At 42.6% G+C, this 288,358-nt stretch overlaps 7 protein-coding genes across 17 annotated transcripts in view; all 7 read left to right on the top strand.

The window, feature by feature from the left end:
• Nucleotides 1-20,906, top strand: part of TMEM87A (transmembrane protein 87A) — a 26,243-nt gene extending 5,337 nt beyond the window's left edge. Inside the window, exons 3-20 of one of the 3 annotated variants that reach the window (XM_080997018.1) lie at nt 407-504; nt 2,130-2,246; nt 3,048-3,137; nt 3,396-3,561; nt 5,212-5,273; nt 6,920-7,103; nt 7,524-7,623; nt 8,413-8,506; nt 10,005-10,080; nt 12,081-12,185; nt 13,831-13,889; nt 14,095-14,198; nt 15,070-15,143; nt 15,434-15,495; nt 16,094-16,149; nt 16,608-16,638; nt 18,172-19,684; nt 20,042-20,906. In XM_080997018.1, the coding sequence (XP_080853144.1) occupies nt 407-504; nt 2,130-2,246; nt 3,048-3,137; nt 3,396-3,561; nt 5,212-5,273; nt 6,920-7,103; nt 7,524-7,623; nt 8,413-8,506; nt 10,005-10,080; nt 12,081-12,185; nt 13,831-13,889; nt 14,095-14,198; nt 15,070-15,143; nt 15,434-15,495; nt 16,094-16,149; nt 16,608-16,638; nt 18,172-18,213 (1,520 nt within the window). In that variant the 3' untranslated portion in view covers nt 18,214-19,684; nt 20,042-20,906. Of the gene's footprint in view, nt 1-406; nt 505-2,129; nt 2,247-3,047; nt 3,138-3,395; nt 3,562-5,211; nt 5,274-6,919; nt 7,104-7,523; nt 7,624-8,412; nt 8,507-10,004; nt 10,081-11,045; nt 11,119-12,080; nt 12,186-13,830; nt 13,890-14,094; nt 14,199-15,069; nt 15,144-15,433; nt 15,496-16,093; nt 16,150-16,607; nt 16,639-18,171 lie in introns of all 3 variants that reach the window. The other 2 variants (XM_080997020.1, XM_080997019.1) reach the window with 2 other exon arrangements.
• Nucleotides 20,907-23,561: 2,655 nt separating this feature from the next.
• VPS39 (VPS39 subunit of HOPS complex) lies at nt 23,562-57,565 on the top strand. Of its 2 annotated transcripts, XM_080996566.1 has the most exons (26): nt 23,562-23,765; nt 27,229-27,294; nt 29,234-29,260; nt 29,661-29,725; nt 31,278-31,320; nt 31,883-31,977; nt 32,193-32,291; nt 32,981-33,073; nt 33,759-33,942; nt 35,595-35,715; nt 35,896-36,016; nt 37,575-37,704; nt 38,413-38,555; nt 39,145-39,288; nt 40,051-40,192; nt 47,692-47,778; nt 48,286-48,359; nt 49,947-50,045; nt 50,316-50,433; nt 50,847-50,975; nt 51,596-51,698; nt 52,420-52,465; nt 53,868-54,017; nt 54,374-54,508; nt 54,725-54,816; nt 55,474-57,565. In XM_080996566.1, exons 1-26 carry the CDS (start codon nt 23,693-23,695, stop codon nt 55,547-55,549), a joined length of 2,655 nt encoding a protein of 884 aa, XP_080852692.1. In that variant the 5' UTR covers nt 23,562-23,692; the 3' UTR covers nt 55,550-57,565. The 2 variants fall into 2 exon arrangements, with proteins under 2 accessions (XP_080852692.1, XP_080852693.1); XM_080996567.1 differs by lacking the exon at nt 29,234-29,260.
• Nucleotides 57,566-65,884: 8,319 nt separating this feature from the next.
• PLA2G4F (phospholipase A2 group IVF) lies at nt 65,885-93,925 on the top strand. 3 transcript variants are annotated; one of them, XM_080996600.1, is made up of 20 exons: nt 65,885-66,004; nt 67,401-67,473; nt 70,594-70,730; nt 70,997-71,122; nt 71,560-71,600; nt 73,695-73,737; nt 74,146-74,212; nt 75,502-75,671; nt 75,750-75,863; nt 76,475-76,512; nt 78,757-78,892; nt 79,703-79,839; nt 80,609-80,831; nt 81,268-81,382; nt 81,805-81,942; nt 83,023-83,130; nt 84,836-85,030; nt 85,293-85,459; nt 91,776-91,962; nt 93,037-93,925. In XM_080996600.1, exons 3-20 carry the CDS (start codon nt 70,626-70,628, stop codon nt 93,258-93,260), a joined length of 2,334 nt encoding a protein of 777 aa, XP_080852726.1. In that variant the 5' UTR covers nt 65,885-66,004; nt 67,401-67,473; nt 70,594-70,625; the 3' UTR covers nt 93,261-93,925. The 3 variants fall into 3 exon arrangements, with proteins under 3 accessions (XP_080852726.1, XP_080852725.1, XP_080852724.1); XM_080996599.1 differs by lacking the exon at nt 65,885-66,004 and adding an exon at nt 66,084-66,294 and having other exon boundaries at nt 75,613-75,671; XM_080996598.1 differs by lacking the exon at nt 65,885-66,004 and adding an exon at nt 66,084-66,294.
• A 10,571-nt stretch (nt 93,926-104,496) lies between these two features.
• Nucleotides 104,497-126,360, top strand: LOC308472182 (cytosolic phospholipase A2 delta-like). Of its 6 annotated transcripts, none has more exons than XM_080996829.1 (17): nt 104,497-104,581; nt 106,875-106,915; nt 108,978-109,020; nt 109,245-109,308; nt 110,553-110,689; nt 112,048-112,161; nt 113,721-113,758; nt 115,409-115,544; nt 117,148-117,284; nt 118,049-118,271; nt 119,912-120,029; nt 121,333-121,470; nt 121,927-122,034; nt 122,696-122,887; nt 123,909-124,075; nt 125,633-125,819; nt 125,985-126,360. In XM_080996829.1, exons 2-17 carry the CDS (start codon nt 106,905-106,907, stop codon nt 126,215-126,217), a joined length of 2,046 nt encoding a protein of 681 aa, XP_080852955.1. In that variant the 5' UTR covers nt 104,497-104,581; nt 106,875-106,904; the 3' UTR covers nt 126,218-126,360. The 6 variants fall into 6 exon arrangements, with proteins under 6 accessions (XP_080852955.1, XP_080852956.1, XP_080852957.1 ...); XM_080996830.1 differs by lacking the exon at nt 104,497-104,581 and adding an exon at nt 107,215-107,251 and having other exon boundaries at nt 106,496-106,915; nt 109,245-109,318; XM_080996831.1 differs by lacking the exon at nt 104,497-104,581 and having other exon boundaries at nt 106,496-106,915; nt 109,245-109,318.
• A 16,208-nt stretch (nt 126,361-142,568) lies between these two features.
• On the top strand, nt 142,569-183,901 carry LOC308472164 (cytosolic phospholipase A2 epsilon-like). Its single transcript, XM_080996796.1, has 21 exons — nt 142,569-142,699; nt 143,654-143,755; nt 146,829-146,899; nt 148,691-148,827; nt 152,142-152,273; nt 154,454-154,494; nt 154,768-154,810; nt 155,740-155,803; nt 156,705-156,868; nt 159,253-159,333; nt 160,177-160,214; nt 161,483-161,618; nt 163,270-163,406; nt 165,154-165,376; nt 166,045-166,159; nt 167,399-167,536; nt 168,387-168,494; nt 172,495-172,692; nt 180,009-180,175; nt 180,817-181,003; nt 182,572-183,901. Exons 3-21 carry the CDS (start codon nt 146,896-146,898, stop codon nt 182,790-182,792), a joined length of 2,334 nt encoding a protein of 777 aa, XP_080852922.1. The 5' UTR covers nt 142,569-142,699; nt 143,654-143,755; nt 146,829-146,895; the 3' UTR covers nt 182,793-183,901.
• Nucleotides 183,902-193,890: 9,989 nt separating this feature from the next.
• Nucleotides 193,891-240,285, top strand: LOC308472136 (cytosolic phospholipase A2 epsilon-like). Its single transcript, XM_080996643.1, has 21 exons — nt 193,891-193,997; nt 194,329-194,361; nt 206,730-206,805; nt 210,845-210,981; nt 212,066-212,197; nt 213,788-213,828; nt 222,009-222,051; nt 223,019-223,082; nt 224,485-224,651; nt 225,679-225,771; nt 227,407-227,444; nt 228,970-229,105; nt 229,860-229,996; nt 232,592-232,814; nt 233,659-233,773; nt 234,140-234,277; nt 235,374-235,481; nt 236,430-236,618; nt 237,401-237,570; nt 237,971-238,157; nt 239,563-240,285. Exons 1-21 carry the CDS (start codon nt 193,971-193,973, stop codon nt 239,769-239,771), a joined length of 2,463 nt encoding a protein of 820 aa, XP_080852769.1. The 5' UTR covers nt 193,891-193,970; the 3' UTR covers nt 239,772-240,285.
• A 5,341-nt stretch (nt 240,286-245,626) lies between these two features.
• Nucleotides 245,627-284,834, top strand: LOC308472141 (cytosolic phospholipase A2 epsilon-like). Its single transcript, XM_080996691.1, has 20 exons — nt 245,627-245,772; nt 250,291-250,363; nt 258,728-258,864; nt 260,139-260,270; nt 261,731-261,771; nt 263,706-263,748; nt 265,738-265,792; nt 266,720-266,877; nt 267,599-267,676; nt 268,765-268,802; nt 270,294-270,453; nt 270,914-271,050; nt 272,024-272,246; nt 273,924-274,038; nt 275,660-275,797; nt 277,003-277,110; nt 277,941-278,132; nt 280,707-280,873; nt 281,641-281,827; nt 283,228-284,834. The coding sequence occupies exons 1-20, from the start codon at nt 245,746-245,748 to the stop codon at nt 283,449-283,451; spliced, it is 2,433 nt and encodes an 810-aa protein (XP_080852817.1). The 5' UTR covers nt 245,627-245,745; the 3' UTR covers nt 283,452-284,834.
• Nucleotides 284,835-288,358: the final 3,524 nt, after the last annotated feature.

The following is a 288,358-nucleotide window of genomic DNA, read 5'->3' as shown; positions in this document are numbered from 1 at the left end:
GTTTGGGATACAGCTCTCTCAATCTTCCTGCCTCACTGCAATGTAATAAGCTGAGGTTCCAAATTATGACAGGCTGCTGTGTCAGCAAAGCACTCCTTTGTATGGAAAGGATCTTGCCATGCTGGATTACTTGCGGTTAGTGCAAGTGCTGTGCTAGTCTATCATAGATGGGGATGATATGGTATGTTGAGTCCAATATTTGGATTAAAAAGCATTATTGTTATAATTGTTTCCAGATTGCCTAAACAGATAAGATGTTATTCATAAAGCAAAAAGAAGACATGGGTTGTTAAGGGAAGCCCTCATAGTGGGGTTAATGAGATGCTATCAAGAACCTTTTAGTAATACAAAGAGAATATGATGCTTCCTGTGTTTCTTAAGTACCGTACTTCTCTTATTTCTTTAGTTGAAGGCGAGGAAAGTGCATGCGATCCGTCTCAAGGCTACAATGTCAGCTGGTACTTGAGGTATTGTGACTGCTACAACGAGGTCTTCAATTTTGGGGTAAGGAATTGGCATTAGGAACGACTGAAGTCATGCAATCTGTTGCTTAAGTTATGCAATCTGCAAATTATGCAGCAGCAAATAACCCCAGCTGCTGTGATAGTTGATCGTAGTTCGTTAGCCACTGTTGCCCGAGTTAGAGCTGTGCTAACTTAATTGATTTATGTTCTACCACATCCTTACAGGTTCAGGATACGCTATTTGGCCTCTGTCTCCAACAGGTTCACAAACTAAATGTGAGGTTGGCTGTCTTGAGGGAACAAAAAGGGGCAAACTAAAAGTAATATCCAGGCCCACGAGCAGAGTTCTAGGGTACATGGCTAGGTCATTGCAAAGTCATTGGCCCAACACTTTGCATGTCCCTCCCACTTGGCTTTTAAAAAACAGGGGAGGCAGCACATCATTCATGTGGTTCTTGTTCCATGTGAGAAGGCTGATCTTGCAAGTGTGCACTCCTACTGGGGGCTGGGAGAGTCTGGCACAGACGACAGTGTGACCTTAGTACAGTGGCACCTCGGGTTAAGAACTTAATTTGTTCTGGAGGTCCGTTCTTAACCTGAAACTGTTCTTAACCTGAGGCACCACTTTAGCTAATGGGGCCTCCCACTGCCACCGTGCTGCTGGAGCACAATTTCTGTTCTCATCCTGAAGCAAAGTTCTTAAACCAAGGTACTATTTCTGGGTTAGCGGAGTCTGTAACCTGGAGCGTCTGTAACCCGAGGTACCACTGTAATGGAACCCAAATTCAACCCTCCGCTTCTCCCTCCACCTCGAATTTGGCCAGCCCTGCTGATTGGCCAGCCTTCACTTCACCTGCCCTAGGAACTTCTCTTAGGAAGCGGGACTGACTCAACCAACTCCTCCTCCCTTGCTGGGACATCTGACACCAACCACAAAGCGGAACCCTCTCTTGTGTTGCTGCTTGAATTCTCCCCAATAATGCCAAGGTTGCAAGTTCGAGCCCCGTATAGGACAGCTGCATATTCCTGCATTGCAGAGGGTTTGACGAGACGATCCTCAGGGTCCCTTCCAACATTATGATTCTGTTATTCTATTTTCCCTGCCCTGTATTTCATGGGAGGAGTTTGCTACTTAAAGGGGGAACCTTCCTGGAAATTGTAGATATAAAATCAGTGCCCTTTAATGGTGTCATGAAAGGAGCAAACGAAGCTGCCTTGATAGAAGACATTTTGACCGTCCAACCCAGTATTATCTCCACTGTCTGTAACTCCTTAGGGTCGCAGGCCACAATGTCATTCCTTCAAAGCGTTGTAACAGCCCACAGGCATAATTTCAGTATTTCTGTTTTAATATTTTGCCTAGCACTCAACTGGATTTTTAAATTGCATTTTTATATGTATTGACCTTTCCCTTATGATTTTAAGATTGTAATATGTGTGGCCCACTTTGAGATTTTGTTTTTTAAAAGTTATTTTAAAAATGAAAAATCAACCTGTCTTTCGCATCACCTGTTACCGGATCCATTTCATGGGGTGCCTGGCATTGATGTTTTAGGTGAGATGCAGGGTTGGATATCTTTTCAGTTTCTTAGCTGCTTGTTGAGTTAACTCCTTGTTTTCACGGACCCTTCAGTTAGATAGAATCATGCCATGTTGTCTTGACAGGATGAGCAGGCAGAAGTTTATGTTGGAAGTACTGTAGAAAACCGGCCTGGCTGGCCAGGATACTACGCCATGTCTTCGCGCTACTTCCCCAACTGTTCTGAACTCTTCAGACCGCAGGTAGGGTGGAAGGAGGCAGGGTGGGGGGAAATGGTTAGAGCTAAGGTTTTCTGGTGGCTTGAAGGTACACATATATCCATATTACGGGCCCTGAAAGAGCTTGTGGCATTGTGCTGCCTTTGCAAAAGGCCATGTGAATTACTAATGGACAGAAACTCCCCGAAAGATGGTGTTACAAGGAGACTGGGTTCTGAGTGAAGTGTGATGTTTCCATTTATAGGTCCTATTTGGCCTGTATGATGGTTTGGGTGCATTTTATTTGCATTTTAATTATTTTTCTATTCTCTTTTTTATGTAAACTGCACTTGGAGCTTTTATTGAAGGGTGATATAAAAAAATGGCTATAACTAAGTAGGTAGAATGTTGCTGCATTGTTGTAATATGACACAATATGGAGTTTTTTGGGTTAAGTAATTATATAGATATCAATATACAGAATATTTCCCCTTTTTCTTTTTTGAATTATATTATCAAATGTTAATATGTATTACATATTTAATTAAAAATGCTTCTTTTATTACTATATTATTAAAGGGTGTACGTTGGGACAATATACATTTTTTAAATCTAAAACTTCTGCGTCCTTGAATTCAGTCCCCCCATAGTTCTGTGTCATTGTAACACTATGTAAAGAGTAATTTTGTTTATCTGAAATTCTATCCATTTTTTAATATCTTCTGGAACACACACAAAAGTATGTAACGCTTTGCCTGCATGGGGGTTGGTTTTTTTTGGGGGGGGTGTCTTTCTGTATATGTGTGTATATACATGCACATAAAGAGTTTTTAATTTTTTTACTAGATTTTCTACAAAGAATTTGTTCACCCAGAACCCCTCTCAGGTGGAAAACAAGAGGATGGAGCAAACTATACCATTGTATCAGAGAATTCTGTAAGTATGAGAGAGGTGATATATAATACAGGAGAGGATCACTTTTGTGTTGGATCGTTCTTGGTCCCTCTGCCTGGCTACTGTTGGCTTTGTGTGCTGCTGATAATGTCTGTGCTTGGCTTTCCCCCATTAAAACCACTAGGATTTGAAAATGCCTAATGCTGATTTCATAGTGAACATGATAGATTTGTACAAACTGTATGCTGATTTGTGGCTTAGATTAGATTGCACTCCTTTTCTTTTTCTTTTTTCTCCCAGGCAATGAATGCTGTGATGAGAACCTGGCAAGATGGGCCTTATATCTTTATTGTGCAGATTGGAATTGTATCCTCAAAGGATGCCAATGTGAAAACTAAAAGAGCGACAAGTGATGAATTGCCAAAAGTTACAGCTTCCTCTGAGCCACAGGGAACACATTTTCACAGTGAGCCATGCACAGTAGTTCATTTATGTTTGAAGTTTGTTCTAAATGCTTAGACACCACTCGCTGTTTGATCTCCAGGATTGTATCTGCGGCAAATTTTCAAAGTGAGCCTTGAGCTTGCTGCAGGTGTAGCTGTGGATGCCAAGTGTTGTCGGACTGGATTCCAGAAGGGGAAGGAGGCAAGAGTTCATTGCTATTGTATACCAGGCCTTGGGCATTCAAGTGTAGTAATGGCTGCAGACACTTCAATTCTTGGAGTCTATTTGATACTCTCTCCCCCCCCCCCCCCAGTTGGCACTCCCTTTTCCTTAAGAGCAAGAGAGAGAAAATGGTAGCCCCATATTTAGCTAGCTAGATAGATACAATGCTTTTCCCCCCTTAAAAATGTTTAGAGGTACTCTCATTTCCCTACTCATATTGAAATACTGCCCCTCAATGAGGCCAAACTTTGATACACAACATGTTTAGGGGTATGCGTCCCTCTGTCCCCCCCCCCCCGAAAAAAAGCACTGGATAGATGTTTAAAATCCCATGTATTTCTGGAATGTTGCCAGTACATGGGGACTTCTTCATAAATTTTAGTAGAGAAAAAGGAGAGGCTCAGACCACTCCTTGTTTTGCCATTAAAGGATGTGTATGCAGGCAGTAATCTGATTGTACTTCTTCCTGTATTTGAATGAACAATCTGTTAAAGAAGCAGTTTGCCAGCTCTGACCATTACAAGAGTAGAGGCTGTTACTTTCTTTCTCAGTGTACCATGATCCAAAACAAAACAAAACAAAACAAAACAAACTTCCATAATTGCACTGTGGAGAACAAAAGCAAGAAGAATTCTGGAATATCCTTACATGAATTCACTGAATAGAATCTTTGTGGTCACTGGTTATTACTGCTACTATTAGTAAATTGTTGTGAGTTGCTGCTTTATGTTTTTAGTGGTTGTGTTGTTTTATGGATTTCATATATTGCTTTTATTTTGTTTGATTTTGCTGTAAACCACCCTGTGGTCTCCTAAATAAATAAATCTAAAATATATATATATTGTAGAGCTGGAAAAGATGCAGAAAAAGTCAAGCAAAATAACCTGGCGGCTAAAATAACCGCCCGAAAGGTTACAATGCTTAGGGCTTTTTAGTTTATGGGGGGGGGGGGAGGTGAATAGGAAGGGACATTGTGCATTATAGGGAAAGCATGGATATATTTTTTTTCTTCCTCATAATATTAGAACCCAGGGCATCCACTGAACAGTGAGAGATGAAGGGCAGGCAAAAAGAAGTACTCCCCCCCAAAAAAATAAATAGTTGAACTTTGAAATTCACTGCCACAGCATGTGATGATAGTTATTAACTTATATAGCTTTAAAATGGCAATTAGACGAATTCATGGAGGATAAAGCTATCAATGACTGCTAATAAGTTACGATGGCTATATTCTGCCTCCCAGGATTAGATGCAGAAAGCCTCTGGGTATCTTCTGGTGGGGAACCAAAGTGGGAGCCTTCCCCTCCTCCTTGTGGGATTTCCAGAGGGATTTGGTTTGCTGCTGTGCAAAACAGGATGTGGGACTATATTGGCTCTTGGTCTGATCCAGCAGGCTCTTCTCATGGTCTTATGTATTCCTGATTCCCTACTTGTGCTTGTTTTTTGGCAGTGATTGTGGAAGTGAAGGGTCCGTATGAATACCTCTCCCTAGCAGATTATCCTCTCATGATCGTAAGTTAACGCCCGTGGTTTGTTTCAAGCACAAATCAGTTTTCACAAGTCTGGATGACAAGTGACCATTCTCAAGAAACTGGGGTGGGGGGGTGTAGCTCTGGGGCTTAAGCCTGGCATCACATGTCACTGTTACTGAACATTTTTTGCGTGTTGTCGGCACTGGACACTGTGCAGAACACAGAAGCGAAAGGGTCCCTACTTTAATAGCTTAGAGGCTGTTTCAGATACACAGGAAAGTGGTAAGAGGTCAGAGACTGACAGTGAGTGATGGGGATAGCATAGTAGAGGAACAGGTAAGTGTGGGTTAGGATGGGTCAGTAGTAAAATGACTATACAGCTATGGTTGAGAAAACAGACACAGCTTGAGAAATGGAAAGTGAGTGGTATTCAACTAAATTTTACTCAGAGTAGACCCATTGAAATTAAGGGACTTCACTCAGGTTCATTGATTTTTATGGTTCTGCTCTGTAGTTGAATACCACCCAGTGTTGTTCATCCAGGCGCCCATGATGGATAGTTCTTTGAAATAGTTCTTGCATGTAGTCTTTAATCGTCAATGTCCAATTCACCTTTCAAGTCAGTCCTTCCCAGGACACACTTGGACCTTTAAAATGACATGGCAGTATGCAATATCTTTTTAAGACCCTTTCTCTGAAAGCAATCATGTAAGCATTTTCTTGCAATGTAGAAGCAGGTATTGTCAGTATAGCAATTAATGCAGAAATTGAATTTCTCAGGTACAATTTTTTTGCCTCTCACATGGTAAAATCGCTGTTGCTTGTTTTGTATTTATTTCTCTTCAGTGTGTTGATGCCTTTTCTATTAATGCCAGGGTGCTTTAATGTTGCCCTCTTTAGACAACTCTGCTACCATGCAGGAGAACCATTGATCCTTCTTTTTGTGTAAATAAAGTGGTATTGATCTTCTTTTTTCTGGGGGAAGGTGAAAGCCTTTTGCTTCTGTCGGAGATGAGATGTTTCCTTGTAAAACCAGGAAAGTGCCTCAAAAGGATCTCATTAGGTCAGGGAAAAAAAAGTTTATAGATACAGTCAAACCTCGGTTTTCAAATATCTCAGCTGCTGAACATTTCGAAAGCTGAACGCCAAAAAACCCTGGAAGGGAATGCTTCCGTTTTTGCGCATTTCTCAGTTTTCCCCGTTGAACTTGCTGACAGCCCTTTGATTCTCAGTTTTCGACTTTTCGGAAGTCAAACGGACTTCTGGAATGGATTATGTTCCAAAACCGAGGTTCCACTGTACAAACCTAGGAGACAGAGTCAAGCTTAGCTAAATTCAGTGAAATCTTTATTAGGGCCCGGTGTTAGCATGTGGCATACAGGGAGAAGGGAGAGAGAAGATTAGCATTTGTAGCAACACTACCAGTCGAGGGAGGCGCACAACCAGCAGTAGTTTGTGGAGGACACATTCAAACCTTGTGCCAGCCTTGCCTTTATTCGTTTTGAATCTTAGTCCTAAAATATATTTGAGGGGGCAGTTCCCTCATGCTCATTTTCACCTCCCACATACTTACTACTTAAACTGTGAAGAATTGTTAGATGAATAAATGCAGATAAGTAAACAGCTACAGAAATGCTGGTTGTAACTGGTTGAAATTGATACCCTTCTTTTGTCTCTGTTTCATAGTTTTTCATGGTGATGTGCATTGTATATGTGCTGTTTGGAGTTCTGTGGCTTGCGTGGTCAGCCTGCTACTGGCGAGACCTCCTGAGGATCCAGTTCTGGATTGGTGCAGTTATCTTACTGGGAATGTTAGAGAAAGCTGTTTTCTACGCGGAATTCCAGAATATCCGCTACAAAGGAGAATCTGGTATGTGGGAATAACATTGTTAAATATTTCTGAGGACACAAAAGCATGGATTATTTGAAACCGTTGATCCATTAGCAACTTTATTTTTAGTGACAGAGTAGAAACATACAAATCTTCATCTCTTGTCACTATCTGTAACTGATATCTGTCAGTTTAGCTTTTGTGGAGGGAGCAGTGTTTATTTGAGGAAGACAGCTAGTCATGGAAACATAAATCTTATTTCTGAAGTGGTTTTGCATCCCAAGCCATCCCTTATGTGTGTATTAGTTAATGGATATTATGCTAAACACATTTACTTCAGAGTTTTGTGGGGCATGCTTCCAAATAAGTGTGCTCAGGATTTCAGCCATTTTGCAGATATCTCTCTTACCTGCATATTGTTGTACTGTGTATTTTATCCTTTGCATTCTTTGTTCACAGTCCAAGGGGCATTGATACTGGCAGAGCTGCTCTCAGCACTGAAGCGCTCACTCGCTCGAACTCTTGTGATTATAGTGAGCCTGGGATACGGCATCGTCAAGTGAGTACTAGTGTTGGGCAAGCAGCAAAGTGCTCACCCCGAAAATCATTTATTCTCCTCGATCATTAGGATCAAACTCCCGAGTGTCCCTCAAGGGTGCGGGTCCTCCATTTGACTTCCACTGCCGGAAATTCCCAATGCCAGGCCTCCTCAGCCTGCTACCACTCTCCCTCTTCTAAAGCCCAGACCCCAGATCTTGGGGAAGGGGGGCTGGTCTGTAGGAGGTGAAGGAGGGCTCCAGTGATGTTGGGAGAAGGCTCAGAAGGAAAAGATGTACTCTTTCTCCATTGAGGATGATGGGACTGAACCACAAGTGGAATTGAGGGGAATGGTCCGTTCAAGGTGGGCTGTGCCCACCTCATTCTGCTTGCTGTAAGTTGTGCGCTCCTCCTTTGAATGCTCACCCCATTTGTAGTGAATTCTAGCTTGTCTAAAATTTCATACATTTTGAATCTGTGTTGTCAAAGGAGTTAGATGCAGTTCACGTCTACTTGACCAATTATGATGGAAAACAGTTAATGCGGCAATATGAGCAATATGAATAAAACTGGCTAGGACTTGCTCTTGGGTGTGTTTCACATCCAAATCCGATATCAGCAGTCCTAGGATAATGGAGGTGATTTGCAGCTGATATTATTGCTCTTTTATAATCCAGAGTTCCCGGTTAGACCAGTTACCTAGATGTGAAAATGACATTGGAGATGACCTAGATGATATGACTGATGTAATCTGTACAGCAGATATATGTCTTCCCATTGTTATTCATTTCTCCCTTTATTCTCATTTCAGACCTCGCCTTGGAGTTACTCTTCACAAAGTAGTTGTGGCTGGAGCTCTCTATTTATTATTTTCTGGCATGGAAGGTGTCCTTAGAGTCACAGGGGTTAGTAATCACTTGCTGCAATTTCATACCTCTCATATACAGACCTTCGCTTCCTACTAGGCAAGGCTGTATATACACAGGTTCCACTTACTGAACACAATGCATTCCATGGAACCCGTTGGTTAGGCACACGTTCACGTAATGAGTCCACAATTTCCACTATTTACTATGGAAATATTTCTAATGTGGGATTTGTAAGATCTCCCCCCCGCCCCGTGGTTTTTTCTTGAAATGGCTGCAGTTAATCAGCAAAAGAGAGACAAAGGAAAAAACAGATTTGTCCAATTTCTCCTGCTCCCTGATTTGTTTGATCTCGCTTCCACACCCATCCGTCTGTGGTTTCTGCCCCAAAGTGGCTACTGCTGAACAGCAAAGCACAAACAAACTAGGAAGTAAGGAAGTTGACTGTTCGGATGTCTGAATCTGCGGAGTATATTTATTTACATGCTGATAAGTGAATTTTTGGGTGGCGGGTATGCAGTTAGCGGGACCTGCGTATAATAGGTAATAAGGGATATTTTTTACTGTGTATCTGGTCTACACTCTTTCCACTAAAACATGTTTAAAAAGAGGCTGTTTGCCCCTTATCTAACTGTACTGTAATGTACTGTAAAGGCTTGTGCAGATTAATATTGACTTCATTTTTGTCTTTTGTGACTCAACCCTGCTTTGTTCCTATTATATCTGTTGCTTCCTGTGTGTGCGTGTGTGCACGCGCGCGCGCGCGCGCGCGCACACACACACACACACACACATTCAAAAGATAAATTTCACTGACAGTTCTTCCTCACTTTCATTTGGTTTGCATTTCTTCATTGCTATATGTTGTGCAGCTGTGTAATGTTACAGCCCCGTGTGCAGAAAGGTGATTATGCCTCTAATACAGGAACCTTGAAAAGACCAGCTAACCAGCTGTGAATACATTGTGTAGATAATTCAGATCTGTGTCATGTGGAATAAAGTAGAGATAGTGTGCATTCTTAGCTGCAGTAAAATTAGAAAAGGAAGTTCCTTCTTTTTTCAGTGGATTTTAGCGGGTGATTGTGGTATTCAACTAAGTCATAGAGTGGGCCTATTGAAATCATACTCTGGGTGTGATTTAATCAGATATCCTCCATAGGTTATATTACCTGTTTCTAAAAATGTAGCAATATGTTATTGGAAATATTTTTGGCAATTAGGAAGTATAACATTTTTGAAATGTTTTCCCTGAGTTGGGTTTTGAATAATAATAACATGAAGAGGAACATGAGTTTTACATAAATCATGCACAAGTCAGTGATAGCAAATAGACCTGTCAAGTCACATGGCTTTGACTATCCTTTGAAGAACATTTGCCCCTGGGTGACCTGTTGTCCCGTGCTTGATAGAGGTCAACTGTAGCAGCCATTGTTCCTCAGTTCTGTGCTGGGCCCTGTTTTGCAGGAGTGGTTCATCTTTTAATCATGCATTTATCATGTATTTCAGTAAACTGATTCTCTTTTTGGTACTTTTCCAGTCTTTCCATGGTGTTACAGCTGTGGTAGCTAACTTCGGGCTGTCTATCATTGACTCCTGTATTATTTATTGGATATCCTTTCAGAAGTGCCATAGTACGGTTTGCATTTATGAACAATGTCAGTATAAATCCTGGATGTTTGGTGATTGAGAAAATATGTTGTACGAAGAGGTATGGGAAGAAGTGAACAGCTAGTTAAATTACCCTTGTATCATTCCTTCCTAAAGCTTTCCTAGTTTGTTTTTAGAGCTCAGCAGTGAGTAAGCCACCTTATGAATGAACGGCAACATTTGCCAGAGCTATGAGCAACAAGCAGATGGTCCAACCACAGAAATTTCAGCATCGGTGGGGTGTAAATCTCAACGGTGTACTGAAATTCCATTGATTTTGATGAGATTAATGCTCCTTTTCTTCCCTTTGATTGTGTGTGCTGTAAATGTTACGGTTTATGGCTGGGTGGGTATTTTGCGCTATACCAGGGCAATCTCCCCTCACTGCTGCTTGATGGAATGATTCTTGCTGGGTGTCAGAAATATGCAGCTTTCAATAGATCAATAGCTTTCCTGTCAGGCAGAATGGCTGGACAGTACTCTGGTCCATCAATGGAGCCTTAAACTGCTGGTGCGGTTTTGGATCTAGAAAATATCTTAATGCTGTGAATCTGAGGGATCAGGACTCGTATCTTTCAGCTTTTCTGCAGCATTTTTTTTAATTGGCTTAATACTAATCTCTTTTTTTCTTTGAACAAAGAAAATACGTATTTGGTGTTCTACATTAATGTAATAACTGGCAATAATAATAATAATAATAATAATAATAATAATAATAATAATATACACCCCACCCATCTGGCTGGGTTTCCCCTGCCACTTTGGGGAACTGCATGCTTGGGGTTGCAGTCCTTTACACGCTTCCCTGGGAGTAAATCCCACTGAACTCAGTTGGACTTCTGAATGGACATGCTTAGGACTGCGCTGAAAGTCTTGAATCTTGCTTCCAGTCGGCCTTGGTCTCAATGCCTTTTTCTCTTTGTCTCTCTAGGCACAGAATGATCTTGCCTCCTTGGCTTTTATTCCACTGGCTTTCCTAGATACTGCCCTCTGTTGGTGGATATCCTTCTTCACTGGCTTATTTCAAGGACTGCTATTTCTTTGGAGTTGGGTTTTCATGGTGGGTGGTATCTATTGCAAGTGTTCTGCCCGATTCTGTTGTTGCTTTATTTTCCTTCACAAACAAAATTTCTTTAAGGTGGTCATCCTAACTACACTTCCAAGGGGAAAATCCCCATTGAATTCAATGGAATTTTCTACAGAGTCAGAATGCTTAACGCCACACTCACAGTCTGCTGACTCAAGAACATGGCGAAAGATGTACTTTTACAGCTAACATGGCAGATCTGATAGAGTAAGAAATGGCTGCCAGTTTTGGAGATGACCTTGGTGCAGTGATGTCACTGGCTTCTGATTGCTGAGGTGCTTCCTTCGCATTTCTGTAGCAGGAAGAGCTATCTCTACTGAAAACATTGCGTGGACAGGCGGAGTCCCCCAAACCCTGGGCGGCCTCATGTGAAATAATGACTCAAGACAACGTGCTATGGGATTAAAATTGGCCACAACTTTATTATGTTTCAGATGTGGGTAGACCTTGGCTCTGGCATTGGGTGTTTATCCCTCCCAGTCCCCCACCGGGGATCTGGGGAACATTAGGGTTATCCAGTGTGTGTGGGGGGGAATGGGCTGGCTCTGGAGAACATACGTTCAAGCAGAGCAAGCCTTCTTGCCTTCTTAAAGTGAGAAGCCTTTGAGGATCACCATACCAAAGCATTTTTTGTAGCCTTATGTGAGGACCACAATATTTGAGTCACTGCTGAGTGTAAGTGGTAATTGAAGCACAGTGTAGGAATAATGGGTGTATAAGTTCATTCTTTATTTTAATAGGCTATCATTGCTTCGGGGTTCGTAAGCTTCAGGTTCAGTTTGATATGTTAGTATTTCTGTGTATATTGCATTTGAATACCTTTAGTAATTGGGCTGTGCCTGTTGTCCAGCTTGCTTTTTCTTGACTTACCATACATATTCATCAGTTTGACTCAGACAATGAAGTTGTTAAAACTTAGGAGGAATGTTGTGAAGCTCTCTCTCTACCGACACTTCACCAACACTCTAATTTTGGCAATAGCAGGTGAGCTTTAGAAATATTTCCTTCCAAAATGTTTTACAGGACCTTTCTGAGCCAGATGTTATTTGAGATATCTACCACTCCATTGTTCATTCTGTCATGTCTGTGTTATAGTTTTCCCTCAGTTCAGTGCCTGTACCCTAAATAGAAAGTGCAGAGAGCTGTTTGACAGTGGTGCGGACTCCTTCGGAAAGTGGTGGACTCTCAGAGGTTTTAAATCAGGGGTTTAAATTCATGACCATTTGTCATGAATGCTTTAGTTGAGTGTTCTCCTTGCAGGGGGTTGGACTAGGTGATCCTTGGAGTCTCTCTGAATTCTACAATTCTATGATTCTTTGAAATAAAAGGGGATGCCTGAAAACAAATAAAAAAGTTCCAATTTCATGACTTGTTGGCCATGTTTGGACACAACGCTGAGTCATTAGCTAAGGTTAAATAAATCACATTGTGCATGAGCATTCCTGCTTTGTTCTTCCTCTAGTGGGGAAAAAAACAACATGAAGTGGCTGGCTTAGTGTTATGTCTGAACTTGGACTTGCAGCTTGTTTCTCTCCAGGCAAACCGTGAACTGAAATTAAAGTTTGTTTTTGGCTTCCTGGTCATGGCTTGTTTCTTAGTGTTGCCTGCAAACCAGTGTTTGTTTGTATTTTGTTTCTTCCAAGCAAACCCATGCTTTGGATACAATGCCAAGCCAGCCATTCCTCGCTCCAACAGGTCTACTGAACTTACTATCAAGCTGCCACAGCAGAATTTTCATTCCCCTGTCTTTTATTTTCATTTTCAAGGTTTTTCTCTTACTATACAAAGTCCTTAAGAGCTTGGGATCAGTTAAGTAAGCCCCATATATGCTTACTTATCATTCCACGTTGGTTAGAAGTTGATCTTTCAGCAAGGCAGCCCCTGTGTTTTGGAACTCCCTTCCTATTAACATCAGGCAGCTGCTCTCACTGTATTGCTCTAGACACCTTCTGGAAAGGCTATCTAGATATGTAATTCTAAGTCTGCTTACAGATGTAGACTTTGCCTGGATAAATATGGCAATATTTGGAACGAGTTTATACAAAATGTAGTAGGCTGATAATATTTACATACTGTAAGTGATAGGATAATAAGATCCAATTTATAAAATAATTTATGGGTTAGAGTATTTTTTGTATATATTCATATAATATTTTCCTCCCCTTTACACATTTTTGTGCCTTTTCTTTTTCTTTGTATCTCTTTATTTCTTTATAATTGAAAACCTTTCAATAAAATATTAGTATAAAAACAGATGTATAATTCTGCATTGCATTTAAATTTTGCTAGCTTTATATGTGCATTATTGATGATAATTTTATATTGTTTTACATAAAATGCTTAGAGATTAGTCTAGATTCAGCAGTTTAGAATTCTTTCTAAATAAATATTTTTAGACCGATTTTAGATACAGAACAAATGCTCAAAGGGGCTTTTACTGCACAAAGAAATGTGCCAACTGATGACCACAAGCCCAATAACACACATTGCTGCTTGACACAATCCCCATGGTTATAGATGATTTAAAAGCAAATAACCTAAAAGGTCTTAATCTTAAAAGAGGAGTTCTGCAGTTCATTTGCAGTTTCTAATATTTCAGCAAATGTGTGTGTTTATCTTCACTCTTTAGCATCTGTTGTTTTTATCATCTGGACCACTATGAAATTCAGGCTCGTAGACTGTCAGTCGGTAAGTGTGATGTGACTTTTCCCCTACCCCAAACTGCTATGGAGAGTATGCTTTTGTTTGATAAGCTGGGGGCTAAGGATTATGACTGAATTTAATACAAACTCTGTGCCTTTCTTCTCCTTGAAAATATTGGCATTTCTCTCTCTTTTTTTTTTGAAGTGTCTTTCCTTCCTGGGTGTGTATCTTACCTATCTTTTAATAACAGGATTGGCGGGAGCTGTGGGTGGATGACGCCATCTGGCGACTTTTGTTTTCAATGATCCTTTTTGCCATCATGGTTCTTTGGAGGCCGTCTGCCAACAATCAGAGGTATAACATTATCTTTTATTTTTTATTATTGAAAACAATAACACCATAACAGTCATGTTATGATCCACAGCAGTCCTTGCTAACCTGGTTCCAGACACTGATGGGAGTTGTAGCCCAACAACATCTGGAGGGCACCAGGTTGGTGAAGACTGATTCAAAGCAGCCATCTTGTCTTGTCTGACTACAGTGGAACCTTCCGGAAGCATTCCGAACTGCCGCGCCTGTGCATGTCCGCACTGTGATTTAGCGCTTCTGAGCATGCGCAAGCGGCGAAACCTGGAAGTAACCATTCCAGTACTTCCAGGTTTCTGCAGGACGCAACTTGAAAAGATGTAACCTGAAGCAGATGCAACATGTATTTCTGGTATCCAGTAACTTTCAGATGTAAAACATGTAACCATTACACATGATAATAACACGAGTGGTGCTGTAGTCTCTTGGGCTTGCTGATCGGAAGCTTGGTGGTTCGAATCCCCACAACGGGGTGAGCTCCTGTTGCTCTGTCCCAGCTCCTGCCAACGTAGCAGTTTGAAAGCACACCAGTGCAAGTAGATAAAGAGGTACCACTGTGGCAGGAAGGTAAACAGCGTTTCCGTGCACTCTGGCTTCCGCCATGGTGTTCCATTGCACTAGAAGCAGTTTAGTCATGCTGGCCACATGACCCGGAAAGCTGTCTGTGGACAAATGCCGGTTCCCTCGGCCTGAAAGTGAGATGAGCACCTCAACCCCATAGTCGCCTTTGACTGGACTTAGCCGTCCAGGGGTCCTTTACATTTACCTTAATAAAGAAAGAAGTCTGTGAAAAATGTTTGTGTGTGTGTTTGTATTTCTCTCTGTGTGTGTGCTTTATTAATTTTTTTCTTTCTGAAAGGTTTGCTTTTTCACCACTGTCTGAGGAAGAGGAGGAGGATGAACAGAAGGAGCCAATGCTGAAAGAGAGCTTTGGTAAGAAGAAAATCTTCTGCTATATAAATGCAGTTTTAGTGCCAGTGGCCACCCTGATAACATTGCCTTGCTTCCTTCTCCCGCGAATTGCTTCCCAACAAGCCTATCTCCAGTGCACTTACCTGAAGCCATTTAACTGGGTTCTATATTCCTTCCCCCTCTGAGTGTGGCAAAGAAATAAGATGTTGGGGACTTCTATTATAGATTCACATTAAAACAATAATAAACTGGAATCATAATCCAGGCGGCACTGTTGAATGAGCTTTATTTCTTTCTGGTATCCTACACAGAGGGAATGAAAATGAGGAGTTCAAAACAAGAGTCAAACGGAAACCCTAAAGCCAGCAAAGCAGTAAGTTTGATTCTCTCATAGCTAGTGTTGGAGGTGGTGGTGGTGGAACTTTCAAGAAAATTATTTTAAGATGCTTGACTAGATGATAAGATGCTCCTAGGAATCTGCCCATACTTCATATGGCACAATTGGTGCCCAGTGTTGGCTTTAGGTGTGATCCCCAGAATATAACTGTATACAGGCCTGCTGTATATGAATTATCTATTGTAGCCATATTAACTAACTATTTTAGAATTAAAGAAGGAAGGGAATGTGTGTGTTTTTAAATTGAAAATGGCTCTTGAGTATTTTGGATATTACATGTTTCTTTAATTGCCCTTTAAAAGGAAATTTTTTGATAGTTTTCAGCTTAGTTTTTTCAAATCTTTTTGTAAATGATAGATTTTCTTTTTAAGATGTCGTAATTATTTATATCCTCCACAAAAAATAAGCGGAAGAGACAAAGGAATGTCAAATATAGTTAATCACCTTTTCCATAGGGAAAATTTACACAACATATTTTTGGTGGTTTCATAGCAAAATGTTATGTAATGTTCTTTTTAAGTAGAATAACCATTTCTGAATCACATGACCTCTTTTTTAAAAATAAAAAATCTAGCAGGAAGATGATTTGAAATGGGTGGAAGAGAATGTTCCTTCTTCAGTGACGGACGTGTAAGTACATGTAATTTGACTTATATTTATAGTAAATATACTGGAAGCAAAATGAATGAAAACAGTAATAATTTTCTCGAATATTGGTAATGTTGCCGGTTGCATCCTAGAACTGGTGTGGACTTTTTCTGGTTTCTGCTTGTGGGGTGCCAGCTAGCAGTCCCTAATACAGACTCCTAATCCAACTTGTGACCTGCTGCTACTTGCTGCTGCAGCCGATGAAAGTCCCTGTTGGTCTGCATAGGGACAGGGACTATTGCCAATTGCATTTATTGTGCTTTCTTTTATACTGTGCTGTAAATCTTCATTTGGTAAAATGTACTTTCTGCTCCAAATCTTGGGAAACTACCTGCATTTCACGCTAGCACTATTGCGATAAATTCCCAGTGATAATGTTTCTTGCCAGTACTGTGCCTGTTGTTAAAGTTCTTTCTTTCTTTTCATTCCTCTCAATCCAGTGCTCTCCCGGCGCTTCTGGATTCTGATGAGGTCAGTAAACAAACCTTCAGCAGCAATTTAAGTCTTGTGACACAACAGGGGAGTCATGAGCCCAAGAATTAAGGAAATGATTTTGGCCTCTCAAAACTGAAATACTCTATCCGTTCCAGTCAGTGCATCAAGGAACTAATAAAAGCAAAACGGAAGCACTGTTAAATACAGATCAGAGCTTTTATATGACTTTGGAACTTTTAACCATCTGATTTTTTTATTTTATATGATTTGCTATATGGAGCCACTGCTTTTTTTACAGTATTTGAGGGCAGGGCTGTGGCGCAGTGCCGGAGCACATGCTTTGCATGCAAAATCAGATTCAAATTAGGTAGGGCTAGCTACCTTCAGTTGCTACCAGTCAGTGTGGACATTACTGAGTTACATGAACCCAGTGGTCTGACTTTAAGGCAGGTTCCTGTGTTCTGTTTCACACTTTTAATTAGGGGCTTGCTGTTTAATAGACACAACACAAAAGAAAAAAGGGACTTTGACGGATGAGGACAATAAACAAAATTCAGGATACCAAACCTGATTGATTCCATCTCCGCTCATGAGAGCTGTATCAGTTTTGAATTGTTAATTTGTGGCCTCAATTTTGCTGTTAGCCGCTTTGAGTTTTTCAGGGGGCAGGATAGCTATGTTTTAAATGAATGAATGAAGTTACTCATAGTTAAAGTTTGATTGAGAAGGAGGACTAAAATGGAGTGAAGCTTTGTGGGCTTTTGAAGAGACTTGAAAGACTAGAGAAATGATTTCACTGAGGAATTCTGGTTGTGCTCTAGGCATATGGAGTGGAAAGGTGAAATGGAGAATATCCTTTAAGAGCAAACAACTTTAGGCAGCTAAGTGTAGTAGAGTTTGTTGACTGAAGGTCATGGGAAGGAGTACATTGGGATATTAGGACAGATTGGGTGGAACAAGTTTAGAGAGCTGTAAGGGGCAAGGACAAGGGGTTTGTGTAGGCAGTAAAAGGAACAGGAAGCCATTGCTGGGATTTGAGGAGTGATGGGAGATGAATGCTGCAAATTCAGCAGACAAATTCTGAGCATTGAAATATGCATTCCAAGCCCATAAATAAGCATTCAGAGTGTGTTTCAGGAAAACACATTTTCTGACAGTTTCTGTTCAGTCTCTGACCCGAGACATGTGTGACTACCGTTTGCATACACTGTGATTTCATTTTCATTTTCAGTATGGTAAAGTTCCTTGCAGTGTAACTTCTATCCATTATTTTTTGTGCCAAATAGTTCTTCTGGGCGTGCTCCTTTCGGATATTTTCCAAGCTTTCAGTCAATCTTTAGGGCATGTAACAGTTTTCACTTACAGCTCAAAAGAATGTTCATCACATGAATGACAAAAGTCACATGATGTTCATTTAACCGTGCCTAAAAGGAATTAGTTCTAAGTATAACTCCTATTATAGAAGAAGCATTTGCTTTGTGTTTTGAACTTTGGATAGTACACTAATGTTAACATTTTTTTAAAAAAGAAATGTGAAACCTCATTGTGACCCATTTATTAATATTGCAGGAAAGAATGATCACGCATTTTGAAAGATCTAAAATGGAATGAATAAGGACAGTTTGCTTGACAAGGCTTCCTGCTGTTGAAGAAAGGAAGAAACGTTTTTCTCCCATGGAATGCTGCATTCTTCTGATATGTTCTGTGACGTTCACCTTTGGACATTGTTCTCAGAGGAAAGAACATTTTGCTTGGATCACTGTGGAAGGAATCACACACATGTTGATACACCTAGGAAAATGTTTGAATTTGCATTGCTGCTGCAAGTGTGGGTTTTAAGCCATTTAAACGTCTTTATTGCAGCACGTCTTTACTTTTTAAACATTATAGTCAAGCTAAATCTAAAACTGTTTTAACAACTGCCTGAGGAATGGTTAATTCAATATTACAGCTAAATCCCTCATGTTTTAACCACAGTGGGAAGAGGGAAAGAGTGATTGATGGTTTCCCCAAACCAGCACGGGTGTTCTAGAGACAAAAGGCAAGCTCAAGCTTATAGACAGGTACCAGCGATAGCTCAGTAAGATGCTACGTATATTTAAAAAACTCTGTATCCAGCATCTGGGAGAGTGTGTGTAGGATTGAATCCCCCCAGCCCAGTAAAGGACTGGTACCTATGAGAGATGCCTGAATCAACCATCTGTAAATGAGCCTTGCCCATAGTAGTATGCATGCAGCAAACTGCTGTGTGCAGTAATCTATGGATCAGGGTCAGTGCCTTGTATTTTTATTGGATGTAGCAGCTTCTGACTGAAGATTCTGGTACCTGGCTTGTGAAAAGGAGAAAGTTTTAGAATGAGAACTCCTAGTTATGGGAAACAGTTAACGCATCACGAGGGAGGGAGGTATTTGGGGAAATTTATGATTCCTAACATTTTTGGCAAGATCAAGTGCAATTTTATTCACTCTACTGTGTAGGAAAGATGGTCTATTTTAAGTTTTGCATACATAGATGCAGTGATCACTTACGTGTTTGGTACATATCTCGTTGCTGGCAATGGGGTGTGAGCATGAGCAGTTAACTATTCAAATCAGAGCAGAGTGCAATTTAAATAATTTAAAAAAACCAAACCCTCAGCACTTATTCACTGACCTTGACCAGCCCCATGGCTTTAGCCTGTGCTTCTAATATTGTTGCATTGGAGCATATTCCATAGACTCACAAATGCACTTGTGTTGGAGTCAACCTCCCCATACATATTGACTCTTTGAATCAGGCCTGTTCAGGCTGTGACCCACTGAGTCCATTGCAGCCCATAGCCGTGTTTGTGGCTTGTCAAATGCTTGACAACCTTCCTTCCTGTTTTTGCAGCTCTAGATAGACAGCAAAACCAGTTGGGGTGTGTTAGGCCACAAGTTGTGCAGTCCTATCCTAAAAGTTTATGTCAGACTAACCTGTCCTAGATGTTCACATATTCTACACAGAACTGTGACTTCAGATAGCAGCTTGTTCCTGTTGCTCTTCTCAAATAACTCCTGAATAGACCCAGTGTCTGCACTACGTATCCTTGCCAGCTTCCAGGTCCCCCAGTACAGTGGTGCCTCGCAAGACGAAATTAATTCGTTCCGCGAGTTTTGTCGTCTTGCGATTTTTTTCGTCTTGCGAAGCACGGTGTCGGGAAAGTTTTGGAAAAGCTTCAAAAATCACCAAAGTCTTTAAAAACCTCAAAAAAGGCTACCACACCGCGTTCTATGAGTTGCTCCTCGAAGTCAAGTCGCAACTGTATTAACGGTGTTAAGAAAAAGGAAACAAACTTGCAAGACGTTTCCGTCTTGCGAAGCAAGCCCATAGGGAAAATCGTCTTGCGAAGCAGCTCAAAAAACAAAAAACCCTTTTGTCTAGCGAGTTTTTTGTCTTGCGAGGCATTCGTCTTGCGAGGTACCACTGTACTTGTCCTGGGATTATTGAGCCACAATGTGGCATCATTCTGATGCAGTGTAGGAAAGTTAAAGTGGTGGCTCATAGTCACCTGCCATTGCTTCCAAGTAAATCCATGTCCAGGGGCCCAGGGGCCACCTGGAGCACCTCCGAACCTGAATCTGGCCCTAAATACACATTCATATACCATGTCCAACACTTTGTCGATTTATAAAGTTCCTAATAGCCCAGTCCCTAGGGCCAGAAGCATCCTATTATACTTCCAGTGACTCCAAACATTCTGCTACAATTATTCCCATCTAGTCGCCTTTCAGTTAGTTGTTCCATGTCCCACCTTCCTTCCTACTATGATCTTTAATAAAAAGCCACCTCTGACAACATGCTTTTATAATGAAATGTATTTGAAAATTCAAGTACCTCACAGGATTTTGTAAAAGAGATTCTCAGAAAATTAAGCCTGTCACTGAGATGTTAAAGGTCCCATAAAGGGGGCAAATTGTTTATAACAACAACAAACATTCTCCTGCAATAATTTATGCAAATATGCTGTTTTGGGATGTTTCTGTTCTGGGTGTCTTGTGGGAGGGAAGGATTTTTTGGGGGTATTTTTCAAATGTTAGTGCCAAAATTTGGGCTTCATTGCTGGTTTTTGACACTTTCAGCCCTCTAGCAGCAGAACCTGGAATTAGGATTTCACATTAAATGTGGCATTGTTTGGATTTTGCTTTCCAGAGGCGTTTTAGCTGTACTTATGTATAAGTGGTTTGGTAATGGGTTTTCCTGTAACTTACAGGCACTCTTTCATTTGATTCAATCTGAGTTGCAGATTTCTGTTCTGTATAATAAAATCCTTTTTTTTCTTAAATTCAGTTTTTAAGTGCAGCTTTCTGACCTTTAAGCTTGACTTCTTATACTTTTTTGCTAAATGAGGGCCATAAAGTATGATGACTGGGCACTGTATTTTTGCAGAAACACAGTCTCCTTTATGAACATATCAGTTCATAAAGCACATATGGGCCTGCTTTCAGCTTCCCATCTTTGGAAAGTTCAGCTTGTGGAACTTGTTATATCTTACACATCAAAACAGGTTTTTCCCCCAGGGCAGCCTCTCAGTTTTGGCATCAGAACTGCAATATGCTCCTTGTATATGCAAATGGCTGACTTATCATAATTGTTCCATAAGCCACCCACTGACACAGGGGGTTGCAGGTTCATGCTCTGACATCTCCAGTTGATGAATCCAGGTATTAGGATGGGGAATACGCTTCCATGAAATGCCTTGGAGATATGCTACCAGTCTTCATACGATGTTCTAACTTAATGACCAACAGTCTTGACTCCTATGCGACAGCTCCACTAGTAAGCTGCCTTATTGAAAGTCACCAGGCATTTAAATGTATAATTAATCATTTCCCTGCAATGTAATAACTTATTGATGCCTGTATAGGATTTTTAATGTACTTTTCTTCTTGTATGTTGCCCTGAACAATGCATTTTATAGAAGGCAATTGTTACATCAATAAATAAGACCTTGATTAAATATCATGGTTTGGCCCCAGAATTACGTATGAGGGGTTATATTTCTCTGATCTTTGGATGAAAGGCAGCATAGAAATTTAATAAATAATAATGATGAGTGAGTGGTAGAGCAGATGCTTTGTATGCAAAAGTTCACCGTTTCTAGCACTAGCTGGAAAAGGGGCTGGAAAAGGATCCCTATTGGAAACCCTGGAGGACTGCCACCACCTAGCATAGCAGACAATATTGAGCTGCATGGCCCATCAGCCTGACTCAGCTTCTTGGGAAATCAGATCCAGAGTGCCTCTAGCTCAGTCTTTGCCAACCTGATGCCCTCCAGATGTTTTGGACTATGACTCCCATGATCCCTAACCAAGCTCTGCATGGCTGTGGTACAAACCACCAGGAAGGCACATGATTGGTAAAGACAGGGCCAGCTGCAGCTGGTCAATAACCACAGGCTACCCATATCAACGACCAGGATGCAAAAAATGTGACCCAAGTAGTCTGGCTTACGCCCTTATCAGGTAAGATGCCCACAATTGAAATGACCACTATCTTCTTGTATGATTGGTGTGCTGGACTTGAGGGATACCCCTTTCCAAAGAATGGCCCGATTTGTCCTTTGCTACCCTAGTCCCATAAGTAACAGCTCCATGGTCGTAGGTGGGGTGTGTGTGTGTGTGTGTGTGAGACGGGGTGAATAGCCTAAATCAATAAAAATCAATACAAATCTGAGGTTCTGCCCCCCCCTAACAAATGCCTGCTCCCCCTAACAAACATCCTGGCTACGCCCATGAACAGCCCTACACAATCATTCCCAATAGTGGTTAATGAGCCCCCCCCCCCCGTTTTATACAAGGGGCTCTGAAAGCCCCCCTTAGTGTTGAAAAGATGCCCCTTTTCCACACCATAAACAGCAACTGCTGAAGCCGCAAGAGAGCCAGATTTTAGGTCTGATGAAGCCCTAAGCTACTGAAGGTAATGGAGCCCTTTATATGTCCAGCTGTCCTTTGTCAACAACAAATTGTCACTGTTTTTTTGTCTTGAATATATGGTATATGGTAATTTATGGACCTAATAGGTACCTGAAGCCATTTGCACATAACAAAAAATGTATTTTATCAAAGTAATTGTTGAACTGAAATACAATTAAGAAGTATATTAATGTTGTTGATGTTGTCGTTTAGTCGTGTCCGACTCTTCGTGACCCCATGGACCAGAGCAGGCCAGGCACTCCTGTCTTCCACTGCCGCCCGCAGTTTGGTCAAACTCATGTTTGTAGCTTCGAGAACACTGTCCAACCATCTCATCCTCTGTTGTCCCCTTCTCCTTGTGCCCTCCATCTTTCCCAACATCAGGGTCTTTTCCAGGGAGTCTTCTCTTCTCATGAGGTGGCCAAAGTATTGGAGCCTCAGCTTCAGGATCTGTCCTTCCAGTGAGCACTCAGGGCTGATTTCCTTCAGAATGGATAGGTTTGATCTTCTTGCAGTCCATGGGACTCTCAAGAATCTCCTCCAGCACCATAATTCAAAAGCATCAATTCTTCGGGGATCAGCCTTTTTTATGGTGCACTATATTAATAGTGAAATACAATTAAGAAGAAGTATATGCTGCTGTGTGTACGTTTTATTTTATTTGTTTTTTTATCTTATATTTTGGAAATGTACATCCAGGGTTTTTTTTCTTCCCATTTACATTTTTTGGAGGACTCCCAAGAGTCTATAGCTATAGCTTGTTTCGCTTTTACGTACCGTAAACCCGAGTCCCCCCCCACCCCCGTTTTATACAAGAGGCTCCAAAAGCCCCTCTTCGTGTCGAAAAGACGCCCCTTTTCCGCACCACGAACAGCAACTGCTGAGGCCGCAATGCCTGCGAGAGGCTCGGCCAGCGAGACAGAGACGAGGGGAAGCGGCTGACCGGCGCTGCTGGCGAGGAGGCCGGCCTCCCGGGGGGTTTCCCGGAGGTGGAGCCTGGCCGCGGAAGTGTAGCGGGAGCCGGAAGCGCCTGGGCCGGGCCTGGGAGGAGGTGTCTGGGGCGGCTGCTCCGGAGCCGGAGTCTCCAAGGGAGTCCTCTCGGCGGGCGTTTGCCGGGCCCCGCGTAGCCGCCGCCGCCGCCGCCGCTGCCGCCATCATGCACGACGCCTTCGAGCCGGTGCCGATTCTGGAGAAGCTGCCTCTGCAGATCGACTGCTTGGCCGCGTGGGGTGAGTGGGGCGCCGAGCTGCGGCGGGGCATCTCGGCAAAGGCGTCCCTCGCCATCCCCGCCTCCCTCTCCCTGCCGCCCGCTTGGCTTGTTTTTTTCACGCCCTCCTGCCAGCTCCTGGTCCGGTTCTCCTTCCTGGCCACGGAAGGGGGTTTGGCGCCCGTTTTGGCTGTGCGCTTGAAGCGGGAGGGAGCGGCAAAGCCCTGCCCTCTTCCCGATGAGGCAACCGCTTTAATTTTATTTTTTTGGGGTGGGGGTGGTATCTCCGCTGGGTACCTGAAGGGTCACTCGACGTTGCGGTTTTTGAAGCCTGTCAGCTGCCGGACACGTGACGGACACTGAAGTGTGGCGTGTTTTGTCAACGTATGAATCAGTGCTTGCCTGCGACTTTGCCCTCAGCCCCTTAACACGCGTCATGGTGCGGTGGACGCGTTTTAAAAAATTGAATCTGGGGCAAGAAGCGGCTCTTGCATACCCTTCCGATAAAATCGAGGTGGAAAGATGGCTAGCTGTGTTTTGTATTCTCTTGGTTTCTGAAAAGAGTGCATTATAAGTGGGATTGAATTTCCCCAGTGCTTTTTTTCTTTTTTAAAAAAGTGTTTAGGGCTACTCTCATTTTGACTCAAGAAAATCACCATTTTATAGTTCAAATCGGGGGAAATAAATACAGTAGATGGACAAAAAGTAGATTCACAAAATGTTTAGGGGTGTGCGTACCCCCCAGAAAAAAAGCACTGAACTTACCTCATATCTGTTCTGTGGGTTGCATCTTTCCCATTATTGGGTTTTGAGAGTAGTTGCCATGTTAATGCCATTTCACACGTTGCAGAAAATGATTGCAAGCCTGTTATTATTATTTTTTTAAATGCACCCTTTTTAAAGCAAGTGTTTATAAACAAATATTTATAAACAAATGTTTATCATTTGTGAATAATTTTCAAGTATGGCTGACTTGCAGTGGAAATACACACAACTGCCTCCAGCAGTTGTGGCTTTTGCAACATGTGAAGCAGTCTGATGTATATGAGATGAAGTATGATTTGTGAATTGTGACCGCTTTCAGCTATTCAACCCTAGATGTTTTTAGACTGCAACTCCCACAATCCTTTACCACTGGCAAGCTGGCCGAGGATGATGGACGTTTTAGTCCAACTACAGTGGTGCTGCAAGGTTGGAGAAGGCTAGTTTACTAACTGAGTACAGTAGTTTACTGAATGAGTGGAATATATGAACTTAATTCAGTTCTTCAGTCAGGAATATTCTCCAATTCCTAACTTAGAGTTCAATTGCAGCCTTCAAAGGCCTGTTACTTCCCCAGAGGGATACCATTAAATAGTACCATCTAAACCAGTTTGTGTCCTGTTATTTTTCTTTCAACCTGCAATCCTCCGTATTCCCTTGCAAGGTATATCTGGAGGCAGTTGTGTGTACTTTAAAATTGGATGTGTCTTCAGCAACCTGTAACTTTGTGCATCCAAATGATATCCGTCTGAATTATTGATCTCCTTACTGAGTCAGGCCTTCTCATCTGAATTGACTGCATTTTGCAGTCAGAAATCTTGCCTGGCCATCAGGAGGCTGAGATAACTGTACTTGTTTAAATGGTATATTCTTGCAGTTCATCGATGATTTACATTGCTCGGTATTTCACGGAATTTTAATACAGGGTGGGTAGGGAGAAAAAAAAATCACAGGTATTTTCGGTGAGATGCAATTGATTATATTGAGTCTGTATGCTCTGGCCCAAAGTAATGCAAGCCTTTATGTACGTAGAAATATATAACTTATGGGGAGATGGAGCAGAGGAAGGTTTGTGGCATTGGGTTCACAACAAAATACGAGAAATTGGGACACTATCAAAAGTTAAGAATTTTCTACATGGGGAGCACTCTGGTGTAAGATAAAAGGTGTGAAAACTCTGTTTGTTGTCATGTGTGGTGACTGCATGTCTTTTTTGGCTGTGTTTAAGTGCATGTGAAGCTGTGGGAGACAGTGAAGTTGCCTTGTGTGTACATGTGATGTCACAAGTGATAATATATGTGCTGTTTGCACTTTTTCCTACTTGAGAGGCATTTTGTGTACAAAATTAATAATGCTGAAAATGCTCTTAGAGCAAGCACCATTTTCTGGAATTATTATTATTATTATTTGTGTGTGTGTTTGCCAAGAGGAAAATAATTTGTGGCAATATTTTATGATACAGATGGCTATAAATGATTTGCATGTCTTTAAATATAAGTGTGTGCTTTTCAGTTGGCAGTACTATTTGCATAGCACCTAATAAGATAATTTTGGGCCTCAACTTATACATTACTAACATTAAGCATTAGCAAGACTTGCTTAGTACACATACCGTTAAAGGAAGAAGCTTTTTGGGCCAGATTTGGGTACGACATTTTAGTAAAAAAAATGCATGATAAAGATGAGTCTTGCTTTGTTCATCAACATTTATTATTAGCAGTTCAATTAAAAACAAGTGGATAGTAATAATGATTTATCTTATTAAGTAATTTGTTTTACAAAGATAATCTAAATATCAGTGGATATCTGGGGATGGTGATATCCAGCCAATTTTTTTAATCTCTATCTTTTTATAAAATACTGCTCAGGACAAAGACTGTTGCATCTTCAGAAAATAATTCCTGCAGCATAGCCCCCCTTCAATTATGAATTTGGGTTTTTTAATGGTAAACAGGAGTTTATTTTCTTCACCATATTCTAAGCAAGGAACTTTTAAAATGAAAGCCAGAATTTTAACAAAGGCTGTAGTTCTTACCAGGCACACTTGGTAATGATGTGTGTTTTCTGGAAAATTTTGAATTGTAAAATCTCCTAATTCCCCTCCCACCACAACACACTAAATTGATTGGTATCGGTTTTAAACAGAATTCAAAGTTGACACAGTTACTTTTTTGTACTGTATAAATAAACAGAATTTTAAAATAACACAAATGTTACTTTTTTGTACCGTATAAAGTATATATAAAATATATATATTAAAAAATGGAATGCTTGACCGGGGGGGGGGGGGGAGGAATCAATGAAGGGCACCTAGGCTGCCATCATGTACACGCTTTTCCTGGAAGAAAACCGGGCTGAAGTCAGAGGGACTTGTATCTGAGCAAAAATGCATGGGATTGCACTGTAAATTTTGTTTAAATGTTACATTTAAACAAATTTAAAGCTTTACTTGCAAATACTTTTATTGGAATGCTTATATTAATACATCTAGAAATAGTATGGATTTCTCTTGCATTGTTCATACTTTAAGGGGAAAATCGAAGGTTTTAAAAACCGTTGACATGTTAATTTTAGCGTTTCCAAAGAACTGTGGGGAGAAGTTTCCACTCATATGTTTATTCATTAGAACTTGCCAGTATGAGATGTAAGGGTTACATAAATTATGCATAGATGGAAGAAATGTGATCTTACTGCAATTTATAAAATGTTTGTTTTTATTGCAGAGGAATGGCTCCTCGTTGGGACAAAACAAGGCCACCTCCTTCTTTACAGAATTCGAAAGGAAACTGGTGGGTGTGGAAAAAAATTAGCCAAGTTTCTGTAAGCTCTTGGAGCATGTGCAATGAAGCATGTTTGTTTAACTGTATTTTAGGGTGGGTTTACACGGTTTTATGTGCTGTGTTTGGTGGCGATGAGAGTGTGTGCAGGAGCCTGATACTCACATGAGAACCACACTGTATAAAGCTTAAATACTAGAGACTACACTGATTGCCCCTAAATGTCATAGGGTCCCTGCAGCATTTCTAGTTTCCCTTTCTGTGAGAACTTCAATAGACCCAGTCCTTAAAAACATGTGTAACTAATGGCATAACTTTGAAAGCTGAAGTAGGTCAGCAGTTGGCTAGAAGATAACATTCACTGTGTATAGGCTTGATTGTAGGCTCGATTTGCACAATCTGATAGCAGTGAGGGCCAAACTTGCTGTGAAGATAATCACACAACTGACAGTTCCATCACTGCTTTTTATTTAGTTAAAAACAGGCGAGGGAGATGAATGATTTTCACTTCTTCTGCCCATACCTTCTGCCACTGAATAGATCAGGTTGCAAGTTACAGGACAATTTAATAAAGAACTACATTTAGTACATCCTAGGTCATCTGTTTGCATCTTGTCTTTTGGGTGGTTTATGGGACTTTTGCTGGAGGTGGACTCTTCTTCCTGGTCATCTGCCATGTACTGAGTTGAGATTCCTACATTACCAAGGGTTGAACTACATGACCCTCAGGGCCCGTTCTAACTCTACAATTCTGTGATTCTGTTTTTCACTGTATTTCAGGACAAGGTGTAGGATTTATGGGAGCATAAAGCTCAGATAGAGCTGTTGTGTATAAAACCCAACCTATATAACCTATAGTATGATTTAGAATGGAAAAGCCAAAACAAAACCCTACAGCACCTACATTTTGGCTCACTGGTGCATTAGCAGCAGTCCTTTTCTCAATTGTTGTCCTAAGTCCGGATAGACTGAATGCCAATTCTTAAAACCTCTTTTGAAGTGGAAGAATTGCTTCAGAGTAACCTTCCTTCCACAGTTTTCAGTGATAATGTGGTTTTGTGAGAGCATCCCCACAACACATTTCCCAGTATTGTACTGGAAAATCACACAGTTGCACGAGCAGTCTAAATTTACAGGGTTGTATCAAAGGCTGCCCCTGTTCTGGCAGAAGTGCTTCTATTAGCACAAGGCAAGGCACCCCATTTCCGCCAACATGCCCTGCTATTTGCAGCCTTCTGTGCCATATCCCATATAATTCCAGAGGATCCCCGGCCTTTAGGAGCGGCATTTAAGGGACATGGAATGCTGCATTGGGTTGAAGGGACTGGTGAACATCAAGCCAGCCTCCAAGCTCAAAGCAAACATTGGATTCAAGCTCCATTCTCTGCATGTTGACAGTGGATAGGAACATAGGAATCTGCCTTGTAGAGTTAGACCATTGCTCCATCTAGCTCAGAGTATTATATACTCTGGCTGGCATCAGCTCTCTAGACCTTCAGACGGGATGAGGAGATACAAAGAAGGGAAAGGCAAGGGCAGACAACTGAGGAGATGAATACAAGAAATGAGGATAACAGGGAATGATGGCAAGCAAATGCAATTATGTGCACTTACGCTTCATTTTGGTTAAAGGTGTTACTAATGAATGCAAGTAATGGCGGGGTGGCCCAATGGACATGAATTGGGAGTTGATATTTTAACCTGTTCCTCAGTAAAGTTATGAAAACAGGGGAAGTGAGCCTGGGGTGCTGCTTTTTCCTGCTCTGGGCAACACCAGTACCATCTTAGAGAAGCCATTTTTCTAGCTTTGCAGAAAAATACATGATTCTTTGAAGAAAACGGAATTTATTCTCAAACCACCTTAGCCAGTCTGTTCCAGTCAAATCATGATAGTTTTCAGTTGCTCTTGTCTCACTTGGTAAATTTCTCCCCCTTTTTGCATCAACGTCAGGAGAGGTTACGACATCAGAAAGTGGCTGTAAGTTTGTATCCATAAACCTTTAAACCCTTGTGGTGAAGTGTTTTTATTCTTTGTCCCTCTTGCTATACTCCCTAGGGATTTTATTTGCTAGTGGCTGATGCAGTGATAAAGGGTGCTGGGGGCTTGCCTTTTCCTAAACCAGATTTCTGAAGTCTTTTGTTAAATCCCTTTCGTCCATGAGATGACAATGCCCAGTTTACTGGTGGGGTAACTGGGTATGCTGTAATGTATAATTGCTCATTTTTATTTTTATTTTGCAAACTTCAGGTGGACATGTGAGGCTTGCATCTCCTCTAAACTGATAGCAGAACTTTGTGGGATATTTTGCCTTAGCTGTTGAAATACGTGTTGATGAAAAGTGTCCATAGTCTAAAAGAATCCCTTTGCTGTCTGGTAGGTTGCAACAGATTTGAAGTGACATTAGAGAAGTCAAACAAGAACTTCTCCAAGAAGATTCAGCAGGTACATGGGATATCTCTGGACCAACCTAAAATCATAAGAGGCATTTGACTGAAGTCAAGACTTTGTTTTACTGGGGTGGGGTGAGATGGAAGTTGTTGTGCCACTGATCTTGTCTTCTCTTACAATATTGGCATTTGCTGCAGCAATCCTAATGTGTGTAGCTGCCATAAGTCTTGTAGAGTTCCACTAGCTATGATCCCATGTAAATGTGTTTGGGGTTACTATAATAAAATCGGAGACACTACTTCAAAGACATTTGGGAAATTGCAGTACATGCCTCTTGGCATAACAGCACCAATGCAGAATGGAAGTTGCTGCAGCCTTGTGCTTTCAAGTGACTAGCTTTTTCTGAGTAGCTTATTATATTTATATTCTGCTGTGCAGCCAAGATAGGGTCCCAGAGCAGCTTACAAAATGCACACAAAGCTACAACTAGAATAAGGGATATGGGGAGGTATGCCCATATCTTCTAGTCTCCTGCACTTGATGACATATGCCTGGTTTGCACATATAAGACTAAGCCGTAGTGTTTTTAGCCAAATGTGGCTTGATTGAAGGTTTGAACCCAGCCCAGCAAACTATTTGTTGTTGGTTTATTGACCATGGCTTATACTAACTATATCCAAAACTAATGGCCTTGCTTAACTATGGTTTGTTTGGCTACACATTTCAAGTACCCAAAACAGAGGCATGAGGCTAGGGGAGTAGGGGAGGGGAATCGAACATTTGAGAAGCAAGCCATGGCTGCTTTCCTCATATGGAAAAACACACAAACAAACACAGCTTAGTTTTATGTGCAGACATAGCCATTATCAATATTCCTTTCAGGAAAAGGGAGCAGAAGGACTCGGGCTGGTTAATGGTAAAGATGTCAACCCAAATAAGCAGCTCCTTTGTTAAGCTACAAAGTCTGTTAATTAACATTTAATTTAAAACCTTACATAATAAACTAGAATATTTTGAGGGAGCGAAACAGCCTATTTTGAGTAACTGTTCTTATAAAAGCTTACTGTGTTGGTGCTCATTCCTTTTTCCGGCCTGCTGAATAATAAACAGCACTGGTGTGATTTTCTTTTGGGGTTTTCATTCCTATTTGCATATGCTTTGTTCCTTGTGGAACTCAATCCTTTGTTGCTGGCTGGAATCTTAAGAATGATGACTGGCTTATAATGCCTTAATAGCGGCATTTGGATATAGCACTGAACCATAGTTCTCCTCTCCAAGTAAAGGCACTATTATTTAATATCTATACAATGGTATATGTGCTCAGCAAAATTGTTGTGCCTACTAAACTATAAATATACAGCATTTTTATATAGTTCAAGAAACTTCTTGGGAGTTCATGTTGAAATAGTATTTATTGCCTGTAACAGAAGCTGTTAATGTCACCAGAAATGTCATGACTATTGCTGCAAGGTTACTCTGCTAGAGGTTGATAGCTTGCATATAAATTGATTTTAATTTGAGTCCCTTTCTGTTAAGTAAGATTCATTTCTAGCAAAGGTTTGACTGCAACTTATTTACAACATTTTTATTATTTTTATTTTTGTAGATCCATGTTGTGTCCCAGTTCAAAATTTTGGTCAGTTTATTAGGTAAGTGAATTCACAGCATTATGTTTTGAGACAGAGTAATTGAAGCTGCAATCTTACGCATCTCTTACTTCAGAGTAAGCCCCATTAAACTCAATAGGACTTACTTATGGGTATGCATAGGATACACATGCATAGGATTGTGTTATTATTCATCTGAGCATGGTTATCCTTTATCTCCTTCCTTTATGTTGCAAGTCTTTCTCTTAAGACCCTTGTGTCTTTTCTCCCACATACATGGGATGTTTTTCTTCATTCTGACATAGAGGATATTGCATTAGCTTACTTTATATCTATTTGCCACTCACCTATTTTTAAAACAAGTTAAGTCTTGTCTCCTGCTGATAAGATTTGTTGAATTTATAGTGCATAATTCTGTGAATACTGCAGACATGCATCAATGAAGTCTTTGGCAATGCAATGTACCTTAGAATCGGCAAGACATCTGAGAGATGTTTGCAGAATTGTGTCCAAACACTTATTAACCCATTTCTCCGTTTTCAAATTTGAAATAGTTATGAGGGTATGTGGAATTACAATAATGTTCCTGTCTTGTTCCAAACAGAAAACAACATTTACGTTCATGACCTGTTGACATTTCAGCAGATCACAACAGTTTCCAAGGCGAAGGGTGCAACTCTCTTCACCTGTGACCTGAAGGCAAGTATAAGAAGATGGCATGCCTTATCCAATCTTGAAAAGGGGATTGACTGTGAGACCTTGGTGTGTGAGTCAAAAATGAACAGAATATTGTCCTCAATAAAGGCTGGTTTCATGAGAGGAAAGTTCTATAGTTTTTAAATACCAAGAACACATATATGTACTTGATAAAGTGCCTTCCACACTAATACATAGAGAACTATTTTTTTTCACAGCACTCTGACACAGGTGAAGAGGTCTTGAGGATGTGTGTGGCAGTGAAAAAGAAGCTCCAGTTGTATTACTGGAAGGACAGAGAGTTCTACGAGCTTCAGGTTTGTTTAGTCTTAGTTGTAATAATAATAATAATAATAATAATAATAATAATAATAATAAAAAATTATTTGTACCCCGCCCATCTGGCTGGGTTTCCCAAGCCACTCTGGGTGGCTTCCAACAAAGATTAATAATAATAATACTTGTTTAGTACTTGTTTTTAAGATGTTTTTATTGTTTTATTACTTGTTTGCCAGCCTTGGCTCCTTTAAGAGGAATGTAATACATTTTAGTGCTTGTGCACCTGAATGCAAGCCTTCAGTCTTTCTGATATTAAAGGCCTCCTCACTTAATTCAGTTAATTCAGATGTACTGCTTTTTTCTTCATGGAAAAGATGGCAGCTATCTAGCGTTTTGTTCATGGATCTTCGCTGTGAAATTCATATGGATTTTGCTTTCCCTCAAAACATATTTAATGTGTAAGGGAAGAGTATGTTGGCCTTGGCCTTGGATGAGAAGGTATAGGAAGGGATTTGAAGTTGTTTGTGTTTTTCTTTAGTGGATAGATTTCAAATGCTACCATATTTAGTTTCTGTTAAAGCAGCTTGCTTTGCTGGTAGATAATTGAGATGGCAATACAGACAAGCAAGGGATATTGCTATGCAGATATGTATAAAACAGTTTTCAAACTGTATAAAAACAGTTACCAGAGTAACTAGACCTTTTCTTTTCTTTTCTTGATCTCCAGGGAGACTTCAGCGTGCCAGATGTACCCAAGTCAATGGCGTGGTGTGAAGGTTCAATCTGTGTGGGTTTCAAGAGGGACTATTATCTAATAAGGGTAAGAGAGAGTTTAGACTAAGTCAGAATAATAAAGGTTGATTTTCTTCAGATTCAGTGAAGATGGGAATAGACTGTGACTACAGTATGAACTACTTGTGTATAATTAAGGCTGCAATTCTATGCGGACTTTGGGAGCAAGTCCCATTGAACCTAGTGAGAGTTAATTCCAAGTGAACATGTGTAGGATTGCTCTGTGATTCTATGATACCACTAAATCAAGCCACGGCTTTGCCAAAAGAATTCTGGAAGCTGTAGTTTGTTAAGGGTACCGAAAGTTGTTAAGAGACCCTTTTTCTCACAGAGCTACAATTCCCAGAGTTCTCAGGGAAGAGGGATTGATGGTTAAACCTCTCTGGGAATTGTAGCTTGAGGAAGGAAACAGGGGTTGACTAAGACCTCTCAGCACCCTTAACACAGACTACAGCTCCCATGATTCTTTGGGGGAAGCCATGACTGTTTAAAGTGGTATGAGGGTGTGAATGTGGTAGCCTCAATGGAAGTTAGTTATGTTTGGGAGTTCTCAAAGGCATATGTTGGTACTGGATCTGCAGGGTTTTTAAGTGAAGTAATCTTGGTGGATGGGCTCCTGAAAGTAGAGACTATTTTCCTTCCTCTAATGATAAAAATCAGTCTAGTGTAGCTATTCTGTATGGATTGACTGGCTATGATTTTTCCTTTTGCAGGTGGATGGTAAAGGTTCCATCAAAGAACTCTTTCCCACAGGAAAGCAGCTTGAGCCACTGGTAGCCCCTTTGGCAGATGGGAAAGTTGCTGTAGGCCAGGACGATCTTACTGTTGTATTAAATGAAGAAGGAACTTGTACACAGAAATGTGCCTTGAACTGGACAGATATCCCAATAGCCATGGGTGAGAACTAGATCTTCGTCTAATGATAATAATAATAATAATAATAATAATAATAATAATAATAATATATTTCTACCCCATCCATCTGGCTGGGTTTTCCCAGCCACTCTGGGAGGCTTTCAACAGAACATTAAAAACAGAATAAAACTTCAAACATTAAAAACTTCCCTAAACAGGGCTGCCTTCAGATGTCTCCTAAAAGTCTGATGGGAGGGCGTTCCACAGGGCGGGTGCCACTGCCGAGAAGGCCCTCTGCCTGGTTCCCTGTAACCTCACTTCTCACAGTGAGGGAACTGCCAGAAGGCCTTCGGCACTGAATCTCAGTGTCTGGGATGAATGTTGGGGGTGGAGACGCTCCTTCAGGTATACTGGGCTGAGGCCGTTTAAGTCAGTGACTACTGCCTTTTTCCTTAGCAGCCTCCTTTGAAACAAACAAATTACCTTGTCCTGCTTCAACCCATGTTAGACTGCTGCCCATGTTAGCTAAATTTGTGCCTAATCCACATTTTCACGTAAATCAATATTGAAGGTTGTTAACTTGAGCAGCAAATGGCTTGTAAATGCAAATGATTCGATACTTAGAAGGAAGAGAAATGGAAGGTTGAATCTAAGGTGAAAAGGCAGAGAACAAGGTCACTGGGAGGCTTTTCTCCTGAGGTGGAGAATTGAACCAAAAAGGATTGTTACTATTATTTATTGTTATTAATTTATGAATCTTCTTTTACATATGTCTCAAGGTGATTTACAGACTTAACAATAAAAACAGCTAAAATGGTTTTAACAGTACAACCCCCCCCCACCAGAAGATAGGTTTTAAAACAATACAAAAGGAATACCTAAGGTTATTATTATTATTTATTAATTTATGGTTGGATTTTACTATGCAGGATATATAATCAGTGCAGGGTAGTTGATGCTAAGACTAATCAATTGCTTACAGATAAAGGGAACATTGTGGGACATGGGTGGTGCTGTGGGTTAAACCACAGAGCCTAGGACTTGCTGATCGGAAGGTCGGCAGTTTGAATCCCCGTGATGGGGTGAGCTCCTGTTGTTCAGTCCCTGCTCCTGCCAACCTAGCAGTTCGAAAGCACGTCAAAGTGCAAGTAGATAAATAGGTACTGCTCCAGCGGGAAGGTAAACGGCGTTTCTGTGCACTGCTCTGGTTAGCCAGAAGTGGCTTAGTCATGCTGGCTTAGTCATGACCCAGAAGCTGTACGTCGGCTCCCTCGGCCAATAAAGCGAGATGAGTGCGCAACCCCAGAGTCTGCCACGACTGGACCTAATGGTCAGGGGTCCCTTTACCTTTACTTAAAGGGAACATTAAGAACAGTTCCGAATGCAAGCACTAGGGGGCAACATAACAAGGGACACAGTGCCCAGTTGGAGCAGAACAAGGATGCACGGGCAGAATGAAAGAGTGACTTATACTTGAAATGAAGTTTGGTCTCTTGGTTATGCCTTCTTTTCAGTTTCTTTGCCACTCTTTCCCTGCTGTTAAATGGGAAAGGGCTTTTGAAAGCCTGAAAAGCATGAAAGTATAAAGCATGCTAATGCATAAAATGCAATAGATTCACTGTTTCTGAATGTAAATTTGGGGGATGCTGTTGTAGAACCAAATGCTGTTGCTGAATGTTCCATTTCCAAAACAGAACATCAACCACCGTACATTGTGGCAGTACTGCCAAGATATGTAGAGATTCGTACTTTTGAGCCCCGACTCCTCGTGCAGAGTATTGAGCTCCAGAGACCACGCTTCATTACTTCTGGAGGGTATGGAAGTTTCAAGTTTTTTTCTCCCATCTTAACTTTATAGATTCTAATCTTGTGCATATGCTTCTACTGAATTATTAATTTTTACATATTTATGAATTGAAGGGGACGGGGGAAAGACCTTTCATTTTATTATGATCATGTTGATAACCGAACTTCTTTCCTTTTTTTTCTTTTTAGTACAAATATTGTGTATGTGGCCAGCAATCATTTTGTTTGGCGCCTCATTCCGGTTTCCATTGCAACCCAGATCCAGCAGCTTCTTCAAGATAAGCAATTTGAACTGGCTCTGCAATTGGCAGTAAGTGGCAGGATGGGAGCATTTTAAATCTGTATTGATTGATAACTTCTGTAAGCTACTACCTAGTAAAAGCTGCATCTAATACACAGCCTAAACCCCCTGTTATTTGAGTGTCTTGGCATTAAACAAGTCCAGAATTTCGCATTCATCTGGGTCTGATCAGTGTCTGGGGATGGGTGAGTGTTTGGGAACCATGTATACATGACTTGCTACATGATGTAAGAAAAGTAATAATAAATGTGCAAGATATGTGCTTCTAGTATGTGTATTTATTTACAGTCTATGGCTCAAATTCCCTTGCAGTCCTGTTTAGTATAAGCCACTTTTGTGAAAAAGAAACCTGCACTGGGAACATGTGACTTGCCTAAGGCAACTCTGTGACCTTTAGGTTTTTCAGAAATTAGCATAAATATTTGGTAGAACAATCAGTTGATTATCTTTCTTTCAAGATGATGCGATGCATTCCCTTTTTTCCAGATTTAGTGCTATGAAGTTTTAACATGCGGTTTGTTTAGTTTAATATTGCATAAATATTTGTAACAGTTATACTGAGAATGAAAGCCTGTCTTGCGGTGCAACAACTGCAAGATAAAAGAGTGGGGGAAGACTTCAATTATAACTTTTACTGGGTCAGCTGCTTATGAAGATGGGAAGGTTTTGTGTTTCTGCTGAACTCTCTGAAGAATTTTGTACAGTTCAATACTTTATTTCTAGAAGCATACTTGACCTGATAACAGGCATTGTCTGAATTACGATGTTATCTGTCTGTCAGAAACTGACAGATATTTCTGTCAACACACAATGCTGTTGATTGCATCTACTTGGATTAAATAGCAGTTACTAACTGGAGGTTTTATCAACAAGCCCATGTTTCCTCCATGTAGTTTACGAATAACGGTGACTCTTTGTTGCAAGTGCCAAGAGTTCTCTTTTCAATTGAAATGATATTGTGGGGTTACATGATGTGAGCAGTTTACATTGATGCCTGGGTGCAAGAACAAATTAAAATTCTCAAGCATTGGTCGGTACAGTGGTACCTCGGGTTAAGTACTTATTTCGTTCTGGAGGTCCGTTCTTAACCTGAAACTGTTCTTAACCTGAAGCACCACTTTAGCTAATGGGGCCTGCTGCTGCTGCCGCGCCGCCGGAGCATGATTTCTGTTCTCATCCTGAAGCAAAGTTCTTAACCTGAAGCACTATTTCTGGGTTAGCGGAGTGTGTAACCTGAAGCGTATGTAACCTGAAGCGTATGTAACCCAAGGTACCACTGTATTTCTCACTCGTGTGCATGAGTGAAACAGGATACATGCGATTCAGACTTGAGCTGCTCTTGTTACTGTATAAACATAGATAGAAACCTTGTTTCTCCTACTGAAGCACATTCCTCTTTTTTTACTAGTACTTTTTTACTATTTCTGAGCAATTTGCTTAAAACTGTGCTCTTTCAAGAGGCTCACAGCCTTTACACTTACGTATTTTCTCTTAAATACTGGAACTATCTTACACTGTTTAAAGAGTAACACTTCTTAAATCTTTTGCCTATTTTTGCACTTGTTAGGATATGAAGGATGACTCTGATACTGAAAAGCGACAACAAATCCATCATATTAAGAATCTGTATGCCTTCAACCTTTTCTGCCAAAAACGCTTTGATGAATCCATGCAAGTCTTTGCCAAGCTTGGGACAGGTAAGTTAGTTGTGTAGCCTGGACTTAATAGACAGATAGGTATGGGAGATTGCTGTGACCTCTAAAGTCTTCAAAGCAGAATGGAAGCAGAATGATATCGCACTAGGTGGAATCCTAATGTCCACTGGAGAATGACCTCTCCTAAAACAGTTCATGTTGACCTCAAGATCATAACAACTTAAATGACATCTACTTAATGGCAAATTCACATGGCATTGAGCTGTGGTCACTGGTCACACTGGAGGAAAGCAGCCTATGGCTAGATATCCGGAAATGTGTCCTAAAGTACCCATGTGAAAGGCCACTTGAAATTCTTATGCATGGCAAGTGTGAGGCTTCTGTTGTGTGAGACATCCCTATAGCTCTGGTCCGACCAGGTTGTATACTTTCAATCCATGTAGTAATAAACTCTCAAATCTTATATCTCTACCACTCTCAATGGAGCTACCATGGAAACATTTACATGGAAACATTTACTGTCGTCTGTGAAAGCTGGCCATAAGAACAGTTGGCCAAGGGACCAGTTTGTTGATGGAAGCTGTGGAAATGTGAAATTTCCTGCCTTCCAACTTCCAGTCTGAGATCCTTGATATTGTTTATGGTAACTTATAACTGGAAACTTGGTAGTATTGAGTTTGAAAACGGAATACACTTTGAAGTATAGTTTGGATTTTTTGTGACTTAACTACAGTCATATATTTTGTTTAGATCCTACCCATGTCATGGGTCTCTATCCCGAACTGTTGCCCAGTGATTACAAGAAACAGCTCCAGTATCCCAACCCTGTTCCAGTTCTGTCTCCAGCAGAGCTGGAGAAAGCACACTTGGCACTGATAGACTACCTAACACAGGTAAGTGTTTAGCAGCTCCTTGAGCATCCTGTTTTTGCTAGTAGATGGTTATGTGACTGTTTTGACATTGCAGGACCTCCTGAAATTATTTTTCATGTGTTTTGGGCTTAGCAGCTATGGCCTCACCTAACATGTTAAAAGGAGGGTGTGAAGCACGATCTCTTGTACATATCAGAGCAGTCTCATGAAAAGCTTTCATACTTAAAAAAGTCGCATCGCCATGGGGTGGGGTGGGTGGGATTCATTATCATACGCTGCGTCGGCTCTTTCTTTGCTGTTCATATAGCACTGTCAGCATACACAGTACTGGACAGAGTACCAACACATGAAAGACATCTCCCTCTGCCCAGTGAGCTTACACTCCAAATGCTGACCATGTGCAGAGAGAAGGGGGAGGGGCTTCAAGGTTAACAGAATATTAGAAAAAGGAGAAGAATGGGAGAAGCCAGTACAACAAAAACTAACAAGCAAATGCAGTTTGTCTGAACCCATGTGGATAAAAAGGTTGCAGTCACATGCAGTTTTTCTCTGAGGTAATGTGGGTGAGGTGTGGCATGAGTTCACTTCTTTTGACTCTTAATTTCTGCAGAAAAGAAGTCAGTTAGTGAAAAAGCTGAATGACTCAGACCATCAGTCCAGCACTTCTCCCCTCATGGAGGGGACTCCCACCATCAAATCGAAGAAGAAGTTGCTGCAGATCATTGATACCACTCTGTTGAAATGCTACCTCCATGTGAGTTCTCTGCATTTTCTGAAATACACGTCTCTTCCTCAAACCAGGCATTTAGGGTTTTGGTGTTGAAAACTCAGGACTAATAGTGGCAAGGGTTTAGATTGAGTTTAAGTCCCTCTTTAAGCTTAAAATACTAAAGGTGAAAACAGACATAACATTTTGGGGCACCTGCACTTATCTCAGATCTTTCCTGGGTGCAGTCTAAGCTGTGGTCAGTATCTTCATTGAAACTCTTCACAGCTGAAATATATCCTGCTTGCCTTTAAATTGCACCAAGATTTTTAGAGGACAATATTCAGAGGAAAAATTAATAATATGATGGGTTTGTTTTGGTCATGCTGAATCTTAGTAACTGTCATTTGGTCTCTGTTGTTTGCGAAAATGGTAGATTGTTCTTAATATGGCAATCTCTTACTAAACAAGAAAAGGGGCCGGTTGTCTGGTTGTTTGAGATACAAATCTGAATATGAAGGAAAGTGCCTGTGTGGGTTTTTTTAGGAGGAGAGTAAATACCCTGGAATATTATTGTTTCCCCTTGCTTAATTTTTTTAAAATAAAAAAATGGAATAAAAGATTAACAAACTAGCTCTTTGCTAGTTTAAGCACATAAGTACATAGCCCTACTACATGCGAAGACTTGTTTTTAATTAAATACTTGGATTTGTAATAAGTATCTTCCTTTTTCTGGTTCTAAATGCATGCCTCTTTTGGTTCATAGTAAACTGTTTCTGATTCCCTCAAATTGCTCCTCCTTACTGACAGACCAATGTGGCCCTAGTGGCACCACTGTTGCGACTGGAGAACAATCACTGCCACATAGAGGAAAGTGAGCATGTGCTCAAGAAAGCTCACAAATACAGCGAGCTGATCATACTGTATGAGAAGAAAGGTCTGCATGAGAAAGGTAAATTCTGTGGGGTGGGAATCAATTGGTATGTACTGTATTTTTCGCTCCATAAGACGTACTTTTTTCCTCTTAAAATCTAAGGGGAAATGTCTGTGCGTCTTATGGAGCGAATGTGTGGTCCGTGGGGCCTGGGGGGGAACCTGGGTTTCCCCCGCCAGCCCCGACAAGCTCCTGAGCAGCTCTGGGGTAGCCTGTGAAGCCTCCGCAGGGCAGCGGCGAGCCTTCATCCCGCTGCCCTGGGGAGGCTTCGCACGGCTATCCCTGGCTTTTGCGGGAGGTGGGGGAAGGGACAGAGTGAGGCTCTCTCACTTCCCCCACCTCCCACAAAAGCCCCCAAGAGCCGCATATTTTTTTTCTTGAATCCCCCCCCCCAAAAAAAGTAGGTGCGCCTTATGGTCAGGTGCGCCTTATGGAGCGAAAAATACGGTAAGATAGACCTTGTAAATCTATCTGGCTTAGATCTATCCTGGCTAAAAGGTGCCCAAAAGTATTATTTAATGACCTCTGCCATTTGGGTCACTTCAAAAAATGTAGCTGCTATATTGTTTGGGGCACGTTTTCCTAATGCCCCTTAGATGTGCTTTTATTTAGGTCAGTGATACCTGTGGAGCAGGTTGGCCCTATGCATTTATGGTCTCTCAGTTGTGGGGAGACACACGGAGGGGCACCAGCATTTGAAGGGACGGAAGTGACACGTAGGTTGCTGTGATGGGACGATGAGCTGCTTGTGTGTAAAATCCTAGTCCCTCAGAGTTTGGTCAAGTTTGCAAACCTCTGTCTGTAACGGAGCCCCTTAAACATGGCTCCGTCAGTCGCTGGCAGATTCCGACAGTGGTTGCTTTCGGAATCGCTTCCAACATAAAAGCTCCTTAACGGAAACACGTCTTCTGGACTCTCTGTGTGACAGTTTCCGGCGAGGAGTGGGTGTCCCTACAGGAGGTCCTGAAACCTCCCCACTGTTTTCGCTGGAAGTGTCTCTGAGCCATCCCTCCCGCTCACTTTCCCTCAGCTCAGCTCCTCTCCCCCTACTGGTTCCCTCTTCAGCTGCTGAGTCTCTCCCAACCTGTGTGAGCCCTTTCACTTCCCTTCCTTCCGATGGCAGTTCCCTGACATCCACCTCCCCTCCAGGGCCCCCTTCATCCCCTCTCGCCCCCTCCTCTACGGGCGGTGAGGAGGCAAAACCCCGGAATGAACTTCCTTCATCTTCCGATGTCCCGAACACTTCTCTCCACCTGTTGCGGTTCCTGGTCTCGAAGTACTCCTCCTCCTCAGAGTCCATCTCCCCTTCCCCTTCCGAGTCCGAGAATCCTTCCAACTCCTCCTCCTCATCGGTGGTCCCAAAGTATTCCCTCCGGAACCTCTCCACAGGCTGAGGTTTCCTTGGGAACCTTTGATGGAACGTTTCTATCAATACCTCGTCATTGATATCTTCTGCCATTACCCAAGTGTTTTCTGACTCCGGTTCTCCTTCCCACGCTACCAAATACTCCACCTGATCCCCCTTCCACCTGGCGTCGAGGATTTCTGCCACATGGCTGCTGCATTCCCTTTCTTCTATGACCGGTCCCCGAGTGGCCATCCCTTCTCGTCCCCCCTCATACGGTGACAGTAACGACCTGTGAAATACTGGGTGCAGTTTCATGTGGTTGGGTAACCGGAGCCTGAAAGCCACTGGGTTGACCTGTTGAATGACCTCAAAGGGACCCAATCTCCTGGGTCTTAATTTCTTACAACCTCCTTTGAACGGCAACCCTTGGGTTGACAGCCACACCCTATCTCCCACCCTTATGGTTTCACCTTCCCTTCGGTTCTTGTCTGCCTGCCTCTTGTATTCTTCCTTCGCCCTTTCTAAGTTGAGTTGGAGCTGACGATGGATTGCTTCCATTTCTTCTACAAAATGCTCGGCTGCCGGGACGCTCCATCTCTCCCCTTCTCCCCCTGGGAAAGCCCTGGGATGACACCCATAATTAGCCAAGAAGGGGCTCATCCCTGTGGACACATTCTCGGCATTGTTGTAGGCAAATTCCGCCAGCGCCAACTTTTCTACCCAGTCATTCTCTCTGTCATTGACATAACACCTCAGGTATTGCTGGAGGACCCCGTTTGCTCTTTCCGCCTGCCCGTTGGTTTCAGGGTGCCGGGCAGTCGAAAAGTTGACCTCCACCTGCAGTAAGCTCATGAGCTTCCTCCAGAACCTGGAAGTAAATTGTTTTCCTCGGTCTGAGACCACCCTCAATGGCACCCCGTGCAACCTAAAAATGTGTTCTACAAATAACTTCGCTGTCTCTTCCGCCGTGACTGCATGCGAGCAGGCTACAAAGTGGCACATCTTTGTTAGTAGGTCTACCACCACCATGATGGCTGTTTTCCCCTTGGACTTCGGCAGATCAGTCATAAAATCTATCGACACTGCCTCCCAAGGTCGTTCTGGGGTTGGTAAGGGTTCTAATAGCCCCGCCGGTGCCCGCCTCTCCCCTTTGGCTCGCTGGCATTGCTCACACCCTCTTACATACTCCCGTACATCTTCCCTCACCTTAGGCCACCAAAATTCCCTGGTGACCAACCACATGGTTTTGTGTTGTCCAAAATGCCCCGCCGTGGGGCTGTCGTGCAACTGCTTGAGTACCCTCCCCCTTAAGTCTCCTTCAGGGATATACAGTGCCCCTTTGTAATACAAAGCTCCATTTCTTTCCTCGAAACCCCCTGGTTCCTCTCCCTCACCCCTAAGACCTCTGAGCTTATTCTGGGCGTATTCATCATTCTCTGTTTCCTCTACCAGTTCTCTTTGTCCCACCAATGCCGCCCCACACACCCAGCGGTCCTCTGGAATGACATGTCTCTCTTCGGGTGCTCCCTCCCCCTCCAAATATTCAGGTTTGCGTGAGAGAGCGTCCGCCCTAATGTTCTCTGGGCCTGGCACGTAACAAATCTCAAAGTTAAATTTGGAGAACTCCTGGGCCCATCTCACTTGCCGTTGGTTGAGCACTCGTGCCGTCCTCCAATACTCTAGGTTCTTGTGGTCAGTGCACACTTGCACCTTATGTTGTGCGCCAATTAGCAGGTGCCTCCATCTCCGGAACGCCTCATGAATGGCTAGTAGTTCTCGGTCATACACCGTGTAGTTCCTCTCGGATTTGTTCAGCTTTCGCGAAAAAAAGGCACACGGTCTCCACTCTGACTCCTCCTTCCCTGGCTGCAGAAGCACCGCCCCAATCGCTCTGTCTGATGCGTCAGTTTCCACTCTCATCGGTTTTTGTAAATCCACGTGCAGGAGTTGTTGTTCCGAGGCGAAGGCCCTTTTTAGTTCCTCAAATGCTCGCTCCGCCTCCTCAGTCCAAACGAACTTCTTCTTACTGCTGAGACAGTCCGTAATGGGCGCCGTCAGGTGGGCAAAGTTTCGGATGAACTTACGATAGAAGTTCCCAAATCCTAGGAACCTCTGCACATCCTTCCTTGTTTTGGGTGTTTTCCATTCCAGCACCGCCTGGACCTTGCCGGGATCCATGGCCAATCCCTTGTCTGACAGGCGATACCCCAGGAATTCCACCTCCTTGGTATGAAACTGACACTTCTCCAGTTTCACCCACAGCTGGTTGGCTTGCAGCCTGCTCAACACTTCTCTGACGTCTCTCACATGCTGCTCCTCATTCTCAGAATACACCAACACGTCGTCTAAGAAGGCCACACAATTCTTGTAAAGCAAAGGCCCCAGGACGTGGTTCATAAACGATTGAAAGCACGCGGAGCCTCCTTGTAGGCCGAAGGGCATAACTAAATATTCAAATGCCCCCAAAGGGGTGAACATGGTGGTTTTCCATTCATCCCCCTTCCTTATTCGTATCAGGTTGTACGCCCCCCTTAGGTCCAGTTCGTATCAGGTTGTACGCCCCCCTTAGGTCCAGTTTCCCTTCCTGACCCTTGTCAAAATATCGTCAATCCTGGGCATAGAGAAAGCCACTGGTTCTGACACTGCATTTAAGGCCCTGAAGTCACACACAAGCCTCGGCTTGTTCGTGTTTTTTTTATCCACAAAAAACACTGGGCTGCCCCCCACCGCCCTGGACTCTCTGATGAACCCTCTCTTCAGGTTCTTGTCAATGAACTCTCTTAGCTCCTGCATCTCTCTGTCTGACATGGCGTACAGCTTGCCTACAGGGAGCTGTGCCCCAGGGAGTAAATTGATTTGACAGTCAAAGGGTCTATGCGGGGGTAGTTGGTCAGCTTCCCTTTCGCTGAAGACGTCGCGGAGATCTGCGTATTGTCGTGGTACCTTCACGTTCTCCGTTACTTCAGTCCCTGCTAGGGTGGCTTGGGCCCCTGCCAAACCCTTTCCCTCTTTGCAGTGTTCTAAGCAATGTGCTGAACCAAAAGAAACCACTCTCTGATGCCAGCCCACCAGCGGATCATGTAACGCTAGCCAGCTCATCCCCAATATAATGGGAGCTCCTCCCAAGGTGGCCACATTAAACGCTATCAGTTCGGTGTGCCTTGCCACCTTCATTATCATTGGGACGGTCTGCAAGCTGACTTCTCCTCCCAACAGCTCCCTGCCATCGATCGTGGTCACCTGCAGGGGGTTGCTTAAAGGGATCGTCTGTATCTGGTGTTCAGCTGCAAACTCTTTGCTCATGAAATTGCAGGAGCTGCCTGAGTCCAACAGCGCCTTTATCTTTAGAGGGTGTCCGTTTGGCAGCTCTAGCGCCACTTCTATCACTAGGGCGGGTTTAGGAGGTTCTGGCGTGGGCACTTTCACTGCTCTTTGGCCTGGCTGCTGTGCCCCGACGGTGGCAGCCAGGCGTTGGCTTTTACTTGCTTCGGTATTTCTTCCTCTCTTCCCTCCACAGCTCCTACCATCCCTTGCCATTCCTTCCTCTGGGGGCAGACTCTGGCAAAGTGACCTGGCTGTTGGCAGAGATAGCATTTCCGGGCGCCTTTTCCCTCCTTCTTTCCCCCCTCACTGGGCTTTGAAACTGCGCGCGCGCGCGCTGTTCCGATTTCCATCGGCTCTGCCGGCGGGAAAGTTGGCTCTGGAATGTCTGGAATGCGGAACTCCTTCCAACGTTCCCCCTTCCCTTCCCGCCTCTCCAATGCTCTCGCCTCCTGGCGCGCTCCTATGGTCAGCGCTGATTTGGTCAGCTGGTCCATAGACTCCGCCCTGGGCGCCCGGGAAAGTTCGTCTTTCACAGCCGAAGAAAGCCCTTCTTCAAAGAGCATTTGAATGGGTTCCGCCGATAGATCCCACCCCAATTTATGGATCAACATGGTGAACTCAGTCCAGTACTCACGGACAGATCGGCTCCCCTGTTTGCAAGCCATTAACTGTCTGCGGACCACTCCCTGTTCAATATCGCTGGAAAACATCAGATCCATGGCGCGAAAGAACTTCATCGTGTCCTTTAGGACGTCACTATTCGCTGCCATCAGGGGTCTAACCCAGTCTCTCGCCCCCTTTTCAAGATGCCCAATCACGAAAGCCACTCGTGATTCCTCGTCAGGGAATTCATCAAACTGCAGATTGAGGGCATATTGCATCTCTGTCCGAAAGCCATGATAGTCTTTGGGCTCCCCCCCAAACTTCTGCACCAATCCTGGTACCTTTCTGACGAGCTGGGTGTCTTTCCCCTTTTTGTCTGCATCCTGAGCCCTCCTCTCCTCAAGCCTCGCCGTCTGCAGCGCTAGCTGGACCTCCAACACCCGGTACCTTTCTTCCAGGCTTGGACCCGCTCCAGCTCCTGCTTCTCCGGTTCCGGCTGGGTTGCTCATGATGCCTTCTCCTGCACAAGCTGCTCACGGAGTCTGTCGGAATGCTGTTATGGGACGATGAGCTGCTTGTGTGTAAAATCCTAGTCCCTCAGAGTTTGGTCAAGTTTGCAAACCTCTGTCTGTAACGGAGCCCCTTAAACATGGCTCCGTCAGTCGCTGGCAGATTCCGACAGTGGTTGCTTTCGGAATCGCTTCCAACATAAAAGCTCCTTAACGGAAACACGTCTTCTGGACTCTCTGCGTGACAGTTTCCGGCGAGGAGTGGGTGTCCCTACAGGAGGTCCTGAAACCTCCCCACTGTTTTCGCTGGAAGTGTCTCTGAGCCATCCCTCCCGCTCACTTTCCCTCAGCTCAGCTCCTCTCCCCCTACTGGTTCCCTCTTCAGCTGCTGAGTCTCTCCCAACCTGTGTGAGCCCTTTCACTTCCCTTCCTTCCGATGGCAGTTCCCTGACAGTTGCTAACACCAAGTTTCAGGATTTGAATATATTATTATTATTATTATTATTATTATTATTATTATTTACATTTGTTTGCTGCCTTTTACCAAAAAAAGTGAGTCTCAGAGTGACTTAAGATAAAATACAACTGGTAAAAACAGTGGAAACCAGAAAGTTAAAACAACAGATAATACAAAATATTTAAAATGCCCACCCAATAACATAATGTAACTCCTACCCACCCCACTAAAAGATGAACTCCAACATAGAAGCCATAGTTATCAAAAGCCTGAGTGAATAAAAATAGATAACGATGGCATGAGGAGTGCTTTCTAGTACTTGAAGCCAGGGGTGGGGGTGGGGCAGCTGCGTTGAGGGGACCCTTTAGTTTGCAATCTCAACAGACCTTTTGTATTACACTATTTTAACTTTTTAGTTAATTGCAACTTTACAATATCAAATGACTTCATAGGGCAAAGACAAAGCTACATCAAAAGGATACTCTTGATGCTGTAAATTTTATCATTTTGTGCTGTTCATGTTTCTCTGTCAATTAACTCTTACTGGATAGCCATTCTACTACTGCTGCTGCTGCTACGCTCTTCTGTGAGGGAACTGGTTTTAGGGCATTTTGTTTCCCAATACTTCCATATCCAGGGCAGAACAGCATAGGGAATGGCAGACAAATAAATTCCCAGAGGCGGGGGGGGGGGGGGAGAAAGAGGAAGCATGCAAGAAGCTGTCATAGTAGCATATATTACGTTACAGACATGTGGATGTTAATAATAGAATTCAAAGTACTGTCTTGACCTTTTGCTCAAGAGTGAACAGACTCCTGGCCTGTTGGATCTACAGTTTGTCCAGCAACCAGATTCTGATGCAAACCACATACAGATAGAATTAAAGAACAGATTCCATTCCGAGCCTGAAAACTTGTGTTCAGAGCTGGAATTGAGGTGAACTTGCTGTCTTTTCACACAAAAGTCCAATACTACTTAGTTTTCTTCATTTCAGCAGTCTAATTTAGGTGGGGAAAGTCATTTTGTTGCTGCTGTAAACAATCGGGACTCAGAAATTCTTGCCACATGACTGCAAAGCACCCAGAGATTTACCAGTAGATCCCAATCTACCTTCATGCTCATCTCCACCAAACAATATTGTATGTGTTTATGTAAGGGAAGACTGCTTCTGGTTTGTCATGGCACGAAACACACAGTTCTTCGTATTAACTGAGGGGCCTTGGTCATGGGTAACTAAAGGAAAATCCCAATAGGTCTTTCTTCTGTTTTTCTGCAGCTTTGCAGGTGCTAGTGGATCAGTCAAAGAAAGCTAACTCCCCCTTGAAGGGCCATGAGAGGACCGTGCAGTATTTGCAACACTTGGGTGAGTGCAGCTGAATATACTTTCTGTTTTCACATCTTGTCCTACCTTTCCATGGAACAAATACAGTAGATTGTGGTGGCTCACAAAAGTCAAATGAGAAAAACCCACCCCACACTCCAAAATAATTCACAGAATTATTTATGAGTCAGTTTCATAAATTTGGTTGACCATACAGTAAAAATATGAAAACCTGTGGACATCAGTCAACTCAGCCCAAAATTTTAAGTGAAGTGGGTTCTCTTGATCTCCCAGAGATGGAGCTTAAGCCTGATAGGCTTCTTTGGGAGCAGCATTAGAAATTATGGTGGCATTAACAGTCATGTCCTAATATTCAGAGAAAGGCATCCCAGCAGGGTAATTTTTCCCTAAAAGGGACTCAAGGCAGCTTGTAAAAAGTGCCTTAAAAAAAAAAAACTTTTTTAAAGTGATGGATCTAGTTGTCATTTACACCTTACTCTATAGCTTGCAGTCTAGTTCAATTCCATTTTGCTTTGTTTCTTATTCTAGGCACAGACAACTTGAACTTAATATTCTCCTATTCTGTTTGGGTACTTAGAGACTTTCCTGAAGATGGATTGAAAGTAAGCACACTTGGTCACATTTGAAAATAAAGGTGGAGAGAATTAGGGTGTGCCTACTGACTGCGCGGGTGGCGCTGTGGGTAAAACCTCAGTGCCTAGGACTTGCCGATCATAAGGTCGGCGGTTCGAATCCCTGTGATGGGGTGAGCTCCCGTCGTTCGGTCCCTGCTCCTGCCAACCTAGCAGTTCGAAAGCACCCCTAAGTGCAAGTAGATAAATAGGGACCACTTTATAGTGGGAAGGTAACGGCGTTCCATGTGCGGCGCTGGTGCTGGCTCGCCAGACGCAGCTTCGTCACGCTGACCACGTGACCCGGAAGTGTCTTCGAACAGCGCCGGCTCCCGGCCTCTTGAGCGAGATGAGCACGCAACCCTAGAGTCGGTCACGACTGGCCTTTGGGCAGGGGTACCTTTACCTTTACCTTTACTGACTGCACTGATGGTAAAGCAAATAATATTAGGCAGATCCTTCTAATATTTCACTCGCTTAGTTCACACTCATAAGGCTATCATAATTGTAAATAAAGGGCTGCTTTACTCAAGTCTAATGCACCATCAAATCTAATGCGCACCTTAATTTTCAGAACCTTGAAACTAAAAAAAGTATTTGCTGGCAAATGTAAATCTGCCATTGAATCTAATGCACACCTTAATTTTCATAATTTGGCCAAAAAAGGTGAGTGTTAGATTAAATATGGTAATATCTACCATAACATGTTGACAGAAGCCACAGTTACAAGTTAGCAATAACTCAGATTATCTGTTTGTATGCAGCAGCTTTGCAGTACTTGAAAAATGCATCTTCCTTACTTTATTGAAAGCTTATCTTGCTTATCCTTACTTACCAGTAATGTCTAGAGTCGACTAATGAAAGCAAAAAGAAGCTGTGAAGTACATCTAGGGTACATCAAGCCCACAATAGCTTTTTGAACCCAGTCACTGAAAGACAGGATGAAGTTGGTAGCTCTAAGTGAGGTTTCATCAAAGCTTGAGTTGCATCAGTTCTCGTTGTTTGGTTTTAGAAGACAATAATTGCCTGTTGCTGTGCTGAATGTGGCCTGGTTTGCACAACCTGGTAAACCAAATTATGACTTACCAAGGCTGCAAGCAGTTCTAGAAAAAAACTTCCAGTCAAGAACAAACCTTGACTACAGCTTGTGGTTAGGGCGGGGAGAGTTTAACCAAAAGTCCCAGTTCACATGACGTGCTAAGCCAAACCCTGGGTTAGTTCAGTGTGGCACAATAGTAAGACCAGGAAGAAGCAAAGTAGCTGCAAGTTCCTTTCCAGAACCCGGTCAATAAGTAGAGGTCATGAATGCATGCAATATCTCAGTTTAATAGGGACACTGGCTATAGAATGCTACTTGCTGATACAGAGAAATAGGGCAAGAGGTTTACCTGCAGTGTTCTGTGTTTGTATATTGTGCTTTCAGCTGGAGAAGGTTGAAGCTTAATTGCTGCTGCTCCTTCAGAAAGATATTGTGTGTCATTTTGGGGCTTGTGAATTGAAGTGTTTGACTTCCCTTGGAAAAATGAGTGTAAATGTACACAAATTAACTTTGTGAAATTCAACCTTTTTGACTGGCAGATATTCACAGAAGATCTTCCTGAAGTGGAATCCCTTCCTCGAAACAAAGTCCTCAGTTTCTTGATAGAGAACTTTAAAAACCTGGCTGTTCCGTACTTGGTAAGAACTCATGCTGTTACCTGCATGCCCTGTTCTGATAACAGCAGGTAGACTTCTAGGTCTATCTGACACAATTTTTGAAGGTGAGCAAATTATAAACATGTAGCAGTAGCTAATCCAGGACGTATGTAGCCGGTTTTGTAAGATTCCTGGTTTATATGAAGGAAGAAAAAAGTGGCTTCTCTTGAACACACATTGAAATATTTATGGGAAGAGGCAGGGTCTTCTACGGTCAGCTGTCATACATGGGTTGTGGACATGTATTTACAGGAACATATAATCCAAACCTGGGAAGAGGCTGGTTCAGAGTTCCACAACTGCCTGATTCAGCTCTACTGTGAAAAAGTGCAAGGATTAATGAAGGAATATCTCAGCTCTTTTCCTCCAGGTATTTTCACCCTTCGTCTACTTCACTGTGCCAAAATAAGAAACTATGGGACAAACTATGGAGAAGAGGTAGTTGAATAAAAGAATCGGAGGCAGCATGCTTCTGAATACCAGTTGCTGGCAATTGCAGATGGGGAGAGAACTGTTGGATTGGCCAGTGTGAGGACAGGAAGCTGGATTAGATGGACCTTTGTTTTTAAACACAAGGGTGATTCTGTAGATTGCAGACTGTAAGTAGCTACTGTTAGGCAATGTATCTCAGTTGTGCGCTGTTAGGAACATTATTAAATTTTACTTCCCATGAGATGTTCAGAAGCATCTTTGTTTCAGTGGGTCTCCTGTCTAATGGGAGTGGGACTTCAGATAACTTCATTTTATGGCTTCACATTTGCTGATGCTAACCATCTGTTTCAGATAAACCACCGGTGGCAGCTGGAGAAGAGGAGGGGGAACTCGGAGAGTATCGGCAAAAACTTCTTTTCTTCCTTGAGACTTCCAGTTGCTACAATGCTGAGCAGCTCATCAGTGACTTCCCCTTTGATGGTAAGAGATGGTGCAGCCTTATTGGTCTCCTTCATTCCTGGGGGCAATTAGCTATAGCTATTGCAGTGGAATCGTATTTTTTAGTCCTTTTTAAAAAAAATTAAGACATTTTAAGTGCTGGAAAAGAGAATGTAGCCAGTTATCCATGTCTCGGTAATGTAAAGGGATTTCCCCTTATTATTATTAAATTTTATATTGGCACCCGCTCCTTCCTGCCAAAGGAGCCTAGGGTAGCATGTCTGTGTTGGCCTATTGTGGAAGAGATGCTGCATAATGGCCCTTTATAAATATATCTGTTACTGTTGATGGAGGACAATTGACTGTTTTATGTGAAGAGCAATGTTTACAATGCTCACTGTTTGAAAAGCTATGGGTAACTGAAAAGTGGTGTACAGAGGAATAAAAACAACAACAACCGACAGTGTGATGCTAATGATTTCTAGGATAAGCTGAGCTCTTCCTCTTCCTTCTGCCCAGGTATTATAACAAAAGATGATCTTCCTCTGCTGCTTAGTTTCCTCTTGTCCTCTTACTCATTTTCATGACAAATTCCCATAGCCAACTTTGCAGAATTGTGTTGCTGTTGAAGGCAATAATAGCTACTTTTGTTCTGCCTGCAGGCCTCCTAGAAGAACGTGCTCTGCTGCTGGGACGGATGGGAAATCATGAACAAGCTCTCTTCATATATGTTCACATCCTGAAGGATACAAAAATGGCTGAAAAGTACGTCTCTGCTTAACAGTAACACTTTGTTAGTTTTTAAAGAAGCAAACCAACTTAGCAAACTTCTTACCTGTTTAAGTGGGAGGTGTAGTAATTTCCCACCTTAATGTAGTCATTTCCCACCTTAATTTGTCCCCCTCTGCATCGGGGGTCGCCAGCCTTTGTGGCACATCTGCTAACTAGAGAAACTGTTGCAGGCACCCCACACACATCACAGCCTATCGGAAAGGAAATGAGCCTAATCTGAACAAATGAAAGGTGGGGGAAAAGAGCCTTGTGTGTCTTATTGTAAGACGCCTATTAGCAAAGGGGTCCTAGTAGCCAGTTCATTAACAGTCTTAAGAACATAAGAAATTAGCAGTGCACTTACCAAGCGACCCTTGTTTGTTTTGTTGCATAGAGATATGATTCATTGTGCAAATATGTATGCATAAATATAACATAGAAAAATGTTTTAATCCTGGAAAGTATTTTTCTTTCTTACATGTGATCAGTCCTTTTTAACCTTTTAATTTGCAAACTGAGAAACCAGTTGATAGGCATCCATCTGCCTCGGGAGACAATGGAAGAGTTTGCCTTTGGGGGTAAAGTCAAACTGTTGGAAGGTTGCAGCACAGTACTCACTGATAATTGTAGGGTAATAAGTCAAAATATGTAAATTTTAAAATAAACTGGACTTCGAGGCCACTCTGAGTTTCCTGTATACGCTGTTGTGTTTCAGTTACTGTCACAAACACTACGACAAAAGCAAAGATGGCAGCAAAGATGTGAGTAGCTTATTTTCTGTTATCTTGGAGTTTACAAAACACGCTTCCTTTAATTATCCTGTTTCTGTTACATAGTTCGTAGCATCAACAAATTTCATGGCAGGTAATTGGAGTGAGTAAAAGATTTTATGCCCGAAACAAATGAGCTTGCAAGACTTGAAATTTTATAAGTATTCAAGTCATTTAAATACTCAGGTGTTGCTCGGTGTGTGTGTGTGCAAATCAAGCAATCTCTTATTTCCAAGCAAATTGCTTTGGAAAATATACTGTTGTATTTGAAGCAACTTCGCACCCTGCAGCGGTGAGTGAGGCTCATTGCTAAGGCCATCATTTCTCCCCTGGTGGAGGAGCTTCATCTGCCTCCTAGTATTATATTGCTACAAAACTTGTTTCAGGCAGTTACTGCACAGGCATGACTGAGCTTGTGTGGTTTCAGTTGGCCAGCCTCACACAATAGGTCCCTAGAGCAGCAGCAACCTCATCATTAGGCCCCCTTTCTTCCCATTAATCACAGTTGTGTGTGAAGTGGGAAAAGGAGTGGTGGCTTGGGCAGCAGGAGGCTATGTAGCTAACAGAGGATTAAATGGAGGGTAGAACAGGGCTACTAGCCACAATGGCTGTGCTCTGGCTCCACGGTCGGAGGTACTACAGTGGAACCTCGGGTTGCGGACATAATCTGTGATGGAGGCACGTAAGCAACCCGCAGCGTTCGCATCCTGAAGCGCTGCGTCTGCGCAGGCGCTGTCGTGATTTGGCGCTTCTGCGCATGCGCGAGAGGCGAAACCTGGAAGTAACCCATTCCGGTATTTCCGGATTTCCCGCAGTCCACAACCTGAAAACACGTAACCTGAAGCATCCGTAACATGAGGTATGAATGTAATGCTTCTGAGTACCAGCTGAACAGGAGGGAGAGCACTCTTGTGCTCAATTTCTGCTTGTGGGTTTCCCACGGATCTGGTTGGACACTGTAAGAACAGGATGCTGGACCTGATGGGCAGGCTCTTACATTTTTACAAGGAAATAGGTGTGTTTGCACGCTCACACATTTATGTCTGCTACGTAATTTTACCTTTGTACAGTAGGATTGTTTCTACACGTATGCATTGCACTATACCTTCCATTAGCAGGCATAAATACCTAAGGTTGTTGCAATATACTAATTAGTGCATTTCTTTCGCAGATAAAGATCAGCTTTAACTTCTGCAATAAATGTTTTCCCAGGAGCGCTGTGGACTCTTGTTCATACCATTTGAACAAGAGCTTATATAAAGTTGTAAATGCTTCTGGTCAAGATAAGAGTTTTGTTATAAGATGGGCACTGTCTCTGTCGTGGGGTGGCATACTTAGTCCCAGACATTTTGGAGTGGATTTTAAATACAGTGGTTTGCTTTGTGTCAAACAGGTATACTTGTCTCTTCTCCGGATGTACCTCTCACCACCTAGCGTTCACTGCTTGGGACCAATCAAGATGAAACTATTGGAGCCTCAAGCCAATCTCCAGGCTGCATTGCAGGTTTTGGAACTTCATCACAGCAAGTTGGACACTACCAAAGTAAGGATTATTATTTTTTAATGAAGCACACTGCATTGTGGAATGGAGTAGATATGATGCAAGAAACCTCTATTGCATATTGCATTAAAATAAACTAGCTTTTGTGTTTGAATACCCCTTTTTCTTCCACAAGCTGCTTGAAGGGCCACTTTCTTTGCAAATAAAATTAAGCTGTATCCAGAGAATTTGTTTTTTTAAAGAGTTAACATACACGTAACTTGTGAATTTATTTATACCAAATTTTGCAAGATATATTCCTCCCCCCGCCCATACTCACAACCATGAAAAGTTGGAATACTGGAACTGTATTTTGGAAGAATCCTAACATATTAATTTCCCTTTGGTTGTATCTGTAGGCAATAAACCTCCTCCCAGCAAATACTCAAATTAGCGAAATTCGAATCTTCCTGGAAAAAGTCCTTGAAGAAAATGCCCAGAAGAAAAGATTCAGTCAAGTACTTAAAAATCTTCTCCATGCTGAATTCCTGAGAGTATGTTGTTCATGTTACTTCTCCATATTTATCAAAGGGAATGTTTAAAGCAATTGTTGGGCTATTGTATGTGAGGGGGTTGTTTGGTAGAGAAATTGGTAAATTGTAATACCAAAAACAGCAACAATAATTAGTTTAACTGTTTTGAAGGTAATTTTCATATTTCTTCAGGGTGTGTGGGAATGTTCTATTCTATTTGTTCTTATTTTGCCATAGGTACAGGAGGAACGGATTTTACACCAGCAAGTGAAATGTATAATCACAGAGGAAAAACTTTGCAGTGTGTGTAAAAAGAAGATTGGAAATAGGTATGTGGAAATTGCTACTCAGTCTGATTTTTGCACAATTTTTGTGGAAGAGCAGCAGTAGGCTAGGATGCCTGCCGAAGCATTCTTAGAGTGTGCAGTTAATTCTCTGACAATGCACTCCTAAGCATGTTTATTCAGAAAAAAGAACTGCTAGATTCAATGAGAATTCCTCCTTGATAAGTAGGTATCAGGAGGGGGTATGGTGGTGGAATTCACTTGGCTTGCCTCTTAGCGTGAACTTTTCTGAATCAAATAAGTGAACTGACATAGCTATCCTTTGAAATTCATGCTTATTCAATGTTTGTGATGCAGTTCTCCAAAAAGGATGCACAAAAATGCAACATGAAAACTTCTACATGTCTGTGGTTTTGGAATTTTCGAAAATATCTTTTAAGTCTTGCCAAACACTAGATAAGCCACCTACTAGCAAGAAGGGAAGGAAACATGCACACGCTGCTACAGGAACACAAAGGAAACAAAACACTAAGAACTGCAGAGAGAAAGGCTGGTTGAGACGTGACCTTTCAAAAAGTATAGATTTTTGTAAAGAGGAGCCTGTTCTGTGTCCTTTTAAAGATAACTAAACCAAGTGGTGTTTTTAATATTATTTTTAAATTATTAAGATAACTAGATAACTTGATGCACCTCTTCCTATAGTGCCTTCGCCCGCTATCCTAATGCAATAGTCGTGCATTATTTCTGTTCCAAAGAAGTGAGTGCAGCAGACACCTGAAATGATTGTCATGTGGACTGCAGAAGCCATGGTGCTTACCTGGAAGGAGCGCGAAGAGAATTGGAGGCATTGGAGAAATTGGAGGAATCTTCTGAGGCATGTTGCTTACAAACAACTTGAGCCCCACGTCGCTTTACCAGATGACTCGCCATGTAATCTGCCAATGCTGGCATAGTAGGGGAAACTGACATCTAACTATTATTCTATATACTTGGCATCAGGTTAGCCTCAGAGCACTTCAGCATGAGGAAGAATGAAAGCTAAATAGCAACAAGATGCCATCACGCTCCAGTTTTTGTAGCAATTCTCGTTCCAAGGAAAACACAAGTCAAATTATCAAGTCAAGCAAGGCAGAAATGCATTTTGTGTTGGATTCTGCATTCTGATCATAGTTGGGGAAAATTATATGATTGTTTCATCAGCATTACATTGAGATCCACTTTTATCAGTCATTTGGAGGCAGGCACTTCCAGAGAGGCTGTACCCAGATTTCCTTACTGCTAATGTTGGATATAAATAGGCATTGGCCATCGAACATTATTCTTTGTATTTGGGAGTGGTTATCACCACTGATAGAAAAGTTCCAAGGGAACTAGTCTAATAATAATATGATCAGAACTGGAAAATGTGTATTTTTTTTTTGAGAAGCATGTAAATATGAGCATAATATTTGCACTGTGTATAGTCACTTTGATTATGAGTAGAATGAAAAGTGACAACGATTTTTCTGAAGGGAGGGGGAAGTAGCATCTGCACTTGTACCAAAAAGTTAAAGGAGCAACTTCTTTAAAAATCAGATTTCAAAGTGGGTGTGTGTTTTATATTGAGCACCTGGTCTACACTTTGGAGTCACTATTATGTTGAAGTGGTTAAGTCTTCATGAATACTCCAGCTTTTGAGTAATGCAGACACTTCCATTGCAGTATTTTTAGTTCCCTATTATGTTCCCACTGGTGCTCCTCTGTAGCTTTGTTGTACCCTCATTGCTGTGATACTGAAAAACCCTGGGCCCTTGCAGGTTGTAATGTTATTGTCTTAACATTATTTTTAAAAGCCTAATCTTTTATGAAGGTGATAAAGATGAATTTGAGAGTTCAGCAGCAGGTGAACAAAGGCTTGTAGTAGGAGCAATTGGTTCAGAGGATCTGAATGGGGAAGTTATCTCAACATCCCATAACAGCTATTTATTATTTTTTAGTTTTTTGTGACTGTAATCATTCAGTGATTTATAGTTTTTGGCAGAAAGTCACCATAGTTGAGGAAATAAAAGTTAAGGAAAAGCCTTTCTATGCTGTTTTGATTTCACTACGTGCTTGGTAAGATCCTAAGATGAGTGAAACACTAGGATAAATTTAGTGCGCAATTTGATCTGCTGCAAAACAGCTTGGCCTTTTCTAAGAGCTGCTTCCCTGGCTACCTTAAGCACACTGTCCAGTGAAGTCTATCCTCAATGTCACATCTATTTCTGTGTTATGTGCAGTGAATACCAACTGTGTCTTACTGCTGGGTTTGGGATTTGTTCTTCTGCTAAGATTAAACTGATTTTTGGTACTTTGTTCCCTTAAATCCATAGTCAATGCAGTATGTTTATTGCTTTTGTTCAGCTTCCTAGACTAGTGAGGTACTACAGGTGAAGACTACACGAGATATTAATATGTAAAGGACAGCAAAATGAAGTGTTTACATAGAAACTATTATTTGTGCAGTCCATTCTGACACAGATTAATGATATGTCTGCTGCCAGTAAAGCCACATGCTCCACTGAGGCATCTCAAGTGTACTTTTCTCCTTCACAGAAAAGCTTTTATGTGCCTCGATTCAGCTTCATTGCATACCTTCTGCAGAGAAGTGGCTTACGCTATAATTGCCTGCTGGTAGCCTTGCACAGTGTCTGGGATTCACTAACTGTACAACAGGTTAATTTGAAGCAATAAATTATTATAAATATTTGGGAAACCTGCATATTCTTTCCCCCCTTAAAATAAAATTTTATATTGTACTTCCTTTTCAGACTTAGCTGTGTGCAGTCTCAAACATTAATTCTTGTCATTAAAGGTTTTTTATACAGGTTGTGTGATTCAGACAAAGGATGTTGCCAATCTAGTTCCCAAAGGTGAGGCACAGTTGCTGCACTACAGAATTGTTGCTGTTCAAACCTGAACCACAGGATCTACCTGTATTATGACATTCAGGTTTTTTAATCATGCTGTGCTATTATTTCAGAAGCTGTTCACATTTAGCCTACATTTTCAAGTATGACCTTTAAACAATATTTTGCTGATATCTGGAAATACAAGTTGGAAAACTTCTTAAAATGATAACAGATTTTCATGTAGACAATGCAGGGTTAGAAGTAGTAAATAAAGCTTTCTAGATGACAGTTATTTCAATTGATTCTTTCTCAAGCAGTTCCATTGATCTTTTAATAGGTCTACCCAGGAGTAATCAGGCAGTGGTGTGCAAAGTATTTAGGTTTCCATTGTCCTGAGCATTCACGATGTGTTACTGTAGTGTAAGAGTCATGACCTTTCTCATTATATTGCCAATGCATTAGTGACATGGACATGGTATCTGAAGAAGTGTGCATGCACACAAAAGCTTATACCCAGAACAAACTTAGTTGGTCTCAATTTGGACCAACTGGACAATTTATATATATATATATTATATGGACATGGGGTGTTAGGGGATAAGTAGTACGTTGTGCTCCTTCTGGGGTAGTTTGTCCACCTTTGCTCCCCACTTTGCACTCCGCTCTCACCTGTGGCTCCTAGGAGCTGTCAGCATGTGACAGCAACCACACCCCAGGAACAGCTTTGACTGGTTGGCTAAACCAGGTGAGAGTAACTGATGGGTCTCAGACCCTTGGTGAGTTGCATGCGATTTCCATCGCATCCAAAGACAGGTTCTGGCAAATTGAGTGGATGAGACCTATAGTGGGTCCCAGCAGTCCAAAAGGCAGTTTCTGCATGTGCTATAGAGGGGCAGACGGGGCTTGTCCACCTAGGAAGGTAGGCCATCTAGAAGGAAAACTCTGATCCTAAGCCTCTGCTACCTAGCACAACATTTCCAAGAGAAGAAAACGCTAAGGAGTAAACCCTACACAAATATGGAGTGGAGTTCCCTAAGATGGTTGGATGGCACCTTGTACGCCTCCTTCCAGTAACCCCTGCAGCCAACTTGTGCCGCATCAGCAAGGCCGAGAATGAGGTATTGTCATTTGAGCCGCCCAGGACCTCCATCCACACTGCCCAGATTTGCACCCCAGGGAGGTAAATTCATCCCCAGAGGCACATCCCATTATCTGTCAAGACAGACAGATGCCAACAGTGACATGGAAAGAAATTAGTCAGCTCTAATTCTTTTTAGAGATTGAGCATATGCTGAAAGAATGTAGATGGGTAAACAATCCTTACAACCCCATTGGCAAAATAACATGTGGATTGTAGTAAGGCAACTAGCTCAGGCTCAGCCTCTCGGTATCCTATAAAGAGGTCAACAAACTGGAACTTGGAGATGTGTTCTCATAACCACTATTCTGTAAAAATATGATCCAGTTTTTGCAATTATTTCAAAAATCCCTGCATTTCAAATTTCTTTTTAGTTTCCCATTCCACAGGACATCGGAAGAATAACTAAAGATGCTAACTAAATAAATTTCATAATCTCTGCCATAAATGGTTTTCCCAGAAAGCTGATACATGATTATTGAGATGTACCATTTTTAAATCAAATAAGCAAAACAGATCAATCTAAACATTTATGTTCACTATCTAAAAATACTGATTTAAGAAATATGGATTGTATTCAATGTGTAATATTAAGCAGATTGTTGTCTTAGCACAAGGTTTTCCTTGCACAACTGAACAATCTTTCCCTATTTGCCCTCTAAATTTGGGAGTTCCCCTCAATCCTCCAGAATAGATTTGGGGATGGTAGGGACGGAATCCTGTTGCGCTAGCATTAATCCTTGCACTAGTGTAACTGTTTAGTCTGCCCCATGCAACAACGTGTCAATATGACTCAGTATTTGGAAACGTTATTTCCAATGAAGACACATTTGAATTGTCTCCTCTACAGTGGTTTAAAATGGATCATTAGACAAAAGAAATAGCTCAGGGTCAGGATTGCCATACGTCCGGAATTTCCCAGACATATTCGGAATGCTGCAGCCGCAAGCAGTGTCTGGGCAAAAATCGGTGAAATGTCTGGGAATATCTGGACGTATGGCAGTGTTGTTTTTGCTGATTTTCCTCAGAAATAGCTCAAAAACATCCAATTTCTTTGCGAATTAACTGTAGAAGGGAAATACATACCATAAAAATGGAAAAAGTCTTAAAAGAGCAGGAGCATATGTTACAGATCTATATGCTGCCTGTAGTCTACAAAGTACAGGAAAGGGTGCTACTGAAGATCTTGCTGCATCAAGTCCACATCCAATAAGGCCAGCTGCTTTGTCTTGTTGGCTGCAGAAGCTACAGCCAGTGGTGACTACCAGGAAACTTGATGGTTTACTACCTAAACTTATAAATGCTTGCCTCACTTTGTGGATGGCAGCTTCTGTTTATTAGACAAGAATAAGCAGTTGAGTTCCTAAACCTCAGAAAACATTTTTTTCTATGGATTCCAAAGTAGACTTTTAAGTATTGTATGTGTGCACACGCACACACATACGAACACAGAGCATATGTATTTGCACCATTTCTAGATTGAGCAGATTCCTGTCGACCAAAAACTTATGTATTCCACACATTCTTTTGTAGGTATTGAGTACGTTTTGTGTTATCAGTTTAATATTTTAAAAACTGCAGGAATTAAGGGAATACATTTTCACCCAGGCAATAGCAGAGGAAGTACAACAGAACTACCACAGTACTGGCAGAAGTGGGCAGTACTGGCAGACTCTAGTTATTCTATGCATCTTGTTTGGGATATATTTAAATCCATTACTTTTAGCCTGTTATCATTAGTTTCTCTCTTCAACTAAATTTCCTTTCTGTCCTTAGTATGTCTTCCAGCTTACCAACCTAGACCCTGCAACAATCATCCTAGACCCTTCCTTGTGTGCTTCTCCTATGAGAGGTCAGGAGGGTGGCAATAGGAGAACAGGCCTTTTCTGTGGCAGTACTGTATAGAAATTTAATAATAATATCTCAACCACCACAGACTCACAAACTTTTGTAATGCATTTGTATTTGTCCTGACCGTTTTAGGCTGAAGACGTACAGTGGAAGTTTCAAAATATATCTAATGAATAATGCTGCCACTGAATAGCTGCACTGAAATCATTATTGTCTACAGGAGTTGAACTTATTAAACTGTAGGAAGCTTGCATAAGTATTGAAACACGTTTGTAATCTCCCTTTCTCACTTGGGCAATTATTGGATGTGGTTGCAGCATTGCTTTTTGCACTACTTTGTATATCTCAGTAGAACAGTGGCACAGGGCCAATGGTGCACCAAGGTGAGAGAAAAAAATAACAGGCAGAGTTAAGCTGCAGTATGCACAATCTTTGAAAGCACTGAAATGTTGGCATGATTAATGAATTTGGGGTGAAGCGTATAGATGCATTCTGTCCTTTTTGTATGCAAAAAATAAAACCAACCTTAGCTGTAATTTTTAAGCTTTCCCATTTGCGTTTATAAATGACAGGTGTGTTCTATATAACACCAAGGTTGTGAAAATAAATATGAAGACACATTCAAGAAAATTGAGGTCTACATCTTGCAGTCAATGGACTTCTTTTGTGCAGAATATTGATCTCTGTGGCTCTAATTTCAGAAGTAAAATAAAACAAATTCTAATATTCAAAATTAGGCAATAAATGCACATATGTTTATACTTGACCAAAGAATCCACAAGTCCATTTAAAACCACAAAATAAGAAGTTACAACCTAATAGCCAAACTACAAATACTAGGTCTGTGAGCAAGCACAAGATTTACCTTGTAGCTGGATCTGCTCTGTGGTGGTCTAATTTGTTCTGTTATTTGGATCTGAATCTGATCTGTTAAAACTGAAGCTCTGTTTCATTCCCATTGACTATAATGAGGGATCTGTAAATGGCTATTGCTTTTTTTCCTTTTCACATAAGTGGATGAAATTTGATGAGAAAGGAACACAGATTAAGCCTTCAAATTTCAGAGAGACTTATGCAGGGAAACTTTAAAGTTTCTAACTTTTTATTTTCTGCCAGCATTCAATGCATATTGTAAAAACTGACACCCTTTCTTTTTTAAAGGTTTTCATGGATAACAAAAGTACAAATAGTGTCTGTTTTCAGTTCATAGTCTTCTACAGGTCAGTTACATTTGATGTGAGACACTACTATCTGCATTGTGAGCTTGGGGGAGACATATGGGGAGAGAGAGGTGTGGGGGAGAAGGTGGGTAGTGTTTTCTCCTTCTTTTGCATAGTGCATGTGGGAGGTTTTGTGTCAGCATCACGTGGATAGGTCCTTTATCCATTCATTCATTTATTTCTGTTGGCGATGCTGAAGATTGGGAGCCTAGAGTATGGTTGGTTGCATTGGGTTGATTGCAGTGAGTTCTGTTTTTGTGAGTGGGTGGGTGATAGCTGTTGGGTCAAATTAGCCGTATTGATCCTACAACGGCAGACTTCAAACTGGGTGAAAAATAGCAATCACATTCCCTCCCTTAGTTTGAAAAACATGCATGAGTGCCCCTACATAAGAAACCTGTTAGCGTTTGGACAAATAGGTCCAGAGGGCATCATGCTGGCTGATTTTACTTTTGTCATGGAAAGGGTTTTGCGGGTGAAGAGGATGCCATTCCTCTTTCTGGAAGTACTCCTCATGACAGCCTTTCAATGAAGAAAAAAAGTGAGTGCTATTATTTTAGTTGTTGGCAAGGAAAAAGAACAATTGGGAAAGAAGTAGGCCACCCCAACAATGAACTCTACTTCTGCCCTGTAGTCATAGCCAAAATTTGAAGGAGCCTGATGACCCACATGGATAACCTGGAAGTAAAAAGGTAAAAGGGTGAATGACCCCCGGACAGTTAAGTCCAGTCAAAGGCGACTATGGGGTGCAGCGCTCATCTCACTTCAGGCTGAGGGAGCCAGAGTTTGTCCACAGACAGCTTTCTGGGTCATGTGGCCAGTAATGACTAAACTGCTTCTGGCGCAACGGAACACCGTGATGGAAGCCAGAGCACACGGAAATGCCATTTACCTTCCCGCCACAGCAGTATCTATTTATCTACTTGCACTGGGATACTTTTGAACTGCTAGGGAATTGCCTCTGAGTGCACAGAAGTAGATAAGTATAGGGTTGTGCTGCAGTCTTTATTTAAAGTGATGGGTTGGTAGTTCCTAGAGAACAGCACTTCCTTCCACTTCTGGCTTTCCTGCTGTGGGGAATGGCTGCCTCCCACATGAACAGACTCCAGCCGTGCCAGTAATTCAGGGCTGATATGGGGGTAATTAGCCCTGGGAGACTCCCCAGGGTGGGGGAGGACTGTCTCACAGACCCGCGGATCGTCCGTGATCTGTCGGCTGGCATCAAGGTTTGCAGGGGTCTAAGAGCATGGCACAGCTGGCACCCTCCAGAGCCGCTCCTACATGCAGGGGCACCTGTTCCTTAAAAATTAATAAGATTTGACCAAAGAACAGGAATGTTCTGGACTGATAGAGGTAAAAGAAATAATCTGCTGAATTATACAGTCACTGGATGACAAACTCTTGACTTCAAAGAGACTCAAATCTTGACGTTTGGATTAAAAGAGGTGAGCGGCTGCTGTTCCTTTGTTTCTTTGCAATTTGCCATCTCATGATTTGGCGAACCTCACCAAGGAAAAATTAATTACTTAAAGGATACGCAGGAGGGGTAAAAATTATTTGGAAGTACAGTTGTACAGTTCTTGACGGGAGAGTCTCAATTAGAATTGATAAAATAAGATCAGACCTGGAGGCATCTGGGACGGAGGAGGGTGCAAGATGGTAGCAGTTGCTGTTGCGTACAAAAAGAACAAATCTTGTTTTGAGGTGGCCGGAAATATCTTTGGATTACAAAAGGGTGTGTTCTACATAAAAATGCGCTTGCTTGCAGGGATTATATTTATATATGGTTTAATCTAAAAAGAATGCAGGTGGATTTCCAACTTTTAATTGTGACTTAGTGGCGTAGCCACTGGCAGAAGTTTTAATCAGACTTGGCAAAAGATGAAGGAGGCTTGGACTGAGAGAATGGAGATTGTGACACAGATGAAATAGAAATGAACTTTCCCCCTCAGGCGGGGGGGGGGGGGGCGGAAGATATCTGGTGGATTATAACATGGGAAATTTCACATCATACAGTACATTTCTTTGCATGGATTATAGTTATAAGAAGTGAAAAAGAAGTTGAATTTCGGGTCCTGGCTGTCCCTCTAAGGTCCTGGGGCGGCGGCGGGGGGGGGGGGGGAGTTTTGGATTCTGAGGAAACTGAAAGATCACCAAAAGATTGCTTTGTGAAACTTTCCCTACAGCATTTTTTATTTTCTTCGGAAGAACTCGGTAATAGCTTCTCTAATACTCTGAGAGCTTGCTACGTCATTAATCGTTGTACTGAAGGAAAGTTGGAAGACAGCTCAAAGCCAAGAAACAAGATGAAGGAATGAGGGGAATGAAAGGAGGACTAGCGCTGGAAAATCATTGCTGGGTAACAACACAGAAACAACTCTTCTGCATGCTAACAGCTAAAATGGTTATGCTTTAAATAATTTTAATAACTTATTGTTCATGGAGCACATCCCACCGAATTGCAATTATTGGACACATTTGAAATATTAGCTAATTAAGACAGATGAAAGAGGAAACGGCACTGTTAATCTTAATTTTGGACTTTCAGCCCAGGACTTTCAGCGGGAGGAGAGGTCACCGAGAGAGAATGTTTTTCAAATAAGCTAATAAAGGAAATATGGAATAAAAGCCCCCTGTGTGCTAATTAGATATAAAGACCTGTTAAAACAAGATTTTGAGTCACATCCCAGAGACTGACAGATTGATAAGATGAAGATGAACAATTAGAATTTTGAAATTGGAACCGATAAGCAAGAAAGCAGAACATAAATAAAATACATTACCTCTAGAAACCAGAACATGGGGAGTCCCTGGAAATTAATTGAATTTAATTTGGAATACATAATTGGCGATAGTGTATATGATTTGATATGACTGATCTGATTTGTGAATAACGAAGATTTTTATTGGAAAATGAATAAAAATTATTTATATATATATAAAAAAGAACAGCACTGCCCCTCTCTTTTTGTCTCAAATGCAGTACATTGTCCTCAGGGTGTTCCTATATTCCAGGTGTGGCAACATTCCTTGACTCATAGCCCAGTGGATGGTGAACATATTGTGCAGATGTTCCTCCTTCTAATTATCCTATTGCACCCCCAAAAAAGTACCCCCCCAGTCTTATGCCATTCAGCTGCCTAATTGCACCTTCCTGGTGTCATTTACCAAGCTGAGCTACCATTGGTGTCATTTACTTCCTTGGTGTCATTTACCAAGCTGAGCTACTACTGCTCAGATTTAATTACTTTAATATACTATTCATCCCCACCACTGTCCTTCAAGTTCCCCATTGGTACTGTGAGATTAGAATAAGGACTTCTATCATCATGCTATTTCCCAATAGTTCTTACTGGCTTGAGTGAGCACACTGGGAAAAAAGAATTTGTAGTGGTAACAGGGGTACCAACTTGAATAAAATATTGGGAGGGAGCAGGTAAGACCCGCCCCACATAATTGAGCACAAGATGCAGTACACACACACCATTTGAATGGCAATACCCATTAATTTTGGGCAGGCCTGGCCCCCTCAAATATTTTACGGGGGGGGGGGGCCTAAAGGGATCTCACCCCCTAAGAGTTGGCTCCTCTGAGTGGTACTTACTTTGAGTAAGAACTGGGCACCAAACCTGTCTTGGTTATTAAAGCTCAGGTGTATACTGTGTAACTGAATTCATTTGTTCAGTAACTTAATCCCGCCCCCCCCCCCCCGGAAAAATATCCCCACAAAGCAGAAGAAATAAATGTATAAGCTCACAGAGCTACAATTCAGAGTTCCCCAGGGATGAGGGATTGATTGTTAAACCACTCTGAGAACTGCTGCTGTGTAATAATAATAATAATTTTATCATTTATACCCCACCCATCTGGCTGGGTTTCCCCAGCTACTCTGGGCGGCTTACAGCATATATAAAATTGTAAAACATTACAATTGTGTGAGGGGAACCAAATATTTTCTGGGAACTGAATGTTTCTCAGCTGTGAAAGGTTGGAGTTCTGACCTGGCAGAGAGAAAGAGAGAGAAAGCACGCCTACCTAACTCTTTGAAAGCCTGGCCTTTTCCGTCCAGGGTGCCCTGCCTTTTCCAGAAGTGCTTCCAGACCAGTCACCCTCTTTGCCCTGCCTGCTCTTCCGTCTGAAGCGAACCCTGCCAGGTAGGCAAGCTGCACACCTGTGGCACTTTAAGCCCCGCCCCCTCCCCGCGCGCCAGGGCCGAGCTCCGTGACCGCGGCGAGCGCGAGGCCAGGAACAACTCGGCCCAACCTGCGCGGAGGATTCCCCGCTCTTCTCCCGCTCTTGGCTGGCTGTGGCCGCGCTCAGAAAAAGGCTCCTCATGTTCCGGCAGGTGCTGCGGGGCCGCTTGTCGCCCCACATGCTGCCCCTCATGGCTGCCGTGCTGCTGGAGCGGAAGGGGAGGAAAGAGACGGGCTTCTATCACTGGAGGGTAATGTGAGGCTTGGGGGAAAAGTGCCGCCCGCTTCTTCGAGGAAACCTCCGCGTGCATAAGCCGTAGCAATTTTAGTTTCTCGTGTTAGGGGGCGATTTTCGCCTCAAGGCGGAACCAAACAAATAGTTTGTTGGGACATCTGCGGGAGGAAGGGGCTTTATTTATCTGCCTCTGTTTTAATTTTAACGTTTTCCAGCTAAATAGGGTGAGCAGGGGCGAAGAAGGAACGGCGTCCGGTAACCTTAGTGGTTGGTAGCGCCTCTGAAATTTCAGCTCTGCAAGCTTTTCTTAACTTTGCAAAGGAAGCTTCAGCGACCTCAGCGGTTCTGTCGTTTCTCGTCTTCCTCTATTTATCTCCAGTGGAGACTTGATCCAAAGTGAGAATTTTAAGCTGCACGCTTGCTTTGGGAGAAAGCCCCCTGCAATTTAATGGGACTTCTAAGCAGACAATGGTTAGGGATGTGTTGTTAGGGACGCTGCTGTTAGTAGATTCTGCAGGAAACAGCGCAAAGCCAGGTTTACTTCTGGGATAAAAGAGCCTAGTCAGAAGAGTGTTTGCAATATCATCTGTGTAGAATGAACCAAATTGTTCGGTCTATAATCACTGACAAAAAAGAGTGCTGTATTTGTTTTTAGGAATTTAAGAACATAGATTGTCAGTCCATTTAGCTTAGTATTGTGATTCAGACTGGCAGGGACTGTCCAGAGTTTCAGGCAGGGATCAAACATGGGACCTCTTGCATATGAAGCATGTGCTTTTCTGTGCCTTCTGTCCCCCGACTTTGATGGTGGTGTGGGGGGTTGAAAGAGTGTTGCTCAGCCATCAAGTGAAACCGTTTTTTAACAAATTAAAAAATGACTTATTAGTGACAGTGTCAAATCCCAGTCAGAAATACAGGCTAATATGGGCTGTGTGCGCATGTACCTTGAAAGCACATTTGAAGCATGTTTCCCCACTCAGAGAATTCTGGGTACTGCAGTCTCACTTTTCGTTTACAATGGATCTGTTAGTACAAGTCTAGCTGCTGTGTGGAATGTTATCTTTTTGCATGTTTGCTAGGCATAGTTAATGTTCAATGTAATTCAACTTACTATCATTGCAGCGGGAGAAGCACCCTTACTATAACCTCACAGTGAAAATCCTCCGAGCCAGAAACATTAAAGGAACAGATCTTTGTGAGTGTCTGGAGACTTTATTTTGCTTATTCTCTGAACTGATCCTCCACATGTCTTATTATTATTAACCAGGGTCAGCAAACTTTTTCAGCAGGGGGCTGGTCCACTGTCCCTCAGACCTTGTGGGGGGCCGGACTATATTTTTTGGGGAAAATGAACAAATTCCTATGCCCCACAAATAACCCAGAGATGCATTTTAAATAAAAGGACACATTCTACTCATGTAAAAACATACTGATTCCCGGACCGTCCGCGGGCCGGATTTAGAAGGCGATTGGGCCATATCCGGCCCCCGGGCCTAAGTTTGTTTACCCATGGTTAAGACAGTCTCTTCAGCAGATTGATTTGCTGTGCTGTTGTGAAAATTACTGAAACATATACAAGCAAAAAGCAATGTGTTTCTAATAATAGACATAAGAAGAGCTAAGAGTCCATTTAATTCACAATCCTGACTCCCACAGTGATGATTCGGACACCTAGAGAGCCCATCCAGCTTCTTCTTGTATACACCAGTAGTAGCCACATGTCGGACTACAACTCCTATTAGCCATAGAAAGTGTAGCCACTATATGGAAGTTGAGAACATTTGAATGGCACCATATTGGTTACCTCTGGTCTACGCTGTCTGGGAGTGTCTCTCTAGTGTTTCATACAGGTTTTCCTTGCTGTGGGTTTGGCCATGTTTAATTTAGTTTCCCTGACTGATCTGGATCTTAACCATTCATGCTGAGTCCAACTTGTCAAAAGTGGCTCATGATTTCACGACCTCTGTGGCAGCCATGGGTTTGCCTCAAATTCTATCTGAGCCAAAATATGAGGCAGCACACATTTTGGAATTGGGGTTTGTGTGGAATAGATAGGGGGAAATGATCTGTGGGTGTGGGAAGCCCTTTTTGGTTTTGTTGCTTTATTTTGTTTATAAAAAAAAAATATGCTCTGCTTCCTGCACAAAGCAGTTTATAGTCTGCAATAAAAACCATCTCCACCTGGCAATAAAATATAAAATACAACTGAACAAACAAACAAAAAGCATAAAAAGTGGAGTCCATTAATAAACTATAAAACCTAAAGCAGGTCACAGAAACCTTTGAAAAACAACAAGAATTAATGTCCAGTAGGGGTGGGGATGGGGCTGGTTATTGTTTTGTTTGTTATTATGTTATGTATTTTTGTGGTTTTATGCTATAAACTGCCCTGGGATCCTCAGATGATGGGCAATATATATATATTCAACCAATAATAAATGAATAAATGAAACGTGTAAATTAAACTAGGCTAATTTGAGAACGCTTGAGAGAAAAGAAACGTTTTCAACAAAATGTTGAAAACTTAACAATGTTGGGACATGCTTGCTTCTTTTCTCAATAAAGAGAATTGCTTCACTTCTAGAGGAAGAGAATTCCAGAGAGCTGGTGCCACAACAGTGTTAATGTGCTCAAGTAGCAGCATGTGTTACCATCATCAACAGAACTAAGTGACTAGGTTAGGGTGTGGATGTAGGGGAAGAGGTGGTTTCTTGGATAACCTGATCCTGAACTGTTAGGGATTTATATACTAGTAGTAAAAAATTGAATGTAGATCAGTAGCAAATTCGCAGCCAGTGTAGCGTTTTCAATGGCAGTGTGACATCTTATCAATAGGTTGTCCCAGACCCCAGCTGTGCAGCAGTTCTCAGTGACACAGCATTAACCTTTAGGCCACCTATAAATAACATCTGCAAAAGAACCAAATTTGTTGTTATGACCCTGGAGGCTGATGAATACAGATGGTTTTCTGAATCTTGGGGGCAGGGGATGGGACTTCCCCATATAGCTTCACGTTGATATGCAGAAGACATCCAGACACTTGCACTTAACTGTCCATTAATGACCATCGGCTCTAACTCTCATTTCCCTCTATTCATCCTAATTGAGGCTGTCAAACCATTAAACCAAAGTCTCAAGACAATTTTGGGCTGAATGAGGATGAACAAATTGAAACTTTTTCCAGATAGGACAGAAGTACTGTGGAAATTGGCTACTCTAGATGGAGATATGCAAGCCATCTTAGATGTGGTTCCACTCCCTCTGAAGTACCAAGTATATGTTTGGAAGTAGTACTGGACTTCAGGCTAAGTAGGCAAGCTCAGGTGGCAGCAGTAACTAATAGTGTTTTTTATCTACATAGGCTGTTATACTAACTGAGATCCTATCTAGAGACCTTGCCTCTGTTACCCATCTTGCTTGAAACATGCAGGCAGGACTATTGCAAAAATAGTTGACATAATGAATGTTAAATAGGGGGGAAACCCCAATAAATGTCTCTTGCATAACTTACTTTGAGTGGAATCTGGACTGTTTGCAGTGCATGCTGAATTAATATAGAACAACAGTGAAAGAAAAAAAGAAAGAAAGAAAGAGGTCTTTTTGTGTGACAATGCCTTCAGTAATCACAGATACTTGATTTTGGTCACAATTCCAAAGAAGATTTTATTCACATCTGGTTGGGGTGCCTGAAAGTTATGGTACCATTTAACCCAACATGAGTTTAAGAGCATAACATACTATGCTAATAGAGAACTAGGAAGCTGCATTATATTTATCAACCATGGCTAAACTGGCATACAGGGAAGACAATTCTTAACCTTCAGAATGGTGGTTTAAGATTTGGAAAACCATGAAATTATTTTGCCAAATTATCTGTCTTTTAAGAAATTTGTGTACAGCAGGGGTGAGGAACCTGTGTCCCACATAGACGTTTTTACATTCCAGCTCCCACGGTCAGCATGGCTGAATGGGGTGGGATGAGAGCAGTAACATCTGAACATGCTCCCCATCTCTGCCTTACTCACTTAATCAAGCTTGAAAACAGATAATCCTGTATATTAGAAAAGAACATATTAGCACATTATTCTCTTTAGTTACATTTGTTCTACATCTAAAACCCACTGGTAGATTTCATGAGTTAATACCACTCCTGTTCTTTGTTTTAGTATTTATTAAGCTGCTACTTTGGACTATGTTGAAAAGCTCCTATTCATTCTCTTAGTCTGCTGTTAGTTAGTTTTTTGTTCATTTGTTTGTTTGTCTTTTGGAGAGAGAGACACTTTCCTGGTCCCATTTCTGCCCTTTTCCCCTCTAGTGTCTGAGGCAGATTGCTATGTAGAACTGCGTATGCCGACTGCATCACCACTCACTTACCGAACACGAGTTATTGACAACTCCAGTGATCCAGAATGGAATGAAACTTTCCACTATAGAATTCACAACGCTGTCAAGGTAAAAAAGATCAATACTTCTTGATTCAGAACAATCCTGGGAGCAGGATTTGATCATGTTATTTTTCTCTCAGGGGGAATTATATGGAAAAAACATGGCTTCCCCCAATGTCATCATCAGATCTTGCTGCTCACAGTGGTGGTGCAGTGGATCAGCCCTGAACTTTTTCTTTTTATCTCAGAACAGCTCAGCTTTTACCTGAAATACGATATTTAATGCACACTTTCTTTCCCTACTGTTTCAGTTCTGGACTTCTTTTGTTTCAGAACACGCTTGAGTTGACACTCTTTGATAAAGATGTTCTCTTAAGTGATGAACTTACTTCTCTCGTGTATGATGTGACATCGATGAAGACAGGTTGCCCTCTGAAACAAACATTTAAACTAAAAGAGGTTAGTTCTTTTGTTTATTGAATTGGGGGGGAGGGAAATCAGGTTCTCAGGAATATTCTTGAACCTAACTTTGCTCCTTGATATCTAGGTAGGTTTGGTCACCAGTTACTTGTGTCCTGAGCTATTTTTTTTAGCTTGTTCCTGCTGCTAACATATCTTAGAGTCACAAAAGTTGGAAGAGACCTCAAACGCAATACAGTCCAGCCCTGTGCTGATGTAAGAAGTCTGTCTGTTAAAGAGAAAAATAACTACCAAACTTTTAGAAGACATCTGAAGGCAGCCCTGTTTAGGGAAGCTTTTAATGTTTAATAGGTCATTGTATTTTAGTGTTTTGTTGGAAGCCACCCAGAGTGGCTGGGGAAACCCAGCCAGATGGGCGGAGTATAAATAATATATTTTATTATTATTATTATTATTATTATTATTATTATTTGTAGGACAAAGAAGAGCTGGATGTAGAGTTTCTTCTGGAGGAAAGGTGAGAGCTGCTAAATTTTCCATTGTCATGGTGGCTCAGAGGCGTGGTGGGGGGACCAGGGCCTCAGGCACAATTTTGTGAGTGGACGCAAACAGGCATCCCAACAACAGGCTCCTTCATTGGAGCATGGTTCCAAGTGAGAAGGAGCTGCGCCTTGGCTGCGGCACTCATGCCTGGCCACATCTCTGGCCCTGGGTCAGACCTGACCTGGGTGAGGAGGACAGGAGAATGGGCAGATTGCTGTTGCCCACCATCCTCGGCCATGGCGCACCTTGCGCCCGTCTGCAGCAGCTCTGCCAACAGGTCACATCTGACCCAGCGGCAAAGAGCAAGAGAGTGGGTGACAATGAAGCTGCCCACCTTCCTTGGCCGCGGCACACCTCACACCCAGCTGCAGCAGCTCTGCCACCGGGTCAGGTGTGACCCAGTGGTGGAGAGTGGGGGGAGAGATAGCTTCCCCTCTCCTCCTCTGGACTGCGGCGCCTGGGAAGGCACCCTCTGTGGCCCACCCTGTTAGAATTCCTGCTCCATGATTGCAGTCATGGGATTTTTGTCTTTCACATGACGGTATATGGTTTGACTCCACAGAGTGGGAAGTGACGGAGACAGGACGTTTGTCTTACTGTGTTCCGTGAAGTGGGACTATTGTCTTCTGTTCTTTTTCTCTTTCCTGCCTGATGCTAGAGAGAGAGGGAGCCATATTGCAGTGCTCCGTGTGTGTTTATATGTAAATAAAGTAGATTAGCCAAAATGCTGAGTTGCTGAGCTCTGTTACGCCTGATGTGCAAACTCTGCAGATTCCTCTGCAGTCGTTGGCATCGGTCGCTGTGATGTTCGGGCAGAAGAAAGCTTTTGAAGCTCCCAAACGAACGACCATTAGGGAGAGAACATGCCAGTTGGGCATGTGTCTCTGCCAGGGTCCTACTCAAGTGTAGGCTGAACTCCTCACACCCCTTGAGGGCACAGCCCGCACATCTGCCCCTGGCAGCATGGCCATACTCTCTGCCGCTGTAGTGGCTGCAGTTCTAAACATTCAAGCAATGAAGGAAGTCATTGTATTCCGTGTGGCTTACTTTTAATCTGATCCTAGGAGGTTTCTGAGCTCTTAGGGGTGGCTTTTTTGGCATGTACAGGGCACTTCAGTGAGGAAGGGGGAAAGCCCCATTGCCCAAGTGGAATCCTGCTTGCTTCTCTTTGGTTCTAAGCCTTTGTCTTGTATCACTGGCATTGCAGCCATATGCAGTTTTATTGGTATCTTAGGCCTTGCCTTTATTGAGTTATTCTAGGGGTGACTGAAATGATTTAGGTGTATATAGGCATGATTCCCCCCCCCTTCATTTCCTTTCTGGATCATTGCACATTCATACGCACAATGGCCTTTCCCCTTGCCTTTGACATCTGAGATGTATAGTTTCAGGGCCCACCCTATTTTTGTGATTACATTTTTTGTAATGGTAAGTTTTAAAAACTGTTTTTAATGTTGTATTTTAAATAGTTGTCACCCACCCTAGGAAGTAAGGGTAAAGGCTGTGTAAAATACTACTACTACTACTGATGATGATGATGGTGATAATAATATACAAAGTTAATGCATTCTTTCTTTTTGTCTTCTGTGTTAATTCTCATTATTGTAGCTGACTAAGCAGATTTCTATGAAATATAAACAATGCATAATTCCTGTCCCAACAGGCTTCTTTTTTAAAAGTAGGAAGTAGAAAGCGAAGGGTAGATGTAGTGATAAGTACTGTATGTCACAGGCTCCTTTCACAGATAGTAAATTCAATATTTAATATTTGAGTCATGGGAATTGTGCCTCGTGAGAAACTATTCCTAAAACACTGCTGCGTTTTAAATACGTTTTAGGACCCACCCTATTCTCTTGACTGCAATTTGTTTTAAGCCGATTTGGCTATTCTCTTTTTAAATGGCTGCAACCTAGAATGGAACCTTATGGTGAAGTTGGGAAGAAATCAATATAAAATAATGTTGATCCCTGCCTTAAAGCACCTGGGGGTCTTTTTATTTTCCCTCTTTTTTAATGGCACGTGTAAACATATTTTTATGTTTGTTTATGGCAGTATTTTGCTTTTACAGCACGGATGCTCCTGGTGAAGTTATCACAAATGGTGTCCTTGTGGTGAGTGTTCGAAGAGCCAGATGTTTGGGAATTGTGTTTTGTGGTGTGCACACTTAGCAGGAGAGCCCTTTCAAAATCAAAGCATTTTCCCTCTCTTTGAAATACTTAGAGCAATTAGTTTTGCCGTTGTGTGTGCGGGTAGAGGATATTCAAGATGAAAGGTGAGGAAGAGACAGGAGCACAGCAGTGACAGACAACACTTCCTTTTCACTGGTGTGATCATCTCTATCTGTTCCCCTTTGGTTGTCTGCTGGGAAAGCTTTGGAAACTGCAATGCGGGGGTGGGGGTGGGGAGTGGAACCAAAACATTTTCCTGGAATTCAGTCTAAACCCTTCACTGTATGAGAAGTCATGCAAGGCACCATATTTCAAAACCAGTATTTTAAAATTTTGTTTTGTTCTATGTAGGCGTACCCTTGCCTTTGCGTGCAAGGGGTTATTAACAAAGATGAAAAGCCACCTCTGAGAGAGCAGGGTAAGTCCAATTTTGGTTTTGTTCCTCTCCCACTCTGCCCAAATTTCAGAGTAGATAAACTAGGTATGCTTTAATTTGGATGTTTCATGAGTTAGTTGAAGAAGAAGAGGAGTTTGGATTTGATATCCCGCTTTATCACTACCCTAAGGAGTCTCAAAGCGGCTAACATTCTCCTTTCCCTTCCTCCCCCACAACAAACACTCTGTGAGGTGAGTGAGGCTGAGAGACTTCAAAGAAGTGTGACTAGCCCAAAGTCACCCAGCAGCTGCATGTGGAGGAGCGGAGACGCAAACCCAGTTCACCAGATTACGGGTCTACCGCTCTTAACCACTACACCACACTGGCTCTCAAGCAAGAAAGTCTATACAAGTTCTCGGCTACAGCTCATGGTTAGCAAGGGGAGAGAGCTTAACCACAATTCTTGGACTGGATGATATGCTAAGTTAAAAGTTGGCTTAGTGTGGTGTAGCACAAAAAGGACTGGGGAGCTGCAAAGCAGCTGCAGGTTCTTCTCGGGGGGCCAGTATGTTTGCATGGTCTTGTCTCAACATGTTGAGTAAGCTGTCTCTTTGTGTCACCACTTCCTTCTTGGCTTTCTGACTCCCAGGCCAATATGCATCCTTGGAAAGACTGTGTTATGAAATAAGGAGAGTAGAGAAACTCTAAAGTGGCTTGCTTAAAGTGTACATTTGTTAGGAAAGAACGTGGGTGATAGCGTAGATCTAGACACAGGTTAAAAACTCTATAGATAAGTCAGAAGTTAAATCATTACAACAAAAGAAGAAAAAAAAGCCTATGTAAAAATCCATATAAATTCCTTTTTGCTCTCTGTCCCCAGCTGGTGTTGGATGTTTATAACGCATCCAAAGCGTATTATTGTGACGAATGTAGCTGAGTCCTTAGTCTTTCCACCCTGTTTTTTTGCCTTTTCGGACGAAAGTGTTAATTTTCATTTTCAAAATGATACAAAAAATCGGGTACAACAATTTGAAGTCTACTTAGTCAGCTTCTTCTTCTTCTTTATTTCATTACCATTAATACCTAAGTGTGGTATATACATGGAGGAGGCAGTAGGCTTCATTGCTTCAGAATCCAGATTTTCCATTAATTTAATCCATTAATATTAGTAACAAAGAGAATTTTTAATACCTTATCCATGATGTAGGAGCTTGGCATTTTGTTATTGATACTTTGGTTGCGCTGCCATCTCTAAGAGTAGTCTCTACTTACATATTGTATAGGATTTCTCTTAGGAATGCATGTCCTAAATGTCTCACTGTCGTTTTTAGGAAGCAGACTGTTCAAGCTCTCGCTTCCAGGTGCCTATGAGAAGCAGTTGTCCATTCCTTGCAAATCGGACTCCGATCAGAATTGTGGAAACTCATTTGTCTTTCATGTAGGCCAAGGGATGTGTTCAGAACTGGATGTGGAGTTAGAGCGAACCATTACCATCCTTCAGGTGAGAAATCACCACACATCCCATTAGAGAATGCTTACAAACTTGTTTTCCTTATGAAATGTATTTATTTATTCTCAGGATGGAGTGAGCCCAGACTTTGAAGAGCATAGTACAATTCTTGGATCAGGGATTGTTCCACTGCAGTCACTTCCTCTGGAAAAGGAAGTTGATATGGCTGTTTCACTAGGAAAGGTAACAGTATGATTTATTTATTTTTTAACTTCATTTTAGCAATTTTGGGTTGGGTTGTTGCGGAAACTCCTCTTGCAAGGTCTTTCAGGTGTAGATTGGGGTGGCTAATCTGTAGGCAGCTAAGCACATCTGGCCCCCATGACCCACCCTCCCCCCTGGAAATTTGTCATTTAAGGGAAGGTTTATTATTATCATTAGCCTTTTGGTATTTGGTTTAGTATCTCACAAGTTATGCAGGCCTGATTTAAAGTATAAATGTATTGTGTTTTCTTTCAAGTCCCCTGCCACCAAAAAGTACCACATGTTTGTCCCTAAACACACACAGATATTCACTAGGTCAATCTGTTGGCTTGGTTTTAAGGTTTTATTCAGTTAGGCACATGAGATGGTGCTGGGATTGCCTGAAAAGGTATGTTCTGTGTTTATTTGCTCTGTGGGTAAGGTCCTGCAAAACTGACTCAAAGTAAGGTCTTTGGGGTAGAGGTAGCGTGGGGTTAAGGGACCAAAAGGAAGATAACATTTCACTAACTGGTTAACAAGAAGAGCATGGGTTAATTAATTGGGAAATTCCCCCCGCAACCTCTTTCAGTGTGTGCTGTCTTTCATCTTAGGATTTAAGTGTGGATCTACACGTGAAGGCTGAAAAAATGTGAGTCTTGCACCCAGGAGCTGTTTTAGGGGCATAATTTTAATTTGCTTTTCTGGATTCGTGATTGCCAGCCAAAGAAAACACAGGTGCATATGGGTGAGGATGCTGTCCAACGAGTTAGTGTGCTCTTTGAGCCTTTTCCTGCAAAGGCCTCCCAGTGCAGAAGAGGCGTTACTTAGTTTCAAAAGCTGTTTGCCTTTTTGGGTGCTAGAGCTGCAGGGAAAAATACACATGCATTTCCAATGCACTGTATGTTGGATTCTCAACCACTTTTGACTTCCTTCTTTTTCAGCCATGACTTACCGTATTTTTCGTTCTATAGGACGCACCGGCCCATAGGACGCACCTCGTTTTTTTGGGGGGGGAAATGAATAAAAAAAATTATTCCCCCCCCGCCGCGGCTGCCGCCCCAAGCCTCGCGTGCTTCGGGCTGCAGGCTACCGCCCCAAGCCTTGCGCGCTCGGCGGGACCTCCTGCCGGGCGCGCAAGGCTTGCAGACACTCGCCCGAAGCACGGGGAGCCCTCCGGAGGGCTCCCCGTGCTTCGGGCGACAAGCTGCCGCCCGAAGCCTCGCGCGCTCGGCGGGACCTCCTGCCGGGCGCGCAAGGCTTGCAGACACTCGCCCGAAGCACGGGGAGCCCTCCGGAGGGCTCCCCGTGCTTCGGGCGACAAGCTGCAGCCCCAAGCCTCGCGCGCTCGGCGGGACCTCCTGCCGGGCGCGCAAGGCTTGCAGACACTCGCCCGAAGCACGGGGAGCCCTCCGGAGGGCTCCCCGTGCTTTGGGCGACAAGCTGCCGCCCGAAGCCTCACGCGCTCGGCGGGACCTCCTGCCGGGCGCGCAAGGCTTGCAGACACTCGCCCGAAGCACGGGGAGCCCTCCGGAGGGCTCCCCGTGCTTCGGGCGACAAGCTGCCGCCCGAAGCCTCGCACGCTCGGCGGGACCTCCTGCCGGGCGCGCAAGGCTTGCAGACACTTGCCCGAAGCACGGGGAGCCCTCCGGAGGGCTCCCCGTGCTTCGGGCGACAGGCTGCAGCCCCAAGCCTCGCGCGCTCGGCGGGACCTCCTGCCGGGCGCGCAAGGCTTGCAGACACTCGCCCGAAGCACGGGGAGCCCTCCGGAGGGCTCCCCGTGCTTCGGGCGACAGTCTGCAGCCCCAAGCCTCGCGCGCTCGGCGGGACCTCCTGCCGGGCGCGCAAGGCTTGCAGACACTTGCCCGAAGCACGGGGAGCCCTCCGGAGGGCTCCCCGTGCTTCGGGCGACAGGCTGCAGCCCCAAGCCTCGCGCGCTCGGCGGGACCTCCTGCCGGGCGCGCAAGGCTTGCAGACACTCGCCCGAAGCACGGGGAGCCCTCCGGAGGGCTCCCCGTGCTTCGGGCGACAAGCTGCCGCCCGAAGCCTCGCGCGCTCGGCGGGACCTCCTGCCGGGCGCACAAGGCTTGCAGACACTCGCCCGAAGCACGGGGAGCCCTCCAGAGGGCTCCCCGTGCTTCGGGCGACAAGCTGCAGCCCCAAGCCTCGCGCGCTCGGCGGGACCTCCTGCCGGGTGCGCAAGGCTTGCAGACACTCGCCCGAAGCACGGGGAGCCCTCCGGAGGGCTCCCCGTGCTTCGGGCGACAGGCTGCTGCCCCAAGCCTCGCGCGCTCGGCGGGACCTCCTGCCGGGCGCGCAAGGCTTGCAGACACTCGCCGGGGCTGCAGGCTGCTGCCTGCAAGCCTTGTGAGCCCGCGGGAACTCCCACCGGGCTTGCAAGGCTTGCGGATAGCTTCCTGAAGCCTGGAGAGCGAGAGGGGTCGGTGCGCACCGATGCCTCTCGCTCTCCAGGCTTCAGCGAAAGCCTGCATTCGCTCCATAGGACGCACACACATTTCCCCTTCATTTTTGGAGGGGAAAAAGTGCGTCCTATGGAGCGAAAAATACGGTAGCTTAGTTGTTTTTTTTTTAAGTCTCCCGTCTCTTGTCTTGAAATTACCCAAGCCTGATTTGATTTTTGAGATTAACTTTTTCAGAATACTGAAACACTTCATACATCTTTCCATTATTTTTTAAGGGAGGGGAAAACTGTATGTGTGTGGGGGGGGGGAGAAAGTATATGTATTTAAGAGGAGGTGAGAAGAATATTGGATCTTGTCCCACACCTGACACGCATCTCTCACCCCACATCACATGTTGGCCAAAAAGGTTGCCAGGCCCTTTATACTGTATATAACCACCATATTTTCTCCTTTAACACTATTTTCTATACTAGGACAAAGGATCTTGATGTACGTCTGGGTTTTGATCTTTGTAAAGAAGAGAAACAGTTTCTGGACCAGAGGAAGGAAATAGTATCTCAGGCACTAAAGAAGACGCTGCAGTTGAGAGAGGACCTTGATAAAGAAGAGGTATGTGACTTGTCAATATGATATGCAGAGCCATTCGTAATTGGCTACAGCTCATAATAAAATAGGGCATCTTGTTGTTCAAGAGTTTATTCATTTAATTTCTTTTATTGCATTTATGTCCCACCTTTCCCCCTCCAAGGACCTCAAGTTGGTATACATGGATCTCTCTCTCTCTCCTCATTTTAATCCTCACAACAGCCCTGTGAGGTAGGTTAGGCTGAGAGGCAGTGAGTGGTCCGGGGTCACCCAGTGAGCTTCATGGCTGGGCAGGGATTCAAACCCTAGTCTCTCAGGTCCTAGTCCATTACTCAAACCACTACACCACACTGGTTATTATATATCCCATATTACATATCTCATTTAATTAGGTGCCTTGGTTTTTCTAAATATATATATATTATATATATCTTTATTAATCAATCTTTATTACGGTCCAGAGACCCAACAGGTCTTCAAGATGGCATCGTTAGTGGTAGCATTAACTTGAGCTCTGCATCAGTTGTGCGGTTTTTATTCGTTTTATCAGTCTTTTATTAGCTTTTATCAGCCTCAGTATTTTAACTCTATCATTTGGCAGCTTTTCCTCAACAAAATTCACAAAGTTTGAGGTAAAAGCTTGAGTTAAAAGTCTTAGAGAAAGTCTTGGAAAGTCTCGGAGAAAGCCTTAATTAGCTCCAGCTCAACTCAACCTACCAACTAAAAATATTTTAAAATGATTCTGTCAGACAAATAGTGGAATAATAGGAATACTCTGTAACATATACAATGCACAATTTTGTTCACCTGCTTTCTCCCCCACCCCCTTTTAAGGTACCTGTTATAGCAGTCCTAGGATCTGGTGGAGGCATCAGAGCACTGACATCATTTTATGGCAGCCTGTTTGGGCTTCAGCAACTAAATCTTCTTGACTCTGTCACATATCTCTCTGGGATCTCAGGCTCTACATGGTATGTGAGCATGAAAATTCTTATTTCTTATCTTGAACCAGAGGAGGGAATAACATTTCTTCTTGCGCTTTTTGGAGTATTGATTAAAATAGTGTTTCATTCTAGCATCTGATGAAGTAAATAATTGCCTACAAAACCTTTCAATAAGCTTAAAAGTGAAACTGCACACTTTTCAATAAGTTTTTTTAAAAAATAGGACAGTCAGTTGATTTCCCAGCAGCCACCCCTCTCCCCCCGCACACACTCTGTCACACTCACATTCATACAAATACACATACAAATAGAATGGATGCATCTGTAGCCCTTAAATAAAACCATGTATTTCTGTACAAAATATGCTTCTTCAGCTTTGGGTTTGTTTCTTAGAGTGCTTAAAAATCATATCATGAACTTTGTCTTGTCCTGTTCATATGTCTCCTACAGCTTATCATTCCCTTTCTAAGCTAGAAAGTCTCCCTTACAGCTTCTTTGTGCTGTAGCCACAACGGAAGAGAACACTTTCTTCTCAAGTTTATTTAGAGCTCATCTACATTTGGCCCACTGCTTCCCCCCAGGAAAACCAGCGTGGGAAAGGCAAAACTAGTTGGACCTGTGCTTAGAAAGCATGGACAAACAGAAAACTGCTCAGACCCTTGCTTTCTAGGCACGGGAGAGCCCTTAGTCTTTTTAAGCAGACAGTGACTTCTAAAATACTCTTACTTTAGAAAAAGTAGCGGATAGTATATAAAAATTAGATCTGATGCAGAAATTTAATATTTTATCTTTGCAGGTGCATGTCAATGCTGTATAAAGATTCTGAGTGGTCCAGTAAAGATCCTGGAGACTTTATCAGCACTGCCCGGGATAAAATGTCAAGCAGTAAAGTAGGAGCTTTTTCTTCAGAGCAGCTGAAGTATTACTTTCAAGAACTGGTTGCAATGGAGAATGCTGGACGGAAAGTGTCTTTCACAGACCTGTGGGGACTTATTGTAGAGTTTTTCCTACAGCAGAAGGTGTGTTTTTGTTTTATTATGCACTTTGTGTTTTTATTTTGTATTTTTATGTTGTGAGCTGCCCTGTGATCTTCGGATATAGGGTTGTATACAAATTTAATAAATCATCACCACCTACAGTCGTACTTTGGAAGTTGAATGGAATCCGTTCCGGAAGTCCGTTCGACTTCCAAAATGTTCGGAAACCAAAGTGCGGCTTCTGATTGGCTGCAGGAAGCTCCTGCAGCCAATCGGAAGCCGTGGAAGCCCTGTTGGACCTTCGGCTTCCAAAAATAGTTTACAAACCGGAACAGTCAATTCCAGGTTTGCGGCGTTTGGGAGCCAAAATGTTTGACTTGCAAGGCGTTCAGGATCCAAGGTACGACTGTATATGTAATATATATGCATTGCAAGTAAATTCTAAATCTGAAACCCTTATTGCCTCTCCTCTATTCAGGAAGACCAGTCAAAGCTGTCTGACCAGCAAGAAGCTGTGAAACGGGGGCAGAATCCCTACCCAATCTATGCATCCGTTAATGTGAGGCCCAACGTTAGTGGTGGTGACTTTGCAGGTATAGTAAGGCAGGTGTATTTCTTTCTCATAAAATCTGTAAGTAGTTTTTTCCCCCTCTAGCATGGGCCATTTACTTGCCATTGCACAGTTGATTATTTCCCTGCCCATTAAGGAGGGTGAAGTGAAAGGATGGGGGTGGTGGCTGGTGATGGAAGAGAAATAGTAAGGATAGAAAAGTGGATGATTAATTGCGATGGGTCAGGAAATACTTTGCGTAAGCCTTAACTCCTCTCATAGTATTTTGCTCTCCCTTTTTTCATATGTCATGATTTGACAGCACAGTTTCATTATTATAGTGAACATGTGAACGCTAAACACGTGAGCAGCATATAAACTAGCCTTATTACTTTGACTGGGGGGAATACAGCAGCCTTGTTTGCTTACCTGTTTCTGATGTGGTGCTGGTATTTTCCCTGTTAGAATGGTGTGAGTTCACGCCCTATGAGGTTGGATTTCGCAAGTATGGTGCTTTTGTCCGAACAGAAGATTTTGACAGCGAGTTCTTCATGGGGCGACTGATTAAGAAACATTCTGAGCCCAGGATCTGCTACCTGCAGGGTATGAACTTTGTGCTGGTTGTAAGGCAGAGACAATAACTTCATGAAGCATAGTGTCATTACCTTCTGATTCCTCAGTTATGGCCTACAGGGGTTTTGTTGGGTGGGTTTTGTCATGGTCTGTTATTTCAAGTTGAGAAGGAATGTCTTTGCGGGTCACATTAGTAGAGATGTGGGTGAGCAGGGCTGCCATCTCCTGAGGGTTGATCCCATTTCAGGCCTCTCAATATTTTTGGAGTAGGAGCCGCTCCCCCCCCCCGTGATGTCCCAAAAGCGTGGAGGCAAAACGCAGAGCCAAGTGTGGCATGGCTAGTTCCTCCTCCTTCTCCTTCTGGAAGGAGAGTCGAGCTAGCCTCCCACCAGTGGCAGTTCCAGGAGGAGTCGCCAGCCAATGGGGTCACCGTGTTCAGCTCCACCCCCGGCTCCCCCTGACATCCTGATGTTGCACCCCCCTACGCTTACAATCTGGCACATCTGTGGATGAGGATTTGCCTTCTACTGTGGTTTGACTTTCCTGACAACACTCTGCTTTACATTTACAGTACAAGCTACACTAAATGTTGTAGCTAGATCTGTTGGTGGGTTGGTAGGCCTGCTATGTTGTATCTTAGGATGGATGGTCCTCTGGCCCCTTCCCACTATCTAATCTCAAACTTTTCATGAGTCGCAGCCTTTAAAAGTACTTGCCACCATATCCTTTGGCTTATATGCCAAAATGCCTTCTGAGCAATGTACAACCAAGAAATCATAATTAAAATATGCAATAACAGTTGCACCTGTGGCAACTTTGCAAAAGTTAGCAATAATGTCCCAGCATATAGCTTTAAGCTGAAAACAGTTGCAGCCTTTGTGTTGCTAATGTCCTGTGCACTCTTTTGAAATAATCTTATTTGAAACACCACTAGAGGAAGCACACACAAAGAACTCAGACCTACCTCTTCATGTGGAGAATCTGAGGTTTAATATTAGCTAACACAAGATAAGGTTGCAGCCTGTACCTTGATCATGTGTATATTTTTGTTTGCCAAAGTGGGGAGAGCCTTTAAATTTGATTTGAAATAATTTCCTAATTACTCTACAGGAATGTGGGGCAGTGCCTTTGCTGCGAGTCTGGATGATGTATTTTTGAAGGTGGTTGGTTCAGGACTGAGCTTTCTAGAATCTCTTGGTGATGTTGTCAAAGTTATTGGTAAGGAACGAAGTTGCTCTGCATTATTTTGCACAATAATATCTTTGCGTGAGAATTTGGTTTGGCAGGCTATGGTACCTTCTTGTTAACATAATGTTGAAACTTTCAAACAATAGCCAGTCAATAGAACAGGCATAAATTTAAAGGGTAGTTGAACTTTTTGTTCTATGAATACCGTCAAAATTGTTCTCATCTGCTAATGGGATGATTTATTCCAACTTTGTTCTTGAGAAAAGTGGAGGAGCTACTTAATTGATTGCAAAATTACTTACAAGGCAGGGAAACATTTGAAAAAACTGCAATTGAAACAAAGCTGTTGAGAAGAATGTGTGACCCTGCCAGGGCCAACCAGGAGTTCCTTGGCAGCATTAGGAATCAGGCCCATATCTTAAGATTGTTTTCCTGATATGCTATTTTTAGTCATCTCTCTTCATTCTAACACATGTTACATTTCTGTAATAGAGTTTTCGACTTGAATTCAGAGCATCTTAAGTTCAGCAATGAGTGTTGTTTGACTTTGGGCCAATCATCATAACTCAACTTAACATACAGTTGTTTGTTTGAGGATAAAATGTTTGGGGCCGGGGAGAGAGGGGAAGGTAAATCTATGTATATCGTTCTTGGGAAAAATATGGGATTGTTGCTGGTTAATGACCAGCTTGATCCCGTCCAACTCAGCTGTAGCTCCCATGTACTGCTGAAGGGATCCCAAGACAGTATTACAGAAGCTTATTTCTGTCTACTCCTTGTGCACATCTGAGACACTCAATGCACCAAGCCGTTACAGTGATAGGAGGTCTGTGGATGCCTCCCATATTCACAGCCAACCTTACCCTCTCCAATTGATCCCGGAATGTAAGTTTGAGCCGATAAGAGGGGCAAATTTGGATAGGAGTGTGGGCGGTGTGCATTGTCTTCCTGTGGCTCCTAACAGCTTGGCACATTGTTTGCCTACGCAATGTGCTGCACTCCAGATGTCATTGAACTGCAACTTCCATCAGCCCCAGCCAGCGTGGCCATTGGTCAGGAATGATGGGAACTGCAGTCCAACATCATCTGGGAGACACCACATTGGCTGCCTCTGCCTAGAAAGATACCTCTACAGATGAATGCTGTACTTAAAGTCAACAGGTTTGAACTCATAACAGTAAGATCCACATGGTCACAGTGTCTGTGATTTTTCTTATCAGTTACTATTGGCAATACTGTAGGAATGTTTACTGGTCAATGGTGAGAATGGTATATAAAGAGCTATCAGTTGCAGATCACATGGTATCATAGTATTTACATATATGAAAGTCAGAAATGGCTGTCTTATATGGGTGGTGAAACCATGAGAGGTACACATAAACTCCAAATCTGAACTTTACTCTTAAATTATTTTACATGTGGTGGAGCAAACTTAACTCTTTTAGTCTTGATACCAGTTTTACCTGGTCTTCTTAATAACTGTTAACGCTGCTTATCATTTAAAATAATTTTATTTATTGTGTTTTTATTTATTGAGGCAGCACAAAGGTGGCATATAAATGAATATTTCAACAGCAGATATACGGCAAAGTGAAATACACAAATCTTGTGCGCATTGTTTCAAGGGCTCACAAAGTGTAAAGAGTGTTCATGCTAATTGAAGTATCTGTTTTCTCAAAACCTAAAGATTGGAGATATATATATATTAAAAACACTGCGTGATTCATGATTGTAGATGACTGTCGACGATCCCATCTCCGGGATCCTATGAGGCTGAAGACTCGTCTGGTTATACCTGGCGGACCTTTGATACAAATTTTCCAGGACTTCTTCAAGTCTCGTGTTACAGCTGGGGAAACTTTCAATTTCATGCAAGGATTGTACCTGCACAAAGATTACATCAGAGTCAATAAATTTGTGCTCGGGAAAGGTAAAATTTCTTTTTGGAATAAAAACCGACCTTCCCTAAAGTTTATAGATTAGCAAATGAAACCTGCATAGTGGGAAAATCCTCTGTTAACAGTGTCAGATCTCCACTAAAATCCAGTCAGGTGCCAAATACAGACATGGCTTTTCCTCTCTTAGTATAAAACATTCAATTATAAATTGAATTTCCATTGAAGGTATTGGCGGTTCTGTTTCACCATTGGTAAAAAAAATTTTTTTTAGCATACTGTGTTGCTTTTTTTTAGGTACTCATTTAGACGCTTTCCCTAATAAGTTGACTCCAATGGAAGAAAGTCTGTACCTTGTGGATGGTGGCTTTTCTATCAATTCTCCCTTCCCCTTGGTACTGCAACCAGAGAGAGATGTTGATGTCATCCTATCATTCAATTATTCTTGGGAAGCGCCGTTTGAGGTAAGACAAATCATTGTATTTTTTTTTTTATTTTTTTTTTGTAAACAATTTATTGGGTTTTACAATAGAAATGAACATAATAAACAATGTAACATTTATCTTAACATAATTTCACATTTTCTTTGGACTTCCTCGCATCTCCCGCTCCCACTTTCATCGTTATAACATTTTGTCAGCAATTTATTATCTTATTTACATTCTTATATCCCTTCTATGTTTCATAATCTTCTAGTTCTCAAAAGGAGTTATATTTTCACAATCTTACTTATTTTCTTAAAATCCTCTAAATTTAGTGGTGCTCAGTTATTTTGATCTAGCATCCTGTTTAGCATTCACTCAAATTACAATATTTTTGTAAATAATTCTTAAATTTCTTACAATCCTCCTCAATCCTCTCTTCTCCCAGGTCACGAATTCTGCCGGTCATCTCAGCCAGTTCCATGTAGTCTATCAGTTGCATCTGCCATTCTTCCAGTGTGGGTAGATCTTGAGTTTTCCAATGTTTTGCGAGAAGTATCCTTGCTGCTGTTGTTGCATACATAAAAAATGTCTGGTCCTTCTTTACCACCCCTTGGCCGACAATACCCAAAAGAAAGGCCTCTGGTTTCTTAGTGAAGGTATATTTAAATACCTTTTTCAATTCATTATAAATCATTTCCCAGAACGCCTTCACTTTAGGGCAAGTCCACCAGAGGTGGAAGAACGTTCCCTCACACTCTTTACATTTCCAACACTTATTGTCAGTCAGGTGGTAAATTTTTGCAAGTTTGACTGGGGTCATATACCATCTATAAATCATTTTCATTACGTTTTCTTTCAAAGCATTACATGCAGTAAATTTCAATCCAATACTCCACAACCTTTCCCAGTCCTCAAACATGATATTATACCCAATGTCCTGTGCCCACCTTATCATAGCCGATTTAACCGTTTCATCTTGTGTATTCCATTTTAACAGCAAGTTATACATCCTTGAAAGTACCTTAGTCTTTGGTTCTAACAATTCTGTTTCTAGTTTCGATTTCTCCACCTGGAACCCTAGTTTCTTGTCATTTTTAAAAACTTCTTTAATCTGAGCGTAATGTAACCAGTCTCGCACTTTGTCTTTCATTTTTTCCAAACTCTGCAATTTCCAGTTATCTCCATCCTTTTCTAGTATTTCCCAATATTTTGGCCATTTAGCCTCCATATTGGGTCTTTTTCGGGCCTTAGCTTCCAAAGGTGAAAGCCACCTTGGTGTTTTATTTTCCAGCAAGTCTTTATATTTTGTCCAGACATTAAACAGTGATTTTCTGACAATATGGTTCTTAAAGGCCTTATTTGCTTTAACCTTGTCATACCATAAATATGCATGCCATCCAAAAGCATTGTTAAACCCTTCCAAATCTAACACATCAGTGTCTTCAAGAAGTAGCCAGTCTTTTAGCCAGCAGAACGCTGCGGCTTCATAATACAACTTTAAGTCTGGCAGGGCAAAGCTCCCTCTTTGTTTTGCATCAGTTAATATCTTAAACTTAATTCTGGGCTTTTTGCCCTGCCAGACAAACTTAGAAATATCTCTCTGCCACTTCTGAAAGCACTTCGTTTTGTCCAAAACCTGAAGTGTTTGAAATAAAAACAACATCCTTGGCAATACATTCATCTTGATAGCAGCAATTCGGCCTAACAAAGAAAGTTTCAATTTTGACCAACTATCTAAGTCCCTCTTAATTTCTGTCCAGCATTTTTCATAGTTGTCCTTAAATAGACTTAGATTTTTTGCTGTTATGTTTACCCCTAGGTATTTTACTTTTTTAACCACATTAAGTTCCGTCTCATTCTGAAACCGTTCTGACTCTGTATCAGTCAAATTTTTTCCCAAAACCTTAGTTTTCTGTTTATTTAATTTAAATCCAGCCACCCGACCAAAGTCATTAATCAGTTGTAATACTCTTTTCGTACCAGGCTCTGGCTTCTGCAAGGTCAAAACCAGGTCATCTGCAAAAGCTTTTAATTTGTATTGTTTCTGTCCGACCTGAATTCCTTCCACCAACCGATCCCCTCTAATCATATTCAATAGCACTTCCAGAACCGAAATAAATAACAAAGGGGAGATAGGGCAACCTTGTCGAGTTCCTTTTTCAATTTTAAACTATTCTGTAACCACATTATTAACTATCAGTTTAGCTTTCTGCTCTGAATATATCGCCTCAATCCCATTCTCAAAACCCCGTCCCACTCCCATCTCTTTTAAATTTCCCATCATAAATTTCCAGGAGATGTTGTCAAAGGCCTTCTCCGCATCTATAAAGATTAAAACTGCTTTTGTGTTTATATCTGTTTGCAACAGTTCCAAGATATCAATAATGTTCCTTGTATTAGCAAACAAATGTCTACCTGGGAGAAAGCCTGCCTGGTCCTTATGGATTACTTCATTTAAAACTTTTTTAAATCTACTTGCCAAAATGTCTGCAAATATTTTGTAATCCACATTTAAAAGGGAGATGGGACGGTAGTTCTTAAGTTGTGTCTTTTCAGCTTCCGTCTTTGGTATTAATGTGATAAACGCTTCCTTCCACGACTCCGGTGCCCTCTTCCCCTCCATAATTTCATTGCTGACCTCCATCAAAGGTTGTATCAAATAGTCTTTTAATGTCTTATAGTACTTGGAGGTCAGCCCATCTGGCCCTGGAGATTTGCCAAGTTGCATGTTCTGAATGGCTTGTTCAATCTCCTGTCGTGTTATTTTAGAATTCAGGATTGTCCTATTTTCTTGTGACAATTTGGATAGTCCATTTTTTGCCAAAAATTGTTTAATCTCAGCTTCGTCTTGCGGCCCTTGGGTGTATAGTTTTTTGAAGTATCTCTGGAAACACTTTCTGATGTCCACTGGATTCTGAATGTTTTTTCCTTCAATCTCTAAGTTTGTAACCGTATTTAATCTTTGTCTTCTCTTCAACTGCCAAGCTAGCAGTTTTCCACATTTATTCGCCGACTCAAACGTTTTTTGTTTCATTAGTTTAACCTTCCATTCGATTTCCTGATTTATCAGTTTAGAATATTGTGTTTGATAAAGTTTAATTTCTCTCAGAGTTGGCTGTGACTTCGGGTTCACTCTTAATTTCTTCTCTAATTCTTTTATTTTATCCAAGATCTTATCTTTTTTCTCATTTTGTGTTCTTTTCTTTACTGCATTCTGTTGTATCAAGAATCCCCTCATTACAGCTTTACTTGCGTCCCAGACGATTCTTTTTTCCACCGTAGTATTCATATTTATCTCAAAATAATCCTTCAAAACTTTTTGGGCCTTCTTAGTAATTTCCTGATCTCTGAACAAATTGTCATTCATCTTCCATCTAAAGGATCCAGTTGGTAGTAGTGTCATATCCATCTTTACTGCATTATGGTCGGAACAGGTCTTTGGGCAGATTTCCACTTTTCTGACCTTAGGTGCCAGGCCTCTAGAAATCCATATTTGGTCGATTCTTGTCCATGTCAGTTGGGCTTCAGAAAAGAATGTTCCCTCTCTTCCTAGTGGGTTCTTTGTCCTCCAAACATCAATCAAATCCATATTGTCTGTCATTTCAAAAAAAGTTTTAGGTAGTCTGCCGTCTTTTGTAACATTTTGACTTTGTGACTTGTCCATGTTAGTTGATACGACCCCATTCATATCTCCCATCATTATGATGTTGTTGTAGTCCAGATAATCCAGCATTGTCTCCTGCAGCTTCTTGTAAAATTCCGATTTCCCTTCATTAGGTGCATAGATTCCTAATATCAACAGTTTCTCTCCTTGATATTGTATCTCAATAGCCAAAATTCTTCCATGTTCATCTTTAAATAAGAATTTGGGTGACAGGCTCTCTTTTGCATATATCACCACGCCTCTCTTCTTAACTTTATCCGACGATACAAATTCCTGGCCCAATCTTTTATTTATTAACACTTTTCTGTGGAGCCTCGTCACATGTGTTTCTTGTAAACAAATAATGTCCAATTGTTCTTTTTTTAGTATATAAAATATTTTCTTCCTTTTTTCCGGAATGTTACAACCATTAATATTCCAACTCAACAATTGCAGAGACATCCTGAATTGATCTGGTTATTTCTCCAGGGGTGGTATCTTCTCTGGATCTTCAGGTTCCCCAGGTGCTGGTGTTGGTGCTGGCGTTGCCCCAGGCCCAGAAGGTAGTTCAATTCCTTTTTGAAGGTCCTCTCCGTGTGTAGACAAAAATTTGTCTCTCTCTTCCAATGTTCTAATTTTGACCTTTCTCCCTCTAAAGGTAAAAGATATTCCTTGGGGAAATTCCCACCTAAATGGAATTGCGTTGCTCCTTAGTAGTTTGGCAAGTTCAGAGTAGGCGGCTCTAAGATCCAACAATTGTCTGGGAATATCTTTGTAAATTTCAATTCTTCTGTCCAAAACCTCCAGTGACTTTCTGTAGTGTAGGCCCAAAATCTTGTCCCTTTCCTCCTTTGATCTCAATGTTATCAAACAGTCTCTGGGCCTCTCCTTCTTTGTAAATCTTCCAAGTCTGAAAGCTGACACAATTTTAAAGTCCTTTTCTTCCAAATTCCAGAACTTGGAGAATTCTTTGGTCAAAAACTCAGCTAGATTTCCTTCTTCTGCCTCTTGTAGTGATCTAATCCTCAAATTATTCTCACGATTTCGCAGTTCTATCATAGAAAGATAGATCTGATGTTCCCCAACTTGTTTAGTGAGTGGTCTTACCTCTTGTTCTAAATTTTCCAATTTTTGTCTGGTATCCTCAGCCAATTTCCGATTTTCTGCTGTGGCCTCCGTTAACTGTCCAATTGCTTCTGTATTCTGTACCACTTGTATAGTTAATTTATTTAGGCATTCTGTATTTTTGTCAATCTTTGCTGATTGCACATCTACTTTCTTGTCCAAAGCTTCCAATTTTTCAAAGATTTTGTCTAAAACAGAAACAGATACTCCTGAGGCCATATCTTCCAATTGTAACTGCTCTACTTCACCCTCTCCCTCTTTTGCCTGTAACGAGGCAACTTCTTCTACTTCTACTTCTGAGGGCAAAGTAGGTACAGATGATCTGCGTGTCTGCGAGGCTGAGGTTAGAGTTGTTAAAGTTGTTTGTCTAACTCTTCCTCTTCTTCTTGTGCCACTCATTCCAACGTTATCTATCAGTCAAGGTCACACTGAGTTATTCCCATGGGAATAGAAAGGCCCAGAGCAAGCAAACAACAAGGGAATCGAAAGTAAATGTAAATGTAAAGTCACTGTTTTAATCCAATCCTCTAGAGGGAGCTTAAAATGTCTTTCAGAGTCTAGTTTAGTATCCAGGAACCTTCAGATACAAATATTTAGCAGAGTTAATAAATAATCACTTTGTTACAGACAGTGCTTATTTGTCTCCAAAAAGAATGTTTCAAATTAAAAGGTCTCAATACCCTCAGATTGTTGCAAGTTCCAATATACAATATCCAAATCTGCAGTACTGACAGCTCAGTCTCTCAAAGCTCAGGCAGCTCCGGACCCTGGGTTTCACCTTTTGATTGTAATCCAATAAAAGGAGGAAAGTCAAGTGCAAATAATAATTCCAAATCTTTAACTTAGGATCTTTACTTTAGGTTGCAGGTTCAGTGGGTGCTTAGATCTGTAAAATTTAAAATCTCTTTCTTTCAGCCTCCACTCCTCCAACTAGTTGCTTTTTTCAAGTTCAATGGCAGCGGAAGACGGACTTTCTGTTTCCACGTCTCTCCGCTTTCAGCCAAGTTCAAGCAAATTCAAATTTTTTAATTTAAAGTCTCTAATTTCAAGTGATTCAGTCTTTACTCACGAGTAAGTTGCTTTTCGTCCGAATCCGAATTTTGACAGGAAAAGGGATCAGCGCTCACCGGCAGCAGCAGCGCGGCTTCGCTCCGCAGACTGTGAAACAGCTCTCAGCGCCGCAACCCCCCTCCACGCTCCGGAGCCCCTTACGGGGTTCCTTTAGCGTTTGGAGGGTCACTTAAGGCGCCCACCGAGCCTCAAGACCACAAGCTCTTGCTGCCTGTGGTTTTCCGGAGTGGGTCTCCGCTTCGCCGTAGCGGACGACCCGTTGTCTGTGGAGCCTCCTCTCCCGTTCAGAAGAGGACCGCCATTGCCGTTCGCGCCGCCCCCGGAAGTCAAGACAAATCATTGTAGCCTGCCAAGTCAACTTGAGATTGTTGGGTTTTTTTGGCTTCTTAAGTTTTCTTGGCACTAGTTCAAGTTCAGCTGAAGTTTTTCCAGTATGGTTCCAGTTCAAGCAAATGAGCATAGGGAAAAGGTGCTAATAATTGCCTGACTGTTTTTTATGTCCCTCTAATACTTCAGGTCTTAGAATTGACTCAGAGGTACTGCAAAGAACGGGACATTCCTTTCCCAGAAATCATCTTCACCAAGGAAGATAAAGAAAATCCCAAGGAATGTTACATGTTTATGGATGCTGAGAATCCCAAGGTTCCCATAGTCCTTCACTTCCCTCTCGTTAATGACACCTTCCACAAATACAAAGCACCAGGTAAACACGTGAGCTTACACAGCCTGCATTTTAAAGTATCTAGTTGTTATTCCCAAGTAGAATGTTGAACTGACTGAACATTTTGAACTTGATTTTGGTGTGGTCATTAAGCTGTTCTGGAGAACAGCAAAAGGTGAGGAAATGAACTGAGTGTCCTCAGAACAGTCTATTTTAAGAACTTGAAAATCTAAATAGAAAATTACTAATTCCTTTATGAATAAGGCTCTACCCTACCAACCAGTTCTGTCACGTATGCTGGTGATCTGGTTTAATATTTCAGTGGCTTATAATTAGCTAGTGGGACAGCATCAATACTGACATATTATGAAGAACTTGGATCATCATTTTTGCTTGGGACTTCCAATAAAAACACACACATCTTAAACATGAATGTTGTTGTTGTTGGTTTTTTAAAATATTTTTTATTGCTCAGTTTCCACATAACAAATTATCAAGCCATATAATCACCTACATAATCCCCCCCATTTTTTATTCCCCCCCAAGGACTTCCCTCAGCTCCTCTCCCTGATTTCGCTGCACATATTTTCTCTGCATATTATAAAACTGTATATATCCTTACATACCTGTCCATCATGTTATCAACAATAAATTTGTATGTGTTTATTCAAAACCTGCCAAGGAGTCCAGTTCATTTTGTTGTATTTTTAAATAATTTGTATAAAGTTCCCATTCCTCCTTGAAATCACAGTTGTCCTTGTCTCGCAGTTTGTATGAAACATGAATGTTGTTTTTTATAACGCAAGACACACTTTCTGGGAAATTTGGGAGAACGGGGAGCAGTTAATTTAATTGTCATGGTTAGCCAACTATCCCACCCCAGTTGATTAATTATTTATGCTTGTTTGTAATGTGGTATAGTAAAATACAGTATATAGTAAAATGCAGTCATGTTCATACTCCAATTAGCCCCAGTCAACATGATCAGTTGTCAGGAAGAATGGGAGTTGTGGCCCTCCAGATGTTGTTTGACTACAGACCCCTCATTCCTGCCTCAGAACAAGTTTGAAGGAAGGTATTCACGCAATGTATCTTTTCCCTCTCCTCTGGCTGCAGGAATAGAACGTGAATCAGAAGAGGAGAAATCCTTTGGTGATTTTGTGATTGGAGGAATGGACTCGCCATACTGGACACTAAACTTCACCTATGAACCGGAAGACTTTGACAAACTGCTAGAATTGAGTCGCTATAATGTACTGAATAACAAGGAAGCTGTTTTTAAAGCATTAAGTATGGCTTTAAGCAGACGAAAGAAGAAAAGAGGATTAGGGTTTCTTTGAAAACTGGGAAGTGAATGGATTGCAGTGCTTTTGTGAAAGATCCCAGTAGAAATAAATTAATCTTTGCAGGGTCCTTTTTATGTGAATGGATGTTGCACTGTGAAATTCTCTTCTGATTGCACTGGAAACTTAAGTTTACATACAAAGAAAGCTGTTCTTTCCTTTTTCTGTTCAGTGGATAAAACTTGGCAGTAGGTTTCCAGTGCTACAGGTCCAATATTTAAGAAGTCCATTTCTGAATGTCCACTGGGGTATATATTTCATTTGATATCTGGGTGGGGAAATCTGAGAACTGTTTTATATTTATTTTTATTGTAATCATATTGTAAATAGTCTTAATCAAAGAATATGAAATTAATGTTACATGTTCTGCTGGGTAAAGGGATGCAATTACTACACTTTGAAAGAATACCTTTGAAGAAGAAACACTGATACCGTCAAATTTAACCCTCATCTTGAGTGACTGGCATTCTACATCAGTGCACAAAGAATGTTATTTATTTTAAGAAATCACTGTGTGTTTGAATAATGAGGACAGGAGTCTTCATATCATGGAAATTCACAAGAAAGTGAATTTTTTTTTTTTTTTTACAAAACTTTTGTTAATCTTAATTTTGGTAATGAAGCACAACAGTACTTTTATAAATAAAAATATTTTTCTAGTCTCCCTGTCATTCTGAGCATTTGATACATGTGCATTGATTGATTGATTGATTGATTGATTGATTGAATTTATATACCTGGGCGTATAGGGTCCACTGGGCTAACGTACTGCTGGACTTCAGTTGCTTAATAATACAGTGGTACCTTGGGTTAAGTACGTAATTTGTTCTGGAGGTCTGTTCTTAACCTGAAACTGTTCTTAACCTGAAGCACCACTTTAGCTAATAGGGCCTCCTGCCACTGCTGTGCCGCCGGAGCACAATTTCTGTTCTCATCCTGAAGCAAAGTTCTTAACCCGAGGTACTATTTCTGGGTTAGCGGAGTCTGTAACCTGAAGCGTATGTAACCTGAAGAGTATGTAACCCAAGGTACCACTGTAGTAGAAGTAGAAGTAGTAGTAGTAGTAGTAGTAATAATAATAATAATAATAATAGTAATTTATTATTTATACCCAGCCACTATATGACCTTGTGTCATATATTCATTAACGAAGTCCTTCTCCATGAAAATAAGCAATGTTTCACCTTTGACATTTGAACTATGACAGAATACAACCTTTGGTAAAAGTTCTTGTAGAATTTACTGCCCAGTGTCTCTAGGATTTAGTTAACAAGATCTGGATCATCCCAATACCAGTAGCCGCTAAGAAATGTTGTACTTTGAGGTCTAAGCCAAGGTGACTACGAAATATTTTGTTGTTGTTATTGATTTATATTATGATTGAAATATGAAATGTTAAAGTGAAATGCTTCACGACAGTGGCATGTACCCAAAGACTTTTGTGTGACTGGAAAGCACTTCTGCTCACACAAGGCAGAGAGCTGGTTGAATACTGCAGTTTATTGACATTTTGGCGCCTGGGTGAGAATGCTAAGTTCTTAACATGGTAAACCAAAAGAATTTCTTTTTTAATGAAATATAGTTAGTAGTCATGACAACCCGTGAACTGATCTTGAACTGCGCAACAGAGACGTTGCTTAAGTGTCCCGTATCAAAAGCTGCTTTTGCACTTCTTAGTGGTCTAATAAGGCAAACAACTTCAAGCCTTTAAAATTGCTTATATTAAGCTTGTGCAGCGGCTTGTTTATGCAGGTTTGGCTCTTTAAGGTCCTCGTCATAAGAAGTGTATATTTTTCAGTATGTGAACCTTTCAACCAGTTCCATTTTTAAAAAATGCATGAACATTGAAAAGGAACATCCAATGCACAAATAATTTAAATGTCACACCAAACAGGAAATTCATAACTGAGGATAGTTCTCCACCCATTTTTACACCTATAGTTAATCATTTCTGCAGCAAAATGATGGGTGGGATAATTTGAGAAAGGTGATACTGAATAAAAATAATTTGGAAAAGGAGAGATACTTGCTGTAGCAGAAGAGTAGATTGAAAACAAAGGCGGAGAGTTCTTAGCAGAAAGACCATGCACTGTAAATTCACTTTTATACACAGCATGAGGACCACTGAGGATATGTGGTGGGAAGTCAGCAATCCTGTTAAGGTTCTTACCGCAGTTTGGAACACAGAGAAGAGGAGGGCTATTGACAACAGTTGTGCCTGACTGGGCACTGCAGAACTTGGCCAGAGCAAAAGCGACAAAAGGTCCAGTGCATCCTTCGCTTACTCAAGAAGCTGCCCAGAGGAGCTCTTTTGCATGGCCAAAGTTTTAATGAATCTAGAAAATTTAAATATTGCATATGTTTTAATTAAAAGATGAATTGTTGTTGTATAAGTGGGGCATTGTTGCTTTTGGTTGTTCTTAGGGTATTTATTTTTGTGTTTCTATGCTGTAAACTGCCCTGTGATCTTCAGATGAAGGGCGCCATAGAAATTACGGTAATAATAATAATAGTCAGATAAAACAGTCTAGATCATATGACCTGGACCAGGTTACTAAAAGTGATATATGGATTATGTTCTAGTGACTTCTAGTTAAAATTATTTGTAAAACTATCCAGGAAAACGTGTTTTTTGTACAGCTGAATGTGAGTATGATGCTGTGATGGACAATGACGGGGTAGTGCAGTGATCTAATATTACAATTTTGTATTGCTAAATGAAGTGGTTACATGTATTTATATTGGCGATGCCAATGCAATGAATCAAGAGGATGAATGGTTATCCTAAGGCTTTTCTCATGGCTGTTTAAAAATAAGCAAATAAGCAAAAGATTTTTAAAATCATCATCATCATTGCTATGTTTATTTCCTGTATCAACAAGTAGACATTAAGCAAACCTTTAGCGCACACTGGGTTTTGAAATGGACCTTGCTTCACATGCCAATTATAACTGTGAGAGAAACAACCTGAAATGTTAAGGTCAAACTATGACACCTCCTTTGTGAGGAATTTTGCTTAGCCTACACCCAGGCACCCATGGGCTGGGAGCTTGTGACACCTCTCAGTCGCTGACAGCACCAATTCGTAGAATCAGCCACCAGTGTCAGGGACAGTAATTGGGGCACCATTTGTCCTTGCCATTCTGCAGATCGGATGTGTAATGATACCAATGTGGTTTGGTATAGTGAGGAAACAGCCTCATAGTGGGGTATTCTGTTAGGTCACCTGCAAGTAGGCAATGCCCTAATGCAGGGGTAGGCAACCCAAGCCCCGTGGCCCGGATGCGGCCCAATTGCTTTCTCAATCCGGCCCATGGACGGTCTGGGAATCAGCATGTTTTTACATGAGTGGAATGTGTCCTTTTATTTAAAATGCATTTCTGGGTTATTTGTGGGGCATAGGAATTTGTTCATATTTTTTTTTCAAAATATAGTCCAGCCCACCACATGGTCTGAGGGGCAGTGGACTGGCCCACGGCTGAAAAAGTTTGCTGACCCCTCCCTCATGTATGCAACAGCAACCAGATTCGATGTTTGTATACAAAAATATGCAATATTTCTAAGGCTTTTTGAGCAGAGGTGGCTTGTTCTTCAAATGAAAAGCTATTTAGTGTGATAAAACTATATTTGCGTCTACTTAACAGCTGTAGAACTTGGTTACTATCTTGTATTATAAGCCCTTATGCATCTAAACCTGCACTTTCCTGCCTTCCAGAAAGGGAAGAAAACTTTGCAAGCTATTGTTGCAATTGTACACGCAGCAGGTAAGAGTTTCCTTTGTGAGACACATGAACATAATGCATGACCTTTTTTAAATAATAAGAAAATAGCATGCATACATTTTATAGAACTAGGGAAGCTAAAATGCCTCAAATCATAGTACCATAGAGATGGAAGGTACCCCGAGACTCACCTAGCACAGTCAAACCTCGTTTTTTGAACATCTTGGCTGCCGAATGTTTTGGAAGCCGAATGCTGAAAACCTGGAAGTGAATGCTTCCATTTTCAAATGCGCCTTGGAAGTCAAACGGCTTCTGAGGCGCATTTCTCAATTTCCCCCATTGAACTTGCTGACAACTCTTTGATCCTCGGTTTTTGAACATTTCGGAAGTCGAACAGGCTTCCAGAATGGATTACGTTCGAAAACTAAGGTTCCGCTGTACACAGTATTCCAAGTGTGGTTGCACCAAATATAAGGACATTCTTATATTGGCAGTTTTATTTTTTGATTCCTTTCCTAATGATCCCTAACTTAGAATCCACCTTTTTCACAGCTGTTGCAAACTACATCTTCACTTTCATTGAACTATTCCCCACAATCCAAATAACTCTTTCCTGGTTGGTCACCACTAGTTCAGCCCTTATCGGTTTATATGTGAAGATAGGATTTATTTGTTTATCTAATTAGCCTCTATGTGCATCACATCATATCTGCTTACACTGAATCACATTTGCCTTTTTACAGCGCATTTGCCCAGTTTGGAGAGATCCTCTTGGAGCCCCTTGCAATCTATATTGCCTTTTAGTACTCTGAATAATTTTACCACCCTGAACAACAATAAAGTCCTGGCAGTACTGCAATCTTCAGTCCCCTGCAGTACAGCTAATCTGGGTACTGGATATTGTACTAGGTAAAAACTGATGGCTACATTGCATGATTTAACAATCTAGGCATGACTTGGTTTAGCATCTGGAGAAGCTCTGAGGTCACATTTGGTAATGGATACCAGGAAAGGAACTCTGGAATTTTGTCAGCTAGTGATGTGCATAACTCAGTTGGCCACACCATAAAAATACAGTGCAAACTTGTTAAAAATAATAATTTTCTATTTATATGTGCACGGAGCACTCTTAAAGTATTTGTTTTTAATCACCAAGGGTGTGGTTGTGTTTCTGCTTATATTACAACGATTTCCAAGTTCTGTCACTTTAAAGGCAGACACAACCAGGACTAGTCCCCTTCAGTCAAGGAACCAGTTCCCTCAAGCACAACCTGACATTTTTCTCATCTGACTGCATGAGGCTTGAGAATACAGGATGTCTGAGGATCCGACTACCAGTTTGCCGGAGGTAAATTTAATAGTACAGCTATTCAATATATATATATATATTTGATGCAAAGTATCACCTGGAAGGGGAGGGGGCAAATGGAGGAACACATTTTGGGCTGGTGTGTGTGTGTGTGTGTGTACATATGCAGTACATGCACTACAGGGTCAGGACACTTGAGGGCATTCCAGTAAGATTAACATGTGAGGGGTGGAATCTGTACACATATGAAAAACGCTGTGAAAATGCTTTTTTAAAAAAAAATATGATGAAAATACATTGAATTTTACATAGCTCACTGTTGCCATCTAGTGTCACATATGCAGTGCTTTTTTCTGGGGGTATGCAGGGGTACGTATACCCCTAAACATTTTGTGCATCTTTGTACTTTTATCCATTTACTGTATTTATTTTTCCTGATTTGTACTATAAAATGGTGATTTTCTTGAGTCAAAATGAGAGTACCCCTAAACATTTTTTAAAGAAGAAAAGCACTGCACATTTGTATACTGCATTTTACAATTTGCAACTGTGTAGCTGAGTACAAGGTCTTGAGCTTAAGTAGGTAAAGCATTGTATGAGATTCTATGAGATTGTAACTCATAGAAGGGCTCTTTCAAATATCACCTCCTCATCTGTTTTGAACCTTACCTTCAAATTACTGTTCATGTTCTGGGTTAAAGTACCTCTCAGATATGCTCCTGTCTTATCATGCTACAATTCTGAGATTATCTATTCTGTTTCCTTTTGCTGGTACGTGTGCGTAGTTAAATTCAGTTTTGTGACTTCATCAAATCATACATTTGCTTTGCAGATCCAAACCTTCCCCACTTCTCAGCTCACTGTGAAAATCTTGAAAGCTAGAAATATCACTGCAGCCGACCCACGTAAGTACCATATTTCCTTCCCATTTTTGGTTGCCTCTCTTCCATGAAATTAAAAGGACTGGTAACCAGAAAAACAAAACATGAAACATTTTCAACAGATGGTGAGAGTGGAAATCTAAATTCAGGTTTTAACTAGGGATCAAAAACGTTTGGCAAACCTGAAATGCTTTGGCAGGTTTTTGAAGGAACCACAGTCCTACCCTTTTATATGTATAAAGACTCTTTGGACTGAGAACAAACTTGGTGGGATACATAGGTTTGCTTCTGACTCAGTCCTACTCCTCCTGAGGACTCAGTTGTTGTTGTTTAGTCGTTTAGTCGTGTCCGACTCTTCGTGTCCCCATGGACCAGAGCACGCCAGGCACTCCAGTCTTCCACTGCCTCCCGCAGTTTGGTCAAACTCATGCTGGTAGCTTCAAGAACACTATCCAACCATCTCGTCCTCTGTCGTCCCCTTCTCCTTGTGCCCTCCATCTTTCCCAACATCAGGGTCTTTTCCAGGGAGTCTTCTCTTCTCATGAGGTGGCCAAAGTATTGGAGCCTCAGCTTCACGATCTGTCCTTCCAGTGAGCACTCAGGGCTGATTTCCTTCAGAATGGAGAGGTTTGATCTTCTTGCAGTCCATGGGACTCTCAAGAGTCTCCTCCAGCACCATAATTCAAAAGCATCAATTCTTCGGCGATCAGCCTTCTTTATGGTCCAGCTCTCACTTCCATACATCACTACTGGGAAAACCATAGCTTTTACTATACGGACCTTTGTTGGCAAGGAGATGTCTCTACTTTTTAAGATGCTGTCTAGGTTGGTCATTGCTTTCCTCCCAAGAAGCAGGCGTCTCTTAATTTCGTGGCTGCTGTCACCATCTGCAGTGATCATGGAGCCCAAGAAAGTAAAATCTCTCACTGCCTCCATTTCTTCTCTTTCTATTTGCCAGGAGGTGATGGGACCAGTGGCCATGATCTTCGTTTTTTTGATGTTGAGCTTCAGACCATATTTTGCGCTCTCCTCTTTCACCCTCAATAAAAGGTTCTTTAATTCCTCCTCACTTTCTGCCATCAAGGTTGTGTCATCTGCATATCTGAGGTTGTTGATATTTCTTCCAGCAATCTTAATTCCGGCTAGGGATTCATCCAGTCCAGCCTTTCGCATGATGAATTCTGCATATAAGTTAAATAAGCAGGGAGACAATATACAGCCTTGTCGTACTCCTTTCCCAATTTTGAACCAATCAGTTGTTCCATATCCAGTTCTAACTGTAGCTTCTTGTCCCACATAGAGATTTCTCAGGAGACAGATGAGGTGATCAGGCACTCCCATTTCTTTAAGAACTTGCCATAGTTTGCTGTGGTCGACACAGTCAAAGGCTTTTGCATAGTCAATGAAGCAGAAGTAGATGTCTTTCTGGAACTCTCTAGCTTTCTCCATAATCCAGCGCATGTTTGCAATTTGGTCTCTGGTTCCTCTGCCTCTTCTAAATCCAGCTTGCACTTCTGGGAGTTCTTGGTCCACATACTGCTTGAGCCTTCCTTGTAGAATTTTAAGCATAACCTTGCTAGCGTGTGAAATGAGTGCAATTGTGCGGTAGTTGGAGCATTCTTTAGTACTGCCCTTCTTTGGGATTGGGATGTAGACTGATCTTCTCCAATCCTCTGGCCACTGCTGAGTTTTCCAAACTTGCTGGCATATTGAGTGTAGCACCTTAACAGCATCATCTTTTAAAATTTTAAATAGTTCAGCTGGAATACCATCACTTCCACTGGCCTTGTTATTTGCAGCAGTGCTTTCTAAGGCCCATTTGACTTCACTCTCCAGGATGTCTGGCTCAAGGTCAGCAACCCCACTACCTGGGGTGTACGAGACATCCATATCTTTCTGGTATAATTCCTCTGTGTATTCTTGCCACCTCTTCTTGATGTCTTCTGCTTCTGTTAGGTCCTTACCACTTTTGTCCTTTATTATGGCAATCTTTGAACGAAATGTTCCTTTCATATCTCCAATTTTCTTGAACAGATCTCTGGTTCTTCCCATTCTGTTGTTTTCCTCTATTTCTTTGCATTGTTCGTTTAAGAAGGCCTTCTTATCTCTCCTTGCTATTTTTTGGAAATCTGCATTCAATTTCCTGTATCTTTCTCTATCTCCCTCGCATTTTGCTTGCCTTCTCTCCCCCGCTATTTGTAAGGCCTCATTGGACAGCCACTTTGCTTTCTTGCATTTCCTTTTCATTGGGATGGTTTTCGTTGCTGCCTCCTGTATAATGTTGCGAGCCTCCATCCATAGTTCTTCAGGCACTCTGTCCATCAAATCTAAATCCTTAAACCTGTTCCTCACTTCCACTGTCTATTCATAAGGGATTTGATTTAGATTGTATCTTATCGACCCAGTGGTTTTTCCTACTTTCTTCAGTTTAAGCTTGAATTTTGCTATAAGAAGCTGATGATCTGAGCCAGAGTCTGCTCCAGGTCTTGTTTTTGCTGACTGTATTGAGCTTCTCCTTCTTTGGCTGCAGAGAATATAATCAATCTGATTTCGATGCTGCCCATCTGGTGATGTCCACGTGTAGAGTCGTCTCTTGTGTTGTTGGAAAAGCGTGTTTGTGATGACCAGCTTGTTCTCTTGACAGAACTCTATTAGCCTTTGCCCTGCTTCATTTTGCTCTCCAAGGCCAAACTTGCCAGTTGTTCCTTTTATCTCTTGATTCCCTGCTTTAGCATTCCAATCCCCTATAATGAGAAGAACATCCTTCTTTGGTGTCACTTCTATAAGGTGTTGTAAGTCTTCATAGAATTGGTCAATTTCAGTTTCTTCAGCACCAGTAGTTGGTGCATAAACTTGGATTACTGTTATGTTAAAAGGTCTGCCTTGGATTCGTATCGAGATCATTCTATCATTTTTGAGATTGCATCCCAGTACTGCTTTTGCCACTCTTTTGTTGACTATGAGGGCCACTCCATTTCTTTTGCGGGTTTCTTGCCCACAGTAGTAGATATGATGGTCATCTGAACTGAATTCGCCCATTCCCGTCCATTTTAGTTCACTGATGCCCAGGATGTCAATATTTATTCTTGCCATCTCATTTTTGACCACATCCAACTTACCCAGGTTCATGGTTCTTACATTCCAGGTTTCTATGCAATATTTTTCTTTACAGCATCGGACTTTCCTTTTGCTTCCAGGCATATCCGCAACTGAACGTCCTTTCGGCTTTAGCCCCGCTGCTTCATCAGCTCTGGATCTACTTGTACTTGTCCTCTGCTCTTCCCCAGTAGCATGTTGGACGCCTTCCGACCTGAGGGGCTCATCTTCCAGCGTCATAACTTTTATACGCCTGTTGTCTTTGTCCATGGAGTTTTCTTGGCAGGGATACTGGAGTGGCTTGCCGGTTCCTCCTCCAGGTGGATCACGTTTGGTCCAAACTCTCCACTATGACCTGTTCATCTTGGGTGCCCTGCTCGGCATAGTTCATAGCTTCTCTGAATTCTTCAAGCCCCTTCGCCACGGCAAGGCAGTGATCTATGAAGGGGCAGTGATCCATGAAGGGGACTCAGTTACACAGCTGCAATTCTAACATTATAAGTGTGTTATAAGACTGTGACACCAGACAGCTCTGTAGAGCTCAATGACAAATTGCATATATATTTTATTGCATTTTTAATAGCATTTGAATAGCGTTTTTAATATCTGTTTAGATCCAGCCTCAGAGAAGTCTCACTGAATTCAATAAGCATGAGTCAGTCACGAGAATGATATCAGTAGGTCTACTCTAAGTAGAACTTATCTGGATACAGCTCACAGTCATGCCATCTGAAGCTTAAAAAATAATCCCTTTCCAGATATTACACAACACAGAGTACCACCTTATTAGTTTAGGACTCAGAGGTAGCTACGTTTTAGGTATAAATATCATAGGTAAGTGAAGACTGGTCTACATGTAAAACTCTACACAGAAGCTGTCCTGGTCATTGATGTGAAAAGCAGGATCACTACACATTTCAGTGGGGAGGACCCATAATTCAGTGGGTAGAGCACATGTTTTCTGTGCAAAAGGTTCCAGGTTCAATCCCTGGAAATTTCCAGTTAAAATAAGAATCAGGTAGCACAGGTTTCCTCAGCCTTGGCACTCCAGATGTTTTTGGCCTACAACTCCCATGATCCCTAGCCAGCAGGACCAGTGGTCAGGGATGATGGGAATTGTAGTCTCAAAACATCTGGAGGGCCGAGGTTGAGGAAGCCTGAGGTAGCAGGTAATGGGAAAGACTCCTGCTTGTTTGAAAAGCTGCTGCCAGTCAGAGTAGATAATATTAGGCTAGGCGGAGAGATAGGTTGACCCTTGGTATACGACAGTCTTCTATGTACTGCCATGTAGATTAAATATGTAAAGCAGCCCTTTATATGTGATTAGTAAAATACCGAGGGTGGTAGTCAACTAAGTGTTACTCAGAGTAGACCCACTGAAATTAACCAACATGACTCAATTATGACAACTGGTTTCAGTGGGTCTACTCTGAGTAACACTTAGTTGACTAACACCCCTACTGTTTTGATAAGATCGGTATGTGTAGTTGGTATGGAGAGGTTTGCAGACAGCTCAGAGATGTGTTGTTTACCTCCATCCTTCTGTGCTAGATGTCTGTCATGTCGTGTCAGGCCAGTCAGTGGGTGTGGATGATGGACAATTTCTCCCTCCCTTTGTTAAAAGGTGTCGTCTAGTGCAGGGCTTTACTTTCCCTCACAGAAGTGAATTATTAAGCGCGTTCATTTATATGGTAGAAAAATAAAGGAGTGTACCTGGCGCTAAACTGGCTCCTTATCCCTGCAGATTCTAGCTCCAAAGCTACCTAATTTCTTTATCTGAAAGGTGCCAAACTTAATACAATAGAGTCACAAAGGTTATCAGCGTTGTGATTTTAGTGCTTGGCTTTAGATTCTTACTAAGCAAGTTTTTCTCCCTGTTTTAGTGAGTGGAGCTGACTGCTATGTAACTCTATGGCTGCCAACAGCTTCGCAGGAGGAAGCAAGGACTCAAACAGTCCTGAATTCAAGTGCACCTGTGTGGAACGAAACCTTCTATTTTACAGTACAGAATCAAGTGAAGGTAAGGAAATTGAGTTTATGGCATTAGCCTCAGAGAATCTGCATTCTAGAATTTCTCTAGTAGCTTAAGATGGGCAAGTTTTTGTTCAGATAGATTTGAGGTCCTAACGTTTATCACAAGCACATACAATTTTTTTAAGGCGCTTCCTTAATTTTCAGAACATCCTGGAACTGAAGATTTACGATGAAGACCTGCTCACCACAGATGACCTTCTCTTTACTGTCCTTTTTGATGTAGCTGAAGTCAGCCCTGGAGAGAGATTCCACACAACCTTCATACTGAATTCAGAGGTACAGAACGAAATACCTTGCTCATATCTTTGCTTTACACTTCAGTGGAGGAGAAATATTTATGTGTGTGTCTTGTGAACATTTTGATTATGTAAATATATTATCTGACATCATATGCCATGTTTGAAGAAGCCCTGAATGATGCTTACCTGACTTCCTGAGCTAAGTCACTGCTGCTTATCAGGAGGGGCAAGGTGGCAAGGAGAGTAGCGTGGTGCAAATGCTCTGGCAAGAGCACCGGTTTGGTTCTGTCAGTGTGTTCGCACTGCGCTGCACTCCGTCTCCTGGTAAGAGCAGGCACTCAGTTGCTGAGAGGTCAGGTAAGCATCTCTAGCCCACCTGTAACTGGCAAACGTACTTGCTTTGTGTGGATCCTTTATTTAACTGAAGTGACACTGTTCACACATAAGAGGGAGAGGTGTCAGTAAGCAGGAGGTTTGTAGAAGTACCCCCCAAAATCCCCCTTTAAGTGGGGTTTGGCTAATGAGGATTGAGGATGCCTGGTGGGCATGGGATGCTTGCTGAACGTTGGAGGGGGCGGGCTGTGGGAACGATGGACAACAGGGATATAAAATGCATACAATTATGCACAGTGTAGAAAAGGTGAATAGGGACATTCTCCCTCACCCCACTAGAACCGGGAATCATCCAATGAAACCGAATGGAGGACAAACAGAAGGAACTGGATCTTCACACAGTTGAGCTGTGGAATCACTAGCCTAAGGCGTAGTGATGGCTGCCAATTTAGAAAACTTTTAAAGGAGGTGTGAGTCTGGCACTGAGAGGAATTGTAATTCAGCAAAACCTGTAGGGCCAAAAAGAAGAAGACAAATTCATGTAGCACAGGCATGTACAGCATGTCGATCGTGAGCCCCCAGTCGATTGCAGGCCCTTTTTCTGCAACCTCAGATGATTCTGCAGCAGCAGCAGCAGCAGCAGCCCTTGCCGCTGCCGGTCTCCACAGCGATGCAAGCCTGAGCAGAGGCGCGAGGGAGCTGGGGAGAGTGTTGCTGGAAGAGTGGGGGCGGGCTTAGCATGGCTTTCCCCATTGGGAAAAGGGAAGGTTGCCGGAGATGGAGGGAGGCGCGAGGAGGAACCGCGTGGGAAGGCTCCCTTTGGCAGGAAGGGAAGGAGGGAGGGATCAGGATCAGTTGCACGCCCCACTTTGACTGGGGGGAGGAGGAGGGAGGGAGGGCAGGCACTATCGGGATCCACATCAGCTGCGTGGCTCCCTTTGACAGTGGGGAGAGAGAGAGAGATCCCGCTCTGGTTTGTGGGTGGGCGGGAGGAGAAGCGTTGTCCAGGACAGCTCCGCAGTGCCATAGCTGCCAACTTTTCCCTTCTTTAAAAGGGAAATTCCCTTATTCCGAATAGGATTCCTCGCAAGAAGTCCGCAGCCCAGCTGGTTTGAGGGGAGAGAGAGAGAGAGAGAGATGCTTGGGGGGCGGGGGAGAAAGAGCTGGCTTGGGGGAGAAAGAGCTGGCTGGGGGGGGGAAGAGCTGCTTGGGGGGGAGAGAAAGGGCTGGCTTGGGGGGAGAGCTGGGCAGCCGGGGGGCCGGCCGCACCGGGTGCAACATGGGGGGGGGGCGCGCTCGCACTCGCAGCTCTCTGCCCCTACCTGGCTCACTCACCCACTGTGGAGGGGGTGGGTGCCAGGCATGCGGTGCGGAGAGAGAGCGAGGGACTATCTGGGGGAGGGACAGTGCAGCGGCCGCCCAGCGCAGCGCTGAGCGCGGGAGAGAACCACACCAGACCAGACCAGGCAGCAGCAAGAAGAAGCTGGCAGCGGCGGCAGGTTAGGGGTTAGGGGGCGCAAATTACTTGCCTTGCCCCGGGTTAGGGGGCGCAAATTACTTGCCTTGCCCCGGGTGCTGACAACCCACGCTACGCCGCTGCAGCCGCCCACCCTGCACCCACCCCTGCACCGTGGGGGAAGCAGCCAGCACCTGCCCGCCCACCCTACACCTATCCCTGGGTGGTAGATCACTGCCAGTTTTTGATATTGGATTGTAGATCACAAGCTACTTGAAGTTGGACATGCATGTTGTAGGTTAAGGCAATCCGCAGCTGTTATCTGCTGATTATCAGAATAAGGACTGAATGGAGGAACAGGTGGGACTTTGGGCTGTTCCAGCAGGACTCTTCTTATAGTTTTATGGCTGAAATCCTGCAATGTTTTGCTTCACTTGCCATTCATATTCAGTTAATATGAAAAGCATCTCTTTACTTTTTTTTGTTTTTAAGCAGATTTTTTTTATTATGCTGCTGATCCCAGCCATTTTTTTCTTTCCAGAGTAAGGAAGAACTGGACGTAGAGTTCATAATGAAGGAAAAGTATGTAGTAATAATAGGGAAGTATTCTGGATTCATTATAAAATGTGGTTTCAGGGTTTTTTTTTATAAAAAAAAATACGGGTTTAAGTTAGTGCATTTATAGATGTCTTTGTTTATAACAAGCTGTGAATTTAATGAGCAGGAGTCATCAAGATAGCACAACTAATTACATATGCTGTCACTTTGAGCATTCAGGGTGCTGAAAGCTTCCAGATGATAGACTTTAGCTTGTCTAGGCATGAATTTAATTGTGCATAATAAATCGAACAATTGATGTGGTTGCTTCTTCTGTTTTTCAGTTAATTACCTTTCACCAAAAGTTCTAGTCTTCCTGAAGTAAGCATGCTCTTCTTAATTTAATTAAATAAAGCCTGCTTTATGCCTTTCCTCCATTCTGGGAGCATGCCGTATGAAATGTGATGCAGGGTGTTTGCTGATCCATAATGTGGAATTCAAACCATTACAGGTAGATTTCAGGGGCTGTTTCACACTTGCCATTTTTTCTACTGGAGAGATAAGGTTGTTCTCTATAATTCAAGTAGTATACATAGTAAAAGCAAAGTATTTTCTTTCATATCATATAAAAAACAAACTGCATTGCTATTGCTTTAAATGTTGTACATTCAAACTGTTGGGGAAGTATCATCTAACAAAGAAAAAGATCTCTATGTTATGGGGAAAGAAAGACTAGCAGGCATGTTGAAGTAGAGACTGAAGTGCCTTTCCCTCAGGAGATAGCTGATCCTTTATTGAACTCCACCTCTCTTTCCTGTTCATTTAACCCAGGCATGTCCAAAGTCCATTTCGGGGGCCTAATCCAGCCCACCAGTTGGTTTAATCCAGCCCCTGTGGCAGTTTGTTTCCGGGGGGGGGGGGGAATTCTAAAAAAAGCCTCAACAACTTCAATCTGAAAAAAAGTTCAACAACTTCAACCCGAAAAAAAGGTTAACAATTTTGGCCGGCCCTTTGGTCAGCCCTCACGGCCTTTCACTTCATCAAATCTGGCCCTCTTTGAAAAAAGTTTGGACACCACTGTAACCCCTGAAGAACCCATAATGTATCACACCACAATTTACCTTTGGAAAGGAATGTGGGAGTGTTCCTAAATACTATCAATTTTTATAAAGTAATAGTTCCAATGGAAGGATTTTTGGAACTTTTTCGTAAAAGCATATAGTGAGTGATTATTAAAACATGTAGGCTTGGATCCAGGGATCATAGAATCAGGGTTGTCTTGCACAAGTAGAAAAGCAAAGTAAAATTTGATTATATCCAGCAAAGGACAGCGATACACACAGAACAAACTAATGTGTACATCTGTAGCAGGCCCAATTTGATTACCATTAAGCACTTTTAAGTGAGCGCTAAAACGAATCACATAGATATTCTCTCCCAACTGAAGTTGAAGAACTTCAGGTTGCAGTCTCCTAAACATGTTTACTGAAAGTTAAGGTGTATTGGCTTGCTCTGAGCAAGTGTTTCAGTTGGTGTTTAGAGTTTGTTGTTGTCTAGCCTGGATGTGAGTGAGGGTGGGATTCCTTTTGCATGCCCTCCAACATTTTTCAATTGAAAAAAGGGATGCCCAGTGCCATTTTCCAAGAAAAAGAGGTGCCAGAACTCACCATGAACGCCTCCCCGTTCTCTTATAATGGCAATGGTACCCACCTGAAAGGTGCTGGAAATGAGTTCCGGTGAGTTCCTGTTGAAAGAAAAAGCCCTGGGGATGTCCTATTCCATACCCTCCAAAACTTTTTCAATGGAATGGGGATGTCCTACTATACTCTCCAACATTTCTCCGATGAAAATTGGGACATCCTAAGGAAAAGTGGGACGTTCTGGGATCAAATCAGAAACCAGGATGGCTTCTGTAAACCCAGGACTGTCGCTGGAAAATAGGGACACTTGGAGGGTCTGCTTTTCTTTATTGCCTGTGGCTCACACTCCTGCCTGTAATCCTTCTTTGCCAGGCCTCAGTTCACTAAATTTGTAAGGCAAGATTGGTTGCTAAGATGGATGTATTCAGTGCAATTATTTTTAAAACTTGCATTTCCCCCCCTTCTAGTTTGGATCGTCTTGAGAATCTCCTCACAAACAACATCACAGTGGTAATCTTAATCCTTTAGATTTTGTGCATCCTTTCATTGTTTCTGGAATGTAGTTTTAGGTGAATTATAATTTAATATACACAAAAGGAACTAAAGGCTGTGGGGTGGAGGACTATGGGAGACGAATGTTAAAGAACTGCCTTTAGAGGCAGCTCTTCATCAGTGCTTGACCATTTCAATAAATTTGAAACTTCATTACTTGGATTATTGTTCATTTTTCACAGGCCCGTCCAGTTTCTTGTTTGAATGTTTGTGTTTCCAAGGAGAAAAGTGCAAAGTATTTCAAAGGTAATTCCAGGTAGAGATCCTACCCCACCTCAGCAACAATTAACTTTCTCTTTTCTGGGAATCAAGAAAATTGATGCAGATATAAATATTTTTCTTTATTTTGCTGCTGCTGCTGCTGTTTTGTTAAGCAACTGCTTTTGATTCTGCTCCACATTGGATAATAAGATCAGGATGAAAGCATACAAACTGCTTAAATGTTCTTCATGTTGCAATGTCAAGTTGCAGGAGAAAATAAGGTGGCATATTATGGATGATTACTTGCAAAGTCCAGAATGGACTGAAGGATACTGAGATTGTTAACACTCCTTTATAGCATATCTAGCCTGTTGATTAACTAGCCCTTGGCAAAATTTGAAGTTACCACTAGTATTTAAATTAGAAACAAATGCCAACAAGTTATTAAATATATAACTGCTGTTTGGAAAAGCAATCATTTTACTGGTGCAAATATTTTGGGTGGTGTTTCCTTCTAGCTGTTAAGCAACTATTAGGTGTTGGATTTTTTTTTGGGGGGGGGCATTCCTATTAAATCCAGATAGTATAGTGGTACCTTGGTTCTCAAACTTAATCCGTTCTAGAAGTCTGTTCCAAAACCAAAGCGTTCCAAAATCAAGGCATGCTTTCTCATGGAAAGTAATGCAAAACGGATTAATCCGTTCCAGACTTTTAAAAACATCCCCTAAAACAGCAATTTAACATGAATTTTACTATCTAACGAGACCATTGATCCATAAAATGAATGCAAGAATCAATATACGGTACTGTACTATAAAATAAATAAGACAGCATTGTAGATGATAAAAATAAAAATTAATTTTTTTTCTTATCTGCACTGATGATAGTCATTGTTTGGATCGGAGGCTATTATCCATTTCCACAGTCACACAATCAATCAATCAATAGCTGAACTAGGTTCCACACAGTCCCCAAAACAAATTAACCAAAAAAGCCTCAAAAACAAAAATGCAAAAACAAAAGTGTCAAACTTAATCCGTTCCGGAAGTCCGTTTGACTTCCGAAATGTTCGAAAACCAAGGCTCAGCTTCTGAATGGTTCAGGTGCCCTGGAAACAATAGCCGACAGCCAGATCGGATGAAAAATGTTTGCAAACCGGAACACTGACTTCCGGGTTTTTGGTGTTTGGGAACCAAGGTACCACTGTAGCTATAAAGGGCAGTTTGTAGGTAAAATATGTTTTTTACACTCATGTTGATATTGTAATCTGTTTGGGCTTCTCTTTGTAGAAGAAGGTGATCTTGAACTGAGAATGAAGGGATCATATGAAGATACATGGAAAACTGTTTTGGAATCTGGATCGGTAGAATGCTTTTATTTCCACTACCCAATGTATTGGGAACCACAATTAAACGCCCACCTGCAGGTGACCATACTTTCATTGGAAATAATGCATCACACCTAAAAATACAATAGGGATAGAATAATGTACCCCCTCTCAGAGTATTATAAAATACTGACCCAGGAAATCATGGTTTTCTGTTTCCATTATAATAAAGTGCCACAGTGAGCCTCAGATTCCCATGCACCAATCCACTTCCTTCCTCCTTAGAGCTAGAGGGGAGGAAGTTAAAATTTTCCATTTGCAGTGTTGAACAAACTATAGTTTCCTATTGTGTCCTCATATGGGAAACAGTGGTTGTCTAAATTATGGGCAGTTGTACAAAACCAGAATCTGAAAACACAGTTTAATTCTGTTTTGTTATCTCTAACTGTGATTAGATCAAACCACCGTTTCCTGTATTTGAACATAACGGGAAACTATAGTAGAGTGAGATCTTTTCTTTTTCTTTTGTGCTGCGGACCAGTGCAGCTGCTGTTCTGGAAAGCGAGTGAAAGTAACCCCTTTTTTATTTTAGTGTTCTACATGCACATGATCTGAATGGGCAAGAAAGGGGAATATATTGGCAGAAAGGAAGGAACTCTGAAAGGAAGAATGGGGCATCTTCAGAAGGTGGTATAATCTGGAGGGCATCATGTTGACTATCTCTGGTGTAGTCCAAGTTAGCAAAGGATCAGATTGAGAGGCAGAGTATGGGGAACAGTGTTGAGCAGAAGCTTGGTCTGATAAGATCTTCTCACTTCTCAGTTATATAGACTGAAAAGCAGGCCCTGGATCTGAAACTTCAGCTGACTAGATGCTGAATCAGCTGGTGTGTTTCAGAATGCTGTTTGGTTGGCACCTCTGTGTAGACATAATCCAGACCACGACGTCTTTGGTAGACATGCTATTCTGGTGGTACTGGAGGTCAGGTACCAAGAGCCTGGTTTCCAGGAACCCTGGCCTGAAACACCTTGTTCACCAATGACCACCGACTTCAGAGCACATTTAAATGGGACTTGCTTCCAAGTAGATATTTTTAGGAGTGTGCATTTGCACCCAGACTCTCCCTCGACTACTCCCCCAAACCAAAAACAGCAAAGTGTTAGCTCCATACTACAGTTGGTAACACTCATTGTATTCATGCTTTCAGTCCAATGGTTTGTTCATCTAATGTAATAACCTTGATAAACGTTAATTAAACTGATAATATACATATTGTTTTAGCGTTTCAGTTAACTGATAAGTTATATGCAAAAACTGCAGGGTTCAACCCTAGGATTCTTTAGACTGTCATCCTACTCTGATTGAAATATAACATTATTTTTTGAATAATCAAAATAATCTTTAAACATAGTATTTTCTGATTATTTAACAACATAACTCTCCCCACCCCCATCTAGCATTGCTCAAGTAGTGGGGAGCAAGACAAACAGAATTCATCTGCATCCCTGACTATGCCTCTGAAATCACTTTCTGTGGGGCAGGAGGTGAAAGTAATTCTTACTGCATCAGAGGTAAGCACTTTACTCTTTGATAGGTTCCTAAACTTTAGGCAATTAACTGTCCCAGCTTTTTATACAATGGCTGATTTTGGAAAAGTAGACTTTAATGATGCAAACAATATCAAGCTATCTGGAAAGGCTTTCTGAGTGCTTCCACATAATTGGATGTGATAGCTGAAACATACCGTACTTTTCCGTGCATAAGATGCCCCCATGTATAAGACACCCCCTATTTTGGGGGGCTCAAATTTAAGAAAATGGGGGGAGATGGCACAAAGTTGTTGAGATTTTTTGGGGGGAGGGGATGCAGAAAATTGCTCACCCATACAGGTTGCAAAATACACCTCCTGCCTGTCCCATTGCTGGCATAAGCTGCCAATCGCCCACCAATTGCCGCTGCACCGGCCATTAAAAACCACCTATTGACACAGCAACCAAGAACACGCACAATAGCCACTGACAGCCGAGGCAGCAACCAATCAAACGTCCACCCATGTATAAGATGATGCCCACTTTTTAGCATTATTTTTAAGGATAAAAACCTAGTCTTACACACGGAAAAGTACGGTAATAAGTTCGTTCCTAAGAGTTGCACATGAAAGAAGCTGTCCCAGATTGTGGTGGTGGATCCTGCCACATAAAGACTTGAACAACGTGGGACCAGGTTACCTGAAGGACTGCCTGCCAATGTATAGATCTGAATAATCACTTAGAATCCAAGTCTTACTTACATTATGGGCGTGGGGATTTTATTTGTGTCATCACCATATCCAACAGAATATTGTAGGGTGGTGAACCCAAAAAAGCGTATCTCCCCCACTACCCCTACCTTCTGGAATGCCTTTCCCTCTACTGCAGGGTAAGTTTCTTCAGTTTTTAGCATCTTGTAACAATATATCTTTTTGCACAGTTTCCCTTGTTCCATAAGATTGGAGCCCATACCATGGGCATTTTTGTATGGAATTTTAAGCTTTGTTTCAGTGTTTTAGTATTGCTCAGCTTTCAATCCGATTCACAGAAAGGTCTGAGATCCGGTAGGGTGAGGGTAGGTAATTTTTCTCCCTTCGCCATGTAGCTGCTGCTCTACCTCTTATGCAAGGGATAAGGGCTGTAGGAAGGAGGAGGAATGGATGAGAAATTGTCTTCCCTTCTTCCTGTGGCACAAGTGGAACTCTGCTGATCACAGGCCTGGGAGTAACTCACAACTCACACAACCTCTATTGTTATGCATACTTAGGATAAGCATGAGTGTATATTTATTTAAACCAAGGAATATCACAAGAAACAAAAATGTTCTGCGGTTCTCAGGCATTTCATTTTTATAAATGTGCCTATACTTTATGATGCAGAGACGCAGTCACAGAAAATGCACTGTTTTTCAGAGTTAGAGTGTCATAGGATTTGCTTCACTTGGTGACAGAAACACATAGAAAAACTACCAGGATTTTATTTTCTCCATTTTGTGGCATATTCCAGCAAGTAATTATTATGTGAATAGAATCTAAGAATGCTGAGTTCTGTGGATTATGCATGCGACGTAAAATATTGTTCCTCATTATTCTTCATTTCAGGATACTAATTTGGAAGTTAAATTGCGTACACAGACTTGGTAATGTATTACTTTTCTGACACCCGCCTCCAAAAATCTCGAGTAGACTTTTAGGGTAACCCAGTCTATTTCTTGTTTTTCTGTATTTTCCTCTTTGCAACTGTTTGGGTTAGCTAGAGGAGTCCAATGTCAATCTCCAGAAGGATAGGCATGTTGATAGTCTGTTGTAAGAAAAACAACAAGTCTTCCGGCACCTTAAAGGCTAACAGTTTTATTATGACATAAACTTTGGTGATGTACAATCCACTTCATCTGATGTGTCATGTATTCTTTAACTGGCAAGCATATATACACATGGGATGGGATGTACATGGGATAGAACATAAGGGTCTGAGATCAGAGAAGAAAAGAAGAGAGAATGATGACTATTTGAAAGCAAGATAGCTATAGTGTCCAATTAACATGGCAATATTGCGGACAACCCACATTCTGGCTTTGGTCAGCTAATTAATACATGTGTGATTTTTTTTTTTTAAAGAAAGGATTTTTGATGAATTGTGTGCCCAAGTGCAAAGTCCTTTATTCTTTTCTCTCATCTAGTGTTTTCAATGGGGTATGGTTATGTGTGTGTGTGTAGACGGGAAATTCAAACAGTTGCTGTCAGGAGTTTAGGGCTGGATTTAGACACATCAAAAAAGCGTTTCAGGAAAACATGTTGTAAACCATATTGTGGGAAATCACATTGGCAAAAGATGGAACTCCACAGCGCCATCTGGTGTCACAGTGTTATAATGCATATAAAACGCTTTTTCTTAACTAATGTAGCTGGGTCCAAAGTAATGACAGTAATTCTCTCTGTTGCAGTCATTTTATATTCACCTTAAGTATTTGCGATGGGGGAGAAATTCAGTTTGGTTTGGATTTGAATGCCTAATAATAGTTTAATAATAATAATAATAAAAATTTTTATTTATATCCCGCCCTCCCCAGCCGAAGCCGGGCTCAGGGCGGCTAACAACACTAAAATAGTGCAACATTATAAAAACATCAAAGAATTAATTAAAATCAAAATTGATGGCAACCATAAACTAAAGTATTGTAAAGATTGCCAAAGGAGGGAGTCAGGCTGCGCCCTGACCAAAGGCCTGGTGGAACAGCTCTGTCTTGCAGGCCCTGCGGAAAGATGTCAAGTCCTGGAGGGCCCTTGTTTAGGTTGGACTTTGCCAGTCTGGTGCCCTCGCAGTTGACTTGCAACCTGCATGGGGGTTACTGAAGATGCACAGAACCGAAATCACGTATTCTTGGAACACCCCAATGCGATCATCCTTACCTTTTGGAGCCAGCATGCCAAACAGGTCTTGTGCCCCAAGCAAGGCAGAGAGCTTTGAAGGCTCTATGAGGCTCTTGCGAGAGCCTCCCCAATCCCAAAGCAGAGACCTTAAAAGCTATTTTTGTCCTGTGGAACCCTGTGCCAAAAGAACCTTTAAGCTCTCTGCTTTCTGTGCATTTAATTTGTGCGATTTCAGCTGGCTGCATAAAGCTGAAATTAGACAAGTTTAAATGAGAGCCCCACAACATATGGAGCACCTCAGATTCCCCACCCCGCTTTAGAGGAACAGGCTATCTCTAAATGTGGAATGTTGATCCTGTAGTTAGTGGATGATATACTACTGTTTGCTTCCCCTGCCTATGTCCTTAATTTTGTTTCAGCTCAGAGCACCTTGATGTGCGTTTGAGGTTTGACCTATGCGGAGAGGAAAAGACTTTTCTACATAAACGGAAGAAAGTGGTTGCAGCTGGTCTGAAAAGTGTCCTCCAGCTAGAAGAGGATCTGTTGGATCATGAGGTATGCTGGATCTGGAACTGGAGGAAAAGAATGCATATTTTAAAAGGAAGACAACAATTTATATTTGATACATCCCTTTAAAAAAAAAGATGCCTTTTGTTTTCTACTGGTGTAATGTGCAAGTTGTGGGAAGTTGAACTTCATACTTGGAATTGTTCTTAGCTCACCTTGTTTTCAATGTTCTATTTTACTGATATTTTTAATGTATTTTATTTAGTTTACATAAACCGTTTAGAAGTTTCACAATTAAGTGGCACATTTATTAAATGAATAAAATAAATGTTTGGGGAGGCAACAGTGTTAGCAAAGCAACTGATATTTGGCATGGTTGGCACATGCCAGGCAGAGGGCCTTCTTGGTGGTGGCCCCTACCCTGTGGAATGCCCTCCTATCAGACGTGAAGGAAATAAACAACTATCTTACTTTTTAGAAGACATTTGAAGGCAGTCCTGTTTAGGGGAGTTTTTTATGTTTGATGTTTTATTGTGTTTTTATTTTCTGTTGGGAGCTGCCCAAAGTGGCTGGGGAAACCCAGCCAGGCGGGCGGGGTAGAATTTATTATTATTATTATTATTAACTGCACAACTGCTTAATGGTGTGCTGCTCTGTGGTAGAACAGCTATTTGTATCATTGGCATTAGCCTTACAGAGAATAGTTATCTCCTTCTTGGACTACTGCAATGCACTCTACGTGGGGCTACCTTTGAAGGTGACTTGGAAACTGCAATTAATCCAGAATGTGGCAGCTAGACTGGTGACTGGGAGTGGCCATCGAGACCATATAACACCGGTCCTGAAAGATCTTCATTGGCTCCCAGTACGTTTCTGAGCACAAATCAAAGTGTTGATGCTGACCTTTAAAGCCCTAAACGGCCTCGGTCCTGTATACCTGAAGGAGCGTCTCCACCCCCATCGTTCAGCCCGGACGCTGAGGTCCAGCGCCGAGGGCCTTCTGGCGGTTCCCTTGCTGTGAGAAGTGAGGTTACAGGGAACCAGGCAGATGGCCTTCTCGGTAGTGGCACCTGTCCTGTGGAACGCTCTCCCAGCAGATGTCAAGGCAGTAAACAACTATTTTACTTTCAAAAGGCAACTGAAGGCGGCCCTGTGTAATGAAGTTTTTAATGTCTGACGCTGTATTGTTTTTAATATTCGGTTGGAAGCTGCCCAGAGTGGCTGGGGAAACCCAGCCAGATAGGCGGGGTATAAATAAACAACAACAACAACAACAACAATTGTTGTTGTTGTTATTGTTATTATTATTAATTTGTTATTATTATTATTAATTTATTATTATTATTAATTTATTATTATTAATTTGTTATTAATTTATTATTATTATTAATTTGTTATTAATTTATTATTATTATTATTAATTTGTTATTAATTTATTATTATTATTATTAATTTGTTATTAATTTATTATTATTATTATTATTATTATTATTATTATTATTATTGTTATCCTAGCTGATATTATGCCCTTCAAAAATGCTAATACTCATATTTTAAATCTGTGAACTACCCAGAGGACATTGTTAATTGTGTGCTAATGTACAGGCCAGATATTAATATAAATATACATATGTCTGTGTATTTTAAACAGGTGCCAGTAGTTGCAGTCATGGCCACAGGAGGTGGATGCAGAGCAATGACGTCTCTTTATGGGCAGCTCTCAGGACTTAAGAAGCTTGGCATGCTGGACTGCATAACATATATCAGCGGTACCTCAGGCTCAACTTGGTGAGACTGTCAGCATGAAACTGGGGGAGGGGATTGTGGAATTTTGGAGCTGAAACCAAGGAAAGGTATTAAGAAGTGCATAGTATCTGAACATTATTTGTATACAATCCGCTTTCCCTGAGCCAAGCCATACCAGCAATGAAGTCACAGAGTCAATTAAGGTTTGGCAGCCAGCCAGAAGGCAGTCTGAAGGAGTAAGTCTGCCTGGTGATAACAGAGACATGGAGACCGCTCCCTGATTGGTCAAGCTCTCTCAAAGGAGTGATAATTAATGGCCTACTAACTGTTAGTTCTGTGTTCGTGTTCAGAGTTCTGTGTCAGTGTGGGAGTTGTGAGTTGTGTCAGAGAGAGCTAGCAAAAGATCCGTGTTATGTTCCTGTAAATAGTCCACTGTATATAATAAACACCTAACTACAAGTTCCTGGTTCCTGCTTCGTCTATCCTGTCTGCAGCCAATTGCTTCCGTGGATTCTGCGTGTACTCTGCTAGGTCTGGCTAAGGTCCTGCAACAAGTTGTGAAACACCAAATAGGTTTTTCCAATAGGGACAGTCCTGAGACTTATGGTTGCGCTTCTGACACCAGTGTGCAAGAGTGGAAAACTGAAGCAGGACTCATCTTGCCTGTCCTTCCATTTCGTCTGCTTCTGTATAACATTTATACCAGTCTTCAGGAAAGTGTGTAACATTTATACCAGTCTTCTTTACGTGTGTGTTCTATTGTCCATGCATTTATCCTAATTATTTTATTACAACTGTTTCTTTAGGACCATGTCAAATTTGTATGAAGATTCCAATTGGTCCCAAAAGGATCTGGAGAGGCCAATCCTTGAAGCCAAGAAGCATATGGGAAAGAATAAGATAAGCACCTTTTCTCTGGAGCATTTGATTTATTATCAAGAGGAGCTGAGGCAGAGGGCCAAAGAGGGCATCTCTACTTCTTTTAATGACCTGTGGGCCGTAGCTCTGGAGAATATCTTGCATGATGGGGTATGTAAACAGCTTTAGGTCTCTCCTAATGATCAGTGTCCACATACAGAAATGATTAATGGAGAGCCAATTATCTCCCAAAGCCTCTGTTGGTTGTTTCATCTCTCTGGCATGCAGTGGTGTTGCAACGGGGGTGGTGGTGGTGGTGGTGGGGGATAGTGCGCCCCAGATTCCACATCCGGGTGGGTGACAAGGTGGCACCCCATGGGGTGCTTGCCCTGCTGCCCTGGCCCAGATGTGGCGGCATGAGCAGCCATCCCGCAGCCGCATGTGGAGGATCCTCCGTTCGCAGCTGCAGCCACAAGCAAAGGATCCCAGCACCGGCGGCAAACCACTATGTATAGCACATGTGCGGCATCGCACACATTTGCTGTACATAGCGGTTTGCCAGCGCCGCAGCTCCAGCACCATACAGATGGCGGTGGGATCCCTCCATTGCTGCTACAGCCGTGAACGGAGGATCCCGGCATCGTCTGTACAGCGCCAGAGCGGCAGCGCTGGCAAACCGCTATGTACAGCACATGTGCGGCGTCGCTATGTACAGCGCATGTGTCATACGTAGCGACACCGCACATGTGCCCTACTTAGCAACGCCCCACCCTGGGTGTCACAACGCCTTCATTCGCCCCTGCTGGCATGTATATATCCAATTAATCATTCAATTAAGGCTTTCAGTGAAGAAAAATATGAGTGACCTTACATGTATACTTTTGGGTTGTTTGTTGTTGTTGTTGTGTCTGGATAACAGCAAAAAAATACATACCAGTACAATGAGCAGCCTAAAAGCAATTGATTTCAAAGCGCAATATAATAATCCAAAGAAACAAACCATTTTGATAAAACTAGCATTATAACATTTTAAAATTCGTTGCAAAATAGGCCACATCAGTAACTAAAAAACCACATATCAACCAATATTATTTATCCAGAACTGAAAGAGGAAAGCACAGAAAGCATTGATCTCCTTTAATCTGATGAAGTCCTGGTTTTTTGAAAGAGCCATCAGCAGCCTAGTTTCATTCTTTGGAAATTTTGCAGGACCCCCTTTATTCCATATATTCACTCATCCATCTCATTCATACAGTTTATAACTGATTACATTAAACTAGTGATATTGTAAGGGTAGCAAAAGGGACACGGGTGGCTCTGTGGTGTAAACCACTGAGCCTTGGGCTTGCCGATCAGAAGGTCGGCTGTTTGAATCCCCACAACGGGGTGAGCTCCCGTTGCTCTGTCCCAGCTCCTGCCAACCTAGCAGTTCGAAAGCACGTCAAAGTGCAAGTAGATAAATAGGTACCACTCCGGCGGGAAGGTAAACACCATTTCTGTTTTCACCAGAAGTGGCTTAGTCATGCTGGCCACATGACCCGGAAAAACTGTCTGCGGACAAACGTCAGCTCCCTCAGCCAGTAAAGCAAGATGAGTGCTGCAACCTCAGAGTTGTTCGCGACTGGAGTTAACTGTCAGGGGTCCTTTACATTTACTTTTAAGGGTAACAAAAGCGCAAGTATGAAGCACTTAAGAGTATATTCACACAATTTTCAGAGATTTGTTTTGCAAAACCTTATTTGTTGCAGTACGCTCTGCACTCTTCTGAGCTCCAAGTCCTTTGCTTGCTTTCTGTTTTTCCTCCTTACTAGGTGAATGATTTTAAACTATCTGATCAGCAACAGGCTGTGAACCAAGGGCAGAATCCCCTACCCCTCTATTTAGCCCTTAATGTGAAAGAAAACCATATTTCTACTTTTGATTTCAAAGGTAATTCTTATAAAATTGTAATTGCAGTAGAGAATGGCAGGTGCAAATGTCAGCAATTTTTCTTAGCCTATTCTCCTGTGTAAGCTTTACTATGTAGCAATAATGTGCCAGAAGGGAAATTTCAGAACTTCCTTAGGGGGTTATTTGATCTGTAGGTAATTTACCTTGCATATTAATTATACAGGTCTATATGACAGTAACTGAAACAGAGATTAGCTTGTATGTGCCAGGTTTGGGGCCTTCTCAAGGACACTAAAGGAGCTTATAGACAGCGGCTTAATATTGCTAATGGGTCCTTGAGATATTGCAAATAGCTTAATGGCAACAGGTTGTTGTTGTTGTTTTTTAAGTGGCCATCTCTTCCCCAAGAAGGGAAAATCCAGATTAAATTGCAGGGGTGGGGAATATTTGCTGGCATTTTGATGCCAACACTATTATGTAGATGCTACAAAAAAACCAGCCTGGAAGCATCCAAAGTGTGATGAAGTATGTGTGCAGAACTGGAGATTCCTTGTAGGTTTCATTGCTGCAAATATGAAATGATCACTTTAAAATTGCACAGTCATTTGTTTCACTGATTGTTGTAAGCACAGCAAATAAATTGGGCTGTTAGTGCAGTTTCTTTACATAGGTATAAATGACTCATTTAGATGATGGTGATGATAATTAATTTTGTATGTGCTGTAAACTGCCTGGCCAGTCTGGGCGGCTTACTGCACAAATTAAAAATGGTAAAACACAAGAAATTTAAAACTTCCCTAAACAGGGCTGCCTTCAGATGTCTTCTAAAAGCCAGATAGTTGTTTATTTCCTTCACATCTGAAGGGAGGGCATTCCACAAGGCGGGTGCCACCACCAAGCAGGCCCTCTGCCTGGTTCCCTGTAATCTCACTTCTCGCAGTGAGGGAACCACCAGAAGGCCCTTGGAGCTGGACCTCAGTGTCTGGGTTGAATGATGGTCTTGGACCATTGAGCCATGTGCTTGTTTGATGGCTTTGGTGAAGTAACTCTCCTCTTTCAGCTTCACTTCCCCATCAATAAAATGAAAGTAAAAGTGACCTCACTTGTTGTTTCTTGTGAAAATGAATGAGATATGGAAATAATTGTATCCCACAGATCATTTATCAATATTACACAATGCATTTCCCCCTCCATGCTCCTTGGAGGAAAGGTAGAATGATAAACACAATGCATACACAAATTAGTATATTCTCATAGGAAATTTTAGATGCAGAATTATTATGTTACCATGCTTCCATCAGCAATAAGATAGCAAGTATGCTTGTTGATTGTCTGTACACAGAATGGTGTGAATTCTCCCCCTATGAAGTTGGTTTTCTGAAATACGGTGCATTCATCCATTCAGAAGATTTTGGAAGTGAATTCTTCATGGGACGGCTAATGAAGAAAAACCTAGAGTCCCGGATCTGTTATTTAGAAGGTAATTGTATTAATTTCCTGTAAAGTGGCATGTTACTTTCTTGAAAGCTGTTGTGAACTGGATTTGCAATTACTAAGTTTATCAACCAGATTTGTAGGTTAACTATCATAATTTGTGGGAAATGATTTTGAGGTGTAGGCTAGCCCAAGACAATTATGTGCCTGATGCTGCAATTTTTTCACACCCAACATCAGCTGCCTGAGGAGGCCACCTCACTTTAAATATAAAATGCTTTTCTGTTGCAATATGTATGAATAAACAAATGTGTGTTTATGAGCAAATAGTACAACCATTATCTATTAGCACATGAAGTCCTAATATTTCAAAAGACCTAAATAAGGCAGGAGGAGTAATTAATTACTATTGAAGTTTTGATTAATGATAACCAGCTGAATGAGAAAGGATGGATTATGCAAAGAAGAACTGATCTTTCCCTAAATATGCTTGACTTTACAGCATTGTGGAGCAATATTCTTGCTGTGAATCTGCTTGATGTCTGGAATAAGTTGAGCAGTACAGATGAATCTTGGCAGAAACTTATCAGAAGCAAAATAAGAAACATTGGTAGGAATTTTGTTGTTATCTTAAAATAATGTGTACATAACAGCACACATATTCTCGTAAATAAGCCCTGCAGATGTAGCCTAGATGGTTTGCCTCCATTCACATGAACATAGTGATGGCCAGTGTGCAGTTCAGAAACTGGAAGAGATTTAAGGCAGCACAGTGCTGTTCTGTGGTGAGGAGATAAGAAAGCACGTATTTGGGCTTGCGCACACACTTGCATGGACACACATGCTGGGGTAGTGTGGAAGGCCACCTGTGGAAAGTTATGAAATGGTCCACGAAAGCTTACACCGTAACAAACTGGTTAGTTTCAAGGTGCCACAATATTATTTGTTGCTTTCACTAAAAGTGAGCGATATCTAGGTGTTAGCGAATGTAGATTAAAAATCCCTGTTAAAGGGACGTTAAGGGAATTTCCCACTTTTTTGGTATCTAAATGGGGCTACCTGTATCTGTTCCAGGCATATGTATTTGACAGTGTGTCATTATTCATAAACAATGCCATACATCTACTTTAAATTGTGCAGAGGAAGACAATTATATGATTTATGAATAAGCCTTTTCATAGACATTTGCTGTAATGCTATAGTGGCATAAAGTAGCAACACGAACTGCTTCCTCCCCCTCCAATCCCCTTCTCTTCCTTTCCCTTATGCAGAGAGAAATCATATTCCACCAGAAAGCTCTACTTACTTGGGGACCTCTTGGATGTGTCCTGATGGGAAGCTCTTTCAGATTATAAGAAATATTTTAACTGATCGTCCATTGCACCATCACATCCATAACTTCCTCAATGGCTTCCATATGCATAAAGACTATTACCAGGAGAGTCAGTTCTCTACATGGAAAGGTAACTATGTCTACTTAGACGTATGACCTATTGAATTCAGTGGGGCTTTCTCCAAACCAAAGGATTAGGGTTACAGTTCTAGTTACAAAAAATAAAGGAAAACAGCCCCACCAAAAATAATCATCATACCCTACGGCATTTTAGTGTTGATAATTTATTTACTAAGTTAATAAAATTGCTATCCCACCCTTCATCTGAAAGGACATTTCTGACACACTAGCTATTAAATTCTTCTTTAGAACCTACAAACTTATATCTCCCCATAACTGGGCCTGGGATACTGAACAATAGGTGAAAATGTGGGTTTACTGTGAACATAGTGACTTTGATTTTACTTGTAAACATATGCAAGTGTTGAACAGAGCTCATTTATCACTGTCTCTCTCTTGTCAAGTTGTCTTGCCTTCCTTAGACCTGGAGTGCTGTTTCAAGAACACATTTCATTTTATACACTTTTCTTCTTTTCAAATGGACACATGCAATGTTCCGAATACATACCTAAATATGTAAAATGTGAACATGATAAAAGTGTGTTCACCAACATATGTGTCAGACAGCAAAACTTTATCAGTGAGATGGGATTGGCTGGAACACCAACTTGAATGTACATTCTGATAAACACAACTGTGCTGCCATGTAATGTGTGGCAGAGCCCTGACTCCTTGAAAGTTCCAGGCTCAGGCAGAGGACTGGCTTCAAATAGAACTATAGAATCATGGAAATGTAGAGTTGTAAGGGACCCTAAGAGCCACCTAGACCAATCCCATGACAGATGGCCACCAAACCTCTGCTTAGAAACCTCCGATGAAGAAGAGTCTACCACCTTCTGAAGGAGTCCATTCTACAGTCAAACAGCTCTTACTGTTGGAAAGTTCTTCCTGATGTTTAGTCGGAATCTCCTTTCTTGTAACTTGAAGCCATTGGTTTGGGTCCCAGATCTGAAACATTTTGTGAAAGAAAATGGATGATAAAAACAGATTAGATTACTAGATTGATTTTTATTGTATAATTTGCATTTCAGACAGCCGACTGGACCACTTTCCTAATCAACTGACACCATCAGAAGAAGGTATCTGCCTGGTCGATGCTGCCTATTTCATCAATACTAGCTGTCCCCCGCTCTTGAGAAAGGAGCGGAAAGTAGATGTCATCTTATCATTTGATTACTCTCTGGACAACCCTTTCCAGGTCAGTGTTAAGGTATTCTTCTGCAAACAGTTTGCTCACAGTAGAGGAAAGAGGAACTCTCTCCTACCCTCCATGCCAGGGTCCCAATAAGATTCCTCCCCCCTCCCAAAAAAATCCTTGCCATTTTGAAAAAAGTGCAGTTTAGTATTTTGCTGATGCTTTGATTTGCAACTGTTAATACACATTATATTGTAATAGGCACTTTGCAGGAGTGGGGTGTTGATTACATAAAATCTTGAAGGTTTTGATTCTGTAAACCACCCTGAGATCCCTGGGTATAGGGCTGTATATAAATTCAATCAATAGATAGATAAATAGATAGGAAATGGTACCGTTTTATATCCATCATCACCATCATCCGACTGCAGCAAACATAATCAAAGCCTATCATACACTAAATAATATGTGCGTTGCATCAGACAAAATACCTTCGAAGCAATGTAGTAATGGCTAAGGACCTAGAAACAAAGGAAGGCAAGACATGTCACAGAAGATGTAATTTCAATGGGTACTGTTTCTCTCGTGCTTGCCAAAATTTTCCGTTCTACACAGCTATTAAAAGTAAAGCTCATTCCAGTCATTCCAAGCTATGGGCACTTGAGTTTCAATCAAATGAGGAGAAACTTAACAACATGAAACTGAACAAAAGTGTATCTGCTTTTTGACTTGTGAACAAAGCTACAATTGTGGATTTTCAGCAGAAAACAGTTCTTATATCAGGTGCTTCAAAAAGAATTCTCTGTAGAATGTAGAGCAGAAATTAGTCTTAAACAACCCTCTAGATGGAGTATTAAAAAAAGTAGCCAGGTATTTTTTTCTTTATTGTTGCTCAGCTCCCACACTCTTTCTTTCTCTGTGACTAGGCACTTGTAGGCTATTTTATTTTAAATGTTTATCAGCATCATCGTTCAAACATACCCTTAGAATTGTGGCAAAGGATGGTCAAAATGGGCTGAATCCAGATTGTGTCTCCAATGAATGTCTGCATGGGTTTTTTTAAAAGGCAAAATCTGCACTCTTTTAAAATGTTATTGACCCACACACTTATGATGCGGTCTGAGAGCTTTCTGGCTCCTTTTTCTTTTAACAAACATTTTCTAGCTGCTTGAAGCCGCAATGGGACATTGTACAGAAAAAAGATGGCTGCCTCCATAAGTACATTGGGGCAACTATCTTTTCCTTGTGCAATTACACAGGGTCACGGCAGGGACTTTTTACTCAAAACATTTCAATGAGCACAGCAAGAGTAACCACTCCAATCAGCTAGAAATAATTTAAAAACAGAAATGTAGAGGCAGAAAGCCTTGCAACTATCTTGGTGTTGTTGTTTTTTTAAAGAAAGTGAACCATACTCAGAAAGGTTCATAGACATGTAGTTGAATCCACACGTCTACATTATGATCTGAGCATGATCCATTGGAATGCGGACTGGAGACCTTAGCTCCAAATGGTGGAGTGAATTGAAATCCTGCCCCAGCCCTAATTATGGCTACGTAATTTAATGCCTGCTGATTTAAAGGACAGCCTTTAAAGTTACCCGAATTTCTTGTGCTACAGTCTATAGAACAAACCAGTGAATACTGCTTGGAGCAGGGAATTCCTTTTCCCAGGATTTCATTGAGTGAGGAAGACAAGAAAAATCCAAGAGAATGTTACCTATTTGTGGACGAGGAGAATAACAAATCCCCCATTGTGCTTCATTTCCCGCTTGTGAATGATACATTCCAGAAATTTAAAGAACCAGGTACATTTCAATTTCAACGTGCAATATTTTGTCTCAAAACAAAACAAAGGCAAGGTAACAGTAGGGGAGGGATGAGCAAATGATTGAATGAGGTCTGAACATGTTCCCAGATCTCCTAAACGATTTAACCGGGGGGGGGGGCATATTTGTTTGTTTTATTTTCAGGTGTGGAACGTAGGCAAACCGAGATGGCAGAAGGCACAGTCCCGCTTTCTGGCTATTGCTCACCATACCAGCTGATGAACTTTACATACACTAAGAAAGACTTTGACAAACTCCTGAAACTGACTGACTATAACATCCAGAATAGCAGAGACTTCATTCTTCAGGCTCTCTCCATCGCCATAGAATGGAAAAAATGTGGCCGGAAATGTGCCCAGCCATGTGACTCTTCTTAGGATGCTTTGCCTGCTTTTACCAGCAATGTATGGCTTCCTCCTCCTAGTAGATCATCAAGCCTTTTGCTTTGCAGAGGAGGAGGCTTGGCAGGTCAATGGAGTTCAATCCCCAAACAGATGAAGGTTACTATCCTGTACACATTTATTAATAATAATTTTTTATTTATACCCCGCCCTCCCCAGCCAAGGCCGGGCTCAGAGCGGCTTACAAGCAATAATAAAAACAAGATGAATGATTACAACTTAAAAACAAAAATAAAATACAACATTAAAATAATGGAACATTAAAATATTAAAATGTAGCCTCATCGCAGGAGGAGAAGGAAAAGAAAAAAGAAAGAGAGGGAGGGAGGGAATCAAATTGGCTCCAAGCCAAAGGCCAGGCAGAACAATTCTGTCTTACAGGCCCTGCGGAAAGAAATCAGATCCTGCAGGGCCCTGGTCTCATGAGGCAGAGTGTTCCACCAGGCCGGAGCCAGAGTTGAAAAGGCCCTGGCTCTGGTTGAAGCCAATCTAACGTCCTTAGGGCCTGGGACCACTAGGGTGTTGTTATTTATGGACCTTGAGGCTCTCCGTGGGGCATACCAGGAGAGGCGGTCCCGTAGGTACGCGGGTCCTAGGCCGTGAAGGGCTTTAAAGGTCAAAACCAACACCTTAAATCTGACCCTGTACTCCACCGGGAGCCAGTGTAGCTTGAAAAGCACTGGGTGAATTTGCTCCCATGGCAGAGACCCCGTGAGGAGCCTCGCTGCAGCATTCTGTACCCGCTGGAGTTTCTGGGACAGCTTCAAGGGTAGCCCCGCGTAGAGCGAATTACAGTAGTCAAGCCTGGAGATGACCGTCGCATGGATCACTGTGGCCAGGTCGGGGCGGGAAAGGTAAGGGACCAACTGCTTGATGCGGCGAAGGTGGAAAAATGTCGCCTTGGCTGTTGCTGTAACTTGCGCCTCCACGGAAAGGGAGGCGTCAAGGATTACACCCAAACTCTTAACGGAAGGCAATGGCACTAATTGGGCCCCCGCAAGAGAAGGGAGTTGGTCCCTCATCCCCATGCCATCCTGACCTAGCCATAGGACCTCTGTCTTTGAAGGATTTAGTTTCAATCGGCTCCCACGAAACCATCCAGCTACAACTTCCAAGTATCTGGTCAGTGTGTTCGGGGCCGAGTCGGTGTGGCCATCCATCAGCAGATAGAGCTGACTGTCATCAGCATATTGGTGACAGCCCAGCCCAAAGCTCCGGATAATCTGGGCAAGGGGGCGCATAAAGATGTTAAAAAGCATCGGGGAGAGAATTGCGCCCTGCGGCACTCCACACACCAAGGAGTGGTGCGACGACATTTCCCTCCCTAGTGCCACCCTCTGTCCCCGACCAGAGATAAAAGAGCACAACCAGTTATGGGCTATGCCCTGTATCCCCACGTCTGCGAGGCGGTGGTCCAGAAGATCATGATCGACCATGTCAAAGGCTGCTGACAAATCTAAAAGGATCAGCAGTCCTGACCCGCCTCGATCCAGTTGTCTATGGAGATCATCTGTTAGGGCAACCAGAGCCGTCTCCGTCCCAAAACCAGGACGGAAACCGGACTGAAATGGATCTAATGCCGATGTTTCCTCCAGAAACCTACCAAGCTGTTCAGCAACCACTCTCTCAATTACCTTACCCAGGTATGGAAGATTTGAAACTGGGCGGTAATTGGATAGGTCTAAGGGATCTGATGAAGTTTTCTTTAAGAGTGGACACACCACTGCTTCCTTCAGTTCCCCTGGGAATGTCCCCGTGTCAAGGGACAAATTGATAATTTCAACCAGGGGGGTCCGCGCAACATCTGGACACTCCCTAATCAGCCAAGACGGGCACGGATCAAGGAGGTAGGTGGTGGGCCTACCAACTTGGAGGAATCTATCCACATCAGTAGGGAGTATCCGATCGAAATGGTCCAACACTGGACCTGAAGTCAGTCGAGGGGCCTCCAGTTCAGTCACTGTATCTAAATTGGCAGGGAGGTCACGGCGGAGCAACAGGACTTTCTCCGCAAAAAAGCTCGCGAATGCCTCACAGCTGTGGGTCGAATTTTTGCTGACTGAGAGCAAGTCATATTAGAGAGAGCAAGTCATATTAAACTCAGCATGCCTCACTTTTGAGCTAACATCCTTAGGACTTTCACTGTAAGAAATCTAAAAATGGCGATGCCTTACTTCTTATCTTTACTTGTCCTTCAAGCACTTAAATCAGGTATATGGAGGCTGTGGACCTCGAGATGTAGATTGACTCTCACCAGCCACAGCCAGCAGGACTAATGCAAAGGACGATGGGAGTCTTAGTCCCGCAACATCAGGATAGTCGCAGGCTCCCGATCCCTGACATTTGAAAGGGATGGGAGAAAAGAGACCAGGATAAAAGATACCAGCAAATGCCAAAATCAGGAATATTGTAGGGTCAGACACCCAGTGTCAGAACTTGGGGTTACTTCTTTGCTTAATAAATTGAGTACAGTGGTACCTCAGGTTACAGACACTTCAGGTTACAGACGCTTCAGGTCATAGACTCCGCTAACCCAGAAATAGTACCTTGGGTTAAGAACTTTGCTTCAGGATGAGAACAGAAATTGCGCGGCGGCAGCAGGAAGCCCCATTAGCTAAAGTGGTGCTTCAGATTAAGAACAGTTTCAGGTTAAGAACGGACCTCCAGAACGAATTAAGTTCTTAACCCAAGGTACTACGGTAATGATGATTGTTGTCATAAGCCATATGTGACATGAGCTTTGACTTGAGGGGAAATTTCAAGTGTGTGACATAGTTCAAATGTGTCCATCAAAAACCAACAACCCACACGCTAGCCTTGCACTGGTAATTTAGGACCAATTCTTAACACTTTCTGGGTGTGGCAGCCGCACTCCTTGAAGCCAAGCCAAACTTGATAGTGGGAGCCCTGCCTCTTTAAAGGAATATTTGCTGTTGTCACATACAAAGCAGAATATATGATCTGAGGGCCAAACGACATGGGCTGTTAATGATGTGAGATGCCCCTGAGTGCAGGATTCTACTTGCAGAAGTTGTAAGTGTGGGTCCCTTATCAGGAATGGCACCTTAGCAAGGAGAGGGTGTTTTAGTCCTTTGCCTCCTACTATGGTCCCAATCTGGATTACACCCCCTCCCTCCCCACCCTGACAACTTTAATTTACATGGGATTAAAAAATCCCATTGGAGTTAATGGGGGCTTTTTCTCCAAGCAAATTGTGGGAATGCCCCTCTACCCTCTGATCCAGATTGGGACAACAATGATGAACAAAAGGCTAAACACCCACACCCCCTAACCACCCCAGGAGCCCTGTCATGATTGGGAGGGGGGGTCACTCTATCTTCTTTGGTAAGAAAAATCTTTCAATAAATGGCAAATGTCATAATGAATGTCATGTCTTTTTTGGCCCTGATCTTCAAAGGAAGTGGAGCACTCAAATCCTTCCCCAACACCCTCGGATTGCCTACGCTGTGGGAAGAATAGGGTTTCTGCAATCTTTCATGTACAGATGTACCATAGTTAAAGAAACACACCTGCTGTTATCCTGTTTCCCGTGGGAGTCTTATTCAGGTTGTGATTGTGTGTGAAGCTGGTCTGTGATAGTTTCTACATGAGAAAGGAGTATCCATGCAACCAGGTCACTATTCTCTCTAGCTCATGTAATTGGTGTGACCACCACAGACATTCTAATGGGGGAAAGCCCTGTAAATCAGGTTTGTTCCTAAACTTCTTGCAACATTAGAGTGGCCTGAATTAATAGGGCTGGAAATATTATTATTATTACTATTACTATTATTATTTTATTTTATTATTATTTTATATTATTTATATCCTGCCCATGAGACTGGGTTGCCCTAGCTACTCGTGAGTGGCTTCCAACATAATAAAACAGCAGCAAAACATCAAACATTTAAAATTCCCAATACAGGGCTGCCTTCAGATATCTTCTGAAAGTTGTGTAGTTGTTCATCTGTTTGAAATTAGTTGGGAGGGCATTCGAAAGGGTGGGTGTCACTACTGAGATAGCCCTCGGCCTGGTTTCTGGCAGTAGTCACACCTCCGAACAGTAGTAGGATAGTGGTTTTCTGCATGTGGATTCAGCCGGCTACATATTGTTTTGCACACCCCGATTTCCAAGTGGGAAGAGACTCCTATGCTTTCCCAGGGTTCGGTTTCCTTGGAAAGAAGGTCAATGGGGACGATGGGGTCTTTAGGGTACATGGTTTTATTTACATAGGTTGGAGGGCTCACAGCATTAAAACTCCAACAGACCTTCTTTTCCCCATTAGTTTTCCAGGAGAGTCCCATGCCACCATTTTGAGTTCAGCACAGAGCCATGCAAGCCTATGTGTCTCCAGCTTCCAGCATCAGCCAAAACTCTCCCACACAAATTCCCCCTTGGCTTACTGTTCCCCATTTTAGGATGATGTGGCCTCCAGCCGGGTGAGGGGTGTGTAGAGAATGCATACCCTCTTCCTGAAGAGCACCATCACTTACTTGCCACTATGGCAACCTAGCTCAGTCTTTGTGGTGCTGATGAGCGCACTTAACTTGCCAGTTATGTCCATTACCTTACAAAGAGAGCCAGTGTGGTGTAGTGGTTAAGAGCAGTAGACTCGTAATCTGGTGAACTGGGTTTGCGTCTCCGCTCCTCCACATGTAGCTGCTGGGTGACCTTGGGCTAGTCACACTTCTCTGAAGTCTCTCAGCCTTGCTCACCTCACAGAGTGTTTGTTGTGGGGGAGGAAGGGAAAGGAGAATGTTAGCCGCTTTGAGACTCCTTAGAGTAGTGATAAAGGGGGATATCAAAGCCAAACTCCTCCTCTTCTTCTCTTCAAAGAGACTAGTCTGACCAGTTTGGTATATTTCCCCTCATAGATTCTAACTTCACATACACAAAATCAGATTTGGAAGGGACGAAAAATTTGGAAGGGATGCATCCAGACTGACTCCGCCCCCCAAAACTTGTAACAACACCCAATAAACTGTTGCATGGGAATACTCCAAATGCAGCAGCCAAATGCAGGGGATGTTGTGTGTGGAACACTCAGTTCTGAGATGTTGTGTGTGGAACACTCAGTCCTGCCACTCTCTGCCATCTCTCTTTGATCTTTTTTTTGGTGGGGTGTCAGCCCATATATTCTGCTGAGTTTGTAGATTTCTAGATTGGAGCAACTTTGTGTAAACAGAAATGCCCAACCACCTTATCCCGAATCATATATTCATAACAACTGTGTTAAACCTAAAGACACTGGGAAGTCTTAGACAAACATCATCGAAATCCACTGCATGCACTGTGTTATTTTTACATAACACCCATTCATTTCAGCGGGGTGTAATAAACATTGCTTCTCAGAGGATTATGCCCTTAAGTGCAACCACTACTTCAGTAGAATACAATCTGCTGTTAACTTGGTTGTTTTTTTCACTGTGAGATATGGGATCCTCATAACAGAGGGTCCTGGTTGTGCTCGGGACCCAAGAGCTCACCTGACAGGGTTAAAATGGTGGTGGTGGTGGTGGGGAAAGGAGAGGAAGTCCTGGCCATTCCCCTGGGATCACACCAGAGAAGAAGAAGAAGAGTTTGGATTTGATATCCCGCCTTTCACTCCCTTTAAGGAGTCTCAAAGCAGCTAACATTCTCCTTTCCCTTCCTCCCCCACAACAAACACTCTGTGAGGTGAGTGGGGCTGAGAGACTTCAAAGAAATGTGACTGGCCCAAGGTCACCCAGCAGCTGCATGTGGAGGAGCGGAGACGTGAACCCGGTTCCCCAGATTACGAGACTACCACTCTTAATCACTACACCACACTGGCTCTGGTGGTTTTAGCCAATAGCCAGTAGGTGGCATGATCCCAGGGGCTTTAAAAATGGTGCAGCCATCACCTGCCCCTCCAGGAACTGAGTATTCTGTTAAAGGAATCTGGGGGTCCTGGATTTCGTCCGAAGTCCGCTTGAGGGGCTAGGGCCATGCTAGGACCACAGGAACCCCGGGGTGAGCTTAGGTTGGTCCTCATTGATCTTGCTCCCTGGTTTGGTTTACCCCATCGGACGATCATCCTGAGAGGTGGAGTCAGTTATAGTGGGGGAGTCAATGCCTAAGCCAATACCGCTCACGTGATTGTATTTCAATAAAGTTGTGGACAAAATTTGCCCCAAAACTTAAACTAATGTAAGTGTCCGTGTGTATTTATTTTGGGGGTGGGTCTTGGGGCCTCGAGACGCAAACAAGTATTTTGATGCAGCTCTTTGACCATGTGTATACGCATACTGGGGTAAAGTTTGCATATCAGTGCAATACATTAGTGAAAATAACATCATGGTGTTACCCTACAAAGCGGGTCTGGAAATACGCCAAATAAAGACAGTAGCATCGTGGAAAGAGTTCATATTTATTGCCGACTGCAGCAAGAATAAATGATCCAGAGGAATTCTCCCAATTCTGGACTCGAAATACAAAATTCAAGACACCTTTAGAACGTTCTCTTTACATGGTTAGCTCGTGAACGATCCCTTTCAGCAACATGATTGGATAACAGAACACATGGACAGCTCGTGGACTCCTCATGTTCACTTCTAATTGGTTTATGTACCATGGCAACAAACTTTATAAATTCGCTATTCTTCTGTCTTGTGCAAAATGCTGCATTTTTGGTAGTCTGTTACAGGAAGCGGTCAGTTTGGAGCTTCTAGTCTCTTCAAGGCCACTTCGCCATTCTGGTATGTGAAGCTGATAGGCGAGGCTCCTTGTTAGACAGGTTGAGGTGCATGAAAAATCTCTGCTTAGCTAGGGCAATGGCACAGATACATTGTGGTTGTGCCTGGGAACATGTTTCTGCAGGCTCTGCACTTAGCAGGCTGAGGTCACTTGTGCATTAGAAACGTGCTCTATGACAGAGGGTGAGAGCATGTCAGTATAGGGGTATTCTGTACTTCATTTTCCAGCTAGCCTGAAGGAACTTGTCAGATTTCCTGCATTCCTAATCAGCACAACCTCTCCTTGGTGTCCTGCTAGCCACTTGGACTGTAAGTCTCAGTAGAGACTGACTCAAAACAGAAACATTAGTGCTGTGAAAGCAATGTATGAGAGCAATGTATGCTCAGAAATGCCTGCCTGCTGTGTTGACCCTAGTGGGGTCATGTCAGGTCATGACATTCACCTGGGTCCCAGGTAATGACACTCAGGTATCATTGGGACTGAAACTGCCTTGGTTGCACTAGTTGGCAATCTCCAGCAGGCTAGGGACAGAGGTGAAAGCTGTTTCCTGGTTCTGCTGGATCTCTTAGCGGCTTTTGATACCTTTGACCATGATATCCTTCATGAAGTTTGACTAAACTGAGGGAGGCAGTGGAAGACAGGAGTGCCTGGCGTGCTCTGGTCCATGGGGTCACAAAAAGTCAGACACGACTAAACGACTAAACAACAACAACAACAACAACAACAATCCTTCATGAAATATTGAGATGGGTTTTCTAGAATGTCTTGCCAGCAAATATTCCGATACAGCATATCAGCTTGAATCTGATTGAGTATGTTTGCTTAACATAATTGAATAATTAAAACTAAAACTAAAACATACACTGGGTGAATTTTATGAGTTCCCCGATTGCGAAAAATATTCCAGTTAAAATATTTGAATAGGAAAAGAAAATCTACAAAGCACACTTAGTGCAGTTTAGATGTTCTAATGAAGCAGAGTCAAAGATTTAGTTGGAAATTATTTTTATCAGGGTGTTTGTAAATACTGTATAATAAAGCAGAAACTTTCTAACATTATTTAAATAAAACAAAAGGGCAATGGATAGCTTATTTCAGAAGGCTGTGAAAGCTATGTCTTAATAATAATAATAATAATAATAATAATAATAATAATAATAATAATTATTTATACCCCACCCTCCGCAGCCAAGACCGGGCTCAGGGAGGCTAACAACCAATAATAAAAACAAGTTGATTAAAATACAATTTAAAAGTTTAAGATACAACATTAAAACATTAGGATGCAGCCTCTTCACAGGAGGAGAAAGGAAAAAGAAAGAGGGGGAGGGAATCAAACTGATTCTAAGCCAGATACTTCCGGGTCAGCGCCATTGGTGAATGGCAGAGTTCCTCCGACCGGAGGAACGGGCTCCGTGGAAACTGGGTCTTCCCGCCGCTGCGAAGGTGGGGACCCGCTAGAAATCCCAGGCGGAGGAAGCCTGGGAACGTGGGGTTCGGCAGGGCACCAGAAGCGCCCCCCTACTTGCGGGGAATCCCATCTAGGGGCTCCAGAGCGAAGTGGGGTGAGAAGCGCGGTGCTACGAACTGACTGCTACTTTCACGGAGTGAAGCCGCACAGCCATTGCCAGAGAGCGCTGACTTTTTCCTGTGGACAATTGAATTTAAAGCAAGTACCCGTGAGTAGAAACGGAAAATTGGATCAAGAAATTGTTTAATTTGGTATCGAAGCGGGAAGGTGCAAACAGGAAGTCTGCCTTCCGCTTTTTTGTATATAGACTAAAGCAAAAATTTTGCAAGCTAAAGCCGGGAGCTGTCAAAAAAGACTAAAGTTCCTTCATTCAGAACTACTGAAACCCCCCTTGGAAGCAGGAGAAAAGGGGGGGGGAACTCTGTTTAACCCTGGCAGGAGAGGGAGTGAAGAAGGATAAGTTTCCACCGTCTCTAACCTGGGAACGGGGTGTCAGAGACAGAAACTGTTGGAGAGGTTCATTGACTGTGAACGTAATACTTTGACAGATAGCTAATGAAGAGAAACAAGTGGATTCTAATGTTGCCTTTTGCATTTTAAAGATACAAAATATCTGAAAAACATCTGAAATATCTGAAAAATGAAAGTAACTTTCCTTTGTCTTCAAAAATAAAAATAAAAATGGATACAAATAGTTTGTCTCCTCTAGAGGGAGCTTGCTAAATTGTTGCTGTAGGATATTTGAGACCCAACATCTGTGAGATTAAGACTGTGGGAACAGTCTTTTCTGACCTTGAACAAAGATGAGCTGGGAGGGAGACTAGGTGCTTGCTCTATGCAAGACAAATGCTTTGCTGGAACAGATGCATGAGAAGATGGACTTGATGAATGAGAAAATGGATTTGACTGTTGTGGTTGATAACTGTGGACAAACAGGGAACATTGATACAGAAATCAGTCAGGAACCAACCTATGAATTTGTACTGACTGGGCAAGTGCAGATGACAATGGAGGAGGATGCGGCTGCACCTCAAATAGTACAAATGGAGAGACCCGAGGCCCTACAGGAGCATAAGCCGCTGTTATTGAAGATTGAAATTGGAGTGGGCCAAGGGGAGTCTGGAGATGAGGAGATTCCTAGCTTTGGAGAGATCTTGAAATTTGATTTTAAATACATTTTGGATTTTATCGAGGACTGTGGGGAGTGGGACTGTGGGGAATGGGCGAGCTGGATGTAGGGTGATGGAGACAATTTTGGGTTGGAATCCCCCAGAGAACTATTCCTCAATGAGAAAGGAAAGAAACTAAGACAGAGACCAACAAAAGACAAGGAAAAGGGCAAGCACAAACAAGATGAAGAAGAATTGCAGAAGGGACATGGAAGAGACTTAAGGGCCTCGGACATAAGGCTTCCAGGTTGATGGACTAGATGGAATGGACAGTAAGGACTGACACGACCCGAGACCAGGAAGAAGAGACGCTGAATGATGATTGAAAGAGAATTTATAATGGAAATTTTGTATTTTAGAATCAGCTTAATGAATATTAAGGAAAATGTGGGAATGAAACTATACGACTCTAGCAGAAATGTTATCAGGAGCTATGTATATTTGAAAACTAAGATTTAAGTCTTAAGGTACATAGGGGTAAGATAAGGTTAAATAAATTAAGATAATTTGAATAACAGAATATGGGGAAAGATGGAAAGGATTTGTTGAGTTAATTATTAGGTTAAATTGTTAAGATAAATTTTATAACAAAAATTGAGAAAGATGGAAAGAATTTGCTGAAATAATTATCAAACTAGAATACAAAAAGGGAGGTGTGAGGAGGTCAATGAAACAAGCAAATGGAAATTATGGATATGCAATTTGGGATTTGTGTTTTTTTTCTCCTTTTTTTTTCTTCTTCTTTATTTTCTTTTGCTGTATTGTTGTATATTTTGTGCTTTTCTCATTTTTATTTATTTTTTTTCTTCTTTTTTTGTATTGTAGTGTTGTTTTTTATTTTTTATTTTTCTTGTAATCTTGAAATTATCAATAAATATTATTTTTTTTAAAAAACAAACTGATTCTAAGCCAAAGGCCAGGTGGAACAACTCTGTCTTACAGGCCCTGCGGAAAGAAATCAGATCCCGCAGGGCCCTGGTCTCATGAGACAGAGCATTCCACCAGGCAGGAGCCAGTGTTGAGAAGGCCCTGGCTCTGGTTGAGGCTAATCTAACTTCCTTAGGGCCCGGGACCACTAGGGTGTTGTTATTTATGGACCTTGAGGCTCTCCGTGGGGCATACCGGGAGAGGCGGTCCCGTAGGTATATCAGTTATACATGCATGCATACTTCCTAGGAACAGTTGCCTTAAAAATAAATCAATTGATAACAATTTACAAAGTTCACACTTTGGCTAGTATTGCAACTACTCATTATATTGCTAATTAATTGTATGCAGCAGTGCATTTATTAAAAATTGATTTTTTTTCCTGTAGGAAAATACAGCAGAGGAACAATTCTGGCTGTCAGTGTGAATAAAATATATTAATTCTAGACTCCCTGGGATACTCCTTTCATTCAATATTTACACTAACATAAAAAAACTCCACCCCAATTTCCATGCTGTTCAGTAAAAAAAAACAACTACTGATTGTATGCATGCTCGTATTATTTATTTAAAACCTGTTTCTTTCTTTGAATCAGAAGAAGTGCAATCTCTCCAAATGATCTTCCCACCATTGATTCCTAGTGGTATCATAAAAAGGAGACTCTTTGTACCTTCACAAATTTTAAAGAAACACATGCCCTCATGATTTCAACATTTAGAATTACTTTGTATATTTTATTCAGACGAGTCAAGCGCTGGCAGGAATCCAGTTTCCGTGGTCCAAGTTCAGAAGAATGCTAAGGGCAACATGCTGATTTCTTTTAAGATACGCTTAATTGCAGTGGTGATTCACGAATGCTTAGGAATCCAGGAATGTAGGATAACTTCAAACACACTGTATATGAGCGGTGATTTTGTGTTCTTAATGAAGCAACAATGGAAACCTGAGCTATATGAGGCATCCTCTTTTGTGATACTAGACTTGACACACCAGTTATTCATGTCACTGCAGAATTAGTAGCACACACACATATCCAGGCAAGAATTCTCCAAATTAGTCACACCCAATGGATTAATCAAAGAGCATCTAAATTGCATTAGAGGTGAATGATTGCATAATAGTATCTATTTTGAAATGGATATGAGTGCTGCCATGCTTAGACATTCACCCGCAGATGGTCCACTTGACTGACTTTTCACCCCACCCTGTTTGGTTTATCACCTGCCTGGTGGTAACAGATGAGCAATAGTGGAGTTTTTTTTAACAGATCTGCCCTGGCAGCAGGCCCTCTTGGTTGCATTGGGATTTCTCAGTGGTGAACTCCTTAGTGAAGCCAATTCCAGTGGAGAATGCTGTCAAGTGAACCCAGCTTGCCAAAGGACAAACAGGAGCTCATGTGGTTGTACTTGTTGTTTCATTTTATTTATTACCCACCCTTTACTGGCAGGTCCCAGCAATCTAAAACCCAGAATTAAAAACAGTTAAAACAGGTTAAACTCACAGCAAAAGGGTGAGCCCTGGCAACACGCATGTCAGATGTCAAAGGTCAGAACAAAGGGGTGTGTCTAAGCTCCCACTTGTACATTCTTAGATCACCCATTTTCTGTCCCAATGAGAAAACAAGGTCCTAATGCATGTCCATGCTACATGTGTTGGACCGATGACATGTTGAGACATCCCTGTAGTTGTAATAGTAGCCATAATGTTCTGCCCCAGAATTAATGGCCTTATAGTGTGAACATCAACGTCCCCCAGTATCGATAGCCTGGGGTTGCTCAATATCATGTCCAAGACCAGCTCCGTACGCTCAGGGTGTTGGACAAAGGGAAGGATGGTATGGCAAAAGAATCCTCAATGTGTCTCATTGTCTCAGTACAAGGTGCAAACACTCTAGACACGTACCCATCTGGATAGGAAGCAAGGGGGGGGGGGAGAGAAATCAAATTCCTATGGTCCATGGCAAGGCTTTCAAATCTTTCTTGATGCTGGACCAAGTACCTTGGCTTACCAGCTGAGGAATACTAACTCCTTGCTGCTCACCCACCAAGGTCTTGGTTATATATGGCTTGACTACCGTAATTCGCTCTACGTGGGGCTGCCCTTGAAGCTGTCCCAGAAACTCCAGCGGGTGCAGAATGCAGCAGCGAGGCTCCTCACGGGGTCTCCCCCATGGAAGCGTATTCACCCAGTGCTTTTCCAGCTGCACTGGCTCCCGGTCGAGTACAGGGTCAGATTTAAGGTGCTGCTTTTGACCTTTAAAGCCCTTCACAGCCTAGGACCCTTGTACCTACGGGACCGCCTCTCCCGGTATGCCCCACGGAGAGCCTCAAGGTCCATAAATAGCAACACCCTAGTGGTCCCGGGCCCTAAGGAAGTTAGATTAGCTTCAACCAGAGCCAGGGCCTTTTCAACTCTGGCTCTGGTCTGGTGGAACGCTCTGCCTCATGAGACCAGGGCCCTGCAGGATCTGATTTCTTTCCGCAGGGCCTGTAAGACAGAGTTGTTCCGCCTGGCCTTTGGCTTGGAGCCAATTTGATTCCCTCCCTCTCTTTCTTTTTTCTTTTCCTTCTCCTCCTGCGAGGAGGCTACATTTTAATATTTTAATGTTTCAATATTTTAATGTTGTATTTTAATTTTGTTTTTAAGTTGTAATCATTAAACTTGTTTTTATTATTGCTTGTATTATTGCTCTGAGCCCGGCCTTGGCTGGGGAGGGCAGGGTATAAATAAAAATTATTATTATTATTATTATTATTATTATTATTATTATTATATGCCAGATCAACCTTATCCATAACTGAGTTGTGGATAGGAGAGATTCGACCCAGTGAGGGCTATGGCTGAAGGAATTTCACTCCCAGCCCCACTAATACTCTCTTCCTTTCTGCTTCTAACTGAAAGCCCATCTGGTTGCATATCTCTCCTCTAAATGCCTTATTTATGCTTGCAAATTTTATTGGATTAGGAGCCCTGTCCAATAAGGTTGGTGGTAACCCTGGGGCTGTTTCACAAATCAGAATTTTAACAGGAAACAGATTTGTTTAGTGTTCTTTTATCATGGTTCATCTCCAAGTCACCAAATATTGAGGTTTTTCTTTTTTGAAAATGTGCAAGTTTTGAGCATGATATCCTCGATTATCTAAGGACTGTTCTAGATGGCCTGTTTAGACCTTTTTAGAGGTAATTCCAATTTGCTTGTACAAAGCTTACATGGTGACTAAAGTATGTCTGGGTTTTACTGAGCATCCGTTCTGATTATTTCACAGGGTGGTTGGTTATATGACAACAAGCATTCATTCTGATTTGCTTATGGTGTATTTTACATGTCTTCTTGTTAATCATATATTTATTCCACACTTTTCAGTCTATTCCCCCCTCACTTTCTTTTTCTTTTTAAAAAATATTATTACAAAGAAAAATACTTTGTGTGTGTGGAGTATGGCCTTATAACATCCCCTACTTTCACATTCCAAAACAGGATAAAACTCACCTAATTAATAACAGCGTTTATGCAATGTAGCAAAGTCTCAAAACCTGAAAAATTATTTCCCCCTCACTTTCCATACAGCCAAACAGCAGGTTTTTTTTTGTTTTGTTTAAAGTGGATCTGGTGTGCTGGGGTGACAGGGCACTTTCACTCACTTTAATTGTGCAAATCTAAAATTCTGATGTGTGTGCACTTCCGGGGTGGCACCACCAGCAATGGCGGACTCCCTCTGAACTGGAGGGACTGGCTCCGCGGTAAACAGGGTCTACTCTGCTACGGCGAAGCGGGGACCCCTTCAAAATCACAGGCGGATGAAGCCTGTGACCGTGGGACTCGGCGGGCACCTTTAGCTCCCCCCCAATCCGCTAAGGAACCCACTAATGGGCTCTGAAGTGAGGAGGGGGAAGTGGCGCGGTGCTGTGAGTCAATCGCTATTTCCGTGGAGCGAAGCCGCATAGCTGTTGCCGGAGAGCGCTGCCTTTTTTCCTGGGACAATTTGGACTCTAAAACAAGCACCCGTGAGTACTTAGAATTTGAACAATTGGATATCAAACAAAGATTTGTGAGAAGGACAGAATCGGACTATAAAAAAAAAAAATCTATTGAATTTGGTACGGAGCGGGAAGGGCTAAACAGGAAGTCACCCTTCCATTCTTTTGTAAACAGAATAAAGCAAAGGCAATTTACACTAGAGCTCAGAAAATCGTCTTTAAAAGAGTGGATTTCAACATTTTAAATTGGGAATCTTTTTTTGGACTATTTGAAGTAACTGTAAAAGGAAGTAATTTTCCTCCGTCCTGATCCTGGAGCAGGGTGTCAGGACTGACGTGAGTTTACCAAGACAATCGCTTTTTGACAGACAGCTAAAAGAAGAGAAACTTTGTGATTCCACTGTTCCCTCTCGCATTCTAAAGGAATATATATGGACAAAGTATCTCAAGTACTTTGGAAAAAAAAAGGAAACTTTGTAACAAGAATAAACACAAGTTTTCCCCCTAGGGGGAGCTTGTGAAACTGTAACTAACTCCAGGGAATTGACAGCTGTTACAAAATAATTGTGGGAAAGTATTTGACTTTGCAGGACAATGTACTCAGAAGCCTTGGTGTGTGCTTTTTACAAAACAAATGCTTTACTGGAAGAATTACACGATAAGGTGAACTGGATGGTCATTTCGACTAGAAATCTTAAACAGGCAGTGGAATGTTTTGACCAGACTGTGGGAAAACATGTGGAGCCCACTCAGGATTCAAACCAGGAGTGTGTTTTGATAGAACAGGAGTTTGTGGTATTAAATCAGGAGTGTGTTTTGACAGAACAGACCCAACAGGAGTATGATCCTTCGGACTGGACAAATGAATTTGGAAAAAGCCAGATCTGGAAAGGAAAAGTTTGGTGTGGTTTGGAAATGGGGGGCTGGATTGACCCCCCTATGTTGGGATGTCTGGACTTTTTAAATATGGTAATGGGCTGCGAAATGCTTGGGATTGTGGGGGCTCTCAACTTTGGAGGGCCCTTGAAACATGCTTTTAAATACTATATGGAATGCAGCGATGAATACGGAAAAGGGTCTGATCTGTCGAGAAGGGTTAAAAACATTATCAAGTTGGAGCTACCACGAGCAAGAGACATTGTCAAGCTGGAGTTACCACGAGTAGGAGATAAGGGAAATTACAGTTATAAATATGAAGAAGAGCTGCGGAAGGGCCATGGAAGTGACCTGAGGGCCTCGGACATAAGGTTACTGGGCTAGACTGATGGGAATAAGGGCTGACAAACCCCGGAACCAGGAGGAAGGGACGTTGGATAAAGATTGGACTTGTTTATATCTTTTTTTTCTCTTTCTTTATTATTAGAATGTTTCATAAAGTTGATGAATGATAGAAAAATGTTGGAAGAAATTACCTAGCTTTAGTAAAGATGCTTAAAGAATTATGAAAGAATATTATGATTATAAGAAGCTGGTAAGGTTAAGACTTAAGTTTTAAACTTTAAGGTTTATTTTATTATAGAAAGATAGGATTAAAATAGTCTAGGGTAATGTAATGATAGAATTTTATGAAACATGGAAAGGAAAGGATTTGCTGGGATAATTAATAACTAGGATACAAAGGAAGGGAGGAGGAGGAGGTCTAAGAAAGAAGGCAATGACAGTTAAGGGTCTGAAAATAATGAACTTGTTTTTAAATGTTTTTTTTTCTTTTTTTAAAAAACCTTGGGATTTTTGTAATTTTGTCACTTTTTTGTTTTTTATTTGGAATTTTCTTTTTTTCTTCTTTTTTTTCCTTTTCATTACTTTCTTCTTTTTGTAATATTTTGAAAACTCCAATAAATATCTTTAAAAAATAAAATAAAATTCTGATGTGCGCATGAATCCCTCCTGGAAAGAACTGGCAGTCTGGAGGAGGCATGCTAAGGATCGTACAGGGTAATTGTTCCATAAGCAAATAACCTGACAGATTTGCCTGGATAGAGAGTGGAATGTAGGAGGAGACTTCCTGAAATTTGTTAAGTAAGAGAGGTGTGTAGCTCTGAGTCACTTGTTATACACTTGTTCATCTTCCTTAACTGGTTCAAAGTCTCTATGAATGCTTCAAGGATCCTTCTCAGTTTTGGACTCTGAGGTCAAAGCACCACCTGCAGTGTACACATCCGAGATTTATATGGGTTCACCAGCCAATATTCTTCTGGTAAGGAATGTCTTCAACATTAGCTTTATTGCCTTGAGTGAGACAAACGAAATAATTATTGTGACTGTGATGAAAGAGGGACTGCAAACTCAGTAAGCAAAGTATACCTAACTGTATACTTTTATCAATTTTGCATCTCACAGACTGGTAACCAACAGATTTCATGCTTGAAGGGTATTCTTTTTCAAATATGTCAGAACCTACATACTGCAAACAAGGATGGTGTCTGGCAGGCAGGCAGGCAGGCATCTCAGTGCAGAATCACTGTAGAATTGCTGTGCTTACCTTACAAATCTTTCTATGTTGGTTCTACCACAGGTATGTAATATAGCGTAACTAAAAATAATGTTACAGATGGGTAGCCGTGTTGGTCTGCCATAGTCGAAATGAAAAAATTCCTTCCTGTAGCACCTTAAAGACCAACTAAGTTAGTTCTTGGTATAAGCTTTCGTGTGCATGCACACTTCTTCAGATACACTGAAACAGAAGTTACCAGATCCTTCTATATATAGAGAAGGTGGGGAGGGGTATTACTTAGAAGGGTGGTGGGAATCGGAGATTGGCAGATAGCTGAGATGAGCCTGTTGACGACTCTTAACGACTGTAATAGGTCTTACAGGAAAAGGCAAGGGGTGAGAAGGTGAGAAATGGCTTAGTCATGTATAATGAGATAAGAATCCGATGTCTCTGTTCAGACCAGGTTTCTCCATTGTTTTAAGTTTGGTAATGAGTTGTAATTCAGCAGCTTCTCTTTCCAGTCTATTTCTGAAATTCCTTTGTAGTAAAACAGCTACTTTGAGATCTTGTATAGAATGTCCTGGGAGATTGAAGTGTTCTCCTACTGGTTTCTCTGTTTTGTGATTCTTGATGTCAGATTTATGTCCGTTTATTCTTTGGCGTAAGGTTTGGCCTGTTTGTAACTTAGATCCATTGAGATTCTGTTTTGCCTCCTAGGACCCAAACACTAAAACAAATACATATGGAAATGGAGAAGCAAAGAGGAAGTTTTTTGGAACTGAAAATCCATATGGGGCTGAAAGTCAGGTATCAGACAATGTATGTGTTTTTATTGCATGCCCTAACTTTGTCATTATACCTGATTGAATCTTTTCATATAATCATTCTAGGGCTCTTAATATGTGAGTATAACATACAGTTTTGAGGGGTCAGTACCTCAGCTAACAATATATTACCTAATATCCCTCAGGAATATTATAGTGCAAGTAATTTGGCATGTTGCCCATTGTTTTGAGGAATCTAGTTTCTACCTACATATCATAAGTATATTGTTGTAAGAAGTATTATCTCCTCCCTTTCTAGCAGGACTACCTATGGAATAAATGCTGTGTGTGTTACACAAACTCATAGTGGAACGTGCCTGTGATACCACTGATGGCAAAGCTACACAGCGCTCCCATGACCTCTACCCTCTGTGACTGTAAAACTAGCGGCTCATATTGCCGAAAGGGAACTTAATAGAGGATCTGTAGTCAAGGCAAAGTGCAGAGAAGCTGTAAGCCATTTTCATCCTCAACATTTCCAATTTCTCCTTGAGACTTATTGCTAAGTGCTTTTCAAACCTTTTAAAAAGGTTTGTTTTTAAAAAATGAAAGCTGGTGTCTGTTAGTGCTCATGATAATGAACTAGATGGACCAATTATTTAATTTGGTATAAAGCACCTTTATACGTCTGTGTGCTTGGGAACCCTGCAAAAAGTTAGGTCCTCTCTCATGCAGAGAGAGAGCTATCAGCATACAAGTTGTTCATGTGTGGGCTTGGTGGTGCCTGTAGGCCCACTCAGTGCATGGAAGTTGGGGAGATAGGGGCAGTGGGTTCCAGTGGTGTGCAGTCAGTTGACTAGGGGGACTAGGCTAATTGCCTAAATGGTCCAAGAGCCCTCCCACCACCTTCCCAAAGCCCACCTGGCTTTAGGAAGGAGGCAGCAGGGCCCTGGCATCTCCTTTCCAGTGTCCAGGAAGCTTCTGCCCGGCTTAGGGAGCTGTGATGCTCACACGCACAACGTCGGGGACATCGTGACGTCACCCCCCCATTGCCCTCACAAGCTGGCACCTCTGCCCCTGTTTCCCGATGAAACATTTCACTGCACACCACACACTGGTGGGTTCAATCTCACAGTTTTGAATGGCCTACAAGGTGCTCTAGAATTCTTACTGATTTGAAACTTTGTTAGGGCTTCACCAGACTTTGCTTTGAAATTAGTTTCAGGTCATATGTAAAACTCTCTTGGCAGGCCTAATGCTCTGATCTTTTCTTTGCCAAAATCACTGAATGGGGGAAACAGCTGTACAGCAATTCCTCTTTCAAATTATGTTGCTGTAATGCAGCTGACCTGTTTTTCTCCTGGGGTGTGGCCACTGTCGCTTGGAGACAGATTCTAGGAGCCACAGGTGACAGCTGAGTGCAGGGTGGGGACAAAAGGTGGACAAACTATCCCAGAAGGAGCATGATGTGTCCCGCACCAAAGGTTCTACCCTGCTAACATAGTGCTTTGACTTGACCCCCAGAGGTGCACTCCATTGTCTCTCAAGACATCGCTTTCAACTCACTACATTTCAAAGCTTAAAGAGGCATCTTTTGCTTTTTGCCACTACTGTTCCTTCTAGGCATTTCACTGGTGCCTTTGCATTGATTTTGCAGCAGCTTCTCTTCCTGCCTCTCTGACAACATGAATCACCTTCCTCCATCACCTTTCTTTCTGCCTGCCCCAGGGGAATCTCCTCTTCCCTGCAAACAGTGGAAGCTGTTTGTTTGTGATTATTCTCTTACCACCCGGACAAATAACATAAGCCCTGCCAAACAAAAGGCCTTAATGCTTCTTTGTTTGGGTGCAAAAGACCAGAGAGAGGTCTTATTCCCATCTACCCTTCACTACTGCTGTGACTCAGGATGCAAATCCTTATGAAATGGCTCTTCAGACCTTGAACGATCTTCCTCCTTCCTGCTTCCTCAATGTGGTGTCTGAATATTATAAATTTTATTCAAGTGTTCAAGTACCAGGGGAGCTGATTAGATGTAACACCACTACATGTGCTGAGTGCTACTTGTGATGCGCAGCTGAGGGCATGCTACTTAAAGAGGGCCACATTGTCCTTCATCCAAATTTCAGGAGAAACAGCTAATGGAAAGGAAGCTTACTTTCAACACAGTTGTTAATAGCTCGAAAGACTGAGAATGTCATTCAGTGGTCCAAATGGCATCACCAACGTCTCAGGCTTCTCAAGTCATGGATGTGCAGGTAGTTCAAGGCAGTATCTTCAAGTAAAAAACCCCCCGCTTCAGTACTGTCAAGCAAGGCAAATTTACAGGGCCTGGTGGCAGTAAGGAGAATATAGTTAAGAGGGAGGGGATCATAATCACATTTCATAAGACCCTGTATAGAAGAAGGATGAGCAAACCCTGTTGGGGGAGGAGAGAAGTGCCAAGCTCTCTAAAAGGGGTGGGTAACGTGTGGCCCCCCAGATTGTTGTTGGATTACAGCTCCCATTGACCTTGTTCATTGGGGCTAATGGAGAGTCAGCCTGCCAGTTCCCCAACTCTTCTCTGTAACTTTTGTCCAATGGCATTTTATTTATGTGGGTGTATTTTATCTCTTAGGGACGCGGGCGGCACTGTGGTGTAAACCACAGAGCCTAGGGCTTGCCGATCGGAAGGTTGCGGTTCGAATCCCCGCGACGGGGTGAGCTCCCGTTGCTCGGTCCCTGCTCCTGCCAACCTAGCAGTTCAAAAGCATGTAAAAGTGCAAGTAGATAAATAGGTACCGCTGCAGCAGGAAGGTAAACGGCGTTTCCGTGCGCTGCTCTGGTTTCACCAGAAGCGGCTTAGTCATGCTGGCCACATGACCCGGAAAAACTGTCTGTGGACAAACGTCGGCTCCCTCAGCCAGTAAAGCGAGATGAGCGCCGCAACCTCAGAGTAGTTTGCGACTGGACTTAGCTGTCAGGGGTCCTTTACCTTTACCTGTTTTATCTTTTACTACTGTGCTTTTGTGATATCTGTTACTTTTTCTTCTTCTTCATGGTGAACTGCCTTGAGCGTTGCCCAGAGAAAGGAAGTAAATTCACTTTAAGTTTTCCTTATATATTTCTCCGTTCTCCACTTTGCCTTTCAGGTACAGGTACCTCCCTTCTGTTTGCTCTCTGTACGTGTTATAAGAATTAGAAATCTCCAGCGAGCAGATGTGTGTGAGTATCTGGCAGATCCTGAGTAGGTATAAATCTGGCTCAGAAAATGCTGGCATATAAATATGGATTGATTTAATATTAAGATCCTTTTAAAATATTGATTTTAAATTTTTATATATTTAATGATATTTAAATAAATATATTTAGTGAAAAACATTTAATGAAAATTTCATTCATTTTATGTTGTTACTGTTTAATGGACGCCACGGTAGTCATTAGCACTGTAAGCTCTGTTGACATGTTTGTGTTGTTTGGCCAGATTCAGTTAGACAGATGTGCTAGCAGGAGACAGTGCAATAAGTCACCTTAAGATGGGGCTTTCCCCCATCTCCTTCCACCATGCACCCCCCAGACCCCCCAAAATTGGCTCTGAAAGGTCAGAAGAACCCCCAAACAGTGTGCAGGGGGAGAAGAGAGGAGATTGCTCTGTGTGGGAAGCAGAAATACCTGTGCTGCCATAACATAGCACAACAACGTGGAATTCCTCCCAAAATTCCTTGCCTGCCTATGCTGTCTGTTGAGAAGGAAAAGGCAGATGCTACTCTTTGCATTATGAAATATAGCATTTAGAACACCGATTGCAATAGCCACTAACAAGCTTTCCCATGTTATCTGTAGTCATAGTATCATTTCAAAAAACATGATCCTGTAATTATTTATTTGCCAGAAGAGCAGCCTGTTATTCAACAGGATTTAGATAGGAAAATGATTAATAGGACTGACTTGTTTAATATCTTGATCCTAATACCGTGAACATGAGATATTCCAAATTACAAGGTGTATGTTAGAAGGACAACAACCTAGGGCTTAACTCCCACCATTCCTGACCACTGGGCATGCTGGCTGGGGCTGATGGGAGTTGGGGTTCAACCAATCCACTCACCTTCTATGGTGGGCGGTGTTGCGGCCAGACCACAGTGATCCAACCAATGGCTGGTTGGATTGCCCTGCTGGCAATTGGCCAATGCCATCAGTCTTAGGACAGTTGTTCCCTGGGGAGCGGGCCCACCTGAGCAATGAGCAGCACTTGGGCCCGCTCTCAGGGGGTGGGATAAATTGTGGCCTGCCTGGCGCTCTTCCTCTGCCTTTTAACATCCGGGGTGGAGGACACAGGTACACCAACCATGTTTTAATTGATAGAGGGCACTATATTTCTAGATATAGCACTTTGTAAAATAAGAGAGTCTCTGTCTTTTTGAGACTAAATGACTTAACCCCCCCAAAAAAACAAACACATAGTAAGACAAATTGATTGTTATGTAAGTACTCAATTCACAGTCAAGAGCTTCTTTATTGCTTGACACAAGCATTTCTGTTACTATTATATACAACCTATTTACATTCCTTGTTTATCTCTCCAACACGGTATAATCTCAGTCTAGTAATTAACAATGCTGACACAGCAAAACTCACAGTATCAGCAGCACACATTGTCTTACTTCTAAACTTGTTGTCAGTGTGTGTGTGCTTTCCTTGTGCGGAAATTGCAGCCTGCAACTTCCTCCCTTTATTTGCACCTCCAGCTGACACCAATCAAGCCTAGAGTGCCACTCCTACACACTAAAGAAAAGTTCTGGAACCCTCTTTAAAGCTTCCAGGAACTTTTATCTGTTTCGTAAAGAATGTTTTCCTAACATTATTTGCTCGTGGCCAGATAAAAAACATCTCAAATAGCAGTAATCCAGCCTGAAATGAAACCTTCTCTTTTAGAATACAGAGTATGGTGAAGGTGAGGTGAGAATACATTGTAACTGGTTTAACTGGTTGTTGTTGTTTTTAAAACATGCAGTAAGTCCAAGTGATTGTTACATAAGTTTGAGGTTACCGACAGCTTCCTATGGTAATACCCGGACGAAAGCCATCTCAAATAGTAGCGATCCAGTCTGGAATGAAACCTTCTATTTTAGAATCCAGAATGTGGTGAAGGTGAGGTTTTCACTGGTTGTTTTTATTGATTTTAGTAAAAAGAAAAAAAAATACCTACCATGTTGATAAGTACAACAGCAGGGATCATTTAGTTTGTAACTAGAGGGTTAATTCTGTTATCAGTAAGTCAGCTAAGCCAGAAGGGCTGGAGGAGGAGGTGTTGCTTAGCTACCAGAGAGATCTTCCCTGAGGCAACATGGCCCCTGGGTGTGTAGTTCTGAGTGAGTTTTCCTCTATATGTTTTGCTGACCAGCTCCCTGCACTGCACAAGGCCTTAACTAAGAACGACAAAATAACAGAATCATAGATTTGTAGTGGCATCACAGTTTCATGAGGGGCCTCCAAGTCAACGATAAATTCTTGGAGAAAGCCGGGTTTTCAATGTGGAAAGGTTGCACTCATTTATCCAGATCTCTCTCTCCCCCCTTTTCTTTTGTATTGGATATGTCTTATAATCCTGTCACATATTTCTCAGCTGAGGAGAAACAGCTAATCCTCTGCCTCCTTGGTCAACAGTTGCCAGCTCCCAAGTTAGCCTTCACTTCTTTTTCTATCCATATTTCAGTTAATCAGCCTCTTTGCCCAGTAGTGGTGGCAGGGCAGAAATAGCCTCAAGATGGTGCTGGGCATATGCCTTGGTGCACAAAAGTTCCCTGATCAAGAGCTGCATCCTCTTCACAGAATCATAGAATTGTAGAGTTGGGAGGGATCCTGAGGGCATCCAACTCCCGCAATGCAGGAATTTCAACTAAAGCATCTATGACAGATGGCCATATAACATCTGCTTAAAAATCCCAAATGAAGGAGAGTCCACAACCTCCCAAGGGAGTCCATTCCACTGTTAAACAGCTCATACTGTCAGAAAGTTCTTTCTGTTTAGTCGGAGTCTCCTTTCTTGTAACTTGAAGCTAATGGTTTGGGTTCTAGCCTCTGAAGCAGGAGAAATCTTGCTGCATTTTCATGACAGCTCTTTAGATATTTGAAAATGGCTATCATTTCTCCTCTCAGTTTCCTCTTTTCCAGGCTAAACATATCGAACTCCCTCAACAGTTCCTCATAAGCCTTGGTTTCCAGACCCTTGATCATCTTGGTTGCCCTCCTCTACATATGTTCCAGCTTGTCAATATTCTTCTTAAATTGTGGTGTCCAGAATTGGACACAGTATTCCAGATGTGGTCTGACCAATGCAGAATAGAGTGGTTCTATCAATTCCCTTGATCTGGACACTATACTTCTGTTGTTGCAGCCTAGAATAGAATTTGCTGGTTTTTTTTTTTACTGCTGCATCACAATGTTGACTCATGTTAAGCTTGTGCTCTGCTAAGACCCCTACATCCTTTTCACATGTATTACTTGCAAGCCAGGTGTCCCCCCCAACTTATATTTGTGCTCTGGTTCTTCCTGCCTAAGTGCAGAACCTTACATTTGTCCCTGTTGAAATTCATTTTGTTAGTTTGGTCCAGTCTGTTAAGGTCCTCTTGAATTCCAATTCTGTCTTCCATGATGTTAGCTACCCCTCCCAGTTTGGTGTCATCTGCAAATATGATGAGCATCCTCCCAATTCCTTTGTCCAGGTCATTTATAAAAATGTTGAAGAACAATGGGCCCAGGACAAAACCCTGCGGCATCCCACTTGTCACTTTTTTCCAAAATAATAAGGAACCATTAGTGAGTACTTTTTGGGTTCAGTCAGTAAACCAGCTACAAATCCAGCTACTTCTCTGTTCCTTTCTCCTCAAATTATTACCCTTCCTCCCTGTTTCCTCAGTAAAGTGTTGTCAGGTTTCTTTTCTGTCTGGATTCCCACAGTGACTTATGAAAGAGTATCACAATAAAATCATGTTTGTATCTATTAGATGAATAGTGACTGTCCTTACCTAAGTTATCTTGATAACCGCAGTGATGTGTCATGTGGGAACAGCTCCCACATATGCTCTGCATATGAAGGAGGCCTGAGTGTGGTTTGAAGTATATGCTGAAAAAGTCACCACAGATCTAAGCAAGTTTCATAATTTTCATTAGTCTCTCTTAGATCAGATTTCTAAATAATCTCCTGGGACAGCTCTAAACTCTAATTATAGGGAGCATACAACTCATTTTTCACAATAGCTCCACTGGGTACCAGTTCATTCCAGGCACAATTTGAAGTGATGGTTATGACCTATAAAGCTGTCTACGGCTTAAGGTCCTAGCTATCTGAAACACCATATTCCATCATATGAACCTGTGTCGGTTATGTGATCTTCGGGGCAGGCCCTTCTCTTGGTCCTGTAACCCTCACAGACATGCTCCCTGTGGAATGCCCACTTTTTAGATGTCAAGGAAATAAAGAAGTATATAACTTTTAGAAGACACCTGAAGGCAGCCCTGTTTAGGGAAGTTTTTAATGTTTGATATTTTATTATGTTTTATATATGCTGTAAGCCACCAAGAGTGGCTGGGTAAACCTAGCCGGGCAGGGTATAAATAATAAAATTATTATTTATTATTATTATGTGACAGAGGGCCTTCTTGGTGGCTGCTCCCAGATTTTGGAACTCCCTCCTTAGAAATAATAATAATAATAATAATAATAATAATAATAATAATAATATTTATTTTTTATACCCTGCCCATCTGGCTGAGTTTCCCCAGCCACTCTGGGAGGCTACCAATTGAGTGTTAAAAACAATACAGCATTAAATATTAAAAACTTCCCTAAAAGGGGCTGCCTTCAGATGTCTTTTAAAGATAAGATAGCTGCTTATTTCTTTCACATCTGAAGGCAGGGCGTTCCACAGGGTGGGCGCCACTACCGAGAAGGCCCTCTGTCTGGTTACCTGTAACCTCACTTCTCGCCATGAGGGAACCACTAGAATTCCCTCAGAGCTGGTCCTCAGTGTCTGGGCTGAACGATGGGGGTGGAGACGCTCCTTCAGGTATACAGGACTGAGGCCAGTATTAGACTGGGTCCCTCCTTGTTGTCTTCCTGCAGGCTTTTGGGAACTGACTGCTTTTAATGAAAGGGGTTGTGCTGTGATGTTTTTATTGTAATTATCTGCATATTTTTGAATAGATCTTTTCTGTGCTTTTTTTTCTGGGGGATGCAGGGGTATGCATACCCCTAAACATTTTGTGAATTTACGTTTGGCCTCATTGAGGGGCAGTATTTCAATATGAGTAGGAAAACGAGAGTACCCCTGTTAGATTTCCAAGGGGTTGCTCGTGCGCAAGCAGGCAAATCTCTCCATGGCTGGCTGCTAATGTAAACTTTATCTGTCCGGAGAGCCACTCACCCGTGGCTAACTCAATCACTAATTTTCCCTATTCCCTAGAATGTACTAGAACTGAAAGTATGTGATGAAGATACTCCCTTCAGGGATGACCAGCTTTGCACAGTTCTTTTTGATATAGCTCAGCTCCAGTCTGGTGAAACAGTCTGCAGGCATTTTGAACTGAACCAACAGGTGAGAGACAAAATTATATGTACAGTTTGGGAGGATGGGATGCAGACTAATAAGGGCTTCTTTGAAATATCCTGTAATTTATAGTTAATTAGTTTAGTGTATACTATTGTTTCTCATTCTTTCAGTGTCCCTATTTAAAACCTGCCATGCAGAGTAATTTTCCAGACTTTTTATCTTTTCATTATATATATTGTACATGTCTATAGTTTATACATGTCTGTCGTTTCTGTTCTCCTCTGTAATTCATTCTGTGATATTTGTCAGAGTGGTTTTCAAAATGGCTTATTGTAGGCATCATTTTCTTAAAGGCTTTTTTTAATAGTTTGGTGCCTTGTTTTAGAGATTGGTTGGAAAACCCAACTTTGGATTCACAGCAATGCATATAGGCAAATATATCAGTTACTTATAGAAATTTTCAATCAGGAACCAACTAGGCATGCCAGCATACCTGTCAACTTACAGATTTGAAAATAAGGGACCAGCAGCCTCGAAAATAAGGGATCAGCAGCCAAAATAAGGGATTTTGGCTTAGCTTATACATAAATCCGCCACTGATGGGGCCATGCTGCTTTGGCTGCGACTGACTGTGTTTTGCAGGGGGTTGGACTAGATGATCCTAAGGGTCTACAACTCCCACCAAAGAAGGGTGGCAGACAAAACTGATGAACGACATCGAGATGGCAAAGCTTACAGGCAGAATTAAAAACCAGGAAGAGGACCTCTTTAATAAAGAATGGGGAAAGTTTATAATTTAGTTGAAAACCTATTGTAAAGAGTTACATACATTGGTAGGATTGACAAAAAACTTGTAGTAAAAATTTGAACTATGGATGGACAAATGATTTATAAAAATAGAGTTATGAAAGGGATGCAGGGGGGGAAATCACTACATTAAGATGCTGCACTGGTTGGAGGGTATGCTAAGCAGCACGTCGGGGCTGCCGTCGTCCTGGCGCGAGGAGTTCCATTGGCCCTTCCCCGCCTGGGGGGGGGAAGGGAGAGAGACTCTCATCCACGCCGCCCGCTAGCCCGGCATGAGCCGGTTGCGGCGCCACAGTGGCCGCTGAAGCGCTGCCCTTCTGCGTCCCTCCCCATCCCCTCCCCTTCCTCCTCCCTCAGGCCGCCTCCTCAGCTGCCGCTGCTGCCTCCGGCTTCCCCTGGCAGTGTGGCGGAAGTCTCGCAAGAGAGGGGCTGCCTGCCCGCCCGCAGCCACCCGTCTCCTCACGACGCGCCCCTGAGGGGGAAAAGGGAGAGATGGAGACGCGACAGCTCGTGTGCGCGCTCTCTCTCGTGGCGGAGGACCCCGAGCCACTGCTTGCCTCCCGAGCGATGCGTGCCAGTTTGACAAATTTGCATATGTATAAGGTCACACCTTCATGTAGCTTCTTGGAATTCTACAATAAAAAATTATATATGGAAATTATTTAAACGTATGTAAAATGTAACTGAATTTCTTATGTCTTTATCATATGCCTCAGTTTTTGGACTATTGAGTTTATTGGGGTTTAGGATTCTTGTGTTTTCCCATATGAATTATGTAAGGGAGCCAGCTAGAACATCCCTAGAGTGGCACATTTACTCACCTTACCTGTTGTGTACAAAATATGTTCTGGTGCATTATAGAGGAACACAGGATTCTGCTTTGCTGCATGTAATGGAACATCATCATCATCATCATCATCATTTTATTTGTATGCCACCTTTCCATAGTTAAAACAATGCTCAAGGCGGCTTACAACATGACAAGATTTACATAATTACCAACGTAACAAAAGTCATAAGCAATAAATAAAACACATCAAAAAGCACACAACCAAAACAATTTCCACATAAATCATAAAATCTAAAACTAAGAATACAGCATTAATATCAATTACAATTTAAAACGACAGATAAAAAATAAAAGCAATTTAAAAAACAAAAACAGAGCCCAGATGGAAGGAGGCAGGCAAGGCCCTCAGGGGCAGGAACATACCTAAGCACATTGAAATAGATATTTGTTGCCAATGTAACAGGATACACATACAATTTTCAAAGGGGAAGGAATATCTTATAGGAAAGAGTTGCTTGCGAAGGAGCTCCCAGCGAAGTAGAACAGCATCAGTTCAGAAGTATATCTTTCAATGTTATTATTTTGAACATTTCCTTTCCTTTCTTTATGTTCCCTTTTCCAATGTCAGAAGGATGAGGTGCTGGAAGTGGAGTTCACTTTGGAACAGATGTGAGTAACACCTGAGATGACAAAGGGTATCAGTTTAATTTATTAAGTGTGGACCCAATGAAATTAATACATGCATCGTAATGGACACTTTACCCTAGTAGGGGAAAAGGGTGGGTATTTGGCTCAGTTTGCATTTAAAGGCAAGTCTACCAAATTCACACTTTCTGAAACAATACATGAGCTGAAGCACAGCTGTACTTCAAAATTTTCCAAATCTTACAATGCAGTTCTATAGCCAAATAATGCATCCAAACTTTTCTTTCTTTTAATCAGGCCAGATTTGCCTGAAAGCCTTGCTACAAATGGAGTACTGGTGGTACGTTCTTTTGTATTCATACCTATTATACCTCTTATTTCTGAAGTTTTATATGGAAAGGTGGGTGTTTGAAATAAATAAGCAAATACTTCCTTGCCCAGGACGGCCGATCCTACCACTAGGCAGAGTGAAGTGGGCACCAATTCGTGAGAGGCCAACACATTTGCTGACCTGTCTGATGGCCTCCCTTTTGCTCTCAGACAGTTGTTTGAGTTCCATGCACAGACAATTCATCCAAAAGACAATTTTCCTCTGTTCCTGATCACCTGATGGGAAGCGAAGGGAGGGAAAGGGTGTTTTTTGGAAATATTAGCTGCCTGGGGGAGATGTCTCTTGAAGCCTGTACTCTCACCAATTAACTGATGTAATGAGTGGGTGTGGTTTAAGGAAAATTGCCTTGTGGGCCAAATTGGACCCCTTTGAGGGCCAAGATTGACCTGTGGGCCGGAGGTTCCCCAACCCTGTTCTGTAGCATCCTGGCTCTGACTCTATGGGCCTCAGTGCTGTGGGAGCTGCTTTAGGGGGCTCCCGTTTGCCAGTTCAGTAGTTGTCTGATCACTAGCACCAGACTCAGAGTCAGGAACCTAGTTTGGTGGTGACTCTGTATTAATAATAATGATAATTTTATTATTTGTACCTGGCCCATTTGACTGGGTTGCCCCAGACTTGGTGTCTTCGTTACTGCTGGACTCTGGGGTCATGACAGTGAGGAGCCTCCGAGGATAGAACAATCTCTCCACTTCAAACTGTAGTTTTCCAGGACTTGGAAATGAACTATATTGCCCTAATTATAACACCTGTAAAGAGCTAAGAGCATTCAACAGTTTGTAATAAAGGACACTGCCAGGGCATCTGGTATGCTGACAAATGTTACCCTATTTTCTATATGAAATGTTGGAGGTCTGCAGTTGTTGTCTTTTACCTTGCAGTCTCGGGAACTTGGCTGTCTAAAAGTAGAGGTGTATGGAAGAGAAAAGAAGAAAAAAGCTAGAAGTAAGATTATTATTTTACCTCGCTAGCTATCAAGCACACAGTCCTCAGAGGACTTCAGTGCAGCCAGGATTGAAATTAGTATCAGGTTCATTGAATAAGGACTCAGTATACTTGGATCCAGCTTTAAACTCCCATCTCCATATCATGGGCTGATAATGTGCATGTTGAACACGTTTCATCAAACTAACTCTCCTCCTTTCCTTACTTAGCACAGAACAGGTGGTGGTACCCTTGATTCCTGGCATTTGCTGCAGAAAGTCTGGAAGCATAAGATGACATGTAAATGTTGCTCATTTTCCCATTAGCTCTGCAGACAGATCCTACTCTTGCTCCAACTAAAAATATGCTTTCTGTGTGCATGATTGCTTTCTACCCTCTCTCCTGAAACTACCAAAATCCACCTTTTTTTTTGCTGCAAAATTTTGCTGCTTCCGCATGTAGGGAATTGTATTCCCCCATCACAGCCTGCCAAACTGCAGCCCCCCCTGCAGTTGCAATGGGGAAGAAGGTATTATGGTCATCATTGTGCAGCTTTCTCCCCATGAAAACCCCACCCCCACCCCAGCTCTCCAGCTGCTTCTTGGCAGGCTGGGTGGCTTTGAGCAAGTTGCTATCTCTTGACTTGGCCTAGCTCTGTTGTAAGGATAAACTAGGATAGGCTCAGGTATGCTGCCCTGTTACAAATATTCTAAATAAAGATGTACTTCTGTGCAGTGCTTTTTTCTGGGGGTACGCAGAGGTACGCATACCCCTCAACATTTTGTGAATCTAAGTTTGGCCTCATTGAGGGGCAGTATTTCAATATGAGTAGGAAAATGAGAGTACCCCTAAACATGTTTTTAAAAGAAAAAAAGCACTGCTTCTGTGTACTTTAATACTGTGTTCTCTGCTCTGCACTCAGGAGAAGAATTCACATTTACATTGAAAGGCTCCCTTGAAGATACTCAGAGCATTTTACTGGGCGATGATTCTAGATATGCCCCACCAAACTCCACAGTGTTCCACTATGTCAAGTACTGTAACCCACACCTGGAAGTGGAATTCCCAAAGAAATGCTGCATTTGGGTAAGTAGTGGTCACCCATTTCAAATGCCAAGTTGAACACCATCAATAAAATCTGCAGGCTGTGCTGGCCAGAATACTTAGCACAAGTCAAGCAAATTGCATGCCCTTTGCTTGTTTCACAATTTAGTTCTGCTTTTACAATTTGGTTTTTCTAAGGAATGTGGATTTTTTTTACAAGGACTAGGGGCATGGGGAAGTTATGAATGACATTAGAAACCAGAAACTGAAATTAGGAGAGAGGCAACAGAAGCTATGGGAAATAGAGAGGGAGGTGGGCACAATAGGGAATGCCCCACCAAACATGGAAGCTGTACCCTATCCTGCAATGCCCAGCTCTGTATCTGGCAAAAATGTCACCTCCAGGTTACGTATTTGTAATTAGTTTTATGCAGTCATAATGAGGCCATAGTAGTTGGTTTAAAACAAACAAAGAAATGCAAAAGCTGGCCTTTTAAGAATAGGATGTTCCATTGTACTGTACTTAAGAGATTCCCTGTGCAGGTGTCACACATTCAGATGTTTGGAATGCAGCGAGCTAGGTTTAAAGGAGCTAGAATCAGGTGCTCCCATATCAAATGCTTATCAGTCAATGCAAAATTTAATGATCAGTTACACTTGATCATAGAGATGGAAGAGAAATTCAGTTCAGTTTGCATTTAAGGAATCTACTTATTGGTAATTTGTGGTTTCTGAAATAGTACACAAACCAAAACACAGTCATCCTGCAAAATGTGTGCTTCTCTGAATTTTGCAATGCAGTTTTCCAGTCAAGTAATGCGTACCAAGAATGCATCTGCTAGGGTAAGATGTGCATACAAATGCATATATTCGTGAAAACAATATAGAAAAAGGCATTATATTAGGGGAAATGGCTTTGCAAAAATGTGTATATTAGGCAAAAATGCACTAACATGCTATTTTAAAAATGCAAACTGGTGAACTATTGAGAACTGAACTAAATATGGGAATAGTGAGAAACAAAGAGAAAATGATATTGACAAATTCATCCATCCCTAGTCATGACCCACTAAAACGAATAGCAGTTTGTTGTCCTACTGCTTTTGATGGGACTTAGTTATGAATATTTAGTAAAATCTTAAATACATCTGGGCCCTATTATCTCTAATAAAAACAAATGATAACCCCCCAGGAAACTGGCAATGATTCATTCTGGCGCCTCACCACATTGATGGTGGTGCTTGTATTTTTATGCTGTGGACCGTCCTGAGAACTACAAAGAGTGGTATACAAAATGAATGAATGAAATCTCCACATGTGGTGGGAATGTACAAAAATCCAGCCTTTCTGGAATTTGATATTTAAAGAAATTAATAAAACAATTGGAAGTCAAACCAGAATGAGCTTTATTAAATATATTTCAAGGCAGCAATCTGGATTTACATAATAACCGGCAGAATTCGTGACCTGGGAGAAGAGAGGATTGAGGAGGATTGGAAGAAATTTAAGAACTATTTACAGAAACATTGCAACTTGAGTGAATGTTAAACAGGATACTAGATCAAAATAACTGAGCACCACTAATTTAGATGATTTTAAGAAAATAAGTGAGATTGAGAAAATATAACTCTTTTTGAGAACTAGAAGATTATGAAACATAGAAGGGATATAAGAATGCAAATAAGATAATAAATTGCTGACAAAATGTTATAACGATGAAAGTGGGAGCGGGAGATGTGAGGAAGTCCAAAGAAAATGTGAAATTATGTTAAGATATATGTTACATTGTTTATTATGTTTATTTCTATTGTAAAACCCAATAAATTTCTATAAAAAAATAAATAAATCTGGATTTACATAATAAAGAATTAGTAAGCCATTTATTTATTTATTAGTAAGCAACATAACCAGACACTGGAAAGACCTTTCTGGCACAACTTTAGACAATTGGTACAAAACAGTTTGGAAAATATCCCTCCTTGAGAGATTAATGAATAAACTACAGTTGACAAGTTTCCCATTTGTTTTTGTTTAAACAAATTCATGAACTTAGAGCTTATACATTGAGCACTAATAATGAACCATATGCTGTAGATATTGCTGCAAATTTAATATGCTATTTTTGTGATACACAAATGACATGCAAAAACTTGGTCTATTTATATGTGTCATTCATTATTCCTATGATTCTTGTTTATGAAATCCAATAAAAAGGTATTCCAATAAGAATAGGAAAAAATGATGCAAATGGGGGAATTCTGCACAGAATTATGTAATTTAATTTGTGCTGTTTACACAATATATCCATTACTAGTAATTCTGCTCTCTAGTCATTGCAGTAGGAGACAGGCAACTTTTAGGTAAGCAATATGCCTTTTGGTTTTAAAAACATATTGTGTTGTGACCATTTGTTTTTCCTCCTTCAGTGTTCAGATAAAGGACACACGAACTCCCTAACTTTGCCCTTGAATCAGCTTCGCATAGGAGAGAGAGTGGAAATATCAAATGTGAGTCCTGATTGCAAACAATTTTATTTTGTTTTCTATGTGGGTTGTAGTCCAGAACATCTGGAGAGCACCTGGTCAGGAAGGTTGAAGAAATGTGCATGCACACGAAAGCCCATACCAATAACAAACTTAGTTCGTCTCTGAGGTGCTACTGGAGGGATTTTTTTTATTTTGTTCTGACTACGGCAGACCAACACAGCTACCTACCTGTAAATGGAGAAAATGTGGTTTAGTAATTTGCTTGTCTGGATTGTAGCTGACCGTTGATTCTTCTAGTGGTGAGATCTGTATGTGTTCAAACCTTTTGTATGCATAGGACTCCCCATTATTTTTAATAGAGAGAGTTGATCCATTGGTCTGAAATAATTTGCATGCAGATTTGGCCTTCTGTTGAAATGAATGAAGCAGCCATTTTGCGTGCAGGGAGCAAGTCTAAGCTTGAAAGCAGTTCTGAGATAGGGGCAAAAATGCAGTGAACAAAGGAGCAGCATATACACAGAGATGGACATTGTGGGTGTTACAGGTTTGAAATCTGAAACATGTCAGAGAATGGGTAAGCACTGAACCTGCATCTGCGGACTTATTCTTCATAACCTGAAGTTAACTCCCTGAATGGTCTGTTGCATGAATGTTGTAAGTTACTGGTTTATGCATTTTGTAAAGTGTACTTCCCTTGTGTAAACTGAACTGATGGAGTCCGAGAGCAATGAATTGCAAGACATCACGTTAGGATGGTTCAACTTATTATTTATTATGATCGTCAGGTTGGACTAATAAAGGAGGAGAACAAACAAAATTCTTTTGAAGATTATGGAAATCATAACTTTTTTATTTTTATTATAGGACAAAGCATATAATGTATTTGTGACAGCAGAAAACTGGTAAGCATTTTTCTCCTTGCAGTGACTTTGCAGTTCAATCTTTGCTTTCTTTGCTTTGTTTCCTGTTTTTAATAATAATAATAATAATAATAATAATAATAATAATAATTTATTTGTAGCCTGCCCATCTGGCTGGGTTTCCCCAGCTACTCTGGGCGGCTTCCAACAAAGATTAAAAATACATTAAATTGTCACACATTAAAAACTTCCCTAAACAGGGCTGCCTTCAGATGTCTTCTAAATGTCAGGTAGTTGTTTATCTCTTTGACATTTGATGGGAGGGTGTTCCACAGGGTGGGTGCCACTACCGAGAAGGCCCTCTGCCTGGTTCCCTGCAGCTTTGCTTCTCGGAGTGAGAGAACTGCCAGAAGGCCCTCAGCGCTGGATCTCAGCATCCAGGCAGAACGATGGGGGTGGTGACGCTCCTTCAGGTATACTGGGCTGAGGCCATTTAGTGCTTTAAAGCTCAGCACCAACACTTTGAATTGTGCTCGGAAACGTACTGGGAGCCAAAGTAGGTCTTTCAGGTCTTTCAGGTGTTATATGGTCTCGTGGGCTGCTCCCAGTCACCAGTCTGGCTGCCGCATTCTGGATTAGTTGTAGTTTCTGGGTCACCTTCAAAGGTAGCCCCAGTGCAAAGGTAGAGTGCATTGTTGTAGTCCAAGCAGGAGATCACACACACACACACACACACACACACACACACACAATTTAAAAGAATTTGCAGCTTTCTGAAATTGCTTTAAAAGTAACCTTCCCTTCTGAGCATCCTTCTCTACTTGCCTTTTATAGGTATGAATGTAGTGCTATAGTACTCTGTGTAGAAATGGGGGAAGGCATGGGTTCAACTTCTGATGTTTCAAGCTAGAGCAGTGACAATTTTTCAAAATTTAACACAATTTCTTTTTGTCATTTGGATTTTGAACAGATTTTTTAAAATAAACAAAAATAAATTCAGATTTGAATCTAGGATTTTTACTTCCACCTTCTGGATTCTTTAAACTGGTTGGCAGCTCTTCATTGTTTTCAACTTTGGCAGTTTCCAAATATGAAATTTTATAAACTCACCAATCAAATGTGAAATATTGTTCCAAGTTCTTTACCAACTGCTCCTAAATGCTGCTTTCCTTTACATGTCAGCTGTCAAATAGTGCCAAATACAAATTGTTGACAGCAAACATTGGAGTGCTGGAATTTCTTCAAATCATAATGCATATATTATGTGTATTCAGCTGCTCAGGTTTATGATATGAGTTTGTATCATTTAGCCAGAATGACCTAGACATGCGCTTGGGATTTGATGTATGCCCAGAGGAGCAGGACTTCATTTGTAAGCGCAAGAAATACGTTGCTGCTGCTTTGAAAAATGCCCTTAATCTTCAAGATGATCTGCAGGATGATGAGGTATAATGTCCACCACAATGTAAGATGAGCAGAGAAAATGGTGGCAAAGGGATTCATATACCATATGTCCATGCCACATGTTCATCCATGCATAATAATAATAATAATAATATATTTATACCCCACCCATCTGGCTGAGTTTCCCCAGCCACTCTGGGCGGCTTCCAACAAAGATTAAAAGTACATTAAAACTTCAGTCATTAAAAACTTCCCTAAACAGGGCTGCCTTCAGATGTCTTCTAAAATGTCAGATAGTTTTTATTTCCTTGACATCTGATGGGAGGGTGTTCCACAGGGCAGGCGCCACTACCGAGAAGGTCTATTTCATATGGTCTAATTCATGCATAATATCTTACACATTCATGTATTCTATTGTAACACAAAATAATTGTTTGCCTTACACATCTTTAAAGTTAATCCCTAGTGGGAGGAGGATGTGTGGAGAGTTGGGCCCTGAAGAGAGAGCTCTGGAAGTCTAAAGTTCCCCACACTGTGTGTAGGTATCCTGAGGGGAGGTGTATGGAGACAGAAAAAGAGCGAGAAGCTTAGATTGTGTGAGCAGAAGTTGATAAATGATTAAGATTTGTTTGCCCTAGTGTGCATCATTATACACTTGCCTATCTTGAACTGTATTCAACATTGTCAGAAATAATCTTCTTTAGGTCCCAAGGATCCTGAGAGTCCCAGGACTACCTGGGGGGACCTGTACCACTAGCTCTTGGAAATCCCTTTTCACCACAGGACACATTTTCTATCTCATATCCCATAATGTAGAGCTTTCCTGCCTACCTACACCATGTGGTTTCCCCCCTGTAGTGTATTGGTTCTCTTCACCAGCCTATGGTATTTTACAGTGTTTGCTTCCTAGTTTGGCATAACTGTGAACAACCCAGAATTGCTCTTAATCATTCTTCGCTCTGGCTGTGCTTGCAGCCAACCCACTTATCCTTCTGCCTTCACTTTTTCTCTCTCTTCCTCCTTCTGTAAGAGTATTGGCTTGTCCTTTTTACTCCTTCAGCTTCTGTTTACCTTCACTCATTAATTTCCTAGGACCCTCACTTCAACACTTCAGTGCCCTGCATTTTGGGGATGCTGTTAGCATCTGTGTAATGCTCCACAGCTGTTGCCATCTCCCCCAATTCCCCCCTGTGCTTTCATGTGAGCAAGCTGGGAAACTTAGGAGGCAGCCCAAGCAGCAGCAGCAGTTCCTGCACCTTCCATTTTGATGCCCCCTCACTAAAGTCCAAAATGAAGCATGGTGCTCAGCAAATGGAAATGGGGAGGGCATTGCATAGCCAAGGTACCAGAACAAAAACCAAGATCCAAATTTCTCCTCATTTTGTGATGCAGTTCTTCAACAAAAACTGTGTATCTTTGGCAAAATTGCATATAAAGATGTGTACTAAAATGCTGGCGAATATTGTGAGAACATTTTATTTAAATATATAGATAAATGGAAATGTAGCGAACTCAATTTAAGACTGAGGAAAGTTAGAGAAACTGAAATTGATAGAATCTTCCATCCCTGATGAGGTTTTTGGATATGTGATGAAGCTTTTTTGTTAAAAAAAAAAGTGTGTGTGAATCTGCTCAGTCCTTCAATCTTCCCACTTCTGCAAATTTGTGAATAACTGCTCTCAAATTTATTCAGGTTCCCATTGTGGCTGTGATGACAACAGCAGGTGGCGTAAGATCCATGATTGCGATGTACGGTAGCCTATTAGCTCTCCAGAAGCTGAATCTCTTAGACTGTATTTCATACACCGCTGGTTTATCTGGCACAACATGGTAAGGAGAACATGGAGCAAAACTATTAGGGATGTATCCAGACCTGCAGAATTTCCTTACAACCTTCTGCCATGGGGTAATCACATGAGGTGACGGCACATTTTATGTGTATCCCTTCAGTTGTTGTTTAGCGTTCAACATCCATGGAAAACTTTGTACCACATGAAATAGAAGCAAGCCTTTCTGCACCTCCCCTGGATAGCCCCTGCCACTCCTCCTTTGTTTAGCATAACAGTCACTTTATAAAACCAAACAATAAAAAAATTATTTGTGCAATTTTACCAAGGATTTTTTTTTTTAAAAATCACAAAATAAGCCTGGTGACTTCATGGTCCTGATTCAATGGAACCAAGCCTTGTCAACACAACTACCTCCCCTTTTTCAGATTTATTAATTAATGGAAAATATACTCAGTGTGATTAGAAAAACAGAAATGAAAAACGGAGTCTGTAGTTCTAGGGAAATGAAGTACTATATATATGCATTTCAAACATTGTCAGATGCTGAGACTAAACTGCAATGCAACAGTTTCCTAGTCTTGATATGACCATGGGCAACCCTTTTGGAAAGCTGCCGACTTAAGCAACAACAACTTACATTGTTTAGGAACCTTTAGCAACTTTGAAATCAGTTAAGAGTCAGATTATTATTATTATTATTATTATTATTATTATTATTATTTTGAGGAGAGGGTGGGTAACATGACCTTCGTTGCTGTTTGCTTCAGATTTGCAAAATCCTTTGAACCAAACAGTATTTCAGTGAAAAATTGTTTTATATATGAAAGTGATGTGGAAACTTATTATGAAAATTGGTGAGGATAATTTAACTGGTCCTTTGCTTCCCTGGATTGTTGATTGGGTGCAGATGTGTGATAAAATGCTCCTAACTGATTGGCAGGATGTTCCAGATGAGTTGCTCATTGAATAGTCACATCAACTAGGGATAGACCAAGCATCCCCAAATTTGGCCATCCAGATGTTTTGGGACTACAACTCCCATCATCCCTAGGTAACATGACCAGTGGTCAGGGATGATGGGAATTGTAGTCCCAAAACATCTGAAGGGTCGAGTTTGGGATAGACAGTTTAGTCTAATTCACTTTCATATGTATTCATTTTAATTCTATTCTGTTCCATTCCTGTTTTAATTTGCATTCCTGCCCCCATAAGAACTCTGAATAACATTCTAACCCAGAAAAAAGACATACAGACAGACAGTTGTGGGGTGGCCCTAGGCCTGCTTTTGACATTTATTTTCTTCTTTTAAAAACAGGTGACAGCATGGCTTCCTCTGAGTGGATTGAAAATGGGACTGCAAACACTCCTGAGAGCAAATGTCTCTGGGACCAATATGGGTCCTTGAGAGAAATGGGATGTCCTTGTGTCCTATTGCTCCAAGGGCATTTACAGTCTCATTTTCAATGTGGACAGTGGCAGATGCTGTGCTTTCCAACTGCTTGGAGTAGCCATACCTTTTTCAAAAGTTGTGCCTTTTTTAAAAAGCACCTCCAGGCCAACTCAAACAATTAGCTTTCTAAGGAAGGACACATTCTGATCTGCACAATAGTCCATGGGGTGCAGATCAGGTGAGTTTGCCTTAGAACGTGGATGCAAAAAATTCCTTGAGCACCCCTAACACGATTAGCTGCCGGTTGATAAGTGGCCATTTGTATTTGCCCAAAGTCTGTGGCCAATTTCAATTTTAGCTTCTCCTTTTTTTTCCTTTTAAAATTTATTTTCCTTAGGACCATGATAAATTTATATGAAGATGCCAATTGGTCGCAAAAAGATTTGGAAGCGCATATCAGTGATGCTCGGAAACATGTCATGAAAAACAAGCTTTCCTGTTTTTCTCGGAGGCACTTAACATACTATGAAAAGGAAATCTGTCAGAGGCACCGAGATGGATATAAGCTCTCTTTTATAGATCTCTGGGGGCTCATTATTGAATCCATGTTTAATGATGAGGTATTGTATTAATACTTTTTGGAGGTGGGTGGAAAGCATAATGTGGGCTGGCATATGGGGAAAATATGAAACAAATTAAGCACAGAAAGGGGAAAGGGTGTTTGCTATCATTTCTTTAATTTACATTGATAGCACACCTGTTGTGAAGAGTTGGGATGTAAACAAGAACACAAGCTTGCATCTAAATATATTAAAACATTGGGCAGTATCCATTGAACCATTTTCACCATCACAAGGAGATTTAGCTGGGCAAGAGAGCTTTTCTATCCTCTCTCTGTATGTCTCCTGTGTGCCCCATACATTTGATCTGGAAGGTTATGGGGGACCCAGAACAGATTTATGGGGTATGCTTGGAGAGGAGAGGTCAGGAAATCATAGAATTGTAAAGTTGTAGGGAACCCAAGAGTCATCTAGTCCAATCCCCTGCAATGAAGGCATCTCAGCTAAAGCATCCATAACAAGATCTCCCAACACTCTAGAGTACTGTCCGAGGTGGTACTGGCAACTGCAGTGGGAAGGAGGAATTGGCAGACGTTGCCTCTCATAGGTAAGGAGCAAAGTCTGGGTCTGACCCAAGATGAGGATGCCAAGATGTATTATGCCAGGTTCTTTGTGAAATTTATTTGGGTCAATGTCTCTTCTGCTGACTGCTGCTTTTTCCCAAACAGCCCAATCATCACAAGCTCTCAGATCAACGACAGGCTGTGAATCTGGGTCAGAACCCACTTCCCATCTACCTTGCTCTCAATGTCAAAGAAAGATACAGCACTCTAGATTTTAAAGGTAGAGACAAAATTATTTGAGCTTGCTTCGAAGGCGGGGGTCCAGGTGAAGACTATTGGTTGACATTTCCCCACTAATAGATACTAAATCTCCTGGCGATGGTGCAGCACAGATTGTGTGTTGTGTACATTTTTATACAGAATTATACCTTTGTTTCAAAATCCTAAGAGAATTCTTGGATCTTGAGTAATTAATAAGTCCTGTCAGTCTTTGATACCACATTGAGTGCTCTTGAGTACTCATTCTCCCTCATTTTAGGCCTGCTCTATACTTGAAACAATGGGACGCGGGTGGCGCTGTGGGTTAAACCACAGAGCCTAGGACTTGCTGATCAGAAGGTCGGCGGTTCGAATCCCTGCAACGGGGTGAGCTCCCATTGCTCGGTCCCTGCTCCTGCCAACCTAGCAGTTCGAAAGCACGTCAAAGTGCAAGTAGATAAATAGGTACTGCTCTGGCAGGAAGGTAAACGGCGTTTCCGTGTGCTGCTCTGGTTCACCAGAAGTGGCTTAGTCATGCTGGTCACATGACCTGGAAGCTGTACGCCAGCTCCCTCGGCCAGTAAAGCGAGATGAGCGCCGCAACCCCAGAGTAGGCCACGACTGGACCTAATGGTCAGGGGTCCCTTTACCTTTATCTTTATACTTGAAACAATAATTGCATGGAAAGTGTTCCCATACATGTGGGGTAGCCCCGAGTATTGGCTTCCTTTGTAAATTACTCTTGTTGCACAGAGAGTTTCTACTTCACTGTCAGCTACAGATGAAGGTGACCCATTTAGGGAGGTGTAGTAACACATTATGGCTGCCATGTGGAGCAGTTGCTGCATGAATGCTGTTAGAGAGATATATTAAAAAAATTGTCCAGTAGCACCTTAGAGACCAACTAAGTTTGTTTTGGGTATGAGTTTTCGTGTGCATGCACACTTCTTCGGATACACTGAAACAGAAGTCACCAGACCCTTATATATAGTGAGAGGGTGGGGAGGGGTATTACTCAGAAGGGTGGTGGGAATGGGTGATTGGCTGATAGGTGTACAGTTTCTGTAAGTGGGATGGGGAGTTGTGATTTCCAAATCTATTGAAATGGTTAATTATGATTATCATAGAGAGGTAGAATGCAGATTTTATTGCAATGTTCCCTACAGTGTAATTATTACCTCATTCATTTATTAGATTTCTTAACTGTCTTTCACAATAATTATACAGTACTTAACAAATATTTTTATATGGTTGTTTGCAGAGTGGGTGGAATTTACTCCCTATGAAGCAGGCTTCCTGAAATATGGAGCTTTCATTAATGTGGAACATTTTGGAAGTGAGTTCTACATGGGCCACTTGACAAAGAAGCTGCCGGAATCTGAGCTCTGTTACATGCAAGGTGACTTATTATTATTATTTATGAAATTTGTATACCGCCCTTCATCCGCAGATCTCAGGGTGGTTCACAACATAAAAGCACAAAATACAATATGCAGTATAAAAGCATAAGATAAAAACAAGAACAAAAAAACCCACAAAGAAATAATCCCTCTCCCACGAATACATTTAATAGAGGTATAAAATGTTAGTCAGCTAAAGGCCTGGTTAAAGAGGAACATTTTCGCCTGGCACCTAAAGGTGTATAATGAAGGTGCCAGCTGAACCTCCCTGGGGAGAGCATTCCACAGATGGGGAGCCACTGCAGAGAAGGCCTCTTCTTGTGTTGCCACCTCCTGGACCTTTTGTGGAGGAGACACACGAAGAAGGGCCTCAGATGCTGAACACAGAGTCATATGGAGAGAGGTGGTCTTTGAAGACCTGAACAGAGATACCAACAAAATCTATATTGTTTTAGTTGCCTGTATTTTGAAATTGACTCCTTACCACTCACACGGGTTTTTTTTGTGCTATATACTCATCTTTCACACATTACTGATGGGAATGAGAACTGCACTCTACAGGCTTTTTTCAGTTCTGGCACCTCTCAGATGGGCACCATTGCCATTATAAAAGAATAAGGGAGGCATTTGTGGTGAGTTCTGGCACCTTTTCCCCCTTGAAAAATAGCACTGACGACAGGAAATAGTAAACACAGTAATTAGTAAAATATTAGTGAACATGATATCCATTTCAAAACAATAAATGAAAGAAACAAATGCAACACCCTCTTTACCGTCACCTGGAAATTACATCAAAGCTCTGAGATCAAATGGTTTTTATTTTACTTTTGCATTTTCTATGCTTCTCAGGCATGTTGAGTAATATATATTCCCAAAGTTTGCTGGATGCATTGTACTTAGCTGCATGTTCAGAAGACTTCTGGCACAGGTGGACAAGAGACAGAGTGGTGGATATTGGTCAGTAGAACATCATTTCTTCTTTGGTTAATGTATCTTGGGCTCTGTCATGAGGCACACAGCACTGTTGGGATCAAGCTTGGGTTGGCTGGCTCTGATGGAGGAGGAAGAAACAGGGAAAGAGCTGAATTTGTGGAACATGGGTTGGAGGGGGCGCGAATCTCTCCTTTCCACTTCAGTCACTTTGCAAGGGAGAGCAGGATGCTGGCTCCCCCTCTCTGACCTTCCTGCAGAGCAGAAAGCCTTAGTGGAGACTGGGGAAGACTTTGATCAGTTATGGCAGGAGCCTGAATAGGAGGCTGCAGTCTTGTTGCCTATAACCGGGCGCCACCTTCACAGATGGGAACAGATACAACCACCCCACAAGGCTAGAGAGTCTCAAATGACCACTCCATACCTCCTCTTAAAAGCTTGGAGGGGGTGGGAAAGTTCACTGGGACACCTGTTTCTGAACACCGGAATTGTGACTCTTGAGCACTGTGTCTACTGCTGAGCCTGTGCTTTTACCTGCTTAAATAAAGATATCTTTCTTCCAAGTAAGACATTCTGGGATGATCCACATTGTACATTTAAGGTGCATGCAATGCACATTTAAAGTGCACAGCTTCCTCCCAAGGAATCTTGGGGACTGTGATAGGAGGCAACTCCTAGGCGCCAAGGTCCCTTCGCCCTCCCCAATAAAATATTTGAGGGGACCGAGCCCCCACAAAGTTAATGACCATTGCCCTTCAAATGGTACAGGTGAGCCCTGTCATGTGATCGATTATGCAGGGTGGGGCTTACCTGCTCCTTGCAATATTTTATTCATGTTGGCACCCCTGGAAACAGTAGTTTGTTAAGGGTACTGGGAATTGTTGGTCTGTGAGGAGAAAACTACATTTCCTGTGGTCTTTAGCAAACAGTTGGATCTTAGAATCATAGAATCATAGAATCATAGAATCATAGAATCATAGAATCATAGAATCATAGAATCATAGAATCAAAGAATCATAGAATCATAGAATCATAGAATCATAGAGTTGGAAGAGACCACAAGGGCCATCGAGTCCAACCCCCTGCCAAGCAGGAAACACCATCAGAGCACTCCTGACATATGGTTGTCAAGCCTCTGCTTAAAGACCTCCAAAGAAGGAGACTCCACCACACTCCTTGGCAGCAAATTCCACTGTCGAACAGCTCTTACTGTCAGGAAGTTCTTCCTAATGTTTAGGTGGAATCTTCTTTCTTGTAGTTTGGATCCATTGCTCCGTGCCCGCTTTTCTGGAGCAGCAGAAAACAACCTTTCTCCCTCCTCTATGTGACATCCTTTTATATATTTGAACATGGCTATCATATCACCCCTTAACCTCCTCTTCTCCAGGCTAAACATGCCCAGCTCCCTTAGCCCTTCCTCATAAGGCATCGTTTCCAGGCCTTTGACCATTTTGGTTGCCCTCCTCTGGACACGTTCCAGTTTGTCAGTGTCCTTCTTGAACTGTGGTGCCCAGAACTGGACACAGTACTCCAGGTGAGGTCTGACCAGAGCAGAATACAGTGGCACTATTACTTCCCTTGATCTAGATGCTATACTCCTATTGATGCAGCCCAGAATTGCATTGGCTTTTTTAGCTGCCGCGTCACACTGTTGGCTCATGTCAAGTTTGTGGTCAACCAAGACTCCTAGATCCTTTTCACATGTACTGCTCTCAAGCCAGGTGTCCCCCATCTTGTATTTGTGCCTCTCATTTTTTTTTGCCCAAGTGCAATACTTTACATTTCTCCCTGTTAAAATTCATCTTGTTTGTTTTGGCCCAGTTCTCTAATCTGTCAAGGTCGTTTTGAAGTGTGATCCTGTCCTCTGGGGTGTTAGCCACCCCTCCCAGTTTGGTGTCATCTGCAAATTTGATCAGGATGCCCTTGAGTCCATCATCCAAGTCGTTGATAAAGATGTTGAATAAGACCGGGCCCAAGACAGAACCCTGTGGCACCCCACTAGTCACTCTTCTCCAGGATGAAGAGGAACCATTGATGAGCACCCTTTGGGTTCGGTCAGTCAGCCAGTTACAAATCCACTGAGTGGTAGCATAGTCAAGACCGCATTTTACCAGCTTCTTTACAAGAATATCATGGGGCACCTTGTCAAATGCCTTGCTGAAATCAAGGTAGGCTACATCCACTGCGTTCCCTTCATCTACCAGGCTTGTAATTCTGTCAAAAAACGAGATCAGGTTAGTCTGACATGACTTATTTTTCAGAAATCCATGCTGACTATTGGTGATCACAGCATTCCGTTCTAGGTGCTCACAGATTGTTTGCTTAATGATCTGCTTCAGAATCTTCCCTGGTATTGATGTCAGACTGACTGGGCGGTAATTATTTGGGTCCTCTCTTTTCCCCTTTTTGAAAATAGGGACAACATTTGCCCTCCTCCAGTCTGCCGGGACTTCGCCTGTTCTCCAGGAATTCTCAAAGATGACTGCCAGTGGTTCTGAGATCCCATCTTCCAGTTCTTTTAATACTCTTGGATGCAGGTCAACTGGCCCTGGAGACTTGAATACATCTAAACTAGCCAAGTATTCTTGTACTATCTCCTTAGTTATTCTGGGCTGTGTTTCCTTTGCTGAATCATTTGCTCCAAATTCTTCAGGTCGGGCATTGTTTTCTTTATCGGAGAAGACTGAGGCAAAGAAGGCATTGAGGAGTTCAGCACTTTCTGTGTCCCCTGTTTGCATTTCACCATCTTCTCTGAGTGACCCCACTGTTTCTTTGTTCTTCCTTTTGCTACGAACATACCCATAAAAGCCTTTTTTGTTGCTTTTAACCTCTCTAGCAAGCCTGAGTTCATTCTGTGCTTTAGCTTTTCTGACTTTGTGTCTACACGTGCTGGCTATTTGTTTGAATTCCTCTTTGGTGGTTCCCCCCTTTTCCATTTTTTGTACACATCCTTTTTTAATCTTAATTCAGTTAAAAGTTCTTTAGATAGCCACCCTGGCTTCTTTAGGCACCTTAGATTTGCTATTAGTAAAGGTAACGGTACCCCTGCCCATACGGGCCAGTCGTGACCGACTCTGGGGTTGCGTGCTCATCTTGCTTAAGAGGCCGGGAGCCAGCGCTGTCCGAAGACACTTCCGGGTCACGTGGCCAGCGTGACGAAGCTGCTCTGGCGAGCCAGCACCAGCGCAGCACATGGAAACGCCGTTTACCTTCCTGCTATAAAGCGACACCTATTTATCTACTTGCACTTAGGGGTGCTTTCGAACTGCTAGGTGGGCAGGAGCTGGGACCGAACTACGGGAGCTCACCCCACCATGGGGATTTGAACCGCCGACCATACGATCGGCAAGTCCTAGGCACTGAGGTTTTACCCACAGCGCCACCCGCGTCCCTTTAGATTTGCTATAATTTATAGTTAAATGCCATGATTTATAGTTAAATGCCCAAAGCTAGTAAATTATTTCGGCCAATTTTGGATCATTAAAGCAGAGGATAATTTAGGGGAATGGGACTGTAAGAGGTTGCTTAAAAATGGATTGAAGAGTAAACAGGCCACAATATAGCCCTATCTGATTTTAAACACTCACAGCAAAAAGATGCCCTTTAAAACCTTAAGTATTGTTACTGTTAATAGTAGCAGCAGTTAAAAGGTAAAAAGGTAAAGGACCCCTGGATGGTTAAGTCCGGTCAAAGGCAACTATGGGGTTGCAGCGCTCATCTTGCTTGCTTTCAAGCCGAGGGAGTGCACAGAAACACCATTTACCTTCCTGTCGCAGTGGTACTTATTTATCTACTTGCACTGGTGTGCTTTTGAACTGCTAGGTTGGCAGAAGCTGGGACAGAGCAATGGGGGCTCACCCCATTTTGGGCATTCAAACCGCCAACCTTCTGATTAGCAATCCCAAGAGGCTCAGTGGTTTAGACCACAGTGCCAACTGCTCCCCCTAGTAGCAGCAGTAGCTGTATTGGTACTATCAAGGTGCATTCTGAGTAAGGGATCTAAACAAAATTGTCATGTGTTCCACAGAAGATGGTACTCTGCCCAGCATGCCTCGCCGGCCAGATGTACAGCCAACACGCCTCTTCACCCCCAGCGGAAGCCTCACCGATGTGCTTAGAGATGTTGTAACAATGCGGCCAATTGTTGCAGAATATGGCAATTTCATGAGGGGCCTCCAAGTCAACGATAAATACTTGGAGAATGACAGGTTTTTAATGTGGAAAGGTAATTCCCTTGAACTCATTTACTCAGATCTCTTCTCCCCCCTCTCTTTTCTTTTGTTTTGGATATGTCTTATGATCCTCTCCCCACAGAAGCCTGTGCACAGCATACACCTGGATGTCACATATTTCTCAGCTGAGGAGAAACAGCTAATCCTCTGCCCCCTCGGTCAACAGTTGCCAGCTCCCAAGTTAGCCTTCACTTCTTTTTCCATCCACATTTCAGTTAATCAGCCTCTTTGCCCAGTAGTGGTGGCAGGGCAGAAATAGCCTCAAGATGGTGCTGGGCATATGCCTTGGTGCACAAAGGTTCCCTGATCAAGGGCCACATCCTCTTCACAGAATCATAGAATTGTAGAGTTGGAAGGGATCCTGAGGGCATCCAACTCCCGCAATGCAGGAATCTCAACTAAAGCACTCATGACAGATGGCCATATAACATCTGCTTAAAAATGAAGGAGACTCTACAACCTCCCAAGGGAGTGCATTCCACTGTTGAACAGCTCTTACTGTCAGAAAGTTCTTTCTGATGTTTATTTGGAATCTCCTTTCTTGTAACTTGAAGCCATTGGTTTGGGTCCTAGCGCTATGGTTACCAGAATTTTTTCAATGAATCCGGGGACACTCCCCCCCCCTTTTAAAGCTGAGTAGCAACAGGGAGTCCGTAGTGGGGATAGTGAGGCAAAAGACCCTGGGCCCAAGCACACATGCATATAGTTAAGTCGTGGGTTGACATAGCAGCCGGCACAGCGATTTCTTCAAGTAGCTCTTTATTATGGTAAGCTGGAATAGAACTGACTGCGAACAGCTCAGCCGGCCTGTATTTATAGGCAGCCGGCTGTCAACATTGTAACCACAACAGCCCAGAGTTCCCGCCTAAAATAACTGGCGCGGACCTGAGTGAAAACTATCTACAGACCTGAGTGAAAACTATATACAGTATCCCCCTGTTGGCCCAGGGTGAAACTACACTACATAACACCCCTCCCCACCGAGATAAGGCGTTAGTTACAATCGTAATGGTTTCCTTATATACAGCACTACGCGTAATGGTTCAATTAGGCACAAAAGCATATCGGTTACATTTCCCATACTTAGACCAACAGTGATACCTGTCCAACAACATAGTCCTTTAAATAAGTTGGGCGCTTGGAAACTCTGCCAGACCGCCGGGGACTGGTAGCCAAGTCCGGAGGGCCACACAGTTCTCGCTGAGGCTGTGGTGCGACCCTAGGTGGCGTTGGAACCAACTCCCCTGGATCCGCTGCTGTGGGTGGAGCCTCCGCAAGTGGAGTGGTCTGAGTCTGTTCTGAAACGGCTTGGTTCGGCTCCACGCTGGCAGTTTGCGAGGGAGGTGTAGGTGGGGCCTCGCCATCTGTACGTGTCTCTTCTGGAGCCGCAAGCGCAGTTGGGGGCACCTCGGTAGTGTCCAAGTCCCCAACCCTGCGTCTAAGCTGGTCTATGTGCCGTCGCCACAAGCGTCCGTCTTCGAGTGCCACCTGGTACGAGCGAGGTCCAGTGACTCCCACTACTGTGGCTGGCACCCAAGGGATGTCCCCCACATAGTTCCGGGCAAAGACCTGGTTTCCTGGGACAAATGACCGTGGTGCGTTGGCACAGCCTGGGGGTTCAGCCACGGCAAAGTCTGGGTGTAGCCGGTCGAGCGGTGACCTGAGGCGGCGGCCCATAAGCAGTTCAGCAGGACTCCTCCCTGTGGCCGCATGAGGGGTGATGTGTTGCACGAACAAGTATTCGGCGACCCGCTCATGCCAGTCTCCCCGGTCCAGGCGCGCCAGTGCCTCTTTTGTCGAGCGCACCATTCTTTCTGCTTGCCCGTTGCTGGATGGATGAAAGGGTGCCGTTAGGGCATGGCGGATGCCCAGTCCCAAAAGATACCGCTCAAACGTGCCTGACGTGAACTGCGGTCCGTTGTCAGAGACAAGGACATCAGGACACCCATGCGTGGCAAACAGGCCTCGCAGCACCCGGATGACAGCTTCGGTAGTGGTGGAGGGCATCAGGGCGACCTCCAGCCATTTGGAATAGGCATCCACCACTACCATAAAGGTCCGGCCGTGAAAGGGGCCAGCCAGATCGATGTGCACCCTCGACCAGGGTGTCTTTGGCGTCTCCCAGGTGTGTCCCTTAGCTGCCGGTGGTGCAGGCCTCGACTCCTGGCACGCTTGACAGGCGGACACCCAGGCAGTGATGGCATCGTCCATATTAGGCCACCAGACGTAACACCGAGCCAACGCCTTCATTTTGACAATTCCCGGGTGGCCAACGTGCAGAGCCTCCAGGACGCGCTGACGGAGTCTCTGGGGAATCACGACGCGGTCTCCCCACAGCAGACAGCCGCGATGAGCTGAGAGTTCCTGTTGTCTGGTTGCGAAGGGCTGGAACTCCGATGCAAAAGGCCCTTGTGGCCACCCCCTCCACACCCAGTTGAGCACCCGGCTGATGGTGCGATCCTGGGCAGATGCGGAGGCCACAGTGGCAGCCGATACAGGCGCTGCCGGAAGATCCTCAATCAGAAGGAGCGATGAAGCTGGAGCCGGGTCTTCCACAAATGCTGGAAGAGGGCAACGGCTGAGGGCGTCGGCATGGCCCATCGATTTCCCCGGGCGATGGATGAGCCGGTAGTGGTAGGCAGCCAGGAAAACAGTCCAGCGCAGCATGCGTGGTGAGAGGACCGGTGGAGTTGGACGATCACCGGCGAGGAGGCCCAGGAGTGGCTTGTGGTCAGTGATGAGGTCAAAAGTCCTGCCATAGAGGTATTCATGGAACCTCTTCACTCCAGCCACAAGTGCCAACGCCTCCTTGTCGAGCTGGCTGTAATTCCGTTCCGTCGGAGATAGAGTCCTGGAAAAGTAGGCGAGCGGTGCTTCTCTTCCATCTGGAAAACGGTGACTAAGGACAGCACCGATGCCAAAAGGTGAGGCGTCGCAGGCAAGGACCAGCGGCCTGGATTCACTGTACTGTACCAGCACACTGTCTGAAGAAAGGAGAGCCTTGACCGCGTTGAAGGCCGCCGTCTCCCGATGACCCCAGGCCCAAGGCGTCTTAGTGCTAAGGAGTCGGTGAAGAGGCTCAGCCACTGTGGCTTTGTGGGGCAGGAACATGTTATAAAAGTTCAGCAGCCCCAGGAATGCCTGCAACTCCGTTTTGTTCTTTGGGGTGGGGGCCTGCTGGATAGCGCGGATCTTGGATGTGGTTGGATGAAGACCGGAGGCATCGATAAGATAGCCCAGGAACTCTACCTGTGGAACGGCGATCTGGCACTTCTCCCTCTTTACCTTGAGCCCGGCCTCCTGGAACCTGGTCAGCATGGCACGGAGGCGCTCGAACAGCTGCTGGTGTGAGTCTGCAGACACCAAGACGTCATCAAAATATGGTACCACGCCCGGAAGCCCTTGCAGGAGACGCTCCATAAGGCTTTGGAAGATGCCAGGAGCCACACTCACCCCGAACTGCAACCGGCGGCAACGGAATGCCCCCCGGTGGGTGACGATCGTCTGGGCTTCAGCAGTGGCATCATCGACTGGCAGTTGTTGATAGGCTTGGGCAAGGTCCAGCTTAGCGAAGACCTTACCCTCACCCAGGGAATGCAGCAGGTGTTGGACAACAGGAACCGGATAAGCGTGCTGCTGAAGTGCCTTGTTGATCGTGCACTTGTAGTCAGCGCAGATTCTCACCGACCCATCTGGCTTGACAGGCGTGACGATGGGGGTTTCCCACTTTGCGTGGTCAACCGGCTCCAAAACTCCTTGGGCGATCAGTTTGTCCAGTTGTTCGTCCACCTTAGCCTTGAGAGCAAAGGGAACCCGGCGTGGCTTTAGCTTGATGGGGGCGACTTGTGGATCAAGGCTAAAGGAGATGGGCGTACCTGTATATTGGCCCAAGGTGCCGTCAAAAACCTCGGCAAAGTCTTTGACCAGACCCTCAGTCTCTGCGTTAGAGATGCAGTTGATGCCGGTGACTTCCAGGCCGAGGGCATCAAACCAGTCTAGCCCTAGGAGGCTTGGCCGCTGACCTTCGACCACCACCAACCGGAGCAGGCCCGAAAAATCCTTGAAGGCGATCCGGAACCGGCCAACGCCTACCACGGGAATGTCGTTTCCCTGGTAGTCTCTCAGGTGTACGCGGTGAGAGTCAAGTTGCCTTTTGGACACTCTGGGTACCAGTCTTTTGATGGTGCTCCATGACACAATGGACAGGGCAGACCCGGTGTCGATCTCCATGTCACATGGAGCTCCTTCAATGAGCACCGTGACGTTCAGCTTGCGTCGCGTAGGCGAGTCGGTTTGGCCAATCGTGGTTCCAGACGGGCAGCGGCAGTTGGTGAGAGCGAAACAACTTTCCTTGGCAGACTGGAGTGAAGACTTGGACTTGCGAGTCGATGAAGGGGGGGTGTCAGACGGAGCCGATCGGCAGACCTTAGCGATGTGGCCCCTTCTGGAACACTTCCTACAGATGGCGTCTCTGAATCGACACTTGGCACGGGAATGGTTGCCTCCGCAGCCAGCACATTCCGGTTGGCCCTTGGACTTCTGTTGGAACTTCCTGCGCTCCCGCTTTGTCTGGTGCACGTCATCGTCTTCACTCCAGTCTGCCAAGGAAAGTTGTTTGTGAAACATAAATGAGCAGAGTTTTTTTTAAAAAAACTGGGCAATGGCGCGCCGCCTGCCCCTGACTCCTGAGCCTTCCCCGATCTCGTTCCCCCTTTGTTTTGACAGATCAGGGGAGGCTCAGGAGTCATGGGCAGGTGGTCATTGCCCAGGAGGGGCCAGCCTGGTAGTGCAGTTGGCTCTGGCTGGCTTCAGGAGATGCTTGCTGCCGTGGCGCAGGAAAAATGGCGGGCGCCATGGCAATGAGCAGCACTAACAGCCTGGCTCTGGGCTGCTGAGGCTGCTGAGGCTGCTGCTGCTATGTTTCCCAGGGACAGATTTGCAAATCTGGGGACATTCTGGGGACAGAATTTGTCCGGGGACAGATTTGCAAATCTGGGGACTCTGGAGTAGGTGAAAACAAGCTTCAGCGCTCTCCTTGCATTGTTTATTCTGTTATCACCAGTTTGGGCCCTGCTTTCCTTTTGAGTGAAGGCAGAGGCAAAGTAGGTGTTGACCAGTTCTGTCTTCTCTCTGCCACCTAACAGCATTTCTCTGTCTTCTCCACGCAGAAGACCTAATACTTGCTTGTGTCAAGGTATTAAGTTTTAGGAAGGCAGAAGCTGCCAGTAAATGCTGGAATATGCTAGAACATTCTAGTGGGGCTGTAATTTTCCAAATTGCACAAAGCAAACACAGCTGTTGTTTTGTGTCTTATATTAGTGTCTTATCTTTGTGTCAAGGCCACTGGGAAGGGTATATCTGCTGCCCAGTGAGCAGTTTCTCATTCTTCTACTGACTTCTATTCCTTACTTTCTTTTTATATTCATGCAGTGTTATTTTTTATGCTGTAACTGGATTTTTCTCTAAAGTGAGCTAAGTTGAGCCTTGCTAGTGACCTAGCAAAGAATTGTAAGATTTATGCCTATTGGCTACTCTTGTATATGATTCCTTTGTGATTTCCCCTTTCTTCCATTTTTTAATAAATGCCCTTCTTAAATCTCAGTTCTCCTTATGCAGCCACACTGATTTTTTTAGATGCCTCCCAATTTTCTTTCTTATTGGAATTGTCTGCATTTGTGCCTTCAGTGGTTCACTTTTAGGAACTCCCATCTTGGACTCCCTTCTGTTTGAGTATTTCTAATCATGGGATCTCACCCAGTAGTTCCTTAACCTTTTTGAAATCAGCCTTCTTAAAGTGCACATCCGACTACACTCAGCTTTCCATTGCCTCTTAAAATGAAGCTCAATAGGACATGATCCCTTCCTCACAGATTTCCCAGTACTTCCACTTTGTTGATCAGTTCCTTCCTGTTGGTGAAAACCAGGTAAAAGATAGATGATTCCTTTGTTGCTTCTTCCACTTTCTGGGAAATGAAATTCTCATAATTACAGGGAGAGTGTTTGTTGAAAACAGATACCACAGAAGTGAGATTAGACTGGGAATGCTAAAACAGAGCATGTTTGGAACCTGTGCAGCCAGTCATTCTTCATTTCTTCCTTGACTGTTCTCCCTTCTTGTTCCTTGTACACCCAGAATACATTATGCAGATACATTACATTACATTAACAATTATTCTGAGGTTCAGGCTTTCCAGAAACACTTCATGCTTGTCTGTTTTCAAGAACTGGAGTAGCAAAAGAAGAAATGTAAGGGAGGTTTGTAGGAATGGCATTACAACTACGTTGTTTTAGTCATAGTGACCTGGGGTCCTTTTTGGTTATTTAAAAGATGAACCTAGGGAGTGGTGTAGTGGTTAGAATGTTAGACCAGGACCTGGGAGACCAGGGTTCAAATCCCCATTCATACATGAAGGGTGGCCTTGGGCCGGACACTCACTCTCAGCCTAACCTCTTGTTGTGGGAATTAACTGGGGAGGCAGTGAACTATGTACCCGACCTTGAGTTCCTTGGAGGAAAGGTGGGATATAAATGCAATGATTCTTTAAAAATAAATTATTAAGCATTTCAAAACAAATATTTTGTAAATGTATTAACAGAAAAATAATCATAAGGCATGGGGGAAAGAATTGCTGTTGATAACATTGCTATACTAATAAGCACAATTTAAAATGTTTATCTCTCCCTCTCCACTAACCCTACAGCAGGATGCATTCTGGTTTCTCTGAATTTAATCTGCTAGGATTTAGTATGAACTATACAGTGGTACCTCGGGTTACAGACGCTTCAGGTTACAGACGCTTCAGGTTACAGACTCCGCTAACTCAGAAATAGTACCTTGGGTTAAGAACTTTGCTTCAGGATGAGAACAGAAATTGTGCCACCGTAGCGCGGTGGCAGCGGGAGGCCCCATTAGCTAAAGTGGTACCTCAGGTTAAGATCAATTTCAGGTTAAGAATGGACCTCCAGAATGAATTAAGTTATTAACCCGAGGTACCACTGTAAAGGCAAACTAAGTTAAATAATTTGGGGTCTCAGGCACATAGCTTCTTTCTTGATAGGTCTATCATTGCTTTGTTGGATCAACTGAAATTTCAAAAGTTGAAGGAAAAAATGAAAGTATAAAAGGTACCTGTTATCAAAAGAGGCGTCTATGTAGAGAATATAAACTATGAATAAGTAAATTAAGGCTGCACTGTAGTATCATTAGCCTGTTAATGATATATAATTAATTGAGTCCTCCTGGTCTTTAATAGCATATATGAGTTTTCTTTGCAACATTGCATATAAAGCTAAAGAATTTGCCTTTCAGATACTGTACTAGATAATTTCCCCAACAAGTTGAATGAAACACCAGAATATTTGGAACTGACGGACACAGCTTTTTTCATCAATACCAGCTGCCCACCGCTTCTGAGGCCAGAGAGGAAAGTGGACCTTATTTTGCATTTAAATTATAGTGGAGGATCACAGACATTGGTGAGAAGATTCTTTTTATTATCTTTAACAACTTGACCATAACCATTCGTCTTTTCATTAATTTTTTACTTCAAATATTAACAGAAGACTGGAAGAGCTTGAAAAAGAACTTTTTGCTATGCCATATAGTTATTTGGTGTAGCTTCACATTTGATATAAAAATGGATTATTTTCTTCTTCTTCCAAGGACGACTGAGTCATATGGAGTAATGCTGGGGGGCAGGCAGGTGGTCCCCATTTCTCCCTACCACCAAAGATCTAGCTTCAGCTTTTTACACAGTCTTCTTACATGGGAAGTAATGTGGAGAAAGATGGCTTTGCTTTCTAATCCTCAGTATTTTCATGGAAAGAGAGTGAGAACAAGCAAAAGAGAATCAGCCCCTGGGAGAGGACAGTGGACGTCCTAGACAGACCGGACCTTGGACAATTATTATTGTGTCCTCCTCCTTCATCACCATTTTATAGACTCATAGTGCTAGAAAATCTGATCCACCTACCTATGCCAAGACAAGAGTACCCATACCCCAAATATCCCTGATAAGTGCCATATCATCCTTCTAGTGCAACTACTAGCTTTTGAGAAAGGAAAGCTGTAACCATATCTCTTTGGGTTCTGATGTTGTTCATGTTTAATGCTCTAGCCATTGGATCTAGCTACAAAATACTATGCGGAGCAGGGCATTCCATTTCCTAAGGTTGTGCTGACAGATGAAGACAGGAAGCATCTCAAGGAATGCTACCTCTTCGACAAAGCAGAGAGTCCAAAGGCTCCCATATTGCTGTATTTCCCCCTGGTTTGCGATACCTTCCAAAAATACAAAGCTCCTGGTGAGTAAAGAAGAGCAATAGTCTTCCTGAAGACAACATGACTTTCTTATCTGCTTATTTTCATGACTGACACCTATACACACACACACATGCATATATATATGGACGCGGGTGGCGCTCTGGGTTAAACCACAGAGCCTAGGGCTTGCTGATCAGAAGGTCGGCGGTTTGAATCCCCGCGACGGGGTGACCTCCCGTTGCTCGGTCCCTGCTCCTGCCAGCCTAGCAGTTCAAAAGCCCATCAAAGTGCAAGTAGATAAATAGGTACCACTCTGGCGGGAAGGTAAACGGTGTTTCCATGCGCTGCTCAGGTTCGCCATGCTGGCCACATGACCTGGAAGCTGTACACTGGCTTCCTTGACCAATAAAGCGAGATGAGCGCCGCAACCCCAGAGTCGGTCACGACTGGACCTAATGGTCAGGGGTCCCTTTACCTTACTATATATATATATATATATATATATATATATATATACACACACACACACAGTGGTACCTTGGGTTAAGTACAATGGCACTCTATGCTGCCCAAGTGAAAAGCCACTGTTTAGTTTGAAAAGTGTGTTGTCACTTTGGCAGTAGCAAGTGCTGCAGTGGAAACAAAAGAGCAGCTCTGGGTGTGTGAGGTGCTGTCCTCCATCTGCATGGTGGCTGTTTGGGTCATGGACCCTGGGTTCTATGTAGCATCCTCACTTCAGTCTGTCTTCTTTTGTTCCACTGGCTCATCATCTTTTATCCCCAACCCAGTCTACTTTATCAAATCTTCCTTCTAGCTTCTAGCCTTCACCTTCTAGTCTTCAACCCATTCACTCAGCACTTGTTGCACTGCTGCATTAAAAACCGAGATGAATGTGGCAGATGGGGATCTTCTCCCCTTCATTATAAATACATACAAATATAGACCATAAACACAATCGCTCAACCATCACAACCTCAAATTGGTTTCAGTTACTTTCAAGATTTTACTCATCTCATCCATTCTGACAGCGTGTTTTACCAAGACGAGGTTGTGTCAAATAGCCTAGTAATGGGCAGAGATTTCTTGCCAGTTTCTCACCGGAAACTGAAGTGGCTGAGCAATTAACAGGCAGGGATGAATATGCTCATACTCTCCTCTCTGACTCCTTGAAAAGAATGTGAAGCTTGGCTGCTCTTGCGAGGCATTACACACCCACACACCCACCTCTCAACTTAGTTCAATGTTCTAATGAAATTAGAAGTTATTGACCAGGGAATGGGGGGGGGGGGGGGCTTATGGCTCTCCATATATTGTTGGACCCACCAGCCCCAGCCAACATGGTCAGTGGTCAGAATAGTGAGAGTTATAGCTCAACAGCATCTAGGGTGCCAGAGGTTCCCCAGCTCTGATTTATTTAGGGGTGCCATTTTCTGAAAATCCTGATGTTGAGCTTATCCACACACATCCCACCCCCAGTTCCTGTCTTTCTCCTTGATCTCAATGCGAAGTAAGTTACTTATTTTACTGATTCTACTAAAATGGCAAAAAAGATAACTGCATATCATATGGATTATAGCACACATTATTTCCTTCCATCTTGTTTCCATAGGTGTAGAACGCAGTCCTAGTGAGATGGAGGAAGGCCAAGTTGATGTCAGCAGCACCGTATTTACCCCATTTGCTACTGGCGCGCTGCAGTATTCAGAGGCTAATTTCAACAAGCTATTAAATTTGACCAACTACAATATCCTCAATAATCAACATATGATTCTTCAGGCTCTGCGTACAGCAGTACAACGAAAGAAGCAGCAGAAGCAACAGTCTCTATGACTCTCTTCTTAACCCTCTCCAAATGTATTTTCTGCATTTTCTGCCACTTGCCAGTATTACAGAAATGGGAACTTGCTAATTATTATTTGTGATTTATGGGCCGCAAGTGTACCAAGGTGCTCTGTTATTTTGTTTGCATACAAATATGGTAGGAAACAAATTGGGAGATAGTGACTGAGAGACATCTACTCGCAATTGGTCACCAATGAGGGGCTGGAACATGGTCGTCTTAGGCTCAGGTCCAGCACTACAGAGGCTTTGCTAAAATATAGACCTGAGTTATATTGCCTCAGCAACCGAAGCTTAGTGACAAAAGCCATTGACAAAATACGAATATCTATAATAGGCCTCTAAGTTTCAGATCTTAGGTTTTGTTCATAAATGCATGATTGTCACTTGATGATGGCAATATGAAGCAGCCATTACCGATCAAACAAACCAGAAGAGAACTCCCCTCTCACTTCATATCAACCCAGATACAATACCTTGAAATGGAGAAAGTTTACATGTTCAGCGCGAGCTCATTGACTGAGACCAATATGTTATCAAGTGATGTACATACAATGTGAATTTGTTCTCAGTATCTTCTAGAGATATGATATTGGTTTTCAATACTATAGACTATCATGAAGCAATGGAGTGTTCATATGTGAATCAGCCTTCCCTATGTGAAAATTCAGATCGAGAAATACTGTTATGAGTTTGGGGGGTGCCAGACCTCTAAATTTCTGGATCCAGTTAAGTGCTAAAAGCTAATCAGGCCAGGCTAGCTTCCTGTGTTCAGGTAATTGCCTGGGTGAAGGGCCATTAAATGAGAACAAAGGAAAAGGTGACAGGCCATTAAGAAAGAAAAAGAGAGGGGGCTCTGGGGCAGATGGCGAATAGAAAGTTAAAAAGACAAAAGTCAGAGTTTAAAGTGAAGTGTGTGTAATGTCGCCTAGAGGTAAAGTTGCAGGCTAGAAAGGAAAAAAGGGCAAAGCACAGTATTTGAATCCAAGACTGTAGCTACAGGAGAAGCAAGACCCTTTTTGGGGTGTTAATTCTGTGAATGCCTCCATTGCAGACTCAGGTTTTATATGTGTGTAAATAAACCATATATCTTAAAGATACCACTGTCTCTGCTGTGCCTCATTCCCAAAAGGAAACACAAACTCTGGGTAAGTGCTTGGAACCCCTGAAATCTTGCACAGCTCAGAGACTGGGGTGGCATGCAACCATATATATTTTTTAAAGTATTATGTTTACAAAGTTGTGATTCAAATAAGTCATATAAACTTGTAACAAAGAAAAGGAATACAAGAATGGGAAATCCCACCCCCAACCATAATTTCCTCATATATTATCATGATCACCAAAAAGATTACAACAAGTAAATAAGGATCATCAGCACAATCTTAGCTTCAATATGCACAGCTACCTGGAGACCTGTGTTAATTCTCTTTCCACAGAATAAGATAAGATGAGCTTTAAGGCTGACCTTGGGCCTCACTGTCTGTGTCATGCCTAAGACCACTAGACATATAACCCCCAAAGGATCATGCATCTTGAACAGCTATATGACTGGGAGAAAGATGGGGAGAAGCCACCAAGTTTATACTACAAAGCCAGGATGCATTCCCACCAAAAAATACACATTTTCTTTTGTTGGTTGACCTCAGCAGTGGATGGGGTGGTGGTGACATGGCATCCAGCTAACCCCTGGTTGGTTGTGTCACTGCTGCTTACCGAGGATGGCATGGTGCAAACACATCAGTGGAGCCAATTTGGTGCTCCTATTGGTGCATTGGCTGCCTTGCCACTCCTTGCCCCTCTCCTCTGGCACTGTGGTCTAAACTACTGAGCCCCTTGTGCTTGCTGATCAGAAGGTCAGAGGTTTGAATCCCCACAACTGGGTGAGCTCCTGTTCCTCTGTCCCAGCTCCTGCCAAGCTAGCAGTTCAAAAGCATACCAGTGCAAGTAGATAAATAGGTACCACTGCGGCGGGAAGGTAAGCAACATTTCTGTGCACTCTGGTTTCCATCATGGTGTTCCATTGCACCAGAGGCGGTATAGTCATGCTGGCCACATGACCCAGAAAGCTGTCTGTGGACAGATGCCAGCTCCCTCAGCCTGAAAGCGAGATGAGCGCTGCGACCTCATAGTCACCTTTGACTGGACTTAACCATCCAGGTGTCCTTTACCTTTTTTTTTAACCTTACCTAGTAAGCAGCAGCAACATGCCTGGACGTCAGGTGAGCACTGCGGCTGCCCCACCATGCCACCTGCTACTGGTCATTCCTGTATTATCATTTCAGGTGGAAAACAATACGGAATATGCTACATGTCACTACCATGGCAAATGGTGTAGGTGTTGGCTTGCAAATCCAGGACTGATGGCCACCAAGACATTGTTCAGCTTCCCAATTGGGACAGGCAACACACCTTTTATTCAGTGTTGCCTTGTTAATTAGACATCTGATTGCTTTTGCGCTGTCCATTTGCAGTTTCTGTCACATGTATTTTGGATCAGCCCCTGTCTACTGGCCGTGGTAGTAAACAATAGCTTATTTTTCAGTTAATCTCTAAAAATAATTTCAGCAGTCTCTTGGCCACCACCCCATGAGTTTTGAGGGTGGTGAAGGCAGGATCAGGCAGGCAGGATCAGGGTCACATATAAACCCATCCAAGGGTTGTGCTTGTTCTCATGTTGATTTCTCATTCAGCTGGACTGGCAAGGTCAGCACATATAGCACAGCAACTCTTTACAGTATGGGTAACAGTGATGTACGCTGTTCCTCCTACCTTCTCCACTAGATACTGCTCCTGCACTTCCCATGCAATGCTGTTGATAACAGAGCCTCCGTTAGTGTCTTGTCTAGTGATGGGGGAGAATTTCAATTCATGCCATATATAAAGGTGAATTTATCAAATTCACACTTTCCAAAACAGTATGAGAACCAAAACACAGCTATCTTTTGAATTTTGCACTTCTTTGAATTTTGGGGTGCATTTCTGCAACTAAAGAATGCTTACAAACATGCACATATTAGGGGACATTGCTTGCAAAAATATGGTGTCAAAGCTGCATAAACGTGTTTATTAGGAGAAATTCAAACTAAAACACAGAGAGATTTTCATGAAGTTTGTTTGTTTTTAATCACAAATTGCTGCAGAAAGGTGGGGAACTGAATTTAAAATTTGATAAATGAGAAGTTGAGAGAACTGAAATTGACAGAACCGCCCTTCACTAGCCTTGACTGCTCCTACTGTGCTGTGGTTTAGCTCTCCATCCAAAGGACATCCTTGATGTATCTGAAGTGTGCTCTCACGTACCTTTTCAGGGCTGATTCACACTCGCATATCTCCCACTTGCTGCAGCGGAGAGACTATGTTTGATTCACCAAAGCTGTCAGCAGCTGGAGTCATGCCTAAGTCAGCAATAAAAGAAGGCACTAAATGTCAGTGAAGTTAGCTCTTTATTCGAGGCTTTCTACTCAGCATGGGCTATGACCAAGCCAAAGCTCTCATAAAACAATGTGTAGTAGACACTGAGCGCCAATTGGATCTAGCCTGGACTCCAACTTTTATTGCCAATGAATCCTCCAGGTACTCTGCCTACCCTATGGCATATCTAGCTAAACTCAAAGTCCCTAAGCACCGGAGGGCCTTTACCTTGGCTCTATGTCATGCCCTCCCCTGGGCTGTCCTTGGATTGCTTACCTGGAGAGACAATGCCCCTGTGACTCTGGTCAAATAGAAACAACAGAGCATGTGCTTCTGTAGTGCCTGTATTACAGAGACATTCATACTAGCTTCATCTTACCATTACTGCATAAGTACCCAGTGTTCTTGAAGCTACCAACATGAGTTTGAGGCAGTGGAAGACAGGAGTGCCTGGTGTGCTCTGGTCCATGGGGTCACGAAGAGTCGGACACGACTAAACAACTAAACAACAACACCCGGGGCGCCTTCTTGCTGCTTTCAGATACCAACCCTGCTACAACATACAATGTTGCCAGATTCGGCACAGCAGCGCTCAAAATTTGTTGGACGATGACCCGTACCACAAACTAGATTAATGAGCACTCATATCAGAGTGCTCTGTAGACTGATAGCTATAGTCTTATATATATTAACCTCTTACAATCTGACACTCCTGTCTAATGTTCCCAACACTTCTTTTAGACTTTCCTTGCTTCCTTTAGATTCTTATAGACTTGTTATTCTTTTTAGTTTTTCAAACCGTTTTCCAGATTTTAAATGACTGTACCCCCACTTCCTTATGCTGGTCTATGACCGTAATAAAGATTCGATTCGATTCAAGGAAACAAAACTGTTCAGTCTTAGTGGTCACAACATCCCTTCCCTTCCCAGGAGGTCTTGCCACAATGAAGCAGTTGCGAGGACTGAAGGTCCCCTCCTTCCAACTGCTATCTAAGGCTCCTCTCCCACATCCTCCATCAGCAGCCTAAGACTTTGTTGTCTTGCCTCTCATTGCTCCACCTTCTTCATTCCTCTGTGTGTTCCGGGGGGTTGGGAGGGGGAGGGGAGCTGGTTGCAGAAGGAGAGGAAGGGGAAAACTGCCTGGCCTTTTCAGCAGTCTGCTTCATCTCTGTCTCCAGCCCCATGTCCTTTTCTGCTTCTGAAGAAGAGTTTGAAGAAGAAGAAGAGGAGGAGGAGGAGTTTGGATTTGATATCCCGCTTTATCACTACCCTAAGGAGTCTCAAAGCGGCTAACATTCTCCTTTCCCTTCCTCCCCCACAACAAACACTCTGTGAGGTGAGTGGGGCTGAGAGACTTCAGAGAAGTGTGACTAGCCCAAGGTCACCCAGCAGCTGCATGTGGAGGAGCGGAGATGGTTCACCAGATTATGAGTCTACCGCTCTTAACCACTACATCACACTGGCTCTCTGAGTCTGGATTACCCTGTGCCACAGCCTCTTCCTGCCCACTAAACCAGGGGTCGGCAAGGTTTACCTCGCCTGCACCGGTTCACTCCAGCAGAGATCCCTCTGTAAATCAGATTGCTTGTGCGCGTGAACGCGTGTGCCTGCAATTTCCGGCGTCTGCGCAGACATGATTTCCAGCGCCGCGGAAGCAAGTCGCTGCACCGCGCTGTGCTGGTTTAGTGCAGCATGTGGGAACTCACCAAGCAGGCGGCTTGGTTCAGGGGCGGCTCGTGGGCCGGTTAAACAACCCCCGCGGGTTGCTTGTGGCCCATGGGTCTTAGGTTGCCACCCCTGCACTAAACCCTGTTGCTGCTTCTGACACCACAAAGCATGTTGCCTTTTCAGCTTCTTCCACCTCTTCCTCCCAGTCTGCTCCCTCTGACCATAGATCGTTGTCCCACCACCAAACCCCTGGCTCTGAGCTGCCCTCCCTTGGGGGTTCCCCAGCTTTTGCCTTCTTCCACTCCTCTGTATCCAGCCAGTCCATGACAAAGGGACAAGCTTTCCCACTTGCTCCTCTTATAAGGAGGAGCTGCTGTTGGAGGATGTACTATAGCTTCCTGACATTTGCGGGGTGGGTGTGTGGGAGCTGGCCTTTGCCTTAGGCAAAAGGAATCAAGAATTTGGCTTTCAGTTGTTGGTTTGATAAGATAAGAGTATTTTCCCCTTAAACTTTTTACAATTTATTTTTTTTGCCTGGCATTTTGTATCTGTGTTAAGCTTTGTGGGTCCTTTTTGCCAGAAGGTGGGCATAGGAACAAACTATAGTTAATTAGGATCACAGCTATACCATATATTTAAACCACATGGTTTCTCCCCAGATAATCCTGGGTATCCTGAGGAACTGAGTTTGTTATGGGTGCTGGGAGGTGTACCTGTTAGGGTTAAACTATTGTTCCCAGGATTCCTTGGGGGAAGCCACGTGGTTTAAATATGTGTTAAATGTATGTTGCAAATGTGTCCTAATTGAGCAACTGGTTGCATTTGTGAATGAGCCATAACAAACTTAACACAACAGGTAAAACAGTCACATCATGTAACCCACAATGCTTTTCAGTTAAGTCAGTACACACTTTCAGGTACAGTCATCAAGCACTGAGTAATAAAATGATGTACATGCACATGTAAGAAACTGAATGTAAAATGGAAATGGTCATCCTAGTTTTGCTGCCCTATTCAAGAATGGCAAAATCCGTGTGTGTGTGCTTCAGATTTTTTTGGGAAGAGTCAGTGCATGTGTGTGTGTAACACACACACACTTACCTTACCTTTAATATATTTTTTAAATAAAAAAATAGTCCTCCCCCCATTAAAAATGCCTTTTCTTTTTTCTCCCTCTTATGCTAGGTGTATGTGTGGTGCTGTCACCATTGTTTTGCCCTCAAAAGGTGATAGGAGTAGCATTTTATTGAGCCCCCCACCCCAGTCTATTCCCCCCCAAACTAAACAGGTGTAGATCTTCTAGCTATGGATGGACAGAGCAAGATAATTACATCCTATTTCAATTTTGTTGATGTTCAGTCATAGGTCCATCCGATCTCATTTTGTGCAGACTTTTTGTTTTGGTAATGCAACCTACCTGCCCCCCCCCATTTAAATTATACACATTTTATAGGAATCTACACTTTGGTCATACCACACCTGAAGTGCAACTACTGATGCTACTAACAACAGTACAGTGGTACCTCGGGTTAAGAACTTAATTCGTTCCGGAGGTCCGTTCTTAACCTGAAACTGTTCTTAACCTGAGGTACCACTTTAGCTAATGGGGCCTCCCTCTGCTGCCGTGCCACCGCCGCACGATTTCTGTCCTCATTCTGAAGCAAAGTTCTTAACCCGAGGTACTATTTCTGGGTTAGCAGAGTCTGTAACCTGAAGCGTCTGTAACCTGAAGCATCTGTAACCCGAGGTACCACTGTAACAATATTTTTTTAAAGGCATGTTTTTGCTTTGTGTCTTTAAAACCAGAAAGGGCTATATTTCAGTCTTTATAATCTTTGGTCCATTTTTTTAAAAAAAGCAGCCTGGCTTCTGACTGCTATGTTATAGAGTCCCACTCCCTTAAATTGTCCTCTGCAATACTTTCTTTACCACTGTAGGGCCATTATGCTGGATTGCTTTCATGCTTCAGAATATACCAGAATCACTTACTAGCTTTTGGCATTTATTGTGCTAGTTTAACTATATATGATAACAAATCTAAGATCGAACTCTTTGCTAAAGACCACGGGCAATGTAGTTTCCTCCTCACAGACCTACAGTTCCTACTACCATTAGGGGGATACGGGTGGCGCTGTGGTCTAAACCACAGAGGCTCTTGGGCTTGCCGATCAGAAGGTCAGCGGTTTGAATCCATGCAATGGGGTGAGCTCCCATTGCTCTGTCCCAGCTCCTGCCAACCTAGCAGTTCGAAAGCATACCAGCATGAGTAGATAAATAGTTACCACTGCGGCGCGAAGGTAGATGGCATTTCCATGTGCTCTGGTTTCTGTCACTGTGTTTCCATTCAGCCAGAAGCGGTTTAGTCATGCTGGCCACATAACCTGGAAAGCTGTCTGTAGACAAACACTGGCTCCCTTGGCCTGAAGCAAGATGAGCGCCACAACCCCATTTGACTGGATGTAACCATCCAGGGGTCCTTTACCTTTCCCCTTACTACCATTATAACAAACTACTGTTCCCAAAATTATTTGGGAGGAAGTTGTGTACTTTAACTGTGCACGTGGATGTCTTACTTGGGCGAAAGAGACCTTTAGTCAGGGAAGGAAAAGTACAGGCTCAGCAGCACACACAGTGCTCGAGCATCTATGAATAAACATGTTGGATTGCAATCCATGTGAGCCAGATAGTTGATAGCTACACTAATGCATATTGTATTTTACCAGTTTAACTGTCATGGCTTCCTCCAGATAATGCTGAGAGCTGTGGCTTGGTGGTGGTGAACTGTGAACTGTGACTTGGTGGTGGTATTCAGAATTCTCTAGCCCTAGTCATGCCTTACTCTCAGCTAGAGCATATCTTTGTTGACCGTGGAGCAGATCTGTGCTTTTAGCCCCAGCTCTGCCACCAGGTCTTCTTTCTGCAACAACTACATGCCATGTGTGGTTGTCAGCAGTGGTATTTGAACTCCTGAGCACTACTCACAGGTAGGCCTTCTGCATGCCTGAGAGGTGAGGTTGCATGGGTATCCTGATAGCACAGAGCCTCTACATGTGAGTAGGTTCCTGGGCATTTGCATTTTTCCACTATGCACAACATACAGCTATTTCTGAAAGAAGCCCCAGTGGGGTCTTTGGGACCCACAATGCCTCACTGTAAGGAAGGGCCTCTTCCCCGCAGTGAGACATGGGGCAAGGGCTCCACATGACAAAAGCAGCAGCAGCTGTGAAGATGTAGCCATGGTGACATGTGGCTGATAGGGAGCAACAAACTGACACCTCTCCTAATCTGCCATCTGAGCCATGAAGCTCATTGTGGCTCATAGTAAGGCCAGCCTTGCCTGTACCAACCAGGAACTGGTTCTTCCTTGTGAAGGGCAAGCTAACACTGCCTTATTATCTAATTTGATAGTTTCCTGGCTCTTACCTCTTTATCTTTGTGTACAGTGGTGCCTCGGGTTACATACGCTTCAGGTTACAGACTCCGCTAACCCAGAAATATTACCTCGGGTTAAGAACTTTGCTTCAGGATGAGAACAGAAATTGTGCTGTAGCGGCGCGGCGGCAGCAGGAGGCCCCATTAGCTAAAGTGGTGCTTCAGGTTAAGAACAGTTTCAGGTTAAGAACGGACCTCCGGAACGAATTAAGTACTTAACCCGAGGTACCACTGCACTTGTAAGCTTTGTATACTTAAAAAAAATCCAGTTTTACTTCTTTTTAGTATCAAAAATTTACAGGTTAATTTCATGCTCTGCCTCCCCCTCCCTACAATAGGTTTGAAATCTTCCCTTGCATATGGAAGTGTCTGGAAATGAGTGTTTTGGGGCACCCCTCTGGGGACCTCAGAATCTCAACACCCCTCCAGTTATTTGAAGACCGGAATAAATTTCTCGTGCTTTGAGGTTGCTTGCTACTTAGAACATGGTGAGATTCTTATTTGGTGGTTGATCTTATCTATAAAAAGAAACTAAATGAAGATTCTGTATTAATAGTGGAACAGTCTGGATTAATAATGGAAAATTTCCAACTTGAGACTGGTACACTATAGTCAATGTGATTTCCTTCCATGTAAGTATGTTTACTATTAGTTGCTGTGTTCAGGGAACAAATGTGCAAGGCACAGAAATTCAACTGAGTTGACAGAAATAAGACAAGTTGACACATGAGCCTAAGGTGGCCTCAAGCAATTATTTGCATATGTTTCTTTTCATGGATAAGGAAGACGTTAAGCTGCTTCTACCTGCTATGAAGTAATTCTCACTTTTAACTATGTTGCAAAAGCTTGGTAGTGCATAAATAGAAAGAAGGAGCTATCCTTCCTGGGTAATATATCTCAGGAATAGCCAACATGGTGCCATTCAGATATTCAGACTACAACTTCCGTAGCCAGCATGGCCAATGCTCAGGGATGATGGCCATACGTCCTGATTTTCCTGGAATTCACTTCCGAAAATGGCATCCTGGATTATTTTTTAGAAATCCAGCAAATGTCCGGAAAAGCTCAAAAATTCTTGTAGCTTTTACTGAAAAAGATCAACAACTTTTGGGTTTTCCTTTAAAAAGTTCAACAATTTTTGAGGTTTCCTAAACATGCAGGTGCTGTACTTCAGTCCCATCCTGGTATAACTTTGTGATGGAGGTGCTCCTATGATATACAGTGGTACCTCGGTTTTCAACCGTAATCCATTTCAGAAGACCAAGTTCCGAATCATTCGGAAACTGAAGCATTTACTTCCGGAAAACTCAATATGGAAGCCATGTAGTGTGTTCGACTTCCGAAAAGCTTTTGGAAACTGAAGCATTTATTTCTGGGTTTTCAGTGTTCGAAAACTTAAACATTTGACTTTTGAGACGTTTGAGAACCGAGGTACAGCTGTATTATTAATTGCCTTCCACACAAGAGTCTCAATGTGATGTAAAATAAAAAATAGCAAAAAACACACAAGCCAGTTAAAACCACAAAAAGCAAAACAATACAAAAATGGCACCCATGGCAGAGATCCATTCAATCAGCTGGAAAAGTCCACTGGAACAAACATGACATCCATTTTTTTCTGAAAAGTGCAGATAATGGGCACCTGTTATACCTGGAGGCGAATGATGTTCCCTGGTTCATCATGGTGCTATTATATGGTTTCCTGAAATATGAACGTTTTTATAGACTGGACTGGTGTGCCACAAACTGGACAAAATTCAGAACAAGATAAGTGATTCTAGACCTGTATTAATTTCAGCTGACTAGGTCTATGTACATGTTGGCTAAATGCTTACTAATATTTTGTACCCACTCAATCCAAAAGGCCTCATATTTTGGCCATTAAGACTTTTGGTAAGCTTTGAATCTCTGTAGTGGGGAAGTAGATGATTGTGTTATCCAACTCCAAGCCTTCTCTATGTCCTCGTCACATTTTCATAAACATCCCCAAATATGGGAGTATTCTCTTTATCAATGTTCTATTAAATCTTTATTGGTTAAGTCTTGTTATGCAGATTAAGGGCTACGTCAGTCAAACATCTGCATTTTTCAGTGGAGGAAGATCATGGAGTGGCCATCAACAATCTTTCTTCTTTGCCTTTACTTAAATAATTTTCCAAACATTTATTTGCACATTTAAGGGTTCCCCATTCTCAATATGCTGAGAAGTCCAGGGGAAAAGATACAGGGATACAACCACCATCTTTGTATTGGGTTCCCACAAAGAGGTCCTTCACCTCAAGCTGCTTCATCTCCAGGTAGTTCACATAGCTTCATTTAAACAGCGTAACTTTCCTAGACTTTGAGAGCTCAGTACACAGGCTGAATAGTTAAATGGATGTTCTCATCAACCACGTTGTATGGCCACAATGACCTATAGCCACTTAAGTCACCTCCACCACAACACAGGGACCTTCAGCATCAATTAACTCAAATGACTGGCTTCAAGATACTGAAGGAAATAGGGAGGGAGCTATTTTCATTCCTTGGAATTCAGAAAGGGGTGGGGTCATGAGTCACCTGCTCATCTACTTCACCCAGGAGGCACTGTCAGCTGTGAACTTTATCACTCAAGCACCACTTCGAGCAACTGGATCATATGCAGCAGATACCACGATGGGGGCTAATTCAAGTTCACCTGAGGTAAGAAAACTTTGCAAATCAAGCCAAACAGCCTGGGCTTGTAGGAAGCCCGTTCTGAAGCTCGTTATGCGTACTTTCAAATGTAGGTAGAACATGTTTGAGCAACTTGACAAATCCACAGGTGCAGTACTTGATTGAAAGAGTTGCCTTTCGTCTCTGCCCTTTTGGTTTGATTCCCTTTGGTACATTTAGCTTGAGAGCGAGTGAGAAACCTTACAAACAATTAAACAAACCACTCTGGTAGGAGAGCTGTGAAGTATTTATGCATGTAGGTGGAATTTGTAACAACACTGAGTGGCTATTTTTAATCTATTTTTCTTTCTTTCTTTAGGGCTTAGCAAATAATCGAAATTTGGCAAGACCGGTATGTATGAAATGGGGGGAAACACCTTCAGAACATAAGTTTGTTATAATGTGTGTCAGGGGAGTGGATATTAGGATGAAAACGTGCCATAATTTCAATCGCAAATACACTGTATACATGGATAAATGTTGGTTGTTGTGGTGGTCCATCAGATCTTATAATTTTCATCATCCTGTACCAGCACACTCAGATTCTTACTTTGTTCTTAGGAACTGTTCCATTTTCAAAATGTCTCTCAATACAGATTTATTCCTCCTCCTTTTTGTTCCTTTCTCAATTTGTTTCATGGAAATATGGCTGTATGTTAGTATATAAGGTTCTACACAGTGTTTTCTGTTTAGTGGCATTCCAGATTTATCCTGAGAATATTAAATTTAAAAAAATCGGAACTGTAGGGATGCCAGATAGTTTGTCTCAAATGAGAGCAGCATTTCATTCAGCAGGTTTTACACATGAAAAGCAGACTATAGCGCAACTGTAAAAATTATATGGAAAAGGCCTTTTAGAAGCTTATATTTTTATATTGGGAGATGTACTGAATCCCCCCCAATAATCCTCCCCAGTGCTGTATCAAAGTTGCAAGAATAAAATCAATAAAGAATAGCAATAATATGTAAAATGGGATACACTAATTGGGGTGTTACTTCCTATTGTTTATTTGAACAAGTATGTTTTTGTACTGATGAACGGCTACCAGTGTTGAAAACAATTGAGCTACCCCTCTTTCTCTGAGAATTGGGAGATTCTCTAATAGTGGTGGCTAATCTCTGGTCCTCAGTGCTTTTTTTCTAGAAAAATCAGTGCCGGTACTCACTGTGAGGCTGTTACAGTAAGTGCCACACTTTTTAACAACAAAAAGGAGGTGCCGGTATTGCGTACCTTTGAGTACCCCCTAATGAGTCCGCCAGATATTGGACTCCAGGTCCCATCATCCCCAGCCAGCATGGTTAATGATGATGTGAGTCCAGCAATATCTAGAAGGCTGCAGGTTCTCCATCCCTGTATCAGAGACTCAGGAGTGTGATGATAATGCGTTGTGTTGGTTGCAACACACCTACTATAGATATTACAGTGAAGATGGACAAAATTCAGAATTATTTGCGTGCCCAGCCGCAGAGTCCCCCACCCGGCGTGCCTAACTACTGAGTGGGAAATGAACGGACACAACAACTGCCTGGGATTTAAAATAAATAATAATAATAACAATAAATTTTTTTATATACCCCTCCCTTCCCGGTTCAAAAACCGGGCTCAGGGTGGCTAACAACAAATGTAGAACACTTAATTATAAAAGCAGCATAAAATACAGCATAAAACATGAATAACAATAAAATTCAAAAATCAATTTAGGGGAAATAAGCATTAGATAATCCCCAGGGCTAGCTGGCTGAATTGGTCCTACTTGGGCCAGCGAGGAGGCCAGGGGAGAATTAGCTGTGGGGTCTCAGAGCAGGTGATCTTCATAAAAGGGGAGGGGGAGGAAAGGGAAGGGAAATAAAAGATCAGGCTGAATTCAAATTAAAGGCCAGGTGGAAGAGCTCTGTCTTACAGGCCTGACTGAAGGAGGTTAAATCTTGAAGGGCCCTGGTCTCATGGGACACCAGGTTGGAGCTATCATTGAAAAGGCCCTGGCCCTGGTGGAGGATAATCTGACTTCCTTAGGGCCCGGGACCTCTAAACTATGGTTGTTCATGGACCTTAAAGTCCTCTGCAGGGCATACCAGGAGAGGCGGTCCCGTAGATACGAGGGCCCTAAGCCACAAAGGGCAGCCCCGTGTAGAGCGAATTACAGTAGTCAAGCCTGGAGGTGACCATTGCATGGATCACTGTGGCCAGATTGGGGCGGGAAAGGCTACAACTTTATTGATTTCAGATGTAGGAAGCCTTAGCATAGGTACTGGGCATATATTCCTCTCAGCCCCGCCCTAGCTGGGGGGCTGAGGCATGACAGGGTCTATTCGGGGATGAATCCATCACAAAATGCAGGTTTACACAGATGGCCTCCAAATGCCGAGGGAAGCTCTATGGCGCGCTAGCCCTACCAAGTGGCTCTTGGGACAGAGACTCTCCACCAGACCCCTCTTACAGGGTACCCTGTTATCGCTGCCACAGAGAACAGGGGCTGGGTGAGTCACCATTTCACCGCACCCGAATTGGATGAAAGACTATAGGATTCCACCCAAGGCCTAAACTGCCAAAGTTGTGACTAGTGCTAAGGGGAAGGCGAAACCTGCAAAGCAGGGAAAATTCATTCCCGGCTCCGAATACAGCAACTGTCAAAAGACCACAGCAAAGCCCTCCTAGCTGAAAAGGAAATGTTAGAGCAATAATAAACTATTAATGAAAGGGTGGGTGATGCTCCTGGCTGATTGGATGCTGTGCTGAGGGGTTGGCTGGGCAAATAGATAGAGGATGGACCCAAGGGAAGCTTGCCTCCCTCAGGTCCACTCCCCATCCCTCCCCCCGGGGCTGGGACAGATTGGCTCATTTGAATGGATGGGTTTGGTGGGGACCCGTGAGCATCCGCTGCGGTCGGGGGGGGGGGACGGACAGGGAAAAACAGCTAAGGTAGCGTGGTGTGTCTGGGGAAAAAGGAGGCACCGCGTCAGGCCACAACCGCCATGCACTGGGAGCACAGTAAGCGGCCATTCTGTACCACTTCTGTTTGCCTGAACAGCTGCTGTAAATTCTTAAATGATTCTGGCCATATTGAAGTCCTCTGTCGTGGTGGAAATATCACAATATTCAGCAAGAATGGGATTATTACTGATATGAGGCCTATTGTGTTCTCCTCTGCCCTCCCATGACCATCTCACAAGGGGGAGAGCATGCATGAGTTGATGGATGTGCCTCCCTGGACAGCTTCATTCTTGCAGCTCCCCAAGTATTGGGGGCTGAACATCTCCATTGGTGAACCTGCTCTACTCAGAAAGGGTCCCCATGTGATTTAGAACCCAATTCTAAAAGAGGGGCCTGCAAAAATAGCAATGGGGACTTGTGAGAGTATTGGGGGTCAGTAGGCTCATAACTGCTTTCCCCCTTGTATGATTGTAATCATAGGGGGCAGGGGGATTGACAGTACACCATAATGGAACATCTTGGCTTATACAGATTGCCAAATTAATCTTAAGGGTGTTCACAGACCCCAAGATTCACCATGTATTTGTTTCGGGGATGTTGTTTTTTTTAATCCAATCAATTTCTGAGTTGCTTTGAGCTCTCTCAGTTTTGATCTGTGTTTCAGTTTTCAAGCTGATTTGTACAAAACGAAGTTCTGTGATTCCCCATTCACTATAATGGGGAATCTAAAAGCAGCTATAACTTTTCCTTCTTTTGGTAAAAGTGGATGAAATTTACTGGCACAGAGTGCGTTAATCCAGCAAAATTGCAGAAAGATAGGTTCTGTGACTTTTTGTGGGGAAAGTAAAAGATTACTTTCCCCCATCATGTCTTATGGGGGTGGGGAGCAGATGGCTGTCTCTTTCTTATTTCATAGCTAATAGGAGGATGCTGAGTGGTGTGCATTCTTGCTTGTACATTTGTTTAAACTTTGCATCTTCACACCAGCCTTTTTATGGTGGTTATTTATGTCCTTCAATAGCCCTTACATGCCTAGACCTTTACAGGCCTCTGATATGCATTTTAGTGTGAGGCTGTTGAGAATGCTGCCTGCAGAGTTCTGAAAACTTTGGATTTGTTTGTTTGTTTATTAATGTAGAACATGGGTAGGCAAACTAAGGCCTGGGGGCTGGATCGGGCCCAATCGCCTTCTAAATCTGGCCCGCGGATGGTCTGGGAATCAGCATGTTTTTACATGAGTAGAATGTGTCCTTTTATTTCAAATGCATCTCTGGTTTATTTGTGGGGCATAGGAATTCGTTAATTTTTCCCCTTCAAATTATAGTCCAGCCCCCCACAAGGTCAGAGGGACAGTGGACTGGCCCCCTGCTGAAAAAGTTTGCTGACCCCTGGTGTAGATTTTTCTAAAATTAAATTAAACTTTTGAAAATACCCTCTGCTGCTGTGCTTTAAAAACAAACCAACAAACCCAGAGCTCTACAGTGCTCTGTAGGCAACATTTTGGACAACCTCAGTCTGGAATAGCTCATGACCTCAGAGAAACATAGCAATTTATAGGGACACATAGATACAAGGTATGAAAAATTTCAGAAACAAGGTGTCATGAGACTTTGTTTGGCCCCAATGTAGGAGGGCTGTTGACACCATGCTTCCACCTCAATCCGCCCCCCCCCCAATTTGTTTTATTTAACACCCACACAGAACCGATGCACACCCCTAACTAATATCATAATACAGTGGTACCTCAGGTTACATACGCTTCAGGTTACAGACTCTACTAACCCAGAAATAGTGCTTCAGGTTAAGAACTTTGCTTCAGGATGAGAACAGAAATCGTGCTCCGGCAGCGCAGCAGCAGCAGGAGGCCCCATTAGCTAAAGTGGTGTTTCAGGTTAAGAACAGTTTCAGGTTAAGAACGGACCTCCGGAACGAATTACGTACTTAACCCGAGGTACCACTGTATAGTAGTAGTAATGCGGTTTCTTTGGGACCAGCCTGCTTCATATATGAATGTTTCCTAGGAGATGGAACCGATATAGGCTTTTGGTAAGGGTAGAAAAATATTGGATCCAATCAAGTCTAATCCTACTCCGCATTAGATGCCAGCCCACATGCAAACTCTTCAAGATGTTCTGTGATGTGATCTCAAAGCTGCAAGGTGCTCACTTAGAGGTACCCTGAGTGCCTTCCATCAGCTTCAGCTGGTGGCCCAGCTATGTCCCTATCTGGACAGGGATAGCCTAACTCAGGCATAGGCAAACTTGGCCCTCCAGATGTTTTGGGACTGGAGACTGGAGAACTGCAGGTTTCTCACCGCTGCTTTATGCAAAGGATGCCTCTATGTGAATCTTGCCTAGCCGCAAGTCTAATCATGGCACTTCAAGTTCTGAAGATGCTGGAATGGGCCTCCCAAATTAAACAATTGTAATCTCCATTCATACCAATGTTTTCAGCATGCAGGTAGATCTTAAAAGCCTTGTGGGAAGACATTGCCTAAGGTAACTCAGGGATTCAACCATGTTGGGCTTTAAAGGTCCAATTCAGTCTCTTGTAGCGAGCCTGCAAATCACCTGATTTGTGTTCTTTGCAGACCTCCGAATGTTTACTGGGCATCTACAGCATTGCTATAAATATTTGATATTTGATAGACTGCATTTGCTTGATGTTTCACAAGTTGTGCAGGCCTACCATAAACTGAGGAAGACATCACATATGGTTTTGTGGGCTTGTTTCTTCCTGGTGTACCAATTTGCAAAGAGATGGAAGCATGTTACTTTAAATTAAATATGGTATCAAGGCACCATTAAGTGTTGTGGGGGCAGGAGTGCTTTTGGATAAATTCAAGATTAAACTTCAAAGAAGGTTTAGTTTTAAGACCATTTGTTGGATTGTCTATATCGCTTTGGAGTGGCTGGAAAATAAACCAAGCTGCTTCTCAAAAAACTGAGAATGACTTAGAATTTGAATTAGCTCAAATCAAATCCAAAGAAATTTTCTGGGGGTCATGCTGCCCACCTTTTCTGGTTGTTGTTGTTGTTGTTGTTGTTGTTGTTGAGGTGAACGTTATGAGTTCCCAAGTGTCATAATTCTGAGCTTCAGCATCTTACTTATGTGCTGTTTTATTTTTTGATTATAACCAGAAATAGTCAAAATAAAGAAAATCCTTCCAGTAGCACCTTTAAGACCAACTAAGTTAGTTCTTGGTATGAGCTTTCGTGTGCAAGCACACTTCTTCAGATACACACAAAAGATAAAACCAGAAATAGGTGTCTGGTTATAATTGAGGGCTGTTGTATGCTTAGGGTTTTATAAGAATGACTAGTGTTTCCGGCTTCCCAAAAGCCTTGGGAAAAGAACTTCAGGACACTCTCTCTCTCTCTCTCTCTCTCTCTCTCTCTTTCTCTCAATTTTTCATTGGGTTTTATCAAACCTCTTGACAAGATGTCACTCTATATAGCCATGTTGGGTGGGATTGATGGGAGTTGTAGACCAAAACATCTGGAGGGCACTTGCTTAAAGTAATGCAAGTCTGTGTAGTGAGTGCAAATGATACCACTGCCTATTCCTCAGCAAACTTACAACTGACACAAAGTGTTGTGTACATGTTATGTATGGCTGCTGGGAGACTGTAAACAGTGAGGTCAAAGGAAAATGAAATGCAGAAGGCATAGATGGTGATGATTAAGTTATTAGGAGTGGCAATCCACAGTTAACAATGGCAATTCAACAAGAGGCTTGAACAGTTTGTTTAAAAATTCTTATTGTTTTTACTCTTATTCTTAATCTAATTCTACAATGTTGTTGTTGTCGTTTTTGTTGATGATGATTGGCTGTGTTATCACCAACAACTGTTTTCTGAATGGCCACTGTTAGTAATGCAATTTATCATCATACAGTCATACCTCGGGTTACAGACGCTTCAGGTTGCGTTTTTTTGGGTTACGGACTGCCGAAACCCAGAAGTACTGGAACAGGTTACTTCCGGGTTTCAGCAGTTGCGCACACGCAGAAGCGTCGAATTTCAACCTGCGCGTGCGCAAACGCGCCGCTGCGGATAGCGAACGCTGTGGGTTGCGAACGTGCATCCTGCATGGATCATGTTCGCAACCTGAGTGTCCACTGTACTTAATTTTCCTCTGACCTCACTTTTTACACTCCTCCTCTCTAAACCATATGTGTCTCTACACACCTGAAACTCAAGCTAACAGTTACTGTATTTGATTAACTAGGCTCTAGACTACAAAAGATAAAATCAAAATCCTTCACAAGACTCTGAGCTATATCCAATATTTCTTGTCCAGTAGAGCAAAAGTACTTGCACTAGCAGATGGGTGAGTTTTAATGTTGCACAACAGAGGGATTGAATGCAACACTTGCACAAGCAGGAACTCATTCTGCCATGTTTCACCTTCTCTTGCACAACAACATTTTGCCAGTGGAAAAAGAATAGTGCAAAGTGACTTTAATTTAGTGCTACATTAGATAGAATCCTCCTTGTTTTTATTGAATATACTAATGCAGTTACTGCTTTAGAAATGGAAGCTCTTTGAAATGATCTATTAAATTGCATTTTCAGTCTGTGTTTTCACAAGGCACGGTATATTGTGATTATAATAATTTACATTATAACAAAATAAAGTGCAAAGCAATCTCCTACACAGATGTTGCATGCCTCCTTTAAGCCTGTGTAAACATCATAGTTCACTTGGGCTCCAGTGTTCTCTCAATGCTAATGTCTGAAGTCGTGTACAAATGATATTGGCCACAATCCATATCTATCCCATAGCTGCTTGAGAGATACTATGGCTTGATGTGCTTTCCCTCAAGCCAGCTTCCATCCAATTTGGCAACTTAAGTCACATTCATTTAAGTCACATTTAAATTGCGGTTTGTACATTTGAGATAGCCATTGCACATGCGCATTACTTTGACTGGAGCATGCCCAGTGCTCATGTGCACACATGTAAGCACTTCTTTGTGGGTGTGAATGGCCTAAATGGGTCATCATAGTCATCTTCATTTTACTTACTTGTTTTTTTGCATATGCTGCTATCTTGCAAAGTTCAATTATAAAGTAGTTTTTAGTGATTAAACTTTGAAGAACGCTTTCTGTGTGATGCTTCCAGTTTCTTTTGGACCTAATTTATGGTTCAGTATATTTAAATAACGAAATAAATGGTGATAAAAACACAACTATAGCAGCATCCTGTCCACTGTAGACCATCCAAGTCCAGGACTCCAATGCCTTGAAACCAAAACATTTATTCCTAGCAAGTTCAGTCCAATGTATTTCTGCCTGTTGTACCAGGTTGGGGGACTATTGATGAGAAGCCTCTCATTAGCTGAGGCATGTCCAAAGTCTGTTTTGGTTTAATCCGGCCACTGCGGCAGTTTATTTCCTGGGGTAAAATCCTAAAAAACTCTCAATAAGTTCAATCCTAAAAAAAGGTTAACAACTTTGGTTGGCCCTTTGGTCGGCCCCCATGGCCCTTCACTTCATCAAATCTGGCCCTCTTTGAAAAATGTTTGGACACCACTGCTTAGCCTCTTGAATATCCTCTTGAAACTGTCCTAATGCCATTTTCTCTTTTTAAGGAAGGGGGCTTTAGTTTGTTCTCCCCCTCTCATTGCCTTTTTAAAAATACAAAATAGTACATGAAATTGTAAAATTCCATAAAAGAGAAGTTTTTATGGCATCACAGCAATGTGCAGAGGTTATTCAAGGGACAAATAAGAGATTATTCATTATTCTTCACAAGGACAGGGCTGGGGAACCTGTGGCCTTCCAGATGTTGCTGGACAGCAGGTCCCATCATTATTTATTATTACCTTTTTATTTATTAAATTTGTATACCGCCCTTCATCCAAAGACCTCAGGTCGGCTCACAGCATCATCCCTGACCATTGACTATGATGGCTGGGACTTGCCAGAGAAATCCACAAATTTGGTTTAGGTTTAAGGATTAAAACACAATGAACTCTTTCCTAGCTAAAAATAAATAAACTGAGAAGCCGAGTAGCCTGATTCAAAAGGGTAAAGCTGATGGCTAGCTGCTGGAACAAACTTTTGCAAATGTTCTGCTGATTCAGCAGAGCTTTTCCTTTCTCCTCAGCTCAGTGTCCTGTCAAATCCCCAGAACCCCCAGAAGAGCGCATGGGGAGAGGAGAGGGGACGCAGAGGTGGTGTGTTCCGTTTTGCAGGTTGAGGCAAAATGAGAGCATGCCGCACGCCTCTGCTGCCCCCCTGCCACCAGTGCCACACCTTTCTTACCTGAATGAAGTGCCCATGAAGTGCCGGCTTCCAATGAGAGCTCACAAGAGCTCACCAAAATCTCCTGAGATCTCATGTGTGAATTTTACCCTCAGCTTTATGTTTGATTTTTTATATATATAAATATTTTTATTGTTTTCACATTTTCCTTAACATCCATATTTTATAACTTTTTTTACAACTTCAATTTAACCTTCAGACCTCCTCCCTTCCCTCCACGGGTTTCTAAAATAATTTCCAATTAACTGCATGTATTAATATACCAATTCTGAATCAAATATGCAAAAATAATAATCTTATAATAAACATTCACAATACAAGCTCTTCACAATTCTGCCAATAATTTTAAGTGCATACAATGGTCTTTTAAATAATTCAAATATTTACTCCATTCTTTTTCAAATACTTGATCTCCTTGGTTTCTGATCTTCCTTGTCAGTCTTGCCATTTCTGCATAGTTCATTAGCTTAGTTTGCCAATCTTCTTTTGATGGTAGTTCTTCTTGCTTCCATTTCTGGGCTAGTAATATTCTTGTTGCTGTTGTTGCATACATAAATAATTGTTTGTCTTTTCTTGGTAGCTCTTCTCCTATTATACCTAACAAAAAGGCTTCTGGTTTCTTAACAGATGTATATTTAAACATTTTCTTTAACTCATTATAGATCATTTCCCAGAACACCTTTACTTTATCACATACCCACCACATATGGAAAAGAGTACCTTCCTTCTTTTTTACATTTCCAGCAAACATTTGAACTAGTTTTATACATCTTTGCCAGTTTGCTTGGTATTAAATACCAACGATACATCATTTTCATATAGTTTTCTTTCAACACACAGCATGCAGTTTTCTTTAACTTTTTTTAAGCTTTATGTTTGATTGGCTAAACTTGCACTGGTAGTCCCTCACATTTCCCTCACATTTCATATTAGTAATAATAATAGTAATAGTAATAGTCACTATTAGTAATAGTCACCGGCAAACAGTGCAACAGAACATGACAGTCATGGCTGATTCACATGGTGATTTCCAAATGGATAGCTCTTCCCATCAGGTTGGACATGGTGCGGTAATTCCGTCTTGTGATGTCAGTATGACACCACAGGGTTTGAAATCCCACCATATCTTGCCTCGTCTCAGTTTCCTAACAATTTCAGCAGTATGTTGTGAAGCACCACACTAATTCCAGCATTGTGCTGCAAAGCATTGCACCACATTGATTATTGCGTGGGAAGTTCACCGAATTGAAATTCAGACCACAGAGGCAGAACAACATAATGAAATTGGGCAATTGAAGGAGGCGGAGAATTCCTTTGTGATTCATCCAGTAGAGACTTCTGAGCAAATCAGTCAGGCTCTGTGTGCTCATGTTTCTTTGGTTTGTCTCCATTGTGTTTTAGCACGAGCCTGGGGAAACATAGTTTGCAGCAACAGATTACATCATCGTTGTTTGTTTATGTTATTATTTATTAATTTGCTATACCAGCTCTCATCTGAGGATCACAGGGTGGTTTACAATATAAAAACACAAAAATATCTAACTTAATTACAAAGGCCATAAAGGTAAAGGGGCCCCTGACCATTAGGTCCAGTCGTGGCCAACTCTGGGGTTGTGGCGCTCATCTCGTCTTATTGGCCAAGGGAGCTGGTGTACAGCTTCCGGGTCATGTGGCCAGCATGAATAAGCCGCTTCTGGCAAACCAGAGCAGCGCATGGAAACGCTGTTTACCTTCCTGCCAGAGTGGTACCTATTTATCTACTTTCACTTTGATGTGCTTTTGAACTGCTAGGTTGGCAGGAGCAGGGACCGAGCAACGGGAGCTCACCCCGTTGCGGGGATTTGAACCACCAACCTTGTGATCGGCAAGCCCTAGCCTCTGTGGTTTAACCCACAGCACCACCCATGTCCCCTTTAAAAGGCCATAGATTGTTAAATTACCCAAAGGCCTGAAAGAAGAGGAATGTTTTTGCCTGGCGCCTAAAGATATTGCACGAAGGTGCTAGGCGAGCCTCCCTAGGGAGGGCATTCCATATCAGGAAGTCACTATTGAAAAGACCCATTCTTTTTGTGCCACCCTCCAGACCTCTCATGGAGGAGGGACTTGAAGAAAGGCCTCAGATGATGATTGCAGGGTCCGGGTAAGTTCATAAGGAGAGAGGTGGTCATTGAGGTATTGCGGTCCTGAGCCATTTAAGGCTTTATAGGTCAAAACCAGCACTTACAATTGGGCCCCTGCTCTTCCCAGGCACATCTCCCCTCAAGAAAAAAACAACAGTAACAAAACCCCACATATTTTTTTTAAAATACACACAGAGTTAAAACAATTGTAGCAGCGAAGCTGCCAGATGCACAGATATGAACTTGTGCAGCAAGGAACAAGCTGTTTTGCTTGTTGTCACTGATAGACTTGTTTTACTTTTAATGAGTCCAGGAGGCTGGAGCCAGAGTCAGGGCCGTAGCAGTAGCTGAGTCAGGAAGATTTCTGGAGCCCAGTGAGCTCAGTGAGGAGCTATTAACCCTGCAAAAGCACAGAGGAGTCGGAGACTCATATATCCAGCTCCTTCTCTACCTGCTCTTATGCTGAGTCATTGTTTGCAGCAGGTCCTCCCTCCTCTACCTTCCCCGAGTGTGTTTGTGTGTGTGTGTGTGTGTGTGTGTGGAGATCCCTACTTCGGGAAGTGATGCAGAGGGCTCACTATCAAAGATTGGCTCCCAGTACGTTTCCGAGCGCAATTCAAAGTGTTGGTGCTGACCTTTAAAGCCCTAAACGGCCTCAATCCAGTATACCTGAAGGAGTGTCTCCACCTCCATCATTCTGCCCAGACACTGAGGTCCAGCGCCGAGGGCCTTCTGGCGGTTCCCTCGCTGAGAGAAGTGAAGTTACAGGGAAGCAGGCAGAGGGCCTTCTCAGTAGTGGCGCCCGCCCTGTGGAACGCCCTCCCACCAGATGTCAAAGAGAAAAATAACTACCAAACTTTTAGAAGACATCTAAAGGCAGCCCTGTTTAGGGAAGCTTTTAATGTTTAATAGGTTATTGTATTTCAGTGTTTTGTTGGAAGCCGCCCAGAGTGGCTGGGCAAACCCAGCCAGATGGGTGGGGTATACATAATAAATTATTATTATTGTTATTATTATTGTTATTATTGTTGTTGTTGTTGTTGTTGTTGTTATTATTATTATTAAAGAGGAGAGGTCTCATAAGGACTCTCCTTGGCTAGAAATGACACTCAGATAAATGTTTCCCGCTTGGGGTTGTGAGGCTTGACTCTAATAAATTTTTGCTTATTTGTTTCTCTAACTCTTTAACACTTTTTTCTAAAATATGCAATACAAACAGGGCAGGTGTTTTGTGAAGTACTGCATTGCATCAGTGAGAAATCACCAAATTGCAGAAGCAAAACTTTTCCCCATTTTATGCTATGTCATTCATTTCCCATCCTATTTGTATATATGCATGTTAATGGGCACCCTCAAATCCCCATGTCCATTCATTTATTGTTGCTTTTTTATATCAGCACAAAGAAGAAACTCCTTTCAGACTCCTCACAATAAGAATACTGAGAGCCAGGAATATCCAGAAGGCAGATATTTGTGAGTATCTCTTTTTTTCTCCCCCTTCTTCCCAGCACATCTTTCTAAAGACACTCTTTTCTTGTCATCTCACACCCAGTTACCCTGGCAATCTTCTGTCTGCCCAGGCCCAAGATTCCTCTTAGATGGGCAAATTATTTATTTATTTATTTATTTATTTATTTATTTATTTATACCCCGCCCATCTGGCCGGGTTTCCCCAGCCATTCTGGGTGGCTCCCAACAGATTAAAAACCTTTTGTCATGTTAATGCCTCTATCCCAGGTGAGGTTTGGAAAGGAAGCTTAGCTTGTATTTTTCCACTGGCCTGCAATCTTTGCTTCAGTACTCCAGATAATGAAAATTTTACCATTTATTAATTTCTAGGGTTTTGGGGGTCCCCAAAATGTATAACACTATTGTTGAAGTTGCCACTGCTTTGGTAAATTGAGCATTCAGTCTTCATGCAATGTCTGCAAAGGGTTCCCTTATTTCTGGAGTGGGTCTATCGGCAAGAGAAGACTTGTCATGATCCCTCAAGATCCTGCTGGCATCTATATGATGAAGGAGGAACATGGACTGAGTCAAGATAGACCACCAGGGTCATCTGAAAGATACTTTCTACTTGACCTTACACAGGGGTAGAATTCTGCCCACACTGCCACTTCCCTTACAAAGCTTGCACAGTGGCAGCTTCTCACCAAAATCTTATGAGATTCTGTGCACACCGTGAGGTCTCGTGAGGTTTTGGTGAGATCCCACCAGAAGTTGCTGCTGCCTCTACTCCTACTCCACCAATGGAGGGAGCAGTGGGTTGGAATTTAGTGAATAGGAAGTCCATGATGCTTCATTTTCTTCTTCTTCTTCCAAAATCAGGATTTGTATTTGACACCAAAGTGCTTCAGAACAAATCAAGCTGTTGTCTGAAGTACCAAATCAGGTTGTGAACTGAATCTTGTGGTTGGTGCACACCCCAGTTCCATACAACAGTTATCGTTGCAAAAGAAATCCACACTGTCCACCAGATTCCATGAACCTTCAAATGACAATTCTCATCCATCCTTTCTGAATAATGTTTGATTGTCATGGGAGTCCTTTAAAAACAACTCCATTGAAACAAAACAAAACCTAAATATATGAAGCCCCATGGAAAAAGCATCCTTAGTTTTAATGGCTCCCCACCACCCGATCCTCAAAATATGGTTCCTTATGGAAAGGTTTGTCTTCTAGGGTTATATGTAGAAAACAAGTTATTTCTGGTTACGTTGCAAATGTTTGGCCCTGGTTATCTCTGTGACTTCCTTTCATTTTAGACACCTGGGGCAGACAGATATGTTGTCTGACAGGCAGAATACTTCATAGCTATTAGGAACACGATACAGTACGTGCCCCAGTGACTCCACCACACTTTGTTTCCTGCTCATAGGAATAAGTCAAGTAATGATTTATTAATTGTAACAATGAGTCAATTGTCACTCTGTGGCATTACAGAAACATAAAACATCTTAACATTGCTGTTTCATATATTGTTACACGGGGACAGCAGTTGTGTCATTTGGCAGCAACACAGGATCCAAAGGCAACGTTTGATTTCCTAATCCTGCTACCCACAGGGAGAAGGAGAAGGTGATCTGCTTTGACCAATGGTTTCACTATGCTCAAGTAGGAATATTGAGTTTTCATCCTCTAGTCCCACATTCCTGCTCCTCCTTGCTTCACGGGATAAAGCCTTCTATCCTTCACCCCACTTTTGGACTTCAATGGTCATGCTCACATGTCATAATGACTAAGCCCAGTTTTCTGGTTCATTGCGGTTCTTCTTGTGTGACAGCAGCGTGCTGCTACATGCTTCGTGATCATACCCATTTTGCTGCTCACCAGGAATGAATGGGAGAAACAAATTAGGAAACCACAAATAAGCTTGGCTTCCTGTTTCCTCACATCTGAATGCTCCCCCCTTCCCAATAAGCCAATTTGTTATTGTCTTATGGCAGCCTTTCCCAGCCTGGAGCCCTCCAGTTAACTTAAGGAAGTTCATGGAAGAAGAGTTTCTCATCCCTTTCCTCCCTCCCTCCCACCAGCTTCTTGTGCTCCAGCCTGCATTGTTTATGAAGGCCCACAACCCACCAGAGGATTTTAGGGGCACAGCTGGCCATGGGGTAAGGCAGGTGGAGGCAAGAGGATTATTTCCTTCTCTGAGCTTTCTTGTTTTTGGATCCATGCTGATGAGCATTAAGTGGGATAGAAGGGTGGGGATGTGGCTTTTTTAATTAACACCCAAGGTATTACATATTCAAGACAATGCTAAACGAGTGTGACTCCTTTGAAGATTGCAGCCGCCAAGTGATTCATTATTGTTGACTTACATTGCTACATGGCAATTAATTACCAGTCACTGGACACATACGAGTTCAACACTCTGCAAAATGTCTTTTCTTGTACATGTAAAAATGCAAAGCTCTTAAATGCTGGCTAGTGATGACAAAATGATATGCTTATTAGGAAAGAGGTGATGTAATAGGAAGCTGCAATTATGTAAGAGAGAGACCTAAAGATTGAGACAAATGGTACAGGTGGATTCTTTCAAGCCCTTTATGAACAGGTATTTTTAAACCTTTGGCAAAAAGTATATAATACAGATTGTATATAATATCTATATAAACAGTATATATTATTTACTGTATATAATAAGATTTAAGGACACTGGAATTTTGGCTAGTTTGGACATTATTGTTGCATGCCACCCCAATCTCTGTGTGGTGTGAGATTACCCAAGGTTTGGTTTCTTCAGAATAATGGACAGCGGTGACTGTGGTGTCTTTATGATATATGGTTTATTTACACATATATACAACCTGAACCTATGATGGAGGGGCTCACAGCCTTAATACCCCAGAAGGCCTTGATTCGCTCTGTCAGGGGTGCTTCTCAGCCAAAGGAATACATAAGGCAGATAGTTAAATATCTGTTGTCAAAGATAACACAGTCACTTCTACAGCTCTGGATATCTACACACACCAATAGTAGTAGTAGTAGTAATAATAATAATAATAATAATAATAATAATAAAATAAAATAAATAAATTATTTATATCCCGCCCTCCCCAGCCAAAGCTGGGCTCAGAGCTACAGTGGTGTAGCATGGGGATGGCAAAAGGGCAGTTGTCTCAGGCTCAAAATTATTAGGGCCACAAAATTTCAACACCCAGAGCTGCCTCAATACAGCTGTGCACTTCTGATGCCGGGCTCTGTTGAAAGCTGCTTTTCCAGGAAGTGGCCTTTCCAGTCAATGGAATGACTCTTATTTTCTCATCTCTGTTGCTGCGATCTCCCGGGTGATGTGGATGCTGTTAGACAGTTGAATGTGCATGCTAACTTCCTCCATTTCCCTCCCTCCTACTCTCTCCTCTGCACAGCCCTGGACACTGGCAACCCACGCTATGCTACTGAATGGTTAGGCAGCTATTTCCAGGTCTGTGCTCTATGGAGCAGTTGTGGAAACAGGGCCAGCCCTCCCCACCAGTTTATGTACCTCCCTGCCAATGGGCTGTGTGCATGCAGCCCATGATGGTGCCTGCTTGGAAACTTCCTTTGCACATTCCTTTTCAGTTCCTTCCTAATTCTGGGAGACAGTGGTGCAGGGGAGGGTGGGGAAGCACCCAGCCCTTCACTTGCCTGGCCTGCCTTTTCCTCCTCTTCCTCTAGCTCTGAAGCTTGCCTCCTGCCTCTGATTCTTGCCTACTGGCTGGTACCGGTCCCCACCAAACACTACTCCCCATCCCCTGAGTCAGACTCCAGCACCCTTCCCTATTGTCCTCACAGACCTACAATTCCCTAAGTTGTTTAACAGACAGTCCCTCCTCCCAGGAAACTGTACTGTAGCTCTGGGAGGGGAATATGGGTCTCTTAACAAACTCTACTTTTTTTGGGGGGGGGGAACCATGACTGGTTAAAGTGGTATGATACTGCTGCAAATTTATAATGCAAACGAGGCCTTAGTAATGCCCTATCTGTTTCAGCGTTGAAGGACTCCTATATAATTTATCATCTTATTCTACAGTTACTGAATCTGATTGCTACGTGTGTCTATCCTTGCCAACTGCTACAAGTGAAAAAGTCCGGACCATAACTGTTTCCAACAGTAAAAATCCAGTGTGGAATCAATCCTTTTGCTACAGGATTGACAGCCGTGTAAAGGTGAGACCATGTGTATTTTTCCCCATGTTGGTCATTCTAATTAGGTTCTGTTAACAAATGAATCTTATATACTATTCCCAAACTCATTCTCTGAGTCTGGGACAACATCTGCATGCAAGAGGGAAGTGGCAGTGGGTTTGGAGGAACTCAAAGGATTGCAGAAACCCCAAAATATATTTAGTGAAAAAACCTATGTGTGGGGGGGGGGGATGGATGAACAGGGAACCCACCATAAAACAGTGTAGTAAAGACTGATCATGCTCAGCAGACATGGAATACCAACTGTCAGGTGGGGGGTTGAGAAAATTGGGATAGAGGGGTAATGGAATGGAATGGAATATCCTGGAAGAAAGCAGAGCTGGTTGGCTGGAAGCTTGAGCAGGAGCCGTCCACACTGCAACATCTCACAAGGGAACCAAATGGATTCCACCCTGAATGAGCATAGTGACCCAAAGCATTAAAAATAATAATAATAATTTAAGCAGTATGCAGGCAAAATGTGGCCATTTACCTTTAGTAATCCCCCCCCCACATAAGATGAACTCCCAAAGTGTGCAACCCTGCTGATTACAATTAAGAATTTCATTCATTTTTTCAAGTTTACATTTATAAATGCTTTTAAACAAAACTAAAATAAGCTTACAGACTGTCTTACAATAGCAATCTTCACAAGGCAGTTTACAGAGCGAAATAAAAGCAAATGCATTGTTAAAACAATATAAAAGCACAGCTGAAAATTATATAAAACAATAGAAAAATAGCAGTCTCCAAAATTTCTTTACCTGCTTCTGAAAAGAGAGCAGCAAAGAACATAAGTGAATTTCTCCATGGGAATGAGTTGCCCCAGATAGAGATCAAATTTACCTCCCAAATGGATGATATTTGGAGTTGACATGGGGGAGAGGCCTATAAGTTTTAGGAGTGAGGAACCAGAAGGATAGGCTGTTTTATTTACATATCCCTCATGGACCTAAAGAAACAGAACTTGCATATGCTAGCCTGCATAGTTCATTTGTCATTTCTTTGAAACTCACAATACAGTTTTCTAAAAAGAATTATTATCACAATGTGTTTCTATTACTAGAATATTCTGGAGCTAAAAGTCTGTGATGAAGATACATTCACCAAAGATGACCACCTTTTCACAGTTCTCTTTGATGTCGGTAAACTGCAAACTGGGCGAACTAGTCGTGTGAACTTCAACTTGAATCCAGCGGTGAGTGGTGAAGTTACACTGAGAAATATACAGTGAAACAACTGCATGCCTGTGACATATTGGCTCAGTTTCCATGGAGCACTAAGTCAAACTGTTGCTTAAAGGACATTACTCTTGCTTTGCTCAGCTTCTAGTTCTGCAGTTGCAGTGAGCTAAGCCATGGCTCGTGGTTTATCTCCTCAAGACAAACCAAGGGATGTAGCCCTCCAACAAACTTTGTGGTTTGTCTGGAGTGAGTCAAACCATAATCCTGGGTTCAGATGATGTGCTATGCCAACCATGGTTTAGGTCTCTGCATTGTAGAAGCAGCAGGACCAGATGAGAGAGCAAAGCAGATGGATTTTCCTATCTGGGAGCCTAGATGCTTACATGCATTCATGTAATTATTGCATTATTGAACTTCACCCTTCATTAGATACTCGCTTTATTGCATTTTGATTAATGTGTGGATTTTTAAATAACATTTCCAGGGCACCCAGGCTGATATGATAATGACCAAAAGTGTGAACCTCTCAGCAATTTTGGCACTCAGAAACTAAGTTTTGTCAACATTTGGTCATTTGTGTACGTTTTAAAGAGTAAACCTGCTTGCTGATTTTGCTCATGTATAATGTTGATAGCCAAATTATTGCTTAAATGGCTTTTCAAAATTAAACTCTTTTCAAAGTTTAAATTACAATTGGGCTGAAAAGAACATAAAAGTTCTTGAAAATCATGGAGCTTGTCAGTGGGGGGAAATGAAAATCCAATATATTCATGGTTGTCTAGTTAATTTATTTTTATTATTAATTATGGAACTATAAAATAAGTCACTAAAGCTTAATTGTATTAGAATCCTTTAGAGTGAGTATGATAAACAAAATAATATTGTGTTTCATATTGTTACAAACAAGAGATGTACTTGCTACTTTACTTCACTGCTTTTAGAATCAACTTTTTCAAGAACACATTTTCTGGAGCTGAAGGAATAATTGAATTATGTTCAGCTACACAAGTGTAACTTTCCAAATGTAAACTTACATTAGCTCAGCTCATACGTAAGGGAAAGCAATGGTCTACTGCTATGTTTATACGTCTACTTAATCCCCCTCTTAACTTATTTTGTGTACCAGAGGAGATTGGAATACATTGTTCCTGATTTAGAAGAACTTGGTGTTCCTTGTGACATCTGAACTCTGGGAACTGTGGATTGTTTAAACCATGGCTTGAGAACATTCAGATCCTGGTTTAATTTCATTAACCATAATTTAAACAAATCAAAGTCCCCCAAGTTTGAATGTCATGGGGAATACTAGGTTGTTTAAAATTGGAAATGGAAGCTTCCTGTCTCCTCATGGGCCTGAAAGGAGAGGAGAACTAGTGGGACTGTTTTCAGGAAGGAACTAAGGTTGTAGCATGCAAACAGTGTCTACATTGATACTGAAATACTGTGAACACATAAAATGATACTTATGATAATGAGGCATAATCATTACTTGACTCTACAAGCTGGGAGAAGGGTAAAGTGCCAAAAATAAAAAATTTTCAATGGATATGTAGAAAAGGAGATTTTGTATAGGGAGGAGTCATTCTTTTTCCTATTTTTTTTAGACACAGGAAGAGTTGGAGGTAGAGTTCACATTACAGCCCATGTGAGTACAACTCTTAATATTGCAAAGACTATAATTTATGTGCAGAATCACATCACTGCAGCTATAAGAGGCAATTATAATTTAACTTGTGTGTTTGTGTGTAACACAGATGTTGGGGAGACTGTGGTTTTAATGGTCGATTAGCAGGGCTTCTGCAAACACATTTCTTGCGTGGCTTAGGAATCTGTTATTTGCTGGTGTGTTTGCCTTGGTGAGAGAAATTAGCTGTGCTGAGATTAGTCAATGAAACCGAAAAGAGGCTCATTTTTTTTACCATCAGCATTTGAGCTGAATTATGAGCATACAATAGGATACAAAATACAAAGCAAAGCAAAAAAAAAAAAAAAAAGTCTAGCCAATTCAAAATATGGCAGGTTTCAAAAATGCAAATTCAAAAGCATTTCTTCCATGCTAATGAAATCTGGTGTAATTATGTGGTAGCACTTTGAGGGGAAGTGTGTGGGAGAAGCCCTCTTGCACTTGTAAGAGCTTTGCACTGGCTTCCATTAGCAGAATAGCTTAGTTGAACCTGGTCCCGAGATTTTTATTTTTTATACTAAAATTCAGATAATGTTATCCACTGAAAGAGTGGCTGTGAAACTGTACATTGGTTCTGTGGTGGCCTCAGTCTTTGGCCCTCTGGGTGTTCCAACCCTGTTTGGATTAGTATATTCACTATCAGGTATCATTCTTCAGGCTGAAAAACTGGCTGCATAGTGGTGTCTTATTTCCTTATAGCATTTTTATCCCAGAAACAGGTGAAACACATAAAACCTGAACCCATTTATACTCTGCTTATGTTTTACTCTTTGTGTCTTAAAAATGCCTGGAAGGGAACTCACCTGGAAATATTTTAAATTGTGTGTCTTTGTTTATTAAAAATGGCACTAACTGCAAATGACCTTAGTCCCAGGAGCTTTGGGAGATGGAGTGCATGCGTCTAAGAGATGCTCCAAATATGTTCAAATAATGTGGGAGAAGTGTGCAAGCGGAGCGCAGCACACTATGTGTACCTCTCCTGGATCTGCTTCACTACCTATATGGGTTGGGAAAATGTGAATCATTAACCTCACTTGTACACCATGCAGTGAACGAAGTAGTCAGGTGAGCAGCAATTGCCAATAGTTTTCCATTTTCCATGGAATAGTGATTCATCATGTTTGAAGTGGCTCTAAGATTTGACGCTGGTCCTTCTGAAAGGACAAGGGCATGTGATTTCAGAATTTTTTCTGACCATGTCTTTATACATGTTTTCAAAATGTAAGGAGGCCTGACCATTTTAGATGGGGAAGATAAATCAAGGAGGTGTCAGTGGGGGGCTCAGGTGGGGTGACACTGGCGCTTCACATCTCAGCAAGGCATTGGCCTGGCCACAGAGGGTCCAGGCAGGCAGTTGCTGCCAGCAGCAGGAGTTTGAATGGCATGGCAGCGACTGGTCAGGGGTGTGCTCATTTTGTCAGCTTAAGCAGTGCAGCCTCAGGCAGACAAGGCAGGGGGAGTTCGTTCTGCTGCCCTTGCTTATCTGCCACTGGAGACAAGTACAGTGGTACCTCAGGTTAAGAACTTAATTCATTCCAGAGGTCTGTTCTTAACCTGAAACTGTTTTTAATCTGAGGTACCACTTTAGCTAATGGGGCCTCCTGCTGCCACCACGCCGCTGGCGTGCAATTTCTGTTCTCATCCTGAGGTAAAGTTCTTAACCCGAGGTGCTATTTCTGGGTTAGCAAAGTCTGTAACCTGAAGCGTCTGTAACCCGAGGTACCACTGTAGTTCAGTGTGTTCATGAGCGCTAAACATCACTTGAAACATCTCATCATGGAATCATAGAGTTGGAAGGAATCACTAACTCTTAAGCAGATGGCATTATTTTAACTTTGGTTTAATAATTTCTATAGGAACAACTTTCAGTTTGTATGCCATGCCATTTTTCTGGGAATTTTATGTGTGGATTTGTAAAGGGGAACTTCTTGTTCCAAGTACAGCCAGCTCTCTCTCTCTCTCTCTCTCTCTCTCTCTCTCTCTCTCTCCACACTCCCATCACCTGGCATTGGAAATTACCTTTACATTTGGTATTACATATATGGCATCACAACCATAACAAAATCGATTGATTCAATAGTTAACATTAATTTTTTATTTTACTTAACAAAATACGAATACCACTTACTCGAACAAAATGCCTCGGAGTGCTTTACAAGACAGTACCAATAAGATACAAACATGAAAAACAAGATACACAAAAATAAAATATAACAAATAAAATGAGTCATTTAAAAACATTTACACCTACTAAAATCGCATGTCAACATGAAATGCCTGGGTAGAATTGCTGGTACCAAAAAATGGTGAAATTTTGAATTTAACAACAGTTGTTGGTGTGTCTGTGTACATTACAGCATTGCAGCTGCGCTTCTTTCTGTTACTACGAGACATCAGTATTTGCTATTGGTGTTACGTGATCCATGAACAAAATTTGAGATGGGTGAACTCTGTTCAGCTCAATTTGTATATTCCAACACATCTTATTTTTCTGGGCCCAGTACCAATACAGTGGTACCTCTAGATACGAACTGGATCTGTTCCGGAGCCCTGTTCGCATCTAGAAGCAAACGTAACTAGTGACGGCACGTCTGTGCACGTCGCTTTTTGCTGCTTCTGCGCATGCGTGCGGTGTCATTTTGAGCGTCTGCGCATGCTCAAGCGGCGAAACCCGGAAGTAACGCGCTCCGTTACTTCCGGGTTGCCACGGAGGGCAACTCGAATGCGCTCAACTCGAAGCGTATTCAACCCGAGGTATGACTGTATGTGGAAGTTGTGCTGCAGTTCTGATAACATCATGGGGAGTGTGAATGGGTCAAAATGCCATTTCCTTCTCCCACACCTGTAAATTCCTGAATTCTGCCCCTTTCCTTTCACCGACCTTGCTGCAATGGGAGCAATGGCCATTCCTTCCTGATGCCTGGGACACTGGAATGGCAGCAGCAGGGATTCTGTAGGGATGTCCAGGAGCCCTGGAAACCACAAGGCCCAAGACACTTGGGTTTCTGTCATGAGCATGTTCAGTGGCATTTCAGACTCCTGATATCTCTACTGAGTAGTTATTGTTGTGGCACACATGTCCAGAAGTTTACTGAGCCAGAGAAGAACTGTGTGGGACAAAGTGCTCAGTTCACAAGCTGAGTGCTTCAAGCTGGGAAGCATCATGTTGTGAAGCAGGTATGTAGGAACTTCATAATTGAGCCAGATGCCATGATTCCTCCGACCACTTGGAGCAGCTGTACACAGGGGGTGGCGCTGTGGTCTAAACCACTGAGCCTCTTGGGTTTGCCAATCAGAACGTCAGCAGTTCAAATCTGTGCGACGGAATGAGCTCCCATTGCTCTGTCCTAGCTCCTGCCAACCTAGCAGTTTGAAGGCACACCAGTGCAAACAGATAAATAGGTACCGCAGTGGCGGGAAGGTAAACGGTGTTTCTGTGTGCTCTGGCTTCTGTCACGGTGTTCTTTTGTGCCAGAAATGGTTTAGTCATGCTGGCCACATGACCCGGAAAGCTGTCTGTGGACAAACGCCATGTCCCTCGGCCTGAAAGTGAGATGAGCGCCACAACCCCATAGTCGCCTTTGACTGGACTTAACCGTCCAGGGGTCCTTTACCTTTTTACACAGGGGTGAGTCATGGAATGCTTTTGCCATCCTCCACTGAGTCTCCACATGGAGGCCAGATTTACCTAAAGGAGGCAACTGATGCCCCAGCAGGCAGGGACTGAGGAGGTAAGTTCTTCCTCTTCTTTCTTAAGTTACTCCATTGGTATGCTTTTGTTTTCCTGTATTGCTTTGTCGTGTTTCACAAGTGACAGCATTTTTTCCTCGTGTTTGTTCATAGGGTCCAAAGACAGCCCCGAGTTGCTGCTGCTGCACGTACTACTGCTCCTCCTCCTGTTCCTCATGGTGGTGGTAATGAAGGAGGCCTTATAGCGACGGGAACACGCTGGATCCGGTGGATTCGCAGTATCGATATCCCTAGGCCTCCTGGCTTCTAACGGAGCACAGGATTCGAGGTTAATAAACTTTTTGTAGCTCTCGAAGAAGCAAATGGCGCTTCACATTCCTAAACGTAATTTATAGGGCATGTCTATACCAGAAGGCATCCTTTCCCCCCACTTTGGGGCATTTGACTGAGAGAAGAAGGTTAAAGAGTATGTAACAAGGCATAGAAGACAAACTTCTCACCTTGTATTATGTGAATATTGTGGTTCCCACCAGCCCTTCTGTGGCTTCTTCTTGTTGTGGAAATGGATGAGGAAACCATGAAAGCCCTACTCATGGACCTGGGCTCATAGGAGGGAGTTTGATTCCTAAAAATTGATCTTTGTGGACATGCTGCCTATGGGTGGTTAATTTAACTTTTCTCACTTTCTTTCCAACAGGTTTGAAATTGAGCACGATTATGTATTCCTGGAACAGGAAGAAGCTTACATGAAAACAACAAAGGAAAAAAGCTAAAGAAAAATGTAAATAAATGTATAAAATGCATAAGATATATATTAAAACATTGACTATGAAGAAAAATCAAACTTGTATGTTTTTTCTTTTTAGTAAAGTATTCGTCCATTTTTTTAAATATTTGTTTTAGTGCTGGCACTGTTTTTATAATTTATTTTATTGTGTTTTTATTGCGTTCGGAATGGCTAACAAGTTTCTTCAAGCTCCACCCGAATGCATCCTCACAACACCCCTGTGTGTTAGGTTATGCTGGGAGAGCATAACTGGCCCAAGAGATCTAAACCTGAATTTTCCTAGTCTTTGTCCTGTTCTTTGACCACTACACTGCACTGGGTTGTCCCCTACAATATTTACATTCTCACAGCGAGGTGAAGGTGAATTGTTTTGTGAACCCATCCAAGTGTTTTTCAGGAGAAAAGACAGCCTTTTAGACCAAACTTCACACCAACTTATGCATTCATTTCATTTTGGTAGAAATGTTTCATATCTGTGCCATTGTAGATATTGACTGAGTTGAATCCTTATGGAATTGTTGTAGTCAGAGATTAATGAATAATTCTGACATTTGGCAAGCCATGAAAGAAAGAAGTGTTCAGTAAGGCCCACTATAAATTTGCCTGGAGTATTTGGGGCAACGTTTCTTTTGGGGGGGGGGCATTTGTCAGAACAGTGCTTATAGGTTGTAGCCAGATGGGATTTTTTTGTGCAATTGCTGCTGATAATAGTGATAGGAGATTTCATATGCCACACACATGATGTGCCACCCATTGTTCCCTTTTATCATTTAACTTCCACTTATTTTCCTGGAACATATACAGTACTTCTTACATTTTAGATGTACATTTCACACTGTCTCCCCTTGCATTACCAGAGTTTGATTCCATCTTTTCTTCCGTTGCACACATTCACACTCAACATTAGTTTCTCCTTTTTTTTTTTAGTTTTAGCAGAAGCTAAATTTGCTACCTTATAACATTACACTTGGGCTGGATCTAGACACACCAAAGAAGTGTTTCAGTTAAATGCTGTAAATTTAAACAGGGCAACCAGATAGAGAAAAAACGGGACTCCATAATGCCATTTGGTGGTACAACATTATATCGCATATTCAATGCATATAAATCACTTTTTCTTTACCAATCCAGCTGAGTCCTAGGTTACGTTATGATGTTCTGTCAAAGGGACTCTCCCTCTCCTATTTTTTTACACACTACGTTGGAAGTATTGGGGTGTAATGAAGGGTGTAAATTTCATTTTGCCAGAACACATTATGAACCTCAATATTCTTTGTTTGAAATACTCCACCGGCTGCTCTTGCTTCCTTTGGCTGAAGACAGTTGATTCATGGCTGCATATGAAACTCCACATGCTATCTAAAATGACATTTGACTACTAAAAAGACCAAAAAATAAAAAGAAATAAATCCAATATACAGACCTGCCAACATTACAGTGTCAGGACTTGGCTTACTAGCAGGCCCTGAAGCAAAAATTCTTGGAAAGTCTTCAGTTGCTACAAATAGGGATCCACAACAAAGACTAGTAACTCAGAGCATGCAGTAGGCCCAAGGTTAAATCCCTGACACTTCCAGGTAAGTGTGGGAGAGAGCCTTCCCTGGAGAGCTGTAGCCAGTCAGTTTTGATAATACTGAGTAAGCTGGAGTAGTGGTCTCACTTGGTGTAAGAAAGCTGCCAATGTTTCTATTGTAGTACATACTCCTCTGCTACTCAACCATTGCTACTGTGTCCTTCCTTCTAGCAAATCAAGATAACCAGGTGACAGCAAAAATGGCAATTTCTTTTAGCAGGGGCGATTAGAATAAGATCTATTATTTGATTATAGATGTAAACCTCCAGAATGTATTTTGTATTGTTAAGTTTTTACCTCTGTCTTCAGTCTGTTGTATTTTATTTTATTGCTATGGCTTGTGGCTGTTGCAAATAGATTCTTCTGATTCTCTGGCCCTACCGTTAGGCAGAGTGCGGCAATTGCTTAAGGTGACAAATGCTGGGGGCATTCCTCTTGAAGTAAGGGTCTGCTGCCAGTCCAGTCACTTCTCTTTGTGGAACTACATGTGTGTAGGAATGTGCCATCTTGGCTTCTGCTTTAGGCAGCAAACTGTCTTGGACTGGCCCTGATCTCCCTGCCACCTAAGAAGTGGAGTCCTTTTAGGAAGTGGGAAAGAGAAAGGGACATTTTCTCCTTCCCTCCAACTCGTGAAACCTCCTCATATTGGGCTATAGGGCTCACAATCAGGAGCAGCTCATAGCAGCTTTGTATTAGAAGGCAAGATAGTATAAACCACAGAGCACCAAAGGAGCCAGTTGGCAGAGCCGTCTTTTCCACAGGGCTTAGTGGTGCATCGCGCCAGGGCGCTGGCCTCTCAGTGGTGCCCCAGCAAGTGGGGGAGCTGCGCGGCTTTGCTGGCGGCCTCCCCTTTCCCTGCACGCCCGCCAGCTGTGCCCTGCCAACCATAAGGCTGGCGGGTGCGCAACTTCCCTCCCAAGCCTCTGCGGGGATCGCTCTCCTCCCAAGAAGGCTTGGGAGGGAAGCTGCGCTGTCTCCCGCAGAAGCTTGGGAGGGGCGCAACTTCACTCCCAGGTCTCTGCGGGGATTGCTCTCCCACAGCGGCATGGGGGAGACTTGCGCCCCCCGATGGCTGGCAGTGTGCAGCTACGGCCACCCCAACACTATCTGTGGTAATTTGGGAGATCTGGGAGGATATTTGCACCCCGGTGCTGCATCTGCTAAAGATGGCCCTGCCAGTTGGGACTGCCAGTGTCAGAGATGGAATGACTGGATATAAGATCAGCAGAGCAATTGAACACTGACATCAATAGAGTTTCTAAGCTCCATTTGTGCTGGGGGGGGGGGGAGGACAGCACCTTTGGGGATCCGGGGGCTGAGAGCTAAGTGGCACTGAAAGACAGGCTTTCAGGTAGTCGCTGTTGCAAGAATCCACCCCTCCTCCCAGCTGAAGGTGGAGATTAGGGGTCATTTTGATTATTAGGGCTGATGTCTTAATGGGTCAGGAGACCTGCCATTCCACCCACCCGCCAAATGCCTTGGAAATTCCCTCATCCATAATGCAAGGGAACATGGAGCTCCAACCACATGATGCAGTGTGGATTCACATTGAATGATTTGCTTCAGAAGTCTACTACACTGAAGTGAATCTAATTCTGGGGTCCACTGCAGCACTAATCTATGACAACATATATGAGGCTAGTGGAAGAACTATAGGAGGACCAGCAGCACATCTCCTCGTTCTGTAGCTTAACATCCAGAGCTCTAGAAAAGGTGTGGGAAGCTGTGACTCTCCAAATGTTGTTGGACTCCAACTCCCATCAGGCCCACCCAGCATGGCAATTGATCAGGATGATGGGAGCTGCAGTTCAGCTACAACCGGAGGACTCCAGGTTCTCCAGCCCTGCTCTAGAAGTTAAATGTCTTTTCCAACAGTGTTTACTTCTGTCCATAATGGATATATCTTTACATCTCTGTTTCCCATCTGTCAAAAGAGCCTGTTGGCTATAAAAACCTGTGCAATGTGAAGGGTATAGATAGTAAGGTATTAAGGTATAATACCTAACTAAATACAATGTATTTTGTGCCTTAAAGGTCCCATAGAAAATACTAACGGATCGTAATATTTTCATCTGCCATTTTGTTTTTCAGCCCAGATGATCCTGAAAACATCATTACAAATGGAACTTTGGTGGTAATTATTCATTTTCATAGTCCTTTTCTATGAAATGGCTGCTGTATGCAAACCTTAACCCATATTGTCTTGCAGTAAGCAAGTAACACTCTGTGTTGCTTCTGTACTGAGGGATTAAATTGCTTGCTTCTGCCTATTTCAGCTCAGCTAATGCAGATGGCATCTGTTGGTTAAAATGGTTTCAACCAAGTTGCTATTCCTTCCAGTGGTTCTGTTGTTGTTATTCACTTGACCCCATCTCCGACCCCACAACTTGAATGTATCAGCCCTTAAATTTTTTTTTCTTTTTTGCAGAGGTTTGCAATTACATATGTTTTTCTTCTTGTTGTTGATTAGAAATTACTAGCCTGATGAGAACTATGTAGGCCATTTAACCACCTGGATCACACCCTCTTTGGGCTTTTATGGTTACATGGAAAGTAGGGTAATTTGTTAACATTAATCAAGCAGGACTAATAACAGTCATCAGAGAGCTGTCTGGATATGACCAACCGGTTGGGTGACAATGTAATGGTCCAGAGCTCTCCCTCCAGCTATGGAGTACCCATTGTCCCAGAGAGGGACTGTAGCACATTAATACATCACATGCTCTGCATGCAGAAAGCCTCAGGTCCAGTCCTTGGCATGTCCAGTTCCCACAATGGATAGTTTAGGTGGGTTTTCTGTGTTTCCCTCCTTATCGAGCCAGATGCACCTCTACTTGGCATATTGAAGGAGTGAGAAACAAAGGAGGCAAAGAGTTGAGTTGTCAATAAAAAGGTTTGGAACAGGGATGTGTGTCATAGGAAGGAAGGGCAGAGTAGAATGAAGGTTGGGAAGACAGCAAGACTGGGAGCTTGGAGGGACCAAGCAGAATGCTGGATTTTGTATACTAATTTGGAATAACCAGTCAGATCTCATGCTGCAGGTTTGCAATTATTTGGTTCCATTGATCATTTTGCTCTTTGTTTCCCCATTGTTCCTGCAGTCACGAGAAGTTTCATGTTTGGAAGTTACAGTGGATATTGAGAAGCTGAAGGAACAATACACAGGTGAGGTCATTGCATCTTTAACTCGTTATGTATTTGTTGCTTTAAATCAATAGCTTACAAACACTGGAAGATATATAATGATCACATCTATTACATTTTCTTGACCCTTTACTTGTTTCAGGTTTCAAGGGATAAAAGAAGAATTTGATAAGCTCATGCCTTTCACACGTGATAATGTGTTCATTTATTTTGTGGTTAGGTGTCCCTACCTGAGTAAAAACATTTGCAACTGACGCCACTTTGAAGGTTGTGTTTTTGTGGCACTGTTCAATAAACTCAAGTACTTTGAGTGGACAGTCCCAAATAGCACTAACCCATTTCACAATGTCTTTATGACTCAGTATTTGGGATTTATCCAGTTTAGTGATGTGTCCACATGGCAGTTTTGAAGGGTAATGAATATCTTCCAAATGAATATCCGGTATTTACATTCCACACACATCCTTTGCTTCATATACTGGTTCCTTGCGCATCCCATTCATCCTATTGGTGGTGAATGCAGAATGTTTGGCACCGTGAGAGTTGCCTTGTGGTGTTCTGCAGGGTCCATCTTGTTCCCCATGGCATTTAATATCAATATGAAGCCACTGCGAGTTGCTATCAAGAGAGTTAGCGTCAAGTGTCATCAATGTACAGATGACACCCAGCTCTGTCTCCCTATTCCATCTGAATTGGGAGAGGAGGATGAGGTGTTAGACCAGGGCCTGGAGGTAGTGATGGGTTGGTTGCAGGTCAATAAACTGAAGCTGAATCCTGAGAAGACAGAGGTGTTATGTGTCCTGAGTTCTCACATCTGAGAAATGCGGAGACGACCTCTTTTGGATGGGGTTGCACTTCGCTGGAAGGAGCAGGTCCACAGATTGGGGGTGCTCCTGGATAAATCAGTCACTGGAGGCTCAGGTGACCTCAGTGGCTAGGAGTGCCTTTTTCCAGAGCATGGAGTACAGCGGCCAAATCATCTCTGTCACCAACTACTGCCCCTTTGGGACAGAGATGATATGGCTACCGTACTCCATGCTCTAGAGTCTGAGAGGCATTATTCCTTTTTTGTACCTGAAACATTAGGATACCTCGCATCTTGGATGCTAATGTTCAAAGTGCCAGAGAGGTGGTGTCTCAAGGTCTCCAGATTTCTTATCCACTGCCACCATTCCTGCATTTATTGCCACTGTCACCAGTCCTGGTGAACTGGAAGAGAGCTGTAGGAATTGGCTAAAGAATTCTTCTCAAATGTGAATTATCACGAGCTGCCATTTTCAACACCCCATTTTACCTGTTGTGCATGGGTCTCCTCTTAATTCCCAGGATTCTGAATAACTGGATCATAGACAAGATTGATTTTTGGACAAAACCTTTTTTGAAGCAAGTGAACTATTTGTGCTTCACTTTTTTTTCTGTTTAGAAGGTGATTTGACATTAACAATAAAGGGTTCCTATGAGGAAACACAGAAGATTCCACTGGCTCCAGACACCAGACTTAGTAACAGAACTGTCATTCAGTTCCACTGTATCAAGAATCATCAGTCAAATTTGGAGATCATACTACCTAAGAAGATGCAGTGGTCAAAGGTATGTTTCCTTTGATAATAATGCATAATTATTAGTCCATGGAGGTGCAGGTCAATTCTGTGTCCAGGGCAGCTGTTTACCAGCCCCATCTGGTACGCAGGCTGAGGCCCTACCTGTCCACGGACTGTCTCACCAGAGTGGTGCATGCTCTAGTTATCTCTTGCTTGGACTACTGCAATGTGCTCTATGTGGGGCTATCTTTGAAGGTGACCTGGAAACTACAACTAATCCAGAATGCAGCAGCTAGACTGGTGACTGGGAGCAGCTGCCGAGACCACATAACACAGTCTTGAAAAACCTACATTGGCTCTCAGTACGTTTCTGAGCACAATTCAAAGTGTTGGTGCTGACCTTTAAAGCCCTAAACAGCCTCAGTCCAGTATACCTGAAGGAGCATCTCCACCTCCATTGTTCTGCCCGGACACTGAGGTCCAGTGCCGAGGGCCTTCTGGCAGTTACCTCACTGCGAGAAGCCAAGTTACAGGGAACCAGGCAGAGGGCCTTCTTCGTAGTGGCACCCGGCCTGTGGAACACCCTCCCACCAGATGTCAAAGAGAACAACAACTACCAGACTTTTAGGAGACATCTGAAGGCAGCCCTGTTTAAGGAAGCTTTTCATGTTTGATGCATTACTGTATTTTAATATTTTGTTGGAAGCCGCCCAGAGTGGCTGGGGAAACCCAGCCAGATGGGCGGGGGATAAATAAATAAATAATAATAATATTTAATGTGGTTTGACTGAAACAAATAAAGGTGGGTGGGGGAGATTCGTCACCAAACTCTTTTACCCCCAACGTGAAAAAGCTCTATTTTTAAAATGTGTGTATATTGTTTTTAATGTATACAGCTGGATTTAGAGGTTTTAGAAACAAAAACAAGGGCTGGATTCACAAATTGCATTTAGCTTTCAGAAGTGGTGCACATCAGCTTGTGATAAATATGTCAATGTTACTGTACCTTGGGGTAATGTAGAAATTTTGTGTTAAATTTCTATACCTTCTTTTAATTTTTGTTGGTGTATTTTTAGCTGGCTTCATTTAAAGGAAACTCAGAAAGTAACATCTCAGTGGTTTTACCTTTGGATAAGCTTCCCATAGAAAAGACAATAACATTAAGAAAGGTAAGTGCTTTATCTTTACGAAAATATTGAATTTAAATAATTGTCAGTGAGTGTGGGAATGCTATAGCTCAGTTTGCAAAGCCTCTTTTAACTCAATAGAACTTCTGCATAAACATGCGTATAACTGCACTGTAAGCAAGATGGATCGGTGATCTGCTTCAGTGTGAGGCAACTTCCTCTGTTCCTAATATTTATCCAGAAAATAAAGCCCAATTCAGGATCATCACTCTGCTTTTTCCTAGCAGAAAGATGGATAAATTTGTGGCAAGTGAGGCCCAAAGAACATGTAATTCAGTTGCTAATCTGTTAAGCAGGTGGGTATTAAGTAAATCGTGCCAATTACCAACAAGGTTAAGCCAGCTGTACTCAGCTTCTCTGAAGGAATAACCCAAACAAGCAGAAGGTTCATGATGTTTGGGTTATTCCTTCAGAGAAGCTGAGTACAGCTGGCTTAAACGGGCTCTGAGCTATCCCCCTGCTGTGTTTTGGAAGCGATGTTAAAGCAATGTATTGCAGGTCAAAGGATTTAGATGTGCTGGCACACACGCAGTGAAAATGATGCCGGACCCAATCCTTCTAAATCATCCAACAGAGGGTGATGGATTGATCCAACATAATCTTGGTTGCTGTTTTATTTGTCTCAGCACAATGACTGCTCCCTGCTTAAAACGGGGGGCGCCCTTTGCGTGGACGCGCGCAGCCCTGGATCTGGAGCGGCCCCATCAGCATAGCCTTGGCTTTGCCTTCCCTCAGGTGGGATACCTGGAGGTCCCCGCCTACCTCAGTCAGTTGTCCAATCCCACCTGGGGGAAGCGTTGCCAAGGAGACCAGGCCAGGTAGGGGGAGGGATTACCTGCCCACACAATAGAGGGAGGATCTTATCTGGGAATCCTCACTTGGCTCCAGAGCTTCTCCCACCCTACCCACCCTCAGTTAATGTCTTCCTTTGAAGGTTAACTTTTCTTCATAGGTTTTGCAGGTTAACTTTTCTTCACAGGTATGCGGGCGCTGCTACGTTAAGGTCGCTGTTAAAGGGCCGGAAAGGAATTTCCCTGCATTGGCAGGTTTCGCCTTTCCCGTAGCAAAACGTCACAACTTTGGCGGTATCAGGCCTTGGGCGGAATCCTTTAGTCCATCTTCCCCTTTGCGGCGGCGATACCAGGGTTCCCCGCTAAAGGGGTTTCTGAAGGGAGGCTTTGACCGTACGCCGAAAGGTCGTCATTGCTCTCCCCTGCGGCGGTGTAACGGGGGCGGCTATCTCTGCTTGAACATATGTTCTCCAGAGCTGGCCCATCCCCCCCCCCCCACTGGATAACCCTGAAGCTCCCTAGGTCCCCAGCTGGGGACTGGGGAGGGAGAACGCCCAATGCCTGAGCCAAGGTCTACCCACATTTGAAATTTAATAAAGTTGTGACCAATTTAATCCCATAGCACGTTGTCTTGAGTTGTTATTCCACATGACGGGGGGGGACCGCTCGGGATCTGGGGACTCCGCCTGTCCGCGCAAATGCCTAGATTTGCAGTAGCGGTCCAGCTGATCCACAACAGGACTGCTTTGTTTGTCATGCTGTGCTCTTAAAAGGGCAGAATAGTTTATGATATCCCTGAGGTTTTACCCATTCTCTTGATTTTCAGGACACAACGTTTGATCTGCATGTGAAGGCAAAAGACTGGTAAAACATTGTTTTTCTTTGCCCATTTCATCTAAGCTTGTGCAGTTTTGTTTCTTCGTTTCTCAGGAAACTATGATTTTGAATCTCAGAAGTGAGATCATTCAGGAACTAATTCACACACTTTGTTGCCCTTTCTGAATCTAGAGTGAGTTTCTCTTGCTCCGATCTATAAAAAGGCAACCTTATAACGCTTAAACATAGATTAAATTAACAGGGCAAGGGGAGTCCTAACTGTGACTGAGCAGAAATGGTACGTTTCAGGAATGTTTTGGTAACAAAAGAAAGCAGTGGTGGGCCTGGGCACTATGGCACCCTTTGTAATGCCAAAATCCTGCCCCCTCCTCATGCTGCCTTCTGAAAGGTGGGCAAGGAGGCACCTGGCTTTGGGAAGGAGGCACGAGGGCCTTACATGTAAGTTACGTGAAAAATATAATTGTATTTTTTGTTTCGGTGTTGTTTTGATTTTGAATTACATATGGAGGGCACCATAATCTTTTCAGTGCTCAGGGTAGGGGCGAAGGAAGGCATCATGACACCCGGGGAAGGCATCACGACAGGGCACATGTGCGGCATCGCTACGTATGACGCATGCACTGTACGTAGCGCCGCCTCACATGCGCTGTATAGAGGTTTGCTGCTGGCGCCACTCCAGTGCCATACGGACGGTGCTGGGATCCCTCCGGTGCCGCAGCAGCCACGAACACGCCTGTAGGGATCCCAGCACCGTCCATACGGTGCTGGAGCAGCACCGGCAGCAAACTGCTATACAGCACATGTGCAGCGTCGCTACGTACAGCACAAGCGTGCAATGCCAGACATGCGCTGTATTTAGCAGTTTGCTGCCAGCGCTGGGATCCTCTGCTCGTGGCTGCAGCCACGAATGGAGTCTCCTCCAAAGGCGGCTGCTGTCGCGCGATGGCTGCTCACATCGCCGTGAGCCCCCATGGGGTGACTTCTTGTCACGCCCGCAGGCATGGAACCTGGGGTGTACCACCCCCCATGCCCCCCATTGCGGCGTCACTGGCTCAGGGCCTCTAAGACCGCCACTGCTGATGTACTGCACTATAGGTACTGCACTGTTGATGTAACTGCACTATAGGTGCAAAAGTCAGATTAGCTTTAGTAAGACTAGATAAATATAGTATAGATGATTTTGGAGCAGCCTTTTGTATCACACAACTGGCTGCTCCATTTTACCTGCAGTCTCATCATTGTTGTACCCTTGGCAAGAGCCATAGTTACATTCTTGTTGGAGGTGGCATCCTCGTGGATTTAGGGAAATGCGACCAGTTTAGTCCAGTTTGGTTGCACTGGGTGTGGAGCCTTGAGGGCACCTTGGAGGTGCCACCACTATGATGTAGAATGGAAGGAGAGAGGTGTGTGAGCCAAATTTTGGTGTCACACAGGGCTGCCACTGAAAGTTGATACTCCAAGGTCCACTACTGCTCATGATATTCAACTAGGTCAACTATGCAAATCATCTGAATTGCGATTTTGGAAGCAATGCTAAAGCAATGTATTGCAGGTCAAAGGATTTAGATGTGCGCCTGGCCTATGACTTGTGTGCAGAAGAACAAAATTTCCTTACCAAGAGAAGGAAATATGTTGCTACAGCTGTGAAGAAGATCCTCCAATTAAAGGAAAAGCTGCAGGATGATGAGGTAGGTGACACAGGATCTTCTCATTTCCCTCTTTCCGCAAGAAGGTTAGAGTAGCCAGCTAGCTCCATCATTCATGAACTAGTGCTAGATATCTTGGGGCAGGCTGCAACCTAGGAATGGAGGAAAAATTCAGGGGGGTTTTGCATTTGAGATTGGACAAAATGAGAAAAGTAGAGTGGATAGATTTGTCCATTCCTACTGCCTTCTGCTGTTTAAGAATGAAGACACTACAAGCTGAGTTAATGGTCAATTAAACTTTATTCCTGATGTTGCTTAGGAGTCTGCACAGATCAGAAACTAACTTCTCTAACCATGCCACACCTCTGAGTCAGCTCTCCAGAAGCTGGCCTCCTGGGTCATAGCCATTTCTCTTGAAAGGATCACATGCCAGATATTTCATTATAATGGTTTATCAAGGCTTGTGGTTCATAGGGTGGAACACACATTGATGCAAAGATGCCCAGTTCCACCCAAAGCTTCTTCTGATGCAGTTGTATCCTGTACGGGCAGTGGAAGAACAAGAGGGAAACAATATGCTGTTTGCTTCACCTTACTCAATGCACATAATATTCCGGACTGCTAATATTATGCTTATTATGTTAGGTAACTTCTATAAACCTCTGTCAATGCTAAGTGCACATGACAGTACCAGTGTTGCAGAGCATCTGCTCTATCTTTTCTTTCACAAACATGGTACTTTTGGAATAAGGTCCAGCAGCTTACTGTTCGTTCTCTGCTTCTGTGTGTTAAACAGTTGCCTGTGGTGGCAATCATGACAACAGGTGGTGGGACCAGGTCATTTGCAGCAATGTATGGAAGCCTTCTGGGTCTGCAGAAACTGAATCTCTTAGACTGCATTACGTATCTCACAGGCTTGTCTGGCACAACATGGTAAGGAGGGCTTTTCTTCAAACTTACTATATTTTGTATGCCCAATTCAGTTTGCTGTTTTATGTGGTTGCCCAGTATTCAAGACAATGCTTAAAGCTTTCCATGCTACCAGTACTACCTACGTCACAGGAGAAAATTCCCTTTTAAATAACTGTGTTATGATTGATATTTACCTTCTGCTTTATGAAAAATATAGGGCTACAAGGCTTTGCAGGCACAGCGAACCCAGATTCACTGGGGGCAGAGGGCATAAGAACCAATAATGACATGGCAACAGCTTGGGACTGAAATGGCCACAACTTTATTGAATACAGATATTAGCAGGCTTTGGTATAAGCATTGGGTATGCATCCTGAATCAGTCTATCCTGATTGCTGGCTGATTGCTCCTTAAGGGTCAATCCTAGGTTAAAGCAACCCTCCCATAATGCAGATCAAATGGGGCGAACTGCCAGGCCACCACGTGGGAAGCCTTTTGGCCCATTAGCCCCTGTCTGGGCATTTGGAGAAAACTTTCCCCATAGACTTCTTTACCAGAGTACCATAAACAGTAGTTCCAGTTTAGACTAAGGATCCAACCCAATGCCTTTTCTGCCAGAAGGTTGTGGCAGGTGCTATGAGGTATGCAAAATCTCCAGACAGGCAAAAATCCTTCCTGGTCCTAAATACTGCATCTGATTAATTCCACAACAAGGTCAAACATGTGCTCTGTTAGCTTGCCTTTGTGTAAGGCCATGATATACCAGGTGGGCAGATGGGATATCCATTGCTGAGTGCTCTGCCCACTCCTGGCGCAGCCAGAATGTAACGTGTGGAGGCAGACCTGAGTGGAGATAGGCTCCCTCAGGTCCTTCTCCACAACTGCACCCCCTAGACTGGCAATGGTTGGCCATTTTGCATTTGAAATTCTGGTGGGAAGTCCCAGAAGACCCTGTGACCAGCTCAGGCTGAATAACACAACCGGTGGTCAACCCCTGGCTTCCTCGCAGCTGTGCCAGTTTGCAATTGCCGCTGCCGCTGATATGATAAGCAGTCTTTTCATTAATCAGCTAGATCATTCGGTCTGAAACTTTTTAATTCACAAAAATGCAGCTGATTAAGGCATCATTAGGATTTTTAAGATAAGTGCTCATAAAAACTGCAGATGGCAGGCACATTCTCTAAATAGGCATTCACCATTGTCACACAGCTTAGAAAAAGAGAAAAGCCCCTTTCACTACAAGAGTCTGTCCGGCAGTGACCCTCCATCTATGGAATACCCTACCCTGAGAGGCTTAGCTGGTGCCTACTTTAATATCTTTTTGATGCCAGGCAAAGTTCCTCCCCGCAGCCTTTTTAATATCTCTAGTATCTTTGAACACCAATAATCTGCATCTGCAGAATGATGACAATAGCATAACCTCTAACATTTCGCCGATGAAAATAGGGACGTCCCATTCTGTGATGATAATTTTACTATTTATACCCCACACATCTTACTGAGTTGTCCCAGCTACTCTGAGCAGCTTTCAACATAATAAAACATTAAACAATAAAAAACCTTCCATATACAGAATTGCCTTCAGACGGCTTGGGGGTCAGATAACTCAATACCCTCCAACATTTGTCCAATGAAAATAGGGATGTCCTAAGGAAAAGTGGGACATTCTGGGATCAAATAAGAAACTGGGATGGCTTCTCTAAATCAGGGATGTCCCTGGAAAATAGGGACACTTGGAGGGTCTGCAATAGTTGGGCTGAGGATTGCTGGATTTGATTTACCTGTCTCTATTGAGTTTCAGCACACTTATCTGGAAACATAATTTAGTTATGGATACTTGTTTTTAACATTTGCTGCTTTTATCTGTAGTTTATTGATTATTGTTTTATATTATTAGAGAGGCTTTTTATTAAGCAGTTTTTAAATTATTCTAAATAAATCAACATAAATTTAAAAAGTATTGTTGTACTATTACTGGATTGGTTCATTGATTTAGGGTAGTATGATTGAATGGCTCTATTTTTTTAAAAAGTCATTGTTTCACTGTGTATGTTGCTTAGCCAAAAAATAAAATAAAATAGGTGACTCATGAATTAAATTAATAAAATAATGTTAAATAATACATGTGTGCCTGACCTAAATAAAAAAATACATGTGTGAATCATCTAAGCCTTTTGCCTGCCAGGATGAAGGTGTGTGTGTTTGTGTGTGTGTAGAAATCTCTGACGTTTTTGTGCCTGAAGTGTAGCCTACTGGACAAAGGTAAGAGCTATAACCATTGATCCTCCCACTTTTACCTCTGGCCATGCCCATTGCTGGCACCTAGTCCCTGGGAGATGGCTCATGGAGGTTTGTGGCCTTCAAGCATTGAAAAAGATTACCCACTTTTGATCTAAGTATACTTATTGTTTCTGAAAAATTGTTTTTATTCATATGCAGATCTATGCAAATTTAATTTATAGAGTAATAAACTAAAAGCACATTTGAAATGTTTTTGTTTTTTTTAAATTATTTGGCTTGCAGCTCTTATGAAAAGCTAGAATTTGTCTCTCTCTGAACTTGAGGTTTCTATGCTATTAGTTGCATATCAGTCTGATAGTATCTCTCAAAACTCAGGACTATGGGAAATTTGTATGAAGATGCTGATTGGTCCCAGAAATACCTGGAGGAAGCCATTCTCAAAGCCCAGAAGCAAGTGACAAAGTCCAAGCTTAACTCCTTTTCCATGGATAAACTGAAGTATTATTATAATGAACTGAAACAAAGAAGCGAAGAAGGACACAACACTTCATTCATAGACCTCTGGGGGCTTGTCATTGAATCCATGTTACATGATGAGGTAACTGTTGTATTCCCCACCTCCCTTCCATTTTGAAACATGGTGGTTAATCAAAGGAAAAGGGAGGTTTATACACAACAGAGGAGGAATGCAAAGAGAATAATAGGGGAAGGTCTGGGAGCTATTAACCTCAGTGGTGGAGTGAGAGTATTAAGAGGTGTAGGCAGAGCCACTACACCACGGGAAATGTTCTTGATGGGACAGGATCCAATAATGACAAGAGCACCCAAACTCAACAGTGAGGGGCTCATCAGGTGTTTCCTGAGGATCACAGGGCACTTTATTTCATAGAGGGCACTGTATTTCATACTCCTGTGTAGAACACACTTATGCTTTTAATGTTGCCCTAGTTTTCAGCTGCATTTCCCCCTGCATTTCAGTGTTTTGATATGTATTTTAATATTGTACGCTGCCTTGAGACTTGACATGGAAGCCAGTACAGTGGTACCTTGGGTTACATATGCTTCAGGTTACAGACGCTTCAGGTTACAGACTCCGCTAACCCAGAAATAGTACCTCGGGTTAAGAACTTTGCTTCAGGATGAGAACAGAAATCGTGCTCCGGCGGCACGGCACCAGTGGGAGGCCCCATTAGCTAAAGTGGTGCTTCAGGTTAAGAACAGTTTCAAGTTAAGAACGGACCTCCAGAACGAATTAAGTACTTAACCTGAGGTACCACTGTATAGAATTGTTTCAAACAAATATAATATAACAATATAAAAATGTGTGCACATGATGGCCAAGGCATGCATGCAGACACATATTCAGATCTTAGATTCCATCTCAGTTTTAAACTAATGAATCTATAATTTTGATCACTGTTGTTCTTCTCTCTCATTTGCAGAAAGACAATAGTACAATCTCAGGTCAGCGAATGGCTGTGAATGAGGGTCAGAATCCCTTGCCCATTTATTTGACTGTCAACCTTAAAGACCAGTACAGTGCTCAAGATTATAAAGGTAATGTTGCTATTATAAATCAATAAGGGGTCCTCTTTGTTGTTCTACCATCCCAGAAGCTCAGGGAAAGCAGTGGCGGCCCAGGAAAAATGCTTAGCCAGCTCAAGTATGGAAACACCTGTCTTTGTGGTTAGAGTGACTGTACTGGTATATAATTGTGTGTAAACAGAGATTGGAGTTCCATCCTCTAAACACTTTCCAAATTGCTTGCTGTAACTTTTCCTGCTTCGGCAAGAAATAAAACTCTACTTTTAGAGAATTCTTGGGCATCACTTGTTGCTGCTAGCGAGTAAAAAGATTTGGCTGTGCAAGTCTCTTTCCCCACATCAGTAGGGGAAATCGAACTCCATTTTGTTGTCTTCACAGAGTGGCTGGAGTTCACACCTTACGAAGTGGGGAACTTCAAATATGGAGCCTACACCCATTCAGAAGATTTTGGTAGTGAGTACTTCATGGGACGACTGATGAAGAAGCTTCCAGAAAGTCGAATCTGCTTCATGCAAGGTGCTGAGGGCGGGGGAGGATCAATTAGAAAGAAAATAGTAGTTTAGACAAAGTAGAGCTAGGATCAATTCACTTGCCCCAGCACCCAATCATTTTCTTGTAGTTCCCAAATGTCTAAATCAGTTTTGTTTTTTGTTTTGGCTTCACTGGCAAAGCTACTTCAAGGAAAGTTGATGTACTGAGTTATGTAGGCAACACAGTGCAGTAATATTTTACACAACACATTTAAATGCAGTGTGAAGGTTTACACGGATAATTGTTCAGATTATTGTGAGTTATTCTAAAAAGCAAATATTTCTCCCTAGTTTCAGGTTTAGTTTGGTTTATTATTTCTACCCCACTTCAGTGTTACTTGGTTTTTTGATGAAAAGCAAGGGACAGTGATGATCAATAGTGTATTCCAAACCAGTCGTATGTGAATCTTGACTAGGGTGATCAGAAGCAAAGGAGGTCAGAACTATGCATTAAATAACTGAGGGCACAAAGACATGTTAGCAGGTGGAGCTCATCACGTGTTGCAATTCTCTCTGCTGCACAATTAGAAACTGGCATAATTTCCTTAGCTCAATTTAGAATCCACTAAGCTTTCTTAGTGAGCATTTGGGCATGTGTGTTTGTTTTCTGAGAGAATATATGGAGCAAATATGCTGATGCGACTGCCCAGATGCATGGGTAACCAACAAGGTGCCCTCTAGATGTTGTTGGGCCCCCATGGGAGTGGTAGCCCAACAACACCCAGTTGGTATCACATTGCTTACCATGGCTTTGTGTATTGTTCCCTGGTCATTGTCCCCCCCCCTTCTCAAAACAGATATACACATGAACAAGATGATGTTTTGGACAGGATGGGGGACAATAACCATATGAACATTTTCTAGCAATGACCCCATTACATCCACACTACAGGGCTGAGATCCATAGCCCTTGCAGGAATCCATTTTCCAAAGAGAATTACAAAACAGTTTTTCAGGCTGAAACCACATTTCACAACTCTGGATGCCTTTATACAATTAGTGAGCTCCAGTGCAAGGCAAAATACCCATTTCCTTCCAAAGCTTCACCTGTTTAGTATTTTGAAATCTCTTCCATTTCACAGGGATGTGGAGCAGCATATTTTCCATGGATTTCATGTATTTCTGGAATTTGGCTCATAACTCTGAAGACTTTTGGAGCAGGTGGACAAAAGACAAAGTAGAAGACATTGGTAATGTGACATCCTTGCTTCTTTTAGATTTTTCTGTTTTGTAAAATAATTGTTGACACACTCCTGTTTGATAACAGATTTGCGTAGACTAATTACTTGTTCCAGTAAAAGGAGACAGGAAACATTATTGTTTGATTCCATTAAAACAAAAAATGCCCACCCAAGAAAGTAATCAGACACAGGAGAAGACATTGATCCAGACAAAAAACCAGGCCCAAATTCTCCCAGTTCCCTTGACAACTAGTGTGAGAGACCAAATCTACTTAAAACCTAGTCTATGGAGGGTTTTTACCTTTCCGGCGTGTTCAGGCTATGTGCAACAACAGCTCATGAATATGTGTATTTAAGATGCTTTATTTATTAATTGGAGGTATTTTTAATCCACCCTTCACTTGATGGTGGTACATACCTCAAGAATGAAAGCATCATTAGCAGTGTATAATTAATTAATCATCAGCAACATTAGTAAGACTCACAGAAAAATCACCAAAAAAATGTTCAATCAATGTGAGGCAAAATATGTGAGGCAAAATTCTTGATCCTCAAGAGCCTAGACAAAGAGGTGTATCCTTGTCTGAAATGAAACAAAACAGTGTTGGAGCATGGCACACCACAAAGTGATAGCTATTCCAGAAGTGTTGCCACCACAGAATATTATTTGTGGCAGTGCTTGCGGTCCAAAGCTATCTTAGGTTTTATTCCTAGCGCTTTATCGCTTCTGACCATTGGTCCATCAAGCCTAGTTTTTATTTTCTGTTTGGACTGGCAGTGGTCTTTTGAAATCTTGGGCAAGATATCCTTAAATCCTTTTACTGAAAGGGCTGAACCTGTGACCTTCTGCAGACAAAAGAGGTGCTTTTTCACTATGTTATTGATCTTCCTCAAGCCTCTGTGAGCAAAATGTCATTGTTATCAAGGGGCATTAAACATCCCTTATGTCTTTTGCAGATGCTTCTCTTTCACCCTCAGGACCACGAGATCTGGAAACCCGCAAAATCACCCCCCAGGGCCAGCTATCTTATGGTCTCCGAGATGTCTTAACAGGACGCCCAACAATAGCAGAATATCCCAATTTCCTGAAAGGCTTCCAGTTTCATGAGGAATACTTGAAGAATGAGCACTTTTCTGCGTGGAAAGGCACAGTAATAAACCTACATTTGTGGTGATATCTTGTTGGCTTCTCAGTTGTCACTCAATATACAAGAACATTTGACTCAGGAAAACGAGTAATCTAGTTTTGTGTTAATTAAACTAGGAATTCATTGTGTGGCACAAGCAGTTCTCACCAAAGAATCACTTCCATTTGAACCTGGCAGCTTGCTCCACCAAAGACATTTTGGAAGATTCAGAATACAAGGCCAAAGAGGCTCAAAGAGGCTGGAGAACCAGTGGAAAATTATGCACAAAACAGCTGTGGTGATATTTCACTGGTTATGTGATTGATTTGTTGCCACTTTTTGCCTTACATTTCATAGTTAACCCTAGAAAAAAAGTTCACATTTTCAGTTACATACATTTCTCACTCTTTGTGTCCCATATAACTTCTTCCAACATTTTCAGGGGTGAATAGCAGTGTTTGCTGGGAATGGGAGAATCTCCCCAATTTGGTTTCTCATTTCCCAGCCTTTTCAGTACGCCACATTTCAGCATGTTTGCATATTTTTAAAAAGGAAATTCCTCATGTTTCCTTCAAAAAAACCCTCCGAAATAATTAAGGACAATAAAGTAACATTCACAATACTATTTAACAGCTCTCCCTCCCCCTAAAAAATCCCACTGGGGAGCAGCAGAGGTTAAAACGGTAATTATAAAGCACTAATACACAAAGTTTGAATGAAATTAGAGGACATTCCTTTATTTTTTGCCTTGGGAGCTTTTGTTGTTTTTGCACAAAGCTGACCTGCAAATTTGCTTTTCAGATACTGTGGTGGATGATTACCCTAACCAGCTAATGGAAACAGCAGAGCATGCTCTGTCTCTGGTGGATACTGGATTTTTCATCAATACCAGCTACCCACCCCTTCTGAGACCTGAGAGAAAAGTGGATCTTATACTGCATTTAAATTACACTGGGGGTTCACAGACCTTGGTGAGATCTTTTAATTGTTCCTGTCTTTCTTCTATAAGCTCCTATGCAAAGATTAAAATGCAACAGGCGCACACTGTGGACTGGCCATCTTTCAAATCCTACAAAAGTCATGCAGGATTTGAACAAAGATATACAACAATGTTCTTGCAGCACAATGCTTTCTGCTTTCTCAATTGAAATCTCTCCCACCTCCCCACATGTTTGGAGGTTTCCGCCAGCTCTCCGGAGCACACGTGGAAAGAAGAGGAGGGAAAATGCCGTTACATAAGTGGAAACCCTTATACAGCTGGAGCGAGTTACTTAGATGCCACTCTAGGCTGAAACAGACTTTGTTGGTGCAGCATTAGTTTTGTGTTGTATTTGATTTTCACAGCCCATTTCTTTGTGATTTCTCACCTAGAATTTAGACCAGTTTTCCACTTATATTGCTAAGCTCGGAATCCCATTTCCCAACATGGAGCTCAGTGAGGAAGACAAGAAGAACCTGAAGGAGTGCTATTGGTTTGCAGATACAGATAACGCAGCAGCTCCTATCGTGCTCTTTTTCCCACTGACAAATGATACTTTCAGAAAATACAAAGAACCTGGTAAGTTGCGAAAAGCCACTGAGCTTCCCAACATCACAATGACTAGTCACACTCCAATAATGCTCTTCGCTGACTAGACACTCAAGTATTCCTTTGGTCAAATTGTTAGTCTTTCCATGAGCACCAAATCCTATAAGTAGAAGTGCACTGAACCACAACTTTACAGGTTGATTGTATCTGGCCTAGTTTTGAGCACATGGTAAAGTGTCTTTGCTCTACAGCCAGGTCTTAATTTTATAATGACCAACATGCAAATGCCTTTGTCATGGTGCACTGAATTGTCTGCATGTGTTATAAAGCAAGAACTTAGGAGAATGGTGGAGCAATGATACAACAATGCCGACCTACCAATGATACAACAATGTCAAAGAAGGGTCAAACAAAGGTCTCTATTTTAGCACATATTCCACCCATTTCCCTCAAGGTGGCCATTTTGTGGTTGATAAGCTTCCTGTAATTAGGGTTGTCTCTATATCTATCCATCAACATCATAGAATTGTAGAGTTGGAAGGGGCCATGAGAGTCAGGGGATCTTTTGCCTAATGCTGGGCTTGAACCCATGACCCTGGGATTAAGAGTCTCATGCTCTACCAGCTTATTTTACAAATGGTGGATGTGCAAAATTGTATACTGGTAAAATGCTGGCACTAGTTCAAGGCTCAATAGCCTTGTAGGTAAAGTTAAAGGACCCCTGGACAGTTAAGTCCAGTCAAAGTTGACTATGGGGTGCAGCTCTCATCTCACTTCAGGCCCAGGGAGTTTTCCAGGTCATGTGGCCAGCATGACTAAACTGCTTCTGGCACAATGGGACACTGTGACGAGTGCCAGACTGCATGTAACTGCCGTTTACCTATTTATCTACTTGCACTGGTGTGCTTTCGAACCGCTAGGTTGGCAGAAGCTGGGACAGAGCAACAGCAGCTCATCCTGTTGTGCAGATTCGAACCACCGACCTTCCGTTCGGCAAGCCCAAGAGGCTCAGTGGTTTAGATTACAGCGCCATCCGCTCAAATAATATATATAGTCTACACTGTTTCCCATCCCCTTGACTCTCTGGAAAGTGGGAAGGAGACACAGAGAACTGTGTAGGTGGAAGACTCTGATCATAAAATGGCCACTTAGGTGATTTTACTTGAGTGAGTTCATTGCCAGCCTCTGGTTCTCAACAAATGGCCCATCAAGCTGACAGCTGGAGCTGTCATATTTATTTTGGGCAAGCTCTGGTGTGATTTCATGCTGAGTTTTATATGCCTTTAGAGTATTCGTACATTATAGGAAGATGTAGTATTTAAGCAAGGCCAATAATATTACCCTTCTTAGATTAACGTGAATGGATGAACTCTGCTGTTTTGGCCTAGAGATGAAAACCTTACTGGTGAAACTCTTGGTGGTGTTCTTTCTACAGGTGTGGAACGCAGCCCCACAGATATGGAAGAAGGCAATGTGGATGTCTCTAGCTTTCATTCCCCATTTGCTACAAGAGAGGTGACCTTTTCAGAGGAGAATTTTGACAGATTGGTGAAACTGACTGAATACAACATCCTGAACAATGAGAACAAGATTGTCGAAGCCTTGCGTGTAGCTGTGGAGCGGAGAAAAAAGTGGAAATTATGAGTACCACTGTGGAGGGTCCTAGGCTGCAATCCTAAGCAGATAGATGTCCACGTCATTTTTGATGCTACTCAAATTCATGTTGTAAATCTACATGAAGAGAACAGTTGTTCCATGAGCACCTACTGCAAGATATTTGTTTATTGAAAACGAGATAGCCATGTTTCCTTGTAATATTGGGAACACATTCTTTTAGGTAAGCTGTATCATAGTATAATTGCAATACAGGGATACACAGCCCTCCTTTTACAATAGATTATTTTGGGGGATCTATTCTCAGATGGACCAGAAACTCTGAGAAAGAATGAAATTAATTATCTGTCTGCGCAATTATATATTGTAATCTTATACATTGTAATCTTAAATCCTCCTGCTTGATTTTCTCATTCATTTGATGTTTTTCTCCTCTGTGCTTGGTTTATTTTGTTACTCATGTTTGTTGTTGTCATGGTACAGTATATATGCATGTCTTTTTTTAATGGAAAACTCAATAAACTCATTTTAAAAAGAAAGAAAACAGGGCAGTCATTACAGTTGTGCATACACACGAACAAATGATTCATACACCCCAAGAGAAAAATGTATATTACATAGAGAAGCAAGCACGTTAGAATAAAAGGAAAACAATCCTTAGCTGTTTGAGAGATACAGTGGTACCTCGGGTTAAGAACTTAATTCGTTCTGGAGGTCTGTTCTTAACCTGAAACTGTTCTTAACCTGAAGCACCACTTTAGCTAATGGGGCCTCCCGCCGCTGCCGCACCGCCAGAGCATAATTTCTGTTCTCATCCTGAAGCAAAGTTCTTAACCCGAGGTACTATTTCTGGGCTAGCAGAGTCTGTAACCTGAAGCGTCTGTAACCCAAGGTACCACTGTACAGCAGAAGAGGTGCTGTCTTCACTTTCATGTGAGAAAACCAGATAAACCATGCACTCAATGCTCTCAAGCTCTTTTAAATCTCAGTGCATTTCTATAGTCACCGTATTTTTTGCTCCATAAGATGCACCTTTTTCCTCCTAAAAAGTAAGGGGAAATGTCTGTGCGTCTTATGGAGCGAATGTGTGGTCGATCGCTGGCTCCCTTTCTGGCCCTGCCCCCTTGCCCAGGCCTCCATTGTTGAATGTTCTGAGGAGGCTGTTTCCCCAGCGACATGTGACTGGCTGATTAGATCATCTGTTTGGAAACTCTAGAAATGGCTCCCTTTCCTTTCCTAAAGAAGCTGCAGAACTGTGAGTTGAACCCCATAAAAACAGGATTTTTTCCCTTTGCAAAGTAAGGTGAACAACTTTGAGCTGATCCTCAAAAAGGGGGCTTTCCCCCTTTGCAAAAGAAGCTGCACAACTGTGAGCTGATCCCCTCCCAAAAACGGCGCTTTCCTCCTTTCCTCCTCTAAAAACTAGGTGCGTCTTATGGTCAGGTGCGTCTTATGGAGCGAAAAATACGGTGATCACCCAACCGTACAATTATCCCATTACCTACTTACTTCTGTTAATACCTAGCAATCTGTTTCCTAGTCAACATTTTTCTAATTCTGATGCAGAGACTGCCACGTTCTATTTTTAAATCTCGGCTCTCAAAGCATAGCCTGGAATTCTGTGAGGCATGTCCAGGTTTAGAGGACAGGAAGCTAGTAAAGAACTTAATGTCTTTCTCCATCAAGATCAGCAACAGGAAGCTTGTAACTCCACCCAGATACAACTAAGGGCTTATCCACACTTCCTCTTGTCCTGCTGTTGGTTTTCCATGTTCTGATTTAAAGCTAGAGCAGGTTTTCCCTGGGAAAGGAGCATGGCAAGCAGGAAACTGCTCTGACTCGTGCTTTCTCGGCATGGCATAAGATGAAGTGTTGATGAGCCCCAAGTCATGTGCCTTCTAGCCTTTGCCAAGCAGGTGCCTGCTATGTATTTTGAACAAACTCCTCTTAGCCCCCACTAGCATGTGCTTCTTCTTCCATCAGTAGATACCTCAGCTGGCTGGGGCTGACTGGAGTTGTCCAAAACATTTGGAGGGGCACCAGGTTGCTGAATGCCAGACTAGACCATAAGATTATAATGCATGGAATCCAGTGGGATTTTTGTGGTCACAGAAGGGCTTTTGAAACAGCAGATATGTGTGCTAATGGAACAGAAGAGGAGGCAATTCCCCTTTCCACCCAAAGCCCACCTTCTACCCTGTTATGGGGAGACCCCCAACTCTCTGGAACTGATTTTCGGGGGGTGCTGGGAGCTACAACAGGGATTCCACCTAATGCTACTAGCTGTGTCATTATTTCTGTCCCACTGTCCTGTCTCATCAAGCTGGCTGGGCAGGTTTTTGAAGCACTTCAAAATCGGCAACGTTTATGAAGACAATGAAGATAATGGGATGCGTATTTACACCGTGGCAATAAGGTCTTTACTGTTCCATCTTCAAATCTCTGAAAAAGCTTTCCTCTGTGTGTAGCCTACAAAAACAACAAGACAAACCCATGGATGCTGGACACCTCCCAGTCTTTGTTGTATTTCTTGATACTTCTCTCAACTCTACTTTTATCCTTCAGGCTGATTTCTTAAGCGCGGTTGCTTAACTAAAGTTCCAGGTTTCTAGTCTCAAAGCTGCAATTAGACAGCTGTTTTGCACCTTTATTAACATATTCCCACAACTTGCATGGACAAGTATGTGTGATACTTTTATTTTCTTTTTAATTTTTAATATAGTGCTTTGTCTTGATATTCTGAAGCCAAATGATCTGAAACCCATGTACAAAGGATGTGTGAGGGGATCATCTGAGAAGAATTAGATGAAGGCCTTGGTTCCTATCTGGCCTCTGACCCTTGCATGGTCTTCCTGTTTGATCCTGGCTCTGCTATGCAGTTCTACATTCTTATGCGACTGGAATGATGTGGGGTGGGGAGAGGGGAAACAACAGCCACAACATCACCATCGAATGAGAAAGTAGCCTGTTTTCCTCCTCTGCTAACAATGAGTTCTGGGATGTTAATCTGTCTCTAAAACTGGAAAAGAGACTGGTGTTCTTAAATCAGGGATTCGGAGGGTGCTTTCAGTCAGTCACTATTTCACAGATGTGGTTAATTTAGGGGCAAATTTGGTTTGTGGAACTGAAACAGATTTGGTCTCTTGTGCCACGAAACCTCTTCAAAAAGGGGGGGGGGTCCTACATGGTGGGATGCCAGTGGGATTATACCCCAGTAGAGCTGAGGTATATCAATAAGGATTTGGCTTCACTGTTTTGGAGAAAGTGCGATTCCCTGCACATGGACTACCACATGTAATAGAGCTGTCCCAAAGTAGTAGTAGTAGTAGTAGTAGTAGTAAATAAATAATTTTTTATTTATACCCCACCCATCTGACTGGGTTTCCCCAACCACTCTGGGCAGCTCCCAACAGAATAATTAAAAACATGATAAAACTCTAAAAACTTTCCTAAACAGAGCTGCCTTCAGATGTCTTCTAAAAGTCAGATAGTTGCTTATTTCCTTGACATCTCATGAGAGGGTGTTCCACAGGACAGGCGCATCTACCGAGAAGGCCCTCTGCCTGGTTCCCTGTAACCTCACTTCTCACAGTGAGGGAACTGCCATAAGGCCCTCAGAGCTGGACCTCAGTATCCAGGCGGAACGATGGGGGTGGAGACACTCCTTCAGGTATACTGGGCCGAGTGTTTGGTGAAAGGGTTTTTCAGGAAATATCAGATATAATGGAACAATTGGTGGTGGAGGTGGAGCTATCCTAGGTCCTGTCAAATGTTATAGCCCATGTGTTATAGCAGTGTTATAGCCCATGACTAACGTCAACTCATCATCATTTACAACGCAAGGCTGGTGGCCCAAAGTGTGATTTAAAGTGTGATTTATTGGGTTGGCTGAGAAGCTTCCATAGCCCAGAGGAATTGCAAAATGTGATAACTTTATGGCAATGTGGGGGGCCTTCATGACATTTATTACCAGGCAAGGAAGTGAATTAATTCTGCCTGAGTACCAGAAGTCATTTTGGAAAGGTTTATTGCCATGATATTTGTTAGCTTAATCTTAATAGTTATCTTGGTCACGTGCCAGTATTTGATATCTAAATTATGTTTCCTAGTGATGTTTCAAATTATGTAAGGACAGGCACTATATTTTGTTCCAATGTATTTAATTTAATAACATTTAAATATTCATAAAACCCACTTTCCTATAAAGTATAACAAGACAATGTACAACATAAAAATGAAATACTATGATAAAAGCAGTAAAAGCATCAATAATATATCAGTAAAAATGGGCTGGTAAAAAAATTGTCGTTCAAAATACTTGTCTGACCAGCACAGCTTTTAATAGGTGGATGAAAGAAAGCAGAATTCCTTCTGAATTTCTATTGGCAAGGAGTTTCACAGTATAGAACCTGGCACACAAATGGGCTGGTTCTTGGTAAAGTCTGCCTAAACCTCAGGGGTTTGGGGGACCACTCAAAATGCTTCAGTAAAATATATCAAAATCTTGAAATTGCTGGTGGTTTTTAATATATGTATGCTTTTATTTATTTTTTAATAAAAGAAAAGCAATGAGAAAATGTGCTGGAAAGTGAGGGATAATGAACAGTTGACATGGCATTGTATAACTTTTCCACAAACAAATCATAATGAATACTCATTAAATAACTGATGCCATATTATCTCCCCACAAACTTTGTGCAAGTCATCCAGAAGTGACTCAAGTTTATTAGGAGGTTTTTTAAACCATGCAACTCACACAGAATGGAATCTAAAACTAAAATTTGCTCTTCTCCAAACACTCCAGCCTTGCACTACCTTTCCTATTCCCTCAGATCCTTTTCATGTCTTTCACTACAAATCCCAATATGCAATTCACCTACCACAAACCAACAAAGAACAATGGATACCCAAATAACAAACTGTGTTCATGGAAGAATGGGGCAGCTTTCATTCTGGAAGCCAAAGATAGGACACAGCTTCTGAAGCTCCTCAGATCCAAATTTGGGTCATCTTAACAAAATAAAAGTGTTTTCATCCACTGTGAAAGGTTTTTGACACTCCTTCTACATTGATGCTAAGAGTCTGTATGCTGCTGGGGGGGGGGGGGCGGCTCACCTGGGAAATGTATCCAATACCTTAGACAGCTCCCCATCATCAGCCCCCTTTAGTCAATTATAATCCTATGTTACTGGGGAAAAGGAATGTTGCCTCCTTGCTTTGGGTTGAATTGTTCTATCAGCCTTCACAATGTAAAAAAATTAGGGGAGGTCCAAAATTGGCAAACCAATTTGGGGAAGTGGGGAGCCTGGTGTTTTTTCCACCATAAAAGTGAGCAGCAGCAGCAGCAGCAGCAGCAGCAGCAATGTTATCCAGCCCTTTTGGTTTGAAAAAGTGGCTTTGGGCAATGGTGGCTCAGTTGCTGCCATTGCTGCCAAAATACAGCTTTTATGGGAAACCATTACCAATTGTGAGAGTATTTCTGCTCCCACTTCATGAAGCACCAGAGAAATGGGGGTTTGGATTTTACCACAGGATGGGTGCAGACCACCTAAGAACTTCAAAATGTTACACTAGGGGGGTTGTAGAACTTGCCACGCAGATGACCTCACAGAAACAAGGGTAATGCGACATAAAATTCCTAAATATCTCAATCCAGCATGCCCTCTTCACATACTTTCTGGGTCCTTTCCTCCCTTTCCCAAATTTAAAAAGTTAGTCGTTTTTTTTTGCTATTAGTCCGTTGCTAAGGGATTTGTCTCAAATTCCCTCAGTCTTGTATTCATTAAAGCTGCAAGTAGACTTCTACTGCATTTGATCATTGCTCTTAGCACATGAGTTTAATGAAAGAGATTGCAACACATTGAGAGAAATTAAGCAGGGGTGGAGCTGTGAGTTAGATCGTAAAACACCTGCTCAACAACTCCTGAGTTTAAAGGCTGTAAACTTGCTTTAGCCATTGCTGCCTGCTGGGAAACTTTGTGGAATCTAGCAGACCAGGGCCGCAATGGGGGCATTTTCAAGCAAACAACAGGTAAGGAGTTGGAGAATACCAACTCAGATCCATTTTATTTGATTAGCTGTTTGGGCACTGTAAGTAGGGATTTGTCTTTGCAAAGATTCTTTAGTATGCTTTTTCTCTGCTATCTCCAGCTTTGTAAAACATTTCTTCTTAGGCATTTGTGGGCTATACCCATAGCTGTCAACTTACAGATTTGAAAATAAGGGATCAGCAGCCAAAATAAGTGATTTTCTGGGCACAGGTATGTTCAACTTCTGAGCCCTTCTGAGCCAAAGGCAGAAAGCCCAGCCAACAGCCAAACGAAGCCTCATCAATAAGGGACAGCAGCGGGACATGGCGCTGGGATAAGGGACTTTCCCGCCAAATAAGGGACGCTTGACAGCTATGGCTATACCTTCATCTTGATCAATAAGTGCTGGCTAAGAAAACAGTCAGATTCCCATGAAAGGTTTAATTCGTAAACATCCACTCAGACTGTGGCTGGGCTTAAATTGTGAGAAGGGTTAAAGCTCTTGAGGCAGTGATGAGCTCTTGTCAGCTAGAGCACAGTTTATGTAGCAATCATGAAACTTTCACAGAGCTCGTGTTTGTGGGCCAGGCATACTTGATGATGCATCCTATCCCTCCAGAACAGTATAATCTGAAGCTGTCAGCATGGGAGCAGTGCAGAGTTTGCCTCTGACAGAGGGAAAAGTCACATTTCTTTTCCAGAGGAAAGCCCCATGTAGAACAGCAGTTCCAGATTTTGTGTGTATACAAAGCTGAAGTTACATTAAAATAAACACTAGATGTTCATGCGTTAGAATTCTTAGCTTTCTTTTGTGTTTCTCTTTAAAAAACATGTAGAAATCTACCAATAACACACAGGAACTGAATTTTCAGCATGGTGAGAAAGGTTACTTTTAGATTAGCAAGGGAAGTACTTATGTTTGCCTTAGACATGGGTCGTGGAGGAGGAGTTGCACTATAAAGCAAAATAATTACAAGTTATGCCCAGGGGCTTGATGCTCTACTGGCAGCCGTGTTTATCCTCTTTTAATTGATTTATTCTTCTTTTTCTTTCACTTTCTGGCCACCACTTCAAAGCATAGTCCATGCATTTTCCTGATTCAATTATTCCCAAACTGCTTGCAGTGCACAAAGTTGGCATTTTAAGAGTTCTCTAGATTTATCTATAAGTATCTCCACCAAGAATCACCTGGAGCAGAGCACTTCTCAGAACTTTTAAGGGTTGAAAGGACCATTAATAACAAACCATTATATGTATATTTCCATCACTCCCACCCCATGCTATTGGATATTATCTCAGGTCAGCTTTGGCCATATAAAATAATAGTATGATGAGTGGCAAGTTATATCAAAAGAATAGCTGTGGCCCACCTGCTAATTCTACAAAATACGTATATTTGATGGAGTACTGGTGGGGACCCAAATTCACCTTATTCAGAAACAAAATGAGATCAGTCACCCTTCTAGATGACATCCATGACATCTTCTGTATTCTGTAGGTTAGCCCCCATTGATTAGGCTAATGGTGAAAGTTGGTACGTGGCTGCATAGCAATGCATTGTGGTTTTATCAATATGATAACTCAGCCTCTCCAGTCACTGTGTAGGCCACTAAGAACTGAACAGAGCAGCTGTAAAAGGCATCAGAGATAGAGCTGGCAGAAAAAAATGGAATTGGTCATTAGTTCAACTATGAACCAATTATACATGCTTAGTGAAAGGTCCTTTAAAAAGTCTGAAGGACCTTAGAAGTTTTTAGAGCATCACTGGAGAGGACATCAAGGAAGGGGTAGTGCTTCTGTGGCCTATATGAACATGGATGGGAAGCACTTTTGTTGCAATAGTTATAGGCAAGGGCAAACGGTTTGGTGGGCTAACCAGAGCTTTAGGTAATATGAAGTGAATATGCATTTCTCTGAGCACAAACCCTTCTCAGATTTTGGGCTGATGTAAGAGCCAAGAATGGATATTTTATACCATGCTGGCAACCCACCAAGCTCAATTACCCTCATAAAATAATAATTAAACATTTGCCTGACCTTTCTTGGGTATCATTAACAGCCTCATCATTCATACCAAACTCCAGTAGCTGTCTTATCATCCTCAGTAACTTCCACATCAACAGCTAATATGAGATACATTGTCTGCCAGAAAATAGGAGGTGTCTGGCTCTATCCCTTGCCAGGAAAACTATCTTTGCTGGAACAGCCCAGAGTTGTGCCACAACTGGCAGAAAGAATGACATGTGATGAAGTCACACAGGATGTTGCAAATGCTCTTAGTTATCTGGCAATAGTCACTGTATCAGGTAGATCATGGTGCAAAGGCATTGATCTGTGCATACATAACAGATATTTTCAACTGATTGCATTTTGAGTCACGGGTAGATCTAGTCTTGTCCTGTATACCTTACCAGACATAATCACGTGAAAAGTGTGAAGTTCTCTCTGAAGTTAAATCGGCTTGGGGCTTGCATAGCTTCATGTGTTAACCCTGTTTGGCCCACCTACATCTTTACCTGCCCAACATGTAGAGCAGCAGGTTTGCTTGGATTAGCCAAAATGACCTCCCAGGTCAAATGCAGAGGACTAGTGACCCTAATTAGACCCACAGTCCAGAGGTTCTTCAGCATTCATTTAAAATGAAATTCAAGGTTCAAAATAAAATATCTACATAGAATCTAAGGAAAGTTGAAATTCTCCGGGTGGAGTTCACACATCTGACTAATATTGCCTAAGGTAGAATTCTGGGCAAGGTGTGTGCTTTGTTTGGGTGGGGGAGGGAAATATGCATCATGATATGGTGAAACTTCTATAGGATTTTGGAGAGAAATCAGCGTTTATTATCTGGTCAGGAGAGTTTCCACAATTCTAACTGCATTTCCTCACAAGTGGAGTTAAAGATATATTTCAAGGGTCTTGTTCTGGTGACACATTTGTAGAAATTCTGAGGAAAGTGTTCTTTTTAGCACACGGCCAGATAGCCAAAGAACTTGGATGCTATTTGCTGAAACCTCCTCCCTCCAGTGCATGACGAGGTGTGACCAACTCAGCTGTGTTAGTAAATTATCTGCTAGCCAAAGCTGCTCATTTGGGCAGCTGCTAAAAGGCAGTGGCAAATGGCATCTGCTGTGATAGGCATTTGGGCCTAGGTTGTTCAATGAGAAGGCAATAATCAACAGCTAAAGGTCACTTCTAGTAACTGTCTCTCCTCCTCTAATGATAATAATAAAAATAAATTTTATTTATACCCTGCCTTCCCTGGCCAGAGCCGGGCTCAGGACAGCTAACAACAGTAAAATTACAGTAAAAGCATAATGGAGGGGGGACCAATTTAAAATACAGGTTAAAATGCAATTAAAAATGCAGCCTCATCAAAACCATAAGGGGAGGGAAACATAAGGGTCATACTGGGTCCAAACCAAAGGCCAGCCAGAACAGCTCTGTCTTGCAGGCCCTGCAGAAATGTCAAGTCCCGCAGGGCCCTAGTCTCTTGTGACAGAGCGTTCCACCAAGTCGGGGCCAGTACTGAAAAGGCCCTGGCCCTAGTTGTGACCAATCTAACCACCTTGCGGCTTGGGACCTCCAAAATGTTGCCATTTGAGGGCCTTAAGCTCCTCTGCGGGGCATACCAAGAGAGACGGTCCCATAGGTACGTGGGTCCTAGGTCGCATAGGGCTTTAAAGGTCAAAACCAGCACCTTAAACCTGACCCTGTACTCCACTCTGGCTCTTTACCTCACATCCCCTATCGGAGGCGCTGACTTACCCCCCACATTTGGGGAAGGCACATCACGTGATGTGTCATGTGCTACATCCCACCCCCACCCCGCCCCCACCAGGCCCTGCTGCTGTGATGCTGGCGCTCATGTGCCAGGAGAAGGTAGAATGGAGCTGCTGGGCTCCGTGCTTGGCCTCCTCCCTGCATGTGCATGAATGTTAAAGTAAGAGTCAATTCCTAGTTCAGTTGGCTTCCATATGTGGAATGAGAGGAAACACAATATTGTGCTTTGCCTCAGGCAGCAAAAAGAATCTGCGTTATCACTATTTCATAACTAGAGTAGAAGGTGCCAGGCACTATAAACCTATGCAGTGCATCACATGGTACACTGGGCTGAAGTGATGGAAAAGGATACAAAAGGGTTAAGGAGGAGGATGGGAGTGGAGGAGAGAAGCTAACCAACACGTGCCATCCTAGATCCATCTGCAACAGCACAGACAGATGCACTCATGGGCTAGTGTATATTATTGTAAGTAGATTTCAGACAATATGGCGCAACAGATTTCCCTTGCTTGGGTTGCAACTTGATGCTGCTCTAGCTACCTAATGCCTCATTGCAGCAAGGCATCTGTGAGTTTTTGCTAGGATGGGCTTGCGATTTTGCTTTTCTTCCTTCTTTCCCATGCCAGGCTGGGGGAGGGGGGGCGATTCTGCATCCTGTGGTATGTCAAAAGTCAGCTAGATGCCATCTTTACAATAAGCTAAATGTTAACCCATCCTCCATGTTTGATTTTGTTCTGCAGACAGAACCTGCTCCTTGCAGCCTTCTCACTGTAAAGGTCATAAAAATGAAAAATCTCCGGAAGGCAGACCTGCGTGAGTATTTCGGTTGTTGTGAGAGCTTCCTTGTCATTTTAAGAAGCCTAGAGTCATAATCATACAAATATACTCATCACTGAATGATTTTTATATGCATGCCTCACAAGTCAGCATTTATATTCAGTGCAAGTAGAGACTTACATCTGCAGAACCAACTTAGCTCAAACATTGCCATATAGAAGGAAAAAGTTGTGTTATGCAGGATCTAAACTACACCCAGCCCTATGCAAATACAATTTGAAAGTACACTGGTACCTCGGTTTAAGAACAATACTGTTTAAGAATGATTCAGTTTATGAACTTCTCAAAACTGAAAATAGTGTCCTGGCTTGAGAAGTTTACCTCGGTCTAAGAAGGCCACTTCCACCTTAAGGAGGAGGAGGTGGTGTTGTGGGCTCTCACGACCCCTCCACGTGCGCAGGGGGTGGGTGTCCAACCCCGTGTGACTGGGGGATTCCCAGCTGGGTCACTGGCCAGGCCGACCAATCTGGTTGGTCTGGGAGTGTGGCCTACCCGATAAAGGCAGGACGGGAGATCTCTCTCTTTCCGGCTTTCCCACCCTCCCGCCCTTTAAGGTTTTCATCTCTTTTGACCTTGATATGGACTTCAGTTGGTCACCGTTGAGGGGCCTGGTGGGAATTGTTCCACTTGGCAAATTGGCACCAGCCACTTGGATTTTGCCTACCTCGTAGCAAATTGTCACAACTTTTTAAGGTTTGGTGGTTAGGCATTGGAATATTTCTGGAGAAGAGAAGAGGGGAGGTAGTGCCATCACCTGCCCTGCATATTGAAGGGTATTCCGTTAAAGGAGTCCGGGGGGCGTGGTCCTGTCCAAAGCCTAGGGAGGTTAGGGCCTAAGGCACTACATCTATCGGTGAACCCTGGGGGAGCTCCTAGTTGATGTGCATCAGCAGGACTCCCCCTACTGGTGGTTAACCCTTCTCGGACTCCCTGAGATGGGCTGGAGTCAGATATAATCGGTTAGATCCAATGCCTAAGCCAATACCACTCATCTGTAACCAATGAAATTGTGGCCATTTTTAGCTCATTAACCTTAAATAGTTGAGTCATGTGTCTTTATTCAACCAAGGGGGGGAGGGTCAGGACTTTGCCACGCAATGTAATCCGAATGGTGGAAGGGCAACAGTGGCTGTAGGCCTCATTAGGAAAAGCGTGCCTTGGTTTAAGAATGATTTTGGTTTAAGAACGGACTTCTGGAACGGATTAAGTTCGTAAACTGAGATACCACTGTATCTTTACTACTTAACATGAAATGATGGCTCGATGAAGCAAGAATTGATCACGCATAAGTGCATCTTTGAGCATAGATCTTTTATTTACCAAAAGACATGCAATAGCAGGTTTGCGTGAACCCCAGCATTGGCAGAAAAACAAACATCTTAGGCTTGGGGGGGGGGACCTAATGGGGAAGCTCCCCCAACAGCTCATTGAGAACTGAGCAAACTCGGTCATCACAGGATGCTGACTGATGGGGGACTGTTGTTGTTTAGTCGTTTAGTCGTGTCCGACTCTTCATGACCCCATGGACCAGAGCATGCCAGGCACTCCTGTCTTCCACTGGCTCCTGCAGTTTGGTCAAACTCATGTTAGTAGCTTCGAGAACACTGCCCAGCCATCTCATCCTCTGTAGTCCCCTTCTCCTTGTGCCCTCAATCTTTCCCAACATCAGGGTCTTTTCCAGGGAGTCTTCTCTTAGTGGAAGGAAAACCAGGGGTAGTGGAAATAGAATGGAGTTTCCTGGAAAAGGGCATGATTGGCCAGCTGAAAGTGGAATGTTCCACATGGCAACGTTTTGCTGCAGGTTCTACTTGTTTCTTTTTATTTTATTCCAGGAGTTCTAACAAATACCCAGCCTTGGGAAAGTGTATGAAAATGCCTCTGTGGGCATCTGTCACTAGTTAGATACCACCATACTTGGTGATATTTCAGCTGCTGCCTGTAAACCATTTACCTCCAAATAATGGTGGCATAGTCTCTGATGTCTGTGGGATTTCAGGGAGACTATAGTAACAAAGAGTACGGCCGTCGATTGCAGTAATTGGCAAGTTGTCTCTTGTATGTCGCTACTGGAAGCTTGTGATCAGCAACATCTCCAAGTCTCATTTTATGTGAAGCCAGATTAGCATCATGAATAATAGGGAGGTGTTGCGCAAACAAATTGTGCCAGTAAAATGTGCCAGTTGTGCCAGTAAAAAGGTTGGAAAGGATGTGCCCTGGCCTTAATATTTTATTCTATTTTTTAAATGCAGCAAGCTCTAAATGGAAAAAAGTGTGAGGTGAAAAGAACCAGAAGAAAGCAGAAGACTATTCATGTAAACTTGTTTGGGCAGTTGGAATAACATCTAATGCAGAATGTTTTAAAATGGAAAGTTATTAAGCTTGTATTTTTGCAACATTTGGTAGGCTGACATAGCAAGGTGTTGCCATCTGAGTCCAAAGCTAAATTGAAAGACATTGCTGATTCACAGGATTATGAGAAAAAAATTAAATTATACAATATTAACCAAATGATCTCATGGCCTGGAATACTATATACAATTTAGGATTGGGACAGTTTAGGACTGGAACTGTATTCTTGCTAACTGAGGCTGACCTAAGAGCTGAAAATGAAAATTTATTGGTGAATTGCAAGGTAGATGTGAGGCTATAGCCATATACACCACCTGCTGTACTTGGAAGTGTAACTCACTGGGTTCCTTCAGCTTTATTGGCTCCATCCTCTTGTCAGTCTCTGTCAGGGAGAACAGAAATAGGCTGCTGGAAACTCACTGCTCCACAATTCAACAGCAAAGCCCTCAGACTGCCTCCCAGAGAACACTGCCTCTGCTGGACCAACCTGCTTGTCCTTGAACATCTGACTTCTCTTGCTGTGTAGAATTATTAAATTCAATTGAGTGGAGCATAACATATTCTTTTATTTCCACAACCATTTGATGGATGACACATATGTACTTCTAGCCTTGATCTTAATAGTGGTTAGGGAGGAGGTGAAAAGGTAGTGGTGGGCTTTGTGGCGGACAAGTTTACTTATGACACTAAATTGTTCAGGTTTTTTAAAAAAACAAAAACAAAATGAGATTGTGGAGAGCTCCAAAAGGATCTCTCTAAACTGGGTGAATGGGTAGTAAATGTTAGTTATAAGTTTAATGTGTTTAAGAGTATTGTATTTAGAAATGCTGTATGGGAAGGCGGGTTTTTTTTGTGCCTTAGGCACAGAGGTAGTGTTTTTCCATTGTGAATGAGCTAAACATCTTGTGGCTCATCTCATGACCCATCACAAGACACAACCACAGAGAACCTGTGGAAGTCTATTTACCTGGAGGTTGCTTGCAACAGGCAGAAGCAATCAGTCAGATACAGTGCAATTTTTTTAAAGATATATAGAGACTTAGGAGCCAATTCCTAGGGGCCGTGGAGGCTTTGGCCCCCACAATAAAATATTTGAGGGGCTGGGCCCCCACAAAGTTGATGGACATTCCCATTCAATCATGAGACTGATTATGCAATGTGGGGCTTATTTGGGCCCCCACAATATTTTATTCAAGTTGGCACTCCTGTACAGAGAAACTTCATTTTACTAAAGATGCTTAATATCTCACTTTGGGAGCAGATATAGGAACTGAAAATCATTGCTTACTTTTGCAATGTATAATTTAAGTTACAAAATATAAATGTTACAAAAGAACGAAGTGTTTAAAACTGTTCTGAGGTAAAGTTTTAAAATTCTTTCTTGTGGTGGAGTGAATTGAATTCTACACAAGGTCCAGATCAGGGGTATTTGTTGTACAACTCTAACAGCAAAATGGCAAATGAAATTCTATATGAACAAGTGTAAAGTAATACATGCTGGAGCAAAATATATATATCTTAATTTTACGTACATGCTTGGGGGGTCTGAAATGGAGGTGACAGAACAGGAGTAAGACCTTGGGGTCACAGTAGATAGCTCAATGAAGATGTCAACCCAGTGGGCGGCAGCCATTAGAAAGGCAGATTCCACGCTAGAGATAATTAGGAAAGGAATTGAAAATAAAACTGCCAATATCAAAATGCCATTATACAAATCTATGGTGTGACGACATTTGAAGTCCTGTTTTGGTTGCCTCACCTCACCTCAAAAAGAATATTGGAAAAGGTTCAGAACAGGGCAACCAAAATGATAACAGGGATAAAGCAGCTCCTTGATGAAGAATGGTTGCAGCACTTAGGACTTTTTAGTTTAGAGAAAAGGTGAGTAAGCAGTGACATGATAGAAGTTCATAAAATCATGCATGGCATTGAGAAAGTAGATAGAGAGGAGTTTTTCTCCCTCTCTCATAACAGTAGAACTTGCAGACATCCAAAGAAGCAGAATGTTGAAAGATTTAGGACAGAGAAAATAAAGTTATTCTTCGCACAGCACATAAACTATGGCGCTCGCTCCCCCAGGAGACAGTGATGGCCACCAATTAAAATGGCTTTAAAAGAGGCAAATTCATGGAGGAAAAGGCCATTGATGACTATGCTGTTGATGCTCTGCTTCCATGGTAAGAGGCACGTCAGTTGCCGGAAACCACAGGACAGAAGAGTGCTCTCATGCTCATGTTCTGCTCCTCTGTTTCCTGCAGGCATCTGATTGGTCACTGAGAACAAGAATGCTAGACTAGATGGGCCATTGGCTTGATACAGCAGGCTATTCTTATGCACTTACGTTATTATGTTTAATTGGCTGGAAACTGCCAATCACTTATCAGCAATGTTGTGTTGTGTTGATAGCGGCAACTCCATCTGCTGACAGAGAACAAAAGCAGGAAGGGTTGCCCTTGTTGAGATGGCTTAGTGACACACTCACCATGCAGCTACAAATTAGCTGCATTTCATGGCATCACTGTAGCATCATAATGGTATCATGCTCTTAATGTTATCATGCTGTGTGATGATCCCCATTATGTGGGATAATGCAATCAACATGAAGAAGCCCTGTTTTTAAAAAATGGCACAGGAAGAATTGCCAAGTGGATTTAACTTCGTGTGTGTGTGTGCTCTTGCCTAAGCCCTGGTTGTAATTTATAACATTAACATTAATTATTCTGAAATACCTGGCCTCCTGATCATCTGACCTTATACTGTTGGCAGAGGCAGATTTAGGGGTGTGTGACCAGCAGAGCCTCAGGGGCGCCAAACTATGCTTTAGAATGAAGCATGAGAGGCTGCCCCCCCCCCAATTTTGGCGACACACAGGGAACTGCTGAAATTTGAGACCCCAGGGTCTGCCACTGCTGTTGGCAAAAATGACAGCAACTGCCACAGTTATGTCTCAGAGCTCTGATATGCCTGAAAGGATCCCTGAGGACTACTGAACTCTGATGTTAGCGGCTGATTGAGATTCCACTAATTGTTGGTCTGTATGCTTTACTCAGCGCCCAAGGTCTAAGTCTGGGTGGAGGCAAGGAAGAAGAACCCCACCTATTGAGTCTTGACTAGTGACACGCAAAAGAATTAGGAATTGGAAAACAGGAAGAGATGCTATTCTATAGGGAGCCATGGGGGTGGATGGATGGACAAGGTATTGCTTGCATGACTGCAATCAGATTGATCATCAACATACTTGAGAACTGGGAAGGAATGTTGTCCCAAGTCAGCTGGGAAAATCACGGAGCTTTCTTTCCACCCACATGTCTATGAGGCTGCATGCTGCAAAACCTGTTTAGTTCCAGTCACAAGTGTCTGCCTTTGAAACATAGACTTATTCTTACAGGCCTTTTTGGTAATACGGTGCACCTTGGCCATCTAGACGTATGCTAGTGATATAAGCTTGTTACTTCTCTCCAGTCTCTTCCTTCTGCATCTGCCACGCTTCTGAAGACACCAGTTGTTGATTTGTGGGTGTCATATTTGAATATGCTATATGTACTCTTAAAATCCAACACATGTAGACACCAACTGTGTGGTTCATCCCTGGATTTTATCTGGGATATCAGTCATATTGTTTAGGTAGGCATGTGTTGGATTTCACAGATGTATGGCCTATTCAAATGTCATGGATATATAGCAGTGCACCAAAGCCCAGTTGGCAGGAGAGAGAGCAAGGCTGCCCTCTGTTCACTTGCAGAGTTTGGGAGTACAGAATTCCAACAAGACCATACTAAATTCAGTGGGCATTGATGACATTCTGTAGTCATGTGGGCTTTGGGCTCGCTAAAGATCCAGTCAGGGTCTAACTGGGAATGGGGAGATGACCCAACAGAAGTTTGGGCAGAGGAAGAGCTGGCAATGGCTATATAGGAGCTCAATCTCCTTTGGACCTTGGCTGGCTTATCAGCTCCCCTTTGAGCTTATTCATCTTTATCTCTAGTCTCCACAACATCTGCTGGTCATGGATCTTCATCCTAGACAGTCCCCATTTTTCATCCTAGACAGTCAGTCCAGAAGGATACCATCAGTGCACGAAGAACCCATGCCTGAAACCAGATTTAAACGGATCCAGATAATTGGTGATATCCAAAAATATCTGGAGTTTCAGGGCAATCACCCAAGAAAGGTATGTTTGTGACCAGCTAGTTGTTGCCTAACCTCGAGGTCCTTGGAATGCTTTTTTAAAAACAATGAATGAAACCACATATTCACATCAAAAGGTATTGATAAATTAATTCCCATAACCAGAATGGAGGAGGGGCAGAAAAAGGAAAAGCCTTCAACTTCCCTTTCACTCTTAACCAACTTGTCAGTCCTCCCTTTACTGAATCTGCCCCTGCCTGTAATAACTTCAGTTGGGTGCTTTTCTTCCTTCTGAGCTGATGCAACTTAAAATTGCACAAGCATCTAGTGAAACAACCGAGCAGAAATCCAAAACCCTGGAGCCAAGAGAGTGCAATGTATCAAAAGCCAGATAAAACCAAACACATTTCAGTTTAGCAGTGGGAAGATAAAGTGCCTCATAGATGCAGAAAGATCAGACTGTAAACTAATTTAGTAGCAGCTGCAGATAAAGTGCTTAATCTCATGAAATTGTATAAAACTCATTACAGAAGCAAGAGACAAAGTACATAAGATGCTGCAAAGTTAAATGGCAAGAGTAGATTCCAATTTCCTTTTTAAAAAATAATTTATTATTGATTTTCAGTTAAGCAAAAGCAAAGAATGAGAAAAAACAAAAACAAAATATCCCTCAAAGTGAAATTTCCAGTCCACGGATGCTCTTTGAAAATACTATTTCAAATCCATAGATGCTATGAATGAAAGGGTTTCTTGTGATAGTGCTAGAAGTTTTGCTACAGCATTTAGCTACCCCCTTCCATCCCCCCAAATATGGCTTTCCATTTAGCTTTGAACAAGTATGATTTCCATGCTAAGGGCTCCTCTACTAAAAGGAATTGAACGGGCATGGAAAGTGCCCCCAAAAGCTTTTTTTTATTTAGCACAAACTCCACCAGAATGTTGGACTTGGTGATCCGCTCTACTCCAGTTCTTTTTGTTAATTCAAAGCAACAGCTTTGGCATCAGGGTTTGTGTTAATTAATTTTGCTTGTTGCATTAAGTATCATTTTTTTGATATGCAGGTGGAAAAAATTATAGGGCTCCTGACATGTATGATCTCTTGTAATGAATTCCTTGCTATTGTCTGAAGTGCTGTGTAGGACAAACATTCCTTAATCTAGAACTAAGATGTGGTTGCTTTCCGGGAATGCACCACAATAAAGCTCCAGCCCTGCTTGTATAAGGAATAATTAGTACCTCGTTTACTAGCTTTGGCAGTGTCTGTGATGCCATAAAATATAAGCTGCTCTGCTCTGCACTGCACTGAGTGTATTGTCTACGAGTGATCTAAGGGACCAATTACGTGGGACGTTGATAATGCTGTTTGCAGAATTTTCCTTACAAAAATCGCCAGAATGCTCTACTCCCCCCCCCCCGCTCAATTCCTAATCCAGATTGGGATTTTGGCATGGAAAATATAGGGACCTGAGCCCTTTATCCCTTACCATGAACCCAATTCAGACTGGGGGCACCACTCCTGAAACAAAAACCATCCACATCAAGATTTTTGGGGGGAGGGGGGGTGCCAAGTGCTAAAATTCCACCCTGCGCTAAGGTCCCAATTGGATTGTGTTCATAGTACTGGTTATTTCTGCCAGAAAAACCTTGTATTCAACCTGACATGAATATCTGAATTTATATATAATAAGCACAGCTTAAACACTGCACTGATAGTTAAATCCTAAGCATATTTACTCAGAAGGAAGACTCACAGAACTCATTTGGAGTCATTCCAAAATTTAACATGCTTAGACTTGTGCTGTAAATACTTATGAGTTGCATTTTGCTATTTTATTGCTAAAAAAATCACATCTTTTGCAATAGTAACCCAGTCTGATTGCTACGTGACTTTGTGGATGCCTACTGCTTCAGTGAAAAAGACTAGGACCCAGACCGTGAAGGACAACAAAGACCCGGTGTGGAATGAAACATTTCACTTTAGGATTCAGAATGAAGTAAAGGTAAGGAGCTGTGCCAACACTCTTAAACAGGAATTGCTACTTATTTAGGCAATCACAGAAGCAGAGGACTGGGAACTGCACAGGTGTCACTTAAAAGCAGGGCCATAACTAATGAGACATCACTATGGAGATACTCCCAATATTTACTCCTATTCCCAAGTGTTAACATCATACAAATTCAAACAGGACTGTTCTACTTTCTGGGAGATGACACATACATAATATTAAACGGTTAAAAGTTTAGAACGGGAATTACCCCTGGATTGACCTCCTTGGACGGGGATGAATTACCTATAGCCCTTCAGATGTTGTTGGACTACAACTCCCATAATCTTTGACCATTGGCCATACTGGCTGTGGCTGATGGGAGTTGGAGACCAACAATATCTGAAGGGTCACTGATTTCCCATCCTCACCTCTGGGGTGAGGCATGTGTTACTGTGACAAACATCTTCAGCGTAGTGAGGATGGTTATACCAGTCAGGGCCTTGGTTGGGTCTGTCAACAGTTCCTCATACTTGGGAGCAGGGCAAATCTGAACTGGATGAAGGTTAAGTTCACAGTAGGCGCTAAGATAAATTGAAGTTGTTATCCCAGCAAGGGCCCAGGAAAGATTGGAAGGTTTATATCCTCTAAGGCAGCTCCTCTGTTTTCCTGGTCATCTTCTGGGTCACAGTATGTCCTCCTTTGGCTTCTCCCTCCTCCTGAGAAAAAACCCTGCTATTGAAATCCTACGGCTGTTGGATAAGTACCCCTCCACTGACTGTGGATGTCTTGCTGGACTATCTGCTTTTGAGGGGTTAGAAGTAAAGAGGGAGAGTCTGACTCGAGGGGAAGAAGGTCTAGAAAGGGGCAGCACAATACATTCTGATGTCTGAGGCCAAAGACCCATTTGAAGCTGAAGGACAGTGGATTGGCACTGAATCCTTCAGCACTAGTGGTGGGACAATTCTATTCACTACAGCTGAGGGCAGCAGTCTGGCTTAGGAGTTGCAGGGCAAGCCATGTGGTGTGCATACAACTCAGTCCACTGACACCTTTCTATAGCTTCGTGTCCACCAGTATTTGCCACCTGAAGTACTGCCTCACTCTGACTATTGGTAGGGCCAGCCCTGAGTTCAGGCCTGGGGTGGGGGACATCAGGCTGCTCAGTTGTGAGCTCTTTGGGGGTTTTGGTGCTCCTGGAGTCCCACTCCTCTTCCTTGGATGAGGGGCCCCTAGACAGAGAGGCTAGTCTATGAAAGGTTCTAAAGTTCTTCTCTGGATTTCTCTAGAACATTCTGGAGCTTAAAGTTACTGATGAAGATAAGCACACTGCAGATGACCATCTCCTCACTGTTTTCTTTGATGTTTCTAAAATCCAACTTGGTGAAACAACCCGCCTGAGCTTTCAGTTGAATCCAAAAGTGAGTACTGCAAGCAAAAAGCAGGCTGTGTGACATTGTGTGGAAAATAAACCCACATTTCTCTCAATTTTCAATGAAGTTCCCTTTCAGCTCTTCAGCAATGGCGCCATATAAAAGAATTACACTTGCTTTGAATACACAGACGACAACAACAAAAGAGTTTTGTGGCACCTTAAAAACTGACAAATTTTATCATAGCATAAGCATTTGTGAACTGGAGTGCACTTCATCAGATACATGAAGTGTGTGTGTGTGTGTACACACAAACACATATAAGTACATGGGTGTAAAGGAAAAACAATAATAATCTAAAGGTTAGAGTTAAATGGCAATGGAATGGAAAAAGTATAGCCTGATAATTCAGTTAGTTTAAAATTATGCAAACCTACCCTTCACAACAACTATGGTTAGTTATTTTAGCATTATGTAGCTGTGACAATATACTGAGATCTTAAATGTATGAAAATGAGCTTGGTGACCCTTCACAGAAGCAGTTGCTGTTGATAAACAAATCACCCAACTATACAGGATTACATATCTCTGTTCTGACCTAATTGAATAGAACTGAACATTTTGATGCTGAATACACCACTGGTTCCCATATCAAACATGTAAAGTATGAACAGTATGTGTGTTTCTTTAAACATCTGAGTCCAGTTCAGATGGGGCAATCTACACCAGGACCCAAACCCAAAGAGTGCTAGTCACACTCAAGTCCCATTGAATTAAATGTGGCTAATTGTTTTTGACTGAAATTAAAGGGATTTGAGTTCTATATTTTTTCCTGTTTGGACTGCAGCCAAAGCTGCTTGGGCATCACCAGTGCTTCCATGTGGTATGGAGAGCTAGCTGTCTTGGGACATAATCGGGCATGGCACATCAGCACGGCCTTTTGTTAGTAGGATCCCATCCACCCCTGGTCAATGGCTCCCACAGTGTAGCCTAGGGACAGCTGAAGAATCTTTACCAAAATGCTCATTTTTAGGGGAAACTGCTTGCAAAGATGTATATATTAGTCAAAACTGCATTTAAAAATGTGTTAATTAGCAGAAATCCACACTAAAATGCTGACAAATTTCCAAGAGGATTAAAAAATAATAATCACAAGTTTCTGCAGAAATGTGGAGAACTGGATTTATGACTGGAAAGATGAGAAACTGAGAAAACCAAAATGGTCAGGTCCTTCCATCCCTAGCTGCCTCTGAGGTGACTTGGCTTCTCAGTCCTGCCCCCTGACTTCCACTCGTTGAGGGTGGACTTCTGAGTTGCAGAAGGAAGTTGTAACCCTGGTTGGACAGGATTCTAGCTCCTATGGAATATTATGCTCCTAGTCTTCCATAGCATGAATGTCCACAAGTCAGGGCATGGACTCCCTTCACTTAAGTAATGTGTGAAGTGGGCTTATTATTCAAGGGAATGTGTGAACATGCCGTCACTGTTTTTGCTTTTTAAACTTTCAGGGTAAGGAGGAACTAGAAGTTGAATTCACAATGGAGAGCAGGTAAGAACAACTGTTGTTGCACATACCATTAACAAAACTGCCATGCAAAAAATAAAATAAAATGCAGCATCGATAAAGAGCTTGCCTTGTATCTCTCTTGGTACAAAACCTTTACAGTACTATATATCTAACTAGGTATTGCTGATGGTGGGTATTCATATTCTGTTATTGGGGCAATAATGGTCACTGAAGGATCGATGTGGCATAGCAGGGGCTAACATATTGATGGGGATATAGTAGCATTTGCTAAAGGGCTTCAGCGCTGGCTATTTATAGGGAAGCTATTGAAGGCCAAGAATATTTCATCAAGGAGATTGCAGGATAGAACTACTGCTTTACTGTTTCATCTCAGTCGACAGATGGAGAAACCTTGTGACTGGATGCTCCATATAAAACTCCCTGCATACGGAAAACTAGAGACCAGGGAGAAGAGTTCCTGCACAGCATGTGCCATGATATTCCTGATCCAGAGACTCGCATGTTCTATAGCAGTGTTTCCCAACTTTGGGTCTCCAGCTGTTTGGAACTACACCTCCCATCATCCTTAGCTAGCAAGACCAATGGTCAGAAATGATGGGAATTGTAGTTTGAAAGTAGCTGGAGATCCAAGGTTGGGAACCACCGCTCTGTAGCATTTTATAGGGCTCCTGTACAACCAGTCTTCTCTGTTCACTTCCATGGAGAGACAACTCATTCATGTACATACAGCTTCTGCTTTTATCTAAATGAATGGAAAAGCTGCTCTTGTGGGTGGGGAAGCTCTGTGTGGGCACCGGAGCTGTCATATATGTAAGTATGATGTGGAGAGATGCCAGTGAGAGACAGCTGGCCCAGGGGTTGCCTCAGAGCGCACAGCTCCAATTTGTAGCATATGCCAGCCGTGCGCTCAAGTCTCACCCACCATATGGTTGTTCCCAGGAAGGGAGATTCGTCCCATAATCTGCTTGTCCTGATTCAGGTAGGTAGCCGTGTTGGTCTGACGCAGTCAATATATATATATATATAAATTAAAAAATTGTCCAGTAATACCTTAGAGACCAACTAAGTTTGTTCTGGGTATGAGCTTTCGTGTGCATGCACACTTCTTCAGATACACTGAAACAGAAGTCACCAGACCCTTATATATAGTGAGAGGGTGGGGTGGGTTTTTTCTCAGGAGGGTAGTAGGAGATGGGTGATTGACTCAATGGGTATGGTAAACCTGTTGATGAATGTTAATGACTACAATTAGGTTTACAGGAAAAAGCAAGGGAGAGTATGCAGATGATTAGCATTTTTAGCATATGTAATATGCTTGTTCTGAGTTTTTGTTACTCCAGAACTTGATGCAATTGGTTTAGCCAGAAGTTCCACGTTGCTTGGAAGTCTGCTTGTTTAATTGCTTTTCCAGCTTTCCTTTAGGCCCCTCACACTGATGTGTCCTTTGGAATGAGCATTTCAGAGAGGCTCCCCAATTCCTGGCATCTCCCCCTCTCCTGTTGTTCGCTGTCTTGGGTGCCCTCCTGAGCTCATAGCCCTTCCCGCACTGGAAAGGACACCATTCTTGGGGAAGGGCGGCAGCTCAGTGGTAGAGCATCTGCTTGGCAAGCAGAAGGTCTCAAGTTCAATCTCCAGCATCTCCAAGTAAGACTGGGAATGTCCCCTGTATGAAACCTGGGGAGCTGCTGCCAGTCAGTACAGACAATACTCAGTATCAGGAAGCTTCCAATGTACCTGAAGAACTCCCAGGCTGAGTCAGGATGCTGCCCATGCTGCGGATGGCATGTCTCTTCTTGGCCTGGTTTTGTGAATATTTGGCTGTGCCAAACAAGTTGTGGAGCCACTAGGAAGCCGCAAAAGACACAGCTGCTTTCTAATGAGAAAACAAAATACAAATAAAATGCCATCCTTACAGTTACTGGAAGAGTATAGTTTTCTTTTCTTTTACCTTTCAGCCCAGATGTCCCAGAGAAGATATTTACTAATGGAGTTTTGGTGGTAAGTTTATGAATTCTGTTTCTTTATCTGACCAGCTAGTAGAGCTTAGGTCTATAAAGTGCTGGCACTCAAATTCTGCATACCTAAACACAACTTTCCTGTGCATGACAAGCTGGAACTGGAATTTGTGCTACTTAGCTCTCCCACTCAATTCCCCCAAGGTGAGGAAGCTCAGACTGGAACAGGGAAGCTTGGTTACAGTTGCCACACTTCACCTCCCATTCCACCATCGGATGAGTGCCACCAAGTGGTAAAAATCAAAGCATTCTATCCCTGCCACCTTCATATTGAAGCTTCCTAAAACACTGAGATTGGGACATGATAATTGATTTAAGCTTCTCTGTGCCTAACTTTCCCCCCTGCACTGCCTAGAGAATTTAACAGACTCCAACATGTGCTGGCAGAATATTCATAATTATAAAACTGTGTTACATTGTTGGTGCAGGGGTGAGGAACTGCTGAGCTGCGGGTGTTGTTGGACTACAACTCCCATCATCCCTGGCAATTAGCCATACTGGCTGGGGCTTATGGGAGCTAGATATCAACAGCTTCCTGCATTCCTGCAATAATGGATATTGACAGTTGATTGACAGAAGAGAAATCCTTGCAAAGGAGCCTACATTTTGGGCTACTTTACTAGTCAAGCAAAAGATTGTGCTCGGCAACCCCTCATTTCTCCCAACAGGTTTCCTGCTATCACCTCCCTAATGATGAGCTTAGACACTGCTGCTTGAAGCTGTTCAAGGTGCCTTCAAGTAGCAGTCTCTAAGATACCAACCCTGCCCCAGTCTTTCCCTAGAAAAGAGTGGGTGGGTGAGAGTTTTCTTGCCCAAGGGCTACTAAGCAAAGGAGTACAAGATGCCTTTCCCCAGAGGCATTCAAGCAAACCCCACCATTCTGGCCTTTCCTGCTCTCACAGGTTTGGTCTTGTGCGGCTGAGGCACTCCAGTTGCCTTGGAAACAACCCCCAGCCTTTCTCCTAACTTAGAAGATGGGATCACTGGACAGCTGTAGAGCTGATCTTAAACCACCTCTGTAGGTTCAAAGTTGGCATAAGCATGGCCCATTGCTCACCAGAAGGTGGCGACAAGTTTGTCACTAAAGCAATCCAGAGGTTTATGTTTGTTCCTTCATTGGCAAAATGCTCATCACTATGATGGGCAGATACTGTATCTGCTTTCTTTCTATTCTAGATTCCAAAACCATTTCTGTGGTAGTGGAGACGGAGTCTGTATACTACAAGGCAGTCTAGAATTCCTTTCTTTGGGGGTTGGGCCATCTAATATTGGAGGCAGGGGGCAGGATTTGTTTCCATGGTAATAAAGTCCCAAGTGCTGTGGTAATATTTTTTCCATAGGTGTGAACATCCACCAATAAATTCTGACTTACCCTGAATTTTGTTCCTTTCCTAACAGTCTTTTCAGTTGCATCCTATTTACTTGGCTTATTGTGGATGAGCAAATAATTCATTAAATTTATAAGAGAGATTACATTTTATGTAATGCTACATTGCATATACAGTGGTACCTCTGGCTGCGAATGGGATCCATTCCGGACGCCTGTTCGCAACATGAAAAGAGCGCAACCCGCAGCAGCGCATCTGCGCACGCATGGGTTGTGATTCACCGCTTCTGCACATGCGCATGACGTCATTTTGCGCGTCTGCACATGCGCGAGCGGCGAAACCCGGAAGTAACCCTTTCCGGTACTTCCAGGTTGCCGCGGGACATTACCTGAAAGATCGTAACATGAAGCAAACTTAACATGAGGTATGACTGTAGTACTCAGAGAAGCCAGAGTTAAATCTATCTGAACACATAACCTTTGACCTGGAAGGTTTAAGTGTGGGGACTGGCTGTGGCTAAAATTAAGCCCAAGTTTATTACATTTGCATCATAATAGCACCTTACATAGCAAAACCAGGCTGCGGCATAAAAATGTGTATTTGTTCTACATTCACTCTTTGATTCTAATTTTTATCCTTTACAGGCACGTGAAGTTGCCTGTTTGGAAGTTCAAATAGATGGGGGAAGAAGGAAAACAGGTAGGCGATTTTTAATTGGGGTTGGGGGAGTGCCTTAGTTCAGTGGGAGGGCAGTGGTACACCCAGTTCAGTCCCTGGCATCCCAAGTTATTGTTGGGATAATCTCCTGTCTGAAGCCCCAGAGACCTGCTGCCAGCCGGTATGAACAATAAAGAGCTAGGTGGACCAATGGTGTGACTTGGTATATGGTAGCTTTTGATGTGTATATGTAATATAATAAAATAAGAACTAGCTGGTGTTTTGTTGGCCTCTCCGCAAGCTAGCTGTTGTCACCTCCATGCCTAGTCTTTACTGAATTGCTGTGAAGTCATAGAACATTCATGACTATTTTAGCTGTAGTCCTATTTAGGCATTATGCCTGAACACAAAATCTCCAGAGACAAATCCCATGCTTCCCTGTATCGAGCAGAGAAAGTCTGCAAGCGGATTTCATTTAACATGAGTAGAACCCTCTACATCAGTGTTTCCCAGACTTGGGTCTTCAGCTGTTTTTTTGGACTACAGTTCCCATCATCCCTGACCACTGGTCCTGTTAGCTAGGGATGATGGGAGTTATAGTCCAAAAAAAGCTGGAGACCCAAGTTTGGAAAACACGGCTCTACATGCTAGGGGGCCCTGCTGGCCCTGGTGGGAAATAGCTTTCAATGGCCTTTCCTTTCCTCTGATTCCTTCAAAATCTGCTGCAGTGGGTTGGAGGAAATCTGAGTACTGCCTCCTTTCCCCCTTTTGTGAGGGTTCTCCTCTATTGCAGCGCCATCACTTCTGCAAACAGGAGGTGACCTTCCATTAGCAAAAAGGGTACAGTGGGTCCTAGGCTGCTTCCAGCATCTATAGACTATTTATGAAAGCCATTTTAAATCAGTTTTTTTGGAGGGATTATTAATATATAGATCTCGTTATTGCTTCCCCACCACCACCTTCCTGTAGAAAGAAAATTCACTCTTTCCGTGGGGGGATCCCATGAAGAAGCTCAAAACCTCACGTTGCGCACCTGGCTTTGCCATGCTGCTCCTGCTAAATTTCACTACATCAAATATAACCAATCAGAATTGGATATTGAACTGCCGAGGAGACAGCTTCTTGCGGTATGTTGGTTTTTTTTGGCTCCGTAATAAGGCTGAGGGGAGGCTGAGCCACAGACATTCGTCATGTAGGAGGCAGGAGACACCAGGGGTGAGAGCTGAGGCAATGAAGCCAGAGGACACACCAAGAGGCACCATAAGCCAGTGTTGGGCAAGACCATCCTTGCCAGCCTGTACTGGAAACCTTTACAGAGAAGCCCTTCCTGGTGAAGACAGCCATGGTCAGTCTTGGGCGGGCCAGGACATTTCAGTGCAGTAACTGGGAACTCTTCAAGTCAGTTGCGGAGGAAGGGGTTTCGGTACCTGGGATGGCGGGGGTGTGGTACGTCGCCAGTGGGGGCGTGGCACGTCACACGCGGGGGGGTGTGTGGCATGTCACCCATGCGAGCTTCCCAATGGGGCGGTGCCTACCTGTGTGATCGTCCCAAGGGGGCGGCGACCGCCTGAGTGAATGTCATGCCAATGGGGCGGCATCTGCCCACCCGAGTGTCCCAAGGGGGAGGTGCCCACCCGTGGCGATGTCACCCCCCAGGCTGGCACCCGGGGCACACCGCCCCCCTGCCCCCTTCCTCTCCCACTGCTTCAAGTGCCCAGGGAGACACTTTACCCTCATAGTTTGCCACCAAGCAGCTGGTTCCAGGTTTTAGCCTCAGAAGCCCCTGAAAGAGAATATCAACTGCTTTAGATGATTTTCTCCTACTGATAAATTTCATTTTATATGCAGGCCTCCTCAGAGACGAATGAGTCAGCAACTGTTCCCCTGAACACTCTTCCTATCAAAGAGCAAGTGACAATACCACCGGTGAGACTTCCTATTGACTCCTAGGGATAACCCCCCCCACACATTAAAACTTTTTTCAAATAATGGGACAATATTAAGTGCATTCCCACCAAAAAAACCCCATCCCATGTTAACTCTTTCTTGTCATTCACTTGAGGTAAAGCTTTCCTATGAATGTGGTCCACATTGTCTGATTTATATTTAGCTAGAGTCTGAATTATATTAATGCTTTTGGCACATTTCAGCACCAAATGCAGGGCACATGGATAAGAAAGTTTCACAATTTCCTGCCTGCCATAAATTATGGTGTAAACTAATCCATACTTTCATTATCACTCAAACCAGGACAGTTCATATTTATTTAATTTGCTTGATTTGAAAACAGACTTTTTATCTCTCCCCCCTCTCCCCTTTCTCTCTTTACAAATGAAGATCTGTAGTTATAAAACTCCTCATATCCCAAGTTCAAATTCATCACCCAGTTGATATTTTATCTATTACCATCACCAATTTTTAACTTCATAATAAGGAGCCGATTGGTTCTTTCATTATTTGGGCCATTGTTTGGGCCACTGTATCAATGCATTGTTCTATTTTGATATTCTGATCTACTTAAAAATACAGTTTTGGGAATGCAGGTCCAATTCTGCATGGTTAACAGGAAGATGGCAATTGCCACCTACAGTACATGTATTTTGGGTTACTTTGGGGAGGAGTAGAACCACAGAGAAATTTAAATACTTTCTGGAACAGACAGAAATGAATACTCAAATGTCCCTTGGTACTTAAAAATATATCTTCAAGCTGAACTGGATGTATCTCCACCCAGGATTTGCAGAACCTTCTGTCCACTAATGAAGGGAGATCATTTTTGCATCTTTCGGGGTTTTTGCCACCCAGCAGTTACTTTTAAGCAAAAGATGAGAATAATCCCTTAGCATCTCATTAAAGTGTACATTTTCAAAAACAAATGTTTACCTAAACTTTGGCCTCCCCCACCAAGCATCTCTTTTTTGGGGGGGAAGGGTCTTCCCCCCAGACATTCAAAATTCAAATGTAAACATTCAGTTCATTCCTCATGTATATATTTTATTATTATTATTTTCCAGAACAAAACATTTGATTTGAGTGTGAAGTCAAAAGACTGGTAAGAAAACCTCTTCTAAACCTGAGCCTCCCCAGTCACATGTATTTCCCCTCACTCCTTAACTACTTTGCTTTTATATGGAATCTCACAAACCTATGATGTTTTGAATGTCTGGCTTGAGGTGAATTAACACCAAAAACCATTATGTGTGAATGTAAGAAATACATGCATCTTCAAAGCAATTTGGTACCAAGTTTTTTAAAACCATTTGTTGTCCAGGTGATCTGCCTTGAGAAACAGTTCTTAAGGTGCTTAGCAATTACGTGGACCAAATGAGACACAATCCAACTGTTATGTACTATGATTTCTACACATTTAAGCACACTTATTTATCTTCTGGATTCTGTCCATTGCGTTTAAGTGTGTTCAGATTTTAACAAAACCACATTATGGGCATTGCTCAGAAAACATTGCTCCCCGGAATCATATGCTCAGTCTTCCCTCCCCTTTCTTTTTTCCATAGAAACCTTGAGCTTGAGCCTCCACTTCCCTGCCTTTTTATTTACATCCTCCTTATACAGCCAGCACCACGCACCTGGTCCAGGAGGTGGCACTGCTGTCAGATTCCTCCGTGTTGCTGTTGTAAAACTAACCCATCGGGGAAGAGGGTGGAGACGTAACCTGGGTAGAGCAACAGCATAAATTTAAGGCTCATCCAGCACACACTTAAAGCCCATGACTTCTCCCAAAGAATCTTGGGAACTGTAGTTTAAGGGAACTGTGGGGGTTGTAACTTTGTGAGGGGGGAAACTATGGTTCCCATGATTCTTTGCAGGGAGTCATGTGACTTAAATGTACATTTGATGTGTTGTAAAGGTATGGAATGGGGACGCAGGTGGCGCTGTGGGTTAAACCACAGAGCCTAGGACTTGCCGAGCAGAAGGTCTGTGGTTTGAATCCCCGTGACGGGGTGAGCTCCCGTTGCTCGGTCCCTGCTCCTGCCCACCTAGCAGTTCGAAAGCACATCAAAGTGCAAGTAGATAAATAGGTACCACTCCAGTGGGAAGGTAAACGGTGTTTCCGTGCGCTGCTCTGGTTCGCCAGAAGCAGCTTAGTCATGCTGGCCACATGACCCGGAAGCTGTACTCTGGCTCCCCCGGCCAGTAAAGCAAGATGAGCACCGCAACTCCAGAGCCGGTCACGACTGGACCTAACGGTCAGGGGTCCCTCTACCCTTACCTTTTAAAGGTATGGCGTTAGTTAGTTCTGCCTGTCATTGGCTCTGGTTCCTCTTCCTGTTTGCTTTCCATTTTGTCAGCTCCGTTGGACAGCAGCCACCCCTGACAGCAACCTATTCAGTTTGTTTAAAAATCAGCTTGTGGTTCAGCATGGGGTAGGGGCAAGACTGCTACTGCTGCATTCTACCCTAATGGTTAGAAAAAACACATTGTGTACACATGTGCACACGCTAGCAAATGTTTCTTTGATAGATTGCAGCCAGCAGATGTAGCAGGCTTTAAAACCGCCTGCATAAATTTCTCTTGGCCTTAGGACTCAGGGCCTGCTTTGTAAAAGGCCGAAAAGTCTTGATGTGCGTCTAGGATATGATCTGTGCTCAGATGAAAAGAATTTCCTACAGAAACGGAAGAAAGTGGTTGCTGCTACTCTGAAAAGTCTTCTTCATTTAGACCAAGGCCTGAATGACCATGAAGTAAGTGGATCACAAGAGTGCCATTTTCTCCCTACAGTCTTGGTATCTAGTGCTGCACTTAAGCATTTTTAGACTCTGGTTTTATGATGGGAAATTGGCTCTGTGGTGTTAGTCCTGTGTATTTCTTCACTACTACAAAATGTTGTGACCCAGCCTTGCTGCATCTTAGAACCTTCTGCTTAACCTGCTAATGAGGCCCTGGACTTATTTATTTTATTAAATGGAGTTTTAACATGCCTTTCAGAATAAATTATGCTGCCAAGGCAGTTAATATGTGTCAGCAAAGCAATACAGTAACATTATACAAAAGTTTTTTTAAAAAGTTAGCTCTGCAATCCTATATTTCTTGAGAAGTGGCCATAGGAAACTGGCCTGAGATCTGCAGATGAAGGGCAATACACAAATTTAATAAATAAAATAATAACCAATAAAAAACTGGTTATTTTCTTGCGCTCAACAGGTGCCTGTGATTGCTGTGACAACTACAGGAGGTGGAATGAGAGCATTAACCGCTATGTATGGCACCCTTTGGGGTCTCCAGAGACTGAAGCTTTTGGACTGTGTTTCGTATATAACAGGCTCATCAGGGACAACATGGTAAGGGATGAGAACTGTGATTTGTGTGAGCTACTTGTGCTGAAACCCTTCTTCCAATATTGCATCATTATTTGACTACCAGTGAAATCAGAGGCAATTATTACTTGATTTTGTAGCATACTGTCACAATTAAGTAGGTGTACATAGTTTCTCCTTTGGCTTTCCGCACCAGCAAGGAAGTGCTTAAATTTTGTGAAACTCCAGAACGCCCTTGGTATTGTGAGTCTATGCAGAATAATTTATCCTCAGTTGTTCTGTCAGTTGTTTGGTCAGTTGTTTGGTCAGGTCACAAGGCAGGACTAATAATTTATTATCTGGGAGTGGAGAAACGAGAAACAAGAACAATGCCTCTTAGTATACGCAAATTCCCTCCCTCAATAGTTGAGCGAGTTTATTGGTTTCAAAGAACACAGTGAGTTGAGCCAAATTTCCCAACAGTCTAATAAAACACTACATATGTCTGCTCAGGATTAGGCCCCATTGAGTTCAAGGGGACTTACTGTCAGGTGAATGAGTATAGAATTGCAGACCAAAATGCTAGAAGTTGGCAGAATAGTCTCTTTCCCCCCACCCCCATGTCTGAGCAGGAAGAGTGGTGATTTGTTGATAGTTGATGGGCTGCTGATCTGTGTTTTCTTTTAAAAGGACATTTAAGCTAAACTAAAATTAAATAGCATATTTTAGATGATAGGGTGACTGAATTGTTTTTCCAAAGTTTGTCTCAGTTCAAGCATTCAAAGACAATATGTTTAACTTTCAAAGATAACACCTGCCTACAAAAGTGAGAAAGGAGTGGCGGCGGCGGCGGGGGGAGTGAGAGCTCATTTCTTTCGAAATTCCACCCACCCTTTACTAGTGAATGGTTGAAAAAAACGTCTTGCAAAAGGTTCTGCACAACACTACTTGTATACTTAACCTGTATTATACAGTCTGGAATAAAAACAAATCATATCTCCTTTCCTTTCTTTTCCAGGACGATGTCAGATTTGTATGAAGATGCTGATTGGTCAAAGAAAGATCTTGGGGAGATCATCAAGAAAGCTCGAATTCAAGCAGCCAAATCTAAAATGAGTGCCTTTTCCTTGGAAAGCCTAAAAGCTTACCATAAGGAGCTATGCCAGAGGACCATAGCAGGATATAAGACATCCTTCATAGACCTTTGGGGACTCATGATCGAAGCCATGCTGAATGATGGGGTATTCTATATGTGTTTGTTTTCAGAAATGTTATCTGTTTCTTCCTTCAGAATTATTTGTATCATCTGAAGATCTCAGGGCAGAGGAGAGTAGAATCAATACATTGCCAAACTGGTGCATAATGTCATCAAAATACACAATTGCTAAATCTCACTTACCATTCCCAAAAGCAGGGGCGAAATGAGGCTTTATTTCACCTGGGTCAAAGACCCAGTCTGGCACCCCCCATGCACATTTGCATGCGCACACACACATAGACTGGGAGCCTCAATGGCGCCCCTCTGGAGGCTTCACCCAGGGCAAAACACCTGGCTAGTCCGTCCCCCCCCCCCCGTAGCTACAGCTCTGCCAAACGCTTGGGTGAAAAACTACTCCCTGCTTCTGCTGCTATTCAGGTTTTCTGGTGATGACCACTGATTGCAGCTGAATGCCAGGGTTGGCTCTCAGGAGCTGGACAAAGTCAGGATATTTCTGATGGTTCACTTTATTACTAATCATTTTAGCTCCATGCAATTTGCAGTTGGTCCGACAGCCAGAGTCTATTCCCACATTGACTTCAGCAACAAAATTCTTCACTTTGGATGAGCCAGCTGCTCTTCTTCTCTTGCTTTGCCCTCATGCTAATAAAATAAAATAAAATAAAATAAAATAAAAATAAAAAATAAAAATAAAAATAAAAATAAAAATAAAAATAAAGGCTATACCATATTCCCCTGATATACTGTAGATGGAATAAGATGGGGTATGGAGGATGTTGCCTTTGGAAAGTGCAGTCTAAGCAACCATATGTGTCTAGTACAGAGATGAAATCGCTGCAAACTTTGGTACCCTCTGTATCAGCCTTCCCCAATCTGTTGCCATCCAGACATTGTGGACGGCAACTTCCATCAACACAAGTCAGCATGTCTGCAAGTCAGGGATGATGGGGGTAGTAGCTCAGAGCAAATGAAGGGCAGCAACTTGGGACAGGCTGTTCTATATTGTCCTTTCATGGCTATTTTTCATTCTGTGCTTTGAATTTATGCTGGATCCTTTTTTAAAAAATGCAATACTTAGGAGGGATTTTTTGTTGTGATTTCAACCTGTAGGGACAAGGCCAGCCCTTGCATGATTCACAGGGAGGCAGCTGCCTCAGGCGGCAAATTCTGAGGGGTGGAAAGTAGATAGGAATCTTGCTGTGTGGTCTGCCCTGCAGCCCCTAAGCTAGCTAGCTTGCTGTCCTAGGGTGCAGTGGAGGACTCTGGCCCATCACTAGTGATTCAATTACCTGTCTAGATTTTGTGCGCAGAATGGGAAATGCACCATTTTGTCCTTTGCCTCAGGCAGCAAAATGGCTTGGGCCGCTCCTGCGTAGGGAGGAAACATGTAGCCTTTCCTTCTTTAACTTGTATCATGATTGAAATCCCCCCTTAAAGGCAGAAAGCTGTTAGCTATTTCATTTATTATTATTGTATTTTTACTGCCAGAGAGGGGGAGAGATGCTTGTGGAATGTTTTACCTCAGGTTTCAAAACAACCCAGACAGCTTTGGGTACTGTGCACCTCGATTTGAGGGCTGGATGATACCATTTGCTGTTCTCCTGAGGCAACAAAATGTTTGGGGTCAGCCTTGCAAGTTCCTATTTTCCCCAGATAATTAAATATGTAATGTGTATTTATTTTCCCTACAAAAACCCAGAACAACCACCATAAACTCTCAGATCAACGACGAGCATTGAGCAAAGGCCAGAACCCTCTTCCAATCTACCTGGCTTTGAACGTTAAGGACAATGTTACCACAAGAGATTTTAGAGGTAATGTTTTCCCCAACCTTCTTCATATTTTAAGTTTGTATGGCAAATTACATGGTCAGGTATGCACATATCAGAACCAACAAAAAGGGAAAATTCATCTTCTGGACTCAAGCTGAGCTCAAGCACATGGGCAGCAGCATTATTCTGATCCTTTCCTCCACACCAGGTATAGGGAACCTTTGGCCCTCCAGATATGGTGGAACCAGGGCTTTTTCCAGCTGGAACTCGCCAGAACTCAGTTCCGGCACCTCTCTGATGGGCACCATTGCCATTATAAGAGAACAAGGGAGGTGTTCATAGTGAGTTCTGCCACCTCTTTTTCTAGAAAAATAGCACTGGGCGTGCATCATACCTGGCCATTGGCCTTGTTTTCTAGAATTGATGGAAACTGTTGTTCAGTCACATCTGGAGGACCCAAAGTTCCCACTACATGATACAACTGTGCCAGCACCCTTCCAGATTGTGATGAAGGAGAACGGGTGACACCATCTTAACTTTACCCTAAAAGTCATTTATAAGACCTAGAACGCCCACCTGTTGAAACAAGATACTGGATTAGGTGGTCCTTTGACCCAATCCAACAGGGATCTTCATATTTTCTTAACCAACTGTGTAGATTTAAAGGAACTTTCCATTGTCACCGTTTCTGGAAGGGTAGCCATGTTAGTCCATCTGTCCTGAGGCACCCTTGAACGCTGAGACACTTATTATGGCATAAGCTTTCATGGACCATTGTCCACTTTATCAGATGTATACAGCATTGTTCTGAGTGGCAAGTACATGTGGCGTGTATATTTTAGGGAGTGGGGTGTAAAAATGCAGAGAAGTATTGACTGTGATAATTACTTTATTGACAGTGACCATTCACAGTAAAATGGTAGCTGATAATACAAACATCCTGGGATTGGTAAGCCAGTCAACACACACATTTTGGTAAAATCCATTCTGCCATAGCACTGAACCCTTGATGTACCATAATTCAGCGGCTGTCCTCTATGTCCACTGTAGGACAAACAGTGATCCCATATATACACTCCCTAGTGTATCTACAGTAGAATGCAGCAGTGACATCCTCTTCCTTCTCATGGTGCCACTGCTGCTTGCTGGGATTGGGGACAAGGCAGGGGGAGGCAGCAGTGAGGGCAGGGGAGCTATGGGCCACCCCAACCTGGAGCTCCTCTGATCTCACAGTCTCCTCATCCTGGAATGTGCAGAGCCACAATCAGGAGGGCACCCTTACTGCTCTGTTCCTTTCACATGCTGCTACTGATGAATGCATAAGGTCGGGGAAACAGAAGGCAGTCAACCATTGTTTTATACTTTTTAAATATTGCGTATGGCCCACGAGGAAGACATTGGCTTGGAATGTGTCGGGCTGAATAAAACACTTCCTTGTGTATCTTTTGTATTTCCTGTAGGTGTTAAAAAGCAGAAATGAGTTGCGGAAGTTGTTATTTAAATACCCAATCCTTTTTGAGGAACACAAATTGCTGGGTTAATTATGAGCTTAATCAAAACTGAACATAAGCATAATCCCCTCGTGTGATTACTTTCAACTGAGAAAGCTTCCCATTCTCTTTCCATAGTATAGTGAATGTGTTGAATGTTGGCTTCCTTGCAGAGTGGGTGGAGTTCACACCATATGAGGCGGGCTTCCTGAAATATGGGGCGTTTGTTCGTGCTGAAGATTTTGGAAGTGAGTTTTTCATGGGGCACCTGATGAAGAAGCTCCCAGAATCAAGGATCTGCTTTATGCAAGGTGACTTTTTATATCTGGGATGGGTGGGTGGGTGGGAGGACATACCTTGACAAGAAGGCAGGCGATGATGCATTCGGAAATGCGGGTACAGCCTGCGCTACTTGGGGGGAAAAGGGGAACGCTGGTGCATATCAGGTTTCTGTTACATTTCCACACTCACTGTGTCTTTTGTTTTCATTGCATTATGACTCCCAGGGGTGGAAGCAAACTTTAAATTCTATATATCATGCTTAAATGATAAAAAAGGCAAATTCCATGCTAGGGATTATATGGAAGGGGGACAGAAATGAATCTGCCAGTATCATAATGACCTTTTACAAATCTATAGTCTAGCCACCCTTCAAAATACAGTTCCGGTCACCCCATAGCATAAAAGGAGCAATGGTGGATCATATCACACGCTCATCTAATCCAGCATCCTGTTTCTAAGAGTGACCAACAAAATGCCTGCTACCAGCAAATGACATTTAGTGGCATATTGCCTCTGAAGATGGAGGTTCTATACAGACATTACGTCTAGCAGCCATTGATGGCCCATCAGTCTGCTGCAGCAGAGCTTTTTAAATGTTGTTACTACCTGCAGTTTACCAACTTTCTTTCTTTCTTTCTTTCTTTCTTTCTTTCTTTCTTTCTTTCTTTCTTTCTTTCTTTCTTTCTTTCAAAATGTTAGTGTTCCTCATTCTGTGTAGTCCTATCCTGATCCATATACATAGCTAAGTATCACATCAATGTAGCCTTTGGGACAGCCTTTCTCAACCTTGGGTCCCCAGATGTTGTTGAACTACAACTCCCATCACCCCTAGCTAGCAAGGCCAGAGCTCAGGGATGGTGGGAGTTGTAGTCCAACAACATTTGGGGACCCACAGGTAGAACCGCTGCTTTCGGGGCTGGTGGTAGTTCAAAATATCTGGAAGACGCTGGGTTAGGAAGACTACATGAATTGTTTTAAATGCAGCAGTAAACAAGCCAGCTGGTCCTGGCCAGGAAAAACCTGAAACAAGTCGCAACAGGAATATATATAAATTCAAATCAAATGTAATTTGAAATCTGGAACAACAACTACATTTGTATACTAGTTTAAATTGTGCCACTGTTTTGCCCCAGAATAAGAGGGTTGAGGTAGATAATTTGCTGGACCAGCTTCCAGTTCAGGATAAAGTTTTGAGGGGAGAATGTTCTACTTCATTCGTCTCTTTCTTTCACAGGGATGTGGAGTAGCATATTTTCCAAGAATCTGTTGGATGCCTGGCATGCAGCTGACAATTCAGAGGACTTCTGGAACAGGTGGACCCAAGATAATATCACTGAGATTGGTAAATTATAGTCCACGCTCCATGTGATTTTTGATGTAACCATATACAGATTGGTTTGGGGGCTGGCCTCTTGCTGCGTGGAAATACCTCATTCTGAACTTTGCAATGCAAGTGCTTTGTGGAGGTGCAACTTTAACACCCAGATTCAGTTCATCATAAGATTACCTTGTTCCAGAATGGTAGATACCCATGTCTGAGCATACTCCTATACATGGTTGGCAGCCTGAATGTGCCTTTCATTTTCACCCACCTTGCACACCTGTCCCACCTTTGTGGTCACTGGCCATTCATGGATATAATGCAAACTTTGCCAGCCTGGTGCCTTCCAGATGGCTTGGACTACGTGTCCCATCAAGCCCAGATAGTATGGCTATGTTGGCCCAAATAAAATCCAGAAATCAAGCATGCAATTTGGGTCTTATGGGTATTAGATTTTTGGTATACGTGTGGATGTAATATTTCAACAGACCTATTGAAAAATTTTATTCCCATGTGCACATTTAGTGGTTCAGAGGAAGTACAGCCATACTCTCTTTCTTCACTGTGTGTGAGTAATTGTTTATCTACTAGGCCAAGGTGACTATAGATAATGGTATCTATATTTACCCCAAGAGTAAAGGTCTGATCCTAAAATTCACCCACCTTTTAATTAGCTCCCCTGAATTATTTTAAAACAAACATATTGCACACCATCCCTATCCATGTATCTGTTTAGTTTAATTAATTTTATCTTTTTTTATCTTTAGATGATGAACCTGATTTTTAAAATAGGTTGTTCCTCATCCCTTTTCATGCACCTGTTTACCTTAATTAACTTTGTTGTTCTTCAGATGAAGTACCTGACTTACCGGAGAGACCTCACGAGATGCCGACTCGCATGTTCACTCCAGCAGGCAGCCTTTCCAATACTCTACGGGATATTTTGACAGACCGTCCAGCGGTGTCAAAGTACCATAATTTTTTAAAAGGGTTCCAACTGCATAATGAGTATGCACAGGATCTGCAGTTTTCTAAGTGGAAAGGTATACCCGTAGCATAAATTTCATTTGGAAATAAACAATTTGCATAGCATAGGCTAAATCAATTACATTTTTTCCTCATTGAAGAGAATTCACTACTGTCATTATTACTGTGTCACTGCTCCAACTGTTGTGCTTTGAGAGAGAGAGAATGAATGGGCCAGGATGGAAGGCGAAGGGATAGTGGAAACTGCACTTACTCCTACTAGGTGAAAAGACTCTTGTGTTCATCTGTAGCTCTGGAATGGTTCCTCACCTCTGGCACATCACTGCATATGTCAGCAGCTGCTGCTGGCACCACTCTACATAACTGAAGCACTAGCACAAAGGGGGTAGAGTCCTTTTGTGTCAGTACTGTGTGGACCCTCGGCAGGTGACCTGTGTCGTGCTGTGCTATGTTGAAAACACTGTTTCCTCGCATCCTGCAGGCGGGTGATCCCAAATTGTCCAGTATGACTTTTGGATCTCCACTGGCCTCCAGATGTTTATTACTATTACTACAGCTACAATGTAAACTTCAAGTCATTTTTAGCAGGTTTCACGTGATAGTTGCAAGTTGCTTTCTACAGGTGTAGCTGAATGCTAAGTTGTTTCTTTAACGAGGCCTGAAATGTGTGTGAGCCATTAAGGGACTGCTATGTGTCTGGAAGGAGCTCCCATTGCTCGGTCCTTGCTTCTGCCAACCTAGCAATTTGAAAGCACGTCAAATTGCAAGTAGATAAATAGGTACTGCTTCTGCGGGAAGGTAAATGGCGTTTCCGTGCACTGCTCTGGTTCTCCAGAAGCGGCTTTGTCATGCTGGCCACATGACCCGGAAGCTGTATGGCGGCTCCCTCAGCCAATAAAGCGAGATGAGCGCCCCAACCCCACAGTCAGCCACGACTGGACCTAACGGTCAGGGATCCCTTTACCTTTACCTTATGTGTTTGGAAGAGGGACGCGGGTGGCGCTGTGGGTTAAACCACAGAGCCTAGGACTTGATGATCAGAAGGTCGGCAGTTTGAATCCCTGTGACAGGGTGAGCTCCCGTTGCTGGGTCCCTGCTCCTGCCAACCTAGCAGTTCAAAAGCACGTCAAAGTGCAAGTAGATAAATAGGTACCACTCCAGCGGGAAGGTAAACGGCATTTCCATGTGCTGCTCTGGTTCACCAGAAGTGGCTTAGTCATGCTGGCCACATGACCCATAAGTTGTACGCCGGCTCCCTTGGCCAATAAAGTGAGATGAGCACCGCAACCCCAGAGTCAGCCACGACTGGACCTAATGGTCAGGGGTACCTTTACCTTAATGTGTTTGGAAGGCCACAATGCAAGACTCATGTGCAGATTCTGGGAATAAGGATGGCTTACTGTAAGGTGGGGAGCAGTGATTGAGGTCCAGCTTAGCTGCAGCTGATCCATGGTGGTCTTCTGGTCCCTGAGTGGCCAATGGAGACTGTCACTTCTTCCTCCACTGGCTGTGTGGGCTGCCCCAGTGTTTTGACCAATCACAAACAAGCCAGGCGACATGGCTTGGCAGGCATACAACAGGGAAGTGTTCACACCCCTGTCTTCCATCTGCTATTATCCCTAGGCTTAAAAAGAGGCCTAGACAGGAATTTTCCTCCAGAGAAATTGGGCATGTCTGGGGTTTTTGCCTGCCTCATAGCCGTTGTCACAACTTGTTGGCGCATAAGGCATTGGGTTGGATCCTTAGTCAAGGCAGAAGGCAGGGTTTGGGAGTCTACCCTCTGGCTCCAAAGAATTGGGATACCCCATTAAAGGGGTCCAGGGGGAGGTGCTTCTATCCAGATGCCCAGATGGGGCCAATGAGCCACAGCACTCCCCTTCCATGGAGAGATCACCCCGATTTGATGTATGTCATTCTTAACCCAGGATTAACTGTGCCAAACAATCAGCAGACAGGTTGGATGATTCGGAATACACATCCAATGCCTAAGCCAAAACCTACTAACATCTGGGGTCAATAAGGATGTGGCCTGTTTACATCACAGGATGTTTGTCCTGTGATTATTGCACCTTCCCAACCTTGCTCCCTTGCACACTGTTCCTGGGCCTAATCAACCACTCACTTCCAACCTGTACAAAATGTATGTGTACATAAATACAGGATGCAGACTGTATGTGTGTGTACTTTTGTATACCACGGGCTCAGTGTAGAAGAACATATAGAGGTCAAAGACATCTGAAGGCAGCCCTGTATCATAGCTGTCAACTTTTCCCTTTTCTTGCGAGGAATCCTATTCGGAATAAGGGAATTTCCCTTTAAAAAAGGGAAACGTTGATAGCTATGCCCTGTATAGGGAAGTTTTTAATGTCTGGTGTTTGATTGTGTTCTTACATCTGTTTAGAGCCGCCCAGAGTGGCTGGGGCAACCCAGTCAGTTCAATGGGGTACAAATAATAAAATTATTATGTGGAGCAAGACCAGCAAATGCGATTTGTTCTTCTTTGCCACATCTGTTGTCTTATTCGTGCTAGTTTTGTGATAAAATTATTTTTCTGAGGGGGGAGCAGAAAGGCGATTACTTCTGGATTTTGTTGGTTCTTTTCATTTTAAAGTCAATGCCTTGTTTTGTAGATACTGTGCTTGATGAATCCCCTAATCAGTTGAGAGATTCAGCAGATCACCTGGAACTGGTGGATACAGCATTTTTCTTTGATACTAGTTGCCCTCCACTTCTGAGACCAGAGAGGAAAGTTGATGTCATTCTGCACTTTAATTACACTGGAGGATCACAAGCTAAGGTTAGATGGGTATATTAATTTTTACTATTATTAAATCTTTTTGAAAGATAATCCAAATGTATGTATTGAAAACAATATCCGGAAATTTATAACTATTATTATTATTATTATTATTATTATTTATTTATTAAAGTTCTAAACAATCCAGTTAATATCATAGTTCAAAACCAAAGGAGGTCTGCCACAACATTAGGATTAAAATGGTCTTTTAATTCATTATCCAAAAGATCTCAACTTTCCAGAGTTGGAGTCAGCTATTTCTGTAGACAAGAAAAGTGCAATTTATTTCAGAAAAAAAATCATATGCTCCTAGCCTAAATTTGGTTGCAAAAATTTAAAAGTTTACTGTTCACATTTTTCATGATTCTTATTGATGCTGTTGGTTTGATTTTTTTTAATTAAAAAGGTATAAAAGTATAGGAGAGGCAAATTGGTATTGAATTTAAGGGCTTTAAAGTTAATAAACATGCCTTTAGGTTAAATTGTGTTTTTCTTAAGTCGGTTTAAGATTTAGAAAAAAGTTATTTTTTTAAAAAATCAATGTTGCTGAATTTCAAAGTCAATTTCAAAGTTTCCCTTCGGCTCTAGTGGTTCCCTCTCATGACAAATTAAATGCCTGTTTTGACAGCATGGACAGTTTTCTGTATCTAGTTTTGCATCCCATCATGATCACATTATGATTTCAAATGAAATTACTGCTTGTCAAGAACTCCATGGCTGGTTTCTTCTTTGGCCCCTGCTAAAAATGCTTCATTTTGCAACCATAGCCTTTGGAGCGGGCCTCTACATACTTCACAGAGCAAGGAATCCCATTTCCCAACACTTTGCTGAATGATGAAGAAAAGAAAAATCTAAAGGAGTGCTACGTGTTTGAAGATGCACAAAACCCAGATGCCCCCACAGTGATTTATTTCCCACTAGTGAATGACACCTTCCAAAGATATCTTGCACCCGGTGAGTTAATGGCAGCCAATATATAACAGAAATAACATTTATTTCAAGTAATTCATCCAAAACAGATTTTACACAATCCCACATTTTCTTTGAGAAAGTCCTACTGGTTTTAATGAAGTTGAAATGTATTTTGGTTTGTGACCTTACAGCTCAATCTTAGTCATATTCAAAAGCAAGTCTGATAGAGTCCAATGAATTCCTAGCTAGCATGCTTTATCTTACAATCTGATACTTCATTTAAATTGTTGCACAATGATTAGGGTGGATTTTTCTCAATTAAGATCTTAGACCATATTTTTATAGTGAGGTGAGGTTAGGTAGGCTTGGAATATTTATTTTTGTAGGGCAATTCCATGAGTACTGGAATCATAATCTGGGACTGGGAAGGAATTTTATACACCAGAAGTGTAAATTTTGGACATTTGTTTTCCAATCAGAACTAATAATAATAATAAATATGTTAGTTACTTTCTCTTGCTCAAGATAACTCAAAGCAATTTACAACCCAAAAAAGTTTTCCACATCCCCACATTTTATTAAAATTATATGAAAATTGCTATATTATTGCTGTATTCCACCTTTCTGCCTTAGCTGTATTTCATCAATAAAATCAATGACACAATTAAACATAACAAACTATTTGAACATTTCCTGATCATACAGAAGAACTATTTTCCTGTTTGGAATTGTTCTATGGCAGGGGTCAGCAACCTTTTTCAGCTGTGGGCCGGTCCACCGTCTCTCAAACCATGTGGTGGGCCGGATTATATTTTTTTTTTGGGGGGGGGAAATGAACGAATTCCGATGCCCCCACAAATAACCCAGAGGTGCATTTTAAATAAAAGCACACATTCTACTCATGTAAAAACATGCTGATTCCCGGACTGTCCGCGGGCCAGATTGAGAAGGCAATTGGGTTGGATCTGGTCCCCAGGCCTTAGTTTGCCTACCCCTGTTCTATGGAATCTAAAGTGCAAATTGCTTATGCTCCTGACTCAGGATTGCACAGTAATCTCCTGAATGCTTCCTTTTGAAACGTTCATTATCTTACTTATTTGACACTTTTGTAATTTTCCCTTCCTCTTGAAGCTCAGAATGGCTTTCTAGCCCCATAGACTAATTGAGGTAGATTACGTTGTAAACTGAGAGTTGGATTTGGCCTAAATCCACCCACATAGCTTCACATCTAAAAATCTGAGCCTGAGTGCCCCACATCCAAGCCAACAGTCTAGTCTTTGAAGCACACTCCCTTTGGGTCAGAAAGGACCCCCCCCCCCCAAATGAAATTTAGATAGAGACAGGGTTACTGCCCTTCCTGGCATGCCTTCTGATTCCACTGGCTAAGCTTTGGAGATGAGCTAGCTAAGGACTTGACTCCCTTTTCTTCTTTTCTTCTGTAGGTGTGGAACGTAGCACTGCTGAAATGTCACTGGGCAATGTTGATATCTCTAGTGCCTTTTCTCCATATTCCACAAGACAGGTTTCGCTGCAAGACGAGGATTTCAACAAGCTACTGAATCTAACTAACTACAATGTCCAGAATAATGCAAGCACAATCCTTCATGTTTTGCACAAAGTAGTAGACCAGAAAAAACAGGCCTGGTCATCTCAGGTTGCCTCATGAATACACCTTTCTTGTAGGGATGGGGGGAGAAATTCAGTTCAGTTACCATTGAAAGGTGCCAGTTTGCACTTTCCAAAAGTTTATGCAAACCAAAACACAGCAAGGCTTCAAAATTTGCACTTCTCTGAATTTTGCAATGCAGTTCTGCAGTCAAGTAATGTGTACAAAAATTAATATGCTAGGATAAATTATGCATTAGGTGCATATAATAGTGAAGCAATATGTACAAAAGTGTATTACATATGGGGAAATTGCTTTGCAAAAAGTGTACGTTAGGCAAAAATGTACAAAATTGTGTGTCAGTAGAAATCTGCACTCAAATGCTGTTGAATTAACATGAGTGCTTTAAAAAAAATGCAAACTGATGTGAAAGGTGGATAAATGAACTTAAGACTGAAACAATGAGAAACTGAAATTGAGAGATTTGCCCATCCCAACTTCCTTGCCAGCTTAGAAAGAAGAAAACTTGTAAGTGGGGAAGAGATCTAATAGCTGATCAAAATGGTAGTTGGTTGTAAAGGAACTCAAATAATTCAAAACTGACTTTCTTAGTTTTTTTCAACATGGGAGACCTCACCTAGCCAAGACAAGGACAGATAGCTCTTTCTCAATGTTTACTATCATTGCAATGGTTCTAGTATGTAATTGGCAGGGTGGGAGGTGGAGTTCCATCTGTGCACTTGAGCCCACAAAAGTTTGGATCATGGCATACAGACCATTGCAATTCCTTCCATATTTTCAGATCCCTTATTATTCAAATGTTTTCCTGTAGGCATAAATATTGATTCTTTACTATTCTTTTTAAACCAGCCAAGGTAGTTTTCTCACAGTATTTTCTCTAACTAATTTGAAAAGGGTGGTTAATCTTTCATCTAGATACTGTTAAGACTAAAGTGTTATTTTTAATAACTGTGAAATACAGCCCATAACACACTTATATAAATGCCAGATTGAAATAATGGTTGAACAATTGAGTTACACCCTAGAGGGTTGTTTATCTCGCAGGCTGCAACCTATATGCTCTTATCTGGGAGTAAGTCCCATTGAATTCAGTGGAGCTTCTTGCTGACTCTGAGGAAACATGCCGGGTTGCACTGTCAGATCTGTCCTCCTACCTAATGCTAATTCATTGTTGCAGGCACAAAGTTACAGCTACCGTATTTAATCGTGTGTGTGTGTGTGTGCGCGCGTGTGTGTGCGTGTTAATAGGTTACATTTATCTCTTACTCACATGTCTTTTGTTTTAAGAACTGGTTTCCTGTATGATGGTAGATGTATATAGTCAGCTGAAAAGTTTATGGTTAGGTAACTGCTTTCATGTGAAAATCAAAAAATCAAAAGCATGAACAAACAACAATAAAATTTTGCCACCTAGTCACTTCATTATTTTTTCTGTTCATGAGTTTTGCTTTTCCTGCTTGGATGCATGGCCTGGTTTGAACTCTTTAATTATGAAGGGTGTAGCAAAAAGTGCCTGGCTTTTTTACAGCTTTGGAGCCACACACACATAATTAATACATTGTGTACGTTTTCATTTATAATCTGTCTGTCACCTCAAGAGGCACTCAACTTCACTAAAAAAATGCTTAAGTATTTATTTTATGAGATCAGCTATTCACTGCAAGGTCCCAGTGTGGGTTACAGCAAAAAATATACCCAACTACAAAATATTTACAACCATGAAACGAGAAAAGTGTAAAAAACCCCCCCCACAACAATTTAAAAAACAGTTCCTTACATAAAACAATGTAAAACAATTCCACATATAAAACAATATAAAACAATATAAAACAATTCCACATATAAAAACATATTACAACCATTTAAAAAGTCTATATACAAAAAGAGTTTAAAATAGTTAAAATACAGAGGCTGACTCAGATTGCTACTATAAAAGTTTGTTGGAAGAGGGATGACTTTAAGAAGCACCAAAAGGCTTATAGTCGTGGCTCCTAATATTAAACAGGGGAGAATTCCAAACAGCAGGTGCCACCACACCAAAGTCCCAGTTCCTATATACTGCAGAATACAGTGGTACCTCGGAAGTCGAATGGAATCTGTTCTGGAAGTCTGTTCGTCTTCTAAAATGTTCAGAAACCAAGGCGCGGTTTCCGATTGGCTGCAGGAAACTTCTGCAGTTAATCAGAAGCTGTGTAAGCCACATCGATCGTTTGGATTTCAAAGAACGTTTGCAAACCGAATGTTCGGTGTTTGGGAGCCGAAACGTTAGACCTGCAAGGCATTTGGGACCTAAGGTATGACTGTATTAGGCCAATGGACCATCTAGTCCAGCATCCTGTTCTCAGTGACCAACCAGATGCCTGTGAGAAATCTGCAAGCAGGACATGGGCACAATGGTACTGTGTCATTCTGTGGTTCCCAGCAATGAGTAAGGCTTTCTGTGGTTTCCAAGGGTATGAAACACATGTATGGTAGTATTTCCACTGCAAATGTACCTCATCCCACAAACTGAAATATCTATTTTGTGGCTAATGGCTCCTCCATATAGCCTGTTTATTGAGCATTCATCCTGATTTATTGCACAAAGCTTTCATAGGGGTTAGACTACGCCTCACCTTTATTGGGTATTTGCTCTGATTTGTTTGCAGTGTAGCCTTATTGGAATTCACCGATTGGGTCAGCGTTGCTCCGGGACAGGAGGAAGGAAGTCAAACGACACTTGAGGTTGATTCAAAGAAAGAGTTTATTCTGCTCTCCGGATAGCAGAAGGCACTTGCGTGATCAAGTCCACAGCAAGTCCAAAGAAATGACGTTTCATGCAGTATATATATCCTCCAGGCACCCTCTCCCTCCTTCCAACCACGTCAGCTTGTATACATAGGTTGACATCACATATGTTCCTGCACTCTTAACCATAAAAGGGATTTCCTTCCTGCACTCCTGACCATAAAAGGATATTCCTGTTCCTACTCCTATCTTGGAGCAAGAGGTTACTACTTCTGATAACATGCTCTGGCGTTAGTCCCAGACCTGGGTCTCTGCGTCATTTGTGGTCAGGACATAAGATATGTCTGTGTAAAGTCAAGGCCAGTCTTGCCATCAAACTGATAAGGGAGAGAGCTGTGTTCTTGTTTTGCATTTGCTCAACAGCTAAAGTTTATGCATTTTAGCTAAGGAGAAATGGGGATTTTGGTGCAGTTTAAAAACTGCCTGCAGAGTCAGTTTTGGGTTTTGGAAACCCATTCCTTCATTCCCTACTCTTCTTTTGGACAGCCTTTTGGCTCGTCCCAAGGTACTGGCCGGTATTCTCGTGTCAGTGCTGTAATCTGGGGCCGAATCATTCGTAACATCATTTTATGCATCATATTTTGCAGGCATTGCGTTAAGCAGGGTATACAGGAGCAGAAAAGAAGCAAGATTAGTCCATTAACATCATTACAAGTCCTCTAAGTCACCCAAGGTTTGGAAGCCACTCAGTCAACCAAGACATGCCCCATCCCTTCCTGGTTGGGACAGGAGCATGGGCTACTTTCTCTCTTTCTGTTGCCAGGTGCCGAATAGCTACACCATGGTCAGGGATGTTAAAGCCACAGGCTCCTTCTGTCAAATTTAACGCAGCCCAAAATCCAGCGGAAGCCAAAATCGGGGCCGTAACTGAGGACTCATTCCAAGGCACAGGGAGGAGGGGTACTCCTCCCAAAGGAGGAGTAGGTCACAAAAAGCATCTGTAGGTCACAGAGTGCGAGAGGTTTCGGGTGCAGACCGTGCAATTGGTTCGGTTTTGCAGAATAGGGCTTCCATTTCTGTGTGTTGCGGGCACCCCATTCTCTCATTAGCCTTAAGTGGTTACCTTAAGTGGTGTGGGCGCGGTGATGGCCAGAAATTAGAAGACTACCATTCTGGCTAAAACCATGTCCCCCCACAGCCCTACCTGCATCATTTGGGCACAGGGATATATCTATTTCCTAATACCTTCTTTTTCTAACACCTGGGGTACCTCCCACAAAGCTACATACAAAGCGATCTATTCAAAGGGAAAGAAAAGAAAATGTCCTCTTTTAGTCCACGCTGGATTCTTCTTTTGCCGTGCGTAAGTGGCACCAGCAGGGCGGTCGTCTGATGGTGGGGGTGCCGAGCCGATGCGGTGAGGAGAAGCATAAGGCGGCGTCTGTAGGGCATCGGGAGATGGTGAGTCGAAGGGGTTGGTGTAGATCAATCGTAGCAGTCCAATCTGATACTGCCTGGGGTTTGCTTCATCCTTCAAATCAGGCCTGCTGGAATATATGCAGTCAGGTGTTGGAGGCCCATTCTCTCCCATAGGTGGTGGCGTAACCGGGTTAAGAACCTCAGTAACTCGAAGCTGCAACTGCGGGTGCATGAGCAGTGCTTGGCAAAGGGAGATAGAAAAATAAGTTCCTTTCATGTCCAACAATGCTGGCCCAGGGTGAGGAGTGACGCACGTGGTTTCCTGTGCAAAGGTGAACTTTTGTAATCAGAGTGGCAGCAGTCACTGCTGTTCGCATGCAGGGAGGCAAACCTTGTTTCGTAGTGGTTAATTTTTCAGACAAATAGGCTATGGGTTGGTCATCATCAGGGTCTAACAATTACCTTGATAGAATTACCTTGATAAAAAACATATTTCGCCATGTGCAAATGGCTTTGGATACCTACTAGGTCCACAAATCACCATATAGCATATATTCAATACACACAAGAAAACGACAATTTGAGCCCAACAAAGGACTGCTGGACATCCAAAGGGCCCCATTACCCCATTAATGCCTTCTGTTTCTTCAGCCAATTCCTATCCCTGTACTCTGCTGCCCTCAGGACCAAAGGCGCTACGCCCACTTTATCACTATATGATCTTATATACTGAAACACCCTTTTGTACTGTCCTTTTGTCCACTTCACCTCCTTTTCTTAGGTCCTTTCTAAATTCTTCA

This window comes from Podarcis pityusensis, assembly GCF_964106645.2.
Source record: "Podarcis pityusensis genome assembly, chromosome: 1".
Classification (NCBI taxonomy): Eukaryota; Metazoa; Chordata; class Lepidosauria; order Squamata; family Lacertidae; genus Podarcis; species Podarcis pityusensis.
The sequence above is the reverse complement of the archived record's forward strand: the minus strand, read 5'-3'. Positions and strand labels throughout refer to the sequence as shown.

What these genes read in the sequence shown, in the direction of transcription:
- VPS39 (XM_080996566.1), top strand. Translation starts at nt 23,693, where the DNA reads ATGCACGACGCCTTCGAGCCGGTGCCGATTCTGGAGAAGCTGCCTCTG. An exon ending in AACTGGCTCTGCAATTGGCA is followed by an intron (nt 36,017 to 37,574) that starts GTAAGTGGCAGG and finishes TGCACTTGTTAG; the next exon opens with GATATGAAGGATGACTCTGA. An exon ending in ACCTGGCTGTTCCGTACTTG is followed by an intron (nt 50,046 to 50,315) that starts GTAAGAACTCAT and finishes ATGTATTTACAG; the next exon opens with GAACATATAATCCAAACCTG.
- LOC308472141 (XM_080996691.1), top strand. Translation starts at nt 245,746, where the DNA reads ATGGGGGCATTTTCAAGCAAACAACAG. An exon ending in CATTTTCAAGCAAACAACAG is followed by an intron (nt 245,773 to 250,290) that starts GTAAGGAGTTGG and finishes TTTGTTCTGCAG; the next exon opens with ACAGAACCTGCTCCTTGCAG. An exon ending in TGGGGGAAGAAGGAAAACAG is followed by an intron (nt 265,793 to 266,719) that starts GTAGGCGATTTT and finishes ACCTTCCTGTAG; the next exon opens with AAAGAAAATTCACTCTTTCC.
- LOC308472164 (XM_080996796.1), top strand. An exon ending in ATTTTGAACTGAACCAACAG is followed by an intron (nt 152,274 to 154,453) that starts GTGAGAGACAAA and finishes TTCCAATGTCAG; the next exon opens with AAGGATGAGGTGCTGGAAGT. An exon ending in CAGGTTTTTAATGTGGAAAG is followed by an intron (nt 172,693 to 180,008) that starts GTAATTCCCTTG and finishes TTTGCCTTTCAG; the next exon opens with ATACTGTACTAGATAATTTC.
- PLA2G4F (XM_080996598.1), top strand. Translation starts at nt 66,184, where the DNA reads ATGTTCCGGCAGGTGCTGCGGGGCCGCTTGTCGCCCCACATGCTGCCC. An exon ending in TAGTGGTGGTGACTTTGCAG is followed by an intron (nt 81,383 to 81,804) that starts GTATAGTAAGGC and finishes TTTCCCTGTTAG; the next exon opens with AATGGTGTGAGTTCACGCCC. An exon ending in CCACAAATACAAAGCACCAG is followed by an intron (nt 91,963 to 93,036) that starts GTAAACACGTGA and finishes CTCTGGCTGCAG; the next exon opens with GAATAGAACGTGAATCAGAA.
- LOC308472136 (XM_080996643.1), top strand. Translation starts at nt 193,971, where the DNA reads ATGGGGGCTAATTCAAGTTCACCTGAG. An exon ending in AGACAATAACATTAAGAAAG is followed by an intron (nt 225,772 to 227,406) that starts GTAAGTGCTTTA and finishes CTTGATTTTCAG; the next exon opens with GACACAACGTTTGATCTGCA. An exon ending in GCACTTTTCTGCGTGGAAAG is followed by an intron (nt 236,619 to 237,400) that starts GCACAGTAATAA and finishes TTTGCTTTTCAG; the next exon opens with ATACTGTGGTGGATGATTAC.
- LOC308472182 (XM_080996828.1), top strand. Translation starts at nt 108,925, where the DNA reads ATGGATGTATTCAGTGCAATTATTTTTAAAACTTGCATTTCCCCCCCT. An exon ending in TAATTCTTACTGCATCAGAG is followed by an intron (nt 112,162 to 113,720) that starts GTAAGCACTTTA and finishes TCTTCATTTCAG; the next exon opens with GATACTAATTTGGAAGTTAA. An exon ending in CCAGAAATTTAAAGAACCAG is followed by an intron (nt 125,820 to 125,984) that starts GTACATTTCAAT and finishes TTTTATTTTCAG; the next exon opens with GTGTGGAACGTAGGCAAACC.